This window comes from Lathamus discolor, chromosome 3 (genome assembly GCF_037157495.1).
Source record: "Lathamus discolor isolate bLatDis1 chromosome 3, bLatDis1.hap1, whole genome shotgun sequence".
Lineage (NCBI taxonomy): Eukaryota > Metazoa > Chordata > Aves > Psittaciformes > Psittacidae > Lathamus > Lathamus discolor.
In genome coordinates this window covers 32,244,622-32,527,025 of record NC_088886.1, presented here as the reverse complement: position 1 = coordinate 32,527,025, position 282,404 = coordinate 32,244,622, and the positions used below count along the sequence as shown (strand labels likewise).

The 282,404-nt window shown below is 41.9% G+C and overlaps 1 protein-coding gene and 1 long non-coding RNA gene across 11 annotated transcripts; both read right to left on the bottom strand.

Moving 5' to 3' along the window:
* Window positions 1-61,304: 61,304 nt before the first annotated feature.
* TBL1XR1 (TBL1X/Y related 1) lies at window positions 61,305-176,144 on the bottom strand. Of its 10 annotated transcripts, XM_065674537.1 has the most exons (19): window positions 175,412-176,144; window positions 125,541-125,605; window positions 101,232-101,299; window positions 93,052-93,142; window positions 92,081-92,179; window positions 83,119-83,221; window positions 80,776-80,921; window positions 79,112-79,331; window positions 76,922-77,054; window positions 76,585-76,726; window positions 76,255-76,318; window positions 76,056-76,153; window positions 74,290-74,350; window positions 72,974-73,095; window positions 72,399-72,473; window positions 69,874-70,001; window positions 69,528-69,693; window positions 68,513-68,614; window positions 61,305-66,705 (listed from the first exon to the last, which is right to left on the bottom strand). In XM_065674537.1, the coding sequence occupies exons 6-19, from the start codon at window positions 83,174-83,176 to the stop codon at window positions 66,679-66,681; spliced, it is 1,542 nt and encodes a 513-aa protein (XP_065530609.1). In that variant the 5' UTR covers window positions 83,177-83,221; window positions 92,081-92,179; window positions 93,052-93,142; window positions 101,232-101,299; window positions 125,541-125,605; window positions 175,412-176,144; the 3' UTR covers window positions 61,305-66,678. The 10 variants fall into 10 exon arrangements, with proteins under 10 accessions (XP_065530609.1, XP_065530608.1, XP_065530611.1 ...); XM_065674536.1 differs by lacking the exons at window positions 92,081-92,179; window positions 93,052-93,142; XM_065674539.1 differs by lacking the exons at window positions 93,052-93,142; window positions 101,232-101,299.
* Window positions 176,145-183,675: 7,531 nt separating this feature from the next.
* Window positions 183,676-199,985, bottom strand: LOC136010911 (uncharacterized). Its single transcript, XR_010611060.1, has 3 exons — window positions 199,758-199,985; window positions 185,603-185,862; window positions 183,676-184,056 (listed from the first exon to the last, which is right to left on the bottom strand). It is a non-coding gene; the product is annotated as an uncharacterized LOC136010911 (long non-coding RNA).
* Window positions 199,986-282,404: the final 82,419 nt, after the last annotated feature.

Below are 282,404 nucleotides of genomic sequence, written 5' to 3'. Positions count from 1 at the left end.
AAGTTTAGCACCCTTACAGAATTCTCATGATACTCTAATTACTTGATGTAAATTAGAATCTCTAAAACCTGTAAATTTCTTGAAGATAAAATTTAGTCACCCTCAAGCATGCCCTGTTAACTGAGTGACAAAGAATTGTAAGCAGGAATTTGAAATTCAATATTCATTCAAAAGAAACTAATCTGAAAATTTCAAATACTCCACTAACATCAAGAGTCTAACAGCATACAGCCTGATTATTTCACATCCTAAAGCTGTTTTCACCCCTACATTTATAGTGACATCTGCAAGCGCTAATAGAGTTCTCTGTAGGATGGGGATCATTAAGTCAAAGTACTCAAGCACAATGGGCAATGAAAGATTGAATTTGTTTGTGCTTATAACAATTGACAATGATGCTAATATACATGAGCACTTCATTGAATTTGTGCAGCATAGTCAACATCTGGAGTCTCTTCCTTGGATTTCTATGCAATCAGTATAAAACTTTAAATAAATACTTAGTAATACACATTTGAAATACATATCTGTAACCTGCTTTTGATTATCTGGAATTGCCCATAAAGAACTTGAGGAATCAATGGGAGAGGAGAAAACTGAGTATTTTTTAACTGTGGGTAGCCGAAAAAAAAACCAGCACAGGAAGCATGCCGTTCCTATATGTGATACAACCATGTCCATTTGAGACTTGATTCAACACCATTAACATCAGTGGGAGCATGCCACTGATTTCTAATGAGTTCAAGAGCTCATTCCTTGAAGTATTTTCATTAGAGAGGTGAGAACTAATGAGGAAAAAAAAACCCTCACTCTTTGATGTTCAGCCACACTCAAAAAAAAAGAAAAATAAATGAAAGGATTTCAGGTGGAGAATAAGAGTGAATGTTCATCTAGCACCCTAGGTCTGACAGCAGCCTACAGCAGATACTTGGGGAACCAGCTAGGTCCAGTGCACCATTACATCTGTTCACACTGGGAAATGGCATCCTAAATTGAAAGAATACGTAGGTTTGAGGTGCAGAATTCATTGTATGTTAATTCTGTTAACAAAATGCAAAATAACTCTGCAAAGGGACTACCAAAAGCCTTCCTGTTAAAACAAAATTCTTCTATCCACCCTGAGATCCAAAAACCAAAACATGATTGAACTGCATGAATTGTATGTGAAATTTTGTTTTGAGCAAGAGTCCATCATTCATTTATGTATCTACACATACGGAAGTGATAATTTTCTTGCACGATCACATCACATTTATTTCAAAAAAGTAGCTTTTTCATGAATTCACATCTTGAATAGATCACTGAGTGTGAATGTATATGTTCACTCACATGCACAGGAAATTGTGGGATATACAGTGTTATGTATAAAGCTGAAGTGTTGTGACTCTGCTTCCTTGCAACATCTATTTGTATTGCTTACAGTAAGCAATATGCATATTTACTGAAGAAAGGTGCCAATCTACACCTCTCATAATAATTTTCTTTGTTTAAAATCTGAATATCATTTTCACTGACTTAAATTATTTTTAAAATACTTAATCAATGCAAATAACATAAACCAGCTGGTTATGGTATACCCTTGTGTAAAAGACACCCGTGTTTTCATTTGCTTTTCACATTACAGAATATAAAAATAATTTTTTTTAATGAAAAATGTCTTTATCAGCCTTTCATACCATCTTACATCATTTGTCAGTTAGAAAAACTGCAGCAGAATTAGACACCTCTAAAGACATAGGGCAGGTTTTACGGCATATGGCAACAGACTCTTCTGTCTGTTAAGAACAAATAATAACCGATTTCATCATGATTTTTCACAAGTTGTGAAATTATGCATTTCTTTTTAACCCAATGAAAATTTGGACCATTTCTGCTCCATATAGTCTTTCAAGATTAGCAGTTGCTCTTTTCTCGATGTGATGGATGTTGCACTGGATTATACAACCCAACTACATCTGTTCTCTTGTTTTGTAGATATTACATCCATGGTATTTCGCAGCATGAACTCACAGTCAAGATCCTGAATACTGCTCCATGATAAATATCACAGATGAATGTTATTTTCATGGTGCTGGCACATCTCCTGAGCAATGTCTCTTACTGCTCACCACTGCATTTGTTCGTAAACACTATTTCAGTTTCAATAGATTTCAAGGGGCTACTGTAGCATTTAGTTTGAAAGAAATTAAAGTTTAAAAAGTGGTTTAATATACACATCATGCTTTTTTCCTTCAGCAACACTTTCTGCAAATGAATACTGCTCTTTCCTTCCTTGAATATTTGTAGAAGCAGGAGTTGATCCTGTCAATACTTACACCCATGAGCAAGTTAGCTATGTTACTGCCTTGTTATATTCAGTAGGACTACACATACAGTGAAAATCTAGCAAGACTCTTAGCCTTGATATATCAACTCAGCTCTTCACTGAAATACAACCATCTCTCAGGTACAGCATGATAAATATTCAACAGCACAGGGAAACACTACAGTGCAGATTTAAGGCTCAATCTGGCAAATACTTACACAAGAGTATATTTTCTTCACACTGCTAAAGAAAAATACTTATATACATAAATGTATTCATAAGCACAAGATTGCAGAGTATGGGACCCAAGAGAGGAAGGAGAGTGGAAGAGGAAGAGAAAGCTTTTTCAATGCACACCAGGATCTTCAGTGTGTGTTGAATCTCTTGCCAAAGCACAGAAAGGCCACAATCCAGCAACAGCTGGAACCAAACCTGTGTAAAATCATAGAATCATAGAATAGTTAGGGTTGCAAAGGACCTCAAGATCATCTAGTTCCAACCCCCCTGGACACCTTGCACTAGAGCATGCCATGCAAGGCTCTCTCCAACCTGGCCTTGAACACTGCCAGGGATGGAGCATTCACAACTTCCCTTGGCAATCCATTCCAGTGCCTCACCACCCTTACAGGAAAGAATTTCTTCCTTATATCCAATCTAAACTTCCCCTGTTTAAGTTTTAACCCGTTACCCCTTGTCCTGTCACTACAGTCCCTGACAAAGAGTCCCTCCCCAGCATGCCTATAGGCACCCTTCAGGTACTGGAAGGCTGCTATGAGGTCCCCATGCAGCCTTCTCTTCTCCAGGCTGAACAGCCCCAACTTTTTCAGCCTGCCTTCATATGGGAGGTGCTCCAGTCACCTCATCATCCTCGTGGCCCTCCTCTGGACTTGTTCCAGCAGTTCCATGTCCTTTTTATGTTGAGGACACCGGAACTGCACACAATACTCCAAGTGAGGTCTCTCACAAGAGCAGAGTAGAGGGGCAGGATCACCTCCTTCGACCTGTTGGTCACGCTCCTTTTGATGTAGCCCAGGATGCGGTTGGCTTTCTGGGCTGCAAACGCACACTGCCAGCTCATGTTCATTTTCTCATCGACCAACACCCCCAAGTCCTTCTCTGCAGGGTTGCTCTGAATCTCTTCTTTGCCCAACCTGTAGCTGTGCCTGGGATTGCTCCGACCCAGGTGTAGGACCTTGCACTCATCATGGTTAAACTTCACGAGGCTGGCATCAGCCCACCTCACAAGCATGTCAAGGTCCCTCTGGATGGCATTCCTTCCCTCCAGCATAGAATGCCCCATACCAGGAAGAGGGATGCCAGCACAGCACTGCCAATGTCCAGAGAACCTGACTGAGCACTGTCGATGGCAAACCAGGTTGTTGAAACACCTGTGCATGAAAATGGAAGATAACAAGCAGGAGTGAAAGCCCTTTTAAAATATACAGTTGCAGGATCTGTCTCGATCACATGCCCTTTCAGTTTTATTTCTCTCCTAAAAGGTGACAAAATTTTCCAAATAATCCAAAGTGCCTGACACTTTTCAGAAAGCTCTGCTCACACACATTTTCGAAAATTAGATAATATTCTGTGTGTGCAGTGGCTAGTCTTTGGACCTCTGACCAAGTATATTTCTCACTTTTCAATGAGAAACTGTGATTTCTTCTCCAATCTAGCTTCATTTCAGCACTATAAAAAGGAGCCAGTCAAAATACCAATCTGGCACCAATTCCTGGAGAAACATTTCCTTATTTCTCTATTCATAGAGATACCTGTAAGCCATCATTTCCCAAACTGTATTTTCCATTTAGTAACTCATACAGAACCAGCATTACAGGAAATTGGTTAATAGATTCCTTTTTTTAATTACGTAGACTTAATTCAGCCTCTTCAGTGCATAGAAATTGAGAACTTTTCATTCTCTCCTTTTCATGTTTGTAATTTATTGAAGTATAAGATAGCCTTTTCAATTCGGAGAAACTCACTGATATGAAAAGATAGATGTATAATATTTGGTGACGATATATTAGATACTTACTGCAGTACTTCCACAGCAGTTATTCACCAATAACTGGCTGAAATTGTTTGAACCAGTTTGAAAAGGCTGCTTAAACTTTATACTTCTGAGTAGTGATGCCCTTTACTATACCATTAACAAGTTATCTAAAATGGTAGTGGCTCAGTTGCAATAGTTACAAGTCCTTCTCTAGAGGGGTTTTTTAGAGGGTTTTTTGATTGGTTGGTTAGTTGCATTTGGGGGTTTGGGGTTGGTTTGTTTGGTTGGTTTTTTTAATGTGAGAAGTTGTCATTCTCATTTCTGTTTTGAGACACGACTTTTTCCGTAAAGGAACAATTATTCCACATAGGTGAAGCTTTAAAGAAAGCAGATATCAGTTCAAATTGTCTTTTCTATACACACCAATTGAGAAACTTTCATTTTTCTTCTCAGAGAAGCCACTTAGCCTTCTGGCAAATTAAGAATAAAAGACAACTTATATTTACAGAGCTACAAGAAAGATTTAGGTTTACAATTTCTATTTTAATCTTGATGCATCTGAAGCAACTTATATGTGAATAGTTAGAAAACTACAGCAAACTGCAGCTTAGCATATGCTTAGTTATGAGCACATCTTGTGCTGACACATCTTCTTGTAAGAACATACAAATTTGTAAGACCAAGCAAGCCCTGCTTCATTCTGTTGTAAATATCTTGCAACCAGCATGGTGTTAAATTATTCTGGGGGCTATGTCACATGCTTGGATCTTGAGAAATGCAAGGATACTATTAGGCCACAGTTCTGCTCTTTGAAAAAGAAATATATGGATGTTTTCTATACTTCATATATAGTTAAACTATTATCTTATTTTGGTTGGAATCCAAAAGAAAACAACAAAAATCAACATATGACCAAAAAGGCAGCTCATAATTTTTATGTCCTTAATAATGACAAGGAGACCTTGCTATAACTATTAACTGTTAAATGGTAAGATGCAGGACACAGTGAGGACAGGATACCTGTCTCAGAGACAAATTGCACACCAGCTTGGTTATAGTTGTCACAACCCATAAAACAGTATATGCATTACTTCTCTACAGCCATGTTCTACTTTGTCAAGGCTTTGCACAGTCCTTTTGCTTTAGTTAAATTCTTAACAAGTTAAATTTCTCACTTTATATCTAAGAAATTTTTCTGCACTTGTCAAACAGACTTCAGTAATGGTTGATAAAGCACTGCAGAGATTTACTGGGCAAGCTAGAAACCATATTCATAGGGACACATCACTCCTTGCCTATCTGTCTTTTTTCCCTCTGAAGTTTTTGGTCTCCTGCACCTATCACCTCATGTTGATTCCTCCCCCCCCCATGTCTTAAAGTCTTCTCTTGACCACCAGCTCCTTAATAATTCCACTAGTCCTTTATACCGCTAGAGAAGGTTCCTAGGAGAGCTTCCACTCCTGTATTTTTGATTGAATAAAGAAAATTAAACAATGACATTGCAAGACAGCCAAGACTTTGAAAAGGGCAAGTGAAAGAGGAGACCTCGAAAGATCACACAAAGTTTCCATTCACAAGCTATATGGACAAATCCAAATTAAATAAAACCTCTGAACTTTAAGACATTTATGTGAGAGTGCATTGAATATGTTCTTTCTACATTTTCAAGCACTTTGAAAAATATTAGCAACAGTTACCATTTTAAAACTGAATGTGCACTTCAGTTTGTTTTTTATAATACTAAGAAATTACACTGATGAGTATTTCCTCTAAAATTGTCTAATGTGTTTCTTCAGCCAGCACTCTGCACATGTATTGAAATCACTGATCATTAGAGTGACATTGCTTGCATTACACAGTAAAATAACAGGGATATAGGAAAATCTAGCTCCTGAAAATATTTGAGACTGGCTCAACTCTTAGATCTCTTCGGACCCACCTTTATTTTTGTACATAACTACCCAAGTTGTTAGGTGCCATAATAGATTCCTAAAAGCGACACATATTAGGAACTTCCTTTTGAGAAGAGTGAATATTGAAAACTAATTGTTACTCCTTAAGATATAAATATTCACTCTGGAAGTAAAAAATATAAAAGACAAATCCCAAATTTTTCAAGGAATTTTACATTGTACAACTCATTGGATAAAGGGAATATCATCTGCTTCTAACAGGACTTGCCAAGGAAAAGACTTGGTAGGATAGAATAGTCCCTTGTCAGCACATTTGCAAATGAACAGTACTTCAGAATTCTGTTATCCCTTTGGTTCCAACCAATACAATGGCTTCATGAGATTAAATTAAATGTAAACTCTCCAAAGGTCACAAGCTATTGGTCCAAAGTAGCCCAAGTTAATCAATTTATAAAATCTCTCAGTACACTGAGAGACACCTAATATTCCTGAGCTGTTATATTTCAGGACAGATTCATGGATAGGGGTGTAGCTTCTGTCAGGGTGCTTGAAACACTTTAGCAATTTAGCAAGTGTGCCTCATTTTATTCAAAGTTTGAAGGATATGTTATACCAGGGTATGTTGTATCTGTGCCAGGAGGACTTTGCTGGTTTGATATACTCACATATGTGTTTTTCTTATAAAGTGTTCCTGTTAGACCAGTTTAAAAAAAGAGAAGAAAAAGAATAGCAGCGAACAATGAGGTGGATCTGAGGCAATTATAACTCTCAAACTAATGATAGGTTTTATTGTCGTATTTTCTGGGTAGATCATTTTCCTCACACTAGGAAGGAGTGGCGTAATCTGCCATGAGTACACTTCTGTAGAGCAGAGCTACACTTAGATTTCTTTTTCTTTTTAATTATCCTTTATTTTTTAGGTATTGCATTTATATGTTCAAGATTGCACCTGCAGGATGAAACTTCATTTGCTCCCAACCCACTCCAGGAACCTTTACCTCCTTCTACTGTTCCACATAAGAATTTAAATAACACCCAATGCTTCCACCTAGTACATTTTTTTTTAGTGGAAGAAGCGAAACGTATTTTTAGCCAGAAAGTTCAACTTATGTAGGTTAAACTCCTACTCTTCAGATAAAGACATGTAAAGGTTTGCCATATGGTATATACAGAAGGGTACCTGTTCTGGTTTCAGCTGGGATAGAGCTAATTGTCTTCCTAGTAGCTGGCATAAGCATTCATTATATTAGTTCAAAAGTGGCTGGTCACAATGTCGGTTTATTTGCTTTCAGGGTTGATGCACATGTTCTCAGAACTGTGTAACACCTTACTTGCTGCATGTGCTCCTGCTGTGCTGTTTCTCACCTCTGGAGGCTGAGTTAAGGTTATCATTTTGTTGTGCTTTGTAACACTGGTTTAAGACAGTGATGCTGCTAGCGAGACTACCTGGTATGTGTACTCAGCATTGCCATCATCTCTGTACCTCGGGAGCCATCTATCGGAAACTACTCATAATTACACATTTTACCTTTTCTGCTTGGCGAGCCAATTCATGGAGAAGTTTCCTCCATATTCTCTTTGTCCCAGGATAATTACAATAGCTCTTGAGAATTTTGAATACCATCAGGATGTTCAAACCAGCATGTTCCTAGTGCTACACCTCCTGAATGTGTTTCAGGTCTTGTATAGGATTATCAACTATTTAAGAATATCACCCAGAGATCTGCCCCGAGGCAAACAGTTCTGTGCGGCAGGGTGTGTGTGATAGTACGGGCAAGTATCTAGGACAGTAAACACCTCCAACGGTTTGGAATTTCACCCCTGAACAAGTGCAGGATCCTGAAACACAAAGAAAATATTTGGAAAAAATATGCTGTCATTCTGGCAGTTCCAGAGAGGCACAAATTACTGCAACACGCTGGGGCCTGGCCCATGCCTAACGAGCCCCATTCAACACTATTCAGCAGCATCAAGGGAAAGAGAAGGTCTCTGGATCTTACAACAAAATGACAGGCACCATATCTACCCCAACACCACAAAACAGTCACTGTTGTACCTATCCAATCCCATCACATCAGACCCACAGGAGCACAGGAAAGTGCAGACTAACAGTAGACTATTGTGGCCTGAATGAAGGCACACTGCCACTGAGTGCTGCCATCCAAGATATGCTAGAACAAGGAGAAGCACCAAAACCTCCAAAGTCTTCAGATAAGAAAATTAAAAAGATACAAATTCATGTTTACCTTTCTATTACCTATCTCAAGTTCACTATTATGGCTTTCTATACAGCAGCCAAGAATCCCAGAGTTAATTAACTATAAATCTCTATTCTGGAACTTGGTATCGTTATTCAGTCTTAGCTGGTCACATGTAAAAACTATGGGACTGGTGACTCTACTTGTGTCACTTTTTTAACCCCCCACCCCCCACATATTTACTGTCAAAAAACCATTTATACATTAAAAAGCCTCTTTCTTTGCATTTTTTGCCATTTCTATGTCATGGTATAACAGCCTGTTCCTTGTGCTACAACTCTGCATAGAGCAGGGAGAGAAAGCTGAAAGCCTCTGATAATGGCAATACTTGTCTAAAAACATGACCATAGGAAGTCCATCATCTAAACAGTAGATACTCTCATTTTCTAGCAAAAGACAGATTCATCCTTATTTTATAGTGAGAGGGAAAATATCATGTGACTGGGACATGCAGTCTAATTAAATGAATATATTAGAAGTTTCTGGTTTTGAAAGGTAAGTAGCTGTCATTCTTTTCAGCGCTATGTGAATTAAGTTGCTGTCCTTCATTATCCCAAGAGATTATTATTGCTCTGTTTCTTGTGAATGCAGTGAACTAGAACAGCAGAGATAATAGGTTATTATAGGAAAATTTGGCTTTGACATTTGTAAGATAAATTTGAAGTCAATTAGAGAAAAAATACTGCATTAGATAAAGTGAGTGTACCGATTACAGCATAGAAGAGCTACTGCTAATAGCATAATTGAAATTTATAGAGTAGTGGTCCCAGAACTGTAGAATTAGATTGTGTAAGTGGATGGCAATAACAGGCATGTAAACATTTTAGTTTGTAGCCATTTCCTACATTATTTTTGTAGCATTTTTATTAGTAATCTACTTTCATCCTGATGCTAGAAAATCGACTCCAGAATTACCAAAGGGCCTATGTGAGACACTTAACCTGTCTCCACAAGTTCTAGGAAAAGAAAGGAAATAGCTCTTTTTATTAAAAAAAAAAAAAAAAAGAAAAAAAAAGAAAAATCTGCTTTTTCATGGGAATGCAGGATATGTGTAAGGAATAATCGAGAGAAAGTAAAAATAAAATTTTCCTCAGAATGGGAAAATATTTAGTGCTGAGACAATTAAACAAATGTATAAGTTAATATGAACACAAAGTTACAGGGGAAACTGAGAAAACTATTTTGGTGGTGAGGTGGCAAAAAAAGAAAGGTTTCTGTCTAAAGTATTGGACTATGAAATAGCCTTGTGAAGGAACTACACAAAATGCAATTTATAGCAGTTCAAATCTAGATGGAGAGACATGCTGGAAGATGAATACTACAGAAAATGATGCCAGACTAGATCAAAAGGATAGTTTAGTAGGAATTTGATTAAAAACTTGCTATCCATGCTTTTAAAAATTTGTATTTTCCAAAAGATTTAAGACAAACACCAGAGTCAGGAAAACAGTATAAGTAAGGAGCACACTGCAATTACTATTTGCTATGTGCTATTTTTCTTTTTGTGCCTTTATGCTCATATCTGACTGTACTCTCATCTTACCTCCTCTTAAGACTTCATTTGCTGCTGATGGAGGACCAAGCACGCCACAGCTCCGGAGCCACAGCTCTTACTGGATACACATCAAAGGGTGATGAAAGAGGCAGGTGCTCAGCTGGGGAGCCAGAGGCATACTGGACACTGTGTTTTGATGAAAGAGAATTTCACACTTCTCCTGCTAGTCACTGGGAACACAAAGGCAGGCCTTAGGTTTTGTGTCAGAACCTAGCAAGTGTTACAGTGCAAAGGGCAAGAAGAGCTCTGAGCTCTGCAGGTTCAGCCCTAATTCAGCTGTGGTCAAAAGCTGAAATAGGAACCATTGTACTCTTTAGTGCCATGGCAAGACACAGCTATGGAAAATGAGAAATATCAGCATGAGGCCTGAAGGGGAGTGCACACAGTGCATATTTTTAAGCTCTTTTGCCATCAACTTGCCTTACCAAAGTTATGCTTCAATACAAATGGGACCCACATTTCAAATATTCTGATCAGCTCCACTGACTTGGGTGGAATTTGGATGTTCATATCCCCCAAAAGTAAGTTCGCTGTGTGTCAAAATAGGACTTCAGGCTTGCATTGAGGCTAACTCAAGGCTCTTAGCTTTGATCATTTTGGCTGTGGAGTATTAACCTGGAAAAATGTGGTGCACATTGCAGAGTTGGATCAGTAACACTGTGCTGAGCTCTGGGGAAATCTAAAGGAGTCTGCTCTGTTTTCACCCACTCCACAGGAGAAACAGCCATAGGTTTACCCTGGGTTGTTATCCCACAAGTAAATAAGATGTTCCTGGAGCAACAGAACCCATAAATCTAGTTCCCTACCGATTTGTGTCTCTTCTCCTCCAACTGTCACACTCTGTGTTAGCAGAAAAGCTGTTCCTCCCTCCTTCCCCTTCACTTCTCCTCAGTACCCAGGTGTAAACTTTGCAGGTATGAAGCAATCTCTGCTGAAACCAGTCTGGAGGCAAGCACACTTCCCAGCAAATGACTTCCACAGAATAAGAAAATGCTGCCACAATTCAGCCTACCTTTTTCTCAGGGACTACTCTGGGTCTCTCCTTCTCAACCTGATGCCAATTTTTACAATTTGCAATTAGCTTGTGGGAATATAATTTACACTCTATCTCTATTTCAAAACTTGACAGCTGGTAACTGGAGGGAAAAAAAGGGAAAACAGTCACAAATGTATTGTTTCTTTCAGGAGCAAGCTTTTTTCTTATTTATTTCTATTTTTTATTATTCTTTTAGGAAAATAAAAAAATAGACACTATCTTTCACTAATGTAGATAAAATAAAACAGCAGATATATATTAAGGGAGCACAAATATGTGCTGAAGATAAGGTTGCTTCATTGTTTTCATTATGAACTCATTCTCTGAGCTGTCATCACTTCTTCACTGAAATTTTGCTGCTTACTGAGATTTCTGCAGGTGGAAATAAGAGAAGCAATACTCCCTGCACAACTTACTGCAGGGGAAAGGATGAGACAGCTGCCTAAATCATTTCCGGCTAGCCTGCTAATTCCTTTTCATGTATCCCACATATGGGATCTCATGTCACCCTTGTAGCTACTGCAGCCCAAATAGTAGCTTTGACTTCACTGACATTTTTTTCTCCATTTTCAAAACCCAAATGTGCACACTTTTAGATACAAAATATTACCCATTCTTTAGCTCTACGAGCAAACCCCATTAATTCCAAAATGCTCTCTCACAAATCTAGTTGGTTTTCCTCCTCAATCAGGTTTCTACTCAGCTCAGCCTATCAAAAGAAATTTTCCAGTTTCTCTTCTGTGAGCATCACTTCCCCACTCCCATTCCAGCAAGCACAATCAGACATTCGTGGTACTTTCCTCTATGCCCTGCCAGTATAGACAGCTGTCTCACACATCCCTGAGAAAAAGTCATCCCTTCCAACTAACAATCTTTACTTCTTCACCCTCTGTCAGGGACACAACTGTTAGAGAACAAAATCACTAATGTCATCTTGGTGATCTGGAGTTTTCTTATGCATCACCAATGGCTGCCCCTAACTGATGGAAATTTCCTAGGAACTGCTTTGAAATGATTGTAGCATGTTACCTGGTGCATCAGCTAGGATGTCATTGCAAGACTTTTTTGTCTTCCTTCAATAGTACTCTGCAGTCATTAACACATTAGTCCAAAGCACACATCTATGCACACAGAGCTATACTTTTATTTCTGGTTAATGTTTAATGAATGAAGCAAGCTGAAGTGGCACTGAAATTCAACCTATCCAAATAGCTTGTTCAAAGGATGCTAGTCTGAGCTTCAGTCCCTTATGCTTAATGTTATACCAGAGACTACTTACGGAAATACAATGAAGATTGCCTCTTAATTGTGACTTATTTTCCTTTCATGTACAACATTACCATTTGAGAATGCTAGTGTGGTACCTTCCTTCATTTCCTCCCACTTAGCTTATAATATGCAACTAAAATTTTACCAGGTTTTAATGCACTGGGGTTAATTTGTCTTTTTGTTCTTTGTTTCAAAAGTGTAGTGTTTTTCAGTGAAATTCATCCTGTGAGCAGGAAGATGCTTAGAGGACGGACAGAGTTTTGAAAGCTCCAAGGCTGCAATTGAAAATACAGCAGGGAGTTTTATTTATTCTAAATATTGCTGACTCCATTTGGTCTTTCAGCCAAAGCTGATCTAGCTCACTTCACTACTTCTAGGACTCCTGCCAAAACAGAGCTTGCTTTTATTTAACATGCTTAGTGTATTTTTATTATCACACTGGTACTGCCTCCTTAGCCCTACTGGGGAGCTTTAGTTCAGTACCAGCTTGTTATTTCCTATGATCTGCTGAAAGTGGAAATCAGTTATTTTTTGCTTAACCATATGGGATAGCAAAATGAAAAGACAACATTCTCTTTCATTGCTCCATAGCTCTTGCTACAGTTGTCGAATAACTAGTTTCAGGATAAAAGGAGCTGGGCATTTGATAATTTATTGGCAAAGGCTTTGGTTGACCAGAAAAGTGATTTCTGGCTGCAAGCCTGTGTTACCAGCTGACACAAATACTAGAGACTCAATTCACTTTCCTTTATTGTAAACCAAGAACAACAAAATTAAAGGCAGCTGATCAGCATGGAAAGTGACACCTGAATCAAGGTCTATTTTCATCACAGTAAAATAAGAATAGATCTATCTGTCTTATTTTATCTCAGTCCAAATGAACCAAATTAAAATTTCACCAATTCTTTAAAGTCATATAAGTAAGTCTTCAGGCAGCATGCCCTCCATTTCACTTTTTCTCCCCTAAATATCAATTCTAAACAGCATATGCCAGATACGTCCACTGAATAAGATACACAGTTACCTTCTATTCAGAGCTAGTTCCTGTATGCAACCACCCTTGACATCTTTGGACTAAAATTATAAGCTAGTATTGATGAAACAATTTACTTTAGCTTTTATGTTCGCACTCAAGGATGGATCAAAATAATCTTTAATGGTCAGATTTCAAAAGAAGTTGTTGTGAGAGCTCCTGCTGCGAACAGTGACAGCAACTAATCATGCAGCGCTTTCAGAAATGCAGACTGATGATATCTAGCATAGTGTATCATTCAGAACAATATATTTTCTTCTTTTTGCTGCCTTTTAAACTACATAAGCCTTTGTTTACTAGCTGCTTTACAGGTTGCTTTACAATGTTGCCTTCCAACCAACATCCATGTAATCATTAGATGAATTACCCAAGCATAGAAATGACTAGAGAACAGATGCTCTTTCTTAAAAAAAAAAAAACCCAAGAAAACTCACATTCCTACAATAATGTTATGCACTTTCATCATATATCTGTTATTTTTGTAAAAATCTCTGGAACAATAACCTTGCATTTGCAGCTGAGCTTTTTTCTTCAAAAGAAGCAAAAGAAACCTTTTTAAAAGGTATTGAAGCCTATTTCTCTCACAATATAGCATAGCAGAGGTCAAAATAATACAGAACATTCAGACTGGAGATTAAAAAAAACATGAAAGGTAAAAATTTATATATATGTATAATGGACTTAAGAGTTTATGGCCCCATTTTCAATGCACCTTTGGCTGGATGATTCCAAAGGGACTGATGAGCAATAGGAACCTACATCCTGCTGGTCTTCCATGAGAATTGGACCTTTACATTTGTTATATTTTTATGATCCAAATTTTCATGCCAAGTCTGGTTTACAATAATCACTGCTGATGAGAAATCTGTGTTTTATTTGCTTTGAAGATGACACTGACAACAGTACAGGGATCTATAAAAGGGTTATTGTGGAACACTTACCAAAAAAAGCAAGGACCTCCCCAGTAATTTCCATTTTCTGCACCTTCTTTTGGTCATTTTTCTGGGAAATCTCCTCACTTGCTGTTCCTGAAATGTTTTCTTCAAAAACATGTAATGTTTAACATCACATTTCTCTCTCTTCTACATGATCCATATAAAGCAGTAATCATCAAAAGCAAAAAAAATCTCCCTCTTTTTGTTTTTTTTTTTTTTGTCTATCTCTATGGATACACTATTGTAGTCAGTAAATGGTGATATTAGCTGTTCAATCTTGCTGAAATTATTTTGATGGCATGTAATTCACAGTTCATGGTTTTTGAGGTTATGTCCTTGTTCAAGCAAAGTACTCACTGAAGCCTGTTGGGTGTTGCCCAGAAAGATTACTAGGATCTGGCCAAAGGTAGCTTCCAACAATATTATGTGATTTTGTCTCATTTTCACGTTTTACAAAGTGCTTTTAAAAAGTCGGTTTAACAAGAAATTTCATTGTCTAATGGGCCGTGACTGTTCATGAGAGGATTTAATTTTAAATTCAGCTCATTATGCTGTCGTTAGGGAAGATATGACTTGTCTTATTGCATCTTATCATTTACCCTGATTTTTATGTCCATTATTAGTTTGGATTTTCAAAGTTAAATATTCACTCAGAACCTGACTAAATGCACAGAGTAAATCAAAGAGGAAAATGGATTACCTCATGGGAAAAAAACAACAAAATGAATCTCAAAAAAATCTGGTCATTTTCCAGCTCTACCCCATTCTTACTCTGAATATGTTGTTTTATTCTTTGTGGTAAAGCTCCTTATCAAACACAAAGACAAATACTTCAGTCCCACCTATTAGCCAATCATTTGAGATTAAGAACTCTTCAGCAAAAGTCTCTCTGCCTGCATCACATGCAACATGCAGTATGATAGAAACACTGCTTTGTTGAGCTTCTTCCTGCTGTTCTGAGTCAGAAAGGTCAACCATAATGACCAAGTTTGTATTCCATTACAACTTGGTCATGCGTGCTTTTTACCTGCTCTTTGCAGATTATTCTGTTAAGCATGGCTTCTTTACTTCAATCAGAATGCTAGAAAAGATGAAATTTTAGCTTTACAAACTGGCTTTGCACCTCATGTCAGCCATCATGTCAGCCTCTGACCTACTGAGATCACTGTGGTATTAAGGTCAGCGGCACTTCTAGGCAAGCAAATGCTCCTTTAAAATACCTGGCTACCATCACAGTGTCAAGGCAACCAATGGTATTTCAAAATACATTAAGTCTCAAGAGATCTTATGGAGAAATTAAACTTTTTTTTCCAATGCACTATATTTAGAACAGAGGCACAGCTAGACGCTGTTTCCTTAGATTTATAGTACTGCTCAAGCCACAGAAAATAAATTACATGAATGAACAATTTAGGAAAGATGTTTCACAAATCTTTAAGTCTCGTTTCATAAGAAATGTCCTCTTAAAGCTGACCAATGTATATTTTGTTGTGGCTGAAAATGCAGGTCACTCACTTGTCTTTTGGAAAAGATTTGAAAAACCATGAGACATTAAAGGTTCTATGATCCTTCTTTTAACAAGACAGTAACAGCAACATTTAGTCATCGATCAGTGGCTCTGCCAGCACTCTTCGAGGTGAATGTGGGCAGACAGTCTTGACAAAAAGTGAATTCATCCCCAAATGGTAGTTCAATACAGCTAGCTAAAACTCCACATAAAATCTGGTGGAAATGAAAAATATTTTCAGCCAGAAAAAAAGTGGTTTTCTTTTTCAAAATACTTCAAACTTAAATAGTTCAGCTTTTAATTTTTAACTGACATTTTTCTTTTTAAAATAGATTTTTGAAAAATTTTTAAACAATACTCAACCAAACCACCATGAAATTATTGTATTTTAATTTGCAAAGCAAGGTTTTTCCAAACCTGGTCACTACTGCTGCATTCACTGCAAACCTAAAAAATACCAGCCATAGCTACCTTGCCTTGACTGTAATTGAGGCTTTTTTCCGTCAGTTTTCCTTTTGGTCAAAACACTGAAAACCTCACACATTTGCCATGCACTGTGTAAACACTAAGGATAAGGTTGAGTGCTCTGGAAACCTCTTTAGGATTCTGCAAGATGAGAAGCTCTCCAGTACATTTGTTTTTACATGCTGTAATAGTCTGTGGTACCACATATGTTTGGGATACTCAAGGATGCTCTCCAGGCAGTTGTTTAAGCTTGTTGTGGCTTTTAAAGTATTTGAGGCTTTTTTTTTTTTTTAATCAGTTTTCATGTATTAGGATTGAAGTATCAGAGCTAGACAAGATGAAGATTCATTCAATGCTAAACTCTTTCAAAAAATCTGATCCATACTTTTTAGATTATAAGCTGATGCAGCAGAAATATTCAGTGTACTATCAGCTTCAAATGCCATCTTGCAGGAAGCAGCAGATCACATCAGTATGCACTTTTAGATCTATTACAGCAATATCAGCAGTTCTTGATTTCTCAGAATGGTGCTATTTGTGCAGGTACAGCAAACTGTCACAATTTGAAGGGTTTAGATCATTTCACGGGGGACAACCCACTGCAAGGCACAAACAGTAACTGGTTCATTTCTCTCGAGACACAAAGATCACCAAAGTGCCATCACATGAGCTCAGCACCTTGCTTACCGCAGAGCGAAGCTGGATTAATGGAAAATTAAAAGTTACCATCTTTGTGCAGTCTTTATTCAAAAGCTGTAAATGCAGAGCAAAGCCCTGTTTATTGTTATAGTTTCTATTTTAAGTACTTTATCGTTTTACTGCCAATCAAAAACAAAATTTGGAAAGTTTTAAAATCTAAAAAAAACCCCTCTGTGCTCCTTTATTCCAAAACAATCTCACATATTGTAATCATGCCACATACTGAGCTGACTCTTCACTTTGAGAAACAGTGGGGCACGGCCAAGCATTATGCAGTTTTGCCCCTCAATGATTGACTATTACTTGTGCCTCTCCACTCCTGCCTAGAGAGTGACGCTCCAAGATTTTGTCTGCTAATGAAGATTTTAAAATTTTAGCACAACTTAATTCTTGTAATAATGATGTTCATTTACATTTTTGCTGCATTTAGATATTGCTATATCATTAGAAAAAAGTAAATAATGGCAAATATATGTATATATTTGTGCACAAGTACCATTCCCATGTGCACACACAAGCCAATGAATACCTGGTTTACTAGATTTGCCCAGAACATCTATTATCATTTAAATTATGAGACATGGGTAAGTGATGTTCAGAGGTGGTGCTGGCCCTAGTCTGTAACTTCAACCATCAAGGGAAAAGGTTTTATGCAGGACCTTGATCTTCAGCTAAACCCTCAAACGAGTTTTAATGATCACAGTCAAAACTAATGGATCACAGCCTTATAAAAATGTCCTTTGAGAAATACAACACAAAGGTTTGACGTGATTTTCCTAGTGTGTATTGAGCATTGTTTTTCTGCATGGCTGTGTTTGTCTCCTTCACCATGTGCAATGAGCCTGGTTTTAATTGCTGCTGTACCTCTGTGACTGCAGCTTCTGTATTGCTTTGGGTTTCTTGTGTCAGACAGCATGGAGGAAAGAACACATATCTGAAAGAAACAGGCCTATCTGGAACAACTTTTATTGATTAATTTTATGAAGAAAATTAAAAAACTGATACTGCTAAAGATGCTTTTACTTCAGCAAATGTAATTTAATTTCTCTGGCACGAAGAGAGGAAATGTTTTGCACCTACATCTACAAATCCCTTAAATTCAAAACCTAAAGAATTTAAAGATCAATAAAGAAAAAAAAACCACCCATACTTCTTTAAAGACAAAACCCTAAATTACTGGTTTCCAAATGTCAATAAATGTGACAAAACCTTTCACCCAGATGGAAAACCTGTCTTATGCCTAACCACAGGACATATTGAATGAGAAGGAGGACAACGGAAGGAAAAATTATTTCACAGCTCAGTCCTGAAGTGCTACCCAGAGAATGAAAAATCTTCTTGTCCTCTGACCCAGAACTCCTCCACAATATTTGGCAAGCACGTAACCCACGTGGAACCACTCCTGGTTTCCAGTTGCCAGGACTTGGGTGCTTGCAGTCATATTGGCAGGATTTGCTGAGTGCCATCAGCTGCAGCTGAGATCAATTGTGGATGTGTTTTAAACACTAAGATGTCTCTAAAAAAAAAAAAAAAAAAAAAAAAAAAAAAAAAAATAAAATAAAATAAAATAAAATAAAATAAATCTCTACATTTTTCTCTAGAAGCCTCAGACTGGGTGACATTTCCTACAGTTTTAGAATTTTAAGCTTGACCTTTCCGGGCTTCAGTTCCCCTGATGTAAAACAGCAAGGTCACCTGCTACTCTGAAAACTGTTACATGCAGGTAAATTCATTTCTATCCATAGAATCTTTAGAAATAATACTGAAAGTGCTAGGGAAATGTAATGAGTAAGTGAAATTTTATTTAATGCAGCATTTAGATGGTTAGTAAAAAGTCAGTTTTCAAGGCCACACAATGAATGTGAGGAGCGGAAAGAAATACTGTGTAAATCCCTATAGAATGACATGAGGACAAGTGGAGAAGGCAATAAGTCATAATTTATCAAAAACCAGAGACAGTGAAAGCAAGGAGCTGAATGCTTGACTCTTTATAAAACATTCTTAGAAATGCTTTTTTCTTTTAGTGTTAAAAAAAGCTTTTTCAGTCAAGTTGACTGAAACAAAACAACTTAAGAATAAAAATATATTTTGCACATCAATGAAATCCAGCTGCTGTGGAGGTGATTTATCACCAATTACTACGGAGATGATGTGTCTGAAATTGAGGTCTTGCTATTAGGGAAAAAATGTGTAATTAGCGCTAATAACAATAAACAAGGGACGGAATCCATCACTGGACACTTGGAGGCACTTCTAATACCACACAGAATTTGAAGCCTTTGTTACCAACAGTTCAACCTGTGACGTTTCTGCAGAATAAAATGCTTAGGCCATGGTCAATAACTCTTTAAATGAACATAAATGAAGTTCTGCAGCTGATTCTCGGTTACATTAACAGGGCAGGAAGATGATGTGACAGTGAAATACTGGATGCGCCCTGCTTCTTCCTGCCTTTCACCCAAGGGAACACTTGAGCACATCATGATATATGGTTTCCGATTACTTGCAGTCCAAGTACATTTCCAATTTCTATGCTGAATAACAATTACAGAGTGCCTCTCACCCAGGCTTATGGCAAGCACATACCCTAAAACAGTCACGCAATAGTTCTTGGTGCCCTTGCTGCTTGCATGCTTTTTAACATGTGATTTCTACCAGCAAAAGTTCACTGAAGATGTGCTCCAGCATCTTTGCAACCATAAATTGTATATAAAGATCTTGATCTCCTCTCTCAGCTAATGTTATTGACAGTGCATCAGATACAGCCTTTTCTTTTAGTGGGACCATTCAGAGAAGTCCCATCACATATCTGACAATCAAACATAAGACAGCAGGAATGCTGCTGTACTTCTACTGTTGTGGGGTGATGTTGCACTATTCCTGCACCATCAAAGCTCTACACAGCTACACTCTGAAACCAATGGAGCCCAATCTGAACAAAAGCATGTAATTGCATGCTGTGGCAACACAGCACTATGTGGGGGAAAAAGTATAAATTCCCTTACCGAGTCCCAACACATTTAAGCCCTCTACCATCCTTTGGAAATAGAGTTGAGGTTGCAGGTGGGCAATGAGGGTAAAAAAACTTCAGATACTGGAAAGATACTGGATCTGAAGAATGCAAAAAACCCACAGATTAAGTATACAGATAAAAACTAAAGATCAGATGTTTTGGAGCCCAGATACATTTAATCTGCCTACCCCAAGATTCAATAAATGCAGAATTTCATTGCACCTCATTTGCAGACCTACTCTTCCTAATGCAAAAGCACTTCAAAAGCAACTCATACATCATGAGAGCCTGCAGCCTTGACAGCTTCTTGCCAAGATAAAGGTAGCTAAATATCACTATTCATTACTTGGAAGGAGTGGCTTTTGCCTGCTACACTCATCACGTTAAATAATGTTTAGCATTGCTGATTCCAGTGAGTGTTTTCACAGCATGTGGGACCATTACACAATATCTAAGGACGACAGCAACTGGGAATTAATTGTTTCATGAGATACACCAACTTAACATCACTGTCTTGTTTTCAAACTAGAGGCTTGATTGAATCTACTCCTGACTAACATGCATACACTTTCTTCCCGCCAAGTCTGCCTGGTGAACGCAAACAGGCAGGAATTAGTGGGCACAGCTGATGGTTAAACCCCTTTTCTCTTCCTCTCCCACCACCACGGACTCTGCATTGTGCCTTGTTGAGGCCATCCAAAAGTTCAGCACTGTCCAGTGTGAGAATAGGCTTGAGAGCAGGATGGTTGTTACGTCCATGCTGTGTGGGGCAGCTCTCTTCCATTCTCTCACGAGCTGAATTTTTTAACAGCTCCTTTTGTCTAAGCTCTCAGACAAATTCTTTTTTTCCTCTCTGTGAAGTGGCTTAGCCCAGTTAAAAGCAAACTGTCCTTCAGAGCTCTCTATATTATTGGTTTTAAGCTTATATTCTCTCAGTGAGCTACAAACACATGAGCAGCACCACGTCTTTGGTTTTGCTTTCTGGATCTGCATTGACTTCTTAAGCATAGCACAGATTTTGCTGGGTTTTTCCAACCATGCTTCTGCTGGGAAATCAAGCTACCTAACCACAAACTGCAGAACTTTTTAGCTACAGACCCACCACTTTATTCAGCAAATCTCTCGGAAAAGAAAATGCAGTGGGTCTGTGTGTACTTGTGTGTTGCCCTTTTTTCTAAACCAATTCCTGCCCCTATCCTTGGACCCTGAGGTCCAAGAATCCACTTATTACCATTATTACAGAAGGGCAATAGACTCTTCCAGACACCTCTCATTCAATAGACCTTACAATATCATCAATTCCAACCATTCATTCTTCTAATAATCTAGGATGACTAACATCCAAAACACAAGACGCTATTTCTCCCCTCTGATTCAGTTACATTCTGGCTCAAAACTCTGTGCTATTCCTAAATTATCAATTCCATAAATTAGTGATTTTCTAGTGAAGTAACTGATGGGCTTTTTTATTATTTATTTTTTAATCCTAAACATTATAATGATGATTGGATGACTTACAAAAGGTCACGGTTTCATTGCAGCTAACTGGCACCAGAGCAAATTACGCTGGGCCATATGAGCCATATAGTGTGTAGGTCATAAAGTAATCTTTGCTTCCTCTAACATTGTATTGCTCTAAAATTTGCTCCAAGCTTTGGCCAAAGTTCCAGAATGCTGGACTTCTATTTTCCTCTGGAAGAAAAATAAGCCATTTTGGAGGTTCATTTTCACTATGGTGTCGAATAACTTGCACCAGGAATTTGAAGAAGTGCAAAAATGGCAATTGACCACAGGATATGAAAAGACTGGTCAAAGCAGCTGGTCTGTAATAGCGAGTCCTATTTCTAGTTCTTCAAAATGCACACCGATTGATCTGTAACATTTTACTTCAGCTGAATGTCTCTTGCATCCCCTGCTCTGATAGCTATTTTAAGAGCAGCCTTGCTGTGACAGTGTCAGATTTTCTGTACCACACCTACCAGACCCATATTTCAATTATCATGTTCCATAGGACATCAGCAGCGAACAAGTTTAAGCAGCTTTTCCCAGCCCAGTTCTGTGGGCGCACACAGGCACAAACAGTGATGACATCTAATTCATTCACACTGTTGCTTTGTGCAATGAGAAACAAAACTCAAGGGGACTCAACATGGGAAGCAAATGCTTTAATTGTAATCTATACCCTTCCAAAGAACTGAACATTCTTAATATAAAAACAGCTCTAACAAAGAAGAGCCATATTGCTATTATATTCAGTGTTAAAATCTGCTACTGGCACATTATGGTTTACTATTTAAATCCTCTGTGTTCAGAAACCTCTTCCTTTTTCATTTGTCTCACTTTTTCACTGAATTGCTCTGCTTTCATTGCCAAAAAGCTTTTTGAATACATTCTTCCAAACAGGAGAAGAGGACAACCAAACTTTGTCTTATTGTGCTTATATTTACTTGGTTTTTATTTGCAAGGTATATCATATCCTCAGTTTATGATCCACATTATGTCCTTATAATAAATAGTCTGATTTTTTGTCACACAACACTTTGTACATGGTACACATAGTGTTCTCTTTGCAGTAAATGGGATTGCAATTAAAGAAACTATTACAAAGCTGACAGTTTTTCATTGCAACACATTTTGGTCACAGCCAAAAAGCTTGCATGCAGAAATAAGCCTCCAGTGCTCACCTCATCTCCTCTGGGCTAGCTTTCATTTTTATTGCACCGTGATCACAGACTTTCAGGATGTAAACTCACATGGATGTTCGTGAGGGAAAGATATCAATGTGTCTTGGGGCAAAAGCATTCATACTAATATCTCAAAGCACCATCAAAGTCTTTGCAAGTAGCACTTCTTAGATCCAGACCAGGAGCTTTTCAGCTGAAAACTGCCCTACTCAGTCCCAAAGTTTTCATTCTCAGTTTCTACTCTTTTGACCAAAAAAGCAGGTAATTATGAAGTCCCAGTACTGAGGAGGGAAGTAGCTTTGAACTAAGGAGACCAAAATGCAATTCTTAATTTCTAAGGACTAATTTGAAATATGTTATGAAAAGAAACGTCGTCCCATCTGATCTGCCAGCCACATTTTCCATACAGAAAAACACAATACTGTTGGATAAAACAAGCCAACATTGAGAACACTTCTAATCCATTTAGTACTGCTGCTCACCAGTATCACTATTCTGCTCAGTGCTCTTAGGCAACACAGATGAGAGGGATGTGGTAGTGCACAGGTGGTGAGAGACTGGCTCGAGCCTGCACACCAACTCACTCACAATGAAGTCCTTGTTCACAGGGGTATCAAATTGCCATTCAGTTTGTCCCAGGTTCTGGCTTGTTTGGCAACCATAACACCAGGTTACCCTTTACTTATTTCAGCCTTGTGTTTCTACTTCCCTCCCACATGTGTCAGTGCTGGCTTCTACATTTCCCCAAGAGTCTGGCATTTGTGGAGATTGATACATAAAGTCTCTTCTATTAACTTTTGCCCAGTAAAAGTCAGTCCTGGCTGCTTCTGTGCTCAACCCCTCCCTATGTATTTGCAACACTAATCCTTCATGAAATTCCCACCCTACAGCTTTCCCTGCTCCTCCAGCTAACCAGGAAGCCACCCTGCCTAAGCAGCAGCCTGTTGTGCCCGCAGCAACACTTCTGCTTTCCCTTTTATCCCCGTTTGTCTTAGAGAATGGGATCTTTAGGAACGGGATGTTTTTTGTATTTATTTATAGCATGTCCAACATAACGACTGCAGTTCCTCTGGGATACGAAGAGCAGTCTATGTGAACATTTCTATTTTCTTTTTCCTTTCATTTTCAGTTGGTTGCTTCATAGATCCATTATATAAAATGCTTTAAATACCCTCCAAAACAATAGTCCCTTCCATGCGCAACTGTTTCCTTATTTAAACTACTCAGCGCTGACCTCCACAGGAGTAGCATTTTTGGTAAGAGAAAGGAGGGTGAAATTCATCTTTAGACCTCCAAGAGAACTCTGTGCTCCTTCAGCAAGCTTTTGCTAATGTCCTCATTGCAGCCTCTCTGCCAGACACCATTTGGCCAAAGGAGACAATAAAGTGGTATGTGGCTGGTCTGGTCATCACCTCATGTGACCAGTTTCTATCCCTTGCAGGTGGCTTGCTGTCCTCTCAGGCAGTTAGAGCCACAGATGGGCAGCAGTGATGTGAAGAAATCCTTCTTTCCTGCAATCATGCCCCTGAGCAGTGCCCTGCAGTTTTACTGCTGTCTGTCTGGCACTCTTTGGAAGTACTGGATTGATCAGTAAGTACTGAATCAACAGTGCCTTCAGGAACATGGCTCACATCCAAAACTATTTATGATTTGCTACATCATTAAAAGAATCATCTACCCTTTTCCCTATGCTACCTCTCCACACATGCTGTCCTGTCAACAATGAAAGGTGAGAAACCAATGGCTCTCCCATTGTCCTCCCAGTCACAGGCATTACCTGTCCCACTGCATATTGACAGGAACCATAGCTTTCTAGATTCAGATATTAACTTTTCACTGCGCTATCCAGTACACTCCCAGTACTGCAGATATGGATCAGACCATATTCGGGCCATACTTTAGCAATTTGTACAAATTCCTTGGTAGAGAAAGAAGCAAAGAAAGATACACTTATTGGAAATTCTTCCATAAAAGACAGAGATGAAGAAAATATGAGCAAGTCCACAGGAAATAAAACGGCAGTCATACCACTGGAATCATCATGCCTGAGGCTAGCAACCACTCTCCAATAAGCAAAGCAAAGTTGATATGTGATCACATTAACAAAAAGAACAGAATTTAAAGCCACAGGTAACTGGATTAAAAAAAAAAAAAAAGTATCTATTTCTAAGAAACTGAGTCTATCAGTTCAATTATGTTCTTGTGACTAATAAAAATAATACAAAAAGGAACAAGATATAGAGCACTCCATCATAATTCCATGGAGGTAAGAGAAAGGAAGTACTAAGCTAATTTAATAATGCAGTTGTAAAATATCTGTGTCTGCAAAGGGATTACCAGGCTCACAGTAACACGAAAGAAGTCAGCAGGACATTTGAAAGAGGGGAGGGAGCAACATCTTTCTTCCACAGCAGTGCTTTTTGGTTCAATGAAGCGCCACATTCTAAACTATGTTATTGTTTGCGACACTCAGTAGGAAGCATTTTGCATATAAAAAATCTTGCTGAGATAAATCTGCCAAAATGTGGTGCACTAATAGTATTTTTAGCTATGGATAAAATGATGTCCTAGAAACTCAAAACCAATTTGATATGTTTATATTTTTTTTTTTTTTTAAAAAAGCACTTATTTTGAAGGCTGTTGAACTCTACTACTTTTACGTGGTGTGTGTTTTAAACCCATGTTTTACACTCGGCCTACTTGCTTGTCAAAGGATACCAGCAGCAGCAAACACACAAGAAACTATGAACTGCAAGGAACTGGTGCTCTGGGTTTTAATAAGTTACAGCAAACAAGATGCTCTCACTTTGGTCTAAAGTAGCAATGTGAGCACAAAACAGAGCAATTCCATTTCCACTCTGCCAAGCGTCATCACACCTGCAGTGCAGTGGGATGGAAAACCTTCGGTCAGGGGCTTGATTGCCAAGCCAAGATGAGAAATTTCACTGAAAGTTGTAGAGCTCGTTGTCAATTATTACAAAGCAAAACATGAAAGGGAGGATGTAGGTGCATGCTAGTGTTGAAAAGGTATTTTGGGGACTAAAATATCTGAGACATCCAGGGTAGATGTCTTTAATTCACGTAAGTAAAGATATCACTTAGAACAACAAGCGGACATGCAGAAGATTAAACTCCCCATAATGATGCAGACTTTTTTCCTTCCTCCCATTCTGCTGTTCATAAGGATCATTTTATATTGCTTACTCAGAAAACAGTTGACAAATTATGTGTAATAAATATTTTCTTAAATTGAGCTGGCAGAATCTATTCCTTCTTTTAAAATGTATTGTTCCCAGTTTACTTATTACTCTGTGCTGGGACTTACCTCTTAAAGAGAAATATTGCTGGAGGGACCACACCTCATTTAAACAAATGCTATTAAGCCAGAATGTGAAGATAGTACAGAAACTACCAAAAGGCTTTCCTGGCTGCACTAAATCAAAGCTAATGGCTCGAGATAAAGTAAGTGGAATTGTTCTTCTGTTCTTTGTCAGTATTAATATTTTAAGTTACTGCTCCTCACTAGACTCTCCCTGCTTCTACCCCCAATCTTTTAAGCCACAAATTCCAGAAGGCTTCTCTTGCACATGGCTTGCACTTTTATTTGTTGCATTTGCCTATTGCTTCCAAACTGCCTTGACTGCCTGACATTTACTGAGCTTGGAGTAGTGCTCACACGACATTCAATTTTTCATCCGAGCCCCATGTTAACCACAAGCAAGCACCGGGCTAATTGCAAGCACAATTTACCTGGAATATGTGGTCTGGTAAACAAATTAGGGCAAACCACAGTGTTACTGTCTTACTTCACAGAGGATAACAACATAAGGAATTAAGAGGTTTCAGAAGCTTTTGCTGTTGAACTACAAAGTTTTTCCTGACCTTTAATTATTTTTTGCCTTGCAACAAGCACAGTTTCCATCTCTGTAGTCCACATCTCTCTCTTAAATGCACCCTGGAGTTAAGTATTCTCATGACTCTTTCCCACTATCTCTAACTAGAAAAATCCCTTCAGAGTTTCTTTTCTGAAAGCGTTAGATGGCCTTTTTGGCTGTTTCTGAATAAAGGATTTCTGAAAGACCAAAAAAAAAAAAAAAAAACCCACCACTTTCCCCCATATATTACAGTGCTTCAACTGTTTCCAATAATGCAATTAGATCTGGGTGAAAGTTTTTCAGAAGGCACTAAAACCATTAGAGTGCAGCTTCAGAGGCACAGTAATACTCATAAATTCAGTTGCAGTTTAGGGAATAGATTCTGTCAAATTAAAAGTGGGGAGACATTTTTAGAAAAGCCTGAGCACTAACTTTCAGGATTTGACAGTACCAAAGTCACACAGTTTGGCAACAGCCACAAAGCAGTTGGCTACGGCTAGCATTTCTTGACCCTTGGATGGGTGGGAGGGGAAAAATAAAGAAGATAGACTATGAATGGACAATGGTTAGGAAATGTCTACGGTTTAGCTGAAAAAATAGCAACTTCGTGTAAGTAAGTGTGGGAGGAGAACAAGCCTGGACAGTTTAAGAAAGGCTGGAAAAAAGAGAAGTGTTTAGCAAGAGTTTTGTTTTTTTCCTTAAATAGATCATTTTATGTAGTTACAGTTATAGAGAAGTTACAAACTGCAAGAAAGATGAGATGTTTATGACAGAGATTAAAAGCTTGTATGGACAAAACCAGAGAGATCAAGGTACGCAGCAAGATCAAACCAGTAAAAGATGTGAAGGACAAGAAATCACTCTAAAGTAACATTAGGAAGAGAAGGAAGATTAAAGAAAAAGAATTTGTTCACAATGAACACAGGAAAGCTATCTACAGAGGGGAGATCTGCGATTTCAGTGGCTTTCTGAAGCAACCTTTACTTAAAGTGTCACCTTCAAGTAAACGGTCAGCACAATTAGTGCTCTTGAGAAATGAGCGAACTTTCAGACAGACAGGGCCTAATGAACATTACTGAGAGTGCCAAAAGAGCTGGCTGAAGCAATTGAAGAACTATTAGCATTCATCTTTGCAATCCTATAGAGGAGGGGCAAGCTACTGGAAGACTGAAAAAAAAATAGTTCTTTAAAGAGAGAAAAAAGGAGTAGCTCAGAGATTTATAAATCCCTCTGATAAACTCCAGTTCCTGCAGAAACAAATCAAACCATTTGTCAGCATCAGGAAGACAACAAGGAGATGAGATGCAGTCAGTGGTAGATTTGTTAAGAGGAAGGCCCACCAAAGAAATATATTTTATTTCTACAGCAGGTAACAAACCTGGAGGTAAGAAACGGTAGATATCATTGATCTCAAAGTAAGGCTTTCAATGCCCTTTGACCCACCAGTCTCAGAAACAAGCTAGAGGGAAAAAAAACCTTGTTAAAACTTTCTCTGTGTGATAGGTAAGCAGATGGTGATGGGGCGGCTGTATCCAAAGAGTGATCACCTATTGTATGGTCTCAATATGTAAGGATATATTGATGGGTGCTGCAGGGCCTATCCCAGGTCTCATGTTGTTATCAATATTTTCATTAAATGATCAAGGTGATGGAATGGGGAGAATGCTTTTAAATTTTCAGAAGAGAGGAAACCTGGAAGTACTGTGGTCACACCAAACAACACATCCAGAATTCAAAATTATGTCAAAAAGTAGGAATGATTATCATTCAGTCTAGAGACATACACTGTTCCTTACCATAGGTAGGAATAATCAGGTGAAGATGGATTCTGAAAAAGGCAAGTACCCTGTAGGAAGGGTTTAACAGAAGCGGAGTCTGCAAACCGTACCCCATAATCCTTCCTTTCAGTACCTTGCTCAGCATTAATAAGGTCTCAGCTAGAGCACTGCGCACATATGGGTACCAGCTGATGAAAGGTCAGAGGAAAGCCAGAATGACCAAGAATCTAGCCAAAACACTCCATAAAGAGTACATGGGCTTTTTCATTTGAAGAGAAGACTGCTCTGTTGTGGACAGATACAGAGGTAATAGATTTAAATCACAGCAAAGCAGATTCATGTTGAATGCTATAAAGTTCTCCAATGGGAAAAATAAAATACTGAAATAGATGCCAGAGAAACTGCAGCTTTTAACAAGCTGATAGTGCTGGTCTGCCTTAGGACATGGGTCACAAACTAACCAACCTGCTCTCCGTATGAATTTGCCACAAACCTGTGATCCAGATTTACTGTCTGAACACAAACACATGCAATGAGAAGAGGAAACCAGAAAGTTGCTTACATCCTCAGAGGTGTATGCAGCAGCCAGTGCAGAAACACAGGGGCGAGGGTTCCAGCTGAGGGCTGCACCCCCTTCTCCCAGTCACAGACTGTCACTTTGGGGAGGTCATACTCTGCTCTCCACTCCTTTCTTCTTTTACAAGAATCAAATTTCCATTTATGCTGATTAGGTAAAACTAATAAAAGGTAATTTCTTTTCAGAACTCTAGCTGAGGCCATAACATGGTGGGCTGTCTTGCTTGCTTGCTTGCTCTCTCTGTATTGTGAAATGCAGATGACAGTTATGCTTAAGGCCTTAGGATATTATCTAGAGACACTATGTACAGCAAGTGAGGATGCCTCAATATCAGACCTTTCAGCTAGGCACCACCTCCTCTGAGCACCGACAACCACATTCATTTTACATCCTATGTTGGTTTTGTAGACGATGGTCCCTTACTGTATCACTGAGAGGGCATGTCACCTTCACCTGCTTTGCATTAGTGTCAATTAAAAGACTGTAAAAATCCTAAAGAAAAAACAAATCTTCAAGGTTTTGGGGTGGTTTTTTTAACATAAGTAAAGTATAAACCAGCACTGACCTGAGCACAAACCTTTTCTCTCTCTCCCTTTGTCCAAGTACCAGTTGAATCTCCATGTATCTTTTTGCTGTCGTCCCCAGACCCCTCATTTGCAGTGATCCTCAGCCTCCTCTCAGGCAGCTACTACAGGCCAAAGACAACTTCTCTTCTGGGAGATGAGTTTGCCACTTTCTCCACATTAGTGGAAAAGGAACTGGTTGGCTGAAAACCAAAGCAAGACAGGGGTTACTGGAAAGCAACAAAAGAATTTTCAAGAATCCAGAGAATTTGACAATACTGAGAGTTCATATAGAAACAAACCATCTAGAAGCAGCACAAACTCAGCATGCGACCTGAGCTACTGATGCACATGAGGCAAAGGAACTACTCAATTCTGGCTGTTCTTGAAAGCAACTAAAAATTGACTAAAACCTTATTCCAAGACTTGTTATTCCAAGCCTATTACAAATCACTAAAGCAGTAGAGCAGTATACTAATCCTCCCTTCTATATGAACATGGAATAACTCCTGAAAGGAAAGTCATAGCATAGATTTATCATGGGGGTATGTGCCATCCTGTAGTGTCACCACGAGCTAAAAGGGAATGAGCATCACTTATAGCCCCATCCTTGCTGGAGAGACCAGTTTTCCCTTCTCTATGAGCATGGTCTCTTGTGCAGAGCACGGGATGATACCACTTTTCTCTTCTAAGGGAATTTTTCTTTGAAGTATTTCAGGCTTTGCTCTCTGCAGGTAGTGCCGCAGCAATGCTGTCCTGCTTGTGAATGTACCAAGGGAGATCTGCTGTGCCTGAAAACGCATCTTTAGAATGTGTCCAAGTTAGCCTAAGCTTTGAAACAGAGCAAAATACATCAGCTTCTTTGTAGATCCACACTTTGTATATAAACAATTGAGCTGAGACACTGAACGATGTTCAGAGACATGTATGGTTCCACAGCTGCCAAGAGACATTTTAGGGAACTTGACTGCAAACTTGCAACATCCAACTCCCAGTTTAAGCTGGAACTTGGATGAACCTACCTAAATGTGAAAAATATCTAGACGCAATTTCACAGCTGCAGTTCCACCACATCTAGCCCAAATACAGACCATGCGGGTTTTGATGTGAGCCAGTGCTCCAGCACTAGCACACACTTGAATTCTGCTCTGCTAGCTGAGACCCCTTCCCCATGCTGGCATTCCCACCTATTACAGAAAAATTAAAACTTCAGTGTGTACCTATTGAAGCCAACAATACTCCTAAAAGCAGTTGAATAAAACAGCTCTGTGTGTGTGTCATAGCTTGACACCACTTACTGTTAAGGAATTTATTTTTCAAAGATGCCTATTTCTGTGAAATTGGGCCACCAGGCTCAGCTGTGCATCATGAACCTTTGCTGCCTCAGCTACCAGAGCTGCTGCTTGATTTACTGTTAGATGCCCAAAGATCTGAAGCACAAAACTTCAGCTGCTGCCACAGCAGAACTCAAAATGTCAGGGAGCAAACAATATGACCAAAGGCAGCAAAATTACATGACATTTATTATTTGCTGTGCAAAGCAGTAATTGTAACCAAGCCTGAGCACTCCTATTTTCCTTTATGGCCTAATCAATACATTCCTGTACATGAACACCAAGTCAGTAACTAAAAGGTGCTGGAAAACAATGACTGTGTATTTGGCTTCAAATAAAGAATTTTTACTTTTTTATTTTATTTTTAATCCATCTTGGGAATTTAGCTGTGAGAAAAAGCTTTAACAGAAATGACTTCTGGAGACAATAAAGTTAATACACTATTATGCTGCCTTCTGTTTTCAGCTGATGAAAGATGAGCTGAAAGGCAGAAAATGTGATGCTTCAGAAGACAGTGCATTGGAAATGATTCCACATGTAGCCTATTCACGTTGATGGGAAGGCCTTCACACATTCTTGAAAGAGTCCAAAAGAGAAATTCTGTGGGAGGAAACACAGGACTGTAAGCAACACTGAAAAGTTGGCCCTAAGCTTTAAAAGAAAATCATTGCCCCAAAACAATATTCTTCTTCCTAACAGGTTTAAGGGAAATGTCATTATTTTATTAAAGTGATCCATCTGTTCCTTCAGGATCGGCTCTGTGGCAGTTCTCACAATTCCAGCTGATGTTACAAGGTGCAGTCTCCAATATAAACCTAAAGGAAAACAGACACTGAAAATATTTCTTCAGCAGCCTGTGAAAGATGTGGTCAGACATTATCATAGAGGATACTACCAGCTTTAATATCATTGTCTCCAGCCTGGTGGAAGGGTGCATCTGTCTATGCAAAGAGGATACAGCAAGACCCACATCTAAGGAGAAACTGAGAAAATACTTCAGAGAAGTTGCATAAAAGATTCAAATCCAAACCTGACATGGTTTTGTCAAGTTCTCACCTTTTATAGCACACAAGTCTCAAGAAACTTGGTAAGAACAGAGCTCTGGAGTAACAAACCCACCAGTGTCTTCTCTAGGCCAGATTTCAAAGGAGCTTTCTTCACCATAGTATCACATGTACCTAGGTCACTTGTGAGACCTGGCCCTGAGTGTGATGTTTATATGGGAGATGGGCTCTTTTCCAGACCCTGTCTAAAGCAGAGGAGCATGCTTGTCCTGACATGACTGAGATGAAGTTTTGCTACAGGTTATGTGCTAATGCCTCCTAGCTGCACCTTGCTGCTAGAGTAAATAGCCATTTAAATTTCAGCCTTCAGCTCTTTAACCCAATAAAACTGAATACTTGCACTGGTACAAAATTCCTGCATTGGAAAAAAAATCAAGCTTACTAGTCAAATTCTTGTATCCCTAAATTTAAGTGGAATATAGAAATTAACATTTGCTGAGAATGTGGCCTGGAGATGGGGATATAACCAGCCTCGGAAGAGAGCACCATATGTTCAGTCAAACATTTTGCATCTCCTCTTCAGAATCCTTAACTTGACACTGAGATCAGAATTAAAGAAGGTGCAACCAGTGCATGCGGCATGTGGGACAGCATATACCCGCACTCCACAAGCCAGCCTTCAGGTTAAACAAGCATTGTTTTACTGGTCCCAGGAACGATTAATGAGACAGGTCTTACAAACAGCCTGACTAAGCCAGAACTAAATAAAGTGCACTTGTCAGCTATGACAGCTCTTTCCTCCTTCAGCGTAAGAAAGCAGGACAAGAGAGGCTTAATGAATTTAACAATACCTTTTTGTGCAAAATGCTGAGCTTGTATGTGTAGGCCTACCCTGCTTTAGATGTCTCCTCCTCCTACATGGCACGATTCCCAGAGGTATCTCAGTGGCCTTTCTGAATCTTGATATCAGCACTGCAGTTACCTTGTTATACCTGAAGGATAATGCTATAATAGGAATTCCAGCTTAAAGGAAATTAAATGCAAGTCTCATGTGTGCAAGAGAGAGGCTTTTGTTTGATAAGATGCACACTGCACTTAGCATTGTTAGACAGCAATTATTTTAGAGTCTCCAGCAGCCTCATTTATCCTCAGATGACACAGCTCAGTCAAGTGTTCAGCGCCAGGCTTACATCTAATAGCAGCATTTTAATTTCTTCCAACTTGTTGTCAATGCTGAAAGCAAGAAGCCGAATGACCTCCCTTAGGAGAAGAGGTGCTACAACATGCTACTTCCCACCAGGGAGTTTACAAGTGCCAAAATCCAGCTCTCCCCTTGTGGTACCACCACCAAGACTTAATCAATCCCCTGTTAAAAAACTGGTCTCATTTGGACCACAGTGATCCCCATCCATCCAACATGTTGCTTTCTATATTTTTTCCAACTCTCTCTATTGCCTGTGTCTTGTGCAGTTTCGAGCCATCATTTAGGACGCTGAGCACATGTAACACATTTATAAAATAACAAGAATATCATTCTTTTATAGAGGATATTTATTCTCTTAAGATACTCAAAACTCTAAGCTGATCTAGTGAACTAAAGAGGACCCTAGTTAAACAGAATAATTTCATTTTCAACAGTATCTTGACTGGGGACCAATTACAGTGAAATGTTAAAAAGAAAGCATTATCTTTAAGTTATGTTTTTCTCTCTGTAAATATCTGCATTTTCTATACTGTTTGTTACATAGGGAATCACTATCTATCTGTCTTATTCTGAAATGCATTTAGTTTCTGATACTAAACCAACATCAGCATATATTCCTGTTCTGTGCTCTGCTATTCCTCATTGCTTCCTGGAGCATGGCTATCTACAAACAGTCATTTCCTTCTCATTGTGGCTTTCAAGATAAGAAATATTTTAAATGCTGAAGACTTCAGCTTACTTACAAACAAAGGTTTCTGTGCCAACATGAGTGAGTTAGCCAGACTGCTCAAATCCCCTATTCCCATCTCATGAGACTCGTGTGTCTGTTATCATCTCAGAAGTGCCAATCTAATGCACCTAAAACTGGCAGGCGACTGTACTTCTGCCTGCTGGCATCCCCTCCCCATGGGAACCACGTGAAACAACGTCTGGAAGTAGACAGAGTTTAATAGAATATGCTCTGTGAATTGCAGTGTACTTAGGGTGACATCTGGCCCTTAAACTTTCCCACTGCAAAATGACACTTCATCTTGATTTATTTTGCCATTCTTCCATTTCCCTCCTGGTCATGAGTACTCGTTTGGTTTCACCAGCAAATCAGTGTTTGGCCACTGATTTTGCTGAGGACCAGAAATTCAGTGCTTGCCCTGACTGCTCAGCTCTGTCACCCAAGTATTCAGAGAATATTAACCTTTTCCAACTCTCCTGCAAACAAATCTTACCCAGGATCGTAGTAGTAGAAAAGCTATGATTTGATTAATACAAAGCATGGGGTGGCTATGGAAGGAGAATTTCTTGTAAGGAAAATCAGCTCATTCTTGTCAGTAAATGAATACTCTTTCCTTATTAAGGTAGACTCTTACTTTAAAACTTTTATGTCTTCCATATATCATGTTTTTGGAAGAAAGTTTTGCTATTTAAATAGCTTCCAGAGTGTTACAGGCTTATATGATTACAATTTACAGTACTTCATAAATCAGCATACCTCAGATGCATTGAACAGATGAGATGTTAAATTGACATCCTTTCTTTTTATGAACATTAAAAGGCTTGATCTCATGACATACTTACATAGAAGTATCCCTGCTGCCTCAGCCAAATTGTTCCTAAAGTGTAAAGTACTTTACCTGAAAGAACATAATGACGACAGCCTGAAGCTTTGTACATTAAATTATCTAAGTGTTACAGCTAGTCCAGAGGGGTTAGCTCAAGAGCAGGAGAGATCTCTGAAGAGCCTGTTGCTTCCACATAAAAATCATGGAAATTTGTCCTTTAAATAAGAAATCCCATGGGCAGAGGTGATCTCAGAGACTGGACAAAACACATCCATCTTCACTTTAAAAAGAGCCTAGAGAAGGCTGGGGCATCCTATGGACACATCCAACTTCCAAATCAACGCATCTTGGCATGGCAATATTAGAGTAACTAGATGCAGGCATGTCAAAAACAATGGCATGCTTGAGTCATGCCTCCCTCTCAGATCCCTCAACTAGATTAAAGAAATCTCGCTGCTGACATTCTGTGTGGGTTTCACCATTGCATTCAGCAAACCCACAGCACCACCAGCCTCACTGAGGCACCATTTGGTTCCTGCACAGCCACTCCTGATTCAGTACTGATGCTATTTCTTACGGCCAAACTGGAAAATGATGGTAACAGTTCTTCCCTCCAGAGTGGCTAAAGATGACTATGGGAAGACACAGAATTGATAGGTTTGCTTGGCTTTTTTTAAGATGGAGTGAAAAGGAAAACATGCAGAAGTGTTCAGCTGAAAGAAGCTGAAAGATCTAGTACCTCTAACTTGAGAGCAAAGACATCAGAAGCAGTGAAATATGCCCCAAAATAAAACACTGAAAACCAACTTATTATTCTTAGAAAAAAATGTTTTGAATGATCAGGCTTACTTTCCATATGAGAATGATTTGTCTGTACATCCAGAATGCCTAGAAGGAGTGACATATGTGCTGAGAGTTGACCTTGGATGTTGGGGAACCCCAGTTTAAGTTTATTCAACTTTTTCATTCTGGGTTATTTTGAGTGAAGATGAAGCAGTACAATTGTAGGGATCCCCCAGAAAAAGGAACAAAGTGACTTACACAATCAAAACAGAGCAGGATGTAACACATTTTAGCTATCTCCAAGAGCCAAGTACATGTGGGTTTTTTTAATTTACTTGGATCTTCCTGCACTTCTGTGCAATTGAAAAGTGCCTTTTCTGCCTCTAGCAGACAGGATAACCTGTGCAAGCATCTCATGTAATTGGAAATGCACAGCCTTCTGAAGCTTCAAAGACCACATTTCAGTAACACATAACACAGAGCTGGATGCCATCAACCGTGTTTCTAGTAGAGTAATCAGACTTTCTTGTAAAACTTACTCTTTTGAGAACATAGCTTCAGTCAAAGCACTGGCCCAAATCTTCCAAATACATACACACACAAGTAATTTCATCTAGCTATGAAGCTCTGTTGAAGAAAATGAAATTACTTACATATAGCAGTGGAGTTATATACTATATTTTAAGAAATATGTGCTTCGGGAAAGACAAGAAGGTGACAACCATAGGGCAAACTCCCTTGAATTAGAGTACATCTTGAACTTCACAAACACAGTAACTTCCCTCCAGGACCACAGTTTATTTTATGCAACTGCTGTGAGTCTAATCTTTCAGGCTTTTGCCTTTAAGTCTGCCTTTAAAGCAGCTCTCTTTGCATAGCCAGAGACTAACTGCTTACAGATTATGATTACTTCAGGAGAAAACTAATTTTGAGACCCACAGCATTAAATTCACCTGCAAATCTGTCTGATACATTTCAAATAGAAATCAGAGTTGAACATTTACATACTATTACCTAACTGGCCTGGCCATCTTTTAATTTCTACGTATCTCCCAGTGAGACTGCAGACACGTATTTCAGAGCTTCTTTCCAAGCAGAGGGCAACAGTCCACTTCTCATCATGAAGCAAAAGGAGAAAATAAGCTGGGAATAAATCATCACATCATTTGAAGGAACCTCAGGAGGTAGATGACTGCCTTAAATGATGCAACTAATATTGGCTGCCTGCAAAAAGTTACCAAAGAAATTATTTTGTTATTAAAAAGCATCAAGCAAAAGCAACCACCCTCTAGACTTAGTTGCTGGCTGTAATCAAGCAATCCCTTATCACTCAGACACACACCCTAAAAGCTGAAAGAACAAAACTAATCAACATTAATAATAAATTTAATTTCCTCATGGTAAACCTTACTTTTTTAGTTATACTTCCCACTTACATAGGTATTGCTTAAAGAAGTCATATCCTCCCTCCTCCCTTCTGCAAAAAAGCACTGTTAACATATGCGTAAAATATTATGGCTCTCATTATTGTCTTTGTACGAGCCAACCGCGCTGAATAGCTTCCCTTACTAACAGCAACAGAGCTGAATGGTCACAGCCAAGAGAGGAGCAAAGAGCAAGCTCTGCTATTAGTTATGCCAGTGCAAATGCCAGCAGAAGCTGAGCCTATTGTTAACATCAGTGGAATTATTGTTGCAACTAATTTGTCTCGTGGTTGGGGTTTTGAGTTCATTTTTCTGAGTACTTTGGAAAAAAACATCACCTGCTCACAGCCTCTTCACTGATTGTGATGTGCAGAAGTTGTACAGGATCACGATACGCCTCAGTCTGAAAACATGACTGATTATGGATGAGGGAATTCAGGTGCAGAGACGCTGAAAAGACATTAGGTACTCAAATGTACAACAAGAAGAATATTAAATATGAATGTATTTAGCTTCCCTGCTCTCCACTCAGGCAGGTACATCTTCGTTGCTTCCACTGCACAAGGAAATTATAGTTTAGACAAAGAAGTACAATGTTTTCAAAGGTATTCACTTCAGTTTGTGTCTGCCTGATCTTGTCTCAGGCACCTGGTTGAGGTTCTTAAACAGCGGCGATTTGGCAAACCAAATCCCCTCTGCAGACACCCATCTCCCTCTGCTGGACCACAGCAGTCCTGACTGCGGTTACTTCTGTTACGTGTCAACAGTTTGGTGGCAGAATTTCATCCCTGACTTTCCTAAATGTGGTCACATCCTCATTACCCAGACCTCAGAGAAGTGTCTGTGCCAGGGCTGAACAGAAGCCAAGTCTGGTCCTGCTCCCAGCCACCTGCCTGCTGAAGGATTCTGTCCCTGCAAGCAGTCCTACCCAAACATCCCTCCTGCCAAAGCAGTACACATTTTCTGTCCCTGCTGCTCATTTCCACAGGACAGAAAACTATGCAGTGACAGTTTACATCATGTTTCACCCATTTGCTACTCAATGAATATAACAATTGCATTCACATGATTATGTAGTCTTCAGATAGGGCATTAAATGCATAAACTCTAACACTGACGTGCAGTCCCAGACATGCTTATGTCATCATGTTCTTGCTCACATCCCCAGAAAAGCCTTTTTACAAAATTAAACTTGGTAAAGGTGCTAAAGGACCCTTCTTTCCTATAAATATAATTTCAGACAGCAAGCATAATAAAATAACATAAATTTCATAACAAATATGCACTGTAAGGAACCATAATCAGTGCAAATTCAGTGGATATTTTGAGTAATTCAGATACACAGAAATAGCAAGAAGGATTAAAAAATATAGAAATAACGGTGCAGTTTCTACTAATCCCATCACAGAAACCTAGCAAAGCGGTCAGTGTGATGCTTTTTGAGTTTAGCACTAATTAGCAAGGTTAACCCAATATCTATCTTGATCTTCCCAACTGCTGCGAAGCACCTTCATTGACTGTGTAACAATTTACAAAGCTCTGTCAATTTCCAGTGATCAAAATCTTGACTGCAGTTGCCCCACCACCATGATGCAGTCTTTAAAATCATGGAGTTAAAAACCAAATTTCAATAAATACTAACAGCATTTAACAATCATTTGTGGATGATGTTTGCTTTTCTAGGTAGGAACTAACTTCTGATCTTCAAAATACAGGGTCGTATTTTCTTAACATTTTGAACTTTTCTCTGGCTCAGGAAGATAAAAGCCTAATCTTTCATTTTCTTTACAAGAAACATGAGATTTACTTAAAATAACGTGATTACAGCAACCAGACCAGTTTTTATTGTTGGGGTATTTTTAGTTGCTAGACCAGCTGATATGACTGCAGCAGAACCACTTCCATGGCACCTATTCAGTTTATGATTGTTACAATACAGTCAACAACAACTTGTTACTGCCTATTTGCTCTGAAGCAGCCCCATTTACCTATGCCTGATGTCAGGTCCCTCTTCTACTGTACACACAGGTTATAGCAGCTGAGTTTCTGTCCTGCAGGGATGCAGCAGCAATAGTGCAACGTAATGGGAAAACAGAGAAAAGACATTTTATTCCCTCTTTATTCCTGGAAAATAAGGCACAGGAAAAAAAAAAAAAACACATGTCATTATTAAGCTTTTCTACTAAATACACTATGCTCATGCTCAGAAGCGACTGGACTCAGAATATCTCTCCAGCCATGATCACAGAGTGCTTAAGCCCAGCATCATATCCAGGTCTGAACTGGCTCCCAGTTAAACAGCTCAGAGTCTGGGCAGCATTGCCTCATATCAGCCTGCTCGTGACCATGCTCACTGAGAAGTGGGGACTTTTGCCAGACAAATTGTCACTCCCACACACAGGAACAAACCCACAACACTAGGGAGATCCCTCAGCATGTTCCTCTCAGCTAGGTGCTAGCCAGGCTCTGCGCTTGGAAAAGTCAGACACATGGGCAATTGATTGCAAAATGCATTTTAGTGTCACAGTGGAAGTAATCTGCCCAGCTTCCCAAGTGAGTGTTGCTGTGGATCCATATCCCTTGTTCCTGGGGCCATGCTGCATGTGTGCAACATGCTGGGCTGTGACCACTGAGCCTGTATGTCGCACTCTGAATGTTATACCTCTATAAGTGGAAGTCTCTTGTTCTGATCTTTGGAGGTCTTCCACGGAAAGAAAATCTTGAGGACAGAAAAGCAAATATTTCCAAGATATTCCTACCTGAAGCTGTCCTGAAGAGGTTCTGGAAGGGATGCATGGAAGCTGAACTGACTTCTGGAAAGCCAAAATATGTTTTTTCCCTCTGAGCCAGCCCTGAGGGCACAACAGTGACTGGTGAGGTCCTCGCCCCAGCACCACCGGCCCTGACATTTTCTTTTCTCACCAATGCACAGATAAGGGAGGGCAGTATATAATACACAACAAGGGAGTCTGGAGAAGGTCAAATTTTTTGTGTATGTATTACCATGAAAAATAATCGCACTAAGAGCACTCACAAGTAAACTCTGATGAACGCTTTCCTGAGCTCTTTTTTGATCTTCTTCCCCACACTCAAAGTTTATATCCTTCTGGCAATCATAAAATACAAACTTTTTACCATTCCACCAGTGCAAGCTTTATGAAAGTAAGAGGTTTACACAGCTACAAAGGTTAAATTCACATATTTCCTGCTGACTTCACTAGTTTTAACCTTTTAAGTTTGGTTGTGAAAATCCCCAGCCCATCCACATGAAATAAACTGAAAAACTCAGGGAGCAGTTCTGTTTGGGATTACTCAGGGGTGTCTGAGAGGGTACTAGGTCTGCCTCTCTCAGAGCGCTGCAAAAATGGTTTGTCTCCCTGTAAAAAACCAAGACAACCCTTTCCTATGCACACACACAGCTGCACAGGAGCAGGGCAGAGAGTCAAAGTTACTGTGAGTCCTCCCTATTTTAAAGAGAGTTGAACCATTTCTCTACGAGTCTGTGTTATACACCACAGCCCTGCAACTACTTTCCTGTATCTGAAAATAACTCTTGAACAGGGATGACTGCCAGCGGGTTCAGGACAGGACTCGGATGCACAAGCACAGTAGGACAAGAAGTAGTCCTACACGGATCTGTGACAGCAAAGCAGCTGCTCCAGGAAGCAGGTGAAGACCTCAGGTACACAGACTTGCAGAGAAGCCATTCTAGTTATAGCTACCTGGACGAGGGATTAAAAACAGCAAAGTGAAGGAAGGTTTGGGATATGTCTTTTTTTGAATCAGGTCAGCAAACCAGGCAAGAGCCTTAATTCTACACTTGGGTTTTTATTATATTTATGTGACCATACTCAAACAGAGCATTCACAGCCATCTACAGGTTCTTCTGAAAACCCTGCACTTCCTCATCGCTCATTAAGAGTCTCCTCTGGCATCAGCTCAAGAACATGTTGGTGCTAGGAAAGATAAGGTCTTGTGTGCCAGGCTGAGCAACAGAGAGGAGTAGAGCTTTACAGAAAGGACATTTTGAGAATTACCCCTCACAGGAGGGAGGGCTGTAGCAGAGAGTCGTTTTCCAGGAGTGTGGTACATCTAATTCCATTCGATATTCCCCAGTGATGGCTGCCTTTCAGAACAATAAATCTTTTTTGCCAATATTTAGCATTCTCCTGTCGGCAGCATAAAATCTCTATGAAATTAAGACTATCTGAATTCTGCAGAGATCTGCAGCATCATGAGCTGCAGGCAATATGGCCTACTGTCTGGGTGTGTAGGAGTCCCAGACCCACTTGATACCTGCGCAGAGCTCAAGCAGCTTATTGAGCTGAGACTGAACAACAGCACAAGTGTCATTGCCTCCTGCTCAGAAAACATCCTCATTATAGAAAACATCAGTAGCAAGCAAACAATCAATTAGAGGAACAAAAGAAATGTTCAGAGCCAGGACTTAGAAACACATCTGCATCTGTTCCTCTTTTGTCATGAGTGTCACCTTGTGCTTCCTGAGGGTCTGATCCTGCTTTTGATGCATAAGCATCAGCTAGAGCTGCATGCACATAGCAAGGAGAGAGTGAGACCCCGTGAGCAAAATCACTCAGTGTTGCTGGAGCACATCTCAGGCTGATGACAATGTTCTTGACAACAGCAGAAGCACACCCGTAGCTGCGGTAGATATCATATGTCAACATCAGCGCTTCCCATGTTTATGAAGAATTTGATTGAATAAAGGGCCTGGCAATAAACTATACAAGTGATTCCAGATTGCAGCACACATATCCATCACATGCCTTTTCTCCCCTAGAGTATTGTATTTCACCTAATTGGTGACACATGTTAAGTGCCGCAGACTGTCGACCACCCATGCGGAGCAATGGCTCCCTCACTGTTCGTTGCTGTGCCTTCCCGAGAACAGCGACTCCTCCAGGTTCACCAAAAGCACCTCATTTCACCGAGGTGAAATTCCACCTTTAGTGGGAACGCAGCATGTACACGAACCTATGACAGTAAAATGTAATTTGTTCGCATCTTTGCCTTCAGGGTGAACACTAAGATGCTGCCACCAGCCAGAAAATTTGTGATCTAATTTAGAGGCAGTGACGCATGTCTTTTCTCTGAGGCTTCTGGAAAACAGAGCTGGATTCTCCCTTTTACATGCTAAAAATGTCTGGGTTTTGTCCAAAAGGCAGCAGACTGAGACAGAAATGAAGGCACCTCACAGAGGGCTGTTGGCTGTGCACACAGGCCCATGCTCCAGGCAGGCTGATGTGCACTTGGACACTAAGTTTGATGCTGGGGTCCCTCAGCTGCTGCCGGTGATGGTCATTTGCAACCACCAGCAAGGGGGAAAAGCAGGGTTTTGAGATTCATTTTTGTCACAGCTGCCCCATTAATTGTTTTAGATGGCTGTTCTACAATCTTCTATGCACTTTCTCCTTAGCCTTCAATTGCAGTGCAGAATAATGCAGCTACAATGAGTGATAGGATGTTTCAGCTACAATTTTAATGCACAGCATCCCATTTCACCTGCTTAACCCTGCCTCCTGCAGAGTGTTTGAGATGGGCTTAGAAATATCACACAAAAAGACCAGAAATATTTTTTCCTCTTTTTTAGAAAATTTCTGGGTAAAGTCTGCTTCTTCCAGTCAAGCTAAAAATACTGCTGCTTCATTGTGAAGCAGCACTTGGAAAGGTTTCCTAAAGGTCATAGACTGGGACTGAGGGTTTGAGCTCCTGAGATTTACACTTAGCTCTTGCTCTAAACTGTTATGTGTTATACGGCTTTGCTCTCCTTTGCCCTGATGTACTCAGACAAGTGACAACTGCAGGGTTGGAGATGCTGGCATGTCCAGCTCACATGTGCCCTGCTGAACTGCAGCTGGAGCATGAGATATCACCACACATCCCCGGGCCAACAGGGTTGTGAGGGAGGCATCACCTTGGCTCCTGGTAACTTGGATTAGGAGGCTGTTTCCTGGGGAGGGCCATTTCTAGCCAGTCTCACATCTGGTACTTAGCTCTCGCTCTATCCCCATGGCATCACCCAGCAGATGAGCAGTACAGAAGTATGGGTAACACCAGAGAGCACTGGATTTGGGGCAAAGAAACACAGAGATATCCCACACCTTAGCAGATCCATGCCCTCTAACAGAAAGTTTCCCTTGTTCTACCTTTCTTCCCAGAAGCAACTCCCTAGGGGCACCAGAGGGGGAGACATGGAGATCCAGGGACAAAACTGAGACCTGAAAATGAAACATTTACCGCTAGTCCAGCAACTTCTCCCACCATGGCAGTGTTGGGAGTTACATACTAACCTCATTTAGCAAGTAGCATTGCTGCTGCTTTGTTAGGGATATCGCTTTAATGGTAAAGCCAGTGTCTCACAAGAGCTCCGGTGCTCCTCAAGTTAAATACAGCTGAATGCAACTGCTTCAGCATCCTCCTCTGGGGGCTTTCAAGCCAGGCAGAAATTCAGTGGATTTGGAAACAAAACCTTGAACAAAATCTCCCTGACGAATACTAATTTCCAAGTAGCTTCTTAACTATACAATGAAAAGGTTTTCCAGGCTTTTTGATATTCTTCCCCGCGATCCAGCAGTAACATGGGCAGGAAGACAAATACAACTCTTGACAGCGTACGGCAGTAATGTATTAGCAAGTGAGAAATAAGTGCGAGCCGCATGTTCGGCAGGCGCTGCCTGAACCTTCAAACACCCTGCGCGGCGACAGCAGGCATCCGGCAGGGACGCGGCTAAAACCTCCGCGCACTGATTCCCGCCGCCCCTGCCAAGCGTGAGGCCTCAACCGCGGAGCTGCAGCGGGAAGGCCGTCCTGTCCGAACCGCGGCGGAACCGGGTCTGCAGTAAGCATCAAAGCGCCTGAGGTAGCCCCGGAGGCCAGGGGTGGGTTTTGGGGATGACTCCAGGTCACCGCGGCACCCAGCTCGGAGGAGCGCCGGGGGACGGGAGGGAAGCGGTACTGCGACGGTGCGCGGGCGCCACCTGGCGACGGCGAGCAGCGACTGCAAGCAGCGGCTGACTGCAAGCAGCGACTGCAGCGCGGGGCCCTGCGGGGACGCGGCCCCTCAGCAGCGCCGGTCTCCGGCTCCCCCGTCCTGCGGCTCGGGCTGGGCTAAATTAAGCTGAGAATCGTCCTCGCCGCCGCTGGGAAGCTGGGGCACTGCCAGCGTCCCGCTCGGGGCTTCCTCCACCGGCTTCGCCCCCAAAACCAGGGTCAAAGACCCTACAACAGCGCTGTCGCTGCCCCAGCCCACACAGCCCCGCTGCTGCAGCGCAGCCTGCAGTTTGCCTGCGGTGGCAGGGAGGTCAGCAGTCACCTGCCCACCGCCCCGGATAACCACTTGAATTGTCACAAATAACGTTGTTACCAAGCTCTCCGACAGAGCTTCGGCCGTGCAGGCCAGGGACATCCTGCCAGCACCCAGAACAGCTTTGTCTCATCCATAAAGCACCAGAGCTGGCAGAATGGCTGTTACAGGCATTTATATTCAATCCCTGCTCTGCAGGAACTAAGTTCTTCCAGCAATTGACGACAGTCAGCAGTATCCTAGATAGTATAAACAATTGCAGCCAGAAAGTAAAGATACCACTTCCCCATCTCAGCAGCTGAATGACTGCTGCCATATGATACCCCTCCAATCCCTCCATTTTGCCACTTAAATAAAAGAACAAACAAGCCCCCAAGAATCCGCTCCCCCCCAGCTCCCCCCCCCCAAAAAAAAAAGCAAAACAAACCCCAATCAGTGTTTAAGTCATAGCAAGTAAAGATAATGTGGAAGATACTGGTTTAAGCCACTTACATACAATGGTGTTGTCCAATTCCACAGGCAAGAAGACCTAAGAATATGTGTTAGGTCCTTAACTGAAGTCTCTTGACTTCATCCATGATGTGGGAAGACAGGTGACTGTCACAAGGCTCGTGTGAGACACTGGTACATGAATTAAGCTGGTCACAAACCTTTCCCATTCACTTGTCACCCATATGAGGGAACAAAAATGTCACCATGGTACCTTGCTGCCAGCCTGGGAGAGCAAAGAGAAGATGCAGGCTATGCCCAGGAGCAGCCTGCTCCCCATATTGGCACAAGCTCACTTGCAGTTGGAAAGCTATCAACTGGCTTTTGCAGATGTGTTGCACAAACATTTACATCTCTCTGCAGACCCTATTTGTATCTGTCTGTGTATTTAAGCCTTTCTGTTGTAGCCAGTTAGGAAAGAAGAGGGTGATTCCAGACAACACATTAATGTTTCAAGCTCACAGCCCTAAGTAGAGGATTGTAACTATTGTGGGGCTGGGGTATTCATCATCACCAGGGACTAGAGTGAGCATGAAGCCAACAGCATGCAATGCTACGTAAAGGTCAAACTGCACACCTGAACAACATCTCACCTCAGAATTGCTTTCTGGGGAGTATTAGCCCAGTCTCAGTGCCTCGTGAGGATGCACTGAATAACCAGTGCTGTTCCCATTTAACAGGTGGGTGAGATGGAGATGAAATGATTCACCCTCCCAAATATCACTCCACTTGTCCCACCAGCAAACTCCACAGCAGCAGTTACACTCAGAAATTCCCAGGCCCTAAATCTGACTTTTATTCTAGCTGCTTTCCACCAGAAAAGAGACTGAAAGGTTGAGATCTCACCAAAGGCGAGTGACAAAGAGTTTCCCCCATACAGGGAAGTTTTTATCTGATAGAAAATGAAAGCTTTCCTGGAGCTCCTGGAAGGAAGAAAGGCCTGTGGTGAAAAAGCTGACCACAATTCCATCACGTGCAACATTCGTGTTGTACCCTTGGGGCTGCCTTTGCTCTGTCTTCTGCAGGTCCCAGGGACTGAGCAGCTAAAACTTAAAAAAGCCTGGCACCCAAGTGACAGCTCAAAGGGAAACTGTAGCTATCAGAAGTCAGAGCCTAGAAAATAAGCATTATCATCTCTGTGGAAGAAACAAGTGCACATACAGCTGAGATCGGTCATTTCAATCTCAGCTTCCAGAGCTGAGAACACTCAGACTGTGATTAATTTATAATTAGGAGTGGGTGATTTATTGCACACCGATAGCCTTGTAAATCAAGCTGAAAAAATGGGCCTGTCAGAAGCTGTCTGTTAGCATTTCTATTTCTTTCTATGCTTACTGCTACTGAAGAAACTTCAGACTGTGCTATTCCAGGTCCCACTTGCCTTTCACCTGTCATTTTCAAGTATTTCAGCTCCTATGAAAGGGCTGAAGAATCTGGGGTTTGATGCTGCAGGTCATGGCACAAAATACTCCCCCAAAGCCTTCTCCTCCCAAGAACACAAAAAACCTCTCCCCATCTACCACATTTTGTGTCCCGCATTTAAGGAATGTGCAAAACTTCAAATGCACTCAGAGATGAGCTGGTTGCAGCTCACAGGAGCAGCGCGGGCAACCACAGTGCAATGCAAAGCCAGATCAGAAAAACGAGAAACATATTCAATCTCCATGAAACCTCTTACCAGCCTGGCTCCCTGCACCCATCACATGAGCTCCCCGCCTGCCACTGCAGCCCATTTTGACAAGGGAAGCATCCTCTCTCTGACACTGCTTTCCATCTCCCCTGGATGTGGGTTTCCCCAGGGTACCAGCCATTGCATGCATCACCTCCCCTGTCTGAACCCACTGCTGCAGTATTAGACAGTTTCTCCACCTGTCTTACAGAGAAATGGCAAAAGAGAGAGCCATAAAAGATGTAGTTAATCTATTTATATAACGTAACACTCCTGCTGGCTGGTCTGGTCACCTTAGGCTAGTTGTAGGAAGGACCAAAAAGGTCCAGGCACATTTTCCCTTTTGCCTCGTTTGCCCCATGAGGAGCAGTGGGGCCTTTTCCCACTTTGACACCGTTTTTTCCTTTTCAGGAAATTTCTTCCTGACCCCATCAATTTGTACCCTGAAACACAAAAATAGATAAATTTGGAGATGACAAGTTCATTTCCAACCATATTTTTTGTTTTCATAAATGTCTCTAGTTTAAGGTGCTCGGCTGTTTGCATACTAAATAGCCTGCCTTGTTTTCACTTTGCCACATCTTTGTATTATATTATTTTTACAGCTGACAAGCACTGTTAGACTGTGGGAATGCTGTAGTGTCAAGAGCAGATTGAATTTGCTGATTGCTGGAGTTCTTTGTGCTGCTCACACAAAATTTCTTTCCCCTATAATACATCTGTTGTTTGTATATTCGATAAAGTTAATATCTGTGAAATCAGTCATTTCCCCTAGCTCTAAATTATACTGCAACAGACAGAAGATTGACTTCATTGCACTGACAAGAGAGCTCTCAATACTTATTATTTGTGGTGACTTGGAGAGATTACAAAAGCACACAGAATGGCTTTATCGGGGAGTATATTTCTATAAAACCTGATAAGGTGGTGTATGCACACTAACAGTGGGAATAGTTTTTAACAAACTTCGACTTTTCTAGTATTTTGGGGAGGAAGAATTTAAAAAAAAAAAAAAAAGCTTAAATCAATGTATCATTCCTTTCCTCTCTTCATGCAGTATCCTGTTTAACACCAATCTCATGTGCAATATTTATGTCTACATAAATAATTTAGGAACCAATTAATCCAATTCTTTTATAATTACCTCTTATAATGGCATACAGCCCAAATCCCAGCAGCTTAATTGCTACTTAATGGAGATATTTATGACACCAGCACTAGTAAAGAATATAGGCGCTCTCACTTATTTTAAGCAGAATTGAAGCTTAAGCTAATAAACTGCTGATTTGAATTTCAAACGCCTCCAAAGTTGTGGCATTCGAAGACACAAGTTTTTTTCAGTTCAGAGCAAGAGGCTTCAACTCTTCTATTTCACATGTGACCAGAGGTTAGGGCACAGGAGTCAGCAGTCATTTACTGCAAGGTAGCAATACTGCAGTACCATTTCTCTGATGCCTTGACTCTTGCAGCAGGGCTGTGCTGGATTTTGACCCCATAGATATGATCAAGTTTGACCAGGTTAGCTTAGCGCATCATGTATGCAACCAGAGTGCAGATCACCTTGAGTTCAATCCATAAGCCTTGCCCAGTACATGGGAGTAGCTTGATTGTTAAGGGCATCTCATATGGGAGTGGGATGTGATGCATTATGAATCCTGTCTCAATGAACCACCCCAAGGACCTTAGTAGATGCTTAGGTGAAGAACATCACTCAGACAGGTGAGAGCAGAAATATATCATGCAGATCTAGGAACGTTAGAATCGGGTTAAGGTTTCTTATGTACTATTCACCCGTCAGAGAGAAAGATGTGAAGGAAATCTCTAGCTTTGCCAATGTCCCCGCCAATGCTCCTATGCGGATTCAGGAGTTTATCATTTTCCATCTGTGGCCAGCACTGTAGTGACCCAGCACGCCACAAACCTGATTAACACGGATAGTCTGGTGCTTGACACAGCTGCCTGTGCCGGTTCCCATTTACGTTTTCATAAACAAGGAAGGAAAGTGTAACATGGCAAACAAGGATGCTCCTGCAGCTCTCTCAGGACTGGCCAAAACTGTGGGAGCAGCCGGCAGTGAGAGGCCCTGACCTCTGAGTGCCAAATTAAGGTCTGCAGCATGCATCAGGATGCTCCTGCAGAGATGGGAGCACTGTACCCAGCAGTACTGTGCCACCCTGCCAAGTCCCACAGGAAGGAGGACAGGGGTCAGATTTTGTTAGGCTGGAACAGTTTAAGGATTGATTTTGCTTATTTGCCACATGCAAATACAAAGTTTAATAACAGCACAACCTCTCAGTAGATGCAGGTAGCAGCTTAGTGAGTATTTATGATAGTTACCTGAAATAACTGGATAGCCAGCTTTGTCCGCTAACAATAGATTAGAAAACACTTGGAATAGTAAATAGCATATAAAGGGATCTTTCAGGTCATAACTCGGCAGAGCTTTTGCTTTAGTCATATCTGTCGACACTTTGATGTCTTTGTTTTATGCAGTCAGGTTAATAAGGGAATTAAGATCACAAGCAGAGTCATGAATAATCAGGTGTCACCAGTCACATCCTCTTGTTCTGTCATTTATGCCTCAATAGGGGAAAACTGACATGATTTAGAAATTAAGGAAAGTTAGCTCTCCCTGCTTCAGCTTAGCAGGCCTGCAATTTTCCCATCATCCCTTCAGAGGAAAAAGTGAAAAAGAAACCTTGCAAAAGGAATAAATGCTTAGGGGCTATCTAATTTGATAGTCAACTCTCCAACATGACTTCAAGCGAGTAGCATATTTCCTGAGCGTGGTTTGACACACACTGCCTGCTATGTGATCATCTTGTGAGGTTGTCTCACACATCATTTAAAATAAACCTCCTTGAAAATACGAGAGCATTCCTTGAAGTGTCATATAATTACATATGTGGTGCCTTTTCCTTTGCATATGTTGCATGTCTCTCAGTATGGCTGTGCACATGCTCTGACATAGCTTAACATCTAGAGCAAGGGAAGGGGAAAAGCCTGGAGCAGTAGCCTGCGCCCTTCCTGGCAGGGATGACCCACATTCATGGACTGTTTTAAGCAGCATGTTACAAGACAAGCACTGGTATTCAGGTAGTCAGGGGCAAGCATGGCATTTCTGAGTAAGGCTTTGTCTGCATTAGGTGGCTGCATCAATCTGGTTTACTTCAGCCTCAGAAACAATAAAGCTTATTAGGCAGTACAAACAACCATCAGGGTATACGCATTTGGGATTCAAGGGACTGCATTCAAGTTGAGCTCAATGCATTCTCAATTGATTTAAATTAAGGGAAAATAAACAGTTCTTAAATGAAAAATGAACACCCACAGATTGTCTGGCACAGGTTTAAACTCTCAGAAAATCACTCCTTCTACCAGTGTAATTTTCCCATCATGAATAAGTTCTAAAATGTTAATGGCTTTCAACCTGCAAACACACAATGCCCTGAAACTTTGCCCTGTTACTTGTAAAGTGTGCTCTACCAAGAAGTACTTGATAATTAGAGGGAATGTGCTGGTGTGAATATAGAAAACTCATTTTAAACTATTTAAAAGCTCAAGAATACAGCTTCAAACTGAGAGTCACTTAGGTTTTATGATTGCTTTTATCTGTACTAGCAGCTAAAGACACCCTCTGAAATCTTAAACTAGTCCTAAAGACAGTTTAGTCAGGGTATTTGCATGATACCTGGCAAATTTATTCCACTGTGGTGCTATTAACTGGTGGTATTTATGCATTAGGATGCAAAGGAGTCACTCCTACTACTAACAATTCACTAAGGATGGCTTTGTAATTAGACTAAGAGACTGGGAATTTGAATTCCTGTGTTTCTTCTGAGCTGTGGGACAGACATAATGTGCTGTCCTCAAAATGAGTCACTTTTATTCCCTTATCCAATGAATGCTCAATAATGTTGATAAGAAATTATTGTGATATGTGTCAAGAACTGCTCAACAAAAGGGTGAATTTGGGGGCATTTGATTCCCTCACCTGCATGCTCACTCCAGGGCATTTTACTGCTGGTAAGGATCTTTGAGATTCTCAGGTAAAACGTACTGTTATGAGTACTTCTATTAGGGTTTATGGGTGGTTAACGAATTAATCCCAATCCGTTTGTCTCTGACCTGAATCACAAAACCCAGAAAGCTGAATTTGAACCAACAACACTGGATAAGAGGTAGAACAGAGACATTTATAAGGAAATTAAAAAGAAATAGAGTTGTTACTTCCACAAGAACTTCTTCACCAGTGGTACTGTACCCAGGCTGTACAGCACCAGTACAGTCCTGGGGATGAGTGCTGATCTCCCATCTCCTCACCTGTCCAAATAATCACTATCAACATTTACGATATGGGAACAAAACTGAGCCCTATCAAAACCTTTAATAAAAAATTGGAAGAATCACATGCCAGGACAGCTCGCATGCCAGGATAGCTTTCTACGGATGTCCTCACTGCAGCCTGCCACAATGCCAGGTGGGCAACCCAACCTTTGGCTGTTGCATGGGCCAGTGTAGCCCTGAATACAAAAAACTGTTGGGCTCAAATTTTCCACTGGAGTAGCTTTATCTGGCTGAAATGTTCAACAAGACACACTGTAGAGAAAGATAATTTATCCAGAAGAATGTCTTGAGTTTAGTAACTGCACTGACTTCGATGGAAGAAGTCTCCTTTCTGAGCTGATGGTGATTTATCTGCTCCATTAAGTCCAATGAACAAGCGCACGGTGCTTTCAATGGGACCAGAAATTAGACTGTCTGTGAAAAGGGAACGGACAGAGGTTTCACCTCAGTTACTCTGATTTAAATGCAGAGAAGCTCTTGTGACTTCTTTTGTGTTATTTCAGCTCTAAAGGAACAAAATGGAGAGGAGAGCTGTGCCAGTGAACAGTTGCCTAGGCTGAAAATAGCAGGCAGTTAAAGCAAAAAATATTTTATCATAGAATTCCCCAGTGTATTTGGGAAGTTACTGGTTCATTTCTCACAAGTAACAAATTATTTGCATTTAATGAAAAGAAATCCTTTGTCACTTCTCACTTGTTTTAAGAACATACTTACCTGAACCTGTGTATTTTGGGGTTTTTTTTCCCCCACGTATCTTTCAAGGTACAATTCAGCTAACAATAAATAAATATCTTATCCCCCGTATTTAACAAATAGAATTCCATGGTAATTTCACAATCAACAATGCCTGGTGTTAAGGATTTCATTATTAAATCTGATTGTATATGATTAAATATGGCTCACGCTTTCCAAAATGGGTTGCATGATAGATTTAAATGAACTTATTAGTGGTTAATGCAGCAAAGCGTTTTCTAAATGCTAATGTTTGGCTGCCTTTGGCTCGTTAATTAGTTTGAAGATTGTGTAATTATCAGAGGTTTCAATTAGCATACATCTACTGCTTTTTATTCCCAAACGACAGTTGTTTCCGTGTAGCTATTGGAAATTCAATTATATTTTTAATAAAAATAGGACATCAAACTGCACAAACAAGCACACTCTGCATGGGAACAGCATCTTTTCCTTTAAAGCCTCTTTTATTACTGCTATTTTCGAAAAGAACACAGGCTCAGCAGCTTTCTCTCAGCACAAAGAAGGGATAGCAAAGTACACAGCTTTACCAGATAATTATATACCTCTGAAGAGTTGTGCAAGATGCATGAGGTCTGAATAGGGCTCGGAAAGAAGCAGGAGCAAAGCCTGACTTTTTTCCCTCCCTCTCCCCCCTCCTTTTTTCATTTCTTTAGTACTTTGCTTTTAAAGGCCAGCAGCTATGACATGAGGCAATACAGCGCAAATGCCCTATCCAGAACCGCTGAGCTGCTGTGTACACGAGGACATGGCACAAACCCTGGTCCTGGTAGATGTGCAGAACCACAGAGCCACGGGCTTCCGCACAGGCTAGGGAAGGGTCACCAGTTAAATACACTGATATTCAGAACAATGAATGCACCAGCAGTTCTACTTTAAATAATACAAAAGCATGGAAATAAAGCAGAAATAGTCTCTTAAGCAGATATTAGGCACGATAGGGCCATAAATGCAACAGAAACGGAGAACTGAACGAAGTGTTACAGTCAAGGTTTGTGTCTGTAAAAGAAAGATGTGGGTTATGAGATACAAGCACTTCAGAAACATCAGCATGGGCTCAGGAGAGATGCCATAAGGATAACTGATGTCCAAGTTTCCTGGAGCTGGTGGAAGAAAACAAGAGCTTTTTTTTTCCTGCAGGCATATTGAATGACAATAGCTAAAAAAAATCAACTGGATCATTTTTCTCACACTTTTAAAGGCATCTGATTTCTCCAGCAAGCCTCCATGATTGTCTTCACACACATGCCCAGTTCATGTCAGTCCCTACAACTTTTAACAGGGAACTTGTTTGTCGTCAGTAGGTCTCGTTTCCACTAAATATGGAATTCCCTGCTGTAGTTAGAGGGCCACAAACAGCTGAAGTGGCAGCACAAGTGAGCAAACCAGAAAAATCAAAACTCGTAGCTGCTGGCAGAGAAGGGCTGTCTTCAGGCAATGACATGCATGCTAATGAACCGCAAGAGCCACAATGCATTAACAAATGGAATAATTAAGCCCAATAAGTAACTATTACATTTGCTAGTGAAATAAAACAACTTCGTTTTCTCAGACGGTCACCTTGTGTCTCAATGCCAACCAATGTGCACCACTTAGGTAAATCACCTGATGAGTCTGGGTGTTAAATTGTTATTAATCGTGAATGTTCATCCTATGCACTTTTACGTGCGTACTTGTTATTCAAAAATGACCAACACGGCATGATTAGGTAGATAACACTTTACTCCCCCCAAAACCTCAACACCCCCAAATCTTCATTCAAAGGAAAAAGGTAAGGAATGATTACAAAGCAAAATGTGTCACCCTCAAATTCTAGGCTATTGCTTGTTTTAATGAAAAAAAAAAAATCTGTTAATTCTTTGGTTTTCGCTAAAGTAGCTGCCTTCGCAATTCTTATTTCAGACAGAGATCTACCTCAATCAGTAGCAGGGGGGTTAAAAAGACAAGGCTGGGTTCCATGAATAATTTACAGTGAAATAGGGATGCCGAGGTGGTATCTTAGAGAAAAAAATATTGCACTTCCAGTGGATGCAAAGGCCTGTCACCAGCTTTACTGTCATACAGGTACACAGACTCGTTACTGGACAGGTTAGTCAGTGCTCAGCCAATTTGATTCATGCCTGCAAATCCTCTCAGCACCTGCTTCCCATCTCTAAAACATGCAAACCCAAGCGTCTCAGCATGGCCTAGGAGATGGCAGTGACCCCCCAGCAGCAGCTCACTGTCAAGGCTTGCTGCATGTGAAAAGCCACCTTCTTGCTCAGCCTCCACTGCCAGCTTCGAGAGACAGCAAACACAGCCAGCCCATGGCATATAAGGCCCAAGGAATATGAATGGGCCTGTCATGTTAGTGAAGAATATTAGTGTTGAAGGGCGCAGGGACTGGCAACACGGAGAAAAATAACAGAGCTTTTGCCCACAGCCTCTGATGGGGAAGGCAGAGAGTGACAAAAGGAACCAGGCTCCCAGGCAGCTCCTGGAACCTGCAAAGAGTGTCCCGCGCTGATGGAAAAATGATGAATCAAAACTTGAAATACGCACTTAAATCATTACATTGACTTCAGGAAGAGGTGTGGCTCGGTTCAGCAGGACACCACTGCAAAGTGATGGGAAAGCGTGGTTTTAATGGCCAATTGCAGCTGCTGTCTGAGGCAGAGGTCTCACCGAAGGTCTACAATGAATTTTTAAAGCCAGCAAAAGTGATGAAAATTTTGTTGCTCTGATGTTCTCAGAGATTTGGCTACTGATTTCCATGGAGCCGGCAGTCAGCCACCCTGGAAATATCTGCAATACCAAGGGGGAAAAAGCCTCCCACTCTCCTGGGTATGACATTTATAGATGGGAAGGGCAAAATGTGGCATTGCTCAAACGCTTTTCCTTGCTGTTGGTTAGGAGGCTGCCTCTGGTATTAATCATGCAGACATCCCTTCAAATCCTGCATTTAATGCTAATGCCCATGGACCACACCCCAGGAAGCTACAACAGTGGGAACAGGCAGCTCTCCTCCAAGACAAACCAATGCAGGGAAATGAGAGTAAGGTCTTTTAAACGCACAGTCGCTGACCCCAATCTCCAAAGACAACTGTGTCACACCAAGCTGACAGCCTGCTACTCTTCATGCAGACCTCATCTTCTCCCCTGTACATTCATAGACACACACGCGCCTGCCATAACAGACATTACATCAGAAGAACACTCCATCCATCCATCAGCTGAAAGAGCTGATGGTCCCACTGCGTCATCTGTTGTATTTGCCTTTTTATCTCCTTTTTTTCTGTACGTGAGGCATACTCCAGCATCTTTAGTTCTGCAGACAGCAAAGGCCTGTACACTATCATTTACTCAGTGGATGATGAATTTGACAGTCTAATCTTAACTTCTTAACAGCTGTGTTTATTTACGAAAGTAGTAAATTGTTTCCTCTAAAGCACAGAAGGGTTGGTTTGAACAAACTAACATCTCTGCAATTTGGTGAGATTTGGTACTCGCACATGCTTTCTCTTGAAACTATACATTTTTCTATCACTGAAGTATCTGAATTATAGGCAATCTTGGGATCTAATCTTTATTTTAATGGCTGCTCTGGCTGCTGTATTGCATAGAGAAGGAAGGGTGGAAATACAGTAAATTGGCTTACAGGAAATGTAAGAACTTCTGTTCTGAATCTTACTGAGTACATTTGCCTCCATTCCAAGACTTTTCTGTTTCCTATTTGTAATTTGGTTCAGATTATACAAGTCATTGCAGCACCACACTGCTCTTTTCTCCTGTCTCCACACTTACACAAACTGGACACTGGATAGTTGCATGCAAGCAGCAATGCTCTAGGTCAGAAAAGATGTTAGGATACCTTAATGTGTCTCACACCTGCCCCCTGAAACTTAAACCCCAGCCCTATTAGTCCAGACCAGTTTGGGGTTTGAGTTTCTGGAAATGGCTTTCAATAAGAGGCGAGCCTTGCTGGGACTCCCTGCAGCAGCCCCTGAGCTGCTGGCCTTCCCATGGCGTCTGGCTTGCACTGTGATGCTGCATGCTCCTTCTCTTGCCCCAGGATTGTGACTGCTTAGGAGCCTGTACAAAGCACAGCTACTGCCCTAACACCAGGGGAAGGAAAGCAAAATCTTGCAGCTTATCATGAGCTAAGTATAGCTTTGCTAGAGCAAATCCAGCTGGAACAGCAGGTTTTGGAAGACAGCAGAGATGCACAAATCTAGTGGGAATACAGCACATCCTTCTTGTTCAGCGGACAGTTTCAGTGATAAAATAATGCTAATAAAACCTCCTTTTCTAGTTTCCACTTCTCCTTGGGGGTATGGAAGCAGCAGAGAATACAGTACACACTTACCCCCTCCACCACCACTGGGACTGTTGGATCCTTAAAATCCCTCTCTTAATTAAGGCCGATAAAGGAGACGTCTTTTCTTCCGACTTACTTCCTCCGGCAGCAGCAGTCACACCAAGACCCCAGCAGGAAGGGTTCAAGTGGCTCCCCAATATAGGCAAGAGCAGAGCAGGTCATAACCCAGAACTAGAAGTGATCTGCATACTGAAAGTACAGTTTATACCTCCCACCCCCCCTCCTTTTTCTGTCATTCCCCACATACCTATAGACATGACAGCATTTGCTCTAGAATGCATCCAGACATCTCAGCATGTATCAGGCTTTTGGAGTGGGTGCAGCTGCACCCACCCTGCTGCTGGGTGATCCCACTGCCTCCACCTCTGCTGTTCCTCCCCTATAAAAACCAGACAGTTTTGGATGGGTCAGCAGGCTGAAGCAGCACACAGGTAGGAACCTTGTCTCTCCTTGTGGGAGATTTTAACTGCTCTTCTATTAAGGAACACATGCTGGATGCTGTCTTAGCTGGGATGGCAGGTGCCCTGTGAGCAGTATGCCTGGAACTGGTTGCTCTGGTGGCCTGTCACAGGCTGTTTCACAGTGACTAGGGCTGCAGCCAGCTGTGACTGCTAAGCAGAGTCCTTGAGAGATACTTCAGACGTTTGATTCTTACAACTTGCACTTTGTCCTTCAAAATACCCATTTAGATTGAAATGACTTACACATGGTGTCAGTTGAGAATCACCTCTGCATGAGTCGGCAGATATTTGGGGGTTTTCCAGTTTAAAAAAGAGATATGTGTTTAAAAGCTTTTTATTTGCAATACATTTGGTTATTTTTGAATCCGTGTGACACTGGTCTATTGAAAAGAAGCTCTTTGGGAGACAAGACAGCTGTGTGGTCAGAAATCAGGAATATGTGGGTCTCCCTGAGACAGAAACAGCTCTGGCTGAAATATATTTTTATCACTTTGAAAAACATTTATTGCCTGAAAACATATTTGATATAAAGCAGCAAGATTTCTTTCTCTCCTTCTTAGTACTCTTACCAAGCATATTAGCATATCACTGGAGCATCGCATGAATTCATTCTGTCTCAATGCAGGCACCACGTACATCTCCAGCCCCCAGGACGCCCTTCCTCATTACAATTGTTTCTGGAACATTTCTGTAGCAGTGTTGGCTTGGGAGGGTTGTCCCAGGTGGAAGCCACGGGCAGATACAACCCTCAGCCTGGTCTTCTGTCCTATTCTGGGGGAAATTTAGAGTTTTATTTCTACCTCTGCTATAGACTTGCTTGGCAGCTCTGGACAGAACCTGTCACTAGCTGAAAACCAGGAAGGGGGAATAGTGCAAAGGCTTCTAGGAGAGAAAAGAGGTGTTTATGTAAAACTTCCAAGAACAATGGGGTCCCATCTTTGCTGGGCCATCAGTAATGCAAACCCATTAATTACTGAGCCATTGTTCATATCTGGTATAGCAGAACTGCAAAACTAGGAGTCTTATTTCATTTTCAGCCGCCCCCCCCCCCCCTTTTGTGACCATATTTCTTATAAACAAGATTCTTATTTCAGTATTCATTAGATTGTTTGTCAAGAAGAGCAGCTGGTGTTGCTGAACTGATGCACTGAGGAGGGTTCAGCCTAAACAAGAAAAGACACAACAACAGATTTCAAACATGCAAACGGCTGCTGTGAACAACAAAGAAACAGGTTGTTTCTTTCCCCCACATTCAGTGTGGACAAAATAGTAAGTTTTTAACTGCAACAAAGAAGATACAGATTAGGCAAAAGTGCTTTGACATTAAGGCTATCACAGTATTGGAACAGGTGGCTCAAGACTGCCTTTAAGGCCAGACTGGCAGCTGTCTTGTCAGAAACAGGTGCCTGCTGCCTGCATGCCTGCTGAGTTCTCTTCTAGACCTACAACTGCAGTCATTTCCCCTTGCCTCCCTAATTATTTGATGACCCCATTATTTTCAGACACTCCAAACCCGAAAGTATTCCATTTGGTCCTGCTTTTTTTTTTTTAAATCCTCCTAAAGTGGAAAGCTGAGAAACTGGAGAGACAGAACCTCCAAATTCCTGTATCCATGACTGTAAAGCATGATCCAGCTGCAAACGATGCAGAAAGCCACGCAATGGGCTGATGTTCAAACTAACAGAGTACTATGGGCACATATTTCTTATCCTTATTATTTCTTATAATTATTTCTTATTATTTCTTGTCCAATTCAGAGGCATAACTTACCTGCAATGAGAAAAGCATCTGCTGGAAACACCGAGTTGATTTATCCATCCAGCCACGCAAATAGCAATAAGCCAGGAGATAAATAAATAAGTAGGTCAAGAAGTATTTCACACTTGAGTACTCTAGATAAGAAATCATATACCTAACCCCCAAACTCGGAGGCATATCCACTGTCCAGAGACCAGCAACAAATGACACCTCTATTTAACTGACATTTCAAATTGGTACCAAACAGGAAGTTTCCCCCTTTTTAACAACACATGGTGCAAAGTTGCAATTTGTTTGCTAGCTCTATTGAATGATTTCTTGTAAAATTAGCTGCAGGAACTGAACTGAAATAGAATATCTAATAGAATAAAATAATAGAATATTTAATTCAGCACACACAGCAAGATTTACTGATTTGAGCATGAGATGGTAAACAATGCAATTGGAACAAATACACACGCTCCTACTTCTTTGCCTTGGGAATTGGCTTCTGGCTTCAAATTACTTACTGCTAGAAAGCAGTCTGTTGCCATCCACCTAATCAGCATCTGACTTTGCTGCAGTATTCAAACTGAAGATAGATGAGATGTGGCAATAGAAAGTGAAAGAACAGCACAACTTTCGAAAAACAATTTAAAAAGTAAACTAAGCATCAGTAATTGCATTTTTTCACTGTTTTCCCACGGAAGGAATTCTCTATCTTAAAAATTATTCACTTAGAAGAAATTAAGGGATGTATGTCAGAATCCACTGTGGCTCCCAATTTAATTAGGAATGCATGGTTATTAGATCATAAGATCACACCTTCACAGAACAGTTTGGGTTGGAAGAGACCTTAAAGACCATCTAGTTTCAACCCCCTGCCATGGGCAAGAACACCTTCCACTAGACCAGGATGCTCCAAGCCCTGTCCAACCTTGAACACTGCCAAGGATGGGGAATCCACAACTTCCTTGGGCAGCCTGTTCCAGTGCATTGCCACCCTCACAGTAAAGAACTTCTTCCCAATATCTAACCTAAATTCACCCTCTAAGTCTAAATTCTCTCTTGTCCTGACACTAAAAATGTCTTTTTCCATATTCACGGAATACGGTTTCCATGAATATGCATTCCATATTCACGGAATATTTCCATATTCACAGAATCCTCAATGCAGTTCAAGTGTAGCAGACATTATCCTCCTAGCAGCTTTTGTAATTGCAAATGCTGCAGCACTGCAACTCTGTAAGCAAGAAAGAGATTTTTAACGACCCAATACAGCTTTGGAGAACCAACAGCCACGTTCAGATGACTTACATCCTCCTTGTGCCTGGCATTTACTGCAGGTTGACCCTTACACCTTCAGAGATTCTTGTCAATAGAAGACATTTGAAGCAGGGACAAAGGTAGCAATTAAACTAAATGGAGCCTGCAGATTTAATGTTTTCTATCGAGGCTGATAGAAAACATAAAGAATGCCTTAGATTTGTTGTATGTGCACTTCAATACAGTGGAATGGGAAATACGATCTTTAATAGATGGATTTTTAATATTTGTCAGAAAAAAAACCTCACCTCACCAACATTTATTTTCAGAAGTGCTGCCCTAGGTCTGCTCACACTAAAGTAACTGGAAATTTCCCTTCAGCATCACTGCAAACAGTGGCCTTTCATTTTCTGACGGGAAAGGGAGAACGCTCAATCTGAGCTGTCACCAGTGCAGTGAACAAGACTTGAAATGTTCAAGAACATATTATTCAGAAAGCTCAAAACGCAGCTCTCAAGGTGAAAATCAGGGTTCTCTGCATAAAGAACAAGTCGGAAAAATCTCTGTGGAAACAACAAAACATTCTGCTGAAATTACCTAACCTGTACTGAGACTTCTTGACATCTTCTTGAGACTAAAACTTTTGACTTGGTGTCAGAAGAATGACTCCAGGAGCTGCACATTTTTACCTTCCATCTAGCAAGAAAATCTTTTTAATCCTTCAAATAATCCTTTATGGTACCAATTTTCAGTTAGTCAGATAAATGCACACACAGCAACTCCTGGGTCAGCATTCCTTAAGGACAAATCGTACTAACTGGGACATCATTGCTCTCTACAGAATGATCCATAACTTCCTCCTAAATTATTATTCTGTTACAGCTGCTCTGTGCTGCCATCAGTGAACCAAAGATGTTGCTTAGACTTCTATTAAGTCATTTCCCTACAAGGTACAGAACACAGACTTTATGAATCTGTGAGTCGCTGGAGAACTGCAAACCCCAGGTTGTTACAGCATGAGGGTAACTAACCTTTCACAGGGAAGATTTGGGCAGTAATGGCATGAGGCACCAACCTGGGATACTGTCTCCTCCTCCCAGGATGGAAGTGGGCATCACTACTGTACAAGCATAATTATCTATGTACCACAACACTGCTCTGGTGTTCCTGCATCTCATGGTGACCATATTCTGGAGGGCAGCATTTGTGCTAATGAAACTTCCAGACACACAGATTTCTATATCGTGACATTAGTTAGTACATTCTGGCTCAAACCCAATGGAATTGCTTCAATGTTACTCTCTCAAAATTCAAATGGCAATGGAGAAATACTCAAGTGAACTCAGACTCCAGGGGAAGGGAATCCAAGAGTGGTTTTACACTTGTAAAATACAGTCTTGCCTCTGTTTTCAATCCATTATATATGCTTTCAACATCAAGTTTCAACATACTAAAATTGATTTTGGTAATATTATTGAACGAAGAAAGATTACCACTTTTGAACATTTTATAGCAAATAAAAAACCTACATGATAAAGCAGTATTTCACCATAAAGTTCTAGTAACATTAAAAATAAGCCATCCAGGTTCTCTCTCTTGGAATATGACATGACCCACAATTCTAAAGGAATTAAACCATCATTATGTGTAGATGGATGCATGTTATTACACGTGTAATCTAAATGCTTTCAAGTACCTGAAATACAGTAACACAAATAACATTCCTTGGCATAATCAAATTGAATCACTCCATAAGAACAGATCTCTGATGGCATTCTGAACAGCTGGAGTGTAGCTGCAAGTATCACTAGACTCAGCTTCGCTTCCACAATTGCATGGGTAAAGAGAAGATGAAGTACATAAAATGGACGCAGGAGAATTCAGTTCACCTAAATCAGATGCACAGCGGTAAATGGTGGCAGAGGATAGCTCCACTGTTTCAGAGGATCTATTGTGTGGTCACAAAGAGTACATAGCTATACAATGTATTATCTCCCACTACTTCTTACATATTCTCGTAGGTGAAAATGTGCCAAACTAAATATTAAAACCGGTGTTTTAGTCATTCACTTCTCCAACTTGATCTGTAGATCTTCTGTACCGAGCATCTAAAGTTACTGGTATATAACATACAGACAAGGTAATATCAAAATATATTTTATTCTGGACCTCTTTCAGATCTGATTCAAATTACAGTTGTCAAAGCAATACAATGCAAAGGGAAACTGCAACAGAAAATGTGCCTAGAAGGGATATAAGGGCCTTGGGGACAAATCATTGTGATGTAGAACCAAAATACATCATAAAGTGTAATTAACATGGTCCAGGACAGTATAGAACATCTATATCAGTCTTCTTTAGACAATAATCATGAAAACTGAACAATAAAAGTCCTTTAAACAAGTACAAAAAACTGTCATGGGCTGGTTTACACTTTTACAACAGTTGTAATTTAACTGGATAACTGAAGAAATGATGCAGACATTTTAATCCAGTGCTATAGGTAGGCTCACAGAATTAGACCCAAAGGATTTGTAACTCCAAATGAAACCATTACAACTACAATGTCAATGTCAGGAGAGAGAGAAAATTACTTCTGTATTCTAGAATTACTGTTCTGCACACTGCAGTCTGTTGGGGACAAGATTGCAAAAGTACACTGGACTAGCAACAACATGCAGACTGTTTTCTTGTATTTACCCACAAATGTCAAAGAACATTATGAAGTAAAAATGAATGATTATTTAAAAAACAAAACAAAACAAAAACATGCCTCAAGTTATTGTCAAGCTTCAAACTTAAAGGCCGAGAGAGCGAATTATGTACTCAAAACTACTGATCTGAAGCACTATTAACACTAAACCTGCAGTCCACAAGAAAAGGCAGATTTTCCTGGTTCATCTGCCTTCCATCGGACTGACAGCAAAGACAGTCACACCTTCACAGAACGTGGTATTTCAGAGCTTTCTCTAGAAGGAGAGGCGAGGATTATGCCACTGCTCTCTCCCTACAGAACATGTTAGGGATCTTGATGGAGCTTTACTGCTGTCTCCCAAAGCCATATTTGCTTCTAACATGCCACAATGTTGCTTCTGCTTTCTTCAGACTTCTGGAGAGTGTGAAACTGCTCCCAAAGGGTAATAGCTCTACAGGACTTTGTGAAGGGAGAAGCACTCATGCTTGTCAATGAAAAAGGAACACTGGGCTGAATCTGGCAGGCCCTGCTGTGGCAAAACGCTCACCTAAGCCAAGGGGAGCCCTGGCTCAAGTGAGATGTGTCTCGCTTTACCTATGCGGCACTATGTGCGGTGTTACACAGACCCAAAGCCTCCAATGCCGACTGTGGCAAGGTTTTCTCATGAGGTGAAAGACAATGGGATTTCTGGTTATGTAAAGATTGGAAAAAACTGGGTCCCAAGGCTCCTCTTTGCTAAACAGACAAAAACATACAACTTCTTATTTACAAGCTGAAAACCCCAGTTTGCAATCTGTATGAAATTCCTTCATTCAGCAGAACTGAACACATCAGCTACTAAGACTGCTCTGTAGGCAAACTGGCACAACCGCCCGATGCCACCTACTATTCTTCCTAAACACAAAGAACACTGCGAAAGTACAATGTCCCATTAAATACCCTAGCATGAGGTAAGCAGTGTAAGGAAAAAGGAGTGCTTTTCAAAATGAAATTTAATTAAAATTGGTAGAAATCTTTGGCCTTTCTCTCAAGATGCATTAAAGTGTCATGAAATCAAGAAACATGCTTCAAAATGCCATGTCATTCTAACTCTGGTAACTGTTACCTCCCTCCACCCAACCCAGAAAAAGAGGCACTTTTAGTGTTTCATATAAGATTTCCAATCATCTAGTAGACATGCTAAATAACCCTGCACAATTGTAGCCCCAGAATAAACTGAGTTTATCAACATTACAAAGAGTCTAAAAAAGCTTTTATGAGGACCTAGATATTCTCTTAACTACACTAAAAAGTCCACTGGTTGGGAATCTTTACATCAATTTTAAAATGCAGAAAAAGGTAAAGTAAAAATAGAAAAAGAGGAACTCTACAGAAACCTGGACCTAATTATGCAGAAATGAGAAATGGGATTCTGAGATGGACGCATAGAAAGACAGAAAACTCGAGTGCAGTTCCATTTCTTATTCCATCAGTAATTCTGAGCCCAGTTTTCCCCCTTCCTTTTATCCTCTATTTAGATGTTTGCCCATTAATGACTTGAACAGGAAAGAATAGGAACTATAACGTATGCCAAGGCTTATGCACAAGTTTGCCTATATATTTGGGAAACAGGCAAGACAGAATTACTCAGTACGTAAGACTAAGCATGTGCATACGTTCATACAAAGTCAGGGTCTCACTGACATCTGGCATACTCAATTTATAGGAACAATTTGGACAGTCCACCTCACTACTGAAGACGAGGTCGTCGTGCTATAAAAGATAATAATTAATGTCATGGTTTGCTTTTTTTCTTTTTGCTTCATGTAATCACAGAACCTAGCACACCTTGCATGCATGCATTTAGCAATGTATAAAACAAGAGGCGAGAAGAGATGTGAGCAGGAGCAGCACTGTGGCATGCTAGTACAGGACAACAATAAAATACCTATTGGCCAGATCCTTTGCTAGTGGAAACTGGCATCATTCCACTACAGTGGGGCACTGTGGATTAACACCAGGTTGGGGGTCACTGCCTGCACATCCAGAGCACTCAAGTCAACAGATTTGACGTTCCTGCTGGACTGTGCTTCAAGCACCTGAAAACCCTGGACCTGTGAGACTGAAGCTCTGTTTTTCCTATTTCTGAATATGTGATTCTATGCTTAAGCAACCAGAATTACAACCAAAACAGCTGATGATTGAGAAAGAGGAAAATGGCAATACCCTAAAACATGGCTGTGTGATTTTGCAGCTATGTCACGGAATTCCACCACAATTGTTTAGATTGGCTGAAAGAATCATCCAATAACTTGTATGAAAAAGAATAAACTGTCCATATTAAAATACAAAAGTACTATCAAGAATCACTTCTGACTTTCAAATTTAAATTCAGTGCAATTGACAAATGCATTGCTAAACGAAAAATGCAGCTTAAACATACTCAAAACATTTGTGTCTATTCCTGGGAGCACAGTTTAAAATTATTGCACAGATTTTTTTTTTTTTTTTTTTTTTTTTCATTAAATGACAGAGGTCAGCCACAGTCATGGACCTCCAGCAATAAAAGCAATATTTCAAGTGCCAGACACTCAATATATTAAATTACCTACATTTTGTAACTCACAGGGTAATTGCTCTAAACGTTTGTAATATGTTCCAAACCCCTAAATATAGCTGGCACTGAACCACTGCAGATGACCATCTTTATGGATATGACTTTTCGTTGGTTTAAAATGTTGTGTATGATAGGAGTATAATCCTGGGGTATATATAAAAAATGTGTTTTGTTGACTTCTCTATACCACTGGCAAATTGCTACCCTACCTTAGCCAAACTCAGACTTGCTTCAAGTCGTATTTATTCCATGAAATAGCAGAAATCAATGCCTAAAGAACAATGGTTAGAATGTCAAAGCTGCATTGCCTCAATTAAATCAATTTGCACCTAACTTGGAGGGAAGAAAAACCAAAACGAAAACAAAACAAACAGGTTAGAGACTAGCAATCATAAGCCACAAAATCATTTGTGATTGAAATAGTGTTATAAAACTGGTAACTTTGCAAAGCTCTGTAATATAAACCATTCCTTAAGTAAAATTCCTGTGACATAAATTTGACAACCTCTCTTTTTATAAATTTACACTCTTGGAATCTTATGCAAGACATGATGCAACCTTTTCAACTACACGTACTTGTAAACACAACCTCATGCTATCATTTACAAATAAAATCACTATCAGTATACTTTAAATCACATGAGCAGAAAAAGGTTTGCCATATACATCTGTCATTGTAAGAAAAATACTTGATATTGTAAACAGAGTAAAAGACGCTATATAGTAGTGATTATTAAAAAAATAGCAGCTTACATCTACCCTATATTTGGAAAATAATGTAGTCACAAGACACGATAAACTGCAGGACTGGAGCAGCAGGGGAATTAGTGCAAGTATTCATCTTTTAAATAAGCTGAATCACTGCTATTAAAATAAACTTGAAGCAAGTCCTCTGTTTAAGGTTTGTTGTTGTTTTTTTTAAATCTAAGGTAGTAAACATTTTGCCTCTTAATGGCAGTGTTATCAAATATATGACAAAGATTTTATTTTAATAAAGAAAATTACATGAGATACTTTTAATACTGGAGTTTGATTACAATTATACATCTAAGCTCCTACAAATAATGATGGGCAACTCTCGAAGAAGCTGTGGCATGAACCCTTGTCCAGAAAGATCTTAGACTCTGAAAAACTATCCCCCAGCTACACTTTGCTCCTTCTCGCAATAGTGCACAATTCAACCATACTTCAGACATGAAAGTATGTGGTCTGAAAGCCACAGAAGATGCATTTTTTCCTTTTTTTCCTTTCTATTTTTTTTCCTGCATCCCTGTATTTTTCTTTTCTGTATTTTTGTGCCCTTCTACTCTTAAATTTGGCAGAATTATGTCTCAAATAAGAAACTACTGCATTTCAGCCATGTCACCAGACAATAAAACACAGCATTACACCCATTACTGTCATACTTTGTAGATGAGCAGGACGTGAAATATCACGCCTTGAAGCAGGATTTTTTCCTTCCTTTTTTATTTCTGTCTCCATAATCCCTTTTCCACCTTCCCTCTGTTCACAAAATTGTGCTCTGGGAGCCACAAAATGTACCGAACAGTATCAGGTTCAATCTACCTCTTCAAAGAATGCACTAAAATATGTTTCAAAGAAACACTTTTTTCCAAGGTGAAAAAAACATAAACAAGAAACTAATTCACTCCCTTACTTCATGCATCCGTAAACTTAACCAAAACAAAACAGAAAACCCAATGTTTGAAAGCAAAGAAAAAACTACTGCTGCAGATTTCTGTAAGTCCATTTTCTCTGTACACACAAACTGCTCAACTACTAAGAAGGAAAACAAAAATACCCCACAATCCATTGTCATAATGGATTTAAAGGGGGGAAGGGGTAATGAAGGCTGCCATTAGTATCTTCTGAATTTGGTATGTATATGGGTCTGCTCTTGTATATGGTATATTTCTCTCTCTCTCTCTCTCTTCTGTTTTTCATATCCAAAACCTTTAAATGTTATTTCGGGGCACAGCAGATTCCAGCACTTGGTGAACAGGATTCACAAGCTGTGACAAAACTCTGTCATCCTCTTCAGGGTGTCTTTTTATTTTTTTTTCCCCTCTTTTTTTTATATACAGTATATGTATATATTTCTTTTACGTTTGGCTGTAGTGGACTGGCCATGGTTCAATTGGGACTATAGCAGTACATGGGTCAGGGACAGTCATTTTGGCTATGTACACATTCATAGTCGGTCCATGGCTTCCAACTAATAGCGCTATTTCCGTAGGTCTAATACACAAACCTGCAAGGAAAAAAAAAACACATATACAGAAATTGCACGTGGCACAATATTACATACTTACGCAATAATGTGTGAAGTATCTGAGCAAAACCTACAAAACAGATTGTGTAAGCTTAATCTTACATATATTAAAAATAGATTGGGCAGAAAAAAAAAGGCAACAGGTGAACAATTTGTGTACAGTCAGACCCAGGTACTGCTGCCTAATGAATTACTACCAAAACATTAACAACATCTTCTGTAAGTGGTTTGCCTGTTATTTGATATTATGGAGCTGAGAACTTACTTGAATCTAGGCTATAAAAATACAGTAAAATGAAATTAAAAATGTGTGGCCAAATCTAGAATTGATCTGAACTATTCTGAATAAACAGTTAATGACACACAAATTCCAGTTTTTGTCTTCACAAAATCTTCACCAACTAGTGCTTCTAGTTCTGTCAGATATAGAAATCTACAAAAGCTATGCTTGTAGTCATCAAACAGTTCAAAAATGCCTGTATTTGCTTAGTTGTTACCAGCTATAAATATATTTAAAACAGGAGAGAAGAAGGGCTTTTGCTAGCAAATATAAAACAAAGTAAACTGAACAGTTTTAGAAGAGCAGAAACTAAATGAAAACAAGTCTGCTGTAAGTACAATCAGCCTCTTGGGACTAACTAACTGAAGGACTGGAAAGGTTTCACAGCATATATATAAAAGGGTCATCGGGAGGGAGTGATAATTAATTTCTACTCAGGGTATGCCTTGAGCTTTTTCTGTATGTATGATATTGCCTATACTTGCAGGACTAAAATGATATGAAAGACAAATCAGAATCAATTCTCTAGAATTTAATCTACCTAAAATCTAGAACTTCCTATTTTCTGTTCTTAACTGTTAACAATGTGATCTTGCTTACCAGCATGGAGCATGCACGACAGGAGAATGCTTTGGCACATCTGTCAGGATACTGAGACTGGACCATACAAAGCCACCAGGATTGCCACTTACTGACATTTGTTAATTTAAGCTACAGTGCTTCAATATGATCCCTTTATGACTCTTATTTTAATTTTGCTTTTCCTTAGGCTCTCTTCTCCTTTTTTAAAAACCATGGCAAAAGAAAGAGGGGCAAGCAAAAAAAAAAAAAACAAGCATTGTCCTTGTTTTGAAGAACTGCATGTTAATATCTTACTGCAATACTTTGTAGAACAATGTCAGAAGAGGAAGGAGGTGACGCTACGGTACACTAGTATCAGATGATAGGGGGTACATTCATGATTAGTTAAACGTGAATTAATATCCTGCTTTTTCTAAGCACAGTAAGCAGACTGGTATTTACATATAGCTCCTATCATTTTTAGTAACTTTAATGATGAGCACTCAGAAATCTGTACTTTGTTTTGCCGTACTTTCTGCTGAATGCAATGCAGAAGGTATTTCATTCCTATCATGCACTGTAATAATATCACCTACATTGAACATTTTCACTCAGAAAGACTAAAATTAATTTGTTTCCAGGCTACAATGAAAAGCCCAGTCACACTGAATACATTTCCATAGTAAGCTCCCATAGGGACAGAAAATCTAAATTAGAGGCATCTTCACCTTCTGAGATTTTTGGAGGATTTAGAACAGTAATGCATTAAGCTGGAATAAAGACATTCTCCTTATGACATTACTGAACTCTTATAGGCAAAATCTACAGGTGAGCTGACTGCATTCAAACTTCAGCTATAGAAGGAAATTTTGTCTCCATTGTCAGTCAAAACATTTCCAAAAGATGCTGGTTGTTAGAATGTCAGCCAAGTCAAGCAACACTTACTGAACCATCTGAAGCACTTGCTCCAACTTTGTCTCCTGCTGCATTCCAGCAAACCTCAAAAATTCCTCCTGTTCCCCGGTAACTGTGAACTAGGGCGCCTGTCTAAAAAGGGACAAAGCATGTAATTAATATAATTAATAAAATCCAAGCAAACAATTAAGATTTGTATAAAATGTAAAACTTTCCCACGGCTTTTAAAGGCTGAAATTCTCAGAGGAAATGATTCAGATGAGACTTGTGGATAATCTCAGCACTGTGTTAAAGGACACGATGAACAGTTATTGTACCTTGATCTCATGTTTGACAGGCAAAACTGGAGATGGCTATGACTACCTCAAATTACTAAAATAAGCCTCTTAAAAGTTAATATCCAATTAATTCACAGTAGCCAGACATCACGTTTTCTGACTCAAAGGTCTTTATAGACTTTCATTTGCAATCAGCATTTCTTTTTTTTTTTTTTTGCCTGAAATGCAAAGCCAGTAATATTGTCCTTTCTTAGAATGTTACATTGTGTCATCATCTTTTCTCACTTTACATTCTCTTATTTTCAGTGAAATTCAATGAAATAGCTATCAGATTTGTATGTCTACACCTAGTCATCACTTCAAAGCAAAACTGTTATCAGGAGTTTAAAGTTCAGAGTTAAAGACAATTTTTGGATGCAACATGCTATTGGAAACACTGTTGAATGTATTTTTGTTGGAAGTGGTGTGGTTTTGGTTGGTTGTTGGGGTGTTTTTTTTTTGTTTTGGTTGGGGTTTTTGTGGGGTTTGTTTTATTGCTGTTTTTATTTCTAAGTAAAGACAATGTAAATACAATTATTGCTTCACCCTAGCCAAGCACTCAAAGAGATAAATTAAGTGTACATCCAGTAACAGAAATAACATTAGACCAAAGAGAAAGCAAAGCAGGGTGTTAGGAATGGCAAAACAATTTGTGGCCAAAACATGGTGGAAGGGTGCTGATAGAAAAGGCCAAAACACAAACTTCTGAACACACAGAAGAGCTATACCTGTGTATTCCAGATGTGTACACATTTATCAAAGGAGCCACTGGCCAGGTACCTGCCATCAGGACTGAAAGCTACACTGTACACAGGTTCTTGATGTTTTGTCAGAGTATGAATACAAATTCCTCTGTCTACGTCCCATAACCTAACAGTAGAATCAAAGGATGCACTGCCAAGGAAAAAAAACACAGATTAGTTAACATCTTGATTTGACATATTTTTGTTACTAATACAAACACAATAGGATAAAGTATCTTACATGCTTCAAAACATTCTGTGAACCTACATATATAAAAAGTGAAGTAAAAATGATGTTTAGTAGGTATTTAAAATAAGGATTAAATAGTACCTGGCTAACATAAGATTGGCATTTGGATTATTTGTTCCTGGTCCTGTAGGGCTCCATTTGATAGTATAAATTTCTTTGTTGTGTGCTTGTAAATCATGGACACAACTGTCTTGTTTCATACTCCAGATCTACAATAAAAATTAAAGAGAACACAAAGACACTTAGCACAATATTGTACTAAAATACTTTCTTCTTTATCATTTGCAGCTTTTTAGGCCACTCAAAACGTTTGTTATGACTACTGGGTTTCTTAAGTAATTATGACAAATATTATTCCAGTACCCTCCATTCTTTGAGTTGTAAGTACCTGATGGGGTTAATGAAAATAAAGGTACTGTCTATAGAAAGCAATCTGCAAGCGTTAACTTTCAAAACACTTTTTAAAGTGTTAACTTTCAAGCTTCTTGAAAAGTGCATGGATGAGAGCAGATGCTAAAATGAGAAGAGCAATGCGTAAATGTTCATGTCTGAATTGACAAGCATCACAGTCCTATTTTAAATTAACTTTTTGCTACACAGACCGAGTAACATAAAGGTATAGGAAGTAAATATTCTGCCTCCATACAAGCATTTTCCTGGCTTATTTGGATTTGCATTTCTCTGTGCTTTTTCAGTTGCTTAGGACTGCAACTCCTTCATGATAAACTTCAACAAGCAAAATAACTTTATTCTATTAAGGGTTTACATTGCCACTACAGAGAAGATTTTGGAAGGCTCTTATACCTTTTCCTAAATGTGAAACTTGATATGGTAGCTAATCATCTATTTTTTTTTCTGATATCTGTTTCAGTAGTGCTTGTAGCTCACCTTTTGTTAGAAAAAACTAAGAGAGGCATATTTAAGCCCAACTGTATTTAAGATACAATTAAGGAGTATGTTTAGATGAATAATGCTCTTCAGAACTAGTGCCTCACTGAAGGGGCAATTGATTTTCAATGTGCAGACTTAAAATTGTGTTTCCAGTTTAAATTGATGGGATCAAAATCTAGTGTCTCCAAAACTAGTAGAGATAGAGAGAGCCCATATAAGCTGCTCTAGCGAGCATCAAGGTGGCATCACAAGAGAGAAAAATACACAAATCAGTCAATCAATCGTCTTCCATATGCTTCAAACCCCGACATTGCTACTGCCATTGAAAAGTAAGTGGTCCACAAGTGACTAGTGATGTGTAAACTTATCTACAAACAATCGGTCTTCCAGATAATCCTGAACAAAAAGATGCAATTCTTTCCAGCCTGGGGTGAATTCAAAAAAGCAACCAAGTTAATTGCCTGAATTGCCTGAGCCCACAAATAGCAACATCTTCCCAACTGTCACCTCTCTACTCACTGAGAGGCAGCAGCAACATCTTGAGATCTAGACTGGAATTTATCTCACCTGAGTTTCAGCTGTCTAAGTATTAAATATCTTGCTTAAGCTGGCTATTTTACTCCATCCACTGCCAATGGAGAACAACTGATTCTCTCAGGGGTTTACTCATCACACTTAGACACTTAACTTAGGAAAAGATGAATTATTTTCCAGTGGTGCTAGACACTGTGGACTAAAGATGTCTAGACATCAAGCTTTGTATTTAGATAAGGTGACTTCCACTGCAAAAGCCTGATCGTGTGCTAGCAGAGGGAATACCTGGCTACTCATTCAGCCATTCCCTATCTCTGATTAAACAATGGTGAGCTTGATGGAAAAAACTGTTCCAAGGGCTACTAGCATGACAGCATTGTCAACATAAAATACGATATCCCGAAACTTGACCTAACATAGTGCTAAAACACCCACTAAATGTAAAGCAGTATGGGAGTAACAGGAAAGCATCTGTACCATGGAAACAGCACAGGCCTGTCAGGCAAGAACCACCTAATTTCTTCTAGTGTATCTAACTTGGTGGGATTCTTCAATGGTTCTCTAATGGGCTTCGAAGTCATATGTGTAACTTACAGTATCCTCTACATTCATGAGCTTGCTCCAGTTCTACAAGCAAGCATGTTGCTATGAATTATTTGGAGGAAAAGAACCCAGGACAATGGGCAACTAAAAACTTACACTGGGAGTAAAATTACTCCCAATGAACTGGAAAAAGTCAAAGAGAACTCTTTTTTTAAGACACAATATGCCAAAGATTTTAACTAAGAAGAAGAGGAAAATAAAGGAAAACCAGGAAAAGGGCTAGTCACCCATTCTTGTTTGTAGTACATGACTTGTATGCATTCCAACTCTTCCTTTTAACCAAAAGCAGTCATCAAGTGTGACAGTTTAATGATTAATGACCCGATTCTGTAAACAGCTAAAAGCACCTAATAAATCATGCTTCAAGTCTCAAGGCGGCAGCCTGTAACAAGTTCTCTGGACCAAATCTTGGCTCTGATTAACAAGGATTTGCTAGGACTGCCTAACTTTGCTGTATTAAAAAAAGAGCAAATATTAGATGACACAGCAAGAACCGTGATACCGCTGGATTCCCCAAGCTAATGCTGTGCATTTCAGAGTCCCGCAAAGACAAGAGCCAGTACCAGAACTCCCGTTACCTTTAGAGTCATATCATCAGAGCAGGATGCTAGAAGATTACCAGTTGGATCCCATTTGATTGCGTTTACTTCATTCTAAAATTGAACAGTGAGAATTAAGTTGGAGTCTTCACTTCCATTACAAATGATAGCTTATGAAAGATAAAGCTGGACAGTAGTTGTAAGTATTTGTATAACTTAATATTCTAACATTTAATTTTCATTCCTAGCTTTGCCTGCAATAACAACTGTTATTGAAGTTCATCATAGTATTAGCATCATTATCCCATGCACACTCTTACACAACACTGGCTGTGCATAACAAAGTCTTAAGAGTATTTCTTCTTCTGAAGCTAATTTTTGCTATGCCATCCTGGCACTGGGAAAGAAAGCTACACATGCGAGTCAGAATTCTTCTAATAATGACAGAGACTACAGTTAACATCTGACCTTAACTATAACTACCTGCACATGTGTATCCACTGCCTGTTGCCACAGACCCACCATTACACGAGTGCTGTATACTAGCAAGTATATATGGCCCCCAATCTCTTATTAAGAAAAATATATAGCCCCCCCAATTTTTCAGTACTTACTGTGTGACCCTGGAAGGTTTTGATGGGCCTATCTTGTCCTAGTTTACAGACATGAATACACATGTCTGTACTGCAAGAGGCAAATGTGTTGTTACTCTGCCAATCAACATCTAATGCTGGTGCTAAAAGAAAAACAAAGATATTTAAAACTATAGTATGTATTCTGCAGGAGTCCGGTTTGCAAATTTAGCATGGACCACCTTAGAACAAATGCCAATAGGAAGCAATCGTTAATTTTACAGCAGTTCTGAAGATAATCAAACACTACAAACAGTGAGAAATGCAGTCAAAACCAGCCCTACACAAAGAAATTAAACAAAATTTAATAGAAGTCACTAAAACATGGAATATATCTGAAATGAAACAGTCATACAGAAGACAGTACAACAGGACAAGAAGACGTAGTTAAGTCGCCTATGAATAAATCTCAAGAGTCAGCAATAGGAACAGGTTCCCACAACTTAACACATCACCGTGCATGACCTTATCTCCACTAACAGCCCATGCTTGTGCTGATAGATGGCAGCCAGTGAAAGGTAATGATTTATTTCCTTTCCTAATTCCAGCACTCTAAGGTGTGGTAACCTGAAGCTTAATCATGGGCAACATACTTCATTTGATCAAGCCAAGATATTTACGTCAGATAACACACAGAATTGCTTGGAGTACATAAAGAACTGATGTTTTTGACTGTTGTCATATCACTGAAAATGTAGTAAGAGTGGAATAAGAAGTGGAAACGAGACACATCCCTTGAAGGCCCTTCAACAGTGTGTTCACCATCCTCTCTATTCTATTTACCAGCTGATTCTGGCAGGCTTGCACAGCATGCAGCCCACAGAGCAATTTGTCTGACCTCCTGAGGCACTGCGCTCTTATCCCAGCTGGTCAGTGAACAGCCTTTCAGCTGGTTTGTGGCCAAACAAACTGGGGGCAACACAGCAGGCAACACAGAACAATGAGATACGGAGCTGGGATTACTATAGCAGGAAGATGACAAATACAGTCCTTATCTGATAAGCACAAATCCTTTTTGGCCCACCCACTTGATATGTCTGCCACTGTACTACAAAAAGTCAGTAATATTTGGGTTCTCTCTTGACTTTCATAGAACTGTAATAAAATTGTGAGCTACAAAATTATAAAAATCAGAAAAATTCTACATTTACATTCTCAAAATTCCTAAGATTATTAATATGGGAGTCAGTATCCAAAGACTGCCTGTAAGACTTCAAAAGGGTGTAAATAATCACCACGGATGTCATTTATTTTGTCTTTTTAGATGATAATCCTGAATGATCAAAATCAAGGCTTACCAGAATGAAATGGAAACTGCTGCTTGGCTTCACCAGTGTGGGCATCCCAAATAATTGTGGTCTGTATTAAACAGATAAATAATAAACAAACTTATATAAACTGCTAATATCCCCACAACTACCACCATTCACATGTATAAGACCACCTAGTCTACTTCCCATTGCCCGTACCTGCTCCTATCCTCCCGATTATGTGTTTCTAGTGTTTTACCCAGTACTTAAGGAAATGGTAGTACATGTACAGACAAGAGTAGAAAATCTTAGCATAATGCAATATTAGAAAGGTGTTTAATCACATTTTGGGGTCTAGAAGGAAGAAGGGGATTGTGTTGGTTTTGGTTTTTTATTTCACTTAATAAACAAAAATGAAACAGATTCATTTCTTTAGTCCTAACTATATTCTTGTAATCCACTCCACACACCTATTTTTATTTCAAATACCTGTATATTCAAATTATAATTTCAAATACTCATTTGTTCCTAAGGAGATCTTTACATAAACAGTCCCATACTTAAGAATCTGAAAGATTTAAGGGTTGAATTTTGTTCTGACTTGTTCTCTGACAATACTTCTGATATCTTTCTGATGAAAGAAATTTTACATGACAAAATTAGTACTTTATAGTCACTACATTATATGCCAATAATCCTGACCTACCTCAACAGTCAATGAGAATTTTGACACGGGAAGCATGAACTGACCACACAAATTATTCATGGAAAAGCAGCATAAGGTTGGGTCAATCTTTTTTGCTAATGCAGAATATTTCTTAAAGCACAATTATCAGTTGCTTTATCCAAGTTTTAGTGACTGAAACAAGGCTTCTACCTCCTCCAGAATACCTCCACAAAGATTTAAAAATTGGCATAAGAAATCACAGCTGCCAAAAGAAGAAAACCATCCTTTTTATGCTTCGAGACATTTACTTTTCCTTTCTTTGTGCCAGCACTAGCATTTATAAAGCTGGGCACTAAAGTAAATCACATTAAATGTTTGCAGGAAAAAAGTAATAAATAAAGGAGACAATCTACTACTTTACAGTGACACTGCCAGTTTTATGTATTGTGGGCCTGTGGTTTTACTGAGCTTGTAGTTTGCCAGTCTCACTAACAGAAAGCCTGTGTTTACTTCTGCACTTTAAATCAGTTACAAAGGGAAAACTAAACTCTCCTTACTGTTTGAATAGTCTGTTCTATCCTTTGAATTCATCTTAAGTCTATTCTTCATCAGTAGGTGCTTTTCCTGCCTTTCATAAAATTTCCCTCACTAACAAAGGCTTTGAATTTAAAGACCGTGTGAGTCTCAGTTTGTTTAGAGATATAAAACACTTATCAATATATATTGACTTTTCTTATGTTCCAGCTCTAACCTTTTTAATCATTGTCAGACTTGACTGATACCCAGATCAGCATCAAACTATTCCTTCAATACAATTGTTTTTCTGCGCCTTTCATAAGGTGCTTCACCAAATTTTAGATGATTTGGTTTTACAAAGGTTTAATGTTCCTGCATTCAATGCACTTACTTAGGCTAACCTAATTGGGAAGAGATCTAGGGACACTGAAATCTAATAAATTAGAATATCTCAATAAACTACTACATGACACAAGGAAGCCTTGCTAGCATTACAAGTTCTTTGTAAGCACATATTTACATCCCCTGCCTTTAGTTTCATTTACTTACTTTCTATTGCTTTGCTATTATGTTTACAATTAGATTATAAAGGTGAAGGAAAGAATTTTAACTTTACCAAAGATTATCTCACCTTGTCCACTCCTGCACTTAAAATGAAGTTTCCTTTCTTGTTCCATTTTAACGCAAATATAGGACCTTTATGTTGCCCTAAGGTGCTGGCAAGATTACCTGAAAATTTATATTGATATGAATACATTAAAAAAATAAAAAACTATGCTGTGAGCCACAATACAGGAAAATATACTGGAAATGAAAACTATATAACTTACCATCTTTAGTCCATATCCTTGCAAAGCCATCGTATGACCCAGTTGCTAGAAGTGTACCTTCACTCTGCCAGCAAAAAGGTTATTTTACTTATTTTTACTATATGACACAAAGTAAATGCACAAGATTTACTTACAATATTTATTCCACTGACTACAACTTACTACAAAGTCCCCGAAGCATAATACAAGAAATTACAATGCAACTCAAAAATAGAAGTATTTCAGGAACTGTAGCAGAAGATGCACAGTTGCTGTCACTTAAAATTTGACTATGCAAAATTATAGGTACAATTTTCTTGGAGTATTTCGAGCACTGCCATTTCTACTTACGTTCCAATCCAGCGATGTCACATCTTTGTTGCTGGGTACATCCTGCCCTCCTTCTCGTATACAGTGTCGAAGTACCAGCTGTGTAGAGCCGCTCGTGCTGTTTTCACTGAGGTTCCATATCCGTGCTGTAGAATCTCCAGATCTACAAAAAAGTTACTGAGAATATAACTCTCCCAATTAATTCAATTTTTAAAAGCACTATTTTTAGAACAGCACGCATTGTGGTATTTGATGTAGAGATTTTTAAGGCAGGTATTATTTTAACTTGTTACCATCAACATACAGAAGTATGCCAATGAGCACTGAGATTATGTACATACATGGTTAATGCACATACCCTGAGGCCAAAAGGTCACTAACGGGATTCCAGGCACAAATGAATACTTCAGATTCATGGCCACGCAGCACCACTGCCTTGTTGGGAGGAATTTCAACATCACCATCTACTTCCATCATATCTGTATGATTATCTGCATTATGGGAAACAACAGTATAGAAAGGTGGATTTTAATATTTTGGGACAGTACAATGAAACTACTGTATGCTTCATATTCTTCCAGCATGAACACAACAATTAATTCACAATTTATGTAGATCAAAAGTTGACAAAGCTGTAATGTCCCTTTATTTTTATTTATGAAATACTATAAACAGATGGGATGTTTTAAAAATGCGAGAAAGCTCTTAACCCTTTTAAATGTCAGCATCTCAATGGATTTAATTTTGAAACTTTAAATTGAGGCCAAAAGTTAATTCTTTGCTATGTGAAAAAATAAACGCTGATGTTGAAAGTATTGACAGTTTTTCAGGCACAATACTGCTTAGTACAATATGTTACTAGTCTATGTTGTGCTTTAAAAATACGTTTATGACACATCCATTTTCAAAACTCTCTCTTTTCACCAACTGCAGTCAAACAGGTTTTAAATCAACAGCTCAGACACTTCATTTACAAAATGGCTTTAATTAATATAATAACATTTGGTGATACGGTAAACTGATAACAGAGCTTTTTAAACTGCATCGGCAATTACAGTGGAATTGTGGCAATACATAGCTTTCTGTGTGGAAGTGATGTTGAATCCATATTGTTCTGCAAAACGTACTGGAGGTAATTCAACTGACAGAACAGTTTTCTTGGCAGCTACCATCAATAATTTTCTATTAAAAATAGATTCACACTAGTGTAAATGCAAAATATAAAAAATGCTGAAGAGTTCACCTGCTCTGTATTTATTCACTGTAGTTAAAGAAATCATTTCACATCTATTACTTAATTTAACATTAAGGGGTTCTGTTGCTGTTTGCATGCATGAGAAAACAGAAAAGGCTAAGAGAACATGCATATTTTAAAGAAAGAACACCATATAAAAAACATTGCTTCAGTTTAAGAGAATCAGTGCCAGCATAATTTGGTGTAGCAGCCAGTAGGGGTTGCTGGAATCACATTTAACGGTGGCTAAGATCTGAAATTTACACCTACTCTATCCAGTTCACAGTTAACAAGTAAACATTCCTTTGAGATTTTTAAATTAAAACATCAAAGTAAAGAGCTTATTTTTTTAAGACAAGGATTATTTTTCCAGTTTATTTATCATATAGAATAAGGGAAAAAGAAATCTACTGAAATCCAGCTGTAAAATGCAAAACTTGGACATGGCTTGATATGAATATTCTCTCAAAAATATCTCTTTTCTCCATGTGCTTTTACAGCAAAAGCTGTAGCTCCTCTCAAATACGTATAACTTCCAGAACAATATTTTCAAAATCACATTTTAATGCCTGACCAGAACTTTTCTGTACTAAGCTTGATTGTAAGATATGTTCCTTTGACCAGTGATGACAAATCTTGTTTCAGGAATCACAATTAAAATGGAACCAATGAATAACCCAAACCTGCAAGCAGTTGCATTGAGTAAATCATGAAAACTGATACCCATAAAGGAGACAAATGACATAGGATTTGTCTCAGCAGCCATGATGATCGCAGCATGACAAGGACGTCTGTCCTACAGAGAGCCAGTTACGGCTCTCCGATGCACAGGGTTAGCAGAACCCATCAGAATTAAGTTTGCAGAGCTTCACAAGCAATGCTCAGTGTGGATTATAAAACTCTCCTATTCCTTGTACAGCCAAAGCTGAGAAGATGCAATATTTGAATAGTTGTCTCTGCCTCTTCCCCTCTCTCCACACCCCTTTATGCAAAGGCTCTCAGAGAGTCCTGTGAAAAACCTCAGATAATGAGAAAGGAGCAGTACTGGAAGTGAAGCTGGTCAAAGGCATATTGTGAATTAGTGAATTCAGAAGTCTGCATCTCCTCCTGCCATATGTCAAACTGGGGACAGTCAAAGGTGAGACACCATATGTTAAAGTATTGCCTATGATGAAGCATTCTCTGCAAGATGAAGTGTTACTAGTACTCTACACATTTACCTCTCTCTACTAGCTCATAGTATGAGCTTGTACTATGACAAACGATAAGGAAATGATGCTAACATAGGTTAGGGTCATTTTTGTCTCAACTTACTTGCTATAGTATGTGCTCCATTCTCTTCTCCATTTGCAGTATTTTCTCCATTTTTCGCTGATCCCTGTTGGTTAGTTGCTGCTGCAGCTGCAGCAGCTGCTGCCTGCTGTTGTGCAAGTTTATCTCTGTAGGCCTGTTGTCTTGTCTGTACCACATCAGGCATTACTGCATCTATCAGTGAGAGAGACTCTATCGGCCTACCATCAAACAAGGTACCATCCTAAATAGCAGCAGAGGGAGAAAACAAAAAAACACAAGACCAAGTACAAATCAACATTATGGTAATAAATTCCAAGAAAAAAATAAATTTGAAGTTTTGATTTAATAGAGTAAACCAGTTTACAAATCGTGATATTCCATCACTGTTGTGCTTAGGATTGGAATTTTAGCCTAAAGTTACCACCATAAATATGCAAAAAAGGCACTGCAGGCCTCTGGCAGAACTTCTGGAGTCAAAAGTTACATGCTTCAAGTTTGCTAAGTAGTCTGCTAAAGCAAAATATTCTGTAAGCTCTCTATGAGTATGATTTCAAACACGAGTGGCCGCAACAAAATCTAATGGTTTGTTTGAAGAGCTGCCAAACATTGCAAGCCTGGTCACTGGCTTGTGAAGTTATTCTATCTATTAGACTAATACTTTCCATAAACATATTATCTGGAGAGTTGACTAGTTTTCTTCCTTTTTTTAAACTGTGCTGGCATGCTTTCAAATAACAAGAAAGAATCTTATCCTGAAATGGACAAGACCCAGTTAAAAATACCATGATACATATGCTAGGGCTTTGTAAGGATCTATTTTTAGGAGCTAGAAGGATTACTTGCAATAAATACAGAGTCCCCTTCTATTCCAATCACTTGCTTTATTTTTCTGAGGCTTCCTAAGGGAAAGGATTTGCTTCACTGGGACAGTGAAAACTACACATAAACAACAGACATAAAGGAGACTGGAAAGAGAGCAGAATTAGTAAAAACCCCACTTTTCTTCTGTAATATAACTGACACGTCAAATGCTGCTAACCTTCCAGGCATAAATAAGAACAGAAACTGAGGGCGAGGATCCGCACCATCAGGCAGGAAGACACATAGCTTTCTGTACTACTGGAATAACCATTTAAACATCAAATTTAATAAACCCTAATAAAGATGAATTAGCCAGCAGAGGCAAAAAAGTAAACTGGCATATACCTTCATCCTTCCTGCCACAAATTAAAACCCCCTCTCTATCTGGAAACCTTGCCTTTGACCTCTCATTACTTCATTATAATGACACATCACCTAAATGAGAGGTGCTTAGTGCTCTCCCACCTCCCTAGTGCAAGTCTACAAAAATAAAAATTAAGAGGTTACTTGTCTCAATGATTATCTTATTGCACTTGTCTGGATTTACTACAATAATATATTAGGGTAAAAACTCTACAGACAACGGACCTTTAAGCAATGAGCCAGAACACCATGCCTGGTGTTGTGTGGCTGTACTGGGCAGAACCCCTACCCAGTTATGTCAGTCCATTCTGGTTCCACCACTGGAGTCATGGTGAACACCAGCAGTAAGGAATCTGAAGTAAAAGTAAATAAATAGGATACAAGAAAGTTAAGAAAAAATACTAACATTCAAACTTACTGCAAGCAAGGACATAATGCTGCTGCAGGCAAAGCCTCCTTACCTCATTAATACTGACTTCTGCCTCTACATACTGCAGACCTTTCTGGATGATGGAAATCAAAGCAGCTGGTGGCACCAGAGCACCATTTATATTAGACTGGCTGATATGGCTCTCTATACCAAAGGTAAATGCTGAATGGGAAAACCCTAAAGACAAGGCAAAGACATCATAATTGATTTATAGGCAATGCTACTTGCCACACCACTGCAGGATCTTCTGTTTACAAACCTATGCAAATTATACAAAGTTATAGCACATTTATGAACTACAAAAAAGCCTCATCAAAACACCTCTGTTGTTTCTCTTATGCTTTTAGCTTAAATGTACAAAAACAGAAAACCAAAGGTTATATATAAACACAGAAGTTATTAATTACAGTACCACTGGCAAAACATTTCTGAGTGACTAAATACAAAACCATAAAATACACAATTTGCAATAGCATTTACATATACTTACATATTCTCAAACTATATATATATATGTATTGTATCACACACAGCATATAATAAAACATCTCTCTCCAATACACCGAGACTCACTTGTTATTTACACTCACTGATTTGCTACCCATGAAAGTGAAATGGATCTATATGTAGAACAGAATTCCATTCATGGTACAGTTCTGTCATAATTGTGTATCTTTCGGCACTTCAAACTACATCAGTATAGTGCACTGATTACAAAGGAGCAAGTGTGCTATGGTGCACCACTCCTAGTGGCTTGCTATTTATTTGATCATCCTGAAAAGAAAATTAAACCAAGAGAAAAAAATAGTTGTTTCAGCAAATTAACTTTACTGACACAGAATTTTTTTTCTTAAACTCCTTTGATGTGCTTTTTTTTGGTTTGGTTTGGTTGTTATTTTTTTCTGTCAGGTAACTAAGAAGCTGACTACAAACTTTCAAATGATGATAAAGCAATTTTGTAAGTTTGGCTTCTGTAACAAAAGTAATAAGAACATGTAACAGTTTTCAGTAAATTCAGACGGAACAATGAGCTTCTGCTTTCTTCTGACAAGCAGAGACTGAAAAACTCTGCTGTCCACCATTGCTCCTTGTGCTGCTTTGTCTCAGTTTGAGAAATCCATGAGCAGTGGACATAAGCAGTGGGCAGATGTTACATCAGCCAAATGCATTTTCAAGAACCCTGAACCCACACATCAATCACTGAACAAAACTAAGAAACTGTAGCTGTTGAAACAAGAATGTAACATACACATTAAAGCTGGTTACATTGTCACCTTAAGATTGGGGGATGGGGGGGGGGGGGAGTGTTTTGCTTTAATATGATGACTTTTTTTTTATGTATTGTTAAGGCCATATTCCCTCCTGCCAACTGACAATCATCGCTTTTTCATTTCCTGGGGCATGCCCTGATTTCCAGCCAAATCCACCTGTTCCAAATGTAGGCTGCTTTAGGCAATTGGTATCATAGCTGTAAGTAAAAGATGTCTTTTACGTAGCTTCAAGACCAAAAAACCACTGCAAACCCCTCTGCAACCATATGGCTACATCTCGAAACCCAAATATTCAACACAAACTGCTAATCCAACAGGGATTGGGAAGCTTTAAAAATAAACTGTCAAGGGAACACTACTGCATTCTATGTTGTATTTTCCAGATACAGTCAGTTTGGACAAATACGATAGGAAAAAAGTTCCTTTTCAAGTTTGACAGTATTCAACCATTTCTGGCTCTTATTCCTAAGAAGCAAGAAGCTTTGGCTAGCGTGACACCAAAGGACAAAATCCTCCAAGAAAGTCTCCTGCAGGGAGGAAGGATTTTCAGAACCCAGGAGTCACTCCTGCAAGAAAAATCTGTGATCTGTACTTCAAATGATACAAGTTACACCAGCACAGTTGCCACTTCTTCCTTTGAAATACAGCAACATCTGCCCTCCCCCACAGTCACCTTCGGGTAAGGAATTCGGCCATGTAAGAGCAGCTCACAGGAGCACCATCACTCCAAAATAGAACAGGAAAAAAACAGTATTGTGGTGGTCATCCTTTTTTCTTCCTCATGCAGCCCCAACGAAAATGGTGTGAAGTCTCATCATCATCCTGTAGATAAGGGATCTCCAGGAAAATGCATTTCTAGCAATCCTTAGTTGGTTGGTTGACTGCCATCTGAAGATTCCAAATGACTAAATCTGATTAAGTTACAGAAGGTAATTTGGCAGAAATTCATACTCTTGTTGAGAAAAAACACCAAGAAACAGTTCAGACAGAAGCACATGCCTACTGGCAAAATAAGTAAATGAGTCCATGTTTGCTAAAGCCAGTTGCAGATGAATACCAAGTAAATAATGCATTATTTAACAACCAGAATTGTAAGAACTCACCTGACTCTTGCAAGTATCTATATACCAGGAAGTTAACCTCATCACTGCTTATACTCATCTTTATTCCCAGTTAAACCATGAGGTCACAACAAAGGACACAACCCTGAAAACAAAGAAGTAGGTCAATTAGATATTTGTAATTCCTAATATATATTTCTCAACAAACACTGCATTTATAAAGTAAGTAGCTCCCTGGCAACATAGACAATGATTTTATTTTATAATGGAAGTAAGTCTAGTCATGAAAAAGTAATTCTCTCACAACAACATAAAGGTCAGTAAATCAAATATTGAAGTGACAGATTCTCAAGTGACACAAACTGGTAAGGACTGGGGAACTATGCTACTTAATACCAGTACTAAAAAGGCCTCATTTCATAGGTTTTAGAAAAATAATCAAGTGAGTTTCATCTAATCAACATTACTGCTATAGAACACGTTCTTCAAAATGAAGATTTCTCTCTACCTGTATAACAAAGACCTAGACCTTGGTTTCACATTGGTATCCAGACAAGTTCCCACTTTTACTCTCCCATCCTCTTCAATTTTTAGGTACTCCTGCTCTAGTAAAAAGGTGCAATATGGGTTGTATCATGTATCTGTTCAAAGAAAGCCCAGGTAGTTCCACTAAAAATTAGAAAACATCTCAGCCATACACTTTGGCTTTGCAAAAGGAATTCTCAAAATTAGGAGCAAACTTTAACCAGACCATTTTCAGTAACATTTCTCTAGGCTTTCAATCAATGCTTTAAAATATGGATGGACATATATACACAATTTCCCCTTGATTTTATTAACAGTAAATATTCAGCATGACAAATGCTGTATCAAATGATACATGCTTCTGGATGACAAACTTTGAAAATATGAAGCAACAGCAGTCTTTGAAACATGAAAGATAGCAGAGACAGAAAACATTATCTTCATAACTTTAAGCCTTATTTTTGAGAACATTCTCAAGACTTCTGAACGTTTGATAATCCTCATTTTTCTACAGCATCTAGTAAATAATAAAAACATCAGATCCACAACACAGTATGAAATAAGGTCCATCTCCTGTTGCTAGTATCCACTCAACACTTTTCATCAGCAGACCTTCAAAGTTTTTACCCAGCCACCCACCACTATCACTTTCTCCTATGGAACTGCAGTCTGAGAAGGTGAACGACTTTCCTACTGTTATTTGACAGTTCAACCTGGAACTGACATAAAAAATGGGACCACAGAACAGCCTTTCCTGTTCCATTTCAAATAAAAAGTTCTTGCTACATGGCTGCATGGTCAAGCCACTCACCACTGTTGCAAAAAGTGGGAAAGCAGTGAACACAGCAATAAGCAACAACTGTGAGATTACGATTGGAGGAGATTACAATTTTAGATTGGATATAAGGAAGAAATTCTTTACTGTTAGGGTGGTGAGGCACTGGAATGGGTTGCCCGGGGAAGTTGTGAATGCTCCATCCACTGCGGTGTTCAAGGCCAGGCTGGACAGAGCCTTGCATGGCATGGTTTAATGGGAGGTGTCCCTGCCCATGGCACGGGGGTTGGAACGAGATGATCTTAAGGTCTTTTCCAACCCTAACTATTCTATGATTCGCACTACAAGGCTGCCATACATATTCTTTCTCGGTATCTTTTCCTAGCAAGATTTCCCAAGGAAATAGGAGAAAATGACCACACTCTCTTTCTTATCATCTAACTTCTGAATTTTAACAGTCAATTGCAAACAAATTTGATGGTGGGAATAGCTCTTCAAGATGTGACTTTCTGCAAGTCCCATAATGTGGTAGAAGAAAGACCCAATTAAACTCCTCAAGAAGAAGAGAGGCTACAGGAAGTACCTAGACATCAAAAGGAGTGTTTCTGGTCATAACACATGAACACTGGTGAGTCAATGAGCACATGGATGCTCCCAAACCCATCACAGCTACGTGGCCACCTCCCATCTAATAGCCAGGGGTAAGAGGGAGGGCAGCACACACTGCCCGCTTTGTTTGGAGAGGGACCAGGAAAAGTAAAACAGCCCAAGAGCTGCACAGGGAGGGCTCAGACCCAGCAGGGGCCAGTGGGAGAGCTGGGGTTATCCTGCAGGGAAAATGGGGGGCTGTAATCAATGCTGGATATGTTCACAAAAACCCATGTTTCACATTTACAGAGCAGCTTGAGCATACTGTGCTGCCAAAGGTAAGAAAGATGGTTTTAGTTGACTAAAGAAATAAATACAAATACAGAGCTACTTAAATCCATCTCATTTCTACATGAAAAAATAACTGATCAAGTGCAATAGCTTCTAGACAGTGCAACACAACTTGCAAAGAAAGGTGCTTTGATACTCAAGCCACCCCACCCCTCCACAGCCCCCCCAGCGCTGACATACAAGGTATACCTGCCAAACTACAACATACCTTGATGGCCTTTGTTGAGCAGTGTGTGAAATGAATGTAATTTTTAGCCATTTCATGCATTAGCAACCGATTCTGCCATGTGCAGGACCAAACATTTTATTTAGCTATGTTTTTTTTGTCACACTTGGTGTAAACTATCTTTAAGACTGCTTCTTAGAGAAGTTCTGTACAAAGAGAAACAATATTCTCCTTAGGAAAAAAAAAAAAGGTAACTAAATTTCTGAAGGCTCGTAAAGAAGCCCTTTTACATTACATACGTGCACAAACAGTGTACTTCATAGATCTGTTACTGATTTTTGAAATCTTGCTGCATCATTGAAAACGTAGATCAAAATACAGAAATCAGATGAAAATGCCATTTGCTACACAGAGATGACCTGTGTTTTTAATATTAAATGCTCCCTCCCCCCCCCCCCCCCCCCAAGCAGAATTGTGGAGATACCACGTAATTTCACCCACTATGTAGCTGGATAGCTAACATTTTGCTTGTCTGTCAAAAGCGTTATTCACCCTCTCCAAGTCAAATGAGTATCACTTTTCAAGGCTAGTTCACAGTGTTTTCCAGAAGATGCTTTTGGCAAGTACTGCCACATGCTGTCCTGCCCGGCTATCAAGAGGTGGCAGTGCAACACTGGCTTTGGTAGCCTAAAGACCAGAAAACCAGGAATGTGTTCAATAAATATATTCACAGCTTGCCTGATAAGGACATGAAACCAAAAAGGGCTCAAAAGATTCCATTTTTTTTTTTGCCACGATATTGCTTTATCCATTATTTTTTATGCGTATTTAAATTTTGTGAAAATATTTCTGTATTTATCCCTCATCACAGGCCCAGTCATTCAGCCCTGGAGACAAACAACACTCGGCTATTGCGCAGTCAATGGAAGTGAGGAATTGCGAACAGATCAAGCAACATCAAACCACCTTCCTGCCCATCCCGAAATGAGCTATCACACTAAAGAGAAAATAGAGCAAAAATACAGATAGCAGAGGATACAATAATTATTTCTGCTTGACGAACTTTGAATTGATACCAGGCTTGATTCTGGCTGCTGGGCTTATGCTGCCAACCCTTGAAAGCAAGGGCTGAGCCAAATACACCAGCAAAGGGCTCTGCAACATAGCCACCTCCAGCCTCAGGAGCAGACTTTGCAGACAGATGAAGAAGCAGGTCAGAGCTGCATGAACCCCATCACACATGATGGGGAAGCTGCTGCTGTTTCTAGCCCTGGGAACCGTGCTGCCTCCTTCTTTGTTCACAACTTCCTGGGATGTAACCAACAGGAACAACCTGAGACTGTGGCAGCAAGAGGATGATGCAGAAATGGAGCAGAGGTAGGATGGGGAGGGGACCCATTGGCCCCAAGGCCATCAGCCATGTTGCTCTCAGTGCTTAACATGCATGGCCTCCCCTTCATGCTGAAGTTAACTTACCAAGGATGTCTGCCAAATTAAAATCAGTAATGGGAAAGAAAATAAAATCGCTAACCTAGGAACCACGTGAACAACAGTTTCCCTAATGCCCCAACGCAGCCCCAGGGTTTGTTTGGGAGGTGACAGAGAAGATTTCTTCGTGGTGTCATGTAAATGGAAACATAAACATGAACAGAGGAGGAAAGGCTGAAAATAAGTAGAGGAGAAAAAAAAAAAAAGATTTACCTTTATGTATGCACCCATACATGTACACCCCCCACGTACTAACAAATCTACTTCATTAATGCTGGTTTATTTTCCCTAAATACCCTATTTATATGTGCAATCAAGTACTTACTTTTGGCACTTAATATATATTAATATTGCTTTTTATTTTAGATACAAGAACTAAATAACCAAAAGGACAGAAAAATGAGCCAAAAATAAATAGATGTGACACATGATTCCTATCAGTCTTGAATTTCTAGCCTAATTTGCAAAGCCCATTAAAAATATCTCACAATATCTCTATGCCCCAAATCCATTCCGAAAATAAAACAAGATCCTTGAGGACCTTTTTTCTGGCCCTTATAAAAATCCCCAGTCTTCATCCAAACATTCCATGAATTTACAGGAAATACAGCAAAGTATGATGCACCCACACTACTGTTTTAGCTCCAAGTACGCTTTTAAAGGAAACCTCTCCCACTTGCCTCTACTTTTGTTTTGCACGTTGGAGCAGTCACAGTGCATGTGAAGTAGATTCTTTATCAGTACAAGTAGGATTAAAACAAACAAACAGAATTAAAACAGGGGTTAAAAAAGGATGTGCACAAAGGCTTACAAATCATGCCCACATTGGTCTCAGGCTTCCAGTCCCTAGGACCACACCAGGATCAATATTAATTGCTCAAAACAGAGCCCACTCCTGCACACCTCAGTCTCTCAATCCACACATGTCACTGCAACGTTCAATAATGCCACAGTGCCAATGAAACTGTATTACAGCATAGCTAACCCATCACGCTATTCTCCCTCAGTCATCTGAAACCACTGGTTATCTGTAGGATCCCCAGCCAAAACCAGCACAATCCCCTTCCTAAGCCTGTGGTTTGTAACACCACTGTTCAACTAGAATCAGCACAGCACCAAGATACCCCAGGTAATTTTTAATGTTGCTATATAGAAAGTCTCTGAACTCCCCAAATTTATCAGGCATAAAACGTATTGGCCATAAAAGTCATTTGTCTATACAAATGCTGGCCTCAAGATCTACTCAAGAACTAGATGTACCGCAGGTCAGGAACAGACAAGATGCACGTCTGTGCTTCAGACAAACCGACCCACGCATTCCAACTCTGAATCCATGTCAGAAATCCCACAAGAAGTAATTTAGAAACTACTTTTTTTTAAAGGAAATGAGGTTTCTTGTCCCAAAGCCAACATACCAACTCTGACTTAGCTTCCACAGAGCAAAAAATGCACCTGTATTTCTATAATAAGCCTACTGTAACTCAGACACATAGGTGTTACAGAGGCTTCTCCATCCCTTGAGGACCATTCTACACTTTCATACCTGGTATAAAATTTACAAGTAAAATCCATTTATAATGAGATTAAGTTGCACTATCACAAGCACTGGCTCTGCAGACTAATGGAAGCCCAACAGTATAAAATTGATTGCATTTCTGACAAATTATTATTCTACTCTGCAAGTTCATGCTAGCTTTGTACTCTTCTTCCAGGTTCATGCCAAATGCTGGAGAACAGATGTCACCTGATATGGCTCTTGGCCTAATAGATGTTTTGCTTCTTTCTTTTTTTTTTCTTTAAGAAACAAACCTGAACTAGCAGAGAAAGTCTGTACATCAGGTTAGTGCCCTATATCTCTCAATCATGGTTTTATAACATATAATAAATCTAACTGTAGCAAATCTATTATATCATCAAACAACAGCATAAGAAAGTAATAACTTCTGCAGCTTTAGGTGGGCTCTAACACATCCTAATTAGGTAGGATAACAGAAAAACCTGGCAGGCTGCTGTGAATCATACTTCCCCAAAACACACCAATCATTAGTTTGACACCAAATGTGGTAAGTTAAAGGGAACAGATAATGCTCTGGGTAGCTCTGAAAAATGTTCAGTGCTCAGATATAAACAAAAGTCTGGCTACAGAAACAACAAATCCCCTACAACAGAAATACTGCCGCTAGTCCTTTTATTTTTCCCTCTTTTACAAGAAATCCAGACAAATATTTTGCCAGCATGTGTGCACATAGACAGTGACATCTTTTTTTTTTTTTTTCACCTGCTGCTTAAGAATCTTTTTTTTTTTTTTTTTTTTAATTACTACAATGATTTATTAAAAAGAAAAAAAAAGTTACATGACCCAATCTGGAAATTTTTGTAATTCCTCCCCAAACCCCTGAAATTGTGTACATGTCCTCTGGAAAGCTTTATTACAATTCTGCTTTACATCTGTATTACCTCTCTCAGAAATAAAAATGAAGTCCTGCGCGTGATACACAATTCCTCTTCATTACACTTTGCAACTAACACTGGATCTCCTCAGCCTGGCAAATCTACCTGCTGAGTTCAACAGCTAAGTGCTTGCTGCCATGGTGACTCAGAAGACAGACAATACACCACAGCTCAGGAAAGTGCTGATAAAACTGCATTCAGGTCGATTAAGACTTTGAGGCACCAATACCACCAAGTCTGCTTGGATTTATCATATCAAAGGTGCTGAATAAAGTGAAAAGGGCGCTATCTAAGTCCAGCCACTCAGACCAGGTGAACTTCTGGATGCGTGAGGTTTCAGAAAGACTTCATTTGGGTACCAAATCTACCATGTGAGTACCTTGTAGAACTGGAGTTTTAAACCAGGGCTCCACAAAACACTGCTGTTGGTGGCTGATGCTGTACAAAAGCATTCTCCAAAGACTCTTCCCAAGATGTGGTGTGTCTACCCCAAATAGCTGCTGAACTCAGTAAGACTATATTCAAACTAGAGTTATATATAGCCCTTTAGAAATAGTTTATAAAAGAAAACTCATAAAATAAATTGGTGGTTCCTGTATGTCAAGCAGGCAGTGTATGACCAATGTTGTATTTCCTTCTGTGTAAGAATTTATTAGACAGCAATTTCAATCAAAAGAACATGTTCTCATACTTCAAAAAGAAAAAAAAAAAAGGTTGAGTTTTCTTTAACTGCTTCAACTGATGGCTCTAAACACTCCTATTTCACATCTTCACTTTAGAGATAAGGTGCAATATTGCATTGGGCACAACACAAATGAGCCTTTATTAAAGTTCTACTATCTGACAATCTGCAATTAGGAGTTCTTTCTAACCTTCTGAATTCAAAGGAAAGTGATTTTTAACTTAAATGTACAAGCTTTGCTGTAATATATCTCAAAACGAAAGTTATCTTATTTTCTGCATTTTTGCCTATATCTAAATTGCTATTATTTAAATTTGCCCTTTTTTATTTTAAGATTCAATAATCTATGTCAAATGTGAACTTGCAAAAAACCAAAAATCTGTACTTCTACCTAGTGAACCTTCTTACTGATTTCTGACGTGATCAAGCTTTACTAGTTTTCCTTCTAGCAATTTAAACTACAAGATGTTTCTCATGTTCTAAATACTGCTTTGCTTTTAATCTCAAAATACAGCTTCATTTCCAAATACTAAAAAAATACTTTTTCCTCTCCTCATCTGAATTGTTTTCCTTAGCTCAGGCGATAAATATTTGTATTCTGTACTTCAGCTTTAGTGACCTAATTTATGGCAACAGCCTCTGTCTTTCTGTGCCAATTTGAGAGTATGAAGCATACAAGATGACAAAGCCAGTCTGAAATTTTCTGAAGAACAAGAATTACAGCCCTGAAAGGAAGAAAAAAATAAAATTGCCAAAACCACCCAAAACCTTAGCTAAATATACTCCCTACTTATCTGAGTAGTCAGTCCCCAGAAATGCCAAATGCAGTCCTGAGTACTATTACAAAACAAGCTGCAGATGAAGCCCATTTGTTGGTTTTGCCTAGAGCAAAGTAGTATTTAATTACTGAACTATGAATCTCTTCCCCAAAGTCATATGCTGCATGACCCAGGAGACCGGGATTCCGGATGTTTCTGTAGAGAAACAAGCCACAGTATATTCAGTATCATATTTCCATGGCTATAGCTACAAAGCTGCAAAGTTCTATGCTTTCTAGAGTCTTCCTGGACAGCTATATGGCATTTTGCAGTGATTCCTGGCTGCCATATTCTGTAAATCTCTAGACCAACTAAAGAAGACTGAGGGATATTTCTGGTACTGACACTTCAGCACTCTCTAGGTTCTTAAACATCTTTTTTATCTTGTTATAGTGCAACACAAGAAGAAATGATCAGGGGAGACTTTTTTTCTCCTTATTTCCTGTATTAAAATAGCAAATGGTTATTGTATATTAGTATTTTAAAAATATCCCAAATGTTTGGGGAACAATGAAAACAGACACCCTTTCCAGACACAACTCTTCTGCAAGATAATTACAACCCTATTGAAATGGAGGTAGTCGGGATACACCTTCCTTGAGAAGCAAATACGCTATTCCTCAAAACTTAAAAGACAAACCTAGCTGCTCAGCACATGCACCCATATTCCAGTAAAACCACCAGCAGAAGAAAATCCTGCCTCAATTTTGACTACTTCATCAAAGCCGTTCCTCCCCAGATTCCCACAAGATCCCAAGCCCAAGCATCTCGTCTCACTCCCCTGGGGGCAGCTAAGGACAGGGCTTTTAATCACAGACTCACTGATGCAGGCAAATTAGGATTAAATGAAAACTATTCAAAAGTAGTAGTTAAAAAACTAAATTACCACCCTCTTTCAATACTTGAATAATTTTTAGAGCGCTCCAGGAAATATAACCAAACATTATGATATTCTCCTTAATAAAACACCTCATCCAGGCTAAAGGCATTTTGTTGGAAAGAAGGAAGCCATGGCTTGATGGGATGACCTACAGGGTTAGACCATCCTACGTGCACAGAGGTTGGGCAGATGCCCATAGCAGAAAAACTTGAAATGCAACATTGTAACACTGATCACAAACAGATAGCTTCTGATTGATGACCAAAATTAGCACAGTTACCTGGGGAAGCAGCAGTACAGGTTCAGCCAGTATTGATTACTTCACAAGATGTCCTGCAAAGTCCATATTCTAGGCTCTGTATGCTAAATCTACCGAAGCCTGTAATGGAGAGGGAAATACCAAACAAATGCTTGTTGTTACTCCAGGGAGAGGCATCTGTCCCCCAAAAAGGAAGAATTTTCTTACTGGTGGGGTCATCAAAGAAACGGTGGCAATGTCAAGCAAGCTGTAGTTTCCTTTCTTAGGTCATTAGAAAGTTCTCCCTTTAGACAGAGTTGGAATCCTTCAGGAACACCTAATTTAAATACTTTTGCAATCAAACTAACAGACCCTGTCCCCAAAAGGCTTTGTAAAATTGCTAACTGGCTTTAAGTGCTAAAATAACAGCATACTAATATTCTTTAGACTTAGAGATACAGAATAACAGTAGGTTGCTGGAATCAAATACAAAAAGACAAAAACTGGAAGAAGAATTATCTGCTATGTTGTTTAAAATCCCATGCAATGTAACTCTTTGGCAAGCACCCAGTTCTAAGCATACAACTATATGACTGCTAATTTCCCATGCTGCATTAAAGCCTTAGCCAAAAAATTAATTATGGATGAATGTGGGAACACACCCATTAATCCTTGCTTGGATCAAACTGTGTAAAAATTTCAGAGAAAATAAGGGATTGAGAAGAGCTCTTGAGTCAGTCAAAATGAGCCCTATAAAGAGCTTCTGCTGAGATTAAGGTAGTGGAGAGCAATGTCCAACAAATGTCTTCTATTTGTGACCATGCACCACTGAAAATAAGTATAAGAATTATGGTTTGAGCTTTCTGATCAAAAATGTGTAGAAATTAAACTGTTAAACAGAGTTAAAGATCTCCACACTGTGCTAAGTTTCTGCTCTTAGCTGATTTATTCTCATTTTCACTGCTGGAAAACCCACCAAATAACACGGCCTGTAAGCCTGATCAAGAACGTACCATTTTTCCAATACATTGTTCCTGATGTTCCCACAATAGATCATTCAAGGCTCTAAGGGACTGTGTCAATTAAATTGAATGATGTCGTCGCCTGCTGGTACATAAATGCAAAGGCAAAGCTGAGGGGGTTTATTTTCAAAACAGGAGACATTGATCCTGTGACAATGTTCCATTACCCTGACTTTATTTCTATTAGAGACAGTGATTACATCTACATCAATTGCTCTAGCTGATGGATACTGGTGCACTAACAGTGACACAGTTTTTCACTATGCTGCTGCTGCTGACCTGCATACTGATGGCTTACAAAAAATGATTCATTCTGAGCTTGGACTGATGCTACTTATTTATCAGTGGAAAACTACTGAAGATTGGGCAGACTTTCATAATTAGTCAGTTTTCAACTATTTGTGGTTTTGGGTTGGTTGGTTGGTATGTGTATTCTGGAAATCTCATTGTGGAACAGTGATTAGTGACCATGCAGTCTGGCACGATTATGTTTGCTACGATTAAAAATTTATATTGCTACCTGATGGTAATAAAACAGCATATGTAGTTTTACAAGCATCTGTGGAAAGATATCCCTGCACACCTACAACAGCATCTCTATTTTGTCTGGGGACTTTTTCATACTGATGTATGGACTCTTATTCCATTTCCCCATGCCGTTACCCTTTTACAGTTTCTATCCGCTGTACCCGCTATCTTTCCCAAGCTGGTGTTCCATCTTCTGGCTTTCATCTCAATTTGACATACGATCTTCAGCCTGTGGTCACACACTTGCCCTGGCTTTCACCTCTTCACCATGCACTGCCTACATGTACTCTGCATTCCTGAATTCACCTCTCCAACCACATTCAAGAGTGCTGCCTTTATCTGTACTACCTTCAGTCACCTCCTTTTCTACATTCTTCACCACTTCTCCATTGCTACACAAGTTGCTAACATTGTGCACAAATAAACTCTGATGGTTGAAAAAAAATCAGTTAATCTTTAGAACAGTGATTTCTATTCCTACTAAGCCCTGTTCATTTTCTTCGTCCATGTTTGTTTACCCTTGTGCCCTCAGTCATGTCCTGAAGTGCTTGCAAGAGAAAGGCCTTTGTCAGACTCGCTTCAGTGTATTTATCACAATGGGTTCCCTCTTTCTTGGTCTGCAAGGATTTTTAATGCTGCCATAACAACAACAAACCGAGGTGATTTGAAGTTATACCTACGCAGAATAACAGCACAGCGGAGGTTGGAGTTAGAAGCATCTGATCAAGTGCAGAAACCAGAACAGCAGCACATCTGCCAGAGCCAACCAGCATCTTCTCATGGCACCCCTCTGCACCATGCTGACACCTATAACTCACATTAAATACAAGGCTGGGCACCTCTTTGGTGAAGCCCATTCCACACTGCACATCTGTAGTTTTTCCGTAACCAAAAGCAACACAAAAAGACCCCAAATTTTCCTCTGCAATATGCCCTGGTACTCACGAGGCTGAGCATGTGGGGAACCAAGCAGCCCCTGCCTAGGAGATCCAACTGCATTCAAATGAACAGCAATGAATTTTGGTAGAGTCTAAGTTTTCAAGTTTTGAAGCACTCTTTAGAGGCCACCACTGCCTCATGGCTTTGAATTGTGTCTTTTTGGTGAAATGAGAGGTTTTAATATTTTATTAAGATTGCTATCATTATTTAGGCAATTATCCTGAATTTCTGCATGTCTCTGGGACCTGGTTTGTCTTTCCCAGTGAACACCCTAAAACAAAACTAGGACCAAATGCACTTAGATCAGTCTGGCCACATACAGCTACAGGAACATGACATTTTCTCACTCACTCGCCCTGCCTTTGGCGTATGAGCCTGAACACTCTCACCTCACGTTTTTTAGCACCTACAAAGCTAGTATTCAGTGCAGATTTTATGTGCAGCATAGAAATTGACAGAACTATCCTATAAATAATACTAACTACATAAAAAGAGTATGAGAAGCATTTCCTGCAGTGGAAGATCCAGGGGAAGGGTTTTCTCTCTGTGTGTGAGCATCTTCCCTAACTCCTACATTATTTTAGAAAAGATCTTGGATTGTTTAGCACAGCACGCAACTTCTGTAGTGCTGGGGATATAAGCGTGTGATTTGATTAGGGAAAAAAAAAAAAAGAGAGACAGTAACTAAGTGCTCTGTTCACAGAGCAGGTGGAAAGCATTTGATCTATTCTAAATGGAAATAAACCTATCTTATTTCCCCACTGTTAAGCCTATTCTTATATGGCTTTCCTGTGAGAAAAGAAGTTCTGGAATTATGTACTCTGACAGCATCTAGTTTGGGGATAACAAGTAATTCTTCTGAAATTCCTATGTGAGCACAGGAAAGCTGCCATTTTTTTCCTGAGGCAGATGTTCTGTTGAATACTAACAGCTCCGAGTCTGCTGCTTCTGAAAAATGAAGGATGAAATGTAAAACCCCTGTGAGGAAATACCATCATGGGGTCAAAAAAAGAAAAAAACCCAAACAACCTCACAAGACACAGAGAAGATCCTTCAGTTACAATTCATTACGATTTCAAGTCAAGAAAATATAAACTGTTAACAAGGAAGGATATCTCCAGCTTTAGTGGCCAGTAATCAAAGCAACTACATCAGAATATGCTACTTACTGAAAAGGAGGCCATATATAATCACTTGTTTTCTAATTTGGGATGAAGAAAAGGCAAACAGTGCCCTTCAGATAGGGAAGGCAATGAATTCATTGTATTAAGAATGCAGGGGTTTGTTGTGATTTTTTTTTTTTTTTTAATAAAAGCATCTGATTAGTTCTGACTACTTGGGACAAGGCTAATAGTAGTCATGTGTTACAGACTCATGGGCAAACAGGTAGAATGGTACTTATAAATGTTAACAGTAGAAATGCTCTGTACTTTAGACATGTTTTTCTCCATTAACAGATATTAAACACTGAGAATCTAAGTGCAGTTGGTCAGCAGAATTTGGTATCGAAAATATGTGCTAACATTCATCATATTTAGTGCTCAAAATTCTCTACAGCTATGAAAGATATCCTAAAGTCTCAGATAAATTAAATATAAACTGACAAGTTCTTTCTAGCCCCAAGACGTTCACCTCAAAAGATTTAAGGACATGTAACTCATGACTGACTGCAGCATTATGCATGAACGGAGAGTTTTAAAGGAAAGCTTAAGAAAGTTTACCCTCAGATTAAAAATTCAACTCTTTTCTTTACCCAAGCATTTTCACATCCAGCCCTGTTTACTAAAGCTGCCTGAAATGAGCCTGTGGGAATCTGCAGGTGAATAACCATTATGAGTTCAGGACCTTTAAAAATAAAAATGAAAGGTCACCCCTCCCCCACCCCCCCCATTCACAAAACCAAAAGCAGACAACACGCTCCTGCAATTGGTCATATGAACGTAAAAAAACCCCTCAATGTGTGAATCTACATCAGGTATATCTACTCCCACACTCCTCACTATACCTGCCTCATTAGATTGCTAATCTGCAAAACCAGGCATCCTTTCCTTACAACTACTCTGATACCACCTACAGCACAACTTTCTTTTATTCCCAAGTAAAACCCAAATGCAACAACAGTATTAAAAGGGCAAACAACAGCTCTGAATCTTTAAAAGCTGTCTGCATATTTTTGCTCAAGAATAATCAAATTGCAGTGCCTGAACTTAAATGACAGAAACTAGTTACCAAACAAAATCAAGTGCAAAAAGGCTGTATGAAACCATCTTCACCCCAGCTTATTTTTTTTTTTTAAATTGAAGACTAATTAGCAGGAAGAAATTATTAAATCAGAGCATGCCTCACAAAAGAGATGTACTAATTAAGATTTAATGCTTACAAATTAATTTTAGAAAAAGGATGGTTAAAGCAGATCCAGGAATTAACCACTTACTTTAGCACCTAAAGATTTAACCTCAGATAGACTTTGAAATTGGGTAGCTAAATTTACCAGAAGCACCTAAATCACTTCGAAGCCTTATTGGAATTGACTTCTAACGAAGAGCAGGATGTGAAGTGTCTGCCTCTTTTAGCAAGCTGATGTGCCTCTTAAAACCCATGAAATAAATTAAGACACAAACACTGTCTGGCAAACATGATTTCTGGTATGCAAAGAGTTAAAGCTGCTTGTATCTGCTCAATTTAAATCATGTATTACTCAAGTAAGAGTTCAATATCCATGATCTTAGCTCTCGTAAGGAGACCAGGCATGGCCACTCCAGAACATGACTGATTGCAGCCACAGACAGTATGTAATAATTCATTTGTCTTCAGTTGTGACACAGCGTGATCAAGTACTTGTCCTATTTTCTATTTACAACCTAAAATAACGAAAATGTGAGAGCAATGTAAAATTCTCAATTCTTCTTTCACTGCCATATATACCAATCTGCAATACACATGCAATCTGTTAAGATCAAAAAATAAAGCAACAACCCAAGCAACACCTCGGAGATGTTGTACCAGCCAATACAGCTGGTCAAGCAGGCGTGTGCCTGAGGCAGCTCTGGAAATGAGCAGCCTAGAGGCAGGTTAAAAAGGGTGCTGGTATAGGTTGTAAGGGCAAAATACTGCTTTGCTTCTACTGAAAGAAATTACTGGGAAGACTGGGCATTCCTGGTCCACCGTTCTGTCACTGTTGGTCTCTCACAGCTGTCATTGCCTCTGCCACAAACTGTCCAGGAGGCAGCGAGACAATAACCGAAGAATGAGAGAGGCAATGAATTGACTTGCATAACCCCTGCCTCAGATTCCACTGGACACTGGATTACACAAGAAGTTGAGCTGCAGACCTGACACCCTTGCCAGGACAGAGGTAAACAAAACCACCTCTGCTATGTTAATCACCTTCAAAGCAGACATTCAGTCACTGTATCTTTACATTTAATAAAAAACTCACTCGTGCCTCCAAAGGTTTGTCTAGACATTAGACTGGTGTCCCTTCCTGCCTCCAGCATCTGCTTGTTTTTTTCTCTAAATGAAGCTGCACCAAGGGTCTTTTGGCAGAATATTAAGAACAGCATATGTGCTGAGGAGATACGCCTGTAATACATGGAAGAGACATGCAATACAGTCATCATCCTTGATGAGATCTTCCATACCCTGCAATATATCCTTTTTTTTTTTTTTTCACTGAGAGCTGTTCCAATATCTAAATCGCCAAGAATAGTCTTTTACAGAATGCCCTGAAAATAAAAACAAGCTTCTTTGCTTGTTATTTGAAAATGGAATATTTTAACTCCATTGAGCTAACTAACTCGAACTAAGTGACTAAGGACAACTCTAAATGAATGGCAAGTTCTGAGACTTCATCAGAGTTTAAGTCTATAAGCATATTTATACTACTGCGAAGAAACAATTCCCAGAGATCCAGTGAACATGCCTGCCATAAGACAGCCCCAGACTGCTCCTGAACATTGTAGTCATCTGTACCTGTAGAAGCAACTGCATTGATGGTCTTAGAAGATTAAAGAAGCATAATGTTCTTATTGCTAATCTGGCACTGTGCAGACAGTCTGACTAGTAAAAGAAACCTGAACACACCTGTAGAGGGATATACAACAAGACTGAAAAATAAGTACTAAAAGACGGTTTAAAAGAACACTATTTTTGTTTTTCTGTACAGAACATGGGATATAGAAAAGCTATACCATGGCAGGCTGTTGTGTATAAAGTTTCTGTTCTGGAGGGAAGCATCCTTCTAAGCTGTATGCAAATGCTTGCATGAACTCCTAGACACACACATAAAACCCTTAAAAGTTAAAACTGTTGGCTTTGTACAGCAGAAGCAGAGAGTCTCCTGAAGAAACCCTTATCAAATGGGCTGAGAGTCACAAAGGATCCAATTAAGATAAAAAGTTCAGACCCAGGACATTGCCTCTTCTTTCTGACTGCTCAGGACAACATCAGACATCTGCTCTCACTAATTTTTTAATTAATGCCTTTTGAAGCGAACTATTCAAAACCTGAGGATACATCATCTGTGTAATAGGATAACCTCCTCTCCCCCACTAGAAGGTTTTATTTTGAATTAAACAGTCTTCTCTACCGGTGCAGCTGGAAATAGGATCATAGCTTTGTGTAGAGAAAAGTTTTGCTTAGTCAAGTTAAAATATCAGCAGATGGAAATACACCATGTCTTGTAACTGCAGGCTACCATTACATAGGCAGCTGCACTGAAATGGTCTTCAAATTGTCCCACAAATGACCTTTACTGTATCTTTTGCAGAATTAAGCAATCATAGGAACTAGTTCTGCTAGTTCAGATTTAAACAAATCAGATAGGATGGCTTTTCACAGAAGGAAACACGCCATATCAGATTACCTTACCTCAAACACCGGAATAACAGGTTCCACACATGAGAAATTCTACTAACCCATTTCCAGTAACAGAAGCATTGTTTGAAAATAAGATGGGGAGGAAGAAGCCCATGACTTCTCCACATGACATTATACTTTAATAAGCACTGCACAAATTGCTCACAACATTTTGAAAAATTTTCAGCATTTCTCAGACTCCAAAGAGCTCCCATCATCTTTCTTTTCTTACAATATTTATAAAGCTGTGATGTCTTTTCTTTGCAGAATTGCCGTTTAACACTGAGTAATGGTTCTCAAAACTTCGCTGTGCCATTTCTACGCCAAGCTTATTTTCTTCCACTCCAAGATTTAGAAACCCTAATGTAAGCCTACATGCATGATTTGTGCATGCTCAAGGTATACTGTACCTACAGAGCAGGAAGCCATATAATGTGAATAGTACAGTGCCCAAATATTTTAGATAGACCAATCTAATGCAACAACAGCAGGGAAAATGGCTTCAGTCTTTACAGCAATTCACTTACATCTTCAAATAGCACTTTTTGCTTCCCTGATTTATCAGCCTCCAGAGCCTTCTCAAGCAAGCCCCCCTCCTACCCAAATCTCCAACACAGAAAGACATACTACCAGCTTCTTAGGTTGACTAGAGAATCCCATTAAGAATTTCTTGTGAACCCCACCTTGTTTTTAGGAAACAGTAAAGAGCTTGTGAAAGTATACATAGATACAGATCAACCCAGAAGAATATTTAAACATATTCTAGTCCCATCGACTTCAATCGCTTAAGTGATTTGTTGGAGCAGAGCCAGTACAACAGATCCCTACAAGAGGAAGGACATAAAGAACAGTCAGCAATATCCTTCTCTACCTTGTAGGGGGTCTACTTGCAATATAAGGTTTGTTAAAACAAATTCTCTGTCTTTGAGTACCCTCTACAGACCTAAGATAGTACACTAACAGAGCTTGCCAAAAACTTTAAGGAAATGTGATTTAAAAAAAAAGGAAGAAAAAAGAAAGAAAAGACATCTGCTACACCCACAAGACATTTGTTAAATTGCAGTATATATTAAAGATTCTACAGATACAAATGTGATTATCAGTTATTCACTGCTGAAAGAACAAATACTCAATTGTGCTCTTGCACAACACTTCAGCACGGCTGTCTATAGGCTGGTTCAGAATCAATCTTGCCTTTATTAGAAAAAGTAACTCTGGCCATTTGGAGAAGAGACAAGAAAATACGCTTAAAGCAAGTGTGCAAAATCAAAAGAAATGACTGAGAGGCTGCAGATATATACATTTAAAGAAAACAATCACAAAGTCGTACATTAGATTTAAAACAAGGAGACTAGTCACAGCTCATGGTCTGGGTATTTGCCCTCTGAACCACATATTCAAATTTTCCTTTCGGAAGCCAAGCCTTTAGTACTTGAAAATAAAAAAGGACTATGATCAAAACACAGTATTTTCCCCTCCACAATCTTTAAAACCTAATACACACTAAGGCAATAGTGACTCCACGCTTCAAGCAGACAATAAGATTTTTACAAGGTGCTTTGTCGAAAGGCCCATTTATTAATATTTCCGTGCTGTGAACTGATGTGTTATACCACAACTCTCAACAAAATGAATATGGATTTACATGAGACAGTAACAGCTCCAAAAGGAGCTGTTAAAGACCACTGAATAAAAGAATACTTAATGTAAAGATTCAGAGGACTGCAGAAACTGAAACCTAACAAATACTGTAAATGCATGTAATTGTAATTACTAATACTAAATTGTACCGAACTATCAGTCCACTTTTATGACAAATAAATAGATAAATCATTGAGTGTCCTTACCAGAACTACTCTCTGAAACCCCACAAAATTGTGATGTGGCAGCAGTACAGCCCTTGGTATTACACCACCTGTAACACAAACCATATTATGATAGTTTCTATCAATATTTATTTTAAAGGATGAAAAAAGGATAAAAGCTGTTTTTCTACTAGTCTTTTTATTGAAAACATTAAAACAACATTCAGTTTCCTACTGATTACAATACACACTTAGCTAAGAAAATAATTGAACAAAAATTAAAAACTATCTTTTGATTACTTATATTGAATTTATGTAAAAAAATAATTAGAGGCACAGTTTCAACTCTACCCTCTTCTCATTCTTTTAGTTGAAAACAAAACCCTAGCACAGAATAGAACAGTAGCTTTGAAGGAATTTCTGTTCTTTTTGGCTGCCCCTGTTGACAAAGGGGAGCTTTAAGAGAATTCAGACTAAAGTTTACAAATGGCTAAGTATTGATGCAGTAGCTTATTTTAATATTAGCTAAAGTATAAAACTAAAATTCAGCAACCAGATGAAAGAAAAAAAAACCACAAAATACAAGGTAATGGTCAAACCACCCAGCATTTTCAAAACTGACCACTTTGGACCTGAATTTAACACCAACAAATTACAAAGAACATCTGATATGAAAAAATCCTTGAAATACACTCATGGAATTAATTTCCACAAGCAACTTAAAAACTTAAACATTCCCTATGTGATGAGAACAATTACTGATCCTATATTTGTAGAGCATAGCGATTATTCCTACCACTGATATTCATTACAGATTAAATCATTAAAGAGCAATTTTACATAAACTAGGGGATTAAGGAGAAAACTTTGAACGTAGAGGCACAAAAATGCTATCTGGGCACCCCAAGAAAAGAATCCACACATCAAGAGAAAGTATGTTCTGCTTCAAACAACATATTAGTAAAAATATATATCACCCTGCCCAAAATGAAGAGGATCATGAAAACAGCAAACTATTTTCTGAATACTGAACTCCAGCCACAAAGGCTCACAAAATACATTACAAGTAACACTGAAACATCCCAAACACCTCCTTAAAACAAGGACTAAGGCCAAGGAAGGCAACGCATGCCTTAAACAGCACACAGCATTTCAGAATTTCCATTATCTTAAAAATAATCATTGACCTCTAAGAAACCTTTCGCTATTTAGTCTGTTACTAAGCTGAATAAGACTTGAAAATGTTTCTTCCTTGTTTTGATTGAGGAACTAGAGAGTATTTTGGTCAGCAATCATTTTCCATGTTTAATTTCCAAAGAGATTCAAATAAACTTCTTCCGCATTCCTGCAGAGCCCCTGACAGCTGAGTGGACATTAGCCTCCAAAACTACAGGAAGTGTCCTGGGCAAGAAAAGGGAGAATGCCATGAAAACTGATGGCAATAGCCTCCACAACATATAAGGAAACTGAAACATTTGTTTAATTAATATATTTACACATTAATTGTTCTCCTTTTCAGAATGAGAGATATAAAGACCACAACCCAGAGGTGTGAGAAGTAAATGCTACATAGCATCGCGTGGAGATCATCAGTTTCCTCATAATAAAAGTCAGTTTATTCATTACTGCATTCCTGAGAAAAACACTCCAGTACCACCACCCTAGTCTTAAAGTGTTCTGGTCCTCCTCTGTAACATCACTTCCTCAGAGCAGCTCACAAGATAAGTGAAAAGGGCCTGACGCTGTATGAATGTAATTTTAGTTCTCTACTAGGCTATTACATACTGTATTTCTATGAATCTAACTCTACATATCAACTGTTTTGATAAAATTTAATTAAAAAAATATCAGAAGCAAAATTTAACACACTTATACAATATTAACACTAAATGAATGATAGTGCAAAAGGCCATTGAAAGGCTATGCGGATCATGCTGACTGAACAAACAAGAGGGAGCAATTTCAACACTTAAAACATAAAAACTTCAAAGGATGTAAGTTTACACTAAATATTTTTCATTCATTTGAACTCTGTTTCAAGTAAATAATTGATATTGCCCCCAGAATCATGCCTAACAGGAGAAAGAACCAGAAGGAGAGTGGTGTAGCACACACACCCCTCCACCCCCGCCAAGAGAAGCTTCTGTAAGAGGAATTTCTTTCCTCTCCACAACTCTCCATTGAGCATACACAAACACACAACACACCCAAACACCAGAAACTCATCATTACACTAGCCTCCCTATAACAGCAACAGGAAACTTGTTTACACTTGACTAACTTGCCATGGGATGGAGAGAGCTGAGAGCTAAGCAAGACTTCAATGCACAGCCAAACTTTACAGGTCTTTTAAGGATGACTAAGTGACGAAAGTATTTTTCACATGGATCCCAACTGCCATCTACTTCTGAAGACACTTATACCACATAATGTGACCATGAAAGAATCTACTATGTTTATCCTGGAAATTCTTTCATCCTGCTTCAAATTAATAAGTAACATTTACTGCATGTGCCGCAAAGAGTTACAGATTACATGTAGGGAATATGTTCACTTTTGTTTTAGTGATGTTAACAAAATTCATAGCATGTAGGATAAAACCCTCACATTTAATTATATTTCTATCAGGCAATGTGATGAAATGAACAATATCACAGGGTGCCTACCTATAATCATAGGGTAGAATTTCCCTTACTATATCCAAACTTGAAACTTTCATTCTGTGGTAATGCTGTGGGTTGCTTCATAGTTACACGCTTAATCTTTTATTTTTCTTTCTTACAAGATGCATGCCTATCTACACATATTTCAGAGAATCTGAAAAGAATCAAACTGCAAACCTGCAGTCTCATTAAAGGAAAACAAAACCAAAACCAAAAAAGTTAAGCAGGAGGGGAAAGGCTGAAAAGATTTACGAGCCTCAGGGAGAGGACAAAACCAGATAACACTGCAAAGACGGGTTCTCAAAATCATCCACATTTTACATGACGCTAACTGGCAAGCTTAGCAATTGTATCTGTTACTAAAATGCTCACACTCCATATGAATTTGTGCATCGTGAGCATGAAATCTTTCCCTCTGCAGCTTAAAATACCTGTGTGTATGAAAATACACATTACTTTCCCATTTCAAAATTAATTACAGAGCAAGAACTTTATCACGCTACCACCAATACCTGTGATGATGCCACATTTCACATATCACGCTTGTTTTGGCACACGATAGAAATATTGAAGGTAAAATTTAAAAGATTCTGTGAAAATCTCACTCTCCTCCTTGTAGTAGTTGATTGATATGGGTGAAGTTGAAGGGCTGGGTACCCGAGAAGGCCACACTGGATTCACCTGCCACTAGGGCGTGCTCCTTGATCAGCACGTAGCCCTGTTTACCCATTTTGTGGGTGCGGCTTTTTCCACAACCTTTTTCATTTTGCTAATTGAAAGAAACATAGGGAAGAGTGTGTCTTGTACTTCTCTATATTAAAGGAATATAACTATTCAAAAGAGACTGACTTAATCTCTTAAAACCTTCCCATGCTTTTGGGCAGCAGTTTTCATTATAGATTCTTCTCTTCCATGACTTGTAACTGAAATCTTTACTACTATTAGACTGGGACTTCTGAAGTCAATGCAAGTTTTTAAAAATAATCAAAAATTTATTTCCAACAAACAAGTAACATTTCTTTCTTGAGTGACTGTCTAGGGTTTTTGCTTGTTTTGATATTAAATCACATATAGTTAGGGAAAAAAAGACAAAACCGCAAATTATATGTTCATAAAAAAGTACCAATGTGCATTTTATAAATTGAAAGTGGCCCATTAGAGAGATAGAAATTACCTACTTTTAGGAACTATTGTTTACTGCTGCCTTCCCCACCAGAACACCTATTAATGGTATTTGATGTTGTTTTCTTTCCATATTACTATAACAAAGACTGCTACTAAGGCGATGAAATGTGCACGTAGAGAAAAAGAATTCAGTATAAACTGACATTATATAAAAATGTAAGTCTTTCTCTTGAACTTAAAGAAATGCATACATTTGGATCTTCAGAGAGCTCAATGCATGAATAAGGCCTTATTCTCAGTCTGCCCTATGAGTGCAGCATAATTTCTGGTCTGCTTCTCATTCTTCATTTGCATAAACCCAAATGTTACCAGCAAGATATTTGATCTGCTTGCTACAACTTATTCCCTCTTATCCCTCTATTTCAAAGACCATCCAACCAACAAATGTCACCAGCAGAGAAACTGAAATTGAAGTAATGCATTAACAAAATAAGGGTTAGCTCATATACAAAAATATTTGCTTTTCCATTTTTACTCTGCAAACAGCACCACAGATCCCTTTTTTTGCCACACCTGAGAAAAATACACAACTAACAGGAGCAGCAGCTTACAGAAAACCAAAGTCTTGGGTTGAAAAATTCATGTCAGCTGCTTTATGAAATGTAAGCAAATCTATTTAATTTTCAAGTAGGACTGCATTGATTGCTAAGTATTTTGTTATAATTTGAAGCTTACACACAGCACAACCAAACACAGCATCAGAAGTTAAACTGACAATAAAGCATTTATTGCATGCAAAGTTTAAGATCACAATTCACTGAATAATATTTATGATCACAAAGTAAACATGATAAAAGTGGTATTTCCCTGATAATAGCAGGCACAGTAATTTCAGAACACATCACAGAGGTAGACTCCAAAACTGCGAACAGCTCTAATCCCAATAAAAGAGACTCACCCATGAGAGAATCTGCTCAGATCCTGAAAAACGTATGCATGGATTAAAATGCTACAGACAAGCAAAGCTTCAGCATTATTGCATCTTCAAGTGTAACTGTACTATTAAAACATTACTTGTTAGCAAAACAGTTATTTCAGGTTCTGAAAATGAAACTATGAAGTTTAAGATCTTTATCTACAAAACACTACTGTTCTACCTTGACTACCTAAAGGCAATATCAATTCCCCAAGTGAACGCACATCTTCTCTTCCTTATCCACTGTCATTTCCGTAATTCATCTTTTAACGATTTAAGAAGTGCAGAGGGTATTTTCAGAGGACATTGATGGTGCTCAGAAAGTCTTATATTTGACTAGCTGCTGAGGGGCACACCAAGGAAGCACTAGTGTGTACATCTAGATGAGCTTTGATGGTACATTGAGCAGACAGGTTTTTGAGCTTTATACCATTGTGCATTCGTGAACAGAAAGGTTCACCCACACCACAAACAGAACAAGTAGCCTTCATCTTTCCATTTACCCCCACTCAGTGCCACCATGTTCTCCCAGGAGAAAAGCGTGAGAGATGAAACACTGCAAGCAACTACAGCTAAGGACATTCAGAGATAAGGTCTGCCCTTGCTGCTTTTGGACTGTGACAGGGGAAGAGACGATCTGCCAGACAGGAGCCTCAGTTCCTTTTGAATAAATATCAAGTGGCACTTCTGGGATGGACCACACACTTCAAACTGGACTTTAATTTGCTTGTCTATGCAGGTTAAAAATAGTGGGACTTGGTCCTAAACTGGACCAAAAGCAGGTTACATCATAATTAGGTCATACCTAATTAAAGTACATACCACTAAAATAGAGACTTGCCCATGTACACACAAATATCATTTGACAGCCACAATACATCTCAAGCCTGCAGCTGGAATATAGCTCAGGACTTGAAACCATAAGAAAGCTACAGAGTGAGAAGCCTGATTTCCAGATTTTAGGTAGATTTTGCTTTCACTTATAGCATTGTAGTAACACTTCACTAGAGGGAAAGGCAGGTTCTTCTATTTCAAAGTTGCAATTCAATAGTTATATGGAGTTACAACACACATCTCTCTTGCACTCTCTCAGGAGACTCGAGTTAAATTCTTGGCTCAGGTTTGTAGTGAAAATAAACAGACAGCATTAATCTAGTCACGATTTTTTCATAAATTACACTGAAAGAAAACCCAAACCCAAAAGGCTGTGAATGTATCCATCAGACTAACAGCAAAAAACACGCGCCTGACAAGGTCTTTGAAGTAGCTCTTGTAATCTACCATCTATTTACTGAGACAAAAATCATCTTGGGACAGACAGACTCACAAAGTCAACCAAACAACTCAAACCAGGCTTACCAGTGCCTGTAGTCCTGCTCTACGGAAAAGACTTTGACAAGGAAATAGAAGCCTGGTTTTCTCCAATTCTAGAAGCACTGCAGCTGTGTATTGCTTAATAATTGAGTTTATTAAAGGCAACAACTGTCAAAATCTATACAAACTAATTTGTCATGCAGCAATTTTACATTATTGGAACCTTGTTATAATCTGACTAATGTATGCTATCACTTTCTAACCATGCCTATAATTGGTTTCTTGGCTGTACAGGCCTAAAGACAGTAATTCTAAACATCTTCCAATTACACTAAAAATATGCATGTTTGCATAAAGTTACATTACTCAATTTTCAGACTCAAAGGGCTTTTAATAATATGAGATAAAAAAAATGTGTGCAAAAGGACATTAATTTTTGGTGCTTTTATGAAAGTTATGTATTTGTGTACAAAAATACCATCTTAAGACCTGTAAACGCAAAAGCAGCACATACTGAGATACTTATGCAACACTAGACAAACTTGAGAAAAAGTGGTCAAAAATCAATTCAGATGGAAGATAGATTCCAGGTCAATACATCAAAACCGAACAAGAAATCCAGCCATTGAAAGTCCCAGACCTCAAAACTTAGGTAGGTGTGACAGCTACTCATTAACTTGTTTACTTCCAACAAATGGGACTGTCTATTGCCATTGCCTGCAATTCTTCACAGGGCATTGGAAGTTCCTTGAATGTGTTGGTAGATCAGCAGAAGTTCAAAACATAAGCACTTTGCACAGGAGTAATATTTCTAGTGCACAGTGTTTGACAGACTTTTCACTGCAGTTACTAGGACTGGCATACAGGTTTTTAAGATGTTTAAAGAGTTGTGGCTTGATATATTAATACTTTGCAAAAACGGTTTACTATTTTCGACAGAAAATATTAGCAAGTAAATATCGCAAGGGCAAGCGGGACTGCCCAGATGCAGATATGATTCTCAGCAGAGGAGAAAACCTTGAAAATGCCACCTGAAATGAAAGAGAAGGTTTGTAAAATTATCTTTTTTAAATTACCACAGAATCTTCAAATTTCTCTATAAATCTTGTCAGATTAAGTGTGCACCTTATGATGGATTCTCATGATTACAGTGAAATCAGAGTTACGTTACATACAGGACAACATGCAATAAGCACGTGCATAGATACTATTTTCCCAGAGTCTGGAACTAAAAACCAAGTACAGTCATGCAAGAAGAGTGAGAAAAATACACGAGGAAGGGTCAAAAGCTGCAAAACAACCCCATGACAGTCACTCCCAACATGCCTCAAGCTGATTGTGAAATGAGAGAAATCATGCTTCAAGTGCCCTGCAGAGTTTAAACATGGGCATCATTATCTGCCTTCATAGACAACTTTCATCACCAGAGCAGGTGTGTGCTTTCGTGGGGTCAGTTTTTCCTTGGACCACTGTGAATTGGACAAACACTACGAGCTGAATTTTATCAATGGAGAACAACTGAACCTTAAGCAGTTGAAATGGCCTGGATCCCACATAATGCCTCAAACACCAATCTCTCTAGCTAAGCTCTCCGTATCAGTAACACAACAAATTGTTTTGGGTTGGTTCTCTGCCCAGAGCTGTACTGTGCACAGTGAAGTATGTAAGAGCCAGAAAAAAATCCAAAAAACCTTAAAATTGAAATCTTTGGATATCTGCAATAAAATGAAAGGAAGCAGCTTGCTGCACAGTCTGTATATCCATAGTTGTTTCTTTCACAACAATGACAATACAAACTACACTTAAAAACAGGCAGAGACACAGCTTTGGGCAGATAGGCAGCAGAAATAAAATAACAAAGAGCTCATCAGTTTTGGAAGGACATTGGCAGTTGCCATGAGAACTATGAAAGCTCAAAGCCTGGTGCTATGCTTCCTCTACCACTGATAACCATGTCCTCCAACAAGCAAAGAGCTGTAGCACGCCGCCCTCCAAAGTAACACCTGTGCGTTGTTAGATCTTTGGAACTAATACGGGCTTTTCCTCACACTTACAACAGATGCGGAAGATGCAGTGTGTGGTTGAAGGTACTGCTGATGCTTCTACTGACAGGCGAGTTTCACAGATAACAGCCTGCAGGGTTTTAATCCAGCAAACGCCTTCTAGTACACAGCTTAAACCTCCTAAGGCAGCTAGCTAAATGAATAACAAACTCTGCAGATAGTGGGGAAACAATTTTTGTTTCCCTTGAGTTGAGTGCTCATAGCAAAGTTACTTGCACAAGAGGGAAAAGATGCAAAGACAACACACACAAATTCTGCAGTCAGCAGTCACAGCCTGGGGTACCGCAGCACTCCTCTATCAAGTTCGGTGGAATGCATCTGAAAATGTTTGGGTATGTGACAAAACAAAGATGTAAAAATATCAAGCACATGGAAAGTATAATGCATCTCTCACATAAGCCTCCTGCCTTATAAATTCATTTAAGAATTCATAGAAAGGACAAGTATCACACATGCTTATTAAGTTACAGACAAGTGTAACAGCAAGAAAGAAGGCAGGAGGCAAGGTGAGTAGGTAGAAGAGATACAAACCCACATGGAAATTTGTCCCATCAGAGGAAACCAGAACATAACGTCTCTTTGGTATAGTAACGTTTGCTATGAGAAGCGATGTGCACTTGAATGAACATTTTACTCTAATCCCAAAGGATCAAGCTTCTTTGACATGCTCCTTCCTATTTTATAGGATCATAGAATCACAGAATAGTTAGGGTTGGAAAGGACCTCAAGATCATCTATTTCCAACCCCCCTGACATGGGCAGGGACACCTCACACTAAACCATCCCACACAAGGCTTCGTCCAACCTGGCCTTGAACACTGCCAGGGATGGAGCACTCACAACCTCCCTGGGCAACCCATTCCAGTGTCTCACCACCATAACAGGAAAGAATTTCCTCCTTATATCCAATCTAAACTTCCCCTGTTTAAGTTTTAACCCGGTACCCCTTGTCCTGTCACTACAGTCCCTAATGAAGAGTCCATCCCCGGCATCCCTATAGGCCCCCTTCAGATACTGGAAGGCTGCTATGAGGTCTCCACGCAGCCTTCTCTTCTCCAGTCTGAACAGCCCCAACTTCCTCAGCCTGTCTTCATACGGGAGGTGCTCCAGTCCCCTGGTCATCCTCATGGCCCTTCTCTGGGCTTGTTCCAACAGTTCCATGTCCTTTTTATGTTGAGGACACCAGAACTGCACACAATATTCCAGGTGAGGTCTCACAAGAGCAGAGTAGAGGGGCAGGATCACCTCCTTCGACCTGTTGGTCACGCTCCTTTTGATGCAGCCCAGGATACGGTTGGCTTTCTGGGCTGCGAGCGCACACTGAAGCCGGCTCATGTTCATTTTCTCATTGACCAGCACCCCCAAGTCCTTCTCTGCAGGGCTGCTCTGAATCTCTTCTCTGCCCAACCTGTAGCTGCGCCTGGGATTGCTCCAACCCAGGTGTAGGACCTTGAACTTGGCATGGTTAAACTTCATGAGGTTGGCATCAGCCCACCTCACAAGCGTGTCGAGGTCCCTCTGGATGGCATCCCTTCCCTCCAGCGTATCAACCGAACCACACAGCTTGGTGTCATCGGCAAACTTGCTGAGGGCACGCTCAGTCCCACTGTCCATGTCACCGACAAAGATGTTGAACAAGAGCGGTCCCAACACCGATCCCTGAGGGACACCACTCATTACTGGTCTCCAGCCAGACATTGAGCCATTGACCACTACTCTTTGTGTGCTCCAATTCAGTTTGCCTATGAGCTACCCATTTCCACTGGATGCTTAAAAATTGCCTTATGTCTTAATTTACACACAGGAAAACATATAGTATTAATGCTGCTTTGACTCTCAAATTAAGGTGAGATGTAGACAATGCACTGTTGGCTTTCCTCTCAGGCCTTACTTCAGAAGCAAGGCTTTTCTTAAAACAGTTTAAGTGCCATTACTTTGAAATCATCATCCTCAAAGTGGTTCTGAGAAATATAACCAAATTGCTTTTAAGCTTTTGATTGCAAAGGCACATAAGTATGAATGTTACTAAAGCAAAAGTTTCAGAATTAAACATACATGCAAAGAAGGCTACACAGTATAGATGAATGATATATGCCTATAAATAAGCAGAAAAATAGACTTAAAATATCCACATAGCTATTAAGTTATTAATATTAGATCTCTGGTCTAGTTCCTTTCAAATTAGCCACCCACTAGCAAAATGTCAATTGCAAAACAAGAGACTATATTTATAGTACAACCTACTTGGGAGGTTTGAAAGACATGTCAGCCACTGCTAAATTACAATACCCCTATTGTGCACCTTCCCAAATGAACACGTAACTTTCATTATAGGCAACTATATGTACAGAAGTCGCATTAGTTTTTAACAGTCTTTATTACACCACATAAGCTGGTGCAAGCATTTTTCCATATATATGTCTACATAGAGAGAAAGAAAAAGTAGTATTAAGTAATTCGTTGGTATGAAGCTGGGTCAGACACTAGCACAGCCGTATCTTAAAAGGTCCTGTGCAGCAGTGATGCTGGGAGGAGTGAGTATAAAGGATATCGTAATAAGTAATTCTTGGATCCAATTTTATTATTCCCCCATCCTGAGACTTTGATTGCCAGTACTACAAGTGATGCATCATGAAATGCAATACAACATACTGCTCCATCTTTAAACTGTATTTATACGAAAGAGTCACCAGCTAAGGGGCAACAATTTCTAACAACGTATCTTATCAACCAGTGGGGGAAGCTCTATGTACCTGCATTAAGATACTCTGCACAAAACCACACTGGGTCAAGACCAAATACTCCTGGTGACTGCCAGCTCAGCGAGACGGAAAAATGCACGTTATACACGGCTACCTACTGAAATGCAGAGGTCCCTCTATGGCCTCTCCGGCTTCTCTTCTATCATGGAAAAACCAAGTACAGTACAATCAGCACGGGGTGCCTCTTCTCCGCACCTTTTGCAACTGATGTAATTCATGGACTCCTCTGGCAAAACTAGACCATTTGGGGGATTTCAGAGGAGGCTGAAAGTCACTGCAGAGATCTACATTTTTAAAGAATATGGCCTAATCCACTGAGTTCACTTTTGTTTTGTGTTTTGTGATTTACCTTGAAACCAATTCTCCTCCCCTTCTCTCTCCAGATGCCTGACACTATCTGCAAAAAAAGCAGAAAAGAATATCCTGCAGAGGCTCACTGAAGATGGAGAGCTGGCAGGAGAAACCCTGGCAATGCACACTAAATTGCCTCAAGCCTTCTGGTGAGAGAGAAGTGCGACTCGTTCCTTCGGGTATGTCTGCCACAGAGAGGAAACAGAAATAAGAGAACTACATAGAAACAGTTCTCTGAAAACGCTTAAGACTAAGGAACACCATCCCCTCAAAAAGACGTGACCTGTGCTCACATCTGGTGGATAACAGTTTATTTTATAGTTTTATGGCAGATTAATTTGGAATATTTGGAAAAGTCTGAAAGATAGACTTGAAGAGAAACACAGTAACCACTGATGCTCATCTTTACTCTTGGTATAAAATCATTTTCCATCAGCTTGCAGAAGCACACTCCTAATAGCACATTTTACAGAACTTCCTTCTAGAGCTAGCTCTTATTCTTGTAAATAAATAGATAAAATCGTACTACTAGCCTTAAGATCTGCACAAAACCAGAGACCCTGTGCCAGCTGTTTAATTTCTTATGCATTTATGCATACCAAAGTATTTGTAAAAAAGAAATCAACTGTAGCTGCAACTAATTTTGCATGTTGTCTATTTACCTTTAAATACATCAAGACTGAAGAGAATCCTGAATTATTAAGAACATCATTTGCTATCTGGTAACAGCATTGTCTATGTTTTTCTATTTCCTACATTTTCCTTTTATCTTAAAATTCGCTTTAACACTGTAACTATTAAAAACTAGAGGATTCAACATTGAGAAAAAGAAACAAGAGCTGGAAGAAGAAACAAAATACAAAGCCAGCTGGGATCCAAAGCCACTTCCATCACATGGGATATTTTTATATCCATTGTACAATTTATTTTTTCTAATAACTGTCACACATTAAGCAGGAAAGCTAAAAGGTACTTGAAAAGGAGGTAAAAAAGACTTCTTCAAACCACAGAACAAGCCAATAACAGACACTTAACCCCTCCTGCTGACAGATTAACACCCATTTCTACATGCTATTTTTTCAGATGACTACTGCATATCCCACAGGTTCCCTGCTACTGCTGAGGGCTTCCATCCACCAGACAAACCACAGACTTCATGCTCATTCTGGTCCATCTCCTGGTAAGAGTATTCCCCCTCAGAGAAACCAGGGAAGCTGCCTTTGCACTGACTTTAACAACATTAATCAGTTAATATATTACCTGAATTAAAATTATTATAACTGAATATGCTATTATATAACCACAGAAACAGTAAGTACTTTGCCATCATATCCTTCACCTGAACTGCAGTTAACAGAGCCAAATCCGATGACACTGCGCAGCTAAGCAAGAAAAGCAGACACTGTTACTCACTTACGCAACCTCTGTGGATAAAGATCAGGGCAAAAGCCTGATTCAGGCTATGTAAGGCAGCCTGAGGTGGAAGAACGAGGCAGCGCTGTCAAGTGATTATTGACTTGAACTTCGGCTCTTAAAGCTGCTAGACTCTTAAAAATATAATTCAAAATATATAAAAATGGTATTTTCTGCCTCAGGTGAAGCAAACTCATCTGTCTACTCAGAACAGCAACAACCAGATGAGAAAGAGGTTCACTGTAGATACGCCATAACATATATTACTGAAAGGGAAAAAAGCTCATTTTGTCAAAAGAAAACTGAGAGCACTTGCAAGTAGTTAAAGGTTTGTAGGGCTTTCTACGTTTCTTACATTTATACATACAGAATATATTTTTGTTAGTGCCAGAAAAAGATAATAGCAGATCCTTTTTTTGTCCCCTTTTCTACTGAGAGGGAAACTAAGCTCTAGCTATCCTGACACCGCAATTAAAACCTGACCCAATTTCTAGACCTAAACAACCTGCATTTTTCACAGAGTAGCCATATGTAACCAAGTTCATCTCTATTTACCATGCCGCTCAACTCCACTTGTAACATTGAAACCTGAGGTAAAAACCCAAGGCTACTACAAATCAGTGCCTCAGAGGAAAATGAGCAGGTATGCATGCAGAGGAGTGGGCGGCAGCCCATGCAGCTGTGCTTTGATGACTTGTAGAGAAGAAAAAGCCAGACAAGTCTATGTGCAGAGTTTATATCACTTCTCTGCACTGCAAAACAGATAGCAAATGAATTACAATGCTGCAAAGCCAGGATTATATAAAACCAAAAGAACTCTGGTAGCCACCATCGCTACTATCAGAGCACAAATCACAATACGCGCTGATACAAACTCTTGTAAAAACTCTGATGTGGTTATATATACTTGGATAAAAAGGCACTGTGCAAAAAGAACTACAAAACACACACACACAATTAAGAAGCAACACATGCAACATATCATAGGGATTTTTTGCATTTTACTTTATTTTTCTATTCTGCTATTTCAAGTACTTCTCTTTTTGCTGAAGGAACCTTCTCTACAACTAAAACTAGATTATTATGAACATTACCACTATTTATTTGTGGTAATAGAAGCATCCCAAAACCCTTTTTTCAAGATGGGGGCCTCATTGTGCTAATGTTGCACAAACATGTGAGACTTTGTTCCTGTGCTTGAAGAGATTGTAATATAACCAGCCAAGGTCAACAAAAAAAACCATAAAATGTCAACAACAACAAAATCTCCTACACAGGACTTTGTGGTTTTGTCTTAATACATATTTCAGACCACCTGCTACTCCTCTTACCAATCAAGGTGCTCCACATAGTCTGCATCACTGCTGCTGCTGATTCTGTCTTCCTAGCACATCCCACAAAAACACACCTGCCTCTTCTGTGGGAGATAAAAAGCACCAAACTGTATTTAAAGATAATGAAAGTGCCAAGATGCAACATAGCTTTTCTAGTCATCCTTGAAAGTGCTAGTTGTTTCTGAATTAGGATAAATACAATGTTAAATATTGCCACCTTCATCTACATTCAGTAACTCCTCTGGACAGTGAAATGAAGTATTTATAGCATTAAACAAGGATTAAGTGCTGGCCCTTGGTTTATAAAAAAAAAAAAAAAACACACAAAAAAAAAAACCCCAAAACCAAAAAACCCCAAAACCCCAAAACAATAAAGAGCTATACCAGAAGTTTACTGGGCATTTGGAAAAAAAACATCTATATACAGCCTGTAGTGACAGAATGCCATTTCTCTTATTTTTTAACTATATAGCAAGCAGCCTCCTCCAGATAGGTCCTTGCTGAGCCACAGTGAACGCAGCAGAAAGACGAGCACTGACCTAGCTTAGAGCCTAGCGAGTAGGGAAGCATTCTGAGGGAACAGGCTGAGACAGGAAAGGAAGAAGGATCATGGGAACAGCCACTTTTCTGTTCTTGGCTCTGGCTGTTGGGCTGAGTTAGGGAATGCCTTATTAAACAGCTGAAGCTCAAGAAATTTGCAGCCATTATCCCAGTGTGAAGCAAAATGTTACACATACGCTTCTGTCTAGGATTTGTTCTTCATTCAGCAAATATTTAGTAGATTTAAGATTCCAAAACCAAATTATTTTCTAGGTGTTACAAAAAAAAAACAAACAAAAAAACAAAACAAACCCCAAAAAACATACAGCTCACCTAGATTTGGCTGCAAGTGATAGAGATGCACTTCCTACACTGAAGTCCACGCTTTGCAGATCCTAGTCGCTTCTCCCACTGCAACTTTGCATAGGAGAAAGGAAGCAAAACCCTTTCTTCAAAATGCTTCATTTGGGAGGATTTTTCCACCTATTTTTACAGAAAAAATTGTCCTCCTCCCCCTTTCAATATATTCCTGCTTTTCGACAGCATCACTCTTTCCATTTAACCCAAGATGTCTATAACGAAATTCTTCTTAGAATATATAGCAAGTAAAGGAACACTTTACCTTTTGACAAATCAAACTTATTTGAAGAATGTGTGTTTTACAAGGAAGTGTCTCCCCACCCAATTCTTCAACTCAGCTCCCCAGTTACACACTCCTATCACAGGATTTTAACATACGACAACAGAAGAACAGTATAACACACTGAATTTAAAAATCAAGATAGCCACAAAACTGCTCTTCAAACACCCTAAAACCACACACATGGTAACAGCATACTATCGTTTCTCAACCCTTACACAGTGTGCAGCAAGTTGCTTGTGTAAACAAGCCACAGTGTTACCTTCCATATCTTCGCAAGTGACACTCAGGTCCCATAAACCATGCAAGGAAGGGCTACAAACACATCTCACTAGGCAGCCATGTTTCACCCACTTCTGTTCCAAACTGGCTCTTTTAGTTCAACTCTAGGCAATTTTCATGGGTGTAGCCAGCAGAGATAGGAGAGGCAAGGCTAGATTTATTGTTTTTTTTTAATATCTAACTACTCCAACATGCATTAATTTTCCAATGAAAGATTCCCAGGGAGGCACCACTGTTCAAAACACAAACGACGTGCTGCCAGGGCAAGAGAATAAGGAAATCAGTGCATTATTCTGCAACCTAGCTCTCTGAGCTCGTTCCCTACCCAGAGCACTGTGCCAACAAGCCATTGTGGATTTTCCAGATTGTGGGTTTCCAGGTGAGTTTTAAGTCACAAAAAATACATGAAACAATTAACTCTGCTAAAGCTGCAATGCTTTTTCTTCAAAAGCAAGCACTGGGGTTCCTAACTTAGAGTCCTGCATAGCTGAAATCTTTTTTAAGTAGATGTCACCCGCTGCAGCTGTGACTTGGCACTTCTAATAACACTGATCAAACTCTGCCGCTGCTGCCGTTTCTCCACTCATGTACTGTGCAGAAGGCCCCAGATCAACCTTGGGGTAATAACAGAACATTAGGAATACCCAAAATTAGTATTTTTTCCATAGGTTTGTTATGTACAGATGTCACCAGTCCTCTTTGGAAGGCTTTAGAATTCACGTATGTAACACTCCTTTTCAAAGCATAAATCTAAAGACATTTACATAACAGACTGAACTGTTTTGCAAATCAGACAAAAATTAGTCTAAGATCTGTTAACATACTACTGAATTTGCTGAACTGTCATGCTCATATTCGTTATATTATTTTCTCCCAGGCAACATTTTTTGTCCCATGTTCCTAAAACAATGTGGTTTACTTCTATACATGTCAAACTTGCTATTCTGAGCAATAGCTGAGCAATGGCTGATGTTCTCTCTGGGTTACACAAAATTAAGCTTTCTTGTATTTCAAAACCAAGAATCTGTTTTTCCACAAACAAATTATGCTTGCCAGAAAGACCATGGGACTCCCCTTTTGAGCACAGTTTGTGTAACATGAGTACATCTTAAAACTAGCAAGGATTTCTTGCCTCCCATTATATTTTGGGAAGCTTATCCAAAAATCTTATTCCCCTGGTGGATGAGATCTAATTTCTAATTTCCAGCATTAATGTACTCCTTGCCAAGATGCACACATTTCTTCTTTTTCCAGTGCTGCCTTGAATCTAGCTTGGAAAATAGTTACACTCACTCGTCTTTATCAACCCCTCATGTATTTGGAAAAAGCAATTACATCCCCTCTCAGACATCACTTTTACTGAAATAAGCCAACCAACCTCATAGTGTCCTCCTGCGAGACAGACTCAGCTCTGCCTTTGCCGTTTCCACAGTCCTCTTTTGCACCTGCTCCACTTTATACTCACCTTTCTCGAACATGATTTACCAGAGTAGTTTCGTTTTACATATGGGGATTTAGTGGTACTACCTTGCACATGAGCAGCAGTAACACTTTCTATTCCTACTAGAAGTACCTCTTCACCTCACACATTTTATGACTACATTTTTCAGAGCTGCAGGGTACTAGAGGAAAGATATACTTTGATTTTACTGGCTAACATTACTGAGGTCTTCCTGTTCCTCCTCCATTTTCAAGAGATAAGCACCCAAGGTTAGGGCTAAACTACCATCTGTCCAGAAGTGCACAACCATGCATCCTATACTGTGAAATTTCAGTCCACTTTTCCTACTCAAGTCCTGCAGGCCATCCAGCTGTTCCTGTAGAATACTCATCTATACTGACAGCACCTCCCAACTATATACCACTGGCAATTTTATTGCACACTCCTACTTTTGGTGCTGAATTCATTAGTGAATACGTTAACATCAGCCCAAGACCAGTTCTTAAGACAACTAACTTCCTTTAGCCTCAGACATCCCCCATGAGCACAAAATGACATGACCTCCCTTTAACAGGCTCCTTATTCACCTCACAATTCTTCTACAACATCTCATCAGTATTTTAACAAATAATTTCCCACATATTGCTGGAGCAAGCATCATACCACAGTCTAGACAGATCAGCTCTAGCACATTCTTTTGTCTGAAACCAAAACCAAACAACTTTATGAAAGAAAAAGAACACAGATGCTATACAGGTATGCATGAAGACCATGTACTTAAATCTTGTCTATTGTGATTATAGAAGTATACACACACTGCACAGTAGTAACCCTTCCTCGGTTCCCTTCCAGTGCAAAACCGGAGTTCCCGTGAACTGCAGACACTGAGACCTTAGGACTAAGATTTCAGAGGATCGCAATTATATTACTCCATGAAACATTCATTTTTCTTCCAAATATGCTACAATCCACATCTGACTGTGGATGACTGAAAAAAGTAAAATGAAAATTAGAAGCATCAACAGCATCAGTCCAAGGGGTACTGTCAACCTCAGTAGGGTTATCCCTGCAACTGCCATGACACGGTCATATTGCAAGACAAAAATCAATAGTTTAGTTTGCATTCGGAGAACACGGACCACCATAGAGACAATCAAAGCATGTTTGAATAATGCTAGGCCATAAGGAGATAATTATACTGAAAAAACTTGAGTTGGCTGTGGCAAAAACAACGGTGGTACAAAACTCGATGGGTCAATGAAAAAAACTTGGCTCAACAGCCCATTCACCACAACTTCCACCTTCAGCCAAAACCTAGGACATGAAAGAGTCCTGCTCTTTCATGACTGGGGTGGACTAGCAACCAGGACTCTAGTAAATTATACCAGCATAAGAAGTATCTTAGTATACTTAGTAATAACCAGAATTGAACAATTCAGCACAAAAGGAATTTGGGTTTAGAAGTTCAATACAAAGGAAACTAGGAATTAGGGTAGTAGGAAGGTATGCCAACAATCTGTTCTACACTGCACTCACATTCACAAACTCATAAACATACCAGTCATTTGCTTTTCCTAAAAATCATGAAATCTGTAGGAGATGAGGCGATCTTGCCTAGACAACTCCATAGAGCAGCGCATCACCTCAGGGATGCCAACTGTATCTTCTATTTCGAACAAAACCCCAGCATCCCTAATGTGTTTAACAGTCACCTCCTCACAGTGTTCCCTTCTGTTCAAATGCCTTTACCTACTCGTCCAGTTACTTCCCATTTCCCAGATGGTCAGTCTCTAGAAAAAAAAGTCTTCTGCACCTCAGCCGCTTCTTAGTTAAATCCATTCTGACGGCTCATTAGTAGAATAATTTCTCAACTGTTGTAAGAATAGCTGTTATAAATTTGTTTTCTATGTAAATCAGGCTCCATGCAACTAGGATGGAATTCCAGCCTTTTCAAATGCATTTTAATGTGAAATGCTGACATCAAGTCTTAAGTCCATTTGATTATTTTTCTGTTTATATTATCAGTAATCAGTTTTTCTGGCACTCTTTTCTGTTCCAGTTCAATCATTCAGTTGAATTACTTGAACTCCTGCTGAACTGCACCAAAAAAAGGAAAATTAACTAATGCCTCATTTGATCTTGTGACCATAAAACTTGTGTTTTCATCCCCTCTTTAACCTTTGACCATCTATTTCCCCCCTTAATTTGTGTGTTATGTACCTGATAGTTTTAAATTTGTTCCTTTTATTCATGAAAAAATAATCTGCTCTGACAGCTGATCTGCCCTCTATTCATTTTAACTACTGCTGGCTTAATTCTAAATTCTCATTAAGAAACACTTAAAATCCCTTCTTCATAGACCATCATATATGCATATTATTTGACTTACTGTATGCTCTTTACCAGAAGTGCATGACTGTTTTCACAAAATGTTGACTACGTTAATAGAGAAAACAAGCTTGCAAAAGAGTGAAATAGCTGAAATTTTAAAAGCTCGTTTGCCAGCTTATTACATTAACAAAGTCCTCTCCTTTTCATATTGTTATGAAGGACTTGAATTTAGTTTATGCTAGTGAATTAAGATTTTAAAAAACAAAACAAAGACAGATGTCAAACACCTGAACACATGATAAAACATTCTTGCGACACATCGACCATAGTAAAATATAGTCCACCTACAGCCAAAATAAATTAAATGAAAGGGAAAGATTTCATTATCATTGAGTACAAGTGTTGCAACTACAGCTCACATTTGACATCAATACCATTCATTTGTGTGACTGTATAGGTAATGTTCAGTATTAACCTCAGGATGACCTAGATCCCTTGTCTTGAATAGCTTTTTTATATTTTTTATAAAATCACAATAAGAACACCACACATGACCTTCATTTACAAAACAGGTCCAATAACTCAGTGACTATTATCTTTATTTCTATTCACATAGTTCACATAGTGAACTAGATGCTTGGCATGTAGGTACAAGCTTCTAGATCTGGCATCCATGCTGACGGCCATATCAACACAGGGTCTTTGGTGGCCAGGTCTCAGTTTCTCCCGAGTAAATGGAAGTCAGTATAGTCAGTGTCATTCTCCTCAGCCTACAGACATCCTGTTGTTCTGTAGCAATATTCATTATCTCCCAGCATCAATACCACTGAAACTAAAGGCAGCTTTTACTTTTGTTGACTTGAGCTACTACCAACTTTCTGTTGACAAGAAGGAAACCAGGATCATGACCTGATGATACAAATGACATATTAACATGGTTTTCTCCGGACAGCAACACTAACGTGCTCAGATACAGAACAGCCTGTCCTTGGGTTTTCTTCACAACATCCTACTTCACTTACACCTAATATCCAGTTTCGGTTTTTAAATTTGCAGCAAACCAAATCACCGTCAAGAACATTTAACACTGTATTTCTAATTCTTTCATATAATAGAGCAGGAAAAGGGTCATTTCAGGTTATGTGACTTCACCATGGGCATATGGCAGTGAACCCACAGCAGAAACATAAAATCTCCCTCTCCTCTAAAGCAGATGGCATGCTGATCAAGTAAGATATAATCTAATGCTAGCTGTACTACTGCTGCTACTAACTACTGAACCAAAACCAGTATAAAGCAGTAAAGACAAAAAACCCAAGGCAAAGGAGAGTGAAGGATAAGGAAGACAAGAAAAAAAAAAAAACAAAACAAACAAAACCAACCAAAAAAAACCCCACGAAAAAACCTGTAACAGAAGACAATGTATCATAGCAGGAACAGCCTCTTTTCAGGCACATTTATGATTTAAAACCTAGGAATGGCAATAGGCAAGGAACAGCTATGGCCTTTATCCTGTTTTTAGAGGACATTCCCCAGATTTGAGATACTGGCCCATTTCCCTTTGCTTTTGTGATTGTGCTGCACTGGGCACCTGCCAGTGGCTAAATATCCCAGCTGCTTAGATAATTACATATTTATGATTCTGCCGAGAATTCTTAGTCAAAGCTTATTTCTGAACTTCAAAACGGTTACAGAATCAGCAGAGAAAGTTCTCTGGCAAATGTTCCTTCAAAGTAGAGCCACCACTTCTTAAAATTCTTAAGGATAATAGCCACCCTTTCACTTGATTCATTCAGTAGTGAACTTTAACGCTACAAAAAAGAGGCAAGGGGTGTTTTCCTTCTGAATCAGAAAGGGATCTTACTGATGTGTTTAATTTGTTTTCTGTAAAGAAACAAAATTAAAAAAACCTTGCAGTCCAAAGGAGGGCCACGAGGATGATCAGGGGACTGGAGCACCTCCCGTATGAAGACAGGCTGAGGAAGTTGGGGCTGTTCAGACTGGAGAAGAGAAGGCTGCGTGGAGACCTCATAGCAGCCTTCCAGTATCTGAAGGAGGCCTATAGGGATGCTAGGGAGGGACTCTTCGTCAGGGATTGTAGTGACAGGACAAGGGGTAACGGGTTAAAACTCAAACAGGGGAAGTTTAGATTGGCTATAAGGAGGAAATTCTTTCCTGTTATGGTGGTGAGACACTGGAATGGGTTGCCCAGGGAGGCTGTGAGTGCTCCATCCTTGGCAGTGTTCAAGGCCAGGTTGGATGAAGCCTTATGTGGGATGGTTCAGTGTGAGGTGTCCCTGCCCATGGCAGGGGGGTTGGAACTAGATGATCTTGAGGTCCTTTCCAACCCTAACTATTCTATGATTCTATGATTCTATTGATCAGAATGCAGAGGTATATAAAATGTTTAATGCTTATCAAGTATCTCCCTACCACACATTTTTTCTTCTGCATCACACTATTAGCACGTCCTCTTTAACAAATATACCACTAGATCAGCTAATTTATGCTGATCCAATAAAGAAACTTATGCAGGAACGCTCTGACATACTTCTGAAAATTCAGCTGTAATCAGTTACTGGAGAAAATACGCTGCACTTCACCTTCCTTCATTGATAATAGCATCCACCGGTTCCAGAAGAACAGTCCAAAATTTCATGCTGTCCCAAGGATTATACCTTGTTTTCCGTCACTTAACAGGCCTTTTTTGTTAAGCCTTTGCATTCTGAGATTCTGGGGAACATTACAGTTGACTGGAAGAATGGGGAGGAGAACTTACACCAACTGAACACAACCACAGTCTCTATTAGTAGCCTATATTACAACAAAATTTTATTTTTTAAATAACTGCCAACAGTTAGAATATGTTTTCAAGTGGTAACTGATATTACACCCTATTTAGCTATCAGTTAACATACTGTATGTGATGCAAAAGATAAGCAGCTTTTAATTACTTTTAAAATAGGAAAGCAAAGAAAAAGCAGAAGAGGATGTGTAACTTCTATGGTTTACACCCCCCGCTCCCCCCTCTTTTTTTTCAGTACCAAGAAATGGAACTGACAATCATGATCAAAAATGTAAGGATCCTTTCTGATCCAAATATATGTACTGCACACAGGTAGCTAAGTTTTGTTTGGGAGAAGAACACAAACTGCTTTTTCAGGTCAACCTCTGGCCCACACTTTGTCTACATACACCAGATAATAAAAGCGTAATATAAACCTATAAAAGTCTTCTTTACTATAAACCAGATTAAGTCATCGTTACTTTGGGGATGACGAAGAATGTGTCTAGCTTGTCTCTTAAATTTACATTCAACCTGTTTCATAGTTAATTAAGAGGTAATTGTTCAGAAATCTCTAGAATAACAAAATACAGTAACTTACAGCACAAAAGCAGCCCTTAAAGAAAAGAGTGGGAAGTCTTTCACTTCACTACATGTAAGAGTTGAGTATGTTTTATGATCACTGCAACAACTAGTATGCCCTTGAGACTATGCAATTCTGAACTTCTAACATAATTTGAAGGGGGAAAATTAGGACAAAATGCAGTAACATTTCAAGTACAGTCTTTCAGTATTTTAAAATTTTATGAAGTATAAGGACTAGGTTAATACGGAATGAGTCATGTTTTTAAGAGAAGCAGTAATACAGACCTATATTTTAAACCATAACTAAAACCACACTCAGCTACTACAAAATAAAAATAAATCAGAGTAGCTTTTATTTGGAAAAAGGTCAACAACAACAATGAAAACTCAGCAATAATAGAAAAGCCTGAGAGCATTGCTAGTTTCAGTTTTGGGAAGTTAAAATACCAGGCTAAGTGATCAGGTAAAAATGCCTTCTCACTCAACAAATTCATGCCCATCAGCTGGAATTCATCCCAAATCAATATAAATGTTACACATATCACCCCTGAGCCTAAACGTCAGGCTATTAAATGACATATACACATGGTGCAGATCTTCTGATTTCAAAGTTATACTTGCTTTACTTAGCGCCAGATACATGCTGCATTACATTTCACTCTGTGATGTCTTCGAGACTCAACAGAATAACTTACTGCATTTCAAAGTAAGCAGTCACATACAAGCAAACTTTCCTGGAGCCATTTTGCTCACAGGGTGAAGACAGCGGAGTTTTAAATAAGTTATAGCCTCACTTAGACCTTTGCATATTCTTTACATCCATGTCCACATGCCAATCAAAGGAACCCAGCTCAACTCCTAGATCCCAAATTGAGTTTTCAATATGGAAATACCATCTCTTTAACTTCTGTTCTGAGTACAGTGATCTAGAGATGCTTGAAATACGAAACTCAGGCTAGGACCTTATGCACTTATTTCTTAAGGCTAAGGCTGCAGTTACCATTCTTGTATATCTCAACTGTGACAACACAAGATACCACAACTGCTGAAAAAAGATTTGATCAAAGCTGAAGCAGAAAGCTCCAGCCCTTCCCTTCAGACCTCACCTCTGCTTTCCGTATGCACAAGTATCAGGAGGCGTTAAGTAAACCATAAAGACAGTCTGCAAATGCAAACTTCCAGCAGTCTGTAACACTGAGTAATATTACAGAAATGAAGTAAGATCACATGAACCAAACCGCTTTCCAAAGAAACTAAGACACTAACTTTCCTAGTCTTATGCTGTCAAATGTGCTGAAGCAAAATACACCTGACATTGCATAGAATGTTTATATCATTTTATTTTTTTCTCCAAGGAGAAGCTGTTAGTCCTGAAACAAACTGCAGAGAGCACCCAAGTAGGGGCAATAGAGCACTCGGCTTGGCAACAGCTTGCCCTCAACAGGCTTTTGGCAAAAGAGGAAGCAAAATCAGTTGCCAACAGGACGAACTATGTTATTGTCAAATCACACTTCTCACTTCAAAATTAACATGCTGCCTTACTTTCCACAGGATAAAATCCAGATGCAAGTGTAATATTTTAGTCATACAGAATAATGGTCTAGATGTTTCCTAAAAACTTAAAATAATCCATTTGTGTGCTAAAAAGTAGTTATTCTAAAATATACTATTTGCAATACAAGTCGGCTTATGGTCTATCTGTGAGAAGGAACCACACCACCTCTAATCAGTTAAAAAGGTACTTACCATTGGCAGTGCATTGATATGTGGAATTTTTCCTTTCAAGTGCCTCTTGCCACAGAAGGGTGATGCTGACAAGGAAACAGACAAAATAGGAAACATTATTTATTATTTTGAAAATGGTGGTGTTAACACAATAAAACATTATAGTGGCTCTTTCAGCCTACTCTGTTCAAGGAGCTGAGTGATTACCACTGAATTTGTACACAGCCCAGAGCAGCAGCAGCAATCAGGCCCGGAACAGCATGCAGAGCTGGACTTTTGCATATATCCTGTCACTACCCACGTCACACAAACTGCTCCCATGGGGAGCCTGAAACACAGATCTTTGAACAAATAAGTCTGTTGTAGGAATACTTTTACGACCAGACCTCTAGAGAGTCTTATCCACTCAGCAGGAGCACCAAACAGAACAACCTGTGTATAAAAATCCTAATGTCTAGATTTTGCTTTGGCTCTCCAGAAAACTCTCTGGGAAGTTAACGAGGCAAAGTAGGTAGCTTAGAGTATCTTCTGCCCATGTCAAATTTCTTCAGGAAATAAACCTCAGCTATCGACTTCTAAACACTCTGAAAAGCCCCAAACAAAAGAATCAACATTCTGGTGGTCTGACCTCCAAAATGGTTACATCCACTGTATTCCTAACACATACTGTGCTGAATAACTTCATTTATGTACACAGGTGTGCCTATGCACCCAGACAGTTACCAACTCCTGCAGTGACCTCAGTAATTAAAATAACCAGCTCACACCAGTTGCTGGTGACATTTGACAATATGCATGTTACAGAAATACTCCTACTGCAATATTCAAGAAAAAACTTTATGTTCAAAAAATTAACAAAACCATAATTAATCAATCCATGTTCCCATACATTTTTAGTAATTTTATTTACATATCAGTAATTTCATGCACCTAACAGTTAAGTATAAGAAAACATGTTTTGGTGTCCAAGTATGTGTTAACTCAACCCACTTTTTATTCAGTAATGACATATTATTTTAATTCACACTAGTATTTGACTTGTTGCTCTCCATGCAAATACTTGCCAGACTACTTTTCTTTAGGAAATAATCTAATTGCCAACTCACGAGAGCAGGAAGGGTGACAGATGGACACGGGTGACTAATGAAATATTATCAGACTATTTTTAGATTAAACTATTTACAAAGCATCTGTAAACTGTGTTCAAAAGCTTTGACTATGAGCACAGAATAACCATGGGGTTTTGGGCTCATGATCTATGCAAAGTTCTCACACGTAATTTTCAAGCTCAACCAGCAGGAAATGGTTTATTATAAGGCCATTTTTGGACTCAGCTGAAAAAAACAACAAAAAAAGCTGCAGCAGTGAGGCTTATTTTATCCTTAGAAGATATCACCACACCACCAAGGCAGGTAGAAACATAACCTTCGCAGCCCAAGTGAGAGACACTGCAGAGAATGATGAAGAATGCAGGAATGCTGGGAACTGAAAGCATTTGCAAACCTGCTCTTGCTTCCTTGCTTAGCTGTACTGGTGATGCAGAAATTATGTAAATAGGCTGAGGAAAACTCCACTCCTCAGTGGCACAGTTTCTTATATGGAGCTACTCAGAAAGTTTGTTTTTTCCACAGCGAGAGTTGCAGACCAGTAGAGAAAGCTTTTATCACCTCGCTTGGAAGACCCCATAAAAAACATTACTTGCTTATAACAAAAGTTTTCCTTAAAAACAGAACAAACCACCAACCAACCAGTACTATTTTGAGAACAGTCTAAACCATTATAAAAGCTGTGCACAGAGAAAGTCAGAGGAGAGCCCTTCTGCCCCATTCTGAGTGTGACGCTTGGTTTGGGTTATTTCACTTGGGAAGGAACACGGCAAACATAAATAAAGGATGATTGCACAAACATAAACCATTTTCTTCAATGAAAAAAGGCTTTATTCACTATACACTGCCCAAACTGTTTCCTTCCAACACCTCTTTGCCCTTATGCAATCTTCTGAGTGCAGCACTTATCATTGAAGCCAGCGACAGAAACCTTTCCATGTGATCTGTAGAAGAGGCTTCTTGTCCTTCACTTCATATTTAAACAGGGCAGTGACACAGAAAGAACCTGGAAGCAAAGACTCAAGAGAGCAGAGAATGAGAAAAGAAAGGGCTCACTGACTGCTTCATTCCTCAGGGCTCACTGACTGCTTCATTCCTCACTCATGTTAATTGGTTGAGGGCTCCAGTTTTACATAAGAGCGTTTGAAATGACACGTAAACATTTAGAAAGCTCTATGATGTCCTTCTTCAGAATCAAGTGCTGAGTACAAATGCCTCAGCAGCAGCTTTTTTGTTTCCAGATTTATCCTATTGGATTTTGCAATTTTAACATGCATCTTGAAACAATGCAGTTGACTGCTATAATTTGTTGATTTTTAGACTATATCTCATCTTTACATATTGACCTGTTACAGTGATTTAAGCAGGTGCCCACGTGTAGTAACAGCTGCAGTATGTGACACCTAAAAATAATCCACCAGATGCTCTTGAACTGGATAAAGCACACCTGGAGAACACAGTAGTTTGTGAGTTTGGATCCTTCATCCTGGAGGGTCTGGGGGCTCACTGCTTACTTCAACATCGACTGAATACTGCTCCGCTCAATTTAACTAAGTTTTTTGTCTGTCCTGACCCGCTCCCAGGCAGTCACCCAAAGCTCTCCAGCTTTGCCCACACCGGGATTTTCCGCACAAGAATGACGCACCTGATGCCCGTTTCCTCCCATGAGACTGCACCCAGACAGCTCACTACAACACCCAACATCATCTCCTTGGAAAGAGCATCCCACTGCACTGCATAGAGAGGCAGCAATGCCCAAAGACATACTCTTGGGAGCTGCTTGTATGCAGAGGTGGCGAAAAGGTCTGCGCAAACCGGTTGCACAAGACAGCAGTTCCCATCTGCAAGACCAAAACTAATAAAAACTAACCAAAAAACCAAATACCAACACATGTTGCTAGCACAGATTGGGCTGCTGTTATCAACCAAGTAATAATCATGGGGTACAAAGACAAAACCACAGATAGAAACAACCATGGCACCATGCAGCAAGAAATCTGCTTATAAACCCATAGCACAAACGTACAGCAATGTTATTCTTTACCTGCTTCCAAACATAATCAGTTCAATGCAAAGATTTCTCTGAAAGCTATTTGCAAAAATGTTTAGACATTTACTTATAAAAACACCATCATTTATACTACTTTCTCCTATCTATCTGTTACACTGTGTTCATGCTATGGCTAAAACAGTGTTGTCTGCCTGAGTTCTGAAATGCTTTGGTTCCTCATGTGAACATGTGCACTCATGTTTTTCTTCTAATCCTCTTAGGATCACACTGTTTATACTACTTTCTGAGATTTTGGTGCTATTTGAGTTCTAACAACAAATTTAGTCATTAAATGTTGTGCTTTGTGAATTACAAAAGCCTTCTAAGGACACAGTATCTTTTCTTCTAAATTATCCTCCAGTATCCTGCTTTTATCTGGATTCAGTATCTGGAAAGAGTGTCCCAATCAAAATAGAATTAAAAATAACTAAATCCTGGATATTCCCCTCAGTAACTAGGCTGCAAAAAGCACCAGACAATAGTTTTAAAAGCCTAAATTGAAAACTAATCACTCCATTGAATCCTTCCTTTCATTTGGTTAATAGGCATATACAAAACTAGCGGTGATTCTACCACTGCGGTGCTTAGAACATAAACAGAGAAAATCAAAGTTATTTCTTTTAACCACGGTTCCATAGCAAAGCATGGCAACTTTTTTAAAAACAATTCATCACTTCTACAATAACATCTGCTTTTCAGGTATTACAGAAAAGCTGAACTGAGACAAATACCAACTCAAAAAATAAATCAAGAGAAACAAATACATATACGAGTGGAGGGGGAAAATCAGCACCGCACCTGAGATGCATTAAAAACTGTCATTACCTGCAACTAGTTGGTAGCACTAGGGTTCCTGCTGAAAAAATAACATACGCTGACTGCTCCAATACTCCACTGTGATGGAAGGGATACCACTCAGGGAATTTTACATCATTCAAAGTATCCAAGACCTGCCCAGAGACATATCCACCTATACTCCTAAACTCTATCTGAAATAGTTTTTCTCTGTCAATAGAGAAATCTTTATTTTCTGATCTTTGGTCTGTCTTTAGGCCTTTCTTGCTTCAGAAATATGGGAAAACATGACACCTTCTGGGTGTTTCAAAGAAGAAATCTTTAACTTATATACCACAGAAGAGCTGCACAACTTTCCACACCTCAGAAATACTCTTTCGTATAGCAAGCACCTGTATGTCAACAGATTTATGTGAACCAGCTACTAAAACAAAACAGGGTATCTGAGGAGATAAAGAATAAGAACTAGGTAAGCAGGCAACAATGTTCTGCGAAAAAGATTATCTGGATATACGAACCACTCTCAGAAGCGCACAGGAACAGAATTCGCTGTGCAAAGAGAAACATAGACCAGAGCAAAAGAATATTGTAGCAGTTATATACAAGTTTAAACGTCGATTTCCATGGAAGTCAAAAATTGAGGCAATCCCAGAAAATAGCTTATAGCCTACTGAAAGGAAAGGGGAGGAAACCATCTTAGCCAGCTCTATTAAAAAACACTTAATGCACCAGAGAAATCTTGTCAATACCAATCAGCTGGTACCACTGGGGAAGGAGGGAGGCTGGGCTGCAGCACAATTTCACTTGCAAGGCATTTAAGTGGAATTCACTGGTAAGTAAACCATTTCCCAATTCCCACAAACTGAAAGTGAAGAGATCCCACCAAATGAAGTCAAATCTGGTATAGACTGGGAAGGAGTATAAACAGTTATTCCTCAAGGCATTATGTGTTACATGAAGGGGCTAGAGTAGTCACAAATCCCATCTTCACAGACTGCTACATCTAGGGTCAGGGCTCACCTATGTAAATTCAAGTATGGTAATCTGTGTTGCTTGTTCATTTTCTGAAAATAGTGGACATGATGACTAGTGCCATATTGATAATAACTGTAGCATAATAATAAATTATTTTTTGTGATTTTACTCTAGAAATGAGTCAGAAATTTAAATTCATGACTGCAAGATTAATCAGAGAAAAGACTGAGAATAACAGCCTGTCAAAATACCTTATTCCCTTTCCATGCTTCTGCTAACAGAGCCTTACTTGTCTGTTTTTAGATACTGAGAGCAAGATACTGATCTGCTTTGGGACTGGTGGTGGCCTTGCAAAAGAACCAGTCTAGATTATGGCAAGCATCAGAAATCCTCACCGTGGGGCAAAAGCACAACTTCACTTCTTTCTTAAAGAGCTTAGTTTATTGACTCTGTTAAAATTGCCTCAAATATGCCATGATTTGAGAGGTGGGATACGTGTGTTTTAATTAGACAGCACACTGGGAACTGGGCTCAAAATGTTTAAATAAGGAAATCTCAAGAATTAACAAGAGGATATGACAACATTGCAGTAGTTTCAGCCCTCACAAATGTAACCACCATTCAAGCCCTGTCTGGGTTTTCCCCAGTGTCAGTAACACTGTCACCCTCACTTTCTCGGGCAACCAGAAGTCAAATGGAGAGGTCTTTCAGAGTAAAACCTTGATCTGCATTTTTGTCAAGCCAAGCTACTGAGCCTTGGAGGACATTTAGACAATGTGGAGGGATCTGGGTTCTGCTGCAAGACAGCCTTTGCAGATAGTTTGACATCAACAGCCTCAAGAAGTCCTGCTGTGGCCACTGACCCTGAATATCGTATACACCCAGTGCTGCTGAAGCTGTGGCTCTCTTCCTATCTGAGGACATGCTACAAAGGCTGGTTGCCTTCTGTCTGCCTCCTGGAGGAGTGCCTCACAGGATATTTGCCCTCGCAGCAAAGTATTGGGTTTAAAAACAGATGTACACCAAAATGTTATAAAAATCTACCTTATGATGTTGGCATGTAAAAGTAATAGCACAGTCTGAAGAATTAGGATCTGAGAATTCTTTAGCCCGCATAACTGTAAGTTACTTCAAATACTTAAAAGCACTTAAAAATCCATAGGTATGGAAACATTCTTCTGAAAACTTAGTCATTCCAGAGGTCAAAAATAAACTTTGCGGTGGAGCCTGGGCTCATGTACTCCAGATGTTCCTCAGATACAGCTGTCTAGAATAAGGTGTTTGTAACACATTCCAGATTCTTCCTAAAATTATTACTGTTATTTTGTGCAAAGCCAAAGAAAGACGTAAGCCACTCATGCTGCCAAAAGAAAGGTGACACTCACTGCCCTGAAATCACCCACTAAATGTATCAAATAATAATTAAGTATTTTATTCCAGAAATACTGCTCATCAAAAGCTGCTGCACTTGTGCTTACAGTCCCCTCTCATTTCCCCAGGAATTTTTCAAAACTGAGTGACATTTGGTGCATAATGTACTGGTGTAGTATTCAGAAAAATTCTGTGTCTTGGTCACATTTTCACACAACCAACCTACACGCTAAGCTCTTCCTATACAGGTAAATCCTGCGATTGAGCGGCAGCCCAAGTTGCCCAATATGAAGCAACACACAAGGAATTCTTCCCTTTTTCAAATCTCCACATCCTACCATCAGCAGACAACATCATCTTTCCTACAAACCCTCCTGTCTCTGCCCTTCCCATGCTCCACCATCTCTCTAACAGTGTAATTTTGCAGTGTTATATGAGGACTCTGACTCACAAGGAGTTAAAAACCTACCTGGATAAGGCTGCCAATGTTCATGCACTCGTTATCCAGCTGTTCATACTAAAGGGACAACTTACCCAAACACAGCAGCTACTGAACTGTGACAAACTGCAGACAATGGTACAGGAAACAAGACTGTGCCTCTCCTTATCACAGCAAGCTTTCCAGGTTCATGAGCAGATAAGCCATCCCTGTAGCAGGTACCAGAAACTTGGAGGGCAGAGGGACTGCACACTCATTCCCGAATGAACTTCATCTTGTCTGTAAGAGTTCAGAGGGTGTAGCTCACCTGAACACTTCGGCTTAGTTTTATCCTCAAGTCACATCCTAGCCAAAAGCTACCTGCTATTGCATGGGGAGAGCTGGGTACCCTCCCACCATCTCGAGTGGGTACTCTCACCACTTCCTTTCCCCTAAAAAAATGTAAAAATAATAGCTTTGTATCACTCCCACCAGCATCCACTGCAGGGTCAGAAGAGGACAGAACTGGCTCAAGAGCGGAAGAGAGTACACAGCCCTGAAAGGGAAAAAATGTGGGAACAGCACGGCCATGTCGTCAAAATACACTTCTGTTTCCAAGGGTTGCATGGTGCCTTGGACAGCGATGGGGATCCCAGCAGAAAAATGGAATGATGTGCTAGTTAATATGAGTCATACCAGAAATAACACAGACACTAATTGTACTATATATATATATATATATATATGTATTATTTTGTTGTCTTTTCAAACCATTTAGATACCAGAGCTGAGAAACTATGTCTGTCACACTGACTGAAAAGGGAAATAACTGCATCAATATTAGACTTATACATGGAGTAAGAGACACTGAAACCTGTTCCAAAGAATAAGCAGCCTACACTACAGATAAACATGGCAAAATATTTACTTTAGCAGTATGGCCGAGGAGAATAGCGTTTATTAAATAAACGGATTAAAGTCATTAATCATCAGCGGCATTAGATTAATCTAACTATGCCACTTTTTCTTCACCTGTTGTTTTTTTTGAACACCAGGTCCTAAGCATGATCAAGGAAAGGAAAACAAATATATTTGGTTCATCAATGGCAGCATATTCAAAGGATTTAATTAGCATCAGGATATGAAGCCACAGAAGTCTTACATAAAGACCATCACCAGGCTATGTTTAATTGATAATCTAACAGTGCCCTTACTCAAGTCTGCTGTAAGTAGTAAAGTGGGGCTTAGCTACATGTATACAGTTAAACTATGTACTTGCCACCCTACGTGGTCTAGTCTGAAATAAAAACAAAAAAAAAAGCTTTTCCTAAAACTGCTGTTCATTTTGTTAATTAACATTTCAATTATATTGGGCTTTCCTACTGTAGGAAAGTGTTCTCCTTGTTGCAAATGGGTGAAAAGAAAAAAACTAACAAAAACCAGAAAAAGACACAAAAAACCTAAGGACACTTCATTTGTTGCCAAAATGTATGAAGTCAGTATTTTTGTTTCATTGGAAATATTTTCTGTTGAGTTTCCTACAGTCATTGCCACTATACAGCTCAATTTACAGCCCCTTTGAACTCATGTATTACATATACAGAGCAATACATAGCAGGTGTTTATCCTACAAGCAAATGGAAGCGTGATTAGATAACCTATTATACCACTTTGCAAACACTTAAAAAAAGCAAAAAAACTTGCTAATGTTAGTTCCCCAGCACCTTGTATTTTCCTTTACACAAGGTGAAAGACTTTATCCAAACAAAATTTTAAGAGACCTGAATGAGACCTGAAGACTGGCCATACTGGATCAGGCCATAGGGCTCCCTTGTGCATTACCCTCTCTCCAGCAGTGACCCAAAGGCCAATAGCCAAAGGAAGAGTGACTACAGCACCAGCACAACCTAGACCCCTAAATAATCTTCTTGCCTCTGGCCATTTTTAACTCGGATAACTTTTCAGAGCACAATTTGTTCGGTCTCTGTGTTTAGTAACCTCAAAGGAATTATCTTCCATTAACATTTCAGTCCCTTAAACATTTAGCATTTACTTCTGGTAAGAAGTTTTACATGTCTGCTCCCTGCTCAGAAAAAGAACAGCTTGTGTGTCTCTCTCTTTACAATTTTATATATATGCTTTAAATATCTTATTGGCTTAACTTGACGTTTCTGCAAGAGAAAAGGAACCCCTGACCCCTATTCACCCTCTCCATGACTCTCGTGTCTCCGCAGAACTCAGTACACCCCACTCCCATGTTGTAATCTGTCCTTAACAAGCTGATGTATGAAAGACCTACACATGCTCTCTATATTATGATTTGGTATGACAACTGCACACTTTGCATGGGATTAACTGAAGTCTCTCATGGCATTTCCAGCCTTCCTGCCCTTTTTGATTTTTCCAGCATTACCATTTTGATAGGGTGGTCACTAATACAGACCCACTTCTACGGACAATTTGTGCAACACCCACAAGAAAAAAAGGCACTTACACATTGTTATTGAAGGTGCTCATCTATTAAAGTATTCATCTAGGAATATGAAATGGGGAATTGAGCATCTAACATAGAATGGCAAATGTTAAAATAATGCCATTACATTTCAAGTCTATTTTTGAAAGAGCATTGGCCAGTAGGTGCTCATCAGCATAAGCTCACACCTACAGAAGAACTGAGATTCTTACATACTAGTTTTTATTCTGGAAACTATTAAATTCCAAATCTTTTATCCACAGTAATCTGACTAATGTTCTCCTCAGTGTCTCACCTTTCCACTTCTGTTCTTCAGTAGAGCTCCCCATAAACAACGGTTACCATTTTGTTTTGCCTGCAATAGGCATGTCCTAATAGTATCTGTAAAGGACGTGTCAATGCTATCAAGAATGACATGACTTTAAGCTTTCTTAAGCTTTCCTGAAGAACTGACACTACATTCACCATCTTCAAAAAGTATCCCAGAATAAAATTAGTTTTGTCAAGTATGTTATTTATCATTTTCAAAATCCATACAAAAAATGGAGCTAGTTACAACCCTTTGCATTAAATGCCTTTTTAATCTCAGTTAAAGTCTACTTGATAACTTGGAAAGCTGTTAACGGATCAGGCTTCAGGTACAACTAACTAACATCTCCAGCCAGGTGAAGACACACAGCAACTGAACAGGAGCAAAAGTCAAGCGGAAGAAAATATCTCAGATTTCCCTAAATCTACTGAAGATGGTGTAGCTGGAAACACATTTTAAATAACAAGGAAAAACCAAAATCATGCAGCTGAAGAACAGTTATGAGAAACAGCTTATGCTATGGGACTCCTGTTATTTTAAGCAAAAGCAGTAAGGACTCTGAAAGAAGTAATTCTGCCTAAGGAAATATCTAGTGTATGGCACTTGATCTAACAGGGCTTTTCCCTTCCTTTACTTTTTGATTCTTATCTTGATTGTTTCACACCAGGAATCTGAAATTGGCTGAGCTGCACATCCTGTAAATCTCGTTCAAACTAGAACAGGCTGAAGATGGGATTTTACCACTGGGGAATTCGACCTTTGTGGTTGCCTGCAGAATTTTACACAACTGCTGTCAGGACTTCATGAAAAAGGTGAGTTTGGGGCTCTTCCCATTAATTTTTTTTAAGTCACCTCACATTTATCAATGTGATCTACTAGACTGATCAGAGAAAGTAACAAAGACTCAAGTCCTCTAGTCTTGGTCTTTGGTTTTCCAGCTTATTAAAGATACAAAATTTACTCACACCGTAAAGATACTTAGAAGTAGGCCTGTACATTTTGCTCCTTTCGTTTTCGATCAAGCTAACACACACTCATTAAATGAGGAAACAAGTGACAAATGCTCGGGTGAGGAATATCAAACACACACGTTTGTCAAAAATACTCCACCTAGCAAAAGTATTTCCCCTCAGTGTCAGACATGTCAAATATTGGGGTCTGGTTCATCTCCAAACAGAACACTGTTAGATATTATTTTAGTCACACCTACTCAAGGGCTTTCTTCCCCAATTTTTTAAGCATGTTTTTCTTGCTGTGCTTTTCAAAGTCAGTGGCAGGATTCTAAAATGGAACAGTATGAAGTATTTAGCACTAATAGATAGGGAAAGCCTATACAGCACTATGTAATAAATGCACAGAACTTGACAGCCCAATAATGATGTATTTTCCATCTGCCCACAAGTAGTAGTAACAACCTAGGTTTACAAGCTGCTGCAATTCAGAAGAGACTGTTTACCAGATCAGATAAAAACAAGATTCAATATATATATTTTGTTGCGTGACACTGTACAGCCGCAATAATTTATCAGACTTTTTCTTGTGTCTTATCATTCTTATCACCGCCAAAGGAATAAGCAAAATCTTGGAATTACAAAAATGCTTCAGATACTAGCATTTCTGACTCATTTAATACATCACAATTTTTTTTTTACACCAACTTTATCCAGAAATAAATCAACTTGCCATATTCTCATAGGAATACTGCTACTAGACTGATTTTGACACCTTTTCAGAGAAGTCTCATTTGACCCTCTTGGACTGCACGTGTAGCAGGATGTGAGTGCACACCACAGGCACAGTGACTCTTCTGCTCCCACAAAAATAAGAAGGATGCCATTTTCCTACTTGCATTTGTAGCCTAAGCAACCTAAGTTTAAGAGAAATTAGCACTGTCTGTTCTTTTGTAAAGTTAAAATACTTTCATTATGGCATTTTTAACTAAATAACTTGTTAAGGCAATGATTCGGAAAACATTACTAATTTAACATTATTATGAACAAAAAGATCTTCCTGTAAAATAGTAAAAATAAACTACATTCATTTTTCATAGCCTGCATACAAAGAGTTAACTGTTATTGCTTCAGTGTGTAAAGACTTTACTACAAAATTCTTAAGTGACCTGGACAATTGCCAGTCCCCAAACTGACACATGCCAAACACTCTTGCCAAATTTTGAAGATGCTGGCTGCATGGACAAGCCACAGATCACCCATGGCCCCACAGGGCAATGATGAGTGTGGATGAAGGCATACAGCCACAGTGAAGTGCCAGAGAAGCAACAACAGCATAAAGTGTTTGCAATACATGCATTAAAGTGATCTGGGAAGCCTCCCATCACTGCATAGAATCCCACTGTCCCAGCACACACTATATAGCCATAAGGAAACAGACATGAATTCTAGCAACATGGCATAATGAAACTCAGTATATGCACATACATGATGGGAAATGTAAATAGACATAGAGGTTTACTTCTTGGCTTGCAATTGTAACAAAGGTATTGGCTTTTCCCATCTGTTAGTGTGTAACAAAGTTTCCAATAGGGCAATTTGATTTCACATGTAACTATGTAAAAATCTCTCATGTGACACATTTTAGACAGAGAGATATATTGGCAAAATATTAAAGGCAACATTTGCATTTATTTTGATTAACAAACTAGAAAGATACTACTGAGGATTCAAATAGTCTGCTCATCCTTAGCTACCAGAAGACTTCACCTGGTGAGCTCAATTCAGCAGACATATCTGAAGCACTCTACCTAAACCCTCCTGTGGTGTGGTGTGACGCTGGTTTTTACATTTTTTAATTAACCATTTCTCACTGCTATTAGCAATGACATAAATCAAGGTTAACAGATAGGTATTTCCCAAGTCACCCAACAGATAGCTGCAGCACTGCCCTTATTATTGCCCCATTCAGCTGAATGAAGCTACCAAGATCCAGATGGACTCTACTGTGGCTGCTCACAGCCTGGACACACACTGGAGTGTTTCCAATGCCCCCTTCCAAAAGAAAGGTATAGCTGCTACCTAAGATAAGCAGCAGATTCATGGCCAGAGAGATGCCAAAAAAAAAAAACCAGAACTGAGGCATGGTGAACTTAAATACTCTGGTAAAGGTACAGAGCACAGGCACTTTTCTGATATCAGTTTAATTGTGTGTATAAGTAAGAAAGATTAAAACATGAACCCTACAGATACCACACAGTAAATTTCAAACGCCACTGCTTATTATTTTGTTCCAACTGGAACAAAACAAAAATAAATTACAATGCCCAAAAATAACTGGAGCACAGTAGCTCCTGCCCTGGCACAGGCAGGCTCCCCACAGCTGGGCTGCATCTCCTGCCCAGTACCACTGCCTCATCATGGCATGAGGAGAGTAGAAAAGAAGAAGAGGGAACACCACAGAAGTATTGCTGTTTATTCTTTTTAAAGAGTATTATTTTTTCACCTTTGGCAAAAATTTCTATTAAAAACAAAACCAAAAAAAAACAACAAAAAAATTCTTACTCTTTAATTTAAATTCTTCACTGTTTTGACAACCCAACCCTGCTGCAGCATCCTTGGTATGTACACTATTATTCTCTTAAAAAACCAAAGCTTCTGCAATGACACAGTTCATCTTGGATCACATAATTTTAAGGTTGAAATTAAAAGACATTGGTTGATACCAGCTGGATCTGAGAGAAAATACAGAAACCCAGAAATCTCACTGATGCCCTAAAACATCTGTCCAAGTCAGACAGAGAGGAGGCATGTATTCCGATACACACCATGTGTCTTGTAAAAGCTCTTTGAAGGAAAGGCAGCACTGATTCACACAGGAGAACCTTCAAGCATAGGAAATCCTTTAAAACTTCGGAACACAAGACCAGTTTACAGGGAAACACACACTATTATTCCCATTTTCCATAGAGTAACTTCTGAATTGCTAAATACAGGCAGAAAGAATTCATGACCCTTTTTCTCATGTCTCTGAAAAGTAATGATGGTCAGAGTACAACCTAGTACCAAACTATTTACAGGTTCAGAAATTAAAACTGGTACTTCAAACTGACCAAAACCACACACAGAGGCAATTCTCTCAGGAAAGTGCTAATTTGTGTACACAGCAATGCTTTATTCCAGGACTGCTGATCCCTACACTAACTCAAGGCCATGCTGCAGGCTGGCAGAGCTGAGCCCCAGCCGGGCAGCAGGACCACCACCACTCCAGTCACAGTGTTTCTAATCTTAACCAACTGCTACGAATAAGTTTAGATTTTAATTTCAAATTCCATTTAAAATTTTGGCAACTTATGCCAAAATCTGATTTACGCCACTATAATAATTTCAGACAAATTAAATATTCAAACAATACATGAAGTTTTAAAGAAAGCTAAATCACTGATGGAACTGTTAGAAATCAGAGGCACAGCATTAACAAAAAACATTAATTTATTTTTTAAAAGTATTCTTATACTGGCACAGGAATTATTTTTAATATCCCAACCAGCTCAACTAGCTTACTTGTATGTACTCTGCATATTCAAAGATGGGATGAGAAGTTTATCCGCCAATTATAAGATGACAACCCCTCACCAATTCTGAAATATTGAAGAACAAAATCAATTAATTTCAGTACTCACAAAATAGTACTTTCTCCTATTTTTAAACGCAAAAGTTTTCAGAAATAGTCCCTCTTTATCCAGCACACTGCAACAGTAAAACGTAGTAAAGACTTTGCGCATTAGATACCCGCTTTCATCTAAATGCCATTTGACACAGTAAATAAGAAACATGCATCAACTTGCAACTTCATAAAAAGTCATGAAAGCTTAAATAACATGAAGGTTGTTATATGCTTTAAAAAAAAAAAAGCAGAGCAAAGCAGTAAATCAGCCTGATTAGCAAAAGAAATACCAATTTTACTACAACTCATTGCTAGTAGCAAATCAAACATTTTAATAGATTGCAGCACACCTATTTTCTTGACAAAGTTTGATTTCTCTAAATCCAAGACAAAATTACAATCAATTACTTCAAACAAGGGCTTCTGTGTGTTGATTAAATTGTTTTCACTTGGATCCACCCTGGGCCTAGCAGACATTTCTTCTGGTATTAAGTAGTCAAAGGTGTAAATTAAACCTTGAAAGACCTCCTTAAAGCAATATCTATTATATGCCTTGATATTCAAAGAGCAGTCAAAAATCATTTTCTTTTGAAAGTATTGAAGTGGGGTAGCAAAGGTATGCAGCAATAGGAAGTCTCTTTCTAGATGCAAGTCACTGAAAACAGATCCAAAGAGATCCCTAGCAGGACAATCCCACATCCTGAGGTGGGCAGTGCTCCCTCAAAGTTAAAACAGCCAGCACCAACCAAACCGTTAAGGGAGTTTAACTACTCCATTCTAAGAGCCATGTGGCAGATCAAGAGCTCTCAGATGTTGGTATTCTGGTAAACTGTAACTTCTATGCTGCTGAACAAAAGAACGTCATTTATATAGTGACAGCATCTATTACAGTTATTTGTACCGTGATGGCACTGGCCAACTGCAAATAAAATCCCCAATGTGCTAAGCAAAGATATAATATACCTGTAGTTTAAGGATAAAGGTAAATTCTGCAGAGATGTAACATAAGGAGCACAGAACCACCCCAGTGAAGTGAACAGGGTAGCAAGAGGGGTAACAGCAGACAATGGACACTGCACCCTGCAAAGAGATAAACTCTCAGAAACTGGGTATGCAGCAAAGCTGCTGCTTCTTCTCAGGTTGGCCCGAACCCCTCCAATCCACCAGTACTGAGCACTGCTGACAAACACAGGTTTAGGCTCTGATGTAAAGGCAGCCACTCTCTGACCATCCAACACAGCAGGAAGGCCTAGAGACTACATAGAACCAAAAGAAAAGGGTCCTTACTTGCCCTCCTGCGAGGCAATAGCAAGGCTGTGTGCGTCAAGTCTATTGATTATAACATGAAAGAATGGATGCTTGGGTTTACATTGAAAAAGAAGAGAGATCTGCATTATTCTCTACACATTCGTCTTTACACTTGGAGAAACCAAATCAGCATTTTGAAGAAAAAGAGCATGCACTAAAAAGCATACAGTACCTGCAAACTTCATTCTCAAGTTCCCAGGTGTCAGAATTGCTCTCTCCTGTCCTGACAATGAATTTTCTAAATTAATTTTAATATAGCTCACATTGTCAAATATCCACAATTTATAAGCCTGATCTATTTTGCAGTAGATCAATTTTACAGCCTTATTTTCAGCAATTGATATTAACATGCCACGGATCACAAAACTAGAAATACAGAGGTCAATATCTGGGCACTACCAATAATTAGAAAAAGCAGTCTTCATGTTTGGGGTTGTTTTGTTCTTTAAGTTTAGCTTTATCATTTAATCCTAATCCAGTGAACAAATATTTAGATAAAACACTAAATTTTACGCAGACTATAGTAATCTTCAAGTAATTACACTGAGAAAGAAGAGAGTAAGAGGGCAATTGCCACATGAAGTCACCTATCTTAATCATAACTGCAATTATTCTTGTATTTGGTACTCGTTCAAAACCAATCTTTTTGTACTTCAATAATTCACACGCAGCAGAGCTGTACATGCTCTCACTTCTGCATGTGAGCACCTCCCAAAATTTCACTTTCGATATCATAAAATCTCAACTCATTGGCAATTAATTTGTATATCTCAACTAGAATCTTCTGTACAGTTCCAATCCTATACCCCTTCTAGAGCATCAGTAAGAAACACCAATGACTAGACCAAGAGCACTCGTTTTAACTACAATGTCAGAAGAACAATGAAGTTGCTCCCATTTGTATGGCAGAAAATAAGGAATCAATAATAATGTAAAATATATACTTTATATTAAAAAAAAAAGAAAAACCCACAACAAAAACTCAGAAACCTTCTGAATTTAGATTTCACTGCCTTAAACACTTCAAAAATCTAGAGAGACCCTGAAAGGCGAATATAACCACAAGATAGCAAGGTGCAGAAATCAATAAATACATCATTTATTTTTTTTTTTAAGTATGGTAAATTACATGGTAGCAAACACTGAGATAAATCAAATGGATCTTCATATAAGAAACGAAATAGCTGATACATCAAGCACTTCTAAACCTCCCATATTTTCAAATAGGGAATGCTGTGAAAAGAAAGCATGGCAGAGAAATTGTTTTCTAGGGGCGTTCAGGCTTTTCTCATTTCAAGTAAAAACTTTTGTTAAAGGAGTGTGATCTCTAAGGATGTGCCTTTAAAGAGCTTTCTGAGAATTTGCTTTGTATTGAGTATCACTGGTTGGGACACCAAAGGAAGAGGACAGAACCCTTTGATCAGCAGATACAACCCTTTCACTAGATTGGGAAGGATTTTACTTAAAGTAATTTTTAAAATCCTCATATTGTAGGACCAAAGTCTCATTTCAGATCATTTCTGGTTTGGAGACTTTGGGGATTCGTATTCTGCTAAGTCATTGCTTCTGTGAACCAAGTGAGCTCAGACACTGGAGTCCCTCAACAGAATGGGCATAGAAGGATCCAGCAAGATGCACTGGCATCTAATTGCCACTCTGGCTCCATCAATTTGATTCACTTTTATTCAGTTCAATGCCTGAGAGATTTCCAAACAAGGCAGAATGAATCTGCCAAACCCTGATGCACATCCACACCACAATGACACTCACTGGACTGACTCTAAGAATGGGACACCATTTGGGAAAGCTAAGAAAACAACTCATTAGAGCAAGACGATAAAAATCTTTTTCTCCATGAACACTGATATGCCATGTAATAGAAAAGGCTATTAAACAAATATGATATGACTCCAAACAAACACAGATAATTTATTGAAAAAAAAAAAATACCTTGCAGTTAAGAGACAACGCAAATTAACATATGCAGACAACTTATATGCCAAAATGGCAGGGGCTTGTTGTCCCACAAAAATAAACCAGCAAATGCAGAAAGACAGTTACTGTGTTTTGATTTTAGCAACAGAAATTAAAAATAATCCAAAATTGAGGATGTAATTGCCAAAGGGAAAAAACAAACACTACAGAAAAAGAATAATGGAGACTGGCGAAAAGGAAAGTATCAAAGGCACCTGCTATCACAAGAATAGAAATGAGATCTTTAGAAGCCCTGAAGGACTCCTTACAGAAAAGGAACAGGAAAACCTAAAAAAATTAATCATTACAGATTTGATCATTTTAGCACACAAACAGAGATGTATTAGAGATGCTAGAAACCGCCAAAGGTAATAAAAACAAAATGAGGGGGTGATGGCGTGTCCTGTATTCATCTTGCCTGTACCATGCCAGAAGAACTCCCCCCGTCTTTGCTGCCTGCATCCAGAGCCCTGCAACCTGTTGGTTCTGTGGCAGCTGCGTCACTCTCTCACTCCACAGCCACAGTGCTCCTCCAGGGGTGACAAAGACACCCGGGTGTAAACATCTCTGTGAGGCCAATGCATCATCTTCTAAAAGATTTCACTGATTGCTCTGTTGATGGCTTCAGCCCCAAGACAGCATTATTTCTTTATTCAGAGCAGAAAACACACCATATCAAAGCAAAGCACGAGCTACACTGTGTTTTTCCACTCTGACCAAAGAGCTATTCACTGCGTCCTTCTCCCTTGCCCATGCACAATACAGAGTACTTCAGTTGCCTCTTTAAAAGATTCCATGCCCAGAATACAGGTTGATTAAACATGCTGAATGCACTGACTTCTACAAATTAAACAGGTATCTCAAACCTAACAGTTTCTGTAACAATTTTACTTATATAACTTAAAATTCCCATAGGAGGATCCGGTTTGAACACTCTAACTCTACTGTAGCTACCTGAGATACAGTGTAAAAATACTGTTTCAAACCAAACAAATTCTGTACATTTCTACTCATTTGCAATATGATCAAAACGAGGGAGAAGTTCTAAGGAGAGGACTTAAATTTTGTTCATTCACATCCTGCATCTACCAGCTCCCCGAGTTCACGCAGCCTTTGATAAAACAAAAGCCCGCTGCATAGGGACAGAGAGAGTGCACATTACTTAACCTGAAACTACGTATCAGACACCTTTCCAGTTTTATTTTTAGCACAACATATCTGTTGGTAGAAAGCCTGTATTTTAGCACTGAGAGGAATGTAATGGGAAATCTATTTTAAGCATACAGCTCTAGCAGGTCATAAAGACTTTATCATTATCCTCCTTGGACAGTAACTGGCAATGCAAATACACTCTCTTCTCTTCGTTTCACTGATGAGTTGTGAGGAAAGAGAAATGCTGTTCATCCAACATGCTGTTTATTTAATACTCAGCTTGCCTGAACTCTTCTTATGCAAAGCATAAATGCTGATGATCAATTATTATAGCTATCATAACTCAAGCTGAAATGTTACACTCCGTAAACACATTATCCTGACCACTGCAATGCACATTTGAAATATTCCAGTTGCAGCAACCCAAACAAATGAAAACACTGCATTAGGTTTACAGCAAAATTCTGTGCTGACTATATGCACAAGGAGTCTTTTTCTTTCACAGCAGTAAAATGAATGAAGCACGCATACGCTGAGTATTTTTCTATGCAGTGTACAAATGCGCACATTCACATACTGAAACATTCATGCACTTTAAAATTAAATAAAAATGAAAAATATTTATACTTCTCTGTAAACAAAAAGTTATTTCAAATATCATAATGTTTTTAAAATTAAATTATCAGATAAAACAGAGAAGTCAAAGGAGAGCTGCTGCCATTTTTGTGGGAAAATTTCCTGCAAACTTCATCAGGCTAGAACTAAGGTTTCCCTGAAACAGCCAGTAGATCTTTGGGAGCAATCTCAAACTCCCTCACACTTAGTGGGTGGCCTAATACATCCCAAAATGTAAGTCTATAATTAAATAAAAATTTGCAAAACTCAGTTTAGACTTTTTATGGGAACACATAATACACATGTAATAGGGGTGTAACACACATACTGCATTACATTTCACTGACAAACCACAACTTTTCAAATCAACATTTCAGGAAAATGCTCAGCACACAGTCTGACATTTAATGCTGCAGATAATAGTAAAAGGCTAAACAGGGAAAAAGTGGGCCTGTTGCTGAAGGAGGTGGATAATTTAGTGACAGCAGATGGAGATAAGGCTGAGACTCATATAAGGGATTATTTGATACAACTGGACCCATGGCACCAGATGGGCTGTGTCCAAAGGTGCAGACAGCTAATGGCATAGCAAGGCCACACAGAGACTGAGATGGTCCTCAGTGACTGCAGGAAGACGGATCCTGTGCCATCTTCAGGAAAAGGGACAGAAGCAGAGACTATTACCTCAACTTTAGCCAGAATTGGCACTATCTGCCACAATATTCATAAATCCATTCTGGGATGTTGCCATCTGGATGAGAGACCACCAGACAGGTAGAAACCTGGCGGAATGGCTGGGCTCCACAGGGAGTGAAAAACAGGTTCTTCAGTTACTGACAGGAGGACCACAAAGATTATCAGAGGGCTAGAGCACCCCTCCTGTAGAAACAAGCTGAGAGTGCTGGACTTGTTCAGCCTGGAGAATGCCCTGGGAAGGTGTTAAGAGCAGCCTTCAGGTACCTAAAGGGGCCAACAGGCTAAAGGGGCTAGAGAGGGACTTTTTACAAGGGGGGGGGGTGTCGTGATAATACAAAGGATAATAGCTTTAAACCGACAGAGGGGAGATTTTTTGATTATATGTTAGGAAGAAAAGTTCTTCACAGTGAGAGTGGTGAGAGAGAGGAACAGGTTTCCCAGAGAAGCTGCGGCTGCCCCATCCCTGGACGTGTTCAAGGCCAAGTTGGATGGGGCTATAAGCAACCTGGTCTAGTGGAAGGTGTCCGTGCCTGTGGTAGGGGGTGTAGAACTAGATGAACTTTAAGGCCCCTTCCAACCCAAACCATTCTACAATTCTGTGATGACCTAAAGGCCAGTAACATGTGGGATATTGCAGCCGTCCATCCATCCTGGGACCTGGCCTATTCAATGTCTCCATCAATGACTTCGAGAAAGCCAGGGAGTGCACTCTCATCAAGCTTGCAGGTAATACCAGTTTGGGGGCAACTAGCTGTTAGGCTTGAGGGCAAGGCTGCCATCTGAATGGAGCAGGAACCCATGGCAGTTCAGCAAGGAAAAGTGCAGAGTGCTAACCCAGGAAGGGAAGAGCCCTTGCATCACCCCAGACTGGGACCCACGGCCAGGGAGCAGCTCTGCAAGCAGAAGAGCCTGGGATCTCAGCAGGCAGCAAGCCAAGCACCAGCCAACGATGTTTTGTATTTGCTGGCCTCCTTGATCTTATAATGGTTTAGTCTGCCTCTTTACCGCCTTTTGAGTATTTGACTTTAAAATCCTATTTCAGCAGTTCTTTCATAAAATAATGTAGACCAGCATGTCCATGTCCATCAGGTACTGCTGGCTGCAGACTTTTTGTTTCAAAAAACACGCACTCTGTCCTTCAGAGAAAATTAGCACACAGAGCCTTCAGCAAAATAACTAAAATTGTGATTCTTGTGTCTATAATTAACCCACAATTGGCATTTTAAGGGGCACATTCTACAGTGCATGCTGCAAAAGGAAATACTATGTGCATGAAAAAGTGCCACATGGTGAATGCAATGAGCATCTGTACTCGCTTGCCAAAGGAGTTCCTCAAATTTGTATTTAGCTCCAATTTCTCATCAAGCATGCTAAAAGTCAAGCAATTGCAAAGTCCTATAAATATAAGTGACTATTTGAATTTTCATTAATATGGTACTTAACACGCAAAACCAAATGTATTTATTTTCTCAAGCGAAAATCTGACCGTGTTGAAGAGACAGCACATGCTCACACACTTGCTTGGAACTGAGCAAACTGCTACACGTTTACAGCAAAAATACACACTGGGCATATGTCATAGGTAACTTGTGAACACACGATTGCTATTTCTAACCCAACCCAAAGTAAACCTATCCAAGAAACATGTTCATATAGACACGTTATTATATATATGTATATATGCACACACACACTTTTACATCTTTTATATAGAAGCACATGTTGAAAGCATGAAAACCAAAGCGTGCTGGGGACACAGAGAGTCCTACTTATCTTTGGATGGGAAACAGAACAGCAGCTGCACAAAGAGAAAGTTAGAGGTTAAACCGTGAGCAGCCAGAGGGAAGAAGATGAAGCACGAAACTTGAACTTAATGTCTTCTCAAGCTTGAACAGCAGCCCTACCTTCAAGACATCCCATCTTGCTAATATTCAAAGATATGTTACAAAATTCATCATAAAGTATACTGAACTAAGTGACATATTTTAATCATATGAGCACAAGGCTGCTAAGATTTATGTAGACAAAAACTGAGTTCAGAGTTGTTAAAAGGAATTCTCTGAAAAATTAAGACACAAGCTGACATTAAAGTAGATTTAATTTGGCAGTGTTTCTAGTTTGAAAATTTGACTTTTGAAATACCTGCAGAATTGCCCTCTTTCCTCTTTAGCTAAATATCTGCTTAGTGTAAAATTTCTTCCCACAGAAAAACATCAATCTCCAATATTAAATTAAAAACAAAAATCATAAACACTCATAAATTAAGGTTTCAAAAAAGAACCAGTGACATCTACCCGAGCAGCACTTGGCAAATCACAACATACTCTCATATAATGATCATTTTGGAAGAAAAAAGTTAATTAAAGCATATACTTGGAATATTAGCTGACTTACACCACCATTCAATATCAACAGAAATCTTCTTAACTAAGCCTGCACAATCAGAACATCTACTCCTTAAATAATCATGAAGAAAAGTGAGACTCATTCAGTTCTTGAAGTCTTGGTGTACATTCCAAGGCTCCTTATACTTAAAGCAAATAGCAATAAAAAACAAAGGTATTCTTATTTTTAAAGTGGTTTTGTAGGGTTTTAGACACTCTGATCTTCAAAATGCTCAAGTACATAACACACAAGATTCAAAACATCAGTGCCGCTCATTAAAAAACCCACACATTTTCACTGGACAATATGCCTCTATCTTTATATAGAATACAGATTTAACTAAGTTGTATCTAAATTTTAAAATTCTTTATGCATAGCACTTCTGAACATTGGCCTATTCCATACATACATACATACAACTTATGGATGCGAGTTCTTATCCAGACTTGCATTATCGAAAGCCTGAGCTTATGCTGATCCTGGCAAAAGCAAGTTTGCCCTATTCTGATTCACTTAAGATCTCTCTGAAAAGATTATCATCTTTTGTCTTGCCACATCTCTTTGTACTGCTTCACCAGCTTCACCTTCTAATACCTCACACATAACACACTTAATAGGTTTCGCTTTTAATAGCCAAGAAGGGCCTTTGCTCTTTGCTTATCACTGATTTGGTACCAAAGAGCTAACTCCAGCTACCTCAGGTAACGGCTAATGATGCACTTGCATTTTCTAACAAGCATCATCATGCTTTCTCACATTGTGCTCATTATGAGAGGTGCTCCCAAATTCACAAGTCTTCTTTGTATCCTTTTTCAAAAGTCTCTATTTCCATGTCACCTACAAAAACCATGTGTTCAGTAGCTCCAGGTGAATTTTTCTTCCATGAATATAAACAATGGCTTTCTGAATTCACATGCAGTTTCAGCATTACCATGTTCTGAGACAAAAAATTCTGCAGGGATATTCTAGGAAAAATACCTAACTGTGCTTACTTTGGACATCACTTTCTAGTTTCATTTGATGTCTTTAGCATTAGTGTAACAACAATCACTCTCTGGTTACCTTCACTATAACACTCTCAATTTTACAAACCTCTCCCATCACCTTACTCAGCTGTTACTGAGTTCCTGCAACACAAACTGCAGACTACTCATCTGTTTAATGAAACTCTTCCACTGCTGATTCTGACTGCAGAGATGACCTTACTTGTGAATCCAAGCAGACATTTCACTAAGTTTCTAGCGAAGACTTAAAAAGAAATAAGCTTGTTTTCTCATTAGCAGGACAAGCTTCTGGAATTGTTCTACCTCAAGGACGCAAGATGCTGAGTCCAGTGTACAAAAAAAACGTGTCAGCACTACTAATTTCTGCTGCCAGGAAAAGAGAGATGCTTCGTATTGCCCTGGGCAGCACAAAGGGAAAGGACAGCCAGTATTACTGAAGCCTGTCAAATCCTCCCTCAGGTGCTATGGTTATTCGGTGCCCATACCTCATCTTATTACCATGAAAAAATAAAGGATTAGATTTTCTCTCACAGGTTGAACTTCACTGAGGGTGATGAGGTATCTGTGATGAACCAGAAACCTGCAGGGAAGCCACAGACCTGGTTCCCGTGCACTTCGGTAGCAGCTCTAACACAACTGTTGTTAGACACTAACCTGCGTCCTGGTCCAATTCCTTGTTCTGCAACAGCAGGGAAAAAGTTCCTGTTAGAGGCAGCAGAAGGGAATGGCTATGTAAGGAAGCTCAACATGCATGCCTCCATTAATCGACTAGATGAGCAACTTCCCCATGACACCCACATCAAGCACAGCAATAACATAACAATAAACTCATGTCTGTCAGGAAAACCACTTTTGGTACAGATTTTAAGTTGTCCGAGACACAAACTAATGCAAATCTATAAGAACGTGAATCTATAAGAACCTTGGTAAACACACTGAAAGGTTTTATGGTTTCACTACTTTATAGGTAAATAATTTTATATCCTTTTCTGAGATCTGTTTAAAGAACTACTGCCTACTGAGTCACAGATATTTCCAAAGCCCTAGCCGCATCAACCACTGTTTTCAGTCTCCGAAAGAATTGAGATACTAATTAGCTATAGCATCAGGGAAAATAAACTCCATGCTGCCTCACTAAGTTAATACTGTGCATCCAATAAATATAATAATTTCAAAAACTATAAAATCATTCAAACAATTTTTATCTTTGACGTTTCTCTTACCACACTTAGCCATTTTTTCATGTTTTTCTTAACAAGGCTTGCACGAGATGACCTAGTTTATTTGCACTCCTCCAAAACTGTGAAGTAGAATGTGTTAACATAAACCAAATGGTCCCAGTCATTTTGAAACAAGCTTCTCCTCTGCCAGCCACTCACCCTCTGCCACCTCTGTCTACTGCCTTGACATTTTCCAGCCATTTTTCCTCTCAGGCCTTTGCTGCCATCTCCTTTGTTCTCAAATCTTGCTACCCCCAATATCGGCTATCTCCATGCTTTTTTTCCTGGGCTGATGCCAATTTCTACTCCCTCCCAGGCCAAGTCTTGCAACCCCAAGACATTGGGTTCCACCTTACAACCAGTAGCTCTTGACCTCCGATGTCACCAAACATTGCAGTGTGGGCATCAGTAGCTCAAGCCCTTGTGAAGCCAAGTGCTACTCAACAAGCACACAGTGGCTGGCTCTGCCTGCTGTTTAAATGAACACAGTTTTCTTTCCAGGGAGCACAGCCCAGCAGACACCACAAGTTAACACCACTGCTTCCCATCATGTGCTTCTATCAGAGCAATTGAATGCCCTGGGCATGGGAGAAAGCCCAGCTAGGATTCAGTGCCAAAATACAGAGGACAGATCAGCATATCACCTATCCCACTGCTAAATAGAAAAGCAAGAGAGCCTTGTATACTTGATTCCGTTGTGGTATCAGTGCCATCCCTAGCATACAGTATTACTCAGGCTACTATTTTCACCTTCGCTAAAGCAGTATCTATGGTAAGACAACAGCCAAAAAACTGCATGATATAATGGGCAGGAGGAGTGCTGGTGCCTAGAATAAAAAAAGAAACAAACAACAGCAGTGAGGAAAGGGCCTTTAAAACTTTTGTACTCTTGTGGCACTGCTCTGCTATTAAAAAAAAAAAAAAAAAAAAAATATTAAACTACCTTGCAATAAGCTGCCTGAAGCAAGCTATTTTCATGTTTCCTCTAGTTTAATGACTGCTCATTTCCACACTCCAAAGGCATACCTACAAGTGCCACAGGCCACACAGGAGCAAACCTGCGAGTGCCTGTGGTAGTTAGGAGAATACGCAGTGAACACTCACCCATTACGCACCAGCCTGAAGGACAGACTGAGAATTGATAGCAGAGGACCCAATGAGCAAATAAGAGTCCACCATTCACACAAAATACCTTTCATTTCTTTAAAATCACCTTAACTGCACATTCCTGTCAGAAATTCGCATCCAGATACCCATGACAAATGGAGGAACGAGTACAAAGTTATGTTGAGAGATTGAATTTCCACAAAAAAAGACCAAAAGGAGCAGCTGTTCTCTGGCATGCATCACATCTGACCAGAGCCTACCTCTCCTCCAAAGGCAGTGTTATCAGTCGTGTTATGCTTTTGCTGATTTCCTGGAAATAAGACAGTCAAAGCAGCACACTGCATAGCCATTAGCATGAATGTGGAGCCCTTTCTTAAGTCTATTTTTATGAGGGTTTTTAGGTAGTTCAGGTAATTTATCTAATTTTACCATCAGACTAAAAACAGGACAGAGAATGAAGATGAGATTGTCATTTTCCATTTGGCCATGTACTACAGGCAACTGTTGCAGGGACCTTGAACTGTAGTGTAGAGATTTGGGGCTCTGAAATATGCACCCTCTGCAACTGCACAGCTGCCTACAGCTGTTCCTCAGGATAACTAGAAAAAAAAAAACCCCACCAAAACCTCCTACAGCCACTCAGAGCTCATCATTTCCAGGAACATGCAGCTCAATAAAATGCAACAGAAAGTCACTGCCGATCAAGAACACAACATGCCTCGTATCCAACCACACACTGCGCTGCAAGACAGAATTCTGCCTAAGACACTACCTGCACAAGACAGGAACCAGAAGCCACAAGCAAGGAAAACTAATTCAGTCCTCTCCACACAAACAACACACTTTGTGTGCTTGACAGAACAACTCAAAAGATTCAAGAGTCTCTTCCGGTCACCCATTACCCAACAAATTAAGAAAAGAGAAGCAGGTGGAGAAAACTGACACCACCTTCCCCCAAGCCATAACTGGAAATTATAATTAACAAGATGATATAGGAGGAGAAATCTGGTCTCAATCAGTACTGAATGCTTGTGTTCTTGCTCGTTGAAAAAGGAAGTTAAACTTCATACCGAATTTTGCAATCATTCAGCATGGCCTCCTGATAATTTTGCTTCCACTAGCATGATAAAAAACCCCAGTATTTCCTAAATGCAATAAAAAAAAATAAAGGAACACTAATGAACGGGAGCCCAAACCGGCGGGTAACCAGGATAACACAAGATCACGTTGCAGGCTCTGAATCTCCACTGACTTCCATGCAGCTTATTCCTCACTTTTTAAGGGAAGACCACCAAAAGCCACTTGCCCTTGCACAGAATTATATCTGTGACCTCACGTTCTCTGAAGGATCACAACTGTAACGTGCACAGGTCTGAAACTAGACACCTAAATGAAAAATATGCTACGACGAATATATGCATCAAATACAAAGCACCAGAAATTCTCTCCCACAAACACACACTCTTATTTTAGTCTCAAATACATTGAAGCATGGTACTGCAACTGTCGATACAACAGTTTAACTGGTTGGAGGCTGCATTAGCTCCCAAACAGAATTACATTTTTTGCCTTAAAATTTGACTATTTTGTCTAATTCAACAAGGATGAGGACAACAAAAAAGCCTTGTATATCAAATTTTAATATATCAAAAACATCAAATAAAAATTGCCACCCCAACTTACTGTCTGCAGAACATACTCCAGAAACAGTCCCCTCTAAAGGGGCAACTCTGTCTTACAGATTGCCTAAAATCCAGAAAAATGGACAATCAATCTTACACACTGCCCCTCTAATGGGAAGACCACTAAAAGTCAACTAGTCCATGCCTAACAGTGAAACTACAGCATACTCTGTATACCCATGTTACCCAGCGTCATCTAGAAATTCATATGGTGAACATCACCCTAGCTCTCAACAGTTTTCAATGAAATAATTAAATGTTCTTCTCAACTGAGTTCACTGTGAGCAAACATATGCCAAGAAGTTACCTTTCCCTTCCCATTTGAAACCTGTACACTGCACATTACTTAGGTAACCATCCTGCACCACTCATTCTCAACTAAAATACCCTGAAACTGGCTATTAAACAGACGCACCCACTGCAATCCAAAGGACAAAAAGCAACTTCCTTCAATTGTGGTGCAGATGAAAGGTATTAGTAAGAAAACACTCAAATTACTGTTAGCAAATGAAAGTAAAACGTTCCACATATCCTTCAGCAACAACCCCCAGAAGATCAATCTTCACAGCCTTTACTTTAACAGTTTCTCACTCCAGGGCCATTCCCAAAGCCAATTTAATTCTTCCCACGAGCTGTCTTCCCTTCAGTGATACCTACCCTCTCCATACTTAAAATGCACGCCAGTTTGTATTTCTGTCAACTCCAGCCTGACCTGCTCATGAAACATAAGAAACTCTTATCAGATTAGTCCACAAGCCACCCAAACCATTACAAGATTTTCTCCCAGCAAAGGCTGGGATCAAAGCCAATCATATTGTCAGCATGAACTTGCAACAGAGAAAGTCAATACAAGATGGGACTTCTCAGGCTATGAAGTACATCTCATCATCACCAGCAGTAAATGAAAACAGAAGTCCTTTCTCCTCTGGGAGCCACTTATTTTCATAAAAAATGAAGTCTGATTTTAAAAGATTAGTGTTCTAGGTCACAGTCAGATCAGCACTTCAGTACACATAAGATGATTCCTATCAGCTGAAGACATTATTTTGAGCTTCAAAAAAACATACCGATACAAGGAAACCGGACCTTGAGATACCAGACAGAGGCTCAGATCTGGCTATAGTTTAATGTCTCGCCTATAACCAGGGTCCTAAAGAGCCTTTCTTACTCTCCTGTGTACCAAAATATGAGTAAGAGTTCTCTGCGTAACTCAAACCCTAAGTGCTCTGACTTTGGCTTCTTCCTCACTGAGCACAGGGGATCAGAGCTGCAGCCCTGCCCAACACCAAAGAGGAGTCAATAAGCTTTCTGACCCCAGCAGAAATATAGACTTAAACCATCTGAGGCCTCAAATGTAGGCAGCAATGGGAATAGCATTCTTTTCTTTAGGTGTTACCAAAAATCTTCAAGATGGCATTACTAGAAAGGCAATCTGGGTCATGTTTCTAACGCAAGAGGTCACTCCAGTTGCTTGACCCAAGTTGTCGCTAAACTTCATGCTGAACACAGTGAAAGCAGGACACAGGCAAACTCAGCTGAAAATCACACAGACTCCACATAGGAACGATGACAAGAGTCCAGGCATTTTAATTACATCACACTTATATTTCCATCCTATTTAAATAATCATTTGCACACAATTAATTTCAATTATTTGCATGCCTATCGTAGGAATTGAGAGATTTTATTAAAAGGTAAAACAAATAGTATTTCAGACAAAGCAATTTTATAGGGACCTTGCAATGAATTAATTATAAGCCAATATAATGAACCAAAACATAAAAATTACCCCATAAATAACTCCCTCAGTCTTCCCATGCCACCCACATTCCAGTAATCATACTGGCTCACTGAATACTAGAATAATTTCCACCATTCAAATTGAGCAGAAAGAAAACTATTCCATTTGCACACATGCACCAGCAACTGTGAGAGAACATCAAATCAAGCACCAGCAGTCAGAAAGTCACCGAGTTTCACAGTATGTTTGAACGGCATTCAAAGTGTTACAATTTTTCCACCTCAAAATACACATTGCAAAAATGTATCTTTTGAAGATATAAAATGAAATAAATGAAAATTCAAGCTAGAACAATTCAGGGATCAAAAAATTCTTGCCCTGCTCTTCCTGCTCAAGTTGTTCACAATTGCTTTTTATTATAAATTATTTTATTATAAAATTTCTAACAGTAACCTTACAAAAACAAAAGTAGGGTCAGAACACAGAAACTGGGGGAGGCTCCACAGAGAATCTGGTTTGGTATTGTATTAAGCTGAACAGGTTGGCGAACCGGCTGTTAAAACTGGAAATGGATGAATAATGGGGTTTTATTGAGGAAAGTAAACATGAGAGAAGGAAGGGACAGGTGTTAAGTTAACATTACTGCCATCAAAAACGGTTTTGCTCAGGCAGTAAGGAGGAGTTTGAACAGAAAACAGCACAGCATTATTTCATTGTTTTTGTTAAACAAGCAAAAAAAGGTCCTGAATACAAGTAACCAAACAAAGCAGTGGTAAGAGTAAGTCTGAAGTATACCTGATGTAAATTCCAAGTTTCTTTTAATTTCAACCAAATTTGATATTAAAACCAGAAATACCGGCATCCATTTGTCTATGTGGCACTTGCACCTTCTATTTTCCTCTTACTTCATTTGGTAAAACCACTGATCCTGCAGGAACATGTACTCAGTTCCACAGAGCACACTATTACCTTGTCTAGGCCACCAGTGACCAGTTTTGGTGGGAGATATTTCTGTCTGTATTTTCCAGTGAATGTAGATTCATAACACTCTTCAATATATTGGGATTTTATTTGCTCATGTTCAACAGCTTGACAGCATAGACAGCTAATAAATTACTCTAATAAATTACTCTCTTACTTTTGGATTTAAATCTAAACTATGACTGGTTTCTTGGTAGCTTAAAACTGCACTACACAAAGAGTACTTTTTTTTTTTAACTTTGAGATGCATTCACTGTTAAAAAAAAAAAAAAAAAACCAAAACCCAAAACCATGTACATACACAAAATCAACACCCCTCCCCCCCCCCAAAAAAAAAAAAAATCCCACAAACAAATGAAAAACGAAACAACACACACAAAAAACCACCAAAAAGACAGCTCATGCTGCATCACAAGCATTAATGGTCTTTCAAGACCACATCTTGTATATGTGTAAGGAAAAGTCACAAAAGCCTTCTAGAATTTGCGAATTCCCCTGCAATTGACCCAACAGTACAGGGAGCTCCACACTGTTTGGACAACATTTGCCCTGCAGATGCAGATCTCACTACCACCCACCACCTAAAGGAACAGTGTAATTAATGGCCTGATGCAAGGATTTCAGAAGCTGTATTTATTCTGCCGTGCCGCTTCAACGAATGTAAGCAGATAAAAATCCTAAATCACTGAATATTGTTACACAACTACCTCCTTGTGAAATTATATTCAAAAAGCTCTAGCATCATTTCATTTCCTCTGCTCATTTCATTAACTTTCCTTCTACTCATCATTCCGCTACTGTCCTTCCTAGCCCTAGGATTTATTAACTTGAGTGAAAGCGATTCCAGTGTTTCTACTAAAGCAACACTTGGGAAATGTCTAGTATCTATATTTATACATCTCTAGAACTGGTAATAAACATGTTTTTAGTATTGCCACACTATGTTTTTTAATGAGACCTCATTCCTTGTCTCTGTTTACCAGGAATTACGTTGGCCACAACTGAGTCCATATTATTATACCACATAACAAGAGTTTGGAAGGCTGAACGGAAACTTTGGTTCATATATGAAGGAACGCTTAACGGCTAGGGACTGGCATTCTCCCTGCGTCTGTGGATAGCAAGGCTACTCAAGACATATACTGGAAGGTATCTAAGGGGAAGGAGATGCCTGGGGAGGTATTAGGTGTGAACGCTCAGACTTTAGAGCTTATTTCCATCCATATCCCAGCCACAGTGACTTTCATAGGACTGTGCCAAAGACATTTGTCCAAGTCCGAGTGTGTGGTTCCTAGATGACGTCAGATATCTGGGCAGCCAGCCAACTTCCCGTGGAAGTGATTTTAATATTGCTGAAGTTCAATCTAATTGTATTCATCATGTGATCACTTATATAAGGAGCCAGCAGCTTGCACAGGTAGCCTGTATTTTTTAATCTAATAAAACATGTTTGGAAAATACAAAGATATAAAGAGAAATCATATTTAAATTTCATGCCTTCCTCTAAAGCCACTTATTGCAGAAAGAAACAGATGTTAGCCAAGAGAAATTCCACCCTTGCTCGACTGAGACTTAAGACAGCCTATGATGTAAAGCAGAGTATTTTCTCACCTGCAAATTTACAATTGTTCCATACCCATAATTATACCTTAAACATAAAGCCTCGCTCTTTCTACTCACGCTTCATAATAGGTTCTCACCGCCCCAAGGCTTTTCACAAAATTTGCTTGGTTTTTTTCCCTTTGAGATCTTTCTCACAAAACTTTTGTGTAACATACAAAAAACTCCAACCAACCAACCAACAAGCCAAATTAATTTGAAGACAGTTATGTTATGGGTTACTGAAATGACCATTCCTCTTCCCAGGCAGTATTACATCAGTACATCCATGCACACTTCCATCTCTCTGCATTAATTTACCTACTGCCTCATTTTTTTACTGAAGTTATAACTGCACACAGTCAAGCATAACTAAGCCCTGATGTGTGTCCAGAACTCTGGTGGAGCCCTGTCCCGCAGGCATTAAGCAGTGCCACATCAGGAGGCAACATTCTGTAATGCACTCATGATCATGAAGTAGTTCATTGTTAGCAAGCAGAAATAGGAAGCTGCTGAAGTTCCTACCATGTTAAAGCAGGACACTGAACTGAATGTATTCACATAATCAGTGCTCAAGAGCATTCACGGATTAACATGCTCTGAGATATGCTTTCAAACACAAGAGAAAGAAACAGAATTAATGCCACTCCTCCCCTTCCTCTATACTCTTTCAGCCCCAGCCTCCTCTTCCAGTCCTCGTAAAGGGAATATGCACTCACAACACCCAGTTCAGATTTCAGATTCTAGCAGAGTGTTTCCAAGGTCTTTGCTGTCCTTTCTGATCATGTCTCTCTCCTAAATAACAGCTCAGGAGTTCAGTGACAAACAACAGCAGGAGAAGGACAACAGAAAAGGCTCTGTCCTTCAACAATGCCTTTAGGATTCACCAAATGTCTGAAGGACTGTACTAACCATAACAAGATTCCCTCTCCATTCACTGCACTCTCATTACACTTCCATGGAAATCTCCAGTTCGTTTCCACAAATTAAATTTGGACCATTCTCTAGAAGTGCAAATAAAGCAGACAAAAAATTAAATTTAATTAAACACACACATCCCTTGCAAATAAACCAAAACAAACCCACAACCAACCAAAAAAAAAAAAAAAAAAAAAAACAAAACCAGCACACTAAATAGAAAATAAAATAAATAAATAAAACTTAAAACAGAAAACAAAATAAAAGATAAAATCATACAAACAAAAAACGCCAAATCTTTTTTTCCTCTGTGGTATTTTTTGCACAGGACATATTTGCAATAGTCTTAATCGCTCATCACTATGAAGTATATTGTGCAACAAAGTCTTTAAAAGCATTCTCAAATTTTGGAGAAAGTTAATGGAAAAATCTCCATCCAAGTAAGCAATATATTAAGTTAGAGTTTTTTATTATACCAGCCAACATTTAGGAATTTCAACCCTTTCACCTTCATTAAAAAAGGTTTTGTCATCATTTACGTATGTCACAAATGCCCAGTGAACATTAAAATATTTTATTTCAAAGCTTATTCTGCTCTTTCTACACTTTTATTTGGGTACCAGTATGGTCCTTATTATGTCATTTATGCTTTTTAGTATTACACACCACCTCTCTACAGTGATTCACTAGCCTGAACAGTCTGCTGTATTAAGAAATGCAACAAGCAAGCTTCCCTGTGTCAGATTTGTGTTTTACAGAATAACTTCACCTAACACAAAGAACAAAAAAAAAAAAAGGCCAAACCAAACCAAAAGAAAACCAAAATTATCTCCATGCCTGACACAAAGGTCACATCTTTGCCAAACTTTAAGCACATGATCTCAAACAGGAAGCAAAGCTTTTCAAGAAAACTATTCTAGCTAATTTGGCAAGAAAAGGGAGTCTACTCAATACAAGCCTTATCATCAAACATTTCAGCCTACTTACAAAAAAGTAGTGATCCAATTTCCCAAGTTTTTCCCCACTGCAACCACATTTCCACTGGGATCATAACCCTAAGCAATCACATAAACAACAGCATTTCTGTGAGGGCCATGACCCCCTGCAACTTCCTCTCATCCTCCATCACCATCTCTCACTAGAAAAGCCCTGGGACAGAGGCAGAAGGAGGGACAACCCTATGCCCACGAGACCCCAACATTCTACTTTCAACACACCAAGGAACAAAAAGTATTTTTCAGTCTTTCCAATGCCTGCTGAGATTAGGCCCAAAGTCCCAGACAAAAGCAGACCAAACCAAAAAAAAAAAAAAAAACACAAAAATAGGAATCCAGGTCTGCAATCCTGGACTGGCTTTCACCCATGGAAAATACAAGCTGTGACAAGCCTCATTTTGGCATATCCTAACACAAACCACCACCTCTAGCTGAGGCCACCTCAAGCCACCTGCCGCTATTTTGGTGCTGCCAATACTCATGCATGGAGTGGCCCACACACGTATTTATCGTGTGATTTTTCTGGTAAATTATTATCAGTGATTTCTACATAGTGGAACCACCCTTTATAATAGGTAGGAATAAATAGGGCCTTACACATGATAGAAATAAGATACCAGGTCAAAACCCTGCACTTTTTAAAATACTTCTTGGCTAAATAAAATGTTAAGGAAAAATAGGCCATGAATATAACCTAGAAATCCTGAACCACCTCAGTGCAACAGTCACACAAAGGATGCTTCACATATAAATACAGAACAACAAGCATTTCAAAAATTGTCTAGTTTGGTTTCCAATTCATTTTATTAACCCACATTTTGCTTTTGACTTACCATATTTAGGGAAAGAAAAAGGGTATTATGCAGGGAAAAAAAATCATTTTTAGCAATTTATAACCACACAAATACACTCCTCTTAAAAGCAGGCCCAAGGCTGTATGCACAGATCTAACTCTGCTTTCTCTGCATATGCATTATGCAATGCAATGTGATAAATATGTAACCATGCAGTCACACACTGTAACACAAATAGGACACAGTACTCTTCAGTGACCCAAGAGAAGGCAGGCTACACCAGGTTCTACCTGTGATTTCTACACACCACACCCCCCATTCCATATTCGTAATGGTCCAGCACTTATTTTGCAGACTTTTTATATCATTTCCTCTCTAAGGTATGTAAATAATTTAGTCAACAGTAATGCATTATGCAATTTATTTTCAGTCAACAGCACAGGCCTCGTTAGGTGCAATTCATGGGAAGAAGCAGTTAATTATGGTAATTCATCTGCAGACATAGGTGAGCAATTTCACTGTTATTCTACCACCCTACTTAATATGCATATGCTGTATCAGAGCAGCTAAATGGCAACTTTCAAAACTGACATCCCAAGCCCTTATTCTCTAACAAACTCTGAACCTGGGCTTTAAGGCACAGCTACAGTAAACATTGCTTCTGGGAGGCAAAGGAGTCAATTTACACAAAACAACTTGCAAGATCAGGGTTTAAGGTAGTCTACTGAATAGACCTCTACAAGATACTGGAAATAATTCTATGCTATTGTATTGCACTATTTGTGGAATGGTATGTGATCATATAATTAGAGATCATATAGTACATTCACACAAAGAATACTTTAGGGCTTGACGGGGAGGGGGAAGGGGAGCTCTTTTAGAAAAGAAAATTACATTATCTCGAAATTCAGAGCTAATCTCAACAATTCAGAAACACTACCAAAGAGCTTTTCCTTCACAAATTCTAGAGGAATACATTTCAGATCTGATTTCTGCCTCGGGAAGAATTACTTATGAACAAAACCAGCTGTGGTTTTCAGCCATTCAGGAAAGTACTTCAGAAAATCATCCAAAATATGCCAATATTTAAAAAAAAAAAAAAAAAAAAGTGATCCCTAAACTTCAGGTATTTGAATGCAATGATGGGAAGTAAAGAAGGCATTTGGTTCAGAACCAGCACTGAAAGAAGCACTATGCACAGATACTAGAAAAATACCATCAGTTTGGTAGCTAAATCAGAGGAGAGAAAACGAAGGGCAGGTCTCAATTAGAGGCAGGAACAAGGCCATTTCCAGGAGAAGCACTGTGCTCAAGTAAGGCCATTTCCAGGAGAAGCACTGTGCTCAAGTACAGACTGGTTAGCACCTCTATCTGGGGTAGACTCCAGCCTCTTCTGATGACCAGGGCCAGAGGCCATCCAGACTGACGGCACACCCATCCCTGTGACACTTCCTCTGGGGCAGCTCAAGCAGCAGCAACCTGATCCAGCACCTGCTTCTCTGGGGGTCTTGGCACATGCCTTTCCATAGCCTTGAAAGAAGAGTCCTTGATCTTGGGGCTCTTCTTCATTGCACCTTGCCTCCACCCTTCCATAGCCTGTCTGCAGGCTTCAGAAACCAACTGCTAAATGATCCAGCTTGCGTAACTTTAAAAAGCTTGCGACTACAAAAGGGCAGCCTTCTGACAGATCCCAGCCCTCCCGAGTGAAACGAATTAGGAAGTGCAAAAATCACCGAAGCTCCACTTGCTTTGGAGAACAGGCAGCCCACACAGCCAGGTTTGTCTGTACAGTGCTCACCTTCAGCCATAAACCAAGCCTAGAAACTTGCAAATCTGCTTGAAGCCACAATAACTTTAGATAGTCACTGCTTTAATGATAGAAGGCACAGAAATTTTATGTCTTGAAGGTCTCAGTGGAGCACAGGTCCAAGATGCATGTGCCCAGACAGACACTCAGACAGTTTTAATTTTAACCTTATATGCTTTGATCCAGCCTCAGGACTAAAACATTAGTGGTCTCCAGCTTGTTTATGACTGACTACATATGCTAGACCGTGTTTTGCCAAAACTCATGGCTAAAATAAAAACAGCATTCAAACAGCACAAAACTTCATGAACCAAATAAACAACACATTGCAAATATTTAAGACTTCCAAGCAAAGGCTATTTCCGTAAATTTCAACATTTAAACCGGCAACAAAGCATTTCAGACACTGAAACAAATGACTGGCTAAAAATCGCTACCCCATCATCATCATTTTAAACGGTTCATTTTTCTGTTCTGAAACATGCACTCAAACCATAACTGAACAAATATACATATCCTAGCTGTTAAAACAAAAAAATTTGCTTAGACCAAGACTAGAAAACCATCAGCCCCGAAAATTACCTTTGCAGAGCCTTAATGCGTCTGAAAATGGCTTACTTGCTAAACATGACAAGCAAATTCCAAAATAAAGGGAAACCCTTTCCCTCAGCACACACACTAATATTCTTCTTTACTGAAGGCTGGATCATTTCCAGAAAACCTGAATTGACTTCAATGGAGCGATGATATATTTCTTACAAAGAACATGCAGACTGCCTCAGAATACAAGAAAATAGTTCAACTAAGAAAGGGCTTCTCTCAGCTCTTCTAAAAATACCCAAGGATCACACTTAAAAGTGATTTTTTTTTTTTTTTTAACAATTAGGGTTTGACTACATCAACAGCTATATCTGCTGATATGTATGCATCTATAGATACGTATTACACTAAACAGGAATTAGACACTTTCCTTCTGGAGTCATTCCAAGAAACTGCAAACGCACTGTAAATTCACGCTTTTAACTTCCAGCCATGCTGCCTAGAGAGTGTAAATACATTCGTGTAAAGTTTAAGGGATTTATTAAAATGCTAGCAAGATTTTCTTTCTAAATTAACCAGAGGATACTTCTCAGTGTGCAGTGAAAATAACTAAAGTCACGATACAAAAGCATGACTTACAATAGCAAAACCCAAGTGTACACAACTGTAAGTACTATTCCCAAACCGAAGAGATTTCCCGAAGTTAAAATACTCCCTAAAATTTCATTTTCCAGCAGATGAAAAACATCCAAGCAACATATGAAAACAAGACAATGTAACAAGAAGCATGTGCTCATCAGGAACACAAGCATAACTGTGCTCCTCAGGACTGCAATGTGCTTTAGGAGGCACCTACTCTGCCAGGGAAAACTCTCACCAGAAAGACACAACCTAAGTTAGGACTGTGTATCTTGTATAAGCATTTCTCTTGACAACACCTGCAATGCTCTATCTGCCGGAGGCACACAGCTATGATAAGATAAATATCACTGGTTCCTAGAAAGGACATTAAAAAAAAAAACAAAACAAAACAACATTTTCGTGCAAGCTTGTAAGTTTGCTTAACTATATATCTATAAACAAGAACCATTTAGGAAGTTATTAAAGGAGACTTGCCCAAATGATATTGTAAGCACATAACAAAGACCATGTCACCACTTATGTCTACTTTATGTATAGACAAACCCAAGCAGTCAAGACAGTATCAGTAACAGTCACTACATACAGAAAGGCTCATGACGGACTGGCTTAACTATTAGCTGGCCCACTGCAGTCTGCAAAGATTTTGCCTGATAGCAAAGATGACGTGAGAAGTTCATGTCCCACCCTTACCTACTGCAGGCAGGTTCATTCCTATGGATTAACTACAGTTTACCACCACCTTTGTGGTAACAATGCAAGCATTTGTGGAGTCATGTTGTAAACTGGATCAGCAAAACCAATAGATGTTAATACCCCCCACAAAACAGCAGTGGGTTTTAACACAATCCTCACAGAGATTATGATTGTAGGACCAATAAACCGCTGTACTGGCATGGCAGGTGAGTCAATAAACAATGGCAGATGACAGAAACTTTATTTCCAGACACAGTGGTTCACAGAGCTCCACCTGTAGCTTTTGCTGTGTCTCTATTTCACAGACAGCAGTATCAACTCAGGGGTCCCACCGCACCAACTCCCACCTCCACCACTGGGACAAGCAGATAGCTGCAGAAACCCATCCCTGAAGTGGCTCCATCAAAGTTCAGCCATTCCCTGCCCCAAAGAGCTGCCAGGGCCTACAAAAAGTGCAGGCATCTTAAAACTTTGTGTAAGGTTGCATCTCCACATTACTAAGGAAACAAACATGCCTAACTTTATGAACAAAGTAGCCCAATTTCAACATCATTCTCCATTATGCGCAGGCACTATCAGAAAGTATTTCCAAAGTCAAGGACCATGTTTTGTCCAAAATAAAGCTAGAAGAGAAGCACAAACCTATGAAAATAGAATGAGCACTTGCCTAAACTAAAACCTCTTAAGCAAGCAGATGCTGAGAACTAAAACAAAAGCCACTTCACACTGCTACGCAGCCTTTCACCAGAATATGTCAGAGCAATGAAGTGATCTGAAAAAACTCCTGCTAAGTATTAAATTACAGGTGCATGGGTAAATTTGTTAATCCATTTGCTAAGGTCACACAGTGGCAGAAATAGCAGATAATCCTGACACCAGCTTTCTGTCCTAATCGTTATGTGGACAGAAAATCTTCAGTGATGTAAACTAAAAATGAAGTAAATGCAGGTACATTAGGTGAACCCAGAAAAGCAAAACTGTGGGTGTGGGGAGCAGAGGTGTACCTCTGGGAATCCACTACAGACCTAGACAAGCATCTGAAAATTTAGAGTGAGAACTTATAACCAAAAAGTAATTCCATAATTCCCTCTACTCAAGCAGTCCCTGTGAAGGGACTGTGTAGACAAACTGCAACCATGCTCAAAAAAGAAGTCTGAAAACCTTGAACAGTAACCCACAAGATATATTCTGTTACTGCATAGTACCCACAACAGTACGCCAAAAGCTTGTCATTCATTGTGTACTGGAACCAAAGCAGTATTTTACAGACTGCCTCTAACCCACCAAAACTGGCGAAGTTTTCTAATACCAGAGGGCAGACACACACACAGCTGACATTATTGACATGCAGTCAAGAATACTAGGTCAATTGCTACAAGCTTGAAAATTTCTACCAGCTTTAGCACACTATATATGAAAGCATCCTGGTAATACCCACTATGGAGCTTGAAAATGCAAGACTGTTTGGTGAATGCTCTTGTATTGGTGTAAAACATACTGCAAGCACCAGTTTCCGAAGAGGAAGAAGCAAGACCATGAGCTGACAAAAGAGAAAAACTTATTCTAAGAATCAAAATACTGAACCAGACAATGAGCTGGATTAGCATTATTAAGATGTGCTAAAAACAACAACATAATAAAATCACTGTAGGCCAGGAAGATTACTATTTCTCTTCTTCCCTAGGCAAAACTCTCAGCAATTTCAAATGGGATTCTCCCCAAGACACAGCTGGATGACTACATCCACAGACTCCACGTGCCAAGTGGAGTCAGTCTCCATCTTAGTTACACTACACATATCCTGATTACAGGGATTTATCAACAGCAAGAGTAATCTAGAGGTGATTCACAAAACCATGACTTCAGTTGAGATAAGGTTCACTATTATCATCTCCAGTGTCAACAGTTTTGCAGTAAAGGACTTACATTTAAAAAGACTTTCAAGCAAAAATTTTTTACTGACTTTTTCAAAAGCACATCTTGCCTTCTCTCCATCCCAAGCACATCTATTTCAAAGCCAGAATACTAGCCTGCTACCCCTAGGTTTCTCTTCGCAACAAGGTAGGAGACAGTTTATGATGCATTAACCTCTTCCACTTATTTTCTTAGGTTCTGGACAACAAAACACGAAATAAAAACGGTGCTTAAACATCAAGCAACAGAGTAGTTCACTTATTATGCAATTTCTAGATGCAAACTCGTTAAAGACAATCTTTCAATCCTGAAGTCATAATTCCGCACACTCATCTGTGCAGCATGGACAAAGGCATCTGTGCGCACGTACCAGCTCGCAGTCTCAAAGCAGTGTTTGTTCACCCAGAACAATGGGGCATGTGACTTGTCAACACTACCCACAATAAAAACAATAAGATAAGGCTGCCACTGATTTCATGATGACTGACTTTGGTTTTGCTAATTTTAAGTCACAATGTCAATAAAAACGTATTTCATTAAAATCCCTTCTTTTAAAAGGCCCAAAGCTAACTTCACACTGCGCTGAGGTTTTCACTCAGACTTCCTCAGCTGTTTGCGTTTGTACCAAACACACAAACTCCCCCCCAAAGCCTCCCTCTGATTTTATCAGTTGGATGGATCAATGTTTCATGCCTAAAGCCAAGACTATTTTTATCAAATACAGGCACTGCCAAAACTTGTCCTCTCTGTTTCCTGCCCTGCATGCCTGTCCCAGCTACCCCTCTGCCCGCAGGCAGGCCACTTGCTCACCTCTCTTTGGTGCCCCACTCACTGCCAGCAGCACAGTCTGCAAAATGAGACTTCCTCAGCAGCAGAGCAGGTTTTGTTTCACCACAGACCAGGGCTGCACCATCCAAACTCACCTAACCTCTCTGGTTCAAAAGGGCTACATAGGATCAAGTTGTGTATGTAAACTTAAGCTAGGAGAAATGGGAAGAAAGCAGAGACAACCCAGAGAACAGAAACAAAAAGGCACCAATTTGGTTTAAAGAACTGGTGAAAGAACAGATAAGGCAGGTTCAAAACGACAGTGAGAAGAGAGAAACCCCAGGAAAAAAAAAGGGGGTGGGGGAGATCAGAAAAAAATCAAATAAATCCTTAGGAAGGGATAATAATAAAATGATGCAAACAGTCAGGCCTGAAACAAAACACCCCTGTATAGCACATTAATTTGCCATATTTGTGCTACAGCATGGAGAAAGGAGCAGAGCCAAGCAGAGGAGAGGGCACAACCATACTGACCATTGGAAGGGGTTAATTTAAAAAAAAAAAAGAAAAAGAAGAAAAAAAAGTACAGTCACACTATTTGTCTTTTAATTACACAGGGGAGCCTTAGGGGATTATTTCAATCACACAGGAGAGTAGCAGGCCCAACAGCACCAGACTAACAAATAAAAGTAGGCAGCAACAGACACACGGCAATATATTACAGTTCCAAACTTCCACCCTTTGCAGGAACATTAATGCAAGCGAAGTCTGACTAACCTGAGCTCGGAACAAGTGTTTTTAAAAAACAGTGTATTTCTTTCTTTTCACCTTGAAAAGCTCTGCTCCACAAGTGGGTAGTTACAAACCACAGCTGAGAGAGTGGGAGGCACATTAAGCACGCAAATAAGATTTCATATATTTTAACACTATCAGCTGCAGCTTCCTGGAGCCCTTCAGCAATATCCAGCGTACACAAGCCTTGCTGCTGGCACACCAGAGAACCTCAGGCTACATAATGGACACTCTCTTAGCCGGATTCAGATGCTGCATTTCACATACTCTCCGAGTCACTCATATGAAGTCATCCACAGAATCAAAGAGCGAGTCAAAACACATCAGAAGTGTTTTCCCTGGCTACCTCTGAAAGTTTCCATCCCTTTTTTTTTTTTTAAAGTCTTCTTTGCATTTCTGTCAATACATATGGCATATTTAAAAGTCCAGCGTTGTGCCCAGTACACACAAGCAACCAGTATCTCCCTAACACAGGACCCCAGCTGTGTCCCAGACACCAGGACCATGAGGAGAGTGACTAATACTCAGCTTGGTGCTTCTACAACCAGCCCACAGAACCATACAGAAAGCAGAGGGATATTTTTAAGACATAAGCAATGCCCATCTATTTTATCAGGAAGTAAGGAGGGCTGTGGTGCCCAGACACTTCAATGGGACGACCAAACGGCTGAGGAAGCTTCTTGTTTGTTTTCAATGGAACAGACTCTTAGAACTTACTTTCTAATGTATTTAGTGTTTACTATACGTTCTGCAAGAAAGAATTTTACAAAGGGCCTTGATGAACTGGAAATAAACAATCCACATCAAAATAACTTTGCATGTGTAGACAGTAGAGGAAGCAACTAACATGGACTTTGCCAACAGTAAGATAAACACATTGATATTTCTAATGTAATCAAAGGCCATTCAGAATCTGCCCTGGAAGACAGTCATAAAAATACAAAGCATTTTTCTTACAACTCAAATAGCTGTGACAAATATTTTCTATAATGGTGAAAGCTGTTGGGGAAAAAAAGAAGTTGGTTTCTATTAATCAGCTACATTTAGATATCCGTTCTTGCCATCAGATTAAGCCCACCAAAACTGCTTAGTAGGCTGTTTCATTGTATTTTGGTTTAAGTTTTATCGCAATTCAACATATTGAAGTTTCATGCTCCTGACTTTTTTCATCTTACACAGTGCTATAAATTTACAGGATACACCAGATAGTGAAATTCAGCTGTGCATTTGAAATAAAGTGAAAAAGCAGGCACCACAGCTGCATCAGCAAAACATTCACACTACACAAGGTACAGACCTCACCTTTCTAAACCCCAGATCTGCTGCATTAATTGTGGGAACCAGCTAATCCATTGCTACACAAGGTATGTTTCTAGCACAATTTATTGCATGACAACACTAATGGATGGTTTGACAACACTGTTCCTCATTCTCCTCCGTCCACATTTGTGCTAACTTCGCTTTGAAAGTACCTTAAAAAGTATTAAATCTGAACAAATGTAACCCCAAAGTAAATGTTACAGATTCACAAATATCATCATGGCAGAAATCCATATTTTTTACAAAGCACTTCCTAATTAAAACTTATCACTAACAGTCTGTATTTAGGAATGCATGTTTTTGTGTTAATATCCAAGTAAAAATTTCTGAACTAGAGAAGAATGTTGACATCCATACAAAAATTAGCTGTGATTCATTGTTTATCAGTTGTCTTCCCTTTACAGAACACCGCACACTGAGGGACATATTGCCAAAATGAAAGCACCAGCACTTCCTTTAACCTAATATGAGACAAATAAATACAATTCAACAGCCTCTAAATCTCACATGTCCCACTTTTTTGACCCAGATCTCTTATTATTTCCCCACAGGTCTGTGCAATAGCAAAACTACTTTTGCCCACGAATTTAGACATAAACTAAAAGAGGAAAATCATCATTTCTGTGAGCTAAACAAACCTAGAAGCAGGAGGGGAGGGTCAAGAGACAGACTCATCTCTGTTAAGATCAACCGGTATTTTAAGGTAAAATTTTCAGCCACACTTAACACTCTCCCCCAAATGTTGCAACTAATGGCAAAAATTCTCATTTGTTCCAACAGGACTGTAAGTTAAGACCAGTACCAGTGGTACGTGAAAAATATTTCAATATTTTTATTACTATTTTTACAAAGCAAAAATGTATTTTCAGAAGTCATGCTGACACTCAAACATTAATCAGCCTGGCCAAAACACACAAAAGAACTATAAAACTTGTTACTCCTCTTCTTGGCCAGCCTGGACACCTTCTTCCAGGACAATCAACTGTGTCTTCTTTGCCTGGTACTTTTAGGGAATCATCAGGGGACTGAAATTCACCTACCATGGGCTTACAAGCAGGTGAATTCCCAGCTCAGAGTTTGCCTGTGACAGGTCTCCTGTGTGAAGAGCTTGAACTTTACCCTGTTAATGTCAAATGGATGCAGCTTTTAGGATAAGTTATATTTAGGGCTCTAGACCTTGACAATTTGTGGGTTTGGAAGTGGGCACAGTATTTAGCACTACATTTTCACAAACAGTAAATATTTGACCCTTAACTCATAACCTTGGGAAAATGCTCCACAAATAGGCTGTACAGAGATCTTTTCTGCATGCTCTCTAGCCACCACGAGCAGGCACATAGCTGCATACAGAAGTTTCCAGAGTCGCTTTCACAGTGCTAATTCACAGAAATCTACCATCACCCTGCTGTCAGTGCGGTTCAGTGGGAGGTCTGCATGCAGCTGGGGAAGCAAATGAATCATTCCCCAAACCACCAATGGGTTAAATGGAGCACTAGCATTAGCGGCAGAGACAGCTGCTTGCCTGCCTTGCCAGGTGGCAAAACTACTGCCCTGCTGAGGGGGAAGGGAAGGCCTTCTACTCACACCATACCAGCTAAAATTTCTAGTAACGCACCTCCAGTAACCTGAAATAACTCTCAGGACGTCTGCATATGGCACATGGTTGTACAGAGTGTCTCTGTAATACACACTTACCCTGAATAGAGCTGGAAACGAATCTCAGATAAAATAAAAAAAAATTAACATAAATAAACATAAAAACATGTAACTGTTTTTTCCCCACATGATTCTGAATTTTCACTGCTAGACATTACTAATAAACAAGATTGCTCCTTTGCAACATGGAGACTTACAATAATAAACACAAGGCAGAGTACACAACATAGCCTTTTACTAATACTGCACCCTCACAGGAGCTTGCAACAGCAGCAAGCCGCACACAACCCCTGATTTTTAGAAATGGTAAGCACACACAGACTGTCAACTTCACATGCAACTCTGGGGGCCCAGCATCTTTGAAAATCTATTAGTATCTTACTTTACAGATGCAGGTGCCCATTTATACTTTTCAAAAGTCATATTTGCACCAAGCAGAACTACAGAACAAGTCCAAGGGCCTGCTATCCACTCCCACCACACCATGCTGCCCCACTCTCTCGGAGCTGTGCAGGGTCACACAGCAGCACGATCGGCCACACGCGCCTACATGTAGCCCATCACGAACCAGCTCAGTGCAACCAAGCTGACACCCAGTCTGCTTGTGTTACTCATCCTGAAAAAAACTAAGTTGATTAGAACGACGTTAGTATCTCTACATAGCACTGAATAACACTATATATGCTTACATTCAAAGACAAAGAGGGGCCTCTTTGAAAGATGCCACATACATGGCCGAAACAATTCTGTATAATTCCTCATCATCACTTCAGGGGTTCTTTCAGCAGGTTTTTCAGACAGCTACATCAATTCACCAAGAATTTTTCTTATTGTTTCTACAGGTGAGAAACCATTCTCAGAAGTCCTTCTAGCAATCAGCCCATCCAAGAAAGCAAGTGAGCAGGGTAAGGTGCAACACCATCAATTTCACTCATTGGCTAGCCAAGCCAGCTAGAACCTATGCGCCCAACCGGTACCTGCATTTTCCCCTGTGGTTACACATCCTTCAGCTCAGTGACCACTTATTTCTTATCCAGGAAGAATTTTTTTTAAGGCTCTGTATCAATATAAAAAGGAGAATCAAAAGGATGTCACAGAAGGCTATGTGGTAAAGTATAAAAGATCTGCATTTTAGAGCTATGTATGGTCCTATAGATCCTTTAGAACCAACCAAAGGAAAACTCACCTTGAGTTCAAACATGGCCACAAAACTCCAGGGCATTTTTGTATAAACAAATTCAGCCTTGTTTTCATTACGAGAAGGAAGAAAAGGGCCTTCTCATCTTGGATTAGATACCACAAGATAGAACCCTAATGAGGAGAAGTAGTTCACAGTTTTCACACAAACTGGCAGAGTGATTTCTACACCAGACTTTGGTACTTTTTCACTCAACTTATCAACTCTCAAGAAGTGACAGCTGTGCTGCCTCATCTTTGCTATCTCTTATCCCAAGTTACTTAATTCAATCTCATATCAAATGATATTTCTTATTCCTCATTTCATTGTCATACTTTATCTCAGAGGAAACCAATCGGGAGATTAATAAAGCAGTCTCCATCTACTCTGCTTGAGATCACTGGATGAACATTTTTCCAGTAAAGTCACCATTTCCATTAAGCTACTTTACAGAAATTAAGACCATCTAACTTCACGCTGCAGTGCTTAGAAAGCTGAATGTATTTCAGACAGGGTAGCTTAATCAGTATCACAAAAATAGGAACAGTTTCTTCATCACCTGTTAATTTGAAGGAACTACATCAATGCTACAGTGCAACTCAAAACACACTGAGAAGAGGTATCAACCATAGTTCCTAATGAAAAACTTATGACACTTCTTCCCCTAGCACAAATACTATATTTTAAAATGAGCATGCAATGAGTATATTTTCGCAGCACGCACGTTTTGTAGAACCAAACATGTATAATTATAGAGTGTGTGCACACACTTTCACTTCTCTCCCAACCTGCATCTACTTGCATGAGCTGATGTTTAGGGCTTTAAATATAGTCATTGTTACACCCTATATTTTGCATGTGTATGCATGCAGAAACACACACACAGACCCCAAAGATTGTCAGGACACATAACAGTATCACAATTCTCAATATAAACAACACGAACTAGATTAAAAATTAGTTGTATTTCAGTATGATACAATTCAGTATCACAATATTACAGTACTGACAAAACACACTCCTGCAGTACACCCTGTTCTCCCCCTCCCCTTCAAAGCAGACTGGACCACTTTATGACCTCCCTATCCCAGTTCAGAAGGGAAAGAGCTGGTGGCAGGGTTGTGTCTGCCTCTCCTCTGCTTGCCAGTAATGTCCTCTCCAGCAAGGTGTCAGAATTCACATGAGCACCACCATCCTGAGCAGCTATGGGGGGAATGGAAGAGACAGGCAAAGCAAGCAAAAACTGGAGGGTGGTGGTCATCTCCTGGGATTCCAGATGAGAAGAGGGAACAGGATTAGTGAGGGAAAGGTATCCCAAAAGGTGCCATGCCTGCCACTGCCCCAGCTTTCCCCAAAACACTAAACAGTGCTGTGATAAAAGAAAAAAAGTACCAGTGTCATGAGTCACATCCTATTGCCCACCACTAATACAAAACACACTTCTGTGAGCAACTTCAGACATCTGCAGAGCCTATTCAGCTGAACTAGACCGCTGATGTTCACAAAGTTGTGTGTGTTTCTTCACAGAACTTCTTGACTTCTGCACAACTACATCCTTGTAGGATGTGGGTCTTTACTGCCACTACAAAATTTATAACAGCAAACACATTCTGACTCAAATGTGAAGTTCATGTTAAATTAAATCCCAGAACCAAAATTGAGTTAGGTAAAGTAACTCAGTTTGCTTTACATTATTCAGATTTGTTCTTCCCAACTAAAAAATATTACTTGAAAACAACATTCTCAGCAATTTTGACCATTTCCGCTAATCCATTCAGAGCTTCTTTATGCTTAGGGCTGTAGCACTTTTTAGCACCAAACTCTTTCATGATGGGAAAATGACTATGACGTACTGCTGTTGGGTGCTTAGTGCTTGCACCATGCCTGACAACTTCAAAGCATTACACAAACATCAATAATTATCATATATAGAGTAAAACTGAAAGAAGTATTCATATTAAAAAAAAAAAAAAACCAAAAAAAACCACCCTCACAGTGAAAAAAGAGAAGTCGTAACTACCTGTCTGAAGAGGAAAAGAGCTTAAGCAACAGAATCTCCTGTAATTATTGCATTTTTTATGCTACACACATGCATTATGGTCGTGGAAGTTTAAATGAACAAAAAATCATAAACTCTCACCTGGTCTTACAAAAAAGGAACTTAAAAGTCCAAAAGCCAACCCCCAACTCCTTTCATACATTCAAATTACATTTCCTTCCCCTTTCCTTGTGCAGTGAGAACGAAGTATTTTCCAGGTGTTCTCAATAACAGTTTGGGAGGCATGCCACTAAGTTCCCAAGACACAGTACCACATGAACCCTGTTCTCATGGAGACAAATCCACCTTCCCCTAAGAAAACTTCAGGCCAACAGTGCACAGGCTCAGGTGATCTTAGGTAAATAATACACCACATAGCTATTCCACTAGATCTTAACCAAAAGCAAAGGGGAAAAAAATCACTATAAAAGAAAAAAAACACAGAAAGTTTGCTGTGATCATTTACAGGGCACCACCTGCACCCTAAGCACTATCACCAAAACAGTATGGCCTTCTATTTCTATGACTAAGAGGAAAAAAACCCTTCCACAGCTCATCCACTAATACACAGCCACTTGCTGAAATCCAAGGACACACAAAAGTTTGCAGGATTAGTCCTCAGTTGAAATATATTCTGAAAAGACAGTTAACATACAGATCTCCAAAGGAAGGCCCCAAATCCAACACGAGCCTCACACGAACCAGCCTTCAAGCTGCTTGGAGCAAGATGAGGCCCCACAAAAGCCCTGTGCTACCAAAAGCTGCAGTCCAACTCAAAATCCAAACATCAGCTTTGCAAATGGTGACCTCGCTCTCAAGGGGGCACAAACCACTGCCCCAGTGAACACTAAAAGGGTAGAGACTGCAGATACCAAAGGACCTTGTTAGCATGCTCAGTGTGCTCAGACATTTATTTTAGTACCAGGATAGCAAAGAGTCCAGAATAACTGGTGGGGTTTTGTTGGTTTTTTTTTTTTTGCACAACAAAGACTTGGTTTTCCTGATCATGCTTCTCATGCTTTAACAATAAAGAAGTAATATGCTTTGTGATCCCCTGTCCCCCCCATAAATCAGCTAGGGATTTGATTTACACAGACAGGAAAGCAAGGAAGTTGAGCACACTAGAGAGTAGTAAAAACTTCACCAGAGAACTTCACTTTCCTACACAGCGACCTACAAACCAAACTTTCCTCCAGACTCACGTGTCATCTGCAGCAACGAGCCTCTGCCACACAGCACATACAAAGTTTGCTTTTCGAGGATAAAGTAAAAAGACCAGCAAGTAGAGACTTTTATTCTGTCAGGCTGCTTTAAAAGGAAATTCAGTGATGAAAGATTAAATTCACCTGGAACAACACTATGTTTAACCCTTTCGGGGGTACAACAACAATAACAAGCCACATACTGAAGGACCTATGTCCTCTACCAAGAAAATGTATACACTGCCCCAGCTGAGCAAACCTACCTAGGAGATGCAATGCACGATTTGCACAGGGTTTCGGACAGGGATAAGCCCAAGTAGAGCTAGCTTATGTGAAGTGCCAAGAAGCCGATTTCTGTGCCCAGCCCAGGCCTACTCCCTGCCACCACCACGGGGTATCTCACGTTCCGCCCTGAACTTCTCAAGTGAAACTGATCAATAACTTGGCTGCTCCACGCCTGGGACACACACACACACACAGAGGTCGGACACGGTCTGTGTCGCCTCTTTCCGGCGGCCCCCACCATGAACGGCCGGGCCCCCACCCTGCTTTTCCTCGCCTTCCCCTCCCCCACCATAAGTAAATATGCGGGGAGGGGGAGGGGAAGGTACATTTCCACACAAATCTGGCTAAAAATAGGCCTCTCGCCATGGCTCCCGTGTGCCATTCGCTGCCCAGGCCGGTGTGTGTCCCCCGTTAAATCCTGTAACAAAAATGAAGCGGGATGGGGGAGGGGAGGCCAGCGGCGCGGAGAGGGGGAGGGGAAGAGGGGGTGCCGTTTGCTTAAAAAAACCCCAACACACTCCCCAAAACCGAGCCCCGCGGCGCTCCCCCCACACCCCACAGCACTGATAAAGGAGAGGGGGCCGGGGGGGGCAGGGGCCGCGGCGGGCGTTAGGCGAGCGCCCATCCCCCGCCCGCCTCCAGCCGCCACAACGGCAAACAGGGCGCCCGCCCCCCATTCCCCGGCCCGGCCCGGCCGCGGCCCTCTCCCGCGGCCCCCTCCCGGCCCGCTGCCGGCCCGCGGGGGTCGGCGGTGGGCAGCCCCGGTGCTTACCTTGCGAGCGGCGGCGGAGCGGCGGCTCCCCCCCTCCTTGGGAACGGAGGTACGAGCAATTCACCCTTGTTTGTCTCTCCTCCTGGGTTTTTTTTATACAGCCATATATATATACATACACATCTCTGCCGCTGTGTGTGTGTGCGCGTGTACACACGTACGTGTATCGGTAATGTATATATTATTTTAGCTGAGGTGTCCACACCGAGAGCAGGAGGAGGGGAAAAAAAGGGGGGAAAAAAAAAAACCCAAACCCCACAACCCAAAAACACCACCACACACACAGGAGGAAGGAAAAAAAAAAAAAATAAGCAGCGCGTAGTGCTGTGATATTCAATTATATCCGAGCCAGGGGCCGGGGGGAGGGGGAGGGTGGGGAGAGGGGGGGTTAGAGATTAAGTCCCGAGGAAGGAGGGAGGGGATAAAAAAAAAAGTAATATCTGTGTATGTGTGTGTGATTTAGATTGAGCAGGAATTGAGGCAGAATGTAAAAGCTGTTACTAAGGGAAGGAGCCAAGCGGCTCGGAGCAGCCAGCGGCCCTCAGACACTCCGCGCGGGGAGAAGGTGGCCAGCCGCACGGAAATGGGCGCCAGAGACAGCGCCGCCGCTGAGGGGAGGCAGGGAAGGGAAGGAGCCGGGAGGCGAGGCCAAGCGAGGCGGAGTGGGGCCGGCCTGCTACGGCCGCCCGGCTATACAGACCCGCCGCCCTGGCAGCGCGGGGGTCGCAGCCGGCGAGGGGGATCCCCTCCCTCCCTCGCTGTCTCCCCGCGCTCTGCGGGCAGGCGCAGCGCCGGCCCGGCGGGCGTGAGGCGAGCCGGACCGGGGGGAGCCCGCCGGGCCCCGGCAGGAAGGGGAGGACGCCCGGGCCTGCCGGTGGTGCGGGGCCCGGCAGTCGCCCGGGGCCTGCGCCCGCTGCTCGGGGGACCCCGATGGAGCGGGGAAGGGCCGGCGGCCCCCGTGCGAGCAGGCGGCGTGGCGCAGCCCTGGAGGTTTTTCGAGGAAAGCCATTAGTTTGCGCTGCCAAAGGCGCTTGTGTAAATGCAGGATTTAACATGGTGGTTTGCTTCTTTCTTTGTAGCGCGCTGCTGTTGGCAATGGCAGCCGGCACTGGCGATCCAGCCCTGCTCGGGATGCGGCGCGAAGCTTGTGCCTGGGCCCGTTATTGCGTCTACCCTGTAATTTTATGTAATAAAAAATAATCCTCTACAGTAATAATGCCGTATCCTACCTGGGTGCTGTTCAGTTTTAGAATTGAAATGCTATTTATCGTTTACATCACTTGTTTTATTTTTTAAAGCAGGCTTTGTTAATCAAAACCATATTCATCACTAGGCAATCCTTTCTCTCTTAAAATGCTTTTGAAATAACATTTCACGCTCTTGGGCATTGGTCCAGCGCTCTCATGTCTGCACACTGGCACCCATGCAGAGTCCCAGTGACCACAAACCCTGCACACATCTGACATCAACATCAGATCTCATTCCTGCTTGTGCCAAAGGCTCCCCACACGCATAAGCCCAGGTCTGCCCAAATGGGGTTCCCGTATCACTGTGTTTGTGGAGGACTTGCTTTTACTGCAGCTGGCAAAACCAGAAAATAGATGGGCCATTTGAACAGAGCTCAGCCTTGCTGAAGAGTTATGCTAGTCATAAGGTGGCAGTTCTGGAGTTAAGGGTGGATTTTACTTTCAGCCTAAGGACTGGGACATACCATAGGCAGATTTCATCTACATGAGCCTCATCTCACAGTAGATGGGACCCCTTGACTCTACAAAGCCTGGATGAAAGCAGATGTGTGGGTCTCTGGGTGTAGGATCATCTCACAGTGCTCATGTTGTTCAGGGTCAGGCATTTTTCTCTTTCTTCTATGAAGAAGAATATTTAAATACTTGGAGAAAACAGATTTTTTTTCCATTGCAGAATCATTAAATTCTGAGAAAGCCTTAGGCTGCCTTCCTTGGAGAGGCCGGAGTTGTATGAGAAAACCAAGGTCTCTCCAGATAAGCCGGGGACCACATTTGTAATTGCAAACCAGTTGATACTCACCATTTATTTCTGTAATGACTATGATGGCCCAAATTGGCCACTTTCTCTTCCCAACAGTGGTGTGTAGGTTGTCTGCTTTAGGTATGTAAAGAGGTGATGATTTTTGAAGACCAGTCCAATTCCAAAATTTGAACGCTTTGCTGTACATTGGGAAATATAAGAGGGGCAAAAAAAGTGGCAAGGGACTCATTAACCCTTCCTGCATTACAATCTCGGATCTGTCCATGCTTCTGAAGGAATTTAACCTCTTGATACTCTGACGGATTTCTTTCCCAGGTAAAAGAAAACAAGCAGTAACAGTGGATGGGGGAAGGGGGGATAAGCATAGCCTAAGGCAGGAGGAAAGAAAATAAGATCTCTTGCAGTAGACTGGGGGCCTGAGGAAGAGAGCATGGGAGGAGCTGCGAGAAGCTCAGGAAACAGGAACGGGAGGTGTAACATTCAGAAGCTCCGTGTGAGAAACGGAGGAGGGAAAACCCCTCACCTGTGTGCTGTTTGGCCCACAGGAACTACAAACACCGTCTTCCCATCCACCTGCTGAGCAGCAACAGCGTGCAGAACTGAAGTCATGTGGCTGAAGGCTTCCATGGTCTGGTGTTCTCCAAATGTTCAGTCATGAATCTGGGGTGCCAGGCTCTTGTTTTTAATGCGATGATGTACTCAGCGGGGTGATATACCTTCAGTATACAAAGTGCATTCTGGCAGATTTCTGCTTTAATAATTTGATGCCATCCATGGTTTCCCTTTCTTTACGAAGAACACCCACAGGACTGCACAAAGGCCTCGCTTTCTGCGATGAGCTTTAGGCTTTGTAGTTCTGTTGCCCAAAAAGGCAGCTGGGCTCAAAGTTACCAGAGGGCACTTCCAGACCATTCAGGAGGGAGGTTCTCACTTTCATAGGTTTCCAGGAACAAATGTTGGGTAACACAACACAGGGCAGTTGAACAGGTTATGGTTTATGGCAGGTGTTTCAGTGAGTGAGCTCACTGAAGGATTTGCCTCGATCTGGGAGAGGCACTTTTAAACAATAACTGTTGTTACATTTCCTCTCACAATATCTCCTAGTAGCGAGAAAGACGGGACCAATCCCTAACTTCTGGATGCAGAACTGGAGCAGATCTGAGGTCTTGGTTCATCCATGCATTTGCATAAAGGTGTGCTTTCGGAGTGCTTTACCAGCCCATCTGCTCATGTCCCATGGCTCTGTCATCCCAACTGCTGGAAAGGCTTCTCACAGCCATAGTTGTAAGGCACATCCTTAAAATAGTTGAAATTGTATCAAGGAGTGCTCGGCCTACAAAGCGCATGCAAGCAAATATTTGCAATAACTGGACCAGTGTTTGTACAGCACCAAACACATTGCCCGGACTCCATAAATAATAATACTTGGCACTCATGGGGTGGTTTCCATTTTCAAAGCACTTTAGTCATAACCCTTGACACCTATATGGCCTTTTACATCTTTACAAGAATTAATTAATCCTCACAATGTCCTGTGAGATAGGTATGCACTGCAATAATAACAATTAATAATTCATGCCTTCTACTCAAAAATGACTTCAGGGATTAAAATGCTTCAGTAATACTTGTTTTTTTTATTAACATTTTCCAGCAAATAATAAAAGCCATGGTATTGTGTTAAATCTATATAATAGATACCCATAAATCTTTTGCAGATCAGGGTGAGACTAAAGGCCCAGTGAGAGGTACCAGTACATCAGCAGGAACTGAATGACTGACCAGAAAAGCCGGTTCAAGCCCAGTCCACCACACAATCTAAGTTCAAGAATTAATCTTGTCCACACATGGCAGTGCATAAATACCAGTGAACCAGGAAGGCTCTGGGTTCAATTTTAGCTCTTGTATATGCAAAGACTCCCCAGTTTCAGCATGCGTTACAGCACCCCATCCTATACAAACACAGCACCAAGAGAACACGAGCGCTTGCTGGGTGAGAAATGGCAGTGACTCAGCACCACGTTGTGAAATGGGGAGAGCAGGGACAAGTCTGGCCAACACCAGGGCAAAGCCTTTTCCTTGTAAACGTTACCATACTACCTTCGATATGCAGGCAAGCCCCAGCTAAACCTGATTTTAGACAAGCGGGACTTACACTCGGTTGACCTAAAGAGAAGAATTGGCAGGCTCCCATTGGGGAGCACCCTTGCACAGAGCAGAAGAGGGATCAGGCTGCTGGAGTCAGCCCCCTGCACGGACGTTCCCATTCCCTGCAAAGATGCTGTTTTCAGTTTGCATCCCAAAGTGGATTCATGTAAGCCACAAAGGCACCTTTAGACCTAATAATGCTGCCGTGCCAGAAAACTGAGAAGGAGCAGAGATTCACCCACACCCTAGCAATTTCCCCATGACTTACCCATGACTTCCCTGTGTCTATGAGCAATGAATTTGGAGCACTGAACAGTTAGGGCCAGTGGCCTTTGTACTCTAAGCCTTATTTTTTCCCTTACTATGAGGAAGATATCTAATTAAACAAAACAACTTCTAAATTATTTGCCCTTGTGTTGAGCATACCAAGAAAGAAAATGGAAATTCACCAGTCTGAAGGGACTGGCTTTATTCTTTTTGCAGCTGCAGACAATGGCTGCAGGAGAGGACATGCTGGGAAAGGGACTGGTTTCCAAGTAGGGAGCACCTTCTGCCACTACCTTGGCATACAGATTCATCAGTAATTGATCAGTGGACATGTGCTAAGAAATGTTTAACATTGGTGATTAACATGCCTATAGCACTCCCTTTTATCCATTGCTTTATACACATACATATGCATTGTTGATCTCCATAAGACAGAGAGGATTCAATCCCAAGACAATCATTTCATTGATGCACTTACCCAGATCCATCTCGGAAGTTTCTGCTTCCCAGAATAAACAGCAAAAGTGGAAGAACAGCACGATCAGGTGACTAGTCCCTCATTCGTAGACAGTTGATAAACAGTGTGATGCAAAGCCATGAAGCAGCTTTCAGAAATTTCAGGACACGAGTTATGCCACTTAAAGCACATTTAGTACAGCTGTAAATCGGTGGTGTTAACACACATGAACCAGTTAGCTAGTGTAACCCTGGTAAACAGAGCTTCAGCAGGGCACAGGCTCCTGGTCCTGGCTGTTCTGCATAGGGGCAATTTCATGTTTCTAGTTTTTAAAAGCTACCAGCAAGCTTCACAAAAATAGCAGAGCTTGCAGATGACAAAGTTAAAAACTGCTGCTTTGGGATTGGGATATTTACCAAACAAAGCCATTGGCCTTATTGTTTTATTGCTGCCGACCTCCTGCCCAGAGCCCCAGTGTACCCTAAGGGCTTTAAGAGGGACACAAATGTGTGTGCGAGTGAATGTATCACACCAGGGCGAGCTTTCAGATCACTGCCAGAGGAACATATTTTAAAAGAAAAGTGAGAGAGTCAGGGGAAGAGATGCCAGGTGCTTCAACTCCCTTCAAGCAGGGGCTCCTGCACCTTGTCTTCCTGCAGGGGAAGGGCCACTCCCATTTCTTTTATTTGGAGAGCAAAAAACAATGGGTTTGTTGCTGCAGTCCCAGGGCCTCCCTGCCCACAGCAGGCAGAGGATGCCACCATCCCTCTGGGCTCCAAAAGCAGTTCTGGCACAAGAGGGAGGACAAAGTGAAATCTGTCCCAGCTAGCACCATGAGTGTCTTGTTGAAAGCCACGAATACCATCCCTTGCTACCCAGAATCTGGCCCCAGGAGGATGTGCGGATGTTTCTTACCATTGTGGAGAAGAAAAATGAGCAAACAACAAAGATGTTGATACAGATCTGACTCCTGAAAGCAACAGAGACCACCCCAGCGGGTTTAGTTATTGCAAGTGCGGAGCTGCAGTTTCAGTGTGAACTGGGGTGGTTTCCTTGAGAGGCAATGTTCTGACCATGGATACCATGACAGCAGGCAGGCTGTTGTTAAACAACATCTCTGCGAGCACACCCAGCAATGCAAGACCAGACTGCTTCAGAGTTCCTCTAGTCATTAGTTTAGAGACATAGGAACAAATTCATTTTTTGCCTTTAATCACTCTCTAAGGAGTGTTTTTTTGTTGTTGTTGTTGTTGCTAGTTGGATACGTAAATATCTACATTTCTTAAAATAGGGGGTTGAAAAAAGGTACTTCTCAAACAGAAATACCGAAGAGGGCCTTGTTAACTCCATGATTATGGCAAAGCTTCCTTCACAGTAGGGTTGTAATTCAGATGTTACATCCTACAATGGCTAAGCAAATCCAAACGTGTTTTATTTTAACGAGGTTATGAAAAAGGGTGTGTACCAGCTGCTATCGCACAGCTCTGAAATTTCAAGCAATACATATCTGGCTCTCATATGAGATCAAACCAGATTATCTCACACTGCTAGGATGTGGTTGCAGAAATTCAGTATTGTAAGCGTCATCGTGATTCATAATACAATCTACTTTACTTGGTATAATTAAGTAAATAAAGGCACAAGTACAAAAAGGTATACTATTTGTTAGATATTTAACTTTATCTCTGTCACATACTATTTTAAGACTTCCTGGCAGCCCAGGAATCCAGCCGGCTCGAAGAGGATTCCTTTTTCTTGCCCATACTTAAAGCCCTGGTTTTCTTTCATTGTACCTACATTGTTTTGGATTTTCAGGTGATTGGAGAATGGAGCCAGGACTGTTTGCTCCCTCATCAGACTCCTGAAAGACTCCTCATGTGTCCTTCAGCAAGCTGTTTATTATCAGGGCATGAGCTTCCGTCTATAAAAAGAGAGGACTAATGCAGCTACTAATGATGATGATGATATTGTTAACACATAATTATCTATCTCACAAGAAAATTGGGAGGGTGAATTAGTGTTTATAAAGTATTTTAAAGATTATAATATTATTTATGTGAGGGCTATACTTTATGTCCTGAGGACAGCAGGTTTTGCAAACCACATTCTAATTAGGTTTTGCTAATAAGAGTGTCAAAAAGGTTTAAAAAATAACATATCAATAGCTACATTCAGGAATCCCTGGGTTTTCGTCTTATTACAGTGTTAGTATCAGCTGCTTTCCTGTACATAGATATGCTATATCCACATCTACAAGACGTTAAGCATTGTTTTCTGGCATTTTAAATGTAAAAGGAATGAAGTACCTGATGGTGCCAAAGCACACCCTGCACTATGGTATTAGGCAACTTACTCCAGTGATTAAATCCCTTAAAGTCAATAGAGGTTTTGCAGTTGTTTGGTTTGTTTTTTCTCCCACCCTGCTGGGCTAGGATTTCATCCTGGATCTCCAGCTTTGTTTTTCACTGCACATCGCTGATGTTCTTAACACTCAATTAAAGCACACCCTGGATTTATTTTATACAATCCCCAGCTGTGAAAGGGTGATTGTAGGTCCTAATCAGAAGGAGCTGACTCTAGCACAAGTCCAGCCAGAAGGATGACTTTGCTGGGGCCTCCCATATTTCCCTTTTTTTAGTCAATTACCTACATTTCATTCAACATCCATTTCTTTCAGTTTTATTCTTGAGGACTTTTGATAACGTATCAAACTTCCCTCAGCAGGTTGTAATCTTCACCCCCTGCAATGCCCACCACAACAACAGTAACTGTGAATTACTACAGTAGATTAAGCAGCACATTTCCAGAAAACATTTTCCAATACAAGACCAAATTTTATGAGCTGTGCGAGTACCCTGTGTAACATCTCTAGCAGGCACATAAAACACTTCGGGGTATATACAGAAAGAAACATTTGACTGGGCAGACCTGGCATTAGAAATAGCTCTCAATCTTTCACAGTACTAGATGTGTACCATAATGTGAGACCAAAAGACACACACAGACACACACACACACACAAAAAGAGAGAGGGACAGGAAAAAAACCTCAAAGCACTTGATGGAAGAATGAATTGAGAATTATTTCCTCAGCTGAGCCAATATCCTACAACACGGCTTTCTGTGAGTCAGCCTTTTCGTGCCACCGAACTTAAAATAGCAAAAGTGTGATAACAGTACGCTTGTTGGAAATAGAAAATTTTAAGGGATAAAAAAAAAGACCAACTTTGGACTGGGAGAGTGGTGAAGACCATGCTGGTGATCTGCTGGGAAGTGATTACTGTAATAATATATCAAATAATGCTAAAATATGTGACATTTATCTGAGATCATAAAACAGTGGTTTCATCCCAACCCCACCATCTCCTTTAATTTTGCTTACGCTGAGCGGGCAGGGAGGAACCTCAGGCAAATTCCACACTGATTTCACATAGTTCGGGACAGCGCTTAATACATACACATAAAGAAGGAAGGAGAATGTTTCTAGAGGCAGAGTGAAGCCAGGGAGGGGCTAGCTATTATGCAGACTTGTTGGCCACATCCCAGCCTTCAGTGGTTCTTCAAGGGCTGTGCCTGCCAGAAACAAGTTTAAAGCCTGGATGAAATGTGTCTCCCACCAAAGCCATCAGCTTCCTTATTTGCTTACATGATGTGCAGCACACACAGGTAGGGGAGTTCCCACTGAGAGCAAAGATCATGCGCCCGCTGGTAATTCTGCACCATCAGCTCGAAGCAATTGGCATGCAGAAGGGGTGGAGCTCCACCGTGGCCTGTATAAAAATGAAGATCATTATTAAAATGGACCCAAAAATTAAAAAGGCACCCCACGCACCCCAGCTTTTGGCAGAGCTGGGGTTGTCTCTTCCATTACTGGCTTAATGAAGTCTCCTCTGCAAACACCCTGTCCACCTCAGATTTCATCCGCTTGCTCACAGTCCCTGCATTGCCCTATATTCAGGTTCAAAATCTAACATTTGCCAACTTAATTGGACTTGGGGCATCTTGCAAAGAAGTGGCCCCATGGCATTTGTCTTTTAGTTTTCATTTCTTCTCATCAGACACAGGTCCCGTTTTGCAAGGTGCTGCACAGATGTGTAACATAAGCAAACAAAGCCAAGGCGGGGATGCAGCCTGGCTTCACGCAGCAGGTTATTTTTAAAGCTAAGAGCAAAACGTCCATCTCCTGAGCCTTGTTGAGGGAGGCTCGCTCCCGCCAGGCTGTGTCTTGGCATTCAAACCCAGGATTTCTGTGCAAGCGCCTTCCTCCCCTCCACTGCTCAGGAATTTTTATTTTAAAAAGTCTACAAGGACATAAAAAACTTCATTTCCCACATCCTGTCATTAAGCAGCTGTACTCTGAACAATGAATGATGACAAACTAAAGCTACAGTTTTAACTGAAGCAGGATTACACTTGGCATCGCTATTTGTTTTGTGGCTTACTGGACAGCAAGACAAATGTGTACTTCTGCTACCCTTTTCCATTGCCAGCTCTGTCCCCTATTAATACATAATGGCATGACTGGAGGGAGCACCGTAGTCAAAGCAGCTGTAGGATGAGACCTGAAAAATCAAATGACATCTGGGCTAGCAAGGGTTGGGGGTCTGTGGTCTTGGACGGGACCCTTGGTTCTTCTTTGCTGGCACTGACTTTGGGACTATCTGATGTTTTGGCAGGAATAAAAAGATTCACACAAGGCTTCTGGTCCATGGTGCTTTCGTATACATACAAGGAGATAGCTGTCCTGACCTGGGGGGAAATCGGCGCATCCGAGGATTATAACCAAAATCCTGCTCCACTGCACTCTACTGAGTAAGGAGAAAACATAACCAGCCTGTGCCTGATTATTGCACAGGACTTGCAGAGGTTTAAGTAATATCACACTTTGTTTGTGCATCCTCATAAGCCTTCCTGGTAATGATGATACATTGCTGTTAACAGCAATGCCATTTAGAAACTGGAGGTACAAAAATATCCGCCAAGGATGCTTCCAGCTTTACACAAATTGATGTGAATGCATAATAACATTACTCTGCACCAGCGTGGTACTTGTAAACCAAGAGGCTCAAATTGCTGCACTCATCAGGGAAGACAGCTCTCATCTAGGTAGGAGGCTGCTGAGGGACAGCAGTACGTGTGCAGTGAGTGTGATCCTCATAAAGGGGCTCAACCCATTCTACAGAGTGGGTCACAACACAGACAGGATCTTGCTCACATTTCCTCCTCCCCAAGCACAGCCCCAGGCTTGCGTGATGGCACCCAGAACCCCTCGCTGGTATACCAGCTCACAGCTGGGGGGGTGTGCTCTGCACGTACAAAGTGACATTTAGCGGTTTCTGCTTGGAAACGTTCTCAGTTCCTTCTGGGCCATCCTTCTGTACAAACATAAGCCCCATTCAACCCGAGCTGCATCCGCAGGCAATCAGGAGTCAATGGGATCATTCATGTTCCAAAAACTGCGTGCACGCTCAAGTTGTTCCTTTGGCAGTGGCCTGGGCTGGCTCTGCTGTGTGCTTCCAGCCCCAATCACTTCAGCATTTGCACGTATTCCACCTCCCGTGAGGTCCACAGGACTTCTGTAAACATAAATAATGATAGTATTATGGCCCTGTTTCAAGTCCGAGTTTGCAAATGGTGCTTCTATTTACTACTGAGCATCTATTTATTCATCAAATGCATTAGAAAATCCATTAAAGAGGAAATTAGGGACATAATGACCTACACCATCATTTGAACACGGTGTTTCAGACACAGGCATTGAATATAGTTCAGCACTTGCATTTCATCTCGTCCGATGACTCATTCGAAGTGGGAAGCGCCACGATGAGACAGTCTTATTCACCCTCCACACCAGTAATTGGTTGTCAGAAAATGAGGCAGTGGGGCTAAGCGCAGCTGCCTTGCAGGCAGAAGAGGCAGCGGGGGCTGCACTGCAGGCAGGGTCAGGGCTCCTTACAGCCATTGCTGGGAACCAGCAGCCCCTGCGAAGGAAGGGATGGCGTGCTTGGCTGTGGCATGTCTGTGTGCATGCATGTAGATAATACGTGTATTTAGAAAGAAGAGCAAACTGCAGCAGATCTGCCTCATAGCTCTGTCGGTGCTGCAGGCACAGCAGGGACAGTGAATTACCTCCATCTCTACAGGGAGTCACAATTTATGGACAAAAGGATGACAGTAAGTGGAACTTTACTGTAGCCAGACCTGAGGTTTAAGCAGCAGCTTACCCTCAATCTTCAAGAGCAGCTATGGGTTGGCACGTCCCCAGCTCCTTCTGCCATCACAAGAACTACAGCAAGGGCAGGTTTTCTGATAGGACTTTCCATCCCAAATCTCTTTCAATGAGCTGGCAGCAACCAGGCTTCCCAATCTTAAAATTTGCAGTGAGCTCCATAAATTGTTTGAGTGCCAGAGCTGTTATATATAAAGATCTGTAAGTGAACTGTGTCTTTGTGCTGCTGCATTTCATTAAACTAGCTGAACAATTCAGTAGTTAGTTTATACCTCCAGGCACTTGGGTCATCTCTGATTTTAACTCATCTCAGAGTTCATGTTTGCAACGAATAGCTTTTCTCCCTGACAGGACAAGAAGATAAAGTAAACCGTAAAATCTTCCCCAGTGAAATGGCTCCCACCAGCAGGGAGCAGGGATGGGTCTTCTCTTGTATCGCACTCCTCCCTTTGCCCGCATCCACATCCAGGGAGTGCTGCACCACCCCCAAGTCTTCACCTTTAGTTTGGATTGACAGCAGAGGCCAGGCCACAGTTTAGCTCCACCAACACTCCTACATCCTTCATTCCCCTTCCAGAAGTATGACACAGCAAAGGTATTTTCTTTCTTGGCTACACAACAGTGGCATTTGTTTCCTCCACACCCCAGCAAGGAAGATTTTGCAGCCTTTAAATGAACTGAAAAGATCTCTACCAGGAGCTCAGTGCTTGTCACACATCAAATCCCCATCGCTTTCAACAGGGTCTGTGACAGTTTTGCAAGGGAATAACATATAGCTGCAAATGATTTAAAGCTTTCTAATAAATGCTCTGTCCCCGTCCCACCCCCCTCCTTCATTGCACAGAAACACACACAAACTGCATTATTCTAATTCCCTGCTAAGCTTTCTAACTCCTTCTTACATCATACAATATAATCAGCCATTTGGCCCTGAGTCAGTATTTCCATGAAGCAGAGTCAGTGTAAAAAGCTTTCAAGGCACTCAAATTGTTTTTGCTTCTGTAATGCTTTAAAAATGCTATATCTTGGGACTGAAGAATATTCAGTGACAACACAGCATTTCTGGATGCCTTTCAGTTCTTGCATCAGAAATGCTGGCATTGAGAATGAAATTGTTCCCATATTTGAGCTTGGTACCAAAACATCAAGTTTTTGTTTGTGAAATTTATAAAAACAAATGAATATAGACTTGAATACATTAATCAGAGAGAAATGGAAACAACTCAATAGGATTGTCTAGCAACCCCTGTACTTTATATAAACAATAATAGGTTGCTATTTACCAATGGCCACATTCCGGGCCAGACGAAAGCAATTTAAATGGTTCGCATGCGTATTCAGAACTCAAAGCAGTATTAGCACATGCCTGTATACTGACCAGCACCAGCTTTGTGTGCAGACACCACAGCTGTTGTTGTCTATAGTATGTCCAGGTACCCTATACCTAGACTACTCATAGAATGGGATAGGTTGGAAGGGACCAACTCAAAGCTGCCACAGGCAGGGAGACCTTCCATAAACCAGGTTGCTCAAAGCCCCATCCAGCCAGGCCTGGAACACTTCTAGCTTTCACCGTTCCAGGGAGGCAGATGAGTACCCTGCATGGCAGGGAGTGCAAGCAGGTGCCCGAGTACCCATACTGAGCCCAATGGGATGTGAACAGGCAAGCATGAAAACGTCGGAGCCCATAGATGAAAGAATTCCTTTCGGGTATCTTTGAGGATCCCTTTAGGGATCCCCTTTAAGCTAGTCTGCAACAGTGTACTCTAGCTTCTCAGCAGAGATGTCCCAGCATCCCCTCCTTACCCATAATGACACTTACGTGCCATCAAACACAGCATGGGGATGGGAGTGACACTTTGTCCATGTTGTTTGACTGCTAATAAATGCATTTGTCATCCCTGCTTCTTACATGTTATTCCTCACCACTGCCCAGGTTTATTTTGCTTTCTGAGGGGAGGAAATGCTGTCAGACTGTCAGCAAGGAAAGTAGCACACAGGCTTTTTGGGAGGTTATTGTCCATTCTTTGCCATCCTCTTTCTGTTTGTAGAAGCCATTGTGAAGCAAGAGTGCAATTTTTGCATTGGTTCCAAAGATTAAACGACATCAGTTGTAGCCACTGACAGGTTTAAATGTCATCTGAGAAAAGGAGCAGCAAGAAAGACTGTGTTTTGAATTTTAATGGGCGCAGGAGCTGATAAGATATTGCTGTTTTGGGGCATGCTTAGGGAAGGACCGGAAGATCTCTCTGCTCTGAAGTGATGCACGTAGTCAGTGGAAACAGTGTTTTCCAGAAAAATTGTGGAAAAATGGTAGAAATCTATAGAGACAAGGCCTGCTGTCCTGTGGAAAATAGTTTTGGTTGTTTTGTGGGGTTTTTTCCCCAAAAAATTATTCCCTTTTCCATCGTGGTGAGAGCTCCCAAGCCCCACCTCATCCCCACTGAGGCATCATGACAGGAACATCTTAATTCCCGTTTGAGAGAGCGTCACGGGGTGACACAGGATGTACAGCCCAGCCAACAAAACACTCCAGCAAGAAACTCCCCTTGGGGGAATTTCCCAATCAGAATGCTAAGCTTTGAATTGAAAGGTTTTGCCCCAAACCTTCAAGTTTTGACTTTTCAATAACAACTGTACATTCTTTGGGTATTTTTTATGTAAGTCCAGTAGAAAGGACTGCTGATCATTTCCCTTTTCTTCCTGAGGTATGGGTGAGCCCCACGTCAGCTCTAAAAACCAAATAATAACCCCCCAGTTGATGTCTAATGAAACCTGTAAGCTTTTTTGCTTGCTATTAGTAAACAATAACTTTTATCTGCCTGTCACCATCTCAGTGCTAAGGAAGAAGCTGAAGAGTTTTCTAAAACCTTCTTCAACCACCAGTGAAAACTAGCCACAGTGAAAATTAGAGATAACACTACGGTATCTAGAAATCAGAAAATAGCTTCTCTCCAGCTGTCTTATCAAGTAGCAGCACAGAGCTGTGAAGTGTACTTATTGTGCAGCAACTGAAGAAAAAAAATGGGGAAAACACTGGAAGCACAAGGCGTATTTTAGGCACCCAGCAATGTGTGCAGTTTGTATCTGAGAAATGGAAAAGAAAAAAAGAAAAATCCCTCAGATATATCAGAATCTCTCCAGATTATCAGAATCTAAAATTGGAAGAGTTGTATTTTTTCACTATTTTAAGGAAATGCCTAACAAAGTCCACAGAAGAGCACTCGGCCATTTCCAGGGGAAGAGCAGGGACTGGCTGTGGTCCCTCTACCCAAGTGTCAATTGAGTGCAGCACAGCAGTGTTTTCTCTGATAATTTCCACATGAACATCCACATCAGAGCTAATCTGAGTAGAGGCCAAGCTTCCATCCTACACCACTGACTTTGCACACACGAGTAAGCCATGATGTGTGTCTGTCCCCCAGCTCTCCTTGCCTAGAGCACTTGCGTGTAATGGTTTCCAGCTGCAATGGCCCTTGTCCAGCCAGCAGAGATTTTCTCAACCCCAGCTTGGCTGCTGGCCGCTGCCTCCCTGGACTTCAGCATTGCCTTCAATATTCACAGCCCTCTTACTCTCTTTCTTGCACTTCCCCAGAGTTACTAGGGCTTCTTTCAAACTTAGCTCTGTTCTTATAAGACCCTTTCCTTCACCTGTGCATGCCAGCACTGTACCCCAAACTTTGTACCCCAATCACTAGATAATGACTGAGACTGCAGATATGCTCAGATATGAAAGTATATGCCTGCCCTGGGTTTGGCATCAGCTTTTCAGCCTGTGTCCCATCCCATGTGTTTTGTTGCTTTTCATGGCTGCAACCTCATCGCTGTGGCCACCTCCAACCAAAACCTGCTAAAAAAAAAAAAAACAACAGAAAGCAAGCTAACCCATGGGGAACCTGTCCCCTCTGGGGGACAGGACGGTGACCACCTTAGGTGACTGTGGTGCACAGTGGGGGCTGCAGCATCCCTTCTGAACCAGGACCCCCTCTACCTGGCAGGTCTGCGGGTGCTCAAGCAACCACCTATGAGGACTGGTAGCACCCCCAGCACACTCTTGAGGCAGCTCACACCAGGCAAAAAGGACTGGCTATGGATGCCTCGGATGTTCCTTCCTGAGCAGGAGAGGGAACCCACTCCCAGTACAGACAGCCAGGCAGCAGAGCACAGACTGCTTGAGCAGAGGACACGCTCATCATTTGAGAGCTGCCATCCACAGCAGATGTATGCTGTGGTATTGTAACATTTCCATAAAGAAGTACAGTCTCTGAATGTAAACCTCAACTTGGTTTTGCAATGAATTTGGGGGGAAATTTCCAGAGCTGCAATGACCCTGTGTAGTTCCAGTGCAGTACACTGTCAGCCCAGCAGAGCCAGTTGACTACCATAGGAGCACTGCTGAGGGTCAGCTGTACTGTGCCCTTTCAGTTCTTGTCCAAGGACAAAACCAGCCCCTGCCAGACACCAGCCAGCTCACCGGGAGAAGAGGGAGCTGGGACTGAGCCTGATGGTGAAAAGAAGCAACACTTATGCTTCCCCCATGTTTAATCCCGAAACAGAAGGATTTAGAATTGAAATTTCCAACTCTACAGCTCTGGCTAGCAGATGTGAACCCTTCTAATAAAATAACAACAGGTGGGGTTTTGGTTTGGAGTTTGGTTTGTTTTTAAACCAGGCTTGCTTTTTTGTCTTTAGTTATTTTTTCTGGTCATTTCACCCCTGAGCTACTGAAAACAGCCTTGGGAAGGATAAATACTGGAGCATAAGGATAAATCCTAATTCAGCGCTAACTGTGCACACATTATGCGAGAAGACAAAAAAACAAAAACCCAAGGAATCTCGCGATTTGTAAAAGCTGTTTCCAAGTCCTGGCAGTCAAGATAAAAGGTTCAAGCATGAGATATAACAGCAATCTGAGCCCAGGTCTACCCAGCATTTAGGAGGGAGGCTGAACTAAAGCGGTGAAGGAATGCCAACCTGCATCACCAGCAGCACAGAGGGAGGCAATGGCTCTAACCCTGCCATCCTTTCTCCTCCAGTTAGGTCAAACACAGATAGCTTTCAGCAGGGGTTTAAAGCAAGGTTCAGTCTGAATGCACAGCAAGATGCCACAAGAGTTACCTTGGACCAGAGGGAGGTTTAGCACAAGGGTGGAAGGCGTAGCCAAGGACCGTGGCAAGGCCTTTTTGGAAAACACTGGTGAGAGCAAAGCTGTATTTGCTTTGCTGGGGTTAGTTTGGAGCTACAGTAGGATAAATGAGACTAAGATCTAGTTTAGTTGTTAAAGCAAATGTATCTGACATTGACTTCAATAGACTAATTCCAGATTTATACTACACTGAACCCAGAGCCAATGAACATGCAGTGCAATGATAATTATACAGAGAGCAATATAGAAAAACAAATCACTGTATTAAGAGAAACAAATAGATCCTGGAGCAGTGCCATGTTTTTAAACTAGGCCACAGTAACTTGGGTTGGTCAGTGCCTATTAGATCATTCTCATGTGCAGGCATTTGGTTTCTGTATCTTAATTGTGTTGAGAAGCTCAGGCAGAAGAAAGAAAAAGCAATTAATCTTTCTCTTAATAGAACGGTGCATTTAAATAATAATAATGATAAAAAAATGCCAGACCAAATAAAAGCCACAGCAAAATCAAGGGAAAGGCAGATTCGAGCCAACACAACTTTCTCAGGCTTTCAGGGAGCATTTTCTGCTGCACTGCAGACCTTCCTCCTCTAATGCCTCCCTCCTCCAGTTCCCCTTGTCCACACAAAGCGAGAAGTTAAAGGTAAACATCTGTTACTGCTTGCTAACCTCTCTTTTTTTTTCCTTAGGAGGCTCTTACTGCCGACAAGGGCACTGCACATATTTCACTCCGAAAGATCAAGTGAGGATAAAGGGAGTGGTTTCCTGCTCCTAAAAGCAGCCCGTGCCAGAACAGTAATGCTGTTTAAGCACGGCTCTCCGTCATCGCCAGCATGAATGAAAAGCTAAGGCAGCCCTGGGACACAGTGAGCAAGATCTCTTATAAATCAGGACAGCAAGCTGATCTCTGGCTCTGACATCACCAAGCCACCATTTTTGGCCTGTTTGTCATCGGTTGCTCCTGTGGGCATCGTCTCTGTGAGCCATGGTGCAGAGAACGGGTAGGGGCAGAAGGGATTCTCCTGAGAAATCACTCGCCCTGCACACATTAGAGCAGCAACTCCCCAGCCTGGTTGCATCCTGTCTGCTCACTGTGGCCCGTCACCTCGGGCTCTGGTGCAGTCCCCCAGAGCTGCTCCCCAGGTCCTACACTTGCCTGGTCATGCAGTGTCAAGTGACATTTTATTTAGCCTGTTTCAGAGGAGCAGAAAAAAAAAGGCACAATCTTATGCTCTCCAAGGCCCCTCAAGTCATATACCCTTTCCACCCATAGTTTTCATCTCCAGCAGTGAAGCACAGCAAGTACCCCAGGTCCCTGCGGCCTCTCTTTGCTTGTGCAGACCCCGTGCCTCCAGCTGACCCGGCACACCCCTCACCCTCTGAAACGCTGGGAGAGATGAGATCATCCAGAGCAGCTTGTAAGACAAACATCCTGACAGCTCTCTAACATTTTCCACAGGTTTCTCATGCTCCATTAGCTCCTGCTAGATAGTATCGCAAAGCGGCCACTGTAATTAATGGCTTGTGTACTTTTGCACACACGGGTTCTTATAATCCCTCTGCTCCTTTCCAAAGAGAGTCAAGATCACTGGCCCAGGGCAGCAAATATGCTTAGTAAATACACAGTCTTGGCAATCACTTATAACCTGGTTTTCTGACTATCTTTCTCTGCTCCTCCCACCTGTATGTATTTCTTAAAGAAAAAAAAACAACAAACCTAACAAACAAAACCCAAACAAAACCCATGGCCATCTCCCTTGTGAGGTCTGAGGCATAAATAGAAGGGCATAAAATGAAGATGTAACTCAACTAAGATCCTTCATCTCCATCATTTGCCCACAAAGCTTGGGCATCAAGGAAAGCAGACCCAAATTTTCTTGCCTGGACCTAAGCTTAGCTAGAGCAATAACAACAGAGAAGTGATGGAAGTGAGAGAAGAAGGGCTTCCCTACACATACTGGGCTGAAAAGAGAAAAATGCAGAATGTGAGTCTTTCCTGGCAGGAGAAGCTCCTTGCTGCGAGGTCTGATGGAAGGGAAAGTCTGTGGAGAGGAGCAGTGGAAACCCTTTCACACCAGTGACTGGCACAGAGAAGAGGGCCCTTGCCACAGCTTGGGCAAAGCAGCTTCTCCTCCAACTTTGACCTCTGGAATGTTCAAGTCAAAGCTCTGCCTCATTTGGAGTCACAGGGAGTTTCCCTGCCAACCCCAACAGATCCACAGTTCCATGTGCAGTCACAGAAGGGTTCAGGCTGGGAAGGGATGCCCAAGCACCCTCCAGTCCAGCCACATCAGAGCCAGGCCATTCACATCCCTGCTTCTGCCAAAGGATACACAGGAGCTGCACTTCAGACAAGGCTTCCCGAAACATCCCACTGTAGTGCTTTACTCAGGCAAGGCAGCCTGAGGGCCTGAGCCTATTCTCAATGGGCAAGGTCTGGCTGGCTTCCACGGGGACCAGGAGGAAGGGTTGTTCTGGTCAGACCTGGTACACAAACTATTAATGTCAGCCTTAACAGCATGCCCATCATCGTGGCCAGCACTATCAAGAGATCTTCAGCTCCATCCTGGCCTCTAGGCATGCCATGCTTAAAGGCAGATGCAGAGCCACCTGTTTGCTCCACCTGCATCCAAAACAAGCAGTGCCACATCCCAAAGGACACAATCTCTGTTCTGGAATACGGCACGCTGCGGCCACCTCCTTTTCATAAGCAGGACTGTAATTTCAACACTTCCAGAGACCCCCTACACACCTTCTTGCAGAGGAGATCACCAATGGTGGTACCACCAGACACTTCCCCTCCCATAAGCCAGGACCAGCACCTTTTCCTTGCCCCAGAGCAGCACCAGACCATGGCCCCAGCATCTGCATGTGCTTATGACCCTGGTGGTAATAAAATCGTGACTGTGGTGGGGATGTTAATGGGCACATACATAGTACCAATGGAGTCATCATTACTGGTGCCTCGGTTCAGGCAGGCATCACCGATATTTACGGTGGAGTACAGTGCTGGTTTTTAGCAGTATTTGGGTTTAGGAGCCATTACATTATTGTGAAATATGCACACTGTTGGTGGATGCTTAAAGCTCTGCTACACAGTGGCATAAACTTAGTATTAATTTCGGCTCCATAGAGGAAATTGAAAATGGTGCCCTTGAAATCATTACACTGACTGAAATTCAGCAATAGGGGAATAGGGACAGCCTGGAGGGAAATAATAGAAAATTTATTGCAGGCAGCTGAAAGACCTTGTGGGACTTGCTCAGCCAAGGCATAGAGGAGGATGTTGGGGCAGCACGGTGGGATGGGGGGGGGAGGTTCTAGAATCAGAGCCCGAACACCACTGCTGCCCCTTCCTTAGCCCCAAGCTGGTAGAAACTTCACAAGCCCCTGGGGATGACTTTTTGCCTGTGAAGTATCATTTGCTCTAACTTTAGCCCTATTTATGTAACTTTATGGGGCTAAGGTACAACATTCCCGGAGGGACTAAGCTGAGGAAAAAGCCTGTTCCTACACCCCTAGAGTGGTATTCATGTCTGCCAGGGTCATTCTGCCCCTACGTACTGTGCACAGGCAGTACTTGAAAGGATGCTACCCAAGCCTTACAGACTGTATCCTGAGAAGTGGTACATATGATGAATTCAACCATTTTATCCAGTCAGCCACTACCCTGCATCTGCCAAACCACCATTGCTTACAGTGCCCAACACAGGCAGGGTTGTGTATCGCCCTCTGCAAACCCAAAGGGAAATATGGCACATCCCAACTACTGCATCACAAGCTTCTACTGGTAAGAGACACAGATGGCAAAAATGAGTGGGCCTGCTTTTATAACTGTATATATAAAAATAAAAAAGCCCACTTCAGCTGACGTCCCAAAATATTGTCCCTGCTGACTTTGCATTTCCTGACCATTCTGGATAGAACTGTGCAGAACCTGAGTGACCAACACTGGTCTGTAGGTGCGAGGGATTTAAAGTCTATTTCAGTAAGCATCAGAAATAAGTGAACTTCATTGAACTGAGATAAATCCTTGGATCTCATCCACATGGAAAGGAAATACTCAGAATTCATCTGAGAGTTGACTCAGACCTGCCCTTTCAACCTCATATCCTGACATTACAACTTACCTGTATAAAATAATAAAAAAAAACAAACAAAAAAAACCCAAACAAAGAAAAAATAAACCAAAAAAACAACAAACTCTCTACTGGGGCTTCAGCAAGCAGCAGAACTGAGCCCAGAGCAAGAGGAAAAACAAAAAAAAAGCCAAAACCAAAGAAACCCAAAAAAACAAACCCTTGAACAGCACCACGGGAACAGCTGCTGGTGTGTTCTCTCCTTTTTCTCTGGCTTAGGAGAGCAAAACTCTGCAGCTGGAGCAGAAGCGAGTACCCATCTCAACGTGGGCCCCACTAGGACAACAGGTCACAGGCATTAGCTGGGTGATGACAGAGGAAGCAGCTGTTCCTGCTACCCCAAAGCCCGTGAGGAGCTGCAGGAATGGCTCCGCAGCAGCAGCAGCATCCCCAGTCGCCCCAGCTCATCCCCACAGCTGTGGGGGTGCAGCCCATGGAGTGATGCCAGCCCTGGGGGTGCAAGCCCCCACCAGGTTTTGGAGGAAAACAGTAAGCAGTCAGTGGATTTTCTTGCTCTTTACAAGGCTTTGCAGGAGCAGAGGTCTGGCTTGGTATGGCTCAGATTAGTTCTCATATGTATAAAACTGTGCTTGGCAACACAGCTGCCCTTTATTTAATGCAGATTGTGTGTGCTCCCCACTCCCAGTCTGAGCATAGCAAGCATTACCTCACCAACTGGATACAATTTCTCAGCTCCCTGACTTCAATAAAAATTCTAACACCTGCAAACTTTTTAAACAAATGATGTCCATTAGAGTAGAACACCCCCCCCCACACACGTCAGCAGCCATGCGTCTCGAAACCAAATCCTCTAGAAGACATCTGGTCCATGCTGGTGTCATTATTACAAGGCTCCCCCGTGGCGGCAGTGGCAGAGAGCCCACGGACCTGCTCCACAATAGCCACTGTGTAGCCCGGGCTCCCTCTGCCACACTGAGCTGCCGGGGAAGCTGACTGATTTGCTTTCAGGAGAGCCTTAAGACAAATAATACTTTAAAAATCTCCTCTGTTTGTAAACATAAATAAAACAGTGGAAAGCAAAGGGTGAATCCTGCAAGTGCCAGTACTGAAGGGGTGTTAGTACCTGAAGCCTTCATACCATGGAGGCTTTTATCACAGATACAGGCACTGGGATACTAGGAAAAGTGTCCAGGCTGCAGAGGCTGTGGAGCAGGGAAGGAGAGGTCTTCAGCTTACATTCCTGCGTACAATCCTCTGCAAAACTGCTTTCCCTTCCCAACCCAGCAATAAAACAAATGTATACTCTTAAGCTCTTGAGTAGCTGCTAACTAGGAGTTGAGCGCTGGGTGTGTTGAGAGCAGCATGTTTTCACCAGACCTGAAGCCCAGGATTGCCTAATTCAGGTATGTGCAAATAGATTTGCTAGAGTGGGTTCCAAGAAAAGGCTCGCTCATCTAAAACTCCCCGTGTTTTCTTTTCCAACAGACCTTTAAAGCACAATTCCCTTCCCAACAATAGCATGAAAGAATGACAAAAGATGCCACAAACCCCCACCTCTCCAAAGATCTGCAGCAGAAGGGCCCATGTGCAAAACTCATGAGCAACCTTTGTTCTGGTGGCATTTCCAGCCCAGTCACTAGGTCAGAGAGAGCACACACAAGTTTAATTAAACATCCAGGCTGTCTAGTGTTGCTTTATTATCACCTGAACCTTCCCGCTGCTTCTCTAGCAAGACCTGAGGCACATAATGCTGACAGTGAATTAACAAGTTTATCTTGGTTGATTGACCCAGATTTGGGAGCCATAGGAGAAAGAACAAGGGCTTAAAGTTCAGCAGAGCTCAGTGTCAAGCACCACTCCTAAATGACATCCCAGAGCTCAGCAGCAGTTTGACTTTCCTTACTCAACGTCCTGTCACCAGCAGCCTGTGCAAACCATGCAAATGCTGCAATTAGTATCAGAGATAAACCAGATCCATTAGTAGATGGAAAGGGAACTCAATCTGTTTTACAAATGGAAATGAAGTAGCAGCCTCAATTATAGGATTTTTAAAAACATGCAATTTAGCAAAATGTTGATTTCCTTTTCGTTTACTTCGTTCTTTGTCTTTTAGATACTTCAGCTCAAGTAGCAGGCAGTATATTAACCGACCAGATTTTGGCAATGTATTTAATAATCAAGCTCAAATAAGTGCTCTTAGGAAATAATTTTATTTACAGTTCAGCTGGGGAAGAATATTAAAGCTTGAGTATTTGGGTAAAATTATTATTCTACAGTAATATATTTTGAAGGCATTTGGGCTGTAGATGTCTAGTACTAGTGAGTCAGAGCACAGTATTTGACCCTTCAGAAAATTCATCATCTGTTTAGGACATAGGGCAGGATTTGCCCTCCAGCTTCACTCAGCCAGGGTGGGCAGCCACTGCGAGCAACAGTTCTAGTACCTCCGTAACCCACCCTGTCCACTAAGTCCCAGCAGGAAGGTTCCTGGCAGGCAACAGAGTCACTCCTAAGCTACCAGACTCCCTCCTCCATACAGTTGCTTTACATATGGATATATTTTACTATTCTGCAGCAGGACTGGAGTTTGGAAACACTGCATAAAGATATTTTAGCATGCACATGCCTGTATAATAATTATTTTTTTTAATTGGTCCAGCCCACGTTACTGTTTAAATAATTGAAGGTGCTGAGCATTAAACATATTTTGCCATGCTTTCTCCATGGCACCTTTCCCACTCCAAAATGTTTGGAACCTGAACACAGACTAAGCATTAAGTAATTAAATTTCTCCAAACAAAGGTTAATTAGTGTGTTTATTTTGGATTATGTGTGTATTGAATTATTAAACACTATATGGTACCATAAAAAAAAAAAAAAAAAGAAAAAAAAAGGCAGGATGAAGGGAGGAAACATTCCTGAGCCCAAGGAACAGTTTCTCTGGCTGCCATGCAGCTACATTAACCATTTATTCACAACTTCAGCACTGCGCTTCTCCACCAACCATCATCATCTGGGGGGCCTGAAGGCTAAAAGCACAAGCCTTCCCCAGTCCACAAAGAAGGTCCAGCAGCCCTGAACTGTGACTATACGAGATTCACATAATTTTAGGATGAATAGCATAGATGCAGGGAACCCATATTTGGCTGAGGATAACATTATGCTGAACGCCTTATCCAACACACACGCATGCTCCTCTTGTGGGCCTGTTTGCTGTGCCAGACACAGCAGCTGCCAAGGACAGGAGGTCCCTCACCCGGCCCTTTGGACAGGAGTGTGCTTGTCTTGCTCCATGCCCCCACCACACCCTTCCTTTTTGCTCCCAAGGTGGAAAGTTTGCAACGTGCAGCCTGTTCCAAATACTTCAATTATACAATTATCTGTAGACCAAGATAATAACTGGAGTCCAAGAGCAAGACCACGCTAAAAGAAACAAGCTGGTAAAGATTCAGCCAGGTTCTAGTTCTCACCCTATAACGGCAGAATCAAACCACACAGGATATATGGATAAACCACTTGGAACACATAAGAGATAGGAAGATACAAGCTGCTACCAGTCACATTGCAATTACCTGACAGCACATAAATATACATACCTGCCCTGAAAGGAAGGCACAAGGGGCACTATTTTCAAAGAACAAGGGAATCTAAAAGGCTTTCTTCCTTTCTCAAGTTTATTGCATGGAGCAGTATTTCATATATGCTTGGCCTACAGCAATGGAAACAGCATCAGATTTATCTACTTTAAGCATTTCCAGCATGCTATCATGGTGGGTTTAAGATACATTTTATCTGAAGACTCTTGTGACAGCTGACATGAGAACCTTTCTTCATCACCAGAATAAGCCTTTGTATTTTAGCTTTCAATTCATTTTCTATACCAACAGAAGTCCTAAGCTAGTTACAAAACACATCTCTTCTTTCAAAGCATCCTGCATTGCTACAGTGAACAATAACCAGCTTGACAGCCCAAATAGCAAAAGAAAAGTAAACTCACAGGCACTCCTCAAATGAGAGATTATTCCTGAGTTGCACTTATCCAGAACCCAGCCAATACCTATAAAAACTTCTCTCCTGCTGCCCCATGTCAGTAGAATACAAGCTTCAATGAAATATTGGAGATGCAGTTTCCAAGGATGCTGTCAGACAAACTTTTCTGGTAGTTGCAAGGGGGATGAAAAGGACAGTTGGTTGAGGGTGGGCATCAGAAGCAAAAATGGGTCAGTTCCTGGTTTATCACCTTGTGATTGTCTTGTTGTGATTGCAGCAGTATCTGCAGGAGCAATCAGAGCTGCACCTGACACCTGCAGAAGAGGCAGAAGTAGCTTCAGCTGTTTGTTCTCACCCTGATGTCCTGTTCCTATCCCTCTAGGTCAGGATTCCTCGTCAGTCCTGGATCCCTGCCTGGACTGTCAGTTATTTGCCACCAGACTTTTTTTTATTCATTAGGAAGGCAAACCTAATTAAAGTTACTTTATTGAGGGACCTTATACCAACAGTTGCTTTAAAGAAGCAAACTGTTAAAGCCAAAACTCCTTTTTATTTTTAAACTCAAATATTTTTGTCCTGCTGGAGGAAGAAAAAATACGTTATCTTTGAATGATGGATATCTCAGAAATCTGATTTTATTCTCCTTTTCTCCTTTCCTAATGGTTTTATGTTTCACATTCATATCCTTTGGGAAAATGCCTGGGAAACTTTTCTGATGATATGTTGAAGGTCATCTACAGTAAATGTGAGACAACGTGAACCCAGATCTCAGGCTTTGCAAATGTTCATTATGTAAATTACAGGAGCTGTGAAGATGGAAATGAGGCATACAGATGCTGTTATGCACGAAAAAGCAGAGGGGAAACTTCAGATTTCCTTTCACTACAGAGGCAGTTGGTGTCTACAGGCACTCTCCTCCCTGCAGTATTTCTAGCATGAAAAGGTCTCAAATTCTCTGTGGGTGTTATTTCAGAAATTACTAGCTCTGTGGTTCTCAGTGAAGACCAAGGACTGGGATAGATCCTTAAACTCATCACACATCTGGAGAGAACTGAGGGCCAGATGCAGCTGTAACCTGGATAGGAGGAAATGGGGAGGGTGTCTGTGCAGGGCAATTGTGAATGTATCTTTATTCCTAGGATTAGTATTTTTGATTGCCATTAGTCAAGACTAGTCCTGAGGAGGAATGTATCTGTGTTGTGAGTTGCAGTGCAGAGATGCACAAGTGGAGGAGACAAAGATTCAGCACTTGATTTCATGCATCCTTGGGCATATCACTTGGAGGCCACATTTTGAAAGATGTTAGAGATCAAAGGATGAAGAAAGTTAACAGCTTCGTTTTCAGATCTATTCCTGGGCATGTATTTCCTGAGCATTTCAATAGGAACTGAGTACCTTTGTGGGTTTTGTGTTGTTGGGGTTTTTTTTGGAGTTGTGTTTTTTTTTTTACTAAACGCCTTTGGGTAGCTGGTTTTATCATGAGAAGCCAACATATATTTAAATGGCAGACCTTAACTTGCACTTTGTTTCAGTTTCACACCTGAAAAGAAAGGAGTGTAAATCTCCATTTCTTTGTTTTCTCCCAGGCCTTGCTCAGGTTTGAAGCACAATTCTACTCTAAGCAATAAAAACTGTTAAGAGATACCTTAGGCCTTATTTCAAGAAGTGGTGAGTACTCAGCAGGTAATTGGAGCTACTGGTGTTCAGCAGCCTTTTGAAACTCTCCTGTGGTGTTCCAAGTTCAGTTCTTCAGTAATGAAGAAATCAAAAACTTGAGACTGCTTTTGGTATTTTTGGCTTAAAAACTCCTTAGGGAAGCTGGGACACAGACATATTGATGATTGGGTGGAAGGACAATGCTGAGTCAGGTGCTTTCCCATCAGCGGACTGGCGCTACCCAGGGCAGCTGGAATGGGAAAGAAGGACTGAGAAGGACTGACGGACTGAGCCTTCCCCCTCAGCCTCATTACAGATCTGCCCTGACCTGCAGGGAAGAAAAAAAAAGAAAGAAAAGAAAAAAAGAAGCAGGGTAACACTGAAGGGAAATTCCAACTCCCTGACCCTGGGACAACCTCATCCTTCATGTTAATAGAGCACCAAACAGAAGAAAAATTATTAAATTGCCTCAAAATGAAAAAAAGAAACAAAGAAGATTTGTTGAATCATCCAACAGTGTTCACGTCAAGATATTTTGTTAGCAACTGTTCTAAAAGAGTAAATGTAACATGTTCTGGTTTGGTTCTTCCTTTGGCAGTGAGATTGATTTGCATTCATACATGAAAATCTGGTTTACAACAAGGTTCTCCTGCCCCTTCCTTTCTTTCATTGCTTCCATCATGTCTCTTGGCTAGAAAATCTGCTCTTGTGAATCCCCTCCCACTAGACAAATCCCGGACAGACCATTCCCCACCATGCACATGTTTTCTTCAAGCAGTTTATTTTTTTCTGAAAGGCTGTTTTGAGAAACAGGAAGGTTTCATCCTCGGCCCCACTGAGCTCCTGCACGCACCACACTGGGTGAGCGGAGCCTCACTCCCCGAGGAGGAACTTGTCCTCCACGAGCCCCAGGTTTCGCAACGCACGTAGGAAACATCTTGCGCTGGCCTTGATTTATGCAGAAATGTTAGCTAATCTCTTTTATGTAATCACCAATAGCTGCTTCTAAAGGCTAAGTCCCCAAAATTGAAGGAATGAATTAAAAGAGACAGATGTGGTTTGGCTGACTCTTTGTTCCAACAACGGCCTCAGAAATAATCTAATTAGTTTGTGCTGATTTATGCAGGGTCAAATACGTTGCACACCCACCCAGACAGGAACATACAGGTTATTTGCTGTTCAGCCCAGTTTCACAGGCTGATCCCACTCACACCAAAGCCACTGGAATTGCTCCAGGTTTATTCTGCTGAAATGCGATCAAAGTCTGGTCAAAAGTCACACTAAAACTGGCTTTTCGCTTACCCTGGATCCCCTTGCTTGGCACCAGTGCAGGCTTTGGGAACTAAAGGCATGCCTTTCCCACTCAAGAGCTGGCTGCCTCTGTTCACCCAGAATGACTCAGGGAAGGCAAATCTCTGAAGTACCTTCTGCAGCATCTTCAGGTTCATACCCTGCACCCAGAGTGCTGGTCAACAGCCAGCCTGAGGCTCAGTGATCCACTTTGCTGATGTGGTTACCAGCTGACCAGTCCACAGGCATAACGGCACCTGAAGGAGTAATGTATCCCAGCATGCCCAGACATTTGCAATGCACAGACCCATCAATCAAACATGCATTCAGGGGTGGGCAGGGTGCGAACATGCCTGGTGAGAGACTCAAAATCCTGCTCCTGGGAGAGCAAGATACAGTGTCTGCTCAGCCATCCCACCTTCCCTGCTTAGAAATAGATGCCTCTTGTTTCAGGGACTGAGCCATTGCCTGGCTCATGCACACTGACAAAAGACCCTCCTCTTTTTTTCTCACGGAAAACTATTACTGAATAGGGATGCGTTTACATTCCCTTCCTCCACCAAAGGTTCCCCTGCCACGGCTGACTTCAGGGGTAGCTGCAGCAGCCTCACAGGCTTTAGAGAATATTTTCTCATTTTATGTAAACTGAGCATTGGGTTTGTAAAAAGGGAAAGATTTATGCTTGGCAAACATTTCCAAGGAGCCAATATTTCCCCTTTACTTACTCGTGGCTTGTGAATAAAATCCTCACACAGCTGGTACCTCCACTAATGATCCCATTACAATATGTATTGAGCTGATACTCTGTGATATCTCATTGAGGTATTCATCCATGTCGGAAAGGATTTGTCCATAAAAACATCTCCTCTCATACCGTCATAGGATGCTGCATTCATTCCTCCTTTCTCTGTCATCTGGTGCTGCCTAATCCCACTCACTGACATCAATCACAGGAGGAAAATAAGACAATTAACTGGCAATTAATTAAATTATAAACTGTAAGGAAGAGAAGAATATTTGTAAACCTTATTAGCCTTATTAACATGCACATTACAAGCTAGTTGCACAATCCTATGGCTATGGATATCTTTACACATCCATGACATCACAGAGACCTTAATCACGGGGTAACCATTATTCACCTCAAAGGGCTGCACGGCGGTTCGAGGAACCTGCCCGGCCAGCCTGGAGCTGTGACCATACAGCTGCTTTACACCTCCCTACCCACAGAAAGCGGAAGTAAAGGATCACTGGAGCACGTGCTATGCAGCAGCATGCCGCCAGCTGTGGGTCCTGCAGTGTCCATGCTGTGATCAGGCCAGGAAGGTGTGGGTGATTCTCTGCAGACAAATGTTTTCTGCACAAAACAGGCATCTCATGGTGTGCATAGCAGTGGGGACCTCTACCCAGCCCCTAGGCTCTGTGATCCAGGCTACGAGTGTATTGACCTGCAACAACTCAGAGACAGCCACTCAGTACAGGGGTCTCTCTGGGATGGACCAGGCACCTGATGGTCAGGAGTGGTGAGCCTTGGCTCATTCCCCTGTTCCCTTCTCAGCCGGGCAGGCTGCTGGCTTTTCTGTCACAAGGACACACATACACTGGGCCAGGGCTGAAGTCTGAAATGGCACTGGTGACAGTAACAGTGGATTATCATTATATAATAGGTATGCAATGTGGTTTTGGTTAAAGCGATTTCCTGTAGGACGAAGGGAAAGTGGGAAGAAAACAATGTCTCGGGTAAGGCACCCTCTGCAGAATTGCAGCAGCTGTTACAAGGCAATGGCACTGGCTCCGCCACTGAGGAACTGGGCTCAAAACTTAATGCACCTAGTAATGGTGCCTGACCTTTGTTTAAAAATCATAAGAGAGGAGGAAAAAACCCCAGCCCAACCCAAACAATCCATGAGTGAGAGCATGAAGCCATATCCAGCCCCAAATGAGGTACCAAGACCCAATGGCATTGCAATGGTCATGTTGCCACAATATCACTGCATGGTCCTCAGGTTCCCTATGAATAACCCTCACACAAAACCCTCAAGGTATGCTCTCTCTTATCATGTTATTTCTGTAATATTTTTGCCTTGGAAAGGTGACTGAATCAGTCCCGTTAATACACACCAATCCCCTGACTTTCTCCTAGTCTATTTGTTCCAGAAGAAGTACTTTATTGAAGTGGGAGAGTGACCTACTAAAGTAGGGAAATTAGAGTGTGGAAGATGGATTTAGCTGTAAATCAGGTTTGCCTCCAATGGCAGGTACAGCCTAACTAGACTCTGCCATCTTCCTTCTGTCAAACTCAGCTGCATCCCAAATCTCGGCTGTGTTAACTCTGGTTCCAGTCCAGTGTTATTTCTGTAACATGTGAACTGGGATGACATGCACCCAGCCCATTCATTTATTTGTGGAGTGTGGACTGCTGACCGATAGCCAAGTGCTAATAAAAGCAATGTTCTCCCTCCTGTGCCATTCTGTGCTAGCTACTGGAGACAGGCTGGACCTTCGGGCATACGGTGCTCACTGTGAGCAGAACTGGGGTCACCACCCAGCTGCAGCTTAAGGTTTTCATTCTTAATTCTGATGGAGCTGCATTGGCACATTGTTTTCTCCCCCAGTGCAGCTCTGTATTTAGCCAGGGATTCTGTCCTTGGCTTACTTCTTTCAGCAAAATTGGTAGCTAATGCTGCTCTGCTGTCAGTATGCCTGGCTCCCTTGTCAATGCACAGCTTGTTCTTGGGATGCATGAGGCAGTCAGATGTGACAGAAGCTGAGAGGTTTCTTTCACAGCTAGGAAGGGAGAGGAGGAAGCCAAGCATTTCCATACCCACCCTAGGAGCTCTGGTCCCCATGAAGGGCTGGAATTCAATACTGACTGGTGCTGGGAACACCCACATTCAGTTAACCTGACTGCAGCGCTCGCTGCAGGATAATTGGCTCTGAGGAGACATTACAGCAAGAAAAAAATAAATTAATTAGACAATATGGGACATCAGACATTTAAAACATAACCCAGGGTGAAGTTCCAAGAAGCTGTGACGACCAGGAGCCATGTCCAGATTCCCTAACCCCAGATCTCACACCTGGGGAAATTCTGATCTCTGTGGAGTCGCCTGGGCTGGTGCTGGGACCAGTGAGATCAGAATCTGGCCCAGATTCTGATCTCACTCGCCAAATCACTTGGCCTCCTGCTGCACCCCATGTTGTAACTATCCATGATGCTGACACATTCAACTTGCCACTCATTTGTGGGACTAATTACACATTCGCATTTGTCTGTGCTCACTCGGCTCCTAGCAACGGCAGTCACAGTCCTAATTAAAATAATAGACTGAGATTGGTAACATTACTGATTTAACAGGAAATTAGAAGAGTTACGTTTGCAGAGCTTAGGTAATTGACACCAACAGCGCTTTTCTTGTAATGTGCATTCTGTGATTGATTTTGTTCCCCAGTCAGACCTAAAAGCAGCTTGAGAGCACATCCCACCATCAGATTACAGTAGAGAGGAATTAAATGACTATTACACCACTGCCTGCTCTAGAGCTGGCAGCTGTGGGCTTGAGCACGGCTCTGAACTTCCAAACCAAACATTAGACCTAAAATTATAAGCCTAATGTAAAACAAAACATTTTCAGCACGATGTGTTCAGTTCCCCTTTTAAGAGCTACCTCGCAAGGTGCTCATCTGATAGCGCTCCTGCCCAAGAAAAGGGCTGCAGTTGGCAATTTGTGTGTCCTTGGTTGCCTCAAATACCAACTCCCTTAAAATAGGGCATGGCCTAAATATAAAGTAGCTTCCTGCAGGCAGATGGAAAGGCTCTGGGCACACCACTGACTGCAATACACAGGGAAATTCTGGTCATACCATGGTGGAGCTGAGAGCAGATGTTGATGGGCAATGTTCAAAGCTTTGCTGTGCTAAACCCATCCTGAAGTTTAATCCACATGAAGGAGTTCTGTGTGTGGTTAATATTGCAAGGCAGCCTTGGGTGGCACGGTTTAGTGGAAGGTGTCCCTGCCCATGGCAGGGGGGTTGGAACTAGATGATCTTAAGGTCCTTTCCAACCGTAACTATTCTGATTCTATGATTCTATGATTCTGTAAGAAGGGGAATCAGATTTCTGGAGATGGTCCTGCTCGTTCTCATGGTTGTGTAAGTCAAAATGGGTCCATACTAGCTTCAGAAAGGTGAATCAGACCTTTTCTGTTGAAGAAGATTCTGACTCTACAGTCTTTGTATTACCATGTTATTAATGAAATAAATTCCAGCATTTTCAACAAAACAGGCTCTCATGAGTATAATGGTGTAATTGGCTCAAAAATTAGGTCACCTGGTTCAGTGTCAGTAGTTGCAACTGGGGCTAGTATCTTCCTATCACCTCTCTTTGCAGAGGCTGGGGCCGCAAGGGCAGATGGGTTTCTATTCTGACCTCCTGAACATCCCATCTCCTTCAATTCCCCCCAGTTACAGTATTGTGTTGTTCAGTAAGTTTTTTATTGAGTTGTGCTGAGTAGTCAGTTCCTTTCAGAAAGACACGGCCCCATTGAAGACACCAAAATGAAGAACCCATCTCTGCCCTTGGTAGTTTCATGCGACTGACAGCCACTTCCAAAAATGTTCTGGGCAACTCACATCCTTCTCCACTACTTGAAGGCACTCTATGATCACTACTAAGCATCTACAAACAGATGTTCCTGAAGATCACAGTCCTAAAAAATGAGGAGAGGGAGACTAGACATTGCAGGGAACCTGAGGGGTGAGGACAGGGTGGGTACTTGTAGGGTTCTACACAAGGCCACTGCTGCAAGCAAATGTGATGCCTGATTTAGATACCCACATGCAACCTGCAACAAATTTTGGGTGGCTGAAAACCATTTCATGGTTCAGGCAGTGACTTTCTGTGTCACGTTGCATGCAACGCTGACTAATAGCTTTCATATACCAAGAAATATTATTTCTATCTGTACATCTACAGATTAAGATGCCATCTTTGGAAGCATACGTAACTGCTGCCTGCTTCTGAAGAAATGCATCACCTGTAAATAATTGTGAAAACTGTGAATGAAATGCCAAAATTGCATCAGGTTGCAAGAATATTAGTTGCTTAATAGTAATTGGCTCTTGTGGGCTCCTTTCTATTTGTGGACTCAGAAATATGCTGGGAAAAAGAAAGTACACGTGGTTTGGACTTTCTTGTCTGATATTAATCCCAGCACAACAGGGCTATAAAATGTTTTCATTAACATATATGTCTTCTACAGAGAGCTTCATGGAATAATACTGCCGAGAGAACTGCAATGTAGGAAATACCCATCCACAGTTTATAAATCCTATCCATCTTGGCATGTCTCAGGGAGTATTATCAGGGCCCTGGAGAACTAGTGCAAATGCTACTCTTGCAGCTTGCATGGATAATTGTTTATAAAAGCCTTCCTTCTGCTGTCCCTGTGAACAATTATATCCAGGAGGCATTTGTTGTGTCTGTCTCGTTTGGCTCCAGCAACTCCCAGAGGCATCGCACATGGGATGCACTGGTAAAGCCCCTACCTTCCTGCTGGGCACACACAAGAGGATTCGGCTATGCTGCACAGGTATTTCTCCCTGTGCTTTATCCTTTGAGAGCCAGCTTTCAGGTGAATGACAGTCTAGGCTTTAATCACCTTGTGTGTGTACTGAAATGAATACTGGGGCATTTGCTTCTGGAGTGTTTCTGTACCCCCCAATTTAAACCTCCCTGCTATTATCAGATATTTGATCCTATAAATATTGGCCAAACCCTCAGAATGGATGCCTGCTGTTCATAATGACAGCATCGGGCTAGCCTAAAAATTAAGTGAGTGCCATCATCTTCTCCCTGGGTCCCTCACCAAACTACACTGCTGCTTGTTATACCCCACCAACAGGGCAAACAGCTCTCAGTGCAGGTGATTCCCACCACCGTGAGGGCAGGCACCCTGCTTCAAATCCTGCCTCATGTGGAGTCAGTGGGGAAGCTTTGAGCCATTCAAATGGCCCAAGAAATTCACATCCTGCGGGTCTGGGCTCTGGTAGAAGCCTCAGTTCCAGACTGAGATCCACCCATGCCTGACACTACCACTGCTCACAGCTCCTGCCACCAGCCACAGCTTGCTGGGCAGGAAAATACACCACTGGTAGTGACCAAGCGTTACAGGCAGAGACGGTTTCTTGCTTAGTCCGTTGCTTTGATCCAAGCTGAGCAGAATGTGCCCCAAACCCAGCACACCCTTTCCATGCCTCTTCCCCAAATACAAAATGCAACTCATGTCAAGGAGCTTCCAACCTAGCTATGAGTTTATAGCATAGGAAGAGGCAGATGGGAAAATACAATGAGGCAGTGCTATGGAGCAGGGCGCAGGGCACCTCAGCAGCCTCACTGCTGCAATAAATTGTGAGCCTCATGGCAAAGCCAAGTTGGAAATGCATGAAAAAGCTTAAAATGACTTGTTGGAACACTGAAGAATAGGTAATACATTGTTTGATCCAGAATGAGAGCCAGTGTGGACACAGCACAACTGGCCAGGTGAGAGAGGACAAGATACGTACCTGTGCTGATACCACAGGCGAGGCGCTGGGGCGCACCAAGGGTGGCACAGGAGGTGGGACGGGCTGAGAAGGGTTTATCAGCTGTGAACTGGATGGCGCAGAGCAGGCTCGGGCATGAGGTAAGGGAAACAAATGTCAGAGCACCCTGGCTGCCAGGAAGACACCAACCGCCTGGGCAGTCGTGGGGCAGGAACAGGGAAGAGGCCGCCCTGTAGAGAATATGTACTTATGTTCCAGGTGCAGCCTGGCACACTGGGATAGTATAAGGACGTTTATGGCTTGTTGGTGACTCCACTGCGTGCCACTGCCCCAGAGTCCTGCTGGCAAGCGCCGCCCGCCCCACGGACACGGGGGTGCTCCACAGAGCAGCCCTAGCGAGGCCGGGGCCTGCCCGGCAGCTCTCCGCCATTTCACGGCACCTCCCGCCCACGGCCGGGCCCGGCCCCACCTGCCGCCCGCCCCGCCCCTCCCCTCCCCTCCCCCCCTCCGCGGCTGCGGCGGCGGCTGCGCACCCCTCCCCCGCCGCGTCCCGCGAGCCCATTTCCGCCTGGCCGGGCGCGCGCGGCGGCCGCCCCGCCCCCTCGCGGTGCTCAGTCATTCAAACCCGCGCAGTCAATAACACGCTGACATCACCAGCGGCGCGCGGGCAGCCCGGAGGGGACAGCGTTGAGGAGGGGACGTGGCTGCAGGGGGGATTGGGAGGGAGAGCCCTGAGGGGGAATGGCTGATGCCACGGCCCTTCTCCCCGTGTGCCCATAGCCACCTGTCTGTGGCCTCCGGTGCTCACAGCCCTCTGTCAAAACCTCTCCGCTCAAACACTGCCCCTGTCCCCCCCCCGCCGCCACCAGCGTCCCCACGAAATAAAGCAAGGGAAGGAGGCTGCTGGTGGCGGTGGTGAGGCTGTTTCTGGGGCTACGTAGCCTGCAGCCCCTCATACGGGGGTGCTGGCTCTGTGGCAGCCCCAGCAACTTGGACGAACCCCTGGGGTATGCTCCTGCGGCTAGCGGGAGGGACTCCAAGGCAGATAGCTCTACCCGTCAGTCACTCTTCCTAAATATAGAGTCCATATTGTGCTTGTGTTGTCTGCTCCGCCTGAGTGCGGAGGGGGAGGGGAGGGCGGTGTAAAGGCATCGTCAGGCTGTGCCTTCCCATTCCTGTACCAAAGGGAGAATATAAATTTTATAGATCTTCATAATTCATAGCTTGCTTGGGGAAAAAAAAAAAAATCATAATAGCTTGGTGTGATATGTCAGACATCTATAATTCATGGCGCTGAGATCACACAACCACCATACAGTGGGAGTTCACAGAGTGAGATGTTTGTAATTAATCTGTGAAAAGAGAAACAAAGGCAATAAACTGGGAGGGACAATAAATGACAGTCAGATCCTTCCACCCGCGCTGACGTAGAATAGCACTCGGCCAGAAAGCTTGAATAACCCCTGGCTAAAGTTAATAAAATTAGCCAAGAAGCACGGTAAACAGTAAGTTTATCACTGAATGGCTCGTTACAAAGCAGATAGACACAGACCATGCTGCCCTTTGGGGCAACAATTTGCTGAAAACAGTCGGACGGCCTAAACTTAAGCTAAGTTTAGATGGAGGTACAAGGAGACAAGAGTGTTCAAGCCAGGTCTTGCTGCCAGGGAGGTGGTGTAAGGGAGTACCGAGGCCAGGTGGTGGGCACTGTGGGACACCCTCTGCCCTCCTCATCCCGCAGGCTGGGGGACACCAGCTGGGAGAAGGCTGGGAAGCTTGTGATGCACTAGGAGCATTTGCATTGACCTCATTGACTCCAGCAGGACTGGGGCATATGCTGAAGTGCTTTGCTGAACAGGGAAGTTTCCTTGAATTGGAGCCTGAGCGAGAGTTCGAACGGTTTGTGCTACTAATTAAGATGGGGTGCAGCAGTGGAATGAGCCAAAGGTGCTTACTAATTGGAAACAGTGAGCTGGAAGTCTCCAGAACCCCTTCCTCTTGCTATTGTCTATTTTCATCCTGGTGAAGCTAAAGCTGGTAACTGTGATGCGACAGCTTAAAAACTCCCTGTGGTTCCTCACAATAGACAAACCATCTACACTGGTCTTCAAACGATACAGGGGGATCTTGTAAGACTGCATGGACAATCAAAGAAGGGGTAGAAATTAATTTCTTCTGAAGTGGATGCTACAAAGAAACTGAAAAAAGAAATCCTCGCCCTCCTGGGAGCTTGTCTAGTGCGTGGCTTTAACCAGACAAAAAGTAATGGTGCAGGTCCATCAGGCAAAACTGTGTGTCACAATTAAATCATTTCATCTGAGATAAACATGCTACAGGGTAGAGGGGCATCATAGTGAGTCAGGAGTGAGTCCAAATGGAAGCCCAGGCCTTGCTCCCAGGGAGTTGCGATAGTGCCAGCGCACGGATGCTGGAGGCCAGAGGCATTCATTGTTTTGTTTACTCATTTGTTACTCTCTCAAAAAATAATTGGTTTCCTTTTGTTGCTTGTTTGTTTGTTTGTCTGTTTGCATTCTTTGGATTCAATTTCTCTTGTCATATGGCCTTGATTTGCGTTGTGAGGATCCGTGTTTATTTATTATAGAATCACAAAATGGCTTGGGTTGGAAGGGACCTTAAAGATCCTTTAGTTCCAACTCCTTCCACTAGACCAGGTTGCACAAAACCCCGTCAAAACTGGCCTTGAAGCCAGGGATGGGGCAGCCGCAGCTTCTCTGGGAAACCTGTGTCAGGGTCTCACCACATATGTGCAGGCCTTATTTTAGTAATTTATTTATTAAAAAAGTAGGCTGCTGGCCCTTGCAAAAGGACAATGGCTACATGGTGACAAGGAGAATCAGGAGCCTCAGCCCCAGTCTCCATAGCCTGTACCGCTTCCATCCCAACCTGCATGATCCTGGTTGTTGCTGCTCTTTGCAGGCAGCTTCGAGCCTGAGGTATATGGGGTGCTTTCATGGAGGTGCCTATAGGCTCGATATAGTGTTAACGGTGAAATCCACAAAATCCCTGTTTATAGTCCCCATAGCATTCTTGGTCTAACAAAATTTTGAGTCTGGACTCTGTGGGTCTCAGTGATGCCCTCTGGTGACATGGACCCAGGGGCGCCGCTGACAGCACACAGGTCCCCTCCAGTGGGGTCACGGTTGGTGGAAGTGTCGCACGGAGGGCACTTTTCCAGCTGTATAGGTCCTCAGGGGAAAGTAAGGAGAAACTGGGACTTTATCAGGTTCTCCAGCTTCTCAACTCAGCCTGCTAATCACTTTGTGTCGCGCGAGTCCCTGCAGAATCCTGGTGTTTTTCAGCATCTGGGAAATAGCATCTGCTGCCTCCTATTGAAGTTGTGGGAAGTCAGGAAGAGGGGCCCTGTGACCCACAGATCAGGTGCCCTGATGAGCTAATCCAGTTACCACACAGCCGAACACACTAGAATTAATGTTTTTGACCTTAACTGGCTCTAGCGTAGCCATGCAAAAATTGTGTGATTGTGCTAATCTGCCCCAAAGGAGCATTGTGAGGCCCAATTCATTGTTGTGGGTATGGTGCTGAGAGCTCCTGTCACAAAAACCTTTTGCAAGTGCAGAATATTTTCTTCTACATTTTATTGGTTTTGCCTAGGAGCCGCCTGTGGCTGAGAAGAGCAGCCTGGTTACCTAACCCATGTCTGACAGTGGGACCTAGGCAGTGTTACACTTCACTTTGCTGTTATTTCTCCTGCAGTGTTTGTGTGACAATATTCTATAAGGGAAATGATACAGAAATCCCCATTATAAAAGGAAGAGTGGGCAAACAGAAGAATAAGTCTCCTTGACAATCTTTCTTCCTGTCTGCAGCCCATCATACACAACACAAGCTTGGGCTGAATTACCCGAAAATACCACATGTGAGCTTGCCCAGGGTTTAATGACTGGGATCCACAGTGCCTGCACAGATCAGATCTAGGAGTGAATGGCAAAGTAACATGGAGCAGTAGATGTGCTGGTCCAGTCCAAACCCAGGGGCTAACATCTGCGCCTATCCACTTGTGCTTCATATCAGGCACAGTCTCAACATGTGCATTTAAGCCGTAGCAAAAGATGGTCTTCCTAGTCATATCTCTTAAACCCTTCAGAAAAGCCAAAACACTTCAATAGTCTCCCTGGCTGGACTGCCTGAAACCTCTGTGAACGTGCTCCTCCTGTTCATTCCCAGCCTTCCCCTCACCTCACATCCTGGTGGTGGGGGTGCCATCTCAGCATGTCTTGAAGGTTTCGGTGTGAATGGTAAGGGCTACAGAAGAAAATGCACTTGGCCACATTGAGGCGAGGGAAAAACAACAGTTTCAAAAAATACTTCTTGAATTTTCACAATCCTCTTAAAAAAAAAAAAAAAAAGGAAATATGCAGGCAGAGAAAGCCAATCTGAGTGTATAAATAATCAGTAAATGGCAGGGTGTTCACCCTTCCCACACTGCGGATTACCTAACGCATTGCATTGCTCACTACAGCTCAAGATGGGGGAGCTGCCAGCAGAGCAGTGCTGTGCCTGATAACCAGAACAGCCCACAGTATTGCAAGCTAGTATTCATGCTCTGAAACGTAAACAAGGCAGAGCCTCTTCCTCACTGCTGTGAAGGCAGTCACCCCGTGTCCCACGGGGCTGGAACAGCCCACTGCATGAGATTAGCCAGGCCAAATCAAAGAACAGCAGACATGTGTCAGAGGGGAATATGCAAACACACACAAAAATGGTCCAAGCTTCCACATTTTCTCAGGAATCAGATATATAAAAAGTGCAGGAATCCTCTCCCTTACCCAGGCAGTCAGGGCAGCTCAGGAAAGGCCATGGCAGAGAGCCATAAGCCCCAGCTTGGCCTTCTCTGGGGTGGCAGGAGGCAGAGTTCACACTGCCCCTTGCTCATCAGGCCTCCTGGTACGCATCTGCTCAGCGCCTTTTTTACCTCCGAGCTGAAAGCCTACCCAAGTGCCTGCCTTCCCAGTAGGTTGGTGAAGTAGGAGAGAGCCAGCAAATTGCTGCAATCAATAGTAGTAATAATGGCACCATTCGTCCAACAGTCTCAAAGTGCTTGGCAAAACCAGACTGACATGCTCTCCTACCCACCTGGTGCAGCAAGTGAGCAGTGTTACACATTGCATAGTGGGTGAGTGAGATGTGTGGTGACACAGTGGCAGACAGCAAATGGCACAGCGACCAAAGCCTGAGCAGCATCTGCTTATAATTCCTTATAATTTTGAGTTGGCCTCTGTGTTCAAATCAGTTGCCAGGCTTTTGATACTGCAATTCTTTAAATAGAAATAGGATGAAGGCAGGTACCTGTTTTTTTGTACCTGTCCCCTTCCTGCTCAGGACTCATATCCAAACTTCTCGGTTTAACCTTGTCTTTATGATGTGTTGAAATCAAAACGCTCATGCGAACATCCTGAAACACTGGGGATTTTCAGCTCAGATCTGAACTTGAAGCTTTTCTCCCAGGCTTTTCAGCGCTTGCTATTTTTAGCTTCATGTCAAAAAGTCGAAGCAGCACGTGGTAAGATGTTATGACTCTTAAAATTACTGTAAAAATGTTCCAGGGAATGATACCATTTCATCAAAAGCAAGTTCATTGCATGAGATAACTCTATGGCCTTTAATGTTGTATTTTGAATTTGTGGGTCATTTAATAATGTTACTGCAATTTCTTTAGCGATAACCCAGTGATTACAAAAGGGAAGTAGCCATTAATGCGGTAAAAGGCACACCTAAGCAAGGATGTTTACTCATGTAGACTGAGAAGGAGAGGATTAGACACTCTTCAAGATGTTTTCTGTAACTTTTTTTTATGATACTAAAGATAAGGACCTGTTCTACCTTCCCCCGCAACCAGACAGAGTGTTGCAGTTGGAAACCAGTGCCCTGGCATTTGAAGTGAGGGATGTGAAGGCAGACAGCAGGCAAAGAGACCTCTTTGTTGGCCACAAAGCCAAGACGATCTGCTTACAAGATGCACAAAGGCTGTAAGATGACCTCTCGTTAACACCCAGGCATATCAGGTGGGATCTGTGCTTCTGAGGCTTTCCTAGGAGTGTCTGTAAGAAGTCATATGTGGTTTCATGGCCCGGGGTGGCAGTGGCCCCAGGAAATGGAGGACAAGGGACCCCTCTCTTCATGGCATCTTTTCTCACCCGCTGGTTGTTGCCCCCAGCAGAGATGTCTATAAGCCCAGTGCATGCATGATTACCACTGGTGGGACTTCAGTCAGTCAGTTCAACCTCATTGTTTTGACACTGGGATACCCCAGGTTAGATCCCTGGTGCTTTTGACATGAGCAGGAAGACCTGTGCACAGCAGGAATGAGGAGATTCCCAGAAATATGAGGAAATTGCAGAATGAGAGGAAATTGCCCTGTGATAGGTAGATAGGGAGAGGATTATATGGCTGGAAGCATCTTCCATAGCACCAAACAGAAGTGCACATCTCTGCAGTAAGATCCTCCCAAACCTAGAGACAGTGAGAAAGTGTAATCAGCCACATCCACCATAATTCAGGCAGACTACACTTTATTATGCCTCATTTCTGCAAGGAGGTCTTCTGTTCCCCCTGTGAAAAGCTGCTGTACTTAACAAGGCCAGAAGTCTGCAGAATAGGCTATCTGTCTGGTAAGAGAAGCACTACAAAACATAGTCAGGGACAAAGATCTGGACATCAGGAAAGAGAGCAGAGGGAGGTTAGTGGCCCAGTCACACCAGTGATGGCAACGAAAGAGCCAGGGCTCTTTCCTAACGGAGGAGGAGCCTCGGGCATTCACTAGTGTGGGTTACCACAAAACCCTACCAGTCTTGGGCTGGTTAGTAAAGTGTAGTGCTACCTACACTCCATTATCAGCAGGGTGGGATGATTTATAGTCCCACATGTAGTTACATCTTAATAATAACAATAAAGACAATTCTTAGGCATTCCAGCCCACTACACCCACATCACCTTTTTGCATTTGCTAAATTTGCTTCTGATTTACGGTCTCATAGGCAAGATGAAAATCAGTCACCTTAATTTCTAGTCGGTCTGGAGCTAACAAAAAGGAAAAAAGAAGAGGGTAGTTTCCAAAAATGGCCTGGGTTTATCTCTGCCTGCTTTCAGAAGTCTCAGTTTTAGGTTAGACTAGATGTAAGTATAACTGTCCCCACGGCTTTGTTGATAAATACTGAACTCCTGATATCCCACCTGGCAAGTTTTGTGAAGCTTCCTTGATGTAAAGCTCCTCAATTTATTTTGTGCTGTGTAGTCATCCAGGTTTTTGGGACTGTTCCCTCCGGGAACACCCTTCTGTTCTTACTGTCATCTTTCTCACAATTTACTGCTAGGTTTCCTTAGTCCTTTGCTCATCAACACAGTTTTTCCAAGACGTTGAACCTCAGCTGTATACTTCACATGTAGTTCACAGGAGAGTTGAATACGCATGGACTGCTTACAGCCATGCAGTTAAGTACCTGTCCTCAGCTATATTTTCACCTAGTTTGGATGCATGCTCCTGAGAAACCGGCAGGGTCTGAAAGCCTTTAGTCCTGGCTGTTAAAGAAAACACTGCATCTGCTTCTCCTATCCACTTTGCAGGCCTTCATTTACCTACTGGGATTGATGTGGGGAAAGCAATTAAACATTTATAGCTCTGTAACCTCCTGGCATTTACAAGTGGCAGCCTCCTGCTGACCTACACAGAGCATGACTTGGCTGCATTTTTTCTGTCACCTCAGAGGGGTCCACAGCCTACTTACTCCCCAGCAGACCTGTCTGTGTCCCATACCATTTAAACAAGCCCCTTAAAGGCTTTGGGCAGGAGTCAGAGCAGTGTGGGCAAACATTCAGTGGCATAGGGCTTTCAGCAGCCTAAATTCAGCTCAATAAACTTTATTTTGCTGTTGGGACACATATATTTCCCAGTGCTTGGTATACTACAGGCAGCCTAAGCTTTGGTGCTTCTATGAAACCCTCCCTGCGGGGACAAAGGGGCTCTCAAGCCCCATGGAGGGTAGGTTGGGTGGACTGCAAGTTTCTTGTGAACGCTCTACTCGAGGCTGCTAAGTGGGAGGTTTTTATAGGGGAAGACAAAAGGACAGTGGTCTGTCTTTGGGTCATCCGTGGGTCACTGTTCCACCTCGTGATGCCTCTATTTTCTCCTGCAGGCATTAGCAGGGAGAACTCTTGGCCCTCAATCAGCAGTACAGCTGGAGCAGGAGATCTAGATGTGCTAGTAAACATTTTGAAGACAGAAAATAAATCCATCAATCTCTGTAAGAAATGCTGCCCCCAAGAGAAATTTCTGATCATAAGCAAGGCTAAGTGCACAGGAACCAGCAAATTCACCACCAGCATTGATTATTTCATTATAAATTGCTCACTTGCTTTTTTACATTTGCTTCTGAACAAAAATGAAACACCAGCTACTGAAAATAACAACAGCTAATACACAACCAAAAACCTGACTTGCATATGAAAACACTGGATTTTCCACAGGGGCTTTCCCACTGTTTAAGCTCCTTTAAAGTAAGAGCTTCATTAAGATTAGAAAAACGTACTGCCTTAGCTGCTGGATTTTACACTGTGTGAAAAGGAAGACAACTGCTCAGATGCTGATTGAGAAGAGCAATCTCAGTATTAATGAACAGTCCTGCACTGACATTGCTGATTGATGGCAGAGATGAGGATGTAGATGAAGGAATCAGGGACTTTCCTAATTGTGAAATGGGGAAAAGAAACCAGTCTGTTCTACCAGGGCTGGAGCTACGTAAATCAGATGCCTTAGGACACTCAGCAATGACCTCCTCAGTGACACTAAGGTCACAGGTGGCCTCCTCCTTGATCTGGAGTAGTTGTTTAGTGCAAAATATTGTGAAGGATCATTTCTTAAGAGTCTTTTGCACAGAGCTCGTGGGCCCCTACCTACATGGCAGTAGCTGATGTTCAGGCACCACTAGAAATGATTTTCCATCCTAGAACTGAAGGGGGACTGAGGAAAGGCAGATGGACATTGGATGAGGAATATGAGAGTGAAGGATGAAGAATAGAGTAGAGAAGACACATTGGTCCTTGACCCCAGCAGTTAAGGGGGCCCAGGTAGCTCTAATCCTCCTGTGTCTGCTGCCTGATGGCTTCAACAGAGGCCAGCAGAAGACTTCCAATACCATGATGCAGGCCTAGGAGCAGTAGGAACAGGAGACAGGACCAATTCTAGAAGAGGTGCAGAGCTCTGTGGCTTTCTACAAGAGGGATGTGACCTTCTTCACCCTTGTGAAGTGAGCAGAGAAAAAGCTTTTTAGTATATTTGACTTTTTCTCAATATGGGACTAGTTGGACTCATTGGTTTCTTGTGGTCTTCTCTGGTCTGTATGGGAGGCTTCTCCAGGACACTGTAATTTGGCCCATTAATGCTTTTAATTTTCCTACATCCTGAGCTGAAGGTAACTGGAAGAAAAAAGGTTGTGTAGTACTGTATGACTTAACAACCATCTTCACATTGAAGCCAAGATGGCTAACTCTAATGGTACAGAAAAGACAGTCCCACCGAGGTAAGACATTTCTATTTGCTGTCCCATGGCCTCTTCCCCCTGAGATGAGCCATGTGCAGTTGCTGACAGCACATCTGCTGTGGGACTGGATTTACACCGTCTCAGTCTCTGTTTATAGGGGTGATTCATCTTCAGAAACACTGGCCACTGGATGCCACTAAAGGGATATTGCCCACAATGGCATGTTCTGGGGTTCATTCTAACCTTTGATTTTCTGGGCGGCATCAAATGATGGAAGTGTTTTTTTATGATCACCTGTATTTATATAGGCAAGCACAAGGATGGGCAGGTAGATGGGAGAAAACTGTGTTTTATTCTGTAGAGAGAAGGAAAACAGCTCCATGGAAAAATAAAGTAGAAGCTAAAAAGGTAAATATTTCCTTTGTCCCTAAGGCACAGTCAAAAAAAAGCCATCTTCATTTTGTTCAGACACTAGTATAACTTTGTATGTCCCACAGAACATGTTTCCCCAAGATCGGTTTGCACGTATCAGGTTTTGCCCATGAATACTCATGAGACACAAATCAGTCCCTTTAATCCATGATTAGTATGTCACCCTGCACTCAGCAGTTGCATCATGATTTGGAGTTATTCTTGAATGGATGCTGTGCTATTTAATTGTTTTTTGCTTAGTGATCCGTTCCCTCTGTTAATATTTAATTCTCTTTTTCTGTCCCTCTTTCTACCCCCAAAAGGGCTGAAGAATAGGAAAACATCCTTCATTTTCTCAGGGTCATGTGCTATTGTAAGAAGATACCTATTCGTAATCTACTGTAGCTGATAATGATGATATACAGTCATAATACTGGAATTCTTAAGTGGTTGCCAATGCTGCTTTATAGCTGAGAAAAAAAAAGGAAAAAGACCTGATTTGAAGTAAAGCAGGTTAGCATGCTTTATTTGCCTTTTCCAGGGGTTTGGATAATGAACAAATTGCCATCTTTACATATCCTCTGCCAGATTCTGAACTGAGTGCTGCACACGAGCCTGAATGACAGTAAACAATGTGCTGCCTGGTGCTTTGCACGCTTTGCAGAGGTGAATTCACGAAAACAAATTAGACCTTTGATTGATCCTTTAAACAAAAAGAAAGGAAAACAGTAACATTAATTTAAACGAGCTCTAGCTGTTGCATTTTTTATAGTGATCAATTTCTGGGCATTGTAAACAGCAGCTTTACATAATAAATAGCTGCATTATGTAATGCTAGTTAAATTTAGAAATGGTTATTTTATTACCTTTAGCACACATAAAGTAGAGAGTGATAGGGCTGGAGCCCAAGAGCTGCCACTGTCTGAGGACTCAGAGAACAGCTGGGTCTGGCTGTGCACAGTGAAAATAAAACCCAGAGCCCGATAAAGCAGCTTGGCTTGGGCTGGGTGTTCTGGGTCGCCATCAAGCATTTCGGTGGGGGTGGCAGGGGTGGGCCCTGCTTTGAAACATGGTGTGCTCCAGAGCAAAACATCTCTGCACAATAAAGATGGAAGATTTATTATGAAGGAATGAAATGTGCTACTTTTGTTCTCCCTGGTGTCCCTATAAAGCTTTTGTTTGACAGGCTAGGTTGGGCTCCGGTTAGCTACAGTCTCTTCTGTGTAGCTACTGCCTGCTTTGAGACCAGTTTTGTGCAGACTATAGATCAATTATCTTCCTGCTAGGGATGAACAGTGTTTTCCTTTTTCCTCTTCAGTAGTGTTCACTATTATCCTGGAGCATAGGAGCCCTTTCTTTTCCTTCCCAGCCACACACATACACAAATGGGTTACTGGAGGGAGGCTATGGAAGAATTCAAATTTGTTGCATTAATCTTCATAGCCTTATCCTCTTGCAGCCTGCTGTTGCTAACTTAGTGTTTTCTGTGCTGTGCATTTACAATAGGCTGGAAGGACAACCCTTTTGTTATAAACAATTATGAGATCTCAATCCAATAAACACACTGAAATACGAGCCTCTGAAAATGTGAGTTTGGAAAAATACAGCTGAAGAAGGAAAGTCCCGTTGTGAAATCTTTTGCTGAGCAGAAATACTGTTGTTTGGATGTTTCACAACACATGGGGTGCTCCAGTGTGGGCAATGAAGGTACTTTAATTAGGACATCAGAGCTTAGGTATTTCTTCTGCTTACTGTGGTTGGCACCCATTTATCAGTGGCCCGAAACACTCTTAAGGCTGTGGCTGGAGCCAAATTGCTGGTGGAGTTATGTGCTTTCTGTTGCCTGCACTCTGCATTGCAATTATAGAGCTCTGAATTAAAAGTTAATCTAAAGCATCATCAAACTTAAGTAAAATTCAGATCTAGGTCATAATCTTACAAGGAAAGCCTGTAGGTTCTTAATGGACTGAACCAAAATCCTGATTTGGAAGAGCATCCAGCCTTTTAAAAATAGAGATTTGGACTGGTATCAGGAGTATCTCTAATAACTGTATATTTGATTTTACTCAAATACTATTCACAGGTTTAGAATATATAAGAATCCTGCCCAGCATCTGTTTTACCTGGAAGTTTTCGTACTGTTGAGCAGCATATAGCAACTTCAGAAATTATTCAAAAATTATTTAGCTGGGCCAATGTGAGAGACAAAGGATAAAAACTAAACCCCGTTTGAAAGCAAACTTTGCAAAAGCAGTAAATTTTATCAAAGGCTGACTGCTCTTGATTTACAAAGATGTTCCCAGTCCTGATTTCAATTAAAGAGAAATTCTCAAGCATTTCTGCCATTCAGTGCTGTTCTTTATTCCACATTGTTACATATTGGGTAATAAACAAAACAAACAAAGACTGTGTTTTGCAATGAACTACATACTTCTTGTGCAGGCCCAGGGAAATCAATAGGTCACAGTCTGGCCTTGGATTGCCTCAGTATCACTGTCAGTAAGTCCCCCAGCTTTAGTGGAGTTTACATCTGTGTAAGTAAAAAATGAACACAACATATCTGTCTGTATATTCCCCCCAAAAAAAGAGAGAAAAAAAAATACCATTGACTCCACTCCTTTATACAGAAGGAGAAATAAATAAATAGTTAGCTGGCATTGTAAACTCTGACTTATTTATAAGGGCTCCCAAAATCATGAGGGTAATTTTAAAGAAAGCATGTTAAGCCAAGCTTGCAGTCTTTTTCTCTGCTTTCTGCTAGTTGCATTTCTACCTCCTGGTTCTCTCGTCAAGGTCTGCAGTTTACAAAGACCAAGACCTCATTTGTATGGTGGTGTCTGAGTCGCACATAACAGTACAACAGCGAGCACTGGGTCTTTAAATAGCAATGATGATGATGGTGATAAAAAAAAATATTCTTGATGATTTGGTTTTCTTTGCAAGTGCTGAATTAATGATTTCTTTCATCATGCTCCTGGTGATATTTTAATAACTGTGAATGGTTTTCTTTCAGCAGGCAGTGCTGATGAGTGCTGAGGCTGAGCTTCAGGGACAGGATAGGTCTGTGCTTCCTTCCATTTGCCTCCTGCTCCACTGGCCTCTGGACCAGCAGTTACACCTGGCACTGAGCAGGTCTTGCTGGTGCTCAGCTCAGGTGCTGAGCTCTTTGGATGTGAATGCAGCTTTCAAGATTACACAGCTGGGCTTTGTGTCTTGCTCATGCATGAACATATTGCATGGATTTTGTGCTTGAAGGGGGAATTTATTTTCCATTTATTAATAAAAGCAAAGGAAAAGGAAGGTAAAAGAGGGGTGTTTGTCACCCTGTGATGTCAAAGGGATAAAACCCACATGCAGTACCCTGCCTTGGATGAGAAAGGAGGCTGAGAGTAGTGGTAAAAGCATCTCAGCAATGGCTGTGATTTCCCTGCAGCTCCACGATGACTGTGACAGAGTAAGGAGTCAAAGGGCCTCAAGGTGCCAGGGCCAAGTCCCCACCACCTCCATGTCCTTACCCAAGGGTGAACAGGTAGCTTAGCTTATACGTCTGGCTTAACACTTTCCTGGAGTGACAAAATGCTCAGATTTGAGACATTTTAATGTCTCCCTCTATTTCTGCTATAACTGAGTCTTATTTTTAAATAGATCAGATCTTCATCCTCATTTAAGATAGCATAAATCAGGAGTTAATCTAGGCAAAGTCACCCAGCTCTACAGAAGCCTATGGAAATGCCCTTGCAGGAGATTGCAATCAGGCCTTGTACTCACAGAAAACACTCACTGCAGTGGGAGAGAAAAACTGTGCTTGGGAGCTGTAAATATTATAACCCACCTTTTGACACAGGCTCTTTAGATCTCACATCCTCTGGTACAGTCTGGCCACAGCTTGCCCAGTGTGTGTGTGAGGCTCCATATGCCCTTTAATCCTCCCCACGTGCTTCTTCCCAAGTCGTTTGTATGCACACATTTAGTAATCACTCACTCTGATCATAAAACCTACAGGATTTTAAATTGAACTGAAGTCCCAAATGCTTTAGAAGAATTTATGTTGCATAATTGTACTGGTTTGCCTGAAAACAAACAGTGATATATGGCTAAAATACTCTCCCAGGTGGATGAATCGGATCCTTGCTTTTGGCTTAGACCTTGCTTGGTTGCTGATGGTGCAACTTGTAATCTCTCCTCTAGATGCAGGGCAAACTGAAGAGTAACACACAGAGTGAAGTGCATAAGATGAGAAAACATAAGTTATTTGGAGCTTTTGGAGGCACTAGATGCTTTCATTTATTCTGAATCAAGGCAACACTGGAGATTATGGGAAAGAAAACCAAACCCCATCAGTATTACATGCCGGCCCATTTGTGTGTGAAAGATGTAGCTGGTTTTGTGTTGATTAGCAAAGCAACTGTGTGTCTGGTGGCTTCCCACCATGGGGGAGCCTGCAGACAGCACAGGACACAGATGCACAAGTAGGGTACGTGGACCTGGGGTGGATGGGTGCTCTGCAGTGATGTGGCTTCCCAAAGTGCCACTACTGGCCTCATGGGTGGGCAGCTTTGGGTGTTTTGTAGTCCATGAAGGTTATGGGCAAGTGCCTTGTGCCTGGGTGTCCCATTGCTAAGGGCTGTCCAAATGATCCTGGCAGGTGGGCTGCGTCATCTGTACTGTAGAAATGCTTTTGCCAATGAGCCAGCAGTTTGTGTGTTTGTTTTGCTGTCACTGTTCTCACTCCCATACTTTGTTTTCTGTAATGCTTTATGTCTAAGGACATCATCTGACTGTCGGTAATTAAGATAATTTTTCAAGCAAGGCTCAAAAAGATATGTGAAAGCTTTACTTTGCAAATGTGACATTCAAGCAGTGCTTACATGTTCTTCAGCTGTGATGGTCAGTCCTCAGGAGTCCTAAATGGGTACGGGAAGAGACCTCACTTAATGTGTTTCTGAAGATCTACGTTTGCTCAGTACATACATAAACCAGTTTGCAGAAGTGGCTTTGCAGATTTGGGGATTTTGCCATTTTTCTGCTGTTTGCAGATTTGGGGATTTCCATTCCAAGCATTCACTAAAACCATGGCTGTTGCTGCATGTGAGTAGGCATTTGCAGAACATTGGCCTCAAGTGGATCTATCCTTCTTTCTGTCATTACCAGCTGGGCAGAGGACATCTAAGGGTTCGTCACTTATTGGAGCATGCATTGAAAGTGCAATACATGCTCCAGTGTAACTTCATGCACTTATGGCCGCGTAGCCCTGCAAGTGCCCTCCACCCTTCCTCTTTCTAAAACAAAAATATCAGGGATGAAGTTACCTTTGTGGAGCATACTCAAATAGCATGTCTGTCTTCCTTTCCAAGCAAAGCAAATGAGAGAGCAGTCTAATGCCATCACTTTGCAATGAAAGAATATTAAAAATAGTAAAAAAAGAGAATAAAAAGGTTAACTTCATGGCAAAGAATAAGAAACTTTTTTTTCTGCAGGCAGCGCCAAGCATCATCAGGGGACATATCAATTCATAACAGCTGTGGGTAGCTATTTCTGTCTCAGACTTCTATAGTTTAATCGGAGAAGCACGGTAAAAGTTAACAGATCTGCGTCCAGCAAGGTTAATTCAGGGGTTACCAGATTATGATGCAAAGAAAATCAGCCGGTGTTTTTCTCTCTTGCTATTAATAGTGTAAATGCATTACTGCTACCGGAAGGGTAGTCAGCTCTTCTCAGTCTGTGGTCTCCCGCTGTGGAGGGAGTAACCTATGAAAAACTGGTTTCCTTTACAAACATACCCTTCTGCCTTCTCATTCAATGCCTACATAACCATAGTGTTGAAGGGGTGGTTGCTAATATCACAACTTGTGATCATGTTTTGCTAGAGTCATTCTTTTTTCTAAGTCCAATGAGTAATTTTTGTGCTGTTTAACTTTTTTTTTTAAAGATGTTAAAACCAAAGGAGTTGTTAAAATGCTTTCAAGAAGTGTTTCTACAAAAATGATTGTGATTTTTACTTCCACCTTGTCATGTCTCCTTCTGAAATTATTGGCACGGGTCTTCTATTCTGTAGCATTAGTGGCAATGGCAGTGTGAGGCCACGAGGCTTTTTCCAGAAGATTTCCAGTTTGAATGCACCCAGCAGCCTAAAGGAGGAGGAAAAAACACATGCAGCAAGGAGACTTGCAAACAGCCCCATGGGAAGGTGGAGGCAGAGGAGAATCTTTTGATTCCTAGCACAGTGCTTTGTCCTATCCAGGACTGTGTAGCCACTTTGTACTGCCCAATACTGAAGTACATCGTGAGAAATTATTTCATTTCCTGACTGTGCAAGTGTAACAGAGGCCTGTTGGCAGTGGTGAATTAGAAGTGAAATTAAAACTTTGCAGCTCAACAAACACCGTGAAATATTTTTTTCCATGCTTGAATGGCTTTCCAGTTTTATTGTTGGTTACTTATTAGTATCTTAGAAAATAATGGAGTCTCAATAAAAATTAAATACTTTGATCTATCTTCCCTTCGGCTTTGAGAATTTCAGAAATTGTCTTCTGTTTAAAAATGAAGCCACACTTGAAAATATTGGGCTCTGCAGTGAGCTGGAAGATGTAGCCCCAGCAGCCCAGTTTTGCAGTTCAAGTTCAGTGCACAGTGTGGCTTTGCCTGGGATCTTACTCCGTAGCTCAAGCACAAAAGAGAGACGATGCCCCCAGTCTTGCACTCACAGTCCAAGTCTGACTTGAGCTGCCTTGTGCTTGCTATAAGGAATATGAAGACTAGGTCATGAACTTAAAATAATATTGCTTGATTCTCTCAAGCTATATATAAACTGCCTGGTGGATTCCTGTTGCAGCCTGCTGCAGCAGGATCTTGATCTCATAAGTGTCTAGGGAAGGGAAGGAAGGGAAGGGAAGAGGAGCTTGTTGCCAGGCTGCACACCACTGCCTTTTTGCTGAAACCAGGGAGAGTAAAATTGGGGAGCAGCCAGGCCATACACCCAAACTTGCATGTTCAGGATGCTTGTTGCATCCTGTGGCTGCAATACCGCATGGGACTTCAGTGCTGAGCTGTCACCTGCATCCAGGGAAGAGGTAGGACAGGAAATCCCTGATTCTCCTGCCCTCACATAATGTAAAGGCAGCGAGTGGGGAAAAGCATTTCTAGAGTCTTTTGACCATGGAAATACAGTCAGTTCTCCAGTCGTCACTGGTTAATCAACATCTTCCCCAGAGCAGAGGGGAAGTGAGGATCTGACTCATGCCTCAGAGCCACATACCCAAGCCTGGCATCCTCCAAGGGGAATGTTGCCCTTTCCTTGGGGCTGGTAAGTCCAAAGGCATGAAAATAGTAGGGTTTTAGGGTTGCTAGCCTTAAAATGGACCTTCAAAGCTATTTTCCTCGGACATTACCTTGACTGATTTTTATGTTTATTCTTGCCAACAAACTTTCATTGGAATACTTGTGGAAAATAAACTCTGGCAAGCCATATGCGGAGCCAGCAGATTAATTTAAGACAAGCAAATATTTGTGGGAAAGTTTGTGTTTGTTCGCACTATCCACCCAACACTATCATAACAACATTTTTCATGAGTACACAACTTCGCTGAGGTACCTTTTGGTCAAAGAGATAGATCAATTACTGTGCATTCATGTCCATGTTTTTCAGCTGTGAGGCATCAGTAGAAATTTTGGTATTTCCTCCAAGAGGAATTTGGGTTTGGCTCTGAACTTCACTTGAAGAGTTAACATTTCTGGAGCCATGACCTCAAAACCACAAATAGAAAGAAAAATAGCATAAGATAAATGAGCACAAAGTTCTGGAAGCCCTAAAGAGTGGAAAACAAATTTCAGTATGTTTTGTAACCCATCCTCTAGAGTTAGAGAAAAAGGACATTTTAATAAAAGTGCACCCTAGGGCCCACAGAGATTTGTGTGATAAATCACAGACACACAACTGGATGTGGGATGAAGGCTGGGTTTGTATTCCTCCAGCTCTGAAAATACCTACCTAACCATCTGAGCAAGAAAGTTGGTATTGGCCAGTAGCTAAGCCTCCTGGACCAGTTGCTGAACTCTACTACCATTCATTCCCATGAGCAATTCAGTAAGCCTTGAAGTCCAGCAGTGTTTTTTTCATTGAAGATCACCCAAAGAAAAAAGAAATTTCTGCCAAATCAAGACACTTCGTTTGTGAAAAAGATCCAAGTGTGCGACTCTGACCCTGTCTCTAGATTAACGCCCCTGTCCTGCTGCCCCTCCTGTGGCACCTTGGGGCTGCTCTCACTGAATCAGAGCAGGGGGCCACCATGGGGGCTCATGGAAGACTTTGACTAAGTCAAAGCCATTTACTCTGACAGTCCTCCTCCTGCTCACAAAGTTTCATTCCTGTGTGACGTCCCTTTGGCATTTCCTACAAATACACTGTGACGAGAGGCTGTTATTTGGCTGTACCCAAATAAAAGGATAGAAGAAACCAAAATTAGATCAGTAATTCCACGTGTGGAAAATGCCACACAAACACTTCCAAGTTTTTCTGAGTCAGAAAAGAGAAGGGGAAAAACCCAAGCAGCTGTGAAAATCAATCCTGATTTTCACAAGCTTAAGTAGAGGTACCCTAGCATGGGAATCCCTAGACTTGCATGAGGAGCTTTAAAGTATTGATTTTATTATCTCATAAGGGCTTAGAGCTCAGAAAGAGATGCTGCTTCTCTTTGCAGCTCCATGATGGAAAAAAAGAGAATTATTCCAAGAAACACTTCTCATGAATTATTCTGGCTCCTGTTTCTCTACTTCTTAAATGAAGGTGTTTGGAGCTAAATAAAGTGGATGGGAAAGTGAAAGATGCCCGTGCAATGCCAAGAGAGATGGAGCAAAGCTAGGAAGCATAAGTTGTTATGCCTTATGCCATGTGTGCCTATGTCGCAGCTGTCACATGTGCTACTTGCTAACTTACCAGTAGGTTGATCACTGTACTGGGTGGCAATGCTTTATTGTTAAAAGCTATTTTATGACCTAGGTATGTGTATACACCAAAATCTTTGGATTGGAGTCTTATGACTAGAAACAGGATCATGAAGTGCTGTATCAGACTGGAAGAAGCAGAGTGACACGGGCATCTGTGTTGACTCCAGTTTCAAGATAATGCCTTTATTAACGGGGAGCAACACTACCTGAATGATCTCGGCAGATGTTCTCAGGTTAAAAGGACCAATGAGCAACACAACTAATTGGCTAATAGAGCTTTAAAAATTTGCTTAAGAAAAAAAAAAGAAGTGAGAAACCCCATCTGCTTGCCTGCAAACATGCAGTGCTTTACATTAGCAATGCCACATGCTTTGCTTAGGGCTGATGGGGCTTGCGGTATCCTGTTGCAATAGGGTGAAAGCAAAGGGAGACACAAAAATAGCTCTCCTGCCCACAGTCCCACCCACGGAAAAGCACAAGTCACCCAGGAGCAGTTGCTTGCTGCATTGGCGGCTGCTGGAGCAATGTTCTCTGCAGCTGTTAACCCACCAGCACCCTGGGACACAGGCCTGGGGACAAGGACCATGCTCTCGTTAGCACCCAAACCCCCATGCAACAGAGATTTTCTTTACTTCAGGTTCAGCTGATGCCATGTTTGCTCTGTCAGCTTGTGAGCTGGCCACCATTGCCCACCCTACAGTCATCTCTCGAGCAAGCTCAGGGTACAGGATATTTTCCACACATGCTTCCTGCTCCACTTTGGCCAAATCAGCTTCAAGTGAGGAGATGTGAGATTAACCACCTGCTTTTCCCCAGGCCATGTGCTGCTGTTCTTTCCCTGTGGTTTTCATAAAGTTTCCAAGCAGGAGAGGTCTTGCCTGGAAGCTGTCACCCCATTCCCAAACCAAGTTTCTAGTGCTTTAGTTGTCACCTCTGTTCATCTGATCCTCAGGGGGAGTTTCTGAGAGTAGAAAAAATGATGCTGAGACTGACAGAGCAGCAACCGTTTGAATTTCTCCATCCTGCATATAAAACCTCAGCAAAGACTGAAATCAGTTTGCAATATAAGGTGTGTTGCCTCTTCTGAACCCCAAACCTGAGTCCCCAGAAGTAACATGTTTCTGGCCTCAGCCTCTTGTTCAGAGACTGATTGCAGGGCAACCGCTACCAAGTCCCAGGCAAAGCTGGATGCAGTTAGGAATGGGATGGTGTCACATGCATCTGACATCCAGGACTGAATCTGGTGGCCTGGGTGGATGTATCAGGGCTTGTTTGTCTTTAGGGGTGAGTCCCATTTCCTCAGAAGTCACCCAATTTTGTGGTTCCCTCAGTGTAGCTCCACGGATGGCATCCCAGGACCATCATCCCCCAATGCTGTGGTCCCACCATTATCCTCTTCTCCAGGCTGTGATTGTGCTTGCTGAAAGGATAAGACACTGGATTACCCTATCTCTGTTACTCCTTGAGTAAGCTCTATGGATATTTTTGTCTGTCCTTTTCAATTCCAGCTGAAGTCAGTGCCACAGGCAGATCTCTTAGTAGATTGCTTTTGTGATTTATGCAGGTCCAGAAGAGTCCAAGGAACATTTATCTTCAAACCAGGAGAGAGATGAAAGAGTCATGATAGTAAAATTTCCTGCAGAGCTAGATCTGAGCATCAAAGAGGGGAAAATGTCATTGTTTTACTGAGACAAGACGAAGTGAGGCAGGTTTTAATGCTGGGGGATTTTTTTTAACTGAATAATTTGCCTTAAGAAGAAAGTGAAGTTTAAAGAAATGAAAGGAGGGCAAATGAGCTTGGTGGGCACTGCTGGGAAGCACTCTCTGGGGAGGGACAGAAAAAGCCACGTGGAAGCAGAGCCCAAGGGGCACGATCCTCCTGGGTTGGAGAGGCAGTACCACAGTACCAGGCAGGGTCAGGCTGTGGCTGCTGTGTGTCCTTATTGGGAGAGAGCCATTATGAGTCTGGGACAGGCATACCATCAGCCCATGGTGCCTGCAAGAAGCCATGTGCTCATGCGACACGGGGTGTACTTGGGGTGCGCAGGTCTGCACAGCAGCATGACTTGCCTAGCACAGAGAAAAAACAAAGTCCCTAGTCACAGAGAGACTGACTGCAAATGTGGGAAACACCACTCAGATGCACTCCTTTGTGCTGCCATGGCTCGGCATGACAGCGGTGCGTTTCCTCAACAGGGAAACAGGTTTCCTGGGCCAGGGGTTTGATGAAGCATCATCCTACTGCATTATCAAGTCCTGTGGAGCAGGGGAGCATCTTCTGCTCTTGCCCTGCCTTGGGGCTTACATCCAAAGCACAAATCTTGGGAAATGTGATTGCATCAGAAGGCTGGAAGGAAACAGAACGAAGGAGGGGGCTGGGAAAGGGTCCGTTTACATTTGCAGCAGATGTTATCTAGAGGAGGAAAATACTTTTATTTCCCCTGTGGACTGCCAGTTGATTTTCATGTGGCAGGCACTAATGGAAAATAATAAAGGCTATTTTAGTTAGACTGTATCTAGAACACTTACAGGTCAAGCCAGTACTCAAAACAGAGTTACAGAACATAACACATTAGCTTGTCCCCAGCGTCTACAGTGGCCAGGGGATTTTTACCATTTGAAATTGAATTTTACAGGTCAAGGCCTTTTGTGGGGTTTAAAAAGCAGTGCATCTCTGTAAAGTTAGCATGAAGGTGGAGACAATTACCGGGTGTAAAGATATATAACCTTTGTGTTTGTTAACAGTAAAAAAATCCCCAAAGGGGACTCATGGTGGGCAGTGTGGTATGACTATAAACTCCAGAATATCCTCAATTATTATGACTCAAATTATTTGGTATTGTCTTCCTGCTGCTAAATCAAACCCACAAAATGCACAGGAGGTATCTTTCTCTGAAAATTAAGTCCTGTCAGTTTATAATATAAATTCACTGATGGCTGTAAAGGAAGTATGGTCATAAAAGCTCAAGTTTCTTAGAAATGAGTCAGAAGTAGATAATTTGTTTAGGAGAGATTAACTTAGTTCAACATTCAGATAACCTCAAACATCTTCCATGTGGTTTTATACTTCGCAGAATAAATAAAGCGAGGACATGAGGTCTGTGCCTGAGCTGCCACACACACGTGCGCACACCTGATGTCTGTGTTTTCTTCTCCATCCCCTCCCCTTGCAGAGCCTCGTCCCCACAATGCTCCCACCCTGCTGATTCAAGAAGGCTGTAAGAGGGCACACAGCATTCGCACTTTGATTGCCCAAATCAGAGACAAGGGCCACCAAACCCCTGCTTTGAGCATGCTGGAGGTTGAGGGTGGTCTGTACACTGCCTCCATCGCCAGCAGCCCCAGTGATGAGGGTTTCCTGTGCCACACTGTGCCCCAAAGCCAGGCATCCTCTATGGCATTCCTGATGAGAACTGGAACTGATACTGATGACTTTATTATGACACCAAATCCACATGCCAGGGAGGTCAGGCATCGCTGTCCCAGGCAACTGTCTCTGTACTGCCGGTGGGGCTGCTGGGATGGCCAGGGTGATCTCCCAGGTGACAGAGGAAGCCTTGTTGCTGGACTCATTTCCACAACACTGCCTTTTCTGCTACAGCCATACAGCTTCCTGCTGACTCACGTACCACTCTGGTTGTGATCATAATTAATAACAGCAGAAGGCTCAGGCCCACGCTGCAGTCCTCACCTCTCAGCTGAGCAGACCCTCATGAGGGAGGCCAGTGGACACAGTCCTATGCCAAGGGGCTAAACTGGATCAACCCTGCTGTTTTGTCTTTCTTGCTAAGTCAGCAAGTATGCCAGTCAGCTAAACACATAAAATCCCTATGCTTTTCTTTCTTTATTTATTTTTAACCCAAAGCTAAGTGTGCATCTCAGGAGTAAAGTGTGTTGTGTTCTTAGTAGCTGATGGTAGCTGGGAAGTGCATATGCCACTCTGTTTCCCAGTAATATCCACTGAAGTCTTAAATCACTATCATTTCTAAAGGTTTTTCCTGTAATACAACTTTAGTAAAACCCCTCTTAATAGCATGCCCTGGCTGTGCTAAATGTTGACTGACGTTTTTGTCAAGCTGTTGGACAAGAATCTGAGGACAATTAATATTAAATCTGCTAATGATTAGATAATGACAAAGATCTCCAGTTCCTCACGTTCATAATGAAAATGCCTCTTCTGTGCTGCATGAGGTACCCTGATGGACAGTAAGTGCCTTTGCAGAGAGGGTGGCAGCCTGAGCCTCTCCATGCAGGTGGAAAAGGTCCCAGGGCAGAGTAAGGATTGGAGCTAGAAATAGCACTTTTATCTCTACATTGCCACCATGCAATGCTGCACAGTACTTGAAAACCCCATTGCTTTTCTTTTTCCCAATGCTTTATTATCCTAAAGCTTCTAAAACCTTCGTTGTCCATGGAGGGGAAGGATTGCCAAATGAAATTAAAGGATATAAAGTGTGGGGGAAGAAAAAAAGAGAGCAGTTTAAAAGATTATGTGAATGTAAGAAATAATAAAGTTCATGTCTGTAGGCTGCTTCTGCTGACTGGCACACTCATTTCAGGAACCTCTGGTTTCCTATGGGCCCACTGAGCACTCTGCAACACCACCGACCACGTTCTGCAGCTTTATATGCAAGCAGCATTTTGATCATCTAGATGACAAAACAATCACGTGGGCTATTCAGACCCGTGTTCCCAACTGAAGGTGGTTTTCATATTGAATCAAGCACTGAGCTGCATGTTTTGGACAAAGTCGCTGTTGTGTCCAGCTGAGCAGTGGAAAGCAGAGGCCTGCAGTCAGCACAAAGGGCTCAAAGGAAGGACCCGAACAAGATCCATTTGCCTGCTCTCTTGTGGTCATGTTGCCCACATTGGAGCCATAGTAAGCTACTGAAGGAAAAGGATCTCTGGGAAATGCAAAGGGTTGTTGTGTAGTGGCAAGGAGAGATGAGCAAACCCATGGAGGAGAGTGACTTATGCAGAACGGAGTGAATCTCGCTCCTGTAAAATGCAGTGACTACAGACGTCTCTGTGTACCAGCCCACAGCTCATATCAAGCACCAACGGGAACCACCTTGGGTGTATGTTGGGTGCAACTCTACCTAGTTGCCAGTTCCACCTGGGTTACAAGCACAGGGATTTAACTGCCATGGAAGTTAAACATATGCAAGAGCTTCAGGATCAGGCACACTGATTTTTCCTCTGCTGCTAAGAGCCTGTTGCACAAGAATTCAGTGCAGAGCACAGACCTCCACTTTTTCCTTAGGTCCTCCCCACTGTGGGGTGATTCTGCCTTCCATGCATCCACTCCAGGAGCTTTACCACCTCTGCAGCCAGTACAGAGATGAAGGCAACCCTGAAATGATTTAAATGTTAGACTGGCTGAACTGCCCCAGGAAATTGCCTCTTTCTCTCTTCCCTGACAGTACATGGAGTGTCCTGGTGCAGTTTGGGTGCCAAAGACAGCATGGCCAGGTCCTTGTGCGGTGTGCTGACCCATGCAGGATGGCATGCAGGGCAGGCTGCTGTGCAGCACTCAGTTCCCACTCCCATTCCCAGCTCAGGTATTTTGCATCCATCTGATTCCCTTCATCATTAACTATTTTTTAAAGACTCTACTATTGCTGACTCCACAAAGGTCTTTGCAACATGATGAGAACTTTTCTAATGACTCAGAGATTTCTAAATTAAATGTAAAATGTTTGTTGCAGAGATGCACGGCCATACATTATGCATTACTGTTTTAATACAATAACGTAATTCTGGTAGAAATTATCCACGTGAGCTGCAATCAATTTTAGCTACTACTCTTTGCATGCTTGACAATCTGGTCATTCAGCTGTGGAAAGTGCTTTTATTTGATTACTTATACTGTTGATAATCGATGTGGCTTTTGGCAGTGCTAGGATGTTATTTCACTCCCTGAAATTGCCAACACTATTTGTGGAGGGACCAGGCATAGCTGCGAATGCTCTGCCAAACCCCTGTGGCTTCACTTGACACCAAGGAATGCACAGACTCCAACACAACTCTTGAAGACTTGTTTTAACAGTGTGGGCTTTCATGGGTTTCCACCAGCCCACCTCTCATGGCCAGGCAAACAGCATCATCCTCACTCTGGCTCCTGAATCACCCCTTGCAATGGCCCATGGCTGTGGCCCCAGTTGGACTGGTGGAAATCACCATTTTTATAATGCACCCCCAAAATCCTGTAGTCCCTTTGCTGGGTGGTCTTCAACAGTCACCTGTGTCAAGCGGGTTTTGCTTTGCACCAAGGCAGCAATGGGATGGTGGAGGTTTGCACTGTGTAGGACTGAAAAAAAAAGAACAATATTTTATGTATAAGAAAAAAATCCCAAAGGGGAGAGCTGCTGAAATAATAAGCTCACAGTAGGGATGTGAAGAATTGGAGGCATATATTCCCTGTGACTACATTTGGGTGGTTATTATACTACTTTCTTCTTGAGTTTTGTCAGCCTGTGTTTCTGTATCAGAGAAGGATGCCTAAAATAACTGTGAGCTTAAACGCTGAGATAACCCCATGTGCTCATACATTCCTGCATGCTTCGCCAAGCAAAGTGGGGTCCCCTCCCCAGGCAGGACAGCAATGCCTCTCACACTCCTCACAGGAGCCCTTGTTCTTGCTAACACCACCATAGCATGGGGCAACTCTGGCACAGGGACCAGCAGCCTGACCAAAACGCCTGTTCCAGCCCCCAAAGTGCTTGCAGACCTGTAGCCCACAGAGGAAAGGGTCCCCACACTGACTCCTGGTGCCATCCTACTCTCAGAATCCTTCTGATGTTAACTTGAGGTGTCAACCACGAAGGTAAGAGGGAAGGCTGGCATTTGACCACCGCTGCCTGTAGCATAAGTGCGTATAAATCAGTGCGAGGGCTGGCCCTCGTAGCTACCAGCTCTAGCTGCGTTGGGCTGATTTATTTCACATGGGAGCAGCAGTAACAGTTTACGCCTCCTAGTGCAGATTACAAGATAAATCTGGCTTTCAATGAGACCCACTGGTGACTGACACTGACAGAGCTTTTAAATCACCACAGCTGCCTGGATACAGCCATGGGGCAGATTTGGCCCTCCAGGTCAGCTCTTTTTTTGGGGGGTGTAAATCAGCACAGCTTGGATTGAGATGTGGTGTCAGGTTTGAGCATCAGTCTCATTTTTATTTAAGTGTCTGTATGGTAATTCCAGCTCAGAGGGACACCTGAGGGCTGCAGCCCTTCTCTGCTTGAACTGCCAGCTTTTCCCACACTAGGAACTACCTTTTATGGTGAAAGCTTTAAGTGTTGACTAAAAGTCTCTCAGGGGTGCCACACGGATGCTCCTTTTAAGACCCACTTCACACTGCCAAGGTCCATCCATACGAAGATAAATATCCTCCTCAGCACTAATTTCAATTACTTATATGATCTAAAAACTTTTGCACTGACTGGCTCTACAGACAGATTGCCAACTGGTAGAAGCTGGCTTGGTCTCTGTGAAATTGCCAGCACTGCTCCTGGAGATAATCTGGTCTTGCCCGGATAAATTCTTCAGCATTAAGGTAGTGAGAACATCCAAACAGGAGATGAAAGTCCTCTCTGTGCTCTGACAGACATTGATCCCTTCTGACACATGTCCCGTTGCCATAAGCAGGTTTGGCTTTGCTGCCAGAGGTGCATTGCCATCACAGCCAGGGATTATCCTTGTGCTCTTGTTGGTGGGACTGATTTCACCTTGTCATGAGCATGCACCCAGAGCAGGATCAGACCTGCAGAGTGGGCAGGGGCACTTGCCTGCTCCATCTGTGGAGCTGATCCTTGGCCAAACACTGCTGTGACACTGGAAGCATAAGCATGTGTGAATGTATCCTCTATCAGCATCATACCCAGACTATAAGGTCATTTCTACACAGGTTTTATCTGGACAAATTACACTATAGATGGAATAACCATACCAAAGTACAGTATGTTATAAAAACAACATCCTTTTGAAACTAATTGTGCTTTGCTTTTCTTAGCTGTTAGCATGGTCCAAGACACATTAGACTGTGTGGCAATGGTCCATGATCTGGGCCAGAGGAGGATAAAGCTAAACACCAGCTCATTCCTCTGCCACTTGCAGCTGCTCCTTGTTGTGTTGAGAGCCCGATGGAGCCCTGGCTGTGCTCCCTCTGTTCATATTTCCATTTCTACATGTTTCACGTGGCTGATCGGTGGTCACAATTTTCAGTTCCATGCACTGATGATTCAGTGTGAGTTACCCAGGAAAGGTACAGGTTTGCCTTACCACTTGGTTTCCACCCTCTTCCCAGCCTGCCACCAGCCTGTCAGAACATATGTTTGGACATACATCATGGGTGCAGTCGTCATAGATGGTCAGTAAAATCATCGCTAGTCAAATGGGTCCATGTAATTCTGAAGACATGGCATGAAACCCAAGACAAGTAGACAGTAAAGGTGATATTTTTCATAGCTTCTATACATCTTCATGAAACAAAAGCTAAAGCCAAATAATGCTGTTCTTTGTTCTTGGCAAATTGCTCAGAGAGGCTGGTGATACTGAGTGCCTATACAAATATCCTGTGGGTTTGGGATGCGTGAAAGTAGTTATTTATTTAACCTTCGTTCTGTGGAATTCATTTTGCCATACTTTAGATAAACATCCATTTAAAGCAGAATTTTTTATGATTGCAAATTAACTTTGTGACTTACATGACCATCCTGATTAGGCCCCTGAGGGCAGAGCATCAGCCGGTGCAACAGGACATCATGCCACTGATGAGCCTTATGGCAATTAACGCTACTTGCAAATTCGTCTCTTCATGTAGCTTAGTAGCTAGATGGCACTGAAGGTATTTTGTGGCATCTACTGTCTCAGGTATGGCAAAGAGATGACTAATTTGCCTGTGAATGGTAAATAATTGTAGAAATTAGTATTATTCATTTTTAGTGCTTTTGGACCAAATTCTGTCTGCTACTATCACTCATGTAGGTGTTGTGACTACAATAACATCACAATGTGATAAGCAATTCAGACTATCCAGCCTGTCACATCCCAGCTCCATAGGCACCCGGTGGAAGAACTGGTGCTAACACGTGTTAGTCACCTACTGCAGATGGTCTGAAGACAGCTAGAGACTCCACATCCACATTGAGATAAGGCAAACATGAAATGTGGAGCAATTTAAGAGGAGAAAAAGAGAAGATTGAAAAAAGGCTGAGAGGAGAAGACACTGCCATTTCTGGGACTGTTTATAATTTGTGATTGACTTGGCACAGGGCTTTCATTCCTCACCACAGAGGGGAGGTGCCAAACTTGGGAGCAGCTCTGGATTTCAGAGTCTCATGATTTCATCTCTTTGACTGCTGGTACGGAACTGTGGTGCTCCAGGACCCGTATTTATTTTATGAGTCAGGCAGAAAGTTCTCAGTCACAATCACAAAATCATTACAGTTCAAACAACGTGTTCAGTGATTCAAGACCATTTCTCACCCATGTTAGTGCTTCCTGTGCTGCTCCACTGACTCCACCACGGTCCTCTGAAGAGTTTCTCCAGCTTCAGAATTACCTTTTGGCACGGCTTCTGGTGAATGAAAATAGCTTCACTAATAATTTTATTTCCAGTTTGTTTCAATTATACTTCCTTTCCAGTGGGAGTTAAGTGGTTGTTTTGGTCTCCCTAGTTTGAGGCAAGTAATACTTGTATATAAGTTTGTGTATTAGAGGGCTCTGCAGAGAAAAAGAAGAGCCATTGCCAACCAGCCTAGCACCATTTTGGGGATCTGGGGAAGGAAAACTCACCCCAGCACCAGCACCACTGGTAGGCTGCAGGCCTCTGCATTAGCATGTGCTGCTGCTTGGGGACCGGGCTGCAGTGTAAGTGGCTGAGCACTCCTTACTGTGTCTGTGATGTCCCTTGCAATCACAGCCCATGGCAAAACCCTGTACAAATGGCAAGTGCAACTAATATTTAGATATTTAGAAATGAGGTTTACCTCTGGTCCAGCCCAGACTGAGCTTTTTGGAGAGTACTTTAGTCCCCCACCCAAGATCCCATTTCCCCCTCAGATGGGCAACTGGAGAGACTACGGTGGGAGGAGGGGACAGGGTTGCTTTTCCTTGATACCCTGCTGATTTGGAGAACATTTCAGAGCTACCTCTGTGGATCCAGCTGCCTGACAGGAGATCCTTCTGACCTACTTGGCTGTGGGGAGGAATAGCAGGAAGTAGGAAAAGGGTTAGATTGCTTCATAAAAGGAGCTGTGTATCTGGTTGACCTAATTTTGGTCTTTCTTGCACTTTTTTATCTCCACTGGCTTCAGCAAAGGAATGCTGATTTGCACCAGAAGAAGCTGACCCAATTTCCATGACCTGCTCTCACCAAGTACTGGGGCAGTGATGACTTTGCTATAATCCGCTGTCCCATTTTCCCTTAGTTCAGGTTTCTGCAGGAGCACAGAACCGCAGAAGCATGACAGATGCAAATACGCATGCAGCCAAGCTGGGATGTGGGGCAGCAGGACTGGCACTTTGCAGATGTGTTGCTGTCACCAAAGTTTTCCTATCCTAAAAAATTCAGAGAGTCAAACCGTAGCAAGAAACCCCTTCTCAGGGCTGCAAGTTAATGCAAGTGTGGGCTCGGCTTGGTTAGAGGATGCCCAACCACAGCTCACTGTTGCTCCATCGCCTCCCAGCACCCCAGACCACCACCCCAGCTGGCAGTCCAGATATGATGCTGTATCTCCATGATGGTGAAGGACCTAGAGACATGAACATCCTCATACACAGCAATTACTGTCCCCTCCCTCCTCCTGCACAGCAGCTTTGAAACCCTGTGAGAGCTGCATCAGAGGAGCCTTGGTGTTGAAGTTTGTTAATTAATATGCTACAGTTAACTGTCTCAAAGCTTTCTTCAGATCAAGTGAAATGGCTCCTTACCTTTCCCTGTGATTGAAGGAAGAGAAGACATTGCCAGTGGGTGCTGGCAGCATGGCAAGGTTGAACATAACAGAGCAGGCACCACTTTCAGCAGCAGCTGGTCATGAACCACCCCTTCTGTAGTTGCATATAAACCATAGGAGATGAACCAATACTGCTCAGCTGTTGCTAATATCATCAGGCATCCTCTGATAAATGGGCAGGAGGGGCTCAGCTAGAGCAGGGGCTAATTCTTTGGGATCATTTCCTATTACTTTCAGTGAATAGCAGCATGAGGTTCCCAGTGGGCACTGCCGAGCAGCAGCAAAAATGGTAATGTCTCCTGGCCCTTGCTTTTATCTAAAAACTGCCTAGTCAGACTAAGTTGGGTTCTTTAGATGCACTTGAATGAAAACACCTGTGAAAAATATTGGAGAAAGATAAACATGCGTTATTTTTGAATGTTAATAATTTGAAACAATCGGAGGCAATCCCAATAAAACAGAAAGGAAAACAAAATTCTTGAAAAAAGGCATTCCAAGTAACTGGAAAAAATTAACAAGAAGCACTAAAAGCCGCTAGTTTTTCACTGCTCCATGTCAGCCCTGGCTCTCCCCTTTCCAGTGCCCTCAGCCTCTCAGTCAGCTCCACAAACAGAAATTTTCACCCAGTCTCAGCCTAATTCCTTGTGTCAGTTTGGCCTTGGCTGGGATGACCAAGCAAGAGCACAGGATCTGATGTTTCATGATTAAATGGAGGCTTAGCTGTCTTAGGGTCATCGAGGGCTGACCAAGCTGGGCTGTCAAGGTTGAGGTTTCTGGCTTGGACAGTCTCGTCTTATAACTCCCTGTGTTGGTCTTGGTTTACAAACCTGGTGAGCTTTGTTGTCTTTACATGGCTGGTCTGATCTCCAGCTGGAGATGTGACCGCTCACAAACTAATTTGGAGCACAGTCTGGTGCCAGTCCAGCATGCTTCTCTTTGGCCGTAAGACATTCCTCCATGTACACACAGGTCTCACAAGTACCTGGGGTCAGATCATCCTGCTTCCAGGACATATACGCCCAGTTTTAGGGGTCTGAGTGTGGGAGGAGAAACCTGCTCCCCTACTGCTTCAAAACCAGCCTGAAACCATCCCCATTTGCCCATTGCAGAAACAGAAAAATGCAGAACTGTTGTCAGTGCTATCAAAATTCAGGTATAAAGAAAAATTCAGGCAAGGAACAAGAAATTCCTCTGTTTTCTGAGGCCCACACTTCAAGGAGGAGACCAAGCAGGCTTTTGAGGGGCAGAGGAGTGGATGCTGCACTGCTGCAATACTGGCTTACAGGATGTCCCTGTATTTCCTGTCCACGTCCACTTCTTCTGGTTGACAAAGGCAGAGTTTTAAGTGCTTTGTCTAATACAGCTATGCAATGACAGCCTGGGGACCTCAGAATGCTGTTGTCCCCTGAAGAACCCCTGAGGAGTGCAGGAAACCACACTCACACCGATCCCTGGGATCGCTGGGATTAATTTTATCCCAGCGATAAAATTAAGATTTAACAACAGCCCGTAATTGCTGGGTTTCTGCTCAACCCTGCCCTTGGGAGTGAACATAAACAAAGGGAATTTCTGCCCTCCACGCCTCGCCCAAATAAAACAGTCACTGGGGCTGGGCATACGCTGAGATCAGATTGCAGGAGTTTATTACTGCTGGCAGCAGCCTCACCAGCCCTGGAGTCCGTGAGAGCCCTAAAATATCTGCATGGGGTTTCTGGAGCAGCTATGCATCCTTCTGGGGTTGGGTGCGTTTTATGGCTATAATCAGATGCCTCCATTACTCATTTCTGCTCTTTCTACCCAAAATGTCTGACAAGTTCTGCTACAGGCAATATGTAAAAACCAGAGCCTGAACTGTCAGATCACCCAAGTACTGCCTCATCTCTTGCCTCATCATTAATGAGTGATGGGGTTGTGCTGACAGACACTGACTGGCCCTGGAAGAGAGGAAGGGAGAGCTGAAGTGATAAACTCCTCAATTTAAAGTGACATTTTCTGTGTTACTGGCTTCTCTGGCTCCAACAGCCTTTGAAGAGTTAAAAGAGAGTTAAAAGAGGAGGAAGAAGAAAAAATATCCTTCCTCCTGCCTGACTGTCAGATGTCTGGTCTGTACCATTTATTTTTAATAGAAATGTGACATGGCTTAATGTTCTGTCGATTAAATTAAACTGCAGGGATGATGTAGACAGAGCTTGAACTGAATCCCCCTGTGAAAAATGATCTGCCTGTCCCAGCGGTTTTCCTGGCCATTGCTCTGCAGTGATGGATATGGACCAGCTGGGTACTGGATTGGGAAAGATGGGGGAAGTGCAGGATATGGCCTTTCCCCATCCCGGCGCTGCTATTACTTTCCCTTCATGCAGGAAAAGTGCTGCAAGCAGAGTGGTCTGGGCACTGCATCAGCCTCCCAGCTCTCGTGCGGTGACATGGGAGGAATGAAGTGGGCATGAAAATTTGCCATGTTATTGAGACAAAGTATTTGATTTGACCTGGAATGGTTGTCCTCTCTCATATGTAATTTCTCTGGGAGTTTTGCAGGAATTCCTCAGGAAATTAGTGAATGGAAAACTTCTGTCAATAGCAGGGGAGAAAAACCAGGTTTGGTTTCTGCCCAGCATGTGAAAAAGCAGGATCTGGCTCCATGTAGCCCAGATAATAGATGTTTTGGGAGGTCAGGCTTTACCTAAACATGGTGGGTTCATTCCAAAGCACCCTGTGGATGGGAGAGGTCAAACCGCTGGTTCCAATGGCGTATCTCCAAACCCCTCAATGTACCAGCATCACAGTGGAGTTGAGGCTGCCCAGGTCCCTGTGTGCTGGGGTGTGCAAATGCATTGGGCATGTTCAGCAAGGGCTATATCTGTATCTCCACTGATGAAGAAAAAAATGGTCTCCAGGAAGGACAGGCAGGCTTATTTCTTAAGCACTGAATTAACATGCAGGAAGCTCCTGCAGGACTGCCTGTATGGGAAAACATATAACCATTGCACAAGTAATCTTACTAATAGAATTAAAAAAATCCAAACATTTTGCACGAAAAATGACAGATGATCTGCGAATAAATAACCTCTCAACATAAACACACAAGAATTCATTGAGTGCTTTTTAAAAGCATTGGATTCGACTTAGCAGATCTTTTTCAGATGCCCCTCTCAAGCAAACCTAAACATCAAATAATAGTTGTGTAAAAGCAAGTACTACTATAATAATAATGCTAAAAATGCATTATGCAGCTTTTCCTTTGATAAAGGTCTCTGTACTCATATGAAATGTTTATTATCAATACTTCCCCCCTGTATCTGAAGAAGAGAAACCAGCGCTTTAGAATCTGAACACTTCAGTGTGCGTGGCAGAGAACAGAGCAATGGGGCTTTGTTTCTGATAGACTGAGGTTATACAACTATCCTTCATGTCCCCAGAAAGATTCTTTCTATTATTTATTTGAAATTAAAATCAACTCGGAAAATATTTCCTTTTTTATAACAGATTCAGCTAATGCTCTCTTTTCTTGTCATTTATATTAATAAGGATTGCTTTAATCTTTTAATGTATTTCAATAGTTTCAGCAGGTTTATGGGAGAAGATTGCTATTATTTACCTCAGTGACTGGTTTTATGGAACAACTGCAGCTTTCCGTGGAGACAGATCAAGTGCTGAAATGAAGGAGAATAAAATATAACACTGGTTCTCACCACTCACCTAAGAAGCAGAAAAACAAAGAGGGCAAGAAGGACAGGATATGTGTTTAAAACTTAAATATGCAGGTCACTCTACTTAGAATGACTGAACTGATGCTTTTTTATGCTATTTATAATGGCTCTGAACAAAACATGGAGGAAGACATGTCGAAGAGTGATCCAGGACGGTGTCCCAAGACAGGACCCTTCTGTCCTCACTCCCTGCTTCCCCACACTGTGATCTTGAGGATACTCTGTGGTTTTTTAGCTCTTACACTGCTGAATACAAATGTGCCTCCTGACCTGGGCTGGCTAAAGCGTCTTCAGAGACTAGAAAATAGTGAAGTTTTTGTTCTCCTTTGGAATGACATAAAATTAAATCCCATGTTTTATAAAGTTGTTGCAGTTGGTGGAACAGGCAGGCTGGTGCCAGGGACAGTCCATCCATCCCTGGCACAAAGCGAATGGAGCCATGGGTACCAGCTCCTGCTCTGAACTGCTCCAGTGCTGGAGCTCCAGAAACAGTCAGGGATCCCATCCAATGTCCCATGAAGTCAAGGGGCTCCTCTTAGCTTCAAAGCCAGGAAATACATTCTTAAAAGCTGAAACCAGTTTTATAAACACTTAGGCCTAAATCTGGAAACCTCTAAAAATGTGATTTTTTTATTTTGTTTTCATTATATGATAATTGCAAACATGTGTGCCCAGCTCCCACTGCGTCTTGGAAGCATCTGCCCTAAGACCAACAAGCCCTGCTGCTTGCTGGGCTGGAAACTCCCCAAATCTCCACAAACATGCAAAAAGAGAAGCCTAAGAGCCAGCGGGGCGAACATGAGGGTTTCGGGAGAGAAGCAGCCTCTGGTTTATGCCTTTAAAGATGACAGTTGCAAAGGCTTTCAGATACCAAAGGATTTGGAAATGGAATTATCATAACAATTAATGACACATGAAGAAATGATCAGAGGAATGTGATCTCTTCTTTCTCTGTTTGAAGGTTTTCTGTTGGCAAAACATGATAGCTTTATTTATCTTCTGTCAGAAAGGAATTCTATTTTTTCTTGCAATAAAAAAGGTCTGCAGTGATTTCTCAGATTATTTCAGATATATGAGATGAGTCATGATGGGTCTGATACATAATACTTGTCCTTCCTGAACGGTGAAGTAGAAGAGCACTGCAGAGTGCAGACCAAGGATAAACACATTGGAACTTCTAAATATTATTGAGATTTTAAATTCCAAACTTCATACTGGGAAAATGTGGAATAAACCAGGCAATTTTCCTCCCAAATGATGACCCTCATTTTTAAGCCAATTTGAAACTGGTTGAGATTATTCAGAGTGTCAATTCTGAGGAAAGAATTCAGTGCTTCTTTTGCTTGTACCAGATATGCTTGTTTTGATACACCAAAATGCAGAAGCATTAATGGAAATCACACAAAGAATTCATTGAAAAAACAGGCTGGTTTTTGCAGCTATGTTTCCAACATAGATGCAGTCGTTTCCTGTGGTACACTTGCAAAATAAAGAAATATTCAGAGCTAACCCTTTTGAGGGATTGCTGCAGACACCACAAAGGAAATTTAACAGCAACTTGGAAGGTTTTTTTGTTTATGATGTTATTCCTTAGGCACTTAAAAGAAGAGATTGTTTTTCTTGTACAGAAGCACTAAGACAAAGATGGGATGCGAGTAATTCTGTATTCAGATGGCTGTCGTTGTTTCCCCTCACACAGCTGTGAGATTTGTGCCTTTGGCACCTATTACTCTTGATAACCATACATTTCTGAAGCTATTTTTCAGCAGTGAGCTTACCATCTTCAAAATTAGTCACTGCAGAAAAATCCATGTAGTGGCAGGGATGATAAAATAAAATCATCCTGAGAGGGGATGAAAAACTTAACAGCCTGAATTCAGGTCAAGAGCAGCACTGATTATTTTGAGAGAAGTCCTATATTTATAAATCCTTGGCAGTGCCATCAACTTATTTTGTATGAGGCAGTGAAATTAACATTTCCTTTTAGGTGAAGCCCTCATCCTGAAGAAAAATGCCAGCCTGTAGATATAGTGCATGTACGTGCAACGGGTCTGTGTGCTGCTGTTCTAACTCAAGCAACCATCTGCAAATTCGGGTGTTCCTGCTCCTGCTCTGCAAAACCTGGCTGCCGGTCACATCAATGCCTGCGCTGAGCCCTGCAGGGCGGGTTGCTTTGATGTGATCAGATAAATCAGAGAGCTGAGGTATGCCTACTCTCCCCCCTGAGCTTTATTTCGCTGTGGGGCACATCCTCCCGGGCCTGCCCGGGGCTCCAGCCAGCCTTGCTCTCACTGAGCACTTCCCCGGAGGGATGGTTTCACAACAGGTTGAAGTTCACACTGAGGAAAGGTTTCCTGGTGTGCTGCCGCACTGGCTTTTCTTCACTCAACAGTGGTCACCTCTGCCCAATCACCCTTTTTCCCCCTTGGACATTTCACTCTTCAAATGCAGTTAATGCAACACTTGCATTAATGCAATCCTCCTCCCACCATGGCCAAGCCCCTCTGCCTGAGCACCTCACAATCTTTCTTGCTCTTCCCTGATTCTGCCCAGTCTGTCAGCACGTCTGAGCTCATGAGATGCCCAGAAAACAACGACGGTATTTCCAAAGCTGTCTGTGGGATTTGGATGCCTCATTTATCTTTTTTTTCTGTTGGCATTAAAATCTCCAAGACAACGCTGAAAGCCTCAGCCTGTGGATTTGATGGAAAGGGATGTGGGTGAAGGAAGCACCCAGCCCACATGAAGAAGGAGACACCGTTTCTCTAAGCCCTTGCTTAGAGCTTCTCTAAGCTGCTCAGCCCTTGGGGTGGCCACGCCATGCTGGGGTAAGTGGCAAATGTTCCCCACACTCCTGGGAATGAAAGCCAGAGAAAAGAGGGCATTGCCATGCTTACATCACCTGCCATATTCACATCAGTCCTTCCCACTACTACACTGTGAGTATGACGCTTTTTGTGGGTATTTGCTGGTAGTTAAAAAGCCCTTAAACCTTCGAGTTACCTTTTCTTAAAAACATGGTGACAAATCACATTTCTCCATACAAACCTATTCAGAGCCAGAGTCCTCCCCTGCGTAAATTCTGATCTCCCTAGGCAAGGGCTGGTCACAAGCTGTAGTTAGAGCTGGCTGGGGAACAACGGTTTGTTTCATGGCAACTTCTGAGGTTCCAAAATCTGTTTATGTTCTGCAGAGGAAATGAAATCAAAACATTTCCAGTATGAGATGGGAGTCTGTCAAAATGTCCATGTTCTGAGCAGAGACATCCCCTTTTCACTGCAGGTCCTTGCCCTGCCCTCCTCACTGCGATCAGGGCACAGCGTGTGTGTGCAGCCGAGAACAATTACGGGGTGGATACGCCTGGGTGCCAAACGCATCGGTGCTCAAAGCAACCCATGTGTTTTGATAAAAGTAGATGAAGTTGAAAACACCACTACCACTCTTGCCTGAAACATTCAGCTTGTACGCTGACCCAGTAATGCACCGCGCCAGCACCCTGGTGGGGCAAGAATGACCTAACCGGACCTGCTCTTCTTCTGTTCTGTACATCTGCCTAGAAAGAGCTTACAAATCTGGGTTTTTCTTCCTGAGGTCTAGCAAAGACTTTAAAAATACCTGCTCTGTTGGGATATTAAAAGCCTGATGGCATACTTGGCAGGAGCAGACGTCTGCCCGGGAATCGCTGACATTTCCTCTACTGCCCCATGTGTTTGCTGACCACCTGTCTGTCCCAGAGAGGCTCAGTGCAGCTGCACATTCAGTGTGTAGGTCACAAAGTACTTTGTGATCCTTTCTGTGAAAGTTCCTAATCAATTATAGCTGGAGAGTTTAGTTCTAGCATCATTGTGTTGAGGAAGGTTTCTTTGACACTCAAAGAAGGACTTGAACTAGCAGATATTGGTAGTCCCTGACTTTGGAACAGTTTGGAAATAGCGCCTTTCTATTGCTGTGAATGAAGGCACACTTATCAAAAGCCCTGTAGATCCCGTGTTGGGGTCTATGCAGCCGGAACGATGACGCACTGGAAGACATGCCAGCCAAAATTTTTCCCCAGTTGGGTAATATAATTTTATAAAACTTGCAAGTTTTTCAAAGCTTTGGACAAATTTATGATCTTCCAGATCAACTAAAATCTAAACGACTTTGAAATAGCCATTAGAGTGACATAAGAGGAGACCACCTGCAGGAATAGCCAGCCTTACCCAGCTGGATGTCAGCAGCTCCCTTCCCAGTCTCCTACGCCCAAAGACATTTCTACTCTGACCTCAGATAACATGAGCCATTGCCTACAGTGAACAAGAAAATGGTTTCAAATGGAGTCCTGCTTTCTTGTACCAGCCCCTTGTGCTACTGATTGATGAAGACCACCGCAATGAGGCTGACTTCCTCTCTGAGATCTCCCAGATCCTGTGAACTGCAATAAGACAAATGCAGTGGCACATGCAGGCAAAGAAGGACTTGCCTGGTGTTGACATCTGAAATCTGGATTCTTACATTACTACTAAGCTGGGAGATGAGGAGCTGCTGTTTGGGATTTAAACACAGTACTTCTGCAACTAATATGTGCCCCAAAATTCATTATTCTTTCCGAATAATGTAGCCCCTTGCTTTGCAGTGGGGCAGCCAGGAAGTTTACAATAAAGAACACAAACCATTCTCCTCTGCCAGATTGCACATCATCAAATGTTTAACCCCTTTAGCACGTGGAGGAAACCCAAAGGCTGCCTTTCCCATCTGAGAATACTTGGGTTCATTAATAGAATACAAAATACACAGGAAATGGGGAAATCGCAGCTCAGTGAGATTAAACTGCTACTTCCAGCTCTATGGATGGCAATGGCAGCTGAGTGAGGGCTACTGCCCACTTTGAAGCCCAAACCACAGCCTCCTTCAGAGCTGGGGCTGATTTAATTTGATGAAAAGAAAGAATACCTAGCTGGTTATATACCAGCTGACCCTCCATGGTGCTGCATGCAGATGGTGCCTGGCTGCTGCAGGAGGTGACAGGGACCCTGGGCAGCTCAGTGGCCCTTGGAGGGGGTTGAGTTGTGCAGCCATTTGGGGCAGGTTTCAGAAGTCCTTGCACAAATAACATGTCCCCTCCAAAGGCATTTCTCCAGCAATCTCTTTAAGAGGAAATGCTTAGAGGTGGTATAGAAAATGCTACCTCCTGATTTTCCCAAACCAGCCTCTGAGTCAAGGAATAGCCCTGGCTGATATCCCATGAATTGGGATTTTTGCAAGGGAAACCTCCGTGCTTCTCGGTTGTTCAGGTCCCCCCCCTTCTTCAGTGATAATGGACTAACACCATAAGTGGGGTCTGAAGTCCTCCTAAATCAGAAGCCTTGGGTTCTGTCCTCTGACTCTTCAGGAAATAGGATGCACGGAGTAACACCAGCGTGCAAAGTTCAGTGATATTAGTCAGTCAAATGCTGCTGTGAACTGCAATGGTTGCAGCATGCAAACTGGTGCATCCTCAGAGAGCCAGCTAAGACCATCACTGGTTCCTAGGGTGCTTCCATAAAATAAAATCATTCCTTTCACACTTAAAATAGCATAATCTAGATGAGGAAGGTAGGCAAACTTTCCCAAAAAGTCATTTGTCTTCTTATCACTCCATTCATTGCTTTCACCAGGGATGTTTGAGAATTCCCTTAACCCACAATTAGCAGGTTTTATGACTGAGGCTCTTTTCTTTTTTAGAACATTTTGCACCTGAAATGTCTGTTTAATAAATTTTCACAAAGCGGCAAGTCTGACACCAAAGCAAAGGAGCAAAATGAAGAGGAGAGATGTAAATATGTGTAGACCCAGCAAAGGACAGAGCTGCATGGCAGGATGAGGTGCTTGGCTGCTCTGTGCAAGGTTGGGGGTGTGAGGAATGCCAAAGGGCACAGTGCCATCTGGCATTCCCAATCACTGCCTGGCAAACACACCCGGAAGCTCACGGAGGCTGACCTGTGCCCGCTCTCTTCCCTAAGTGCCTCAAAGCTACAGAGAAGGCTGGCACTGCTGTCAGGGTGCTGAGGGGCTGCTGCATCTCAGTGAGAAAGAACAGATGAATGAATGAATACACTCAAAGTATGGGGTGATATTTGCTTTTCTTTGCCTCTCTTGTCCCCTCTTCTCAGAGGAGTTGATGACTTCCAGCTCTGCTGCGCTGCTGACATCCCCGGCAGCCCCACTGATGTCAGTGACGCTTCTGCAGCAAAATGCAATTTGATGCTACAAAGAGGCAAAACGTCCAGATCCAGATTGTGTCCATACTGGCTATTATTGCAGTACTAATGGCAGTGGGTTAGCCTACCAAGAGAAAGGAGTGTAGTAACTTTAACAAGGGCATTGGCTTCCTAACACCCTGAGTGCCTGCCTTAGTATGCTTCAGACTTAAAAAGCCTTTCTCTGAATAGCTCTCTGCTGGTTGTATCACAGACAGAAAATAGCTTTGAGGGAGGAAGATGGGTTTCTTTTGCATGCAGACACAAGCATGTATGTATCGCCCTAAGTTTGTCATGCCCTGACTCTCTCAGCTGTCAGCCTGGCTGGTGCTGGGAGCAGCAGCTATTGCTGGGAGCAGCAGCTATTGCTGGGCACTTCCCCAGGCCAAACCAGAGTGACAAGTCACAGCACTATGGGGTGGCAAAACAAGCAGGATGATATGAACATGACTTTGAGCCATGAGTTAGAGGTAACAGAGGGAAATCAAAGGCTGAGAACAGGAAAACCTCTTTCCCAAGAAAGTATGTGGAGCTGGAAGTCATCACTGACACTTCTGCAGCAAAACACAATTCAAAGCTATGAAGAGGTAAAAAACCCGGATCCAGAGTGTGTCCATCCTGGCCTGTAATCTTCACTTTGCCATGAGCAAGCCATTATTTTTGAACAGCATAACACTCAACAACACCACCACCATCATATGGAGGCAGGTCCCAGCTCTACACCTTCATAAGCCTCTCAGAATGAGCCAGTGCATGCAGAACTTGGGACCATCCCCCCCATAACAACTATGCACCATCAACATGCTCCTTCCGGAGACAGGCTGAGAACACGAGCCAGCAAGTCCATGAAGGACCTGTGTTCTCTAAAAGAGTCAAAACGTTGGCAGTGTGCAATGGGCAGAGAGGACACTCTGGGCAGGAGACTGAGGGGTGACCTCATCAATGTTTACAAATATGTAAAGGGTAGGTGTCAGGATGATGGAGCTAGGCTTTTTTCAGTGATATCCAGTGATAGGACAAGGGGCAATGGGTGTAAACTGGAGCATAAGAAGTTCCACGTTAACATCAGGAAGAACTTCTTTACTGTAAGAGTGACAGAGCACTGGAACAGGTTGCCCAGGGGGGTTGTGGAGTCTCCTACACTGGAGATATTCAAGGCCCGCCTGGACAAGTTCCTGTGTGATGTACTGTAGGTTACCCTGCTCTTGTGGGGGGGTTGGACTAGATGATCTTTTGAGCTCCCTTCCAACCCTTGGGATTCTGTGATTCTGTGACACACAGCAACTGCTGGGTGATGGGACCTGTTGGAACCGTAAGTCAAGCGGAAATGGTGTGCTCATTTCATCTGGTGGCATTTGGTCCATTTAGCTTAATTGCAAATAAATGCAAAGCAGAAAGGATGGGTTGCAGTTATTGTTGGAGCTGGTAAAACATTTTGTGTGAAGAGAGGGTTGGTCTTCAACCATCCAAGTGAAACCCATTGCTGAAACAATAAAGCTTAAAAGATGAGCAAATTGCTGTTTATGGGCTGTTCCAGTTCCATACTACTCAGGACGAAGCCGGGGCTGAACACATGAGCAAATTTGCTGCCTAACTCATTAGAAAAACAAGCCTAGTGCAGGATCTGAGCCATTTAAAATCATTCACTCAGAGCACAGAGGAAAGACCAGAGCAGGAATGATGGAACAATATTAGTGGGAGCATTATCAGTCCAGATCTGCAAATGTTGGTGCAGGCAAAACACATGCGAAGGATGCAGCCCTAATGCAAGCGGCTTGAGGCAGCCTGGAGAAAGAATCCAGATAGTGCTATGTGCCAACCAGCCCACCTCAGGCTGGGGAAGGGGAGCATCTCCCTGTCTGTGCTCTTTCTGGTTCCTGGCCCAGCATGGGCTGGAAGACATTTTATTGTCACCCTTCTGTGTGCTGAGCAGCTGGACCAGACTTCACAAACTCAAGCTGGTTTGGGGAATGCAATGCCTCGTTGGCATGCGGCTATTCAAGCTGGTGCCTATTATGCTGCTCGCATTAAAATGCTATGAAAACAGGCATTGTGCATTGAGAGGCTGATCAAACCTTGTTATACAGTAATTATGCAATCAGTATATAATCTAATTTCAGTGGCTGGGGTGTGGAAGGGAAGTTTTGGTTCCTAGATGCTCGTGGGGTCTCTACAATGAAATATGTGTATAGACATATTTACAACCAGTGGCAATAAAAATTCTGAACAATGCTAACTATATTGGGCTTCTGTGATGTCAGAGCAACTTACAAAAGCCCCACACAGCTGGTTAGGCTCAAAAAGACTCTTCTACTCAATAGTGAGACTTTCTGCAATTGAAATGCTGTACAATTAGCAGCTCCTTCTGGAACAGGGCACGAAAGAGCTTTCAAAACCATGAAGGGGTTGGGGGGGGGGGATTTTTTTGCGATTTTTTGCAGCTCTTTCCTGAATTGGAGAGGAAGCCAAAGCTTTTCAAAGCTTTTATGAAACAAACAAGCAAAACCAAATACTCTCTCTACCCTCCCAGCAAGAGGAACACCCCGGACGAGCAAATCGCCCTTCACTAAGATGCTTTCCTGGTGGTGAAAGCCCCACAGGCAGAGCAAGAACTGGAATGTGGGTTTCTTGACAACCCGTTTTTTCACATCCCTGACGATCAGCACTGTTTGAACTCAATTGTTTGCTGCAGCAGGGCACAGATTTTTCTGGGGGAGTATTTTATAGTTCGAGCCTGCTGGAAAAACTCTTTCCAAAGAAAGTTCAATCAGGATGGGTGCGTTCCTATGAAAAGTCTGACTTTCGCTGCATCTGCAATTTTTACAAAACAGCTTTCATGAAAAAGCAACCTTAGTCTTCCTTTCTATGGACACACAGTCCTGTGGCTCCATGGAGCAGAAACTTAGACAGTCAGAGAGGAGTCCAGGATTTCTTCTATTTGATGGGCCAAATTATTTGCTGGTATAAATAGACTGGACTCTGCTCAGTGGGACTGTGGCCATTTATGCCAATAGAGGACTTGGTCTGCAGTCACGGACTCTTTCTGCTTTTAAACCACAAAGAGACATGACCCTAACTGTGCAGAGCCAGGTTCAGACCCCAGCTACCATCATTTTCTAGGCATGCATGGCTACTTTGGTCAGTGGTCCCACTAGCTGCTTCAGCTTGCACCCAGGAGACACCAGGGGAGGACAAGGGCATATGGAGCAGCCCCAGGTTTGGAGAGCCCACTGACATCCCCATTCTCTGCTGGGTCTCAGGAGAAGAGCTGTCTGACGTTGCAGCCTGGATCAACCCGGCAAAGCCTGGAGGAGATTAGGAGTAGATTTAGACAGGATCTATACACAGGGCTGTGGTCACACATCCTGGCTTGGCTTTGCATATCACAGATGTTCATGGAAACTCCATAGAAAGGACTTTCTTGGGTACTTTTCCTTCTGCACCACCTGCCCCAAGCTGCTGTGGTTTGTAGTTCTCCATTCCTTCCTCAGCCACCCCACAACCGCTCCCTCCACATGCACTTGCAGACATTGCTGCCCACTGCCTTTTCTTTTCCCCTCCTGGAGATGCAGAACGTCTCTGGTCTCTTGGAAGGGGGTCCTAGAGGACTGAAAAGCAGGGAGCCATGATGTGTCACCTCCACACACAGGCTGTGGCCAGAGGATGAGGGCTGTGCCCCCACCACTTTGTGGGGATCTCTCACATAGGTGGCTGAATTTCACAAGGGGAGCTTAGAAGGGCTGCACATCTGTGTGGGGTAAGCATCAGGGGTGCAGGTTTGGGCAGCCCATGGAGACTGAGCAGGTTTTCTCCAACTCATAAACATGCCCTTTAAAAGGTAATTGATTTACACATCTGGTTTTTACAGAGCGTTTTAAAATGGCAACTCCCAGCCCTAAAAAAAATGAACCAACACACAAAAGAATTCAATAAATCATTAAAGCACTGCATCCATAAGCGCAGCCATAGCTAAACCTTCAGCTTCTGCATTTTTGGGTTCAGGAAAGCCAGAGGTTGCCATTGCCAATCACCCAAACCCTGCAAACTCTGGCCAGTCATTGCCCCTGTGAACCAGCATTACAAAGACTTGCTTCCTGACCCTCACCTGCAGCGAATTGCTTTTGCTGCTGCTCCTGCAAAAATGGGCAGGGAAAGCTTACCTGGGCAGGGGCCGCCGGCCGCACCGTACCCCACACACCCTCCCTGACCTATTTTTAGTCCAGTTTTTTGGTATAATAGAACTCCTGCAGCCATGCCGGCTGTGCGTGTGCACTTCTGGCTGCCTGTCTGTTTGCCCTGAATGATTTGTGCTTCCCCCAGCCCAGCTCAGTGATGCTGAAGCTGGCAGGATGAAGGCAGACTCCTCTTCATTCCTGCACCTCCCAGCTCAGCACAGCACTTGCTCTGGTGTTGCTTCCCACACAGGGGACACAGCCTGGCATGAGAAGAGATTCCCACTCTCATTCTCCTTTTTTCTTGTGTGACATTTTTACTTCCCACAAAATTGTATATGCCCTCCGGACAAGTGATTAAACCAGAAGATCAACAATACGTGAAGAAGGAGTGGGATCAATTCATTGAGAGGTGGCTGAAAGTGGTTTATTACGTCTTTTATCTTTTTTGCTGGGAGATCACTTGCCAAATCATTAAAAGGAAAATGAAGTAAATGGCATGACCAGCAACTAAAAATTGCCTCTTTCTTCACAAATTGATGTGATGACAATGGCATTTTGAATAAAGTAATAAAAAAATAGATGTCTCCTTTTGAGGTCTGATCGCAGTTACCCCCATAGCCCACTAATTTACTGTAGTAATTCAAGCCATCATGTTCACATATATCACCAAAAAACTGGACAGGGCTCCCATGGCAACTTGTCTGACAACAGACTATATATGTGCACCCTGTGCCTGCTTGCCAAAACACAAACCTCCAACCTTTTCCCTTCTTGCACCACAAGATCAAGACTATTAAAGAATATTGTCCATCTAGTGTTACAGTACTTCTTGCACCTTATATTTGCGTCCACTTTCACCTCCTTTTACACCAGCACACTCCAGAAGGCAAGTAAGAATAAAGCTCTGTTTCCAAAAAACACTTCCAAAATGAGAGATGTTGCCAGTTTTTATCAAGTAATAATATCCAGGTGCACCGAGCTGTCAAAGCACAAGATGTGCTGAACTGGGCTGGGAATAACTGCTGAAATCACCAAAAAATACTGCAAATCCCAGGGAAAGGAACCCTTAGAGCTCCAGAAGGGACATCAGGCTTGTTGTCTTTTCCTCTTTTTTAACCTTATTTGAGCTGCCTGTGACTGGCAAGAGCATCATCTTCTGCTTGAATCTATCTGGATTCAGGATACACAAGCCAGAGAAAGATCCAAAGCCTGTCAATTATCAGCAGACAGGCGATGATAACACACTTGAAACAGGTCCAACATTTAAAAACCCTTGCTATAAAAAGGCAAAAGATTATTCAATCACAGAAAACAACAGTGCAAGGCCTATTAGAGCTGGGTCACCATGTTTTCATTGGGAGCTGTATCTTCTGCCTTTGCTCCATCATCTGCTACTCACATGACTCCACTTAGCAACCATATCTGATTAGGTTTGTTTGTGTGCCAGGTGCTATTATTTTGTGTTAGAATTAGTGCCTCCTTTTTTTTTCCCCCTTCCAAAAATACAGCTGAATTATCTCCTTTCACCCAGAGCATGGGTGCCCGGTTATTCCACTTTTGCATGGTGAAGCTGAGCATCCTCACTGTTTTATGGCTGGAATGGGAGGAAGCAAAAGTCATTTTCATGCAAATCCCCACAGTCTATCAGACATCGTAGTTGTCAAGCAGGTCATTAGAGACCTACTGTGTAAAATGAAGATTACTAATCAGACCTGAAGAAATGATTTGCAACAAATAATTTATCCAATGAATTTAGATTTTTTTCTCCTTGTGGAGTTTCTGAGAGCAGAACGTTATTTCACCACGGTTGGCCATCATTTGAAATGTTTTTAACTCATTACACTCATTGTGATTGATTCTGATGGTTCAGTATTACTTTTCTGAGCTAGATTGTTAGCCAATGTTGATGTGGGACTTATCCCCTGGCTCCAACATCACAACGTGGCTGAAATGAATAAACTCCAGTATATGCTTAAATAGTACATTCCCTGAACACTCATTTGTGCTTCTGCTAACATCACAAGAGTAACTTGGGACTTTTCAACTCAAATACATTTATCTAGTAAAAAATGTATCTGCAAAATCCAAAATTTTACCCTAGCAAATATCACATTAGGCAAAAAGAGCCTCCAGCCGTAGGGTATTATGCAGTCTTGTGAATGAGTATCACCAAAAATAAGAAAAACAAGGAGTTCATCCTGTGGGGGAAAAGGAAACAAATTTTTCTGGCTGCTAATGTCCCAAAGGGCCCTATAGGACCCTAGACACATCCATTAAATACAGAAGTAACTAAAATGAAAACTTAGTCGCAGGAAACAGTATTTAGCAAAATCTGATCAGTTCACTGCAACGGAAAATGTCAAAACATGGATTTTGGATAACTTTGACCATTTCTCTTCAACCTGTGACACAATCTGTTACATTGGCTCATAACGTGCATCTTATTCAGCTTGAAAAGAGAAAACGAAATTTTCTATTGATTTTCATCCTGTTACAAAAGTCAATTTCTACAGACATTAATTCCAATGTGACGCACTCTGTGGACATTTGAAGAAAGGTGGAGCACAAAGCAAGAAGCAAAATTCACCCAGTGAATTAATTCCAGCATCCAAGCACATTATCACCGGAAACCATTTGCAGTATTCACCGTCTTTATTAATAACATGGGGTAAAATCACACCTGTGGCTGCTACTACAAAATCCTGGATTTCAAAGGAGCAGCTTCATTTTCAGCTCTGCTAATGAAAAATGTGGAGAACAGTCCTGGGGGGCTTAAGAGTGTTTTAATGAATTAAGAAAGACAATTTGTACCAGACTCTTCAATCCCATCTGCTTCATATCTGGAGCACTTGGTGTTCCCTGCGCTGACTCACTCATCTTTGTGTTTGCAGGCGGGAGAAGCAGCGTCGCCACCGAGGAGGGCTGGGAGATGGAGAGGTATTCAGCAGGAAAGGGAGGGGGGAGAAAAGCAGCAAACACTCAGAGCTTGCTTGTCTACTCTAAAAAGCTTCCAGGGCAAAGCAGGCAAGATTGATAACGCTGCTGAGAGAGGAAAGCTGGCTGGGGAGAAGTAGCGAAGTGTTTTGCTTTGTGGCTCCTCCAGGGACCTTCTACCCATCCACCACAAACCCCAGGGAAATCAGGGGAAGGTTGTAGGAACCAGAGAGTCTTCCAGAAATCAGGTATTTTGGAGCATGGTTCCTGGGCAGCAGGTGCATTTACAGCTTCCTTGCCTAGTCTTGACTAAGAACACCCAAATCTTTGTTTGCAGTCACCAGAATTAAAGATGACTTCATGAGAGCCACAGGAATCACGTGGAAGGGGAGATGGCCTGGCATAAAGGGAGGTCTGAGGTTCATTAGAATTTATGCTGATTGAATAGCACCAGTGATGAGGGAACCTGGTGGCCCTGGGGAGGGCGAACCGAGCAGCATTAAGGGACATTGGCTGCATTCCCAGCTCAGCCACGAGTGCTGTGTGCCACCCTAGATAAGTCTCATTTCCATCTGTAAATTGGGAATAACCACTCTTCTTCAAGAGGTGCTTTGAGTTCCCTTGAAACGCATTTTACGTAAGACCTAACCTGCTATTTTGGTATGCATAGATAAAAAGTAAACATAGAAAGGAGCTCAAATCAACACCCAAACCAAGGAAAATCTGATCCTAGGCATACCAGCCCAACTCTTTCACCAAGTTTCTCTCTCTCACATGCAACACAAGTGCTGCCCAAACAATATTTGACTCCGTGTCAGCCCAGTTGGACCCGCAACGTCTGTGTGGGTTTGAAGTGAGGCAAAAAGGGGCTTGACCACCTTTCCAGTGGAGGCCATCCCCCCTAACCACATCCCTGTGGGAACAAAGCCTTTCACAGAGCTGCATCGCCCAGGGGCAGACAGTAGCAGCACGGCTGCAAGCACAGCACTTCTGTGTTTAAATACATTTTCCTCCAGAGTGAGCATAGGTTTGAAAAAATAAAACACCAAAAACACACTGAAGACAAAACCGACCTTATTCAAAAGCTGGCTGAACTCAATGGGAAGACTCCCCATGAATTTCAATGAGCTTCAGCAGGCCTGTGGGGCCAGGTTAATGTAAGAGCTGAGAGGAACAATTCCAGGCGCTCCCCACACCCAGAGCCAGATTTTTCAAGACTCATCACTGATGTGTTTTGCCCTCCAGCCCTGCAATGCGTTTACAGCCAGGGAGCCTGGCAATGGCAAGGAAACCCTGGCTGCCCAAGATATACATTTCTAGAGGAGATTATCTAGCTTTCCATCCGTAGCAGAAGAGATGCCATACGACTCACCCCAGATGTGCCCGGCTGGCTGAGGCACGCACCAGCACTGCCAGGGCAGGCACCAGAGCAGGGGTTGCCTCCCCAGACAGGCTTGTGATGTCTTGTTGTGGTCAAGCCCAGACTGCACCACCACCACCACCAGCTGGGGATGGGATGGAGATGGGGCAAAGAGCACCTCTGAGGGAGACTTGGCCTCCTTTGCAGGAATACAGGCAGGTGGATGTGAATCAGCCCTTGGCATGGGCAACTCAGGTCTTGTGCCGAGAAGAAATTCCTCACTGTCTTCTTTGTCCTCTCTGCAGAGTCTGGACCAGTACAAAAGACCCAGGGGTACATCCCTGAGCTACAAAGATTTCCCATCTCAGGAGTCTCAGCATAATATTCCCATTCTCGTGTGGCCAGACTCCATGAACACTAAAGAAAGAGCAGCAGTTATTCTTAATACTGCAGTTACTCTTGTTCTTGTGGTGGATGGGGTTTCACCATCATGTCTGGTTTCAGCTGGCATTAAAACAAGAGTGAATGCCACCAAAATCTCTTCAAACCACTGCTGGGTCTATCAGCAGGAAGCAAGGATGGCTGGGAAGGCAGTGACATTTACAAGGGATTCTTTACAGCTGGGAGGTATTTAACCCTTTCTCCTATCAAGTTATTAAAAGAAATATATATGTATTTGAGAGAGCTGAGAGAGCAGAAAAACAAATCAGGCCTGATTGTTCTAATTACCAAAAGCACAGTAACTCAGTTGAGGTCTATGAAGAAAGAGGATTCACCTTCTCCTCCCAGAGACATGCCCGTGTGCCTGCAATAGCGCTCATTATTTTAATGGGGACCCGAATTTGAATTGCAATCCGGTTCTCCGTGCTGCTTTGAACTGAATAGAGTTGGTACCTCGAGGCAGCTGCTGCCATGGGAATCTCACTGATGAGAGCAGGATCTGTCTCACACTGACTCCAGATCTAACACCTAACCGGGTGCCAGCCTGACCATGCGAGCCCTGGCACCATCTCATTGAAGGCCTAAATGCTGCCTTTGCAACCTCTCCCTGTGCTTTTAACCTGCAGCTGAAGTTTTTAATGAATCCCTAGAGTTTATTTATGGGTTTATTAAGACGACCTGGTAAGACTCAAGGCTGCTGCAAAGATACCAGTGTATTGCAATACACAGCTAGCCCAGACCCCAGCGCTGGGTCTTAAATACCTAAGGACATTCTTGCCAGCATTATTTCTGTACTGGTTTTTTTAAATGCTAAACTGTATGTTTAGAATACACAGCTGTCTTTGTTCAGAATAAACCAAAAATAGCAGATTTTCCTCTGCTTAGCTGGGTGTTAAATTATTTACATTTCAAAACCCATAAGTAGAAACAATGACTGTATTTCCAGAGCCTGCTCCTGCTGTCAAATATCCTTTTCTCTTCTGCAGCCTAATTTAGACTTCCTTTTTAGAGTTGCAGTTTAGCTCCATTTTCAATTATATTAGAGGAACCAAGATTTCAGGCCATTATCTCATCATTTCCATGAATAGCAAGAGATGTTCTCTGTGAAGGCAGACATAGCCCTCGTGGTGCCTGCACAGGCAGTGGCCCATAACTGGGGATTCTCAGACACAGAGGGGAAGAGAGGAGGATTCAGCCCCTGCGGTCCCTTCGGGTTTGGACCATGCAAAGATGCTTTGCTTCGCCTATGCAACCCCTGTGAGGGTGCCTCTGCCCCCTCCAGTGGCAGTGGGGAGTCTCTCCAGGGAGATGTGTTGGCAGAGGGCACTGCCAGGGTGGCTTGTCCTCCCTGTGTCCCTTTTCTGGGGCCACCGAGGCGTGTGGTACTCCCTGGGGTGCTTGTGCTGTTTGGACACCAAGTCTGGGTGGGAGGACATAGCCACTGAAGTAAACCCAGAGGAAACCACACTGCCATGGAAGGCACTGAAAGCCTAGGCAGAAACCCCAAGTTATGACAAGATGCTGCATCCTTCTTGCAGTCAGGGCTGCAACATTAAACTCAGCACCTAGAGATCAGCCTAGGTCAACAAAACTGATTTAATAGGGGTGCAAGTTGGGACCCGAACAAGAAGAAGTCTTAAATATCACATAATTTCACTGGGCTGCTTCTCTGAAGGGCTGGCTGAGCCTCAGCATTTCTTTACTAAGCCCCAAACTCCCCTCAGCATCTCCCCACTTCCTGCTCGCCCCTGCCAGGTGCTTTGCACTGCCATTGTGAAAGCCTTGCAAAAGTGCCAGCCACCTTTGCACTGTTCCTGGCTAAATCCCCATGTGTGTTACCATGGACATGGTGACTGCCTAGCCAAAAGGCAGTGGGAGCTGAGCAGCAATGTGAACACCCTCACCAAGGAACATAGACTTTGGGTCTTTTTCTGCATCACCAAAACTTATTGTATCTGTTTCTCTTTAGCAGACCAGCATCCCAGCGGTGCATACTCTTCTTGGACACTTATAAAAGGAATATTCTGCATCTAACTTGAGTCTCAGCATTGCCAGACCCTGTGATTTTATTACCAATCTTCTGATATTTGGAATTTTTCATAAAGCTGCAGCTCTTGCATGCAAGCAATTAAGTGAGACTCTCAGCTTTCACTGAGAAATGAGAGGAAGTTTCTAGTTCTCATGATTTGGAAAAGCTGGAAAATGTGCCTAAAGGCATAGACTCCAAAAGGCACATTAAAAGAACCAATATGTTTTCTTCCTTTTTAAAACAATTGTGATTTAGGGACAGGAATGGGGGGCTTGATTCATGATTTATAGATTCTGTGCCTGGCAGCTCTCCAGTCTCAATGATAGCTCCATGCAGATGGATCTGGGGCTTTTTGAGAGCTGCTGTGGTTTTCACCTGATTCCCTGAAGCACTTCTAAACTCCCCAGAAAAATCTATATAAAACTTATTCTACAGAAGGCACAACTTAAAACTAGCATGTGACATCTTATAACCTAGATAGATCTGAAATGTCATGCATTTAGATTCGAATGGGAGACACCACCACTCTGCCAGCTTGCTGAACAACATGTTTAGCTGGGGTGGGTGGCACTGAAGGTTTGAAAAGACGAGTTTCTGTGTGTATTTTGGAGTGCCCAGAGCTGGGACTGACTCTCCTTTAAACCTGTGTAGTATTTTACATCACCCCATGTTATTTCTTAACCTCGCAGAGTTGCTGTTCCCCACTAGAATAGGAAAAGCACCCTGCACCCATGGCTTCCCTCCACAGAGGCTGCCCCAGGGGCTTAGCTGAGCCAAGAGCAGCTGAAATCCATGCAAACACTGAATCCAGTGGGTCCTAGCTCCACCTGTGGATGCGGTTCTCCTTTCCAATTACAGATGACAAGATGTGAATAGGTATTAACAGCTTTATTGCCTCATAATATCAAATGCACAGTAAATACCCTAATAAAAAGTTGTTCCTCAAGAAGGCAGCACTGCTGTCGGTCTTCATGCTGTACCCAATACACATGTGCTGTGCACGCCTGTGCTTGTTTTGAGAAGAAACACCCAAACTGCATTTCCCACTTTGTGAGCTGTGAAACGCTACCACACCGGCCCTGAGTTACAGGAGCACAATAGGTGCCAGTTAATGTCTGTGAACTGCAAACACCCTATCAGGGGGTCTGGGGCTGAGATTTCTATAACAGGTGAGAAAACTGGAGATGCTTTTCTTGCAGGGTGCAGGATCATATTAGGGAGAATTTGGTCCTGAATTGTTGAGCAAACCCCAATGTGTGGGCACTGCTCAGAGGGAGCATCCCATCCGCATCTCCCAAGCAACGGGTCAGGACTTATTCGCACTCCCCTCTCACCTCACGTTGTTTCACTTTAGTGGAAACCTGCTGTAGGCAGCTGCAAGCAAAACAAAACCCCACCGAGGCTCATCTACCACCAAGCACCTGTAAACAGAGAGCTTGCCTTTGCTATTGGACACGTAAACTGGAGCCGTGGCCCAGCCAGAGTGCAACTGGTGTAACCAAGAGGGTGCTTCTGCACGGCCACAACTGCTGGGGGAGGCGATGTAAACTGCTCCACCTTAAACTGCAGAGAGCACCTTAAGCTTTCTCCTGGCCTCCTGCCACCGAAACTGCTCCGGGCTGAGCTTTAATCAGAAGGAAGCTTGTGCTTTGCACAGTGGGGGAAGGGGCAGCCAGAAGGACATTTCTCCATTGATTTTTTAATTTTAAAAGTTTATTTCTTGGGTGGTGCGGTTTTGGGTTGGTTATTTTTTTTTTCCCTTCACACAATAAATTTCAAATTGATTTTGCAATCCTGCCTCCCCCATCCTCGTATTCTCCCTCTCAAAGGTAATTGAGATGAGAGGTTTCATTTGTCCTCCTGGCATCCCCTGGTCCCCTGTCATGCTCTCTGAAGAGGGTTTCCACAGCTGGGCCCTGGGCAGGAACACACTTGGGGGCAGCTCTATCCAAGGATGCCTGGTGGGATCAAGAATTCGTTTCCTTCCTGGGGGGTCCTCAGATGGAGTCTGAATGCCTTTTGCAAAGCACCCGCAGCTCCCCCAGCCCTGGGCTGTGTCCCCAATCTATGGCTCAGTTCCCCCTCCAGCCGTGCTGATGAGAGCATCTATTTTTCACCAGGCATTTCCTGCTAATCAGACCGTTAGTCCTTGTGCTGATTAACCAGCTCGTTCTCAATTTAATTAAAACATAGGCTTTTTTGAGCAGCCAGAGGTTTCAATCATTTCACTTGTATCATTCCAGATCTGATTGGCATTAGCCACAAGTATCAGGGGGGAAACTGAAGCAATTAACCCTTCCCATTGCGGAGGGAGGCTGCGGATTGTTGTAACGCTGCTTTGCACCAGAGCCTGAAGATCTTGAAACGCATTTATCTTGACTTTCACAGGCTTGCTCTGTTTTATTCAAATACAATGCAAAAAATATGCCACCAAGGAAGCCTAGCACAAAACCAGCATCAATATGCAGAGAAAGCAGTGTAGGGCCGGATCCTGATCACAGAGCAAAGCAGATTGCATGGATTAGGTTAGGTTTCTCTGCCTGAACAGGGTCCACTTGGTCCTGCCAGTGGTGTTGTCAGTGCTCCTGTGTGCCGCCCACAAGCAGTCACCGGAGCAGGTGTGTGTGCTGCTGCAGCCCGGAAGAGGCTTTGCAGGTCACACCATGTTTTTAAGCTGTTGGAAGGTGGAGACCCCAGCAGCCAAGTAGGAGTTTACAGCAGGGAGAGGCGCGATCTGTCACAATTAACCCTGAGCAGTGCGTGTGCGATGACAGAAGTGTTCCAAAGTTTGTTTTGCAGTGAAAACAGCAAATGCTTGGATCACCAGGGGCTGCCTGCTTATACCCAGCCGTGCGCACGAGATACAGGAGGAGGATGCTGAGCATGGGCTGGCTGGCAGCACCATGACCCCTGAGCCCAGCTCTACTGAAGCCATGGAGCGTCGGCCCTGCACGCTGCAAAGAAATGTGGGACAGGGCTTTTTTTTTAAAGTAAAGCTTTGGTATCTCATTACCAACCTCAAAAATATTTGGCTATAACTTGCTTTTGAGGTTTGGCCTATGTCCAGGGACTCCAGCAAGAGAAAAGTCAAAGCTAAATAAACGAGTTCAAGTTCAAACCTCTCCAGCCCCGGCCGTGGGGCTTTCTCTTGCCACCACCGCCCGGAATGCCTGGGGTGCTGGGAGAGCCCTTCTGCAGAGAAACTGCTGCACCAAAGGGTTTGGAAGGTATTTTCCATAGGCAGCTAATGGATCATCTTTCATCTTGCAAAAAACACAAGCTAATAATTTGCTCCTGTGTATTTCCCTGTGAGGGCAAGCTGCACGCCTTGGGAGCTCTTTCTTTCCTCCCCACCTGACCACGTTTCCCACGGCCCGTGGGAGCACAGCCCACTCCCTGATGCGTGCTTTATTTCTCTGCTAGCATGGAGTAAATGGGCACTTCTTAAAACATCTTCCGCTTTGCTTCTGCTTTGTTTCCTGTTGGAGGGTCACAGCAGTTTGTGCTCAGAGGCAGCCGCAGCCCTGCCCTGCTCCCCTCCTCACACCCATGGTTAAGCCCTCCCTGTGCACTACCCTGAACACAGAGACACCCTTGCAGAGATGTGAGATAAACCCTCAATCTCTCCCACAGCCCTGAGCCTGGGCAAACCTTTCTTAAGCATCAACAGCATAAAGGCCTTTGCTCTGCTGTGCATGCTGCAGTGAGGGTGAGGCCTCGTCCTGCACCTTCTTCACCCAGCATTATGGTGGTTACAAACAGACCCTGCAGAGTTTAGGGAGTTGTACAGCCTGCTGCTTCAGATACTGCTTCCATCAGGAATGGTTTCCTATCAGTCTTCCCAAACACACCCACATGCTGGATAAGATTTGCCTGAAACCTCTCAGATGGGATCGTGTTCGGTCCCAGTGGGAATATCCACATGGCGGTGCTGGTCAGTGCCTCTTACCCTGGTGCTGGGGATGGCTGCATTGGAGGTGGCACGCTCCCAGCTCTCTGCTCGCATTTTGGCCATCCCCAGGGAGCTCTAACAGGATGGTCAGGGTGGTTCATGTCTGCAACTTATGTTTTCCATCAGTAAAATTTCCTCACCTTTTGCATGAACACAAACCACACCATAGCGTGCATGCGTATTTGTGTGTGCAACAGCAGAGTGTGCTCATATAGTCACACACCACTGCTGTTGCCTCTGCGGCAATGCCCACTCCACAACTGGTGTTACGGAGAGGGACTTGCCAACCATCGCATCTCTTTCTGTATGGCGACACGATGCTGCTGCCTGGCTTTTGGGACGACTGCCCAAACTGGTGCCTAGGACCTGCTGCTGGAGAGGCTACCTCACACAAGGTGTGCATTGATATTCTCACACCAGCACACGAGCAAGCTCCTTTGAAAGGAGACATCTACGAGGGAGACATTGGCTCTCTGTGCTGGTAGTACATTGTTCTGCTTGAATTGCTGTAACATTCATAAAAGCAAGGGAGCTCCTAGGGTTCAACATGCCGGGAATATCAACCTACTCTGGAAAAATGCAAAAAGTGCTGTTGATTCTTTCCTGCAGCCCCTGACATATAAATTAGGTAACTAACCTGACCTGCAACTGTTTGTCCAAGAGACCAGCTGAGACATGACAAATGGGCCTTTCAACATACCAGGGCTGATTACTGAAAGTGCTATGGGAATAGCTCAGAGCCTCACAGTTACATTATGAAAAACCCCCAGATGCCACTTAAGGCAGAACACACACCGCTGGAAAGTCCTTGGGTCCTGTCTGCAGAGGAGCTGTGCAGGGAGCCCTTGGCACAGCAGGATGGGTGATAGGGTGATTTTAAGAAAAACACTCATTCTCATTCTTAGGAAAAGGATTTTGGACTGTTCTTTGTTTGAAGGATGGGGTTCAGGGCTTTTGGGTGAGTCTTCGCTGGTCATCAACATGGACATGGCATGCACTGCTGGCTCCTGGGGTGGATGAAGGCAAATTCCCCCTCTACGGAGCCAGGAGCTGCTGCACGCAGGAGTCAAACCTCCCCAGCCCCTGAAGTCACGCTGTTAGTATTGCTACTGATAAAAGTGGCTTTCCAGGCATGCAAAAAGAAATTATTTCATTGCCATCATGCTGGATTTCTGGCATGATGACAGACCTTGGAGCAAGGCAGCTCCTGCTCCCCCTGACGCTGCTGAGTCACTGGTGGGAAATGGGTCCAGCACTCACTGGGGAGGGGCAGATAGATAATTCTTATTTGAGCTATCCACTATTTGCATTAAGGCCATAAAACCTGTATGTGTGCCTCAAAGCCTGAGCTGTGAAGCAGCCAAGACCGAGTCAAGGAGGTAGCTGTGGGGTCTTGCTGCAGTAGAAAGGAGATTTAAACTTGCTCTTCAACCTGAATGCAACAACTTGCAGCATGCGCACTCCCCATTAAAACAAAGGCACTGGCAACACAATTTAATTGGGACTCTGTGGGCAAGCATGGCCCTGGTCAGGACTGGGGGAGATTTTGCAGCACCCATGGCAAGAGGAGTTAAGAGATTTTCACCTGGTGCTTGCTCACACCTATGAACAGCTCAGACATTTGGGGCTGGCATCACTTGAGTTCACATGTGCCTGCTCAACTTTCCTACCTGCCCTGCTCCCTTGAGGGTACCTGCCTGCACTTGTGCAGAACATGCCATAACCTGCTGAGTCCCCTCCACAGCCATATCCTTCACCTACATTTTGGCTGAGTGGGAAAAGTCTGAGCCAGCCTCTGAGTATCCCACATTAGCATCTCCCATTCTGCTCGAGGGTGCAGGTCCAGACAAGGCAGTGGGGTCCCAATGCTGTGTGTTGCCAGGAGGAATTTTTCCCAGCAGAATTGTGCAGGCTCAGCTAACAACTTCTTTTTCTCTCCCATCTGCTCAAGCCATTTCAATCCTTGAGTTTCAACATGAAGTTTCACAAGATGTGGCTTTGTTTCAAAGGGTGACCAAACTGCAAATCAGCTCCTTCAAACGCTCAGTCATGCACTCCACATTAAGCAATTAAACTGAGCAATAAATATCACTTTGTTGTGAGCAAGCCTCCATTTCCTTTCCTATTTTAATAACAATAATGGTCAAACTTCTGTTTAAGAAGCAGTTTCTGGTTCTATTAGGAAACACGCCAACCTATTCAAAGAGACACAAGATTTGTACAGGGAGGTAATAGCTTTTATTAAGCCAAATTATATAATTAGTAAAAAACCAGTCAAGCTTTGAGGCACATAAGTCCTTCTTCAGGTCTGGGGAGAGGCAATGGCTCCTGGCAGCTGCAAAACAGATGAATGTTGGGTGTTGCTCAAGACCTGGTCTCTTTGATCAACGCTGCTCTGCCTGGGGCATGGCGTCTGCACAGGAACAGGCACTGGCTCCCTTGCCTGGGCTGCGTTTAAGGAGGACAGCTCCGGTTTGGGTAATGTGCATCCCCGGGTTACACTTGAACACCGTTCCAGGGTTAAGTGTATTTTTATTTGCAAGTTTGAGTTTATTTTACAGCTTTTGGGAGGACCTCTTGACCTACAGCAGCCACCTCTCGCTTAGCATTGCGGCCACATGAACAAAAGCCTGTGTTAAATACACACTAGCCCCAAATGGCCCGTGTCTCCTGCTGTATACAGAGCACTCACAGGCCTTTTGAAATCTAATTTTCTGAACATCTGATATGGGCACATGGGATTCCCACAGCTTCTCCTGGCACAGCTTTTGCTTCATCTTCCAGACTGGAAAGCTCTCGGGACAGGGACCATGGTTTTAATTATGCACAGCTCCCAGCTGAGCAAAACCATCAGCCCCTATTAAGTGAATAAATAATTACTTCAGCACAACTCATTCCTGGCTCAAACCCATTACTGAAGTGTTCATAGGTCATGGCATACTTATAAGCATAACTTACATAAGATATGTGCGTTGGACAACCCTTCAGCAAAGATGTCAACTTAGCCTCCAAATCCTGCGATATGTTTTGGTGGCACATGCTTCAATTTGTTAGTGACACACAGCCACCATCACCCACCACCGCAGAGGCACAGGACCATGCCACTGAACCCCAGTGAGGGTGTTCCAATATGTTCTTCAAAGGCTGGGAGGAGAGCCAAGTGAAGCTGCTGACACCTCACAGCACAGCTGGTCTGCGACAGTTCTCCTCAGCGAAAAATTCAATGCAGGATCAACCCCTCTTCATCTAGGTGTCAGGTCCCACAAAAATATATGGTTCTAGACTACTCCTAGAACCTACATCATGCAGGGTTAACACCTAAACTGGCCAGGCACTGGGGAGATCTCCATGCCTATGTCTCTTCACAGCTCTGTTAACATGCATAGGAGACTTCTAAAGTTGAATTACCAGCAAATGTTAATTGGGGTGTGTCTGCCACATCCCCTTTTTATGCCAGTCACTAATATCCAGAAGAGTAAGAGCTAAATGGGAAGACGATAAACAGAGGTGGAAAAACCCCACAAGTCTCAGTAGAAAAACATAGATGATGGGGCAGAATGCAGGATTCCCACTTGTTTTCACTTTGAGCATGCAAGCACCCAAACGATGTTTGTGATCGGACCTTGGAGTAATAAACAGACAAACTGCCCCACTCCCATGAGGACTCATGCCCTATGGGCTAAAGGTTTTTGCCTCTCACATTCAGCTCTAGAGAACAACTGACACTTTTGGCGCACAGCCACTGTGGTGCTGTTGGATGCTCATTCTGGCTGGGTCCCAGATCGTCATCTCCCATGATAATGTCTCCTGCCACAGGTCAGCCTCTCTGTGCGGGCAATAGCTTTCCATTAGGTAAAAGAGCTGCCAGCCCCCTCCTCCAACATGGTGTTCCCTATTTTATATCCCTCCGAAGCTTTGGAGCAGCTGTTTCATATCACTGTCAGCCAAAGTCTCCGTGCCCAGACACACTGTCCATCACTCCACATATGTAACCAGATTGGTGATCACAAACTTTATAGACAGATACCACCTTATGGATATTTTATCTATGATGTTACAGAAAAGATCCACTTCATACCCTCCAACACCACCAAATGCTACATGCTGTGTATTAGGCACAGGACTGTTCAAAGGAAGAAGGCTAAAAATGACAAATGCTACAAACATTCACTGCACAGACATGAGAGAAGTCTCAGGATCCACATAGTTAGGAGTCTTTTGGGGTAAAAAGGCAGAGATTACTGCAGGAAATCTGGGAACAATGCTTGACTATTTAAGGACAACAGCGTTTCCTTTCTGAACATCAGCATTAATTATTTGTTTTGGAGGCCAGCCAGTTACCTTTTGATGTCTGCTGTGCTGTTAAGGTGGAAAAGTATTTGCAAGAGCTTTCTCAGTGTTACCAAAACATAATTGGCCTATATCTCTATTCATGTGCATTAATGCCCTGTAAACAAACCATCCACACTTGCCACAAGATGTTAAGAATTCAAGATGTTAAAAGAATTCAAAAAGCTTCAGAACTCCTGAAAAAATGTCCACTGGGTACAATTAAAATGAAATGCCACAGATTACTGGCAGCTGGGAAGGTACTGTCTGACCACTTCTGCTTTGTCCTAATTCTCTTTTCAAGCTACTGAGCAGTGGCCATTGAGAAAGAGACAGGACATAAATGAGCTTTTGCAAGAGTGTGATGTCTTTATGCTCAGCCATGGAAAAGGTGCCTTTTCTAGCCCTGCTCTTTCCTGAGCAGAGCTGCAATCAGCCTCCACACCAGCCTGACCACTGATTTCTGATTTTCTCCACCACACCATCAGATTTCAAAGCAACAGCCAGAGCTAACTACGAACTGCTTCAAAGGCTTCATTACCATCTATTCCACAAGGAATGTTAAAGCCTAAAGATGGGAACAGGAATGTCATTCCTGTGTTCATGAGTTCATACTGCTCCTCCCTCATTTCTGAGAACATCTGCAAGTCCCCACAGACCGAGCAATGAGAAATAATTCCATACCAGCAGCACAATATTTCTTATGCTTTACCTCCAGCCCCACCCAGTACATAAGAAATTTCCACCACCCCATCATAAAAACAGATCACAAAGCTCAAGATGCAGGTGACAAGCCACAGATTAATCGGTGGCGTTAGGTTCCGCAGACCTCAGTAATTCACAGGAAAGGACAAGGCAAACTCCCTTTGCATAAACAGTTGAAGATTATTTCCAAATATTAACCACAGCAGCAGGAATCACAACTGCTTTCCAATCACATGCAACACAAAAAAGTCCAAGCTTTTTTCTGCAAATCAAGTTCCAGTATAATAAGCAATTTAACCCTTTCTATTAACCAGAAGTCAAGAAACCACAGCAATTAGGCTAAAAAAGGGGAAAGAAATAGATTAACCCAAAACAGCAATAGCACTTTTGGACAGCACTGCAGAAACAACAAACAATTGGCTGGATTTCAGTGTCTGGTTGCATTACAGCTCTAGGGCAGGTCCTACAATACAGTCCTTATACAATACAATCTTCACATAGGAGCTGGATTCTGCCCACTCATCCCATCTGCTTTTCTTTCAGCAAACACCAGTAGCAGGGGCAATCTGGGCCAGAGAAAGTTGTCTTGGTGCTTATTCCATTAGAGGCAAGGCAATTTTCTCCATTTATTTTAATTAAAAAAGAATCCCTGCCTCAAACCAAGCACACATGCCCACGTGCTAAATAGTTTATACTGCCCTGCAACTACGTCCTTTCCTTATGCCATCACCAACGACATAGCTTGCTCAAGGGCCTCAGAACCAAAGTGCAAAAAAGGTATTAAAAACACAGGCCACTTCATTGACTGACAGAGGATTTGTTTTAGGGAAAGTGAGGGAAAAAGGGGACGTTTCTTTCTTCTGCCCAAATAACAGAAAGACTCAGGAGGCCAGCCTGCAGCACTGGCTGTAACCGCTTCCTGCAGACAGCCCCCATAACCCCCAGTCTGCGGAACTTGTCGGTTTTGTCTTCATTTCCAGCTTGCCTGATCTGGGAACAGGTATCCCACAGCTTGCACTGCTCTGATCTTGATTTATGAGGACTCAAGATCCCTGATTAAAAAGTCAGAAGTCCTGAGGCAATACGAGCACTTTTTTCAGCAAAGTTTCTTAGTCACCCATTAGGGACTGCAAGCTGTTAATGAGTCTCCTGCTGCTTTCCCATGCAGCCTTGTGGTCAGAGCCCTTAAATTCAGTTCGAGTGTGCAATCTCACTGGGTTTCTTTCCTTATTTCTCCTAATTTCTGGTCTTTTGAGGTACATTTTTGTTCTGAAGACACAGTTTGATAAATTAACCTCACTGAGGACACAGTTACACTGAAAATTACATTCTTCCCCATAGCCATAGTCTTTAAAAGTTTACCCGTACCTGTTTGCGTAAAGAACACGAGCCTCTGCAGACTGTTATCCCTCTGGTGCTGTTCTCCATTTCACCTTCACATTGGATAGCTCTTCATCCAAGGATGCAGGAAAATAAAGACTGCTCTATGGTACCAACACTCAACTTGCCTGAAGCTAAACCTCAACACAAGATGTTTTCCTTCTGTTATTCAACATGCTGTCCCTGAGGGTGATTGGTGCCCCCCCCCACAGACCCATCCCTTCCCCACAGTCCTCCTCTCTGGGCAGGCTTGCTGCTGGTGAGGTTACTGAAACGCCCCTAGGACACACTGGGAGCTAAGAGCCCTGTCTCAGACCCAACTAGCTAACAAAACCCACCTAGCTCTTATACTTCCTTGCCTTAGCAAGACAAAGTAGGCATACAGAGTATATTAATTCCCCTAAAAGCAAAATCTGGCAGCATTTCCTTAAGCAAAAGCTCAAAGAGCCCTAATTCAAATAGAACACAAGAAAGAAAAAAAGCAGAGAAGACTTCTACTACTGACCCTCGACCCCTTTATAGGAGAAGTCTGAGCTGCCCTAATTCTCTCCAGCTGAGCTGGAGGCTGCAAACCATCTGCACCTGGAAACCAGAGCCTTCTGCATGTTACTGCTTAGGAGGAGACTGGGGCTTCAGGTGATGGTGAAGCTTGAGGGGGACCACTGTGTGTCTGGTATCTCTGCAGCTCTACTGAATTACAAAGTGCAAGATGGAATTGTGTTTTCTGTTTTACTCCTATTGTTTTAGGGAGCTGCAGTTGCATTCCTGGGGCAGAGTCTGTTTCTCAGCTTGGCTAACTGTAGGTTAGGCTTTCAATTGGTTTATGCCTTGTTTTCTTAGGGCCGTTAGCTAGCCAACACAGAAAAGAGAAAAAGCATTTAAAGAATATATATTATCTTGTTTCAAGACCTTTCCAAGAATTTTAGCTCAGCGCCTAAAGGAAGGCCCCTCATCCATGTAGGAAAAGCACAAAGCAGCAAGTAAAGTGCAGTTGTACTTACTGGGAGTTGAGGACTGGGGTTTTGGATGTGTTTTTAAACTATTTTGTGGGAACTTTAGATGTTATTATACACTGAGTAACTCGTAGGCTTGTGTGTGTCCTCACAACAGCCCTAAGAAATAAGGGAATACTTATTAACCTTATGCTCAGAGAACTGAAGCACAGAGAGAGACGTGTGAGGGCTTGTTAATGAGAAATACAGAGCACCAACCTGCCCACAGTGGAGCAACCTGCAGGAGAGCCATAAAAGACTGCTGCCCCCAGGTGCCCCTGCAGCTGCTTGATGTTGGCTGAAATGCAGCTCTTTTCCCAATAACTGAGGTTCTCTAGCATTGGCTCAAACTACAGCTTTAAACCAGAGCTTCAGAGCTGCCTTATGAAAGGCTGAGTCTCTCTAACAGGGTGCACCAGGCCTTCTATTTCACCATTTTCCTGTGGGACAGCCTACTGACTACAGAAATGCTGGTTTCGCAGATACCTTTTGCCTAAATGCTGAAGAGCGTTGGAGCAACATGCCTCGTTGGGTAATTGTCCTCTGCTTGGATAAGATGCTTAGAACTGAGTTCAGGAACATTAAAGCAAAACCAAACCTAAATGCAGGAGATGTCTCATGAGAAATGCCATGACACGAGTTGTAATCACCCAGCCTCTGCTGCGTTGCACTATCAGACATGAGAATAAACGGCAGAGAAAAGCACTCCTGTGGCACAGCAGTTGTTGGCTTCCATATGGAGCCTCATGGCAGCCCAGCTATCCCAAGTGCTTAAGCCTGCTCTAAGATGCTGCAAAGGCTCAGGAATGCCTGTATTCCCCTGGCACCCAGCTCTTTGCAGGAGCTGAGCACCTTCACGAGTGAACCCCCTGCTGGCATTACCCCACATCACTGCAGACAGATTGAGGTGGATCACCCTTACCTGGTGGTGATGTAGAGTATACAAAGCTTGTGTGATGCCTGAACCGAACCCTCACCCACAGCAAATTTAAGAAACGGGAGATCGTGACAATGTGTCATCTTATCTTTTGTAGACCTGTGTGGTATAATTATCAGTGCCAAAGATCCCACTTAGTGGCTCAGTAATAGATGAGGTGCAACAGATCTTGGAGCAAATGATTATATTTAAAGTGGGAAGTTAGAAAGTGGAAGGAAGGAGAAGAAAAACCCCAGGATCCTATCACATGTCTCCTCATAGCTTTTGACTTGGCCCCTCTGAATGTTTCCAAAACAGCAGGAGTACAACTTGGCTGTAAATCTGTATTATGTAATGGCAATTTCTTTGTTTCCTCTCACTTTAAGGTTTAGCAACAGGAGGAAAAAACCCTCATATATAGCAACGTGGGGGGAGGGATGTTAGGATGATGCTGAATCCCTTTGAGCTATTAATGGAGAATTGCATAACTGCTGCCATGGGGTTGCTAGGTTTTACCACGTCCCTGCACTGTGTTAAATATTCACAGTACTTGTACTTTCAGCGGTATTGCTGCTGCCGAGCCTGGATGTGGCCCCGCCAATCCCAGCCGCTGGCCGGGTTTCCATGGAGCCGATGGCACCCCCTTCTCTTCATTCACAATGAAATCCTCCCAGTGCTTGGCTAAATCTACTGCTGAAAATGAGGCGTGTACAAATGAAGTAAAGCAGTTTATCAGCAGTTGCTCCATGTCTTGTGGATGTGCTTGCTTCGTCTTAAAAAAAGCAAGGTTTAGAAATGAAACCTATTTTGTCTTGCCTGGCAGATCTGCAGAGCTGCATGGTGCTTTTAACCCTCATGTTACCTGCTCCAAAGTTGCTACCCATGTGGCTGGATTGCTTTCAATACTTAGAGAAGGCTTATAAGAAAGATGGGGACAGACTTTTCAGTGGGGCCCGTGCGGTAGGATGAGGGGTAACGATTTTAAACTAAATGAAGGGAGATTTAGACTAGATTCTTCCCTATGGAAGAAATGTTTTTGCAGTGAGGGTGAAAAACTGGCACAGGTTGTCCAGAGAGGTGGAAGATGTCCCGTTATCCCTGGAATCATTCAAGGTCAGGCTGAAGGGGGCTCTGAGCAGCCTGGTCTAGATGGATGTCCATGCTCATTCCAGGGAGGTTGGACTAGATGATCTTTAAATATCCCTTCCAATCCAAACCATAGTATGATTCCCCACTCCTTCTTTTCATCTACCTTAATCTATTTCCTGGCTTAAATCACACTGTAAAATCTTATGGAATAGGTATGAAAAGATAAACACAGTATCTCCAAAACTGGGGGTTTGCCTTCTTTTCCCCCAGTAACACAACTCTTATCAAAACCTTTCAAATTTACATTTAAAGCATCCTAATGGAGTTAATGGTGCAGATTTTCAATATATGGGCTTCATGGGACCAGTTTATATCTGTGCTGAGCCCAGTTTTCATCCATGCTGTAAGCTGAGAGGCTTTGCTTGCTTTAACTTTTTGCAGCAGGGCATCACTAAATGCTAGAGATCTGCATATTCAATATGCATGTGAGATCAAACAGCTTTCTTGGTTTTTTTTTTTTATGCCTCTAATTAGGCTAAGTAGGGTGTTGGATTCAAGTGCTAATTAGAAATGACCACTCTAAAATACATTAGGATATTTAGAGCTGTGTGCTGTTTGCATATTCAGGTTCCAGCTCCTGCTGTTGGTCTGTGTGAGTAATGAGATGAATCCATCCACCCACTCCCTTTTAACCTGTGACATTATTCTATTTCCTTTTTGTTTTGACAGATACACCATGTCTAATAAAATGTGTCTCTAGCAGTGGGAATAAGCATGCATAGAACATGGTGTTGTCCCTGGCAAAAGGGGGAAGGGAGTGTTTGGCAGTGAAAGGCAGGGGCTGACAGTCAGGACTTTTCCAGCTCTCTAAAATAATGATGTGATTATCCCCTGTTTATCCAGCACTGAGGAGGGCATTCCTGGGAGTACCCTGGGGGGAGTTTAGGCTCATAGGTTCACAGGGTAATATGGGTTGAAAGGGGTCTCAGGAGGTCAGTAGCTTCACTTGGAGTAGGGTCATGGAGGAGGGCAGGCCAGGGTTTAACCAGCTGGGTCCTGCAACCCTCCAAGGACCTGGACAGCCCAGCCTTTCTGGGTAAACAACACACTGCTCCTGACCAGCTTCTTCACTGTGATTTTAGATGTATGAAACAAAGAACCTAGGAACTTGATGCCCTCCTGGCATATATTTCCACTTCCTGTGGTGAGTGGATCCTGTAAGCCTACAGGCAGGCTTGGAAGGATACACAAGTCTTTCTTACAACTGCTTTGCTTATGTGAGGACTTCTGGTCCCATGGAAATGGGGAGTAATAGCTCAGATGTGCTGTTGAGGGGTATAGTCAGAATCAGTTGTGAGTGGTAATGGAGAAGGTTGTGCCTGAGCTGGGCCAGGGGAGATGGCTTCTGCTTCTTCTTCCATCAAAAGGCAGGACAGGGACCAGCTTGTGATGTTCATAGATGCATTAATTTCTAATGAAGTGGCTTGGTAGGAATAGATTTACAAAAATACATGCTCCAAGAGCTTGACTTGAGGGATACTGAGAATACAACACCTACAGGTGAGCTAAAGGGGCTGGAGGGCTCTTGGCACTTTCGGAGATGAAGCAAAACAGGAATGAGAACCCTTCAGGTCACTTGTGCAAATAGTGACTGCCTGAAATAGCCAATTAGTGAAAACAATAACAGCCTCTGCTTTCCAGATCTACCCTGCGGGATATAAACAAGGGCAAGGCCAATGGTTATGGCTTGGCAGCACTGGCATAAGTTTGCTTATACAGTGGGGCCCAGGCACAAAGAGGGATGCAAACAGGGTCCTATGCACTGCTTGCTGAATGACTCCTCTGAAGCTTGTCCAGAACATTCCTCATCATCCCATCACACTTCATCCCAAAGAGGTCTATCTGCAATGCTGGGGTTCACCTGTACTCATTATAATCTGGCCTATTCAAGGCAAATGCCTTTTATGACCTGTGGTGCCCAGTGCTGGAAGGCAAAGCACCCCTTGCTCCCTGATGCCTGCTGGGGAGTCGCTGCTAGGAAGTGTATGGACATGGGGTCCGAATCCATCCCCTCCCACTCGGAGAGGATGCAGCTGCTCTCAGGCCTATTCAGGGTCACAGAAGAAGTCCTCATCTGCTTTCCATGCCACTGTCAAAGCCGAACTGGGATTCATTTTCCTGTCCCTGGGAGGAGATGGCTGGGCTGGGGACCCTGCATTTCCCACCATGGCAGTGCAGGCTGGCAGCCTGAGTGAGCAGCCAAGCTGTAGTCCTGAGCCAAGGAAATCTGTTTTGAAAGCTGTGTTAACTAATGTAGCACTAAGCTGCACACTCTCCTTATTCTGGGCAAGGACTGTTGGGTTTCAAAATTTGTCAGCTATTGCACACGTTACATGCCAGACCAGCCTGGGATTGACTGAAGCATTCACATATGTGACCATCCTCACACACCACAGCGACAAAGTCATCCTAACCCTGTTACAGCTCTGCAGGTGCAGCACATCCCCACACAGGTGGACACCAGCACCCTGTCCCTGCAGCCCTGCCAAGGTCCCCATGCCTTTCTATCAGTGGACATGTCATCCTTAGATATTTGCAGCATCCTTAAATTGAATGGGAGATATGTTATAGCAAAGCATGGCTTTACTACCTGAACTAAGCAGTTGAAGCTGGGGATAGGAAGGGACAGGGAGGGCACAGAGGCCCTGGTCAAGGGTGGGATATGGCTGGTGTCAGTGCCTTGTGCAGGAGCTCAAATGAGCTTTCCAAGGAGACCCACAGGAGCATACAGCCACATGCCAGCTCAGCAGGTTTGGAAGCTTTTGAGAGACTCTTTCCAAGCACAGGGCTCAGCACAGACTGTCCACCCTTGTTTTTTTAACTGACCCTTGGGCATAATTAAACTTGCCCATCACCAGCTGGGTGCCTGCCTGGCAGACAGAGGGGCTCCAAGCCTTAAAGATGTGTCCCTGCTGTGGCTGCCTCCTGCACATTCCCAGGGGTGTGCAGGGACCACATTATAAAATAACCATGAAAAACATAGCTCCACTTGCCAGCCTGCACCTGAGAGAGGGGAGAAACCAGGCACCCCCACTCCTGCAAAGGCTTTCGCATGGTTACTGAAAGCAGCAACATAATTTACCACCTGCTTTCATGCCCAGGTCCTCCTCACTGAAGCTGCTCACAGCGGCTGTATTTTCCCAGACAGGGCTGTCAGTACTGCAGCCAGCAACAGCCTGAGCTGGTGGTTCATTTTGCATTCACCTCTTCAGGTCCTGAGACCTCCTTGACTTGCAGCTTCTTCCCCTGGCTCCAACACAACTGACCAGTGGCTCCAATGATGTTTCTGACCTGCTCTGGCCTGTTCTCAGGAAAAAAAAGACGTTGTTCAGGTGTTTAATGATGCCTTAATGAACATTCCAGCTTTAGGTACTCTCTCTTCAGATTGATTCCTCTTGGCTTGATCTAGTTACCATGTTACAACGTTAAGAATCTTCACTGAAAATTCGTAAACATTTGGGCAATGCTGGGTTGCATGCAGCTCAGGTCAAAACACAAACAGGCTGCACCTTGCCTGCAGTCCCAAAGCAAAAGGCTGGTTTTGAAGCTGTTATAAATGCAAGCTGGTCTAGGTCCAGTGTTTGCTTGGCTCCAATTCAGATTCATTCCTGAAGTCAAACTGAACTTCCAGCCCTCAGGTACATTTACAGGGGATGAACATGGACATATCTATAGCTTAACAGAGCCATAATTTCTGCCTGAATGCTTTATTATTTGAAAATCGTAAATAAGGTGAAGTGAAAAGGACAAGCCCCTTTAATCTATGAGTGCTGTGCTAAATGGTGGTGGTAAATCTCTGCTGGCTCTGTGGCAGGTGTAGCTGATTTGCACTCCCAAAATGGCCGTGATTTTATCTCTCAAACCACACCGAAGTTGTGGAGCTCAGCTTTCTGAGAAAAAAAACAAACCTTCTCTTGGCCAGGCCTGGATGGGAATAGTCAGCAAGGCATTGCAAAGAGACTGGGTGTGTTCAGCTGCTCCGATGAAGGAAATGCCCACCCTGCACTGACCATGAACTTTGTCAGGCTCCCTTCTTATCTCCTCCGTTGCACTTCTTATCACTCCTGATCTGTTTATTGCTCTGCTTTGCATGCTTTTCTAGCATAGTAGATAAGGCTGTTTCAAGGCTGGTGTGTTCAGCTATCCCTGAAAAAGATCCTATCCCCAGCACCGCGGAGGCTCTCCGTGCCAACAGCCCCGTAGGCAACCCCACTCCCCTCCAGCACAGAGATGCTTGAAAGGTATTTTGATGTGTTATATACAGCAAAGTGCAATCTTCCGGTTCACACATCTATGCAAGATGCTCACACTGCTGCCAGACGACAGCGGTTGCTTGAAACCATCCACGTTGTATGTATGTGTATCTAACCAAAGAGTGGTCTACAGCCTGGCGGGCACTCCGTTGGTGGTGGGGCTCTTCTTTCAGTCTGGATTTCAGCCACAGTCAGGATAGAATAGAACCCAATTAGTGCATACAGGTTCAAATACCCTTTCTGTTTCAGGGCTTAATGTTTATCATTTTGTAGAGAGAATATCTCACACGTGACACTTTAGTATGTTTGATTTGCAAAGCGCCTTGGGGTACTTTTCCACAAAAGGCACTACATTGAATTTTCTCATGATGTTGCATTATTTTGTATAAACTGCAAATTGCCGCCGATCTGCTTGTCTCTGATACGCGCATGCGTTCAAAGTTTCATTTGTATACATCCCAGCCTCCTGAGAGCTGGGGAAAGCATGGAAACCCTCTGGGAACTGTCAGTCAATAGAAATACCTCCTGTAAAGGTTTTTCCCTCTGTCCATCTCTGAATGTCTCTAACTGAGAAGCCCAAGCTGAGGAAAACTCCACCCCTACCTGGAAAGAGCAGAAAAATCCGACTCAATCTCCTTAAAAAAAGAAATTCGTGTTATTCAGGAATAATTTCTGTCCTCCTTTCAGTCCCATTGGAGTTTTCTGTAAGGCAATCAATGAGTAATAACCAAGTAAAGACTTTAAAAAATGTCCCTTGCTGCTGTCATATGTACCACATTGTACATTCCAACCTCAAACTGGGTGACTTAAGAAGCTGCAGAAAAAGAGGAGAAGAAAAATCATTAACTCTGATGAGGATGCTCATGCAGTTGCCCTCAATCATGTTCCCTGCATGGGGGATGCTGGGGCGATGCATTTATGGGTATAGCATCATAGTGTCTCTGCTAGAAACTCCAGTCCACAGCATAGCACGGGAGCCATCAGCACTGCTGTCCCTCACTGCTGTGGGACCTGATGGCCATGGAGGTATCCTTCAGTGCTGGACCCAACAGGGGGACACACTGGCATCCAGAGAAAAGGATCCTTTAAAGAACTGCACAAAGTTTAATAGAAATACTAAATCTGGGGTTCTTCTTTATCCCTTGCAAGTTGGTTGGTTTTTTTTAATGAATGTGAGGGCTGGAGAAATCTTTTTGAATGAGATTGATGTTTTACCAAAAAATTGCTGGTCTCCCAAGAGAGAGATAAAATAGTTGGCAACATGGTATTCAGCATATGGTTGAAGATCTCCTCCCCTGTTCTGCCAGGGTTGCAAGCATGACTGGGCTCAGAGAAAAGAGATGGAGGAATGGAAACCTGAAGCACAGACTTTTTGAGGTGGTCAGGGTGCATACTCCTCCTTGCAGAGCTGAGAGCACAGGTGTCCCAATTACCCCAGGATTCACTGTATTTTTAAATATTTTCCAAACCTTTAGAAAACTCAGTATTTTGCTCCACAAATTTTTGGTTTTCCATTTTCAGCCACTTTTCAAAAACCATCTCAGACTCATTTCTGGAGCGGTGGCTCAGAGGTTTCTTTTCAGTTCATTGCTGGCCAATAAGGGTGACAAACTGAGTGTGTTTGAAGGGGAAGAAAACCCACGTTGTGGTTATTGAGGGCCAGCGTTGGCGACCAGCTTCCAATCGCACGGAATATTTGCAACTGCTTGTGCAGGACATTATTTCCTGGGTACCTGGCTTGCAAGTATAGTTAAGGACTAGTAAATCAGGAAATCTTAAATTAAGGAACCAAAATGTGCCTGCAAACATTTCTGCCTATCATTTTTTCAATAATGGCAGTCCTGTTAAAACAAGGATGAAGAATTGGTCCTATGTCAATAACCTGTATTAATGAAAAAACTGGCAAGTCCTCAAAAGGCCCTGTTCTCTATTTAATTCTCTTCCCAGCTCATTATGGATTATCACATTTTGTCTAGTTAGTAGCGTGACTGTGGAAATAGAAGAACTATTTCTCTTCTTATCTAAAAGATGAATGAGGCACATATAATTGGCTTAAGTTATCATTTAGAAGTGAGCTCCAGTGCTGCAGGTTTTCTTCGTTTTGTTTTTTTGTCCTAAGTTGAAGTCCTGTGCCGTGGTAAACTGCTGGCTTACTCCTCTGGTTGTTTTCTGTCCCCAGCCCCCACATGCTTGGCCAAAAGCAATATGCTTACGAAGGGCTGAAGTATGCTTTTCCAGAAAGATCAGCCGAAATTACCCAGCAGGCTGAGCTGATCACCAGGGTGTAAATTACCTCCAAAGCAAACAACAGCTGAATGACCCAAGCACACCCAGAAAGTCACTTCCACCCTTGCCTTGGACGCAGACCTCATCCCGCCGCACCTAATGCTACCTGAGCTGTAGCCACATCTACAAAGAATTCTTCATTATGATTGTGGTGAGGCCCTGGCACAGGTTGCCCACAGAAGCTGTGGTTGCCCCATCCTTGGCAGTGTTCAAGGCCAGGTTGGATGGTTGAACAACCTGGTCTAGTGGAAGATGCCCCTGCCCATGGCAGAGGGCTGGAACTAGATGATCCTTAAAGTCCCTTCAGTCCAAAGCCATTCAACAATTCTATGATTCTGTGCTTTATGAGCCCCAGAAATATTATATGAGCTCCAGGCAACCTGGACTCCCACCTCCTGGAGTGTGCTGGAAAAGGATGAAGGATTTGAAATCAATATTTTTCTTTTCAATACCAAGAGAGATTAAAAACAGCAAGGGAAGGGGAGGTGACAACATCAGATGGCTTTTCTTTCCCCAGATTAGTCTCCCAAGTGTTGGAGGTGCTCTAAACCAAGCACTTTCCATTGGAATGCTAAACCTTGGTTACAACTGCATTGATTCATGGGGATCACTCAGTCGCACGTTTGGGCCCATGATACCTGTATTTTGGTGCTTAAAAACATCTGCCAAAAAGCTCAGCAGCCATGAAGATGGAGTTGTCAGTCCTGCTTGTGCTGTCAGTGCATTTTCTCAGGCCTCAGAAGACACTGGACAGCAATGGCAATTGGAAAGCATAAAACATTGGAAAAAGCCCCAGCAATTTGGAAAGGGTCATTTTTCCCTCCTGTGCTCCCTTATATCTTTATTCAAAGAGAAAATAGTGCCTGAAAAAAGGGGAAAGAGTATTCGTTCACCTTGATTTTCACAGAGGGAAAAAAAAAGAGAAGTGGAAACAGGATGCTTTCCCTTTGGTTTATATTATCAGAGTTTAATTATTTTCTAAGTATTTTGCTCAAAGCTTATTTTTAAGAGCTCCAAAATAATCACTGTTGAAATTGCATTTTTTATACACAAAGCATCATTGGCAAAATTTCTTCCGCAGCAGTCAGTTGGAGCAGCAGAGTTTGATGGACCACGACAACTCAAAGGACAAACTGTCTGGGTCGCAGATCTCTTGGCCCAAACTGCCTCTGTTGTGTTCCTCTGTTGCCTGACAATGTGCTCTCAAGATATCACAAAATGCTGTTCTCTTTGTGCAAAAGTCTTGTGAGATTTCTTGCGTAGGTTCACTAAAATAAGAAAAAGAGCCAAAAAGGAAGTAGAAATAAAAAACCCAGAAAAATTACAGAACTTTTCTCTTCAAATTGCCTCTGTGGCGAAAAACGTCACGGAAGACTAAATATTCCAGAAACATGGGCCAGCTCTGTGAGCTGTGAGTGAACGTAGACCCAAGTGCGACCAGGATCAGGCCTAATTTTCTCGTGGTTATGTTAAATTCATAAAAATAATTTGCCATTTTTCTGGATCCAACCCCCAAACTGCACTTTCAATGTGCAGAAATGCGCCGGTGAACAATCCATTATGTTGTCCTCCCACAATCATTTTTTTCCGATATGACAGGGAGATGACAGGAGACTGTGGCTCCAGGTTGTGAATGAGCAGTGGGAACAGATGGGTTTGTGAGAAGCAGCAATCCCGCGCTCCTGCTAAAGACGCTACAAACAGGAACCCCCTACTAACATGCCCTGAAAATATAGATCAGTGGAATTGTCCCTCAACAGAGGATTTCACAACAGTTTCCAGAAAGCATCAATATCTATGTAATAAGGAAATGGAGCTGCAGATGCTAAAGTACTTACTGCACATTTTTTTTCTAATATGGGGACAGCTTCAATTATCCCACTATCATGCACTAAATAAGGTTGATTAATCAAGGTTTAAGATAACAGAAGGAGTTTTCAATGCCATTAATGTGTCTCGTGGGATTCTCCCTTCTTTGGGGTAATGGGAAGCTTCTGGTTGTGAAGACGTAGATAATAAGGATTTATAGCACTATAATGTGCAGTGTTTTTCATAAGGGACACTATGAAAACATTGGAACTTGACAGCAAATACTATTTCAATTACTTAGTTGCCTACCAGCATGCTGTGATGGGGCTGTCTCTGCTGCTTCATCCACACCTTAGTCTTTTGCTTTCTCTTTGCCTTTATTTCCCAGCAACGTCGGTGTTTCTACATGTTTTGTGCACAGATAGGTGTGCACATCCCCTTCTTCTTGTCAAGCAACTATAAAAAACAAAAAAAAGGAAAAGTCATATAAGGGGCTTTTGACCATTCCCAAATTTCCCAGCAATTTTCCTTGGCCACAAGTGGACTTCACGGGCCCTCCAGAGTGAGGGGTATGCTGGTTTGAGCTGCAGTGGAAAAAAGAATAACCTAGAAAATTATGAGATCAATGTGAATTTTCACAAAGGGTTTTTCCCATAGCCCTGGTGTGGTTTTAAAGGAAATCTGAGCAGAAAGGGCTGGTATGAAA

What these genes read in the sequence shown, in the direction of transcription:
- TBL1XR1 (XM_065674537.1), bottom strand. Translation starts at nt 83,176, where the DNA reads ATGAGTATAAGCAGTGATGAGGTTAACTTCCTGGTATATAGATACTTG. An exon ending in AAGGATATGGACTAAAGATG is followed by an intron (nt 76,154 to 76,254) that starts GTAAGTTATATA and finishes ATAAATTTTCAG; the next exon opens with GTAATCTTGCCAGCACCTTA. An exon ending in GCCAATCTTATGTTAGCCAG is followed by an intron (nt 69,694 to 69,873) that starts GTACTATTTAAT and finishes TTTCCTTGGCAG; the next exon opens with TGCATCCTTTGATTCTACTG.